The 261,018-nt window shown below is 42.9% G+C and overlaps 5 protein-coding genes across 21 annotated transcripts; 2 read left to right on the top strand and 3 right to left on the bottom strand.

Moving 5' to 3' along the window:
- Positions 1 to 21,538: 21,538 nt before the first annotated feature.
- On the bottom strand, positions 21,539 to 49,226 carry parva.L (parvin alpha L homeolog). Its single transcript, XM_018257287.2, has 13 exons — positions 48,897 to 49,226; positions 34,006 to 34,095; positions 32,647 to 32,717; positions 30,576 to 30,678; positions 28,254 to 28,394; positions 27,606 to 27,721; positions 26,694 to 26,752; positions 26,128 to 26,147; positions 25,905 to 25,966; positions 25,399 to 25,467; positions 25,196 to 25,297; positions 24,143 to 24,215; positions 21,539 to 23,624 (listed from the first exon to the last, which is right to left on the bottom strand). The coding sequence occupies exons 1-13, from the start codon at positions 49,030 to 49,032 to the stop codon at positions 23,548 to 23,550; spliced, it is 1,119 nt and encodes a 372-aa protein (XP_018112776.1). The 5' UTR covers positions 49,033 to 49,226; the 3' UTR covers positions 21,539 to 23,547.
- Positions 49,227 to 52,304: 3,078 nt separating this feature from the next.
- On the bottom strand, positions 52,305 to 170,641 carry LOC108713737 (F-actin-monooxygenase mical2). 11 transcript variants are annotated; one of them, XM_041589726.1, is made up of 37 exons: positions 170,523 to 170,641; positions 141,472 to 141,819; positions 128,207 to 128,414; positions 126,489 to 126,605; positions 123,405 to 123,506; positions 121,370 to 121,525; positions 119,366 to 119,466; positions 118,925 to 119,182; positions 118,332 to 118,447; positions 117,701 to 117,827; positions 115,838 to 115,928; positions 115,591 to 115,738; positions 114,644 to 114,843; positions 113,563 to 113,666; positions 111,305 to 111,373; positions 108,111 to 108,260; positions 107,098 to 107,229; positions 106,490 to 106,708; positions 105,099 to 105,200; positions 103,983 to 104,120; positions 101,947 to 102,018; positions 96,371 to 96,472; positions 95,537 to 95,590; positions 93,942 to 94,128; positions 92,729 to 92,811; positions 90,836 to 90,935; positions 72,833 to 72,998; positions 72,200 to 72,345; positions 71,881 to 71,940; positions 69,859 to 69,938; positions 68,185 to 69,205; positions 64,337 to 64,407; positions 61,059 to 61,151; positions 60,197 to 60,290; positions 56,367 to 56,466; positions 54,212 to 54,285; positions 52,305 to 53,972 (listed from the first exon to the last, which is right to left on the bottom strand). In XM_041589726.1, the coding sequence occupies exons 2-37, from the start codon at positions 141,733 to 141,735 to the stop codon at positions 53,767 to 53,769; spliced, it is 5,511 nt and encodes a 1,836-aa protein (XP_041445660.1). In that variant the 5' UTR covers positions 141,736 to 141,819; positions 170,523 to 170,641; the 3' UTR covers positions 52,305 to 53,766. The 11 variants fall into 11 exon arrangements, with proteins under 11 accessions (XP_041445660.1, XP_041445659.1, XP_041445661.1 ...); XM_041589725.1 differs by lacking the exon at positions 170,523 to 170,641 and adding an exon at positions 162,920 to 163,289; XM_041589727.1 differs by lacking the exon at positions 170,523 to 170,641 and adding an exon at positions 162,920 to 163,289 and having other exon boundaries at positions 64,337 to 64,404.
- Positions 170,642 to 174,578: 3,937 nt separating this feature from the next.
- Positions 174,579 to 188,369, top strand: LOC108713736 (dickkopf-related protein 3). 3 transcript variants are annotated; one of them, XM_018257281.2, is made up of 9 exons: positions 174,579 to 174,703; positions 175,072 to 175,353; positions 179,311 to 179,442; positions 180,237 to 180,317; positions 184,237 to 184,329; positions 185,319 to 185,454; positions 185,628 to 185,784; positions 185,890 to 186,063; positions 187,171 to 188,369. In XM_018257281.2, the coding sequence occupies exons 2-9, from the start codon at positions 175,126 to 175,128 to the stop codon at positions 187,391 to 187,393; spliced, it is 1,224 nt and encodes a 407-aa protein (XP_018112770.1). In that variant the 5' UTR covers positions 174,579 to 174,703; positions 175,072 to 175,125; the 3' UTR covers positions 187,394 to 188,369. The 3 variants fall into 3 exon arrangements, with proteins under 3 accessions (XP_018112770.1, XP_041445658.1, XP_018112769.1); XM_041589724.1 differs by having other exon boundaries at positions 174,581 to 174,677; XM_018257280.2 differs by having other exon boundaries at positions 174,599 to 174,729.
- A 1,272-nt stretch (positions 188,370 to 189,641) lies between these two features.
- usp47.L (ubiquitin specific peptidase 47 L homeolog) lies at positions 189,642 to 234,998 on the bottom strand. Of its 4 annotated transcripts, none has more exons than XM_041589380.1 (29): positions 234,800 to 234,998; positions 219,264 to 219,323; positions 216,683 to 216,886; positions 215,242 to 215,355; positions 213,129 to 213,282; positions 211,508 to 211,604; positions 210,250 to 210,395; positions 208,899 to 208,978; positions 207,355 to 207,504; positions 207,136 to 207,231; positions 206,854 to 207,006; positions 206,359 to 206,526; positions 205,444 to 205,572; positions 205,250 to 205,326; positions 205,033 to 205,088; positions 204,323 to 204,435; positions 203,662 to 203,766; positions 202,521 to 202,728; positions 201,281 to 201,396; positions 201,065 to 201,184; positions 199,321 to 200,074; positions 198,173 to 198,348; positions 196,897 to 196,977; positions 196,415 to 196,530; positions 195,341 to 195,456; positions 193,966 to 194,096; positions 192,822 to 192,869; positions 192,168 to 192,298; positions 190,992 to 191,438 (listed from the first exon to the last, which is right to left on the bottom strand). In XM_041589380.1, the coding sequence occupies exons 1-29, from the start codon at positions 234,836 to 234,838 to the stop codon at positions 191,264 to 191,266; spliced, it is 4,113 nt and encodes a 1,370-aa protein (XP_041445314.1). In that variant the 5' UTR covers positions 234,839 to 234,998; the 3' UTR covers positions 190,992 to 191,263.
- Positions 234,999 to 238,887: 3,889 nt separating this feature from the next.
- Positions 238,888 to 245,304, top strand: LOC108713449. Of its 2 annotated transcripts, none has more exons than XM_041589723.1 (3): positions 238,888 to 239,669; positions 242,170 to 242,291; positions 243,772 to 245,304. In XM_041589723.1, exons 2-3 carry the CDS (start codon positions 242,196 to 242,198, stop codon positions 245,059 to 245,061), a joined length of 1,386 nt encoding a protein of 461 aa, XP_041445657.1. In that variant the 5' UTR covers positions 238,888 to 239,669; positions 242,170 to 242,195; the 3' UTR covers positions 245,062 to 245,304. The 2 variants fall into 2 exon arrangements, with proteins under 2 accessions (XP_041445657.1, XP_041445656.1); XM_041589722.1 differs by having other exon boundaries at positions 238,889 to 239,692.
- Positions 245,305 to 261,018: the final 15,714 nt, after the last annotated feature.

Here is a 261,018-nt window from a genome sequence, read left to right as displayed (position 1 = left end):
TTCTATATATCTGTAACCTTGTTATGAGCTAAGGGGGCCCAGTCTGAAGGTCAGTTAGGGGGAGATTTGGGGTGAGTGCTTATTTGCACCCTGGGTACCCCTGGAACTATAGCAGGGAGACACCCCAATGTTTCTATATATCTGTAACCTTGTTATGAGCTAAGGGGGCCCAGTCTGAAGGTCAGTTAGGGGGAGATTTGGGGTGAGTGCTTATTTGTACCCTGGGTACCCTGGAACTATAGCAGGGTGACTGTTACCCCAATGTTTCTATATATCTGTAACCTTGTTATGAGCTAAGGGGGCCCAGTCTGAAGGTCAGTTAGGGGGAGATTTGGGGTGAGTGCTTATTTGCACCCTGGGTACCCCTGGAACTATAGCAGGGTGACTGTTACCCCAATGTTTCTATATATCTGTAACCTTGTTATGAGCTAAGGGGACCCAGTCTGAAGGTCAGTTAGGGGGAGATTTGGGGTGAGTGTTTATTTGCACCCTGGGTACCCCTGGAACTATAGCAGGGTGACTGCACAGCAGGTGTGTCTGGGACGCACTCAGAGTCCAGTTTAGGGACAAGTGTGAATATTAAAGACCATAACTAAGTAAATACCAAAGAAATTAAACCGGTTGTCTTTTTTTTTTCAGCCCAGAAATTAAAACAAAATGCAATTGTAAGCGACTTGTTGATATACAGAATTTCAAAAAATGTTTAGACGGTTTTAAAGTTTATTTCATAGACACCACTGCAATCGCAAGCCACCGGTTCTGACTCCTGCAACAATTTAGCAGACGCCGGCTGATTAACAGACCCGCAGGAGAAGCGATTGCTGCTACTTTGTTTCAAGAGACAGACAAGCAATGACAAGTACATTATCAGATAATAATATTGGGGTGGGCAGGGATATTGTTTTTACTCTGAACGTCAGTTACGTAAGGAAATATTAACCTGTTGCTGCACCACAACTCCCCGCGCCTGTAAAATTCTCTCTTATATAATCCCTGTGTCAGAATTACATAACGATAAAAACTCCCAGCATCCTCCTGTGCAGTCTCTGGTTTAACAACAGCCGGGAAGCCATTGCTGTTTCCTCTGGAAGTGCTCAGACCATCAGAAATACAAAGCCCTTTCTATACCTTTAATGGGGTTGTTCACCTTTAAATTAACTCTTAGTATGACGTAGAGAGGGAGAGTCTGAGACAGTTTGCAACTGTTTTTCATTTTTTCTTATCTGTCAGTTTTGAGTTAGTTACCTTTTTATGCAGTTGGCAGTTTCTGCAATCTGGTTGCTAGTGACCAAATTACCCTAGCAACCACCGTGCACTGATATGAATAAGAGACTGGAATATGAGAATGAGAGGGGCTGAATAGAAAGATGGGAAATAAAAAGTAGCAATAACAATACATTTGTAGCCTTACAGAGCATTTGTTTTTTTAGATGAGGTCAGCGACCCCCACCTGAAAAGGGTCAGAAGGAGAAGGCAAATGATTAAAAAACAATAAAAAAATAAATAATGAAGAACAATTAGAAAGTTGCTTAGAATGACCATTCTATTACATACCAAAAGTTAACGGTTAAAGGTGAGCCACCCCTTAGGGTAAAAGCATACGCTGCTATTTCGGGTGATTAGTCGCCCAGCGACAAATCACTTCTTCTGGCTATAAATCTCCCCGAATTGCATCGGATGGCACTCGGTCAGCTTAGTTTCCCGAAGTCGCCCAAAGTTGCCTCACGAGGAAATTTCAGAAAAAGAAGCACTCTGAGTGCCATCCTGCCAGCGAAAAGGCTTTTCGGGGGGATAATTAGGGCAGAGACACACACGAAGATTCGGGAAGATTTAGTCATCCACCGACATATCGCCTCTTCTTCGGGCGACTAAACTCCCTGAACTGCCTTCCCGCCGGCTCAAATCTAAATCGCCGGCGGGATGGCACTCGGAGCGATTCATTTTCCGAAGTTTCCATGTGAAGTAAACGAAGGGCTCCAGGTGCCCTCCCAACGGCGATTTAGATTCTAGGCAGCGAGAAGGCAGTTTGGGGAGATTAGTCGCCCGAAGAAGAGGCAATTTGTCGGCAGATGACTAAATCTCCCCGAATATTCTCGTGTGTCTCTGCCCTAATCTCCCAGAACTGCCTTCCCGTCTGCTAGAATCTAAATCGCCAGTGGGATGGCACTCGGAGTGCTTCCTTTTTCCGCAGTCGCCCAAAGTTGCCTCACGAGGAAATTTCAGAAAAAGAAGCACTCTGAGTGCCATCCTGCCAGCGAAAAGGCTTTTCAGGGGGATAATAAGGGCAGAGACACACACGAAGATTCGGGAAGATTTAGTCATCCGCCGACATATCGCCTCTTCTTCGGGCGACTAAACTCCCTGAACTGCCTTCCCGCCGGCTCGAATCTAAATCGCCGGCGGGATGGCACTCGGAGTGATTCATTTTCCAAAGTTTCCATGTGAAGTAAACGAAGGGCTCCAGGTGCCATCCCACCGGCCATTTAGATTCTAGCCGGTGAGAAGGCAGTTTGGGGAGATTAGTCGCCCGAAGAAGAGGCAATTTGTCAGCAGATGACTAAATCTCCCCGAATCTTCTCGCGTGTCTCTGCCCTAATCTCCCAGAACTGCCTTCCCGTCGGCTAGAATCTGAATCGCCAGCAGGATGGCACTCGGAGCATTTACTTTTTCTGAAGTCGCCCAAAGTTGCCTCACGAGGAAACTTCTGAAAATGAAGCGCTTCAAGTGCCACCCCGCCTGGGATTTACATTCTAGCCGGCAAAAAAAGGCTTTTTGGGGAGATTGGGGCAGAGACACAAGCTAAGATTCAGGGAGATTGGCGACAAATTGTCTCTTCTTCAGGCGACTAATCTCCCCGAACTGCCTGCCCGCCGGCTAGAATTGGAGCGCTTCGTTTTCCGAAGTCGCCCAAAGTTTTCGCGTGAGGCAAATGAAGCGCTCCGAGTGGCATCTCGTTGGCAATTTAGATTCTAGCCGGTGGGAAGGCAGTTCTGAGAGATTAGTCGACTGACGAAGAAGCGATTTGTTGCCAGACGACTAAATCTCCCCGAATCTTCACGTGAGTCTCTGCCCTTAAGCTTAAGGAAAGAGATGAAAGTGGTGTTGTGCAACATAACGCCTCCATTCATATGATCTTGATACGGTGTACAAACTCAGGGCTTGGCACGCCACATTACTACATATACCATGCGGGCTGGGGTGTGCGGGGTCAGAGGCCATTCACTCGCTCCTGTGTTATCTTTAGCTTCAGTAGCTGTCAGAGAGGCACCTGGGTGCGTATGAGATCAGCCTGGAGCAGATCTATGGTTTCTTCCTCACTAGGACTCAGCCTTTGTACACACACTTCATATGCACACATGTATAGTCACCTGTACACTGGATACTGCTATACATACATGTGAGCGCTATATAAATAAATGATGATGATGATGATACCCCTTCACAGAGGTGCCTATAACACAGCTACAGCCATGCAGATAGATTTAAAGTGCCCATCCTCATTGCTTTCTGCAAGCTGCAATTTGTGTCTTTGACCAGCAGAGGGGGCAGTCTATAACTACTCTATCTGTTCTTAAAGGCATACTCCCACTTTTGAAAACAATTACTGGTGTTTGATCCCCCCCCCCCAAACTCTTTTGCTCAAGCTTCTAGGCCAGCTAAGTAATAATATAATACTATACTGTCTAAGGGAACTAATTCCAATATGACACCTCCTCCTCCCATATGTATAAATACAAATATAAAGAGAAGGAATGTTCTGGGCACACAATAAGCTATACCCTCATACTGTACTGTCTAAAGGGAATCAATATGGCACCTCCTCCTCCCATATGTATAAATACAAATATACAGAGAAGGAATGTTCTGGGCACACAATAAGCTATACCCTCATACTGTACTGTCTAAGGGAATCAATATGGCACCTCCTCCTCCCATATGTATAAATACAAATATACAGAGAAGGAATGTTCTGGGCACACAATAAGCTATACCCTCATACTGTACTGTCTAAAGGAATCAATATGGCACCTCCTCCCATATGTATAAATAGTGAATAAAGTACCCCCTCTTGTAAAATATAAGGATATTATTAGTTACCGAGGAGTTTCATGACCATATAAAAACACGAGGCCGAAGGCCGAGTGTTTTTATACAGGTCATGGAACTCCGAGGTAACTTCTAATATCCTCATATTTTACAACTGGGGGTACTTTATTTATTATAATACACACATTTTAGTGAGTCATGTGACAGAAATGACATCACTACTCACCGTTTATAACTGATGACATCACTACTCACCGTTTATAAGGATATAATTTACAGGATATTCATGACTTTTGTGTATTATATACAAATATACAGAGAAGGAATGTTCTGGGCACACAATAAGCTTTACCCTCATACTGTACTGTCTAAGGGAATCAATATGGCACCTCCTCCTCCCATATGTATAAATACAAATATACAGAGAAGGAATGTTCTGGGCACACAATAAGCTATACCCTCATACTGTACTGTCTAAGGGAATCAATATGGCACCTCCTCCTCCATATGTATAAATACAAATATACAGAGAAGGAATGTTCTGGGCACACAATAAGCTTTACCCTCATACTGTACTGTCTAAGGGAATCAATATAGCACCTCCTCCTCCCATATGTATAAATACAAATATACAGAGAAGGAATGTTCTGGGCACACAATAAGCTATACCCTCATACTGTACTGTCTAAGGGAATCAATATGGCACCTCCTCCTCCCATATGTATAAATACAAATATACAGAGAAGGAATGTTCTGGGCACACAATAAGCTATACCCTCATACTGTACTGTCTAAGGGAATCAATATGGCACCTCCTCCCATATGTATAAATACAAATATACAGATTTTTCCTGTAGGGTGGCTAGTGACTAAGAAGGAGCACATGTGTGCGTTTAGCCATTATTTTGAAATCTGTCATAAACACCAGAGTCTCTGCCGTGTTCGATTTTTTTCCGAGCAAAGTTAATGGTCAACTCTCCCCAGTGACATCACCCCCTTCATTACTCACGGATAAAGGCCACACTCTTCTGTTTATTACTTTGACTCATTCGTGGTCGAGAAGGTACATGACTACTGAATTAATTTACTCTTTAATGGAAAGTTTACCCATCAGCTACTTAGGTCTAGCTCATTAAAGGGCAAGGCCACACTTATCAGTGATATTTTCTCCCTCCGAGAGAGAATTGCCCCTAGATGCACAATATAAAAGGTTTTTTTTTCATGGTGGAAAATAATTTTCTTTAAGGTCGATCAAGATTTTTGATAGAAAGCTGGAAAATTTGCTACAGTTTTGGTTATAAATGCTATTGTCACCTTAGAGAAGTAGAAGAAGCCTCGAGATGATAAAAAAAGAAAATGATTTAGTAAATAGTGGGAAAATGTTAGTTTGATCCCAACACTAAATGGCGCAGTGATTTCCAGCATGAAATGGGATTTTTAGAAATTAAAAATGAAATGCGCAGTGGTCTAAAGCATTAATGATACTGTCCTGTCTACCCACCTCTGATGTTAAAGGGATACTGTCATGGGAAAACATTTTTTTTCCAATAGCATCAGTTAATAGTGCTGTTCCAGCAGAATTCTGCACTGAAATCCGTTTCTCAAAAGAGGAAAAAGATTTTTTTACATTTAATTTTGAAATCTGACGTGGGGCTAGACATATTGTCAGTTTCCCAGCTGCCCTCAGTCATGTGACTTCTGCTCTGATAAATTTCAGTTACTCTTTACTGCTTTACTGCAAGTTGGAGTTATAACAACAGAACAATGGGAAGGTAACCAAATAGCAGCTCCCTAACACAAGAAAACAGCTGCCTGGTAGATCTAAGAACAACACTCAATAGTAAAATCCAGGTCCCACTGAGACACATTCAGTTACATTGAGTAGGAGAAACAACAGCCTGCCAGAAAGCAGTTCCATTCTAAAGTGCTGGCTCTTTCTGAAATCACATGACCAGGCAAAATGACCTGAGATGCACCTACACACCAATATTACAACTGAATTATTTGCAGTGTAAACAGTGTCATTTAGAAATAAAAACGACACCATAAAAATCGTGACAGAATCCATTAAACATGACACTATTGGCAGCCATATTGGAACGCAATATGGAAAGACACAACAGAATCACTGGGACTTTTATGCAAATTCCATGCAAAAGACTAACTGTCCGACATTTCACAGAGCAGATGTTCTTTCTCTTATCCTCGTAGATTCTGTCTTTCCCTAACGGCTAATTCCAGTAAATAGAATCTTTTCTCAGGTCCCTTTTATTTAATAAGACATTGTAATGGGGCAAAGTGGAGCGATCATAAGAGAGTTTGGCTGTGCAAATTGGTTCACTGATGATGCAATGCAGACAGGCTTTATCAATGGGATATTAAATACTTTCTCTTCAATTCAATTCAATTTTCTTTCTTTTTTTTAAATGCTTAAAATCTTTTCCTGCATTTCGTCTTAGGACTTGGCCCTGATTTCTAACATCTGAAGGATGTTTGGGGTTGTCCTTAGTAATTTCATATGCTTGGATGGCAGTTTATAGGGATAAGAGCTCCTCAACATGGAGCACCTAGGGCATTACATGGACTATAAAGTTACATTCGGCCTTCTAAATGGGTTTTGCTCTCACTGATTATGTTGCACCTTGTGATGCATACAAATAGAATTGGGGGGTAAGAGGGATAATAGTCTCTGGGAAGGGAGTGTGACTGTGGGATAGCAGGTATAGTAGGGAGAGATGGTGTCTATAGTAACAGTGGATAATAGTCTCAGGGAAGGGAGTGTGACTGTGGGATAGCAGGTATAGTAGGGAGAGATGGTGTCTATAGTAACAGTGGATAATAGTCTCTGGGAAGGGAGTGTGACTGTGGGATAGCAGGTATAGTAGGGAGAGATGGTGTCTATAGTAACAGTGGATAATAGTCTCTGGGAAGGGAGTGGTGACTGTGGGATAGCAGGTATAGTAGGGAGAGATGGTGTCTATAGTAACAGTGGGATAATAGTGTCTGGGAAGGGAGTGTGACTGTGGGATAGCAGGTATAGTAGGGAGAGATGTGTCTATAGTAACAGTGGATAATAGTCTCTGGGAAGGGAGTGTGACTGTGGGATAGCAGGTATAGTAGGGAGAGATGGTGCCTATAGTAACAGTGGATAATAGTCTCTGGGAAGGGAGTGTGACTGTGGGATAGCAGGTATAGTAGGGAGAGATGGTGTCTATAGTAACAGTGGATAATAGTCTCTGGGAAGGGAGTGTGACTGTGGGATAGCAGGTATAGTAGGGAGAGATGGTGCCTATAGTAACAGTGGATAATAGTCTCTGGGAAGGGAGTGTGACTGTGGGATAGCAGGTATAGTAGGGAGAGATGGTGTCTATAGTAACAGTGGATAATAGTCTCTGGGAAGGGAGTGTGACTGTGGGATAGCAGGTATAGTAGGGAGAGATGGTGCCTATAGTAACAGTGGATAATAGTCTCTGGGAAGGGAGTGTGACTGTGGGATAGCAGGTATAGTAGGGAGAGATGGTGTCTATAGTAACAGTGGATAATAGTCTCTGGGAAGGGAGTGTGACTGTGGGATAGCAGGTATAGTAGGGAGAGATGGTGTCTATAGTAACAGTGGATAATAGTCTCTGGGAAGGGAGTGTGACTGTGGGATAGCAGGTATAGTAGGGAGAGATGTGTCTATAGTAACAGTGGATAATAGTCTCTGGGAAGGGAGTGTGACTGTGGGATAGCAGGTATAGTAGGGAGAGATGGTGCCTATAGTAACAGTGGATAATAGTCTCTGGGAAGGGAGTGTGACTGTGGGATAGCAGGTATAGTAGGGAGAGATGTGTCTATAGTAACAGTGGATAATAGTCTCTGGGAAGGGAGTGTGACTGTGGGATAGCAGGTATAGTAGGGAGAGATGGTGTCTATAGTAACAGTGGATAATAGTCTCTGGGAAGGGAGTGTGACTGTGGGATAGCAGGTATAGTAGGGAGAGATGTGTCTATAGTAACAGTGGATAATAGTCTCAGGGAAGGGAGTGTGACTGTGGGATAGCAGGTATAGTAGGGAGAGATGGTGCCTATAGTAACAGTGGATAATAGTCTCTGGGAAGGGAGTGTGACTGTGGGATAGCAGGTATAGTAGGGAGAGATGGTGCCTATAGTAACAGTGGATAATAGTCTCTGGGAAGGGAGTGTGACTGTGGGATAGCAGGTATAGTAGGGAGAGATGGTGTCTATAGTAACAGTGGGGATAATAGTCTCTGGGAAGGGAGTGTGACTGTGGGATAGCAGGTATAGTAGGGAGAGATGGTGTCTATAGTAACAGTGGGGATAATAGTCTCTGGGAAGGGAGTGTGACTGTGGGATAGCAGATATAGTAGGGAGAGATGGTGCCTATAGTAACAGTGGATAATAGTCTCTGGGAAGGGAGTGTGACTGTGGGATAGCAGGTATAGTAGGGAGAGATGGTGCCTATAGTAACAGTGGGGATAATAGTCTCTGGGAAGGGAGTGTGACTGTGGGATAGCAGGTATAGTAGGGAGAGATGGTGCCTATAGTAACAGTGGGATAATAGTCTCTGGGAAGGGAGTGTGGACTGTGGGATAGCAGGTATAGTAGGGAGAGATGGTGTCTATAGTAACAGTGGATAATAGTCTCTGGGAAGGGAGTGTGACTGTGGGATAGCAGGTATAGTAGGGAGAGATGGTGTCTATAGTAACAGTGGGATAATAGTCTCTGGGAAGGGAGTGTGACTGTGGGATAGCAGGTATAGTAGGGAGAGATGGTGCCTATAGTAACAGTGGATAATAGTCTCTGGGAAGGGAGTGTGACTGTGGGATAGCAGATATAGTAGGGAGAGATGGTGTCTATAGTAACAGTGGATAATAGTCTCTGGGAAGGGAGTGTGACTGTGGGATAGCAGATATAGTAGGGAGAGATATGTCTATAGTAACAGTGGGATAATAGTCTCTGGGAAGGGAGTGTGACTGTGGGATAGCAGATATAGTAGGGAGAGATGTGTCTATAGTAACAGTGGATAATAGTCTCTGGGAAGGGAGTGTGACTGTGGGATAGCAGATATAGTAGGGAGAGATGTGTCTATAGTAACAGTGGATAATAGTCTCTGGGAAGGGAGTGTGACTGTGGGATAGCAGGTATAGTAGGGAGAGATGGTACCTATAGTAACAGTGGATAATAGTCTCTGGGAAGGGAGTGTGACTGTGGGATAGCAGGTATAGTAGGGAGAGATGGTGTCTATAGTAACAGTGGATAATAGTCTCTGGGAAGGGAGTGTGACTGTGGGATAGCAGGTATAGTAGGGAGAGATGGTGCCTATAGTAACAGTGGGATAATAGTCTCTGGGAAGGGAGTGTGACTGTGGGATAGCAGGTATAGTAGGGAGAGATGGTGTCTATAGTAACAGTGGATAATAGTCTCTGGGAAGGGAGTGTGACTGTGGGATAGCAGGTATAGTAGGGAGAGATGGTGCCTATAGTAACAGTGGGATAATAGTCTCTGGGAAGGGAGTGTGACTGTGGGATAGCAGGTATAGTAGGGAGAGATGGTGTCTATAGTAACAGTGGATAATAGTCTCTGGGAAGGGAGTGTGACTGTGGGATAGCAGGTATAGTAGGGAGAGATGGTGCCTATAGTAACAGTGGGATAATAGTCTCTGGGAAGGGAGTGTGACTGTGGGATAGCAGGTATAGTAGGGAGAGATGGTGTCTATAGTAACAGTGGATATTAGTCTCTGGGAAGGGAGTGTGACTGTGGGGATGGTCCAGTTGCAATGTGCAGTGTGTTTTTCTATGATTAAATAAATGAAACACCCAGTACATAACAGCAAGAGGATTGTAGGAGTTGGGGGAAATGCTGTGCGGCCGGCAGAGAAAGGGAAGATATAAGAATTGTTGACAAATTGTAACAGATTGACACATTTGTTACCCAAAAGCCACTTGATAGGAAGGAACACAAAGTGCATGGGAACTTGTGTGAAGAACAAATGCTCCTCTCTGCTACTTGTTCCCCAATTACAGAAAAACTGTAACAATATTCTTGTCAGTTTTTTTAACCCTATGTGGGCAGCAGTCTTTATAATTTTTTAGACAGGCCATTGAAACATGGGATTTCAGGGGGAGACAATAACGGGCTTCTGCTCCAATATGTGGGATGGACCAATGGAATGGAGCCTCTGGCCGGCCTGTGTTTTTCCAGAAACCCCCTTTTATTATTTCCATACTCACAGCACAAAACACAGAGTAAGCTCACTCACGCTACAGATAATTAGATCCCGCATGGAAAGATTTACAAGTGGACGGCATCCAAAAAAACGAATGAAAACCTTCTTAAAAGTCTTATTAATTCTCTGTGCAAACACGCAGTCCTCTCCTTCCAGCTCTCTGCTGCCCCGTTAAGTCTCACAACCCACTAATTCTAAAGGGTAACTAAACATGTGACTTCTGTATTAGAGTAAAGCTGTTTCATTCTACGAGTTCGATGTTGAGAGGGGTCCTCAGGGGTCCTCAGGTTGGACAGGCCTTGAGGATAACCCGATAGATGGGACATTAAGCTGCTTCTGTCTTGGGGGGCCACATCAGCAGCATTTATTGGCTGGATCTGAATGGGTTGAGGCTGTAGCCTGCACATCCAGATTAGTTTCAGAACAGCCATTGGTTGCTTTTAACTGTTCACTACGGATGTATTCTCCATCCCTCATTCCCCATCCTTGTGCATTGAAGGCATAGTGTGGTGCCAAGCCCACCCTTTTGGGCATCATGTTTAAAGTCACCATAGAGGTGAAGGTATAAAAGTTCCTTCTCAAGCTCAGGTTGGGTTGGGCTTGGGTAGAAAAGGTAAAAGTTAGAGCAGCCATTGGATGGGAAATTTCCAACCCATCACTAATGCCCATCTTTAGTCTTGAATAGTCTTATCTCATCATGTCTACCAACCCATCTTGATCTTGTCTTCTTGTGTGTATTCTGTTGTTGTAGTCAATTCTTTTGATGTGTACTGTCTTGCCCTGCTCTTCTCTCCTCGGCTGTACTGTGCTGTCTTGGTCTTGCCTTAACATATGCACTATCTTCTCTCGGTCTTGTCTCTTCAAGCATTGCATGTGTGCTGTTTTCCCTCAGACTTGTCATGTCTTGTCATGTTTCTTGTGATTATCACTGTCTGGTTTAATCTTCTCTTTCCATGTATACAGTCTTGTAAATCATAGGTACTGTCTTGGTCTTATCTCAAGATGTGTTCAGTCACGTCTCAACAGGTCTATTGTTCTATCTTAATCTTGTCTCATCATGTGTTCCATCCTCTCTTGGTCTTGTCTTCTCACGTGTCTTCTCTTGTGTTGTTTGGTCCCAGAGAGGACCGAAACGTTGGAGATGAATTTGTGAATAAAGCATTTATTTCACTAAAATGAAGGAGTGCGGGTCCATTTACTAAGATGTATTATGAAGATTTGACCAACGCACCACCCTCTACATTCTAAATCCGGAAAGAGTGCGCTCACTGAACTGACATTATATAATATAATACACAAAAGCCATGAATATCTTGTAAATTACAGTATATCCTTATAAACGGTGAGTTCTGATGTCATCAGTTATAAACGGTGAGTTCTGATGTCATTTCTGTCACATGACTCACTGAAACTTGTGTATTATAATAAATAAAGTACCCCCAGTTGAAAAATATTAGGATATTAGAAGTTACCTCGGAGTTCCATGACCTGTATAAAAACACGAGGCCGAAGGCCTCGTGTTTTTATATGGTCATGAAACTCCTCAGTAACTTATAATATCCTTATATTTTACAAGAGGGGGTACTTTATTCTCTGTATATATATATATATATATATATATATATATATATATATATATATATATATATATACCAACTACATTTAATAAACCCTGTTGATTCTTTATATCCAGAGCAACATTTTAGTGCTTACACCAAAACTTTCCAAAGTCCCTTTAACACATAAAACGGTAACGAATACAACAAATTTGTAACCATTAGAAATGCTCAGCAGAGGCAACATGGCAGCTCCTTATCAGATGTAGACAAGCTGTGCATATCTTGTTTGCAAGGTTAAAGGAATATATATATATAACTAGAAGTTACTTCTCCTTAGCTGGTTCATTTCAGCAACTAAATGCCTAAGAAAGTTGTATGAACCTTGAGAAAAGAATGGTGAATACGACTGCTAGCAGAATCCTTGCTGCCCCATTGTTTGCCTGAAATAAGGTACGAGAAAGGCCTTTCTTAGCTCCCCATCCAAGGAAAATTGGGGTCCCAGGAGTCAAGATATCTATTAGGCAGTGTGTATTGTGATATTTGTTAAATCCATACAATGTACAATACAGTTTTGTGTAATCACAACTAACAACAATAGTTATGAAAATCTTGCCCGAAAGTCTGCAATCTTTTGATAAATAGGTACAAAACACACATCTTTTCACATTCTATAATGGAAATGAGCTCGTTTGGATTCCAAGAATCTGATCCCAATAAGTTCAATGGCAACTCGGATCTGAGGATATGTATCCGCAACTGATTTGTCTGTAACTTATAGCAAGGTCTGGTTGGTTGTGCTTTTAATGGGCCAGTAACAGCGAAGAATGAAACGGATTTCTGAGGATGGAAACATGAAGTACGGCCTCAGTTCACTGCCATTTGGGCATAAATATGGCAATAGTGCAGGTAACAGATTTGATGTGTAGAATACAATGTTTCAGAACCTAACCAGGGGGGATAAATAGACCCAAATGTGATTTGTGGCTCCCTAAAGATCTGTAGAATGAAAACTTCTCTTATATAAAATAGCGAATTCTGGTAGAAACCTTTAGGAGACCGCAGGAACCCCAAAACAATCAGGTTTTGGGTAGAAAGTTCCTGATTCACCAACTAGGTGGCCAGTCTGCTGGTACCCTGCCTGGGTATTTGGGTCGGCTGCAGGTGTAAGACTCCCTCTCACCCTTGAAGATATAACAATTTTTTCTCCTTTACCTGGTTGATCCGGAAGCAGAGTGACCCCCAATATCAAGGGTCTACAGATTGTGTGGTCAGTAAACCCTTGCGGGTGCAGGTCACTTAGCTGGTCTGGGGTCTAGTGCGGTGGCGGGTCAGGTTGAAGGTCAGTGGATCCGGGTTGGACACGGGACTGCCCAACCAGACTTATGTAGGACTACATTCCGATTAAGTACCAATGCGCCCCACAAATCTGTTCAGAGGAATTAAACAAAGGTGTGCCAATAAGAGCCATATTTTTATTTATATAGGGCCCATGCCAAGGGCCACCCTACCAGATTCCCCTGGCACAACCAATGGTCCGTGCTGCTTGCCCAGGACTCACAGCATGAGCAGGACAAAATGTTAGGCTTAGGGAGCTCACACATTTATATACAGGTATGGGATCCAATATCCGGAAACCTTTTATTCTCGTATTAAAGCAGGGCCGTCTCCTGACACTCCATTTTATCCAAGTAATCCAAATTTTAAAAATTATTTCCTTTCTGTGATAATAAAACAGTAGCTTGTACTTGATCCCAACTAAGATATAATTAATCCTTATTAGAAGCAAACCCAGCCTATTGGGTTTATTTCATGTTTATATGATATTCTAGTAGACATAGGGTTATCTCTGCTATCTGTCTGTATCTTCAGCTCAATGCCACCAAACACCTTTCTCCATTTATTTCTTGCTCTCTGATTATTTACAACACACTATTTGCAGCGAGGGGGGGGGGCAATTTAGTTTCATTAAAATGTGTTTTTGCTGAACTCTTCCAGTTGAACGGTGCTGCATTAGCAAATAAGAACGTTCCAGATGTGAGTATTTTGCTGGATAAAATGAAAAGTTCTCGGAAACATTTATTTTTATACAAGACTTGGCCGTGGCCCAATTGCAGGAGAAGATCAGAGAGAGAGAGAGGGGACTTGGATGTTTTTCTTCTTCATTATCTCCAATAGCAAAGAACAGTCACTTACAGTGTATAGTCCATGTCTTACTGCTGTAGATTGAGATGGTCACATGGACAACTTTCAAACTGCGTTTTATTGGCCAAATAGACTTTGGTAGCAACCTAGGGAGTTTGGCCTGTGACTGTCTAGCAGGTCAGATTGTGCAGATTGTTTGTCTGTAAGGAGATGGTCAATGAGACTGTTCATTGTCTTCTTGTCCATGGCCCAAAGAATGGGTTTGAAAGGAGACATAATGGAGTTGTGGCTTCTAAAATATTCTACCCTTTGTGTATGCATATATATAAGGCACTAGAAGGCTAGATCTCTTGTTGGGTTGCAGATGATCTCTCAGGCTGAAAATTTCATACATTGAGTGCACCTTGTTGGGTACTACATGGTTCATCATGAGGAGCTTTAGCTCTTCTATATTCCCCGCTGTTTCAATCAGTGGGACAAACAGAACAATGGAATGTGGCCAGTCTCATGTATGATCACCCATATGTTATCCATCTGTTTAGCTCCAGTCAGCTGGATAACCTCGAGGATTGGCCATTGGATGGCCACGTTCCGATATAACTGGATCAAATTCTACTTAAAATGACCTATTCCATTTTTTGGAGGGCACAATAGCTGAAAGTGACCTGGGCCCTGCAGATAGTGGAGCCAGTAGTTATAGGTAGGAGAAGTAGGAGCTAACATGTATATTAGGACAAGATGGCAACAGCAAGGTGAGATGGAGACAGAAGGGAAAGATGGAGGCAATAGGGCAATATGGAGACAGTAGGACAAGATGGAGACAGCAGAACAAGATGTAGACAGTAAGGCAAGATGGAGACAGCAGAACAAGATGGGAATAATAGGGCAAGATGGTGAAAGTAGGGCAAGATGGCAACACTAAGACAATATGTAGACAGTAGGGCAAGATGGAGACAGTAGGACAAGATGGATACAGTAGGACAAGATGGAGACAGTAGGGCAAGATGGAGACAGTAGGGCAAGATGGATACAGTAGGACAAGATGGAGACAGTAGGACAAGATGGAGACAGTAGGATAAGATGGAGACAGTTGGACAAGAGGGAAACAGTAGGCCAAGATAGAGACAGTGGTGGAGACAGTAGGACAAGATGGAGACAGTAGGGCAAGATAGAGACAGTAGGGCAAGATGGAGTCAATATGGCAAGATGGAGACAGCAGGACAAGAGGGAAACAGTAGGACAAGATGGAGACAGTAGGACAAGATGGAAACAGTAGGACGAGATGGAGACAGTTGGACAAGAGGGAAACAGTAGGCCAAGATAGAGACAGTGGTGGAGACAGTAGGACAAGACGGAGACAGTAGGACAAGATGGAGACAGCAGGGCAAGATGGAGACAGTAGGACAAGATGGAGACAGTAGGACAAGATGAAGACAGTAGGACAAGATGGAGACAGTAGGACAAGATGGAGACAGCAGGGCAAGATGGAGACAGTAGGACAAGATGGAGACAGTAGGACAAGATGAAGACAGTAGGACAAGATGGACACAGTAGGACAAGATGGAGACAGTAGGTCAAGATGGCAACAGAACAGCGTTGCGCCACCTGCAGCCCTTCAGCTGCACAACTTCCAGCAATACTACCAGGCTAAGTAGTTCAATATGTATTTTCACAATGTCTGGTTTGTGGTCGTCTGTGATTTAAGCTGCATATTCATATTAATATCTCAATCCCACTCTGATCTGTAGGGCTGACTATTGAAATCTGTTAAATCCTGGATCGCTCACACTCCGGCCCAGAGCTCCGACACATTGTGAGATTCTAAAAAAGCCCTGCACTTCCCTGCGCTGACATTCCCATAGGAATGTGGCACTTTCCCAAACTTTCTCATGAACATCACATTAATCCTCTTGGCCCCGAGACAACCCCAAACCAAAGCACTGCTGTCACTTGGGGGGGGGGGAATTTAAGCCATTACTTCTCTGGATCATCATTGTTGTCTTTTTGTTATCTTTTTGAACAGGCTCTCTCTGTACAGACTATGAGCAAACTTAGGGGACTGTTCCTGCTGAATTGTGCTTAGTACAGGGGAATACCTATGTTGCCATAGTTTTATGGGATCTCTCTGTACAGACTATGAGCACATTTAGGGGACTGTTCCTGCTGAATTGTGCTTAGTACAGGGAATACCTATGCTGCCATAGTTTTATGGGAACTCTCTGTACAGACTATGAGAAAACTTAGGGGACTGTTCCTGCTGAATTGTGCTTAGTACAGGGAATACCTATGCTGCCATAGTTTTATGGGATCTCTCTGTACAGACTATGAGCAAACTTAGGGGCTGTTTCTGCTGAATTGTGCTTAATACCTATGAATACCTATGCTGTACCTATATAAATAAGTAGATATTCACCTTAATTCACCCCCAGACCCACAATGGGCTGATACGATCATTAACAGACCCGGAGGAAATCTGATTAGTCACTTTTTTTCCATCAGAACCAGTTAACAGAAAGTACAACTCCCAGCACCTTCTGATCCCTGAAGGCCACCTCTAACCATACATTGGACATTACTGGTCTAATTCAATAACTGAGAATTTCAGACAGCAGGGAAAATGTGCAGAAAACCACACTCAGCGCTAATAAAATCTCTGAGGCTGAAGGACCCGGCACTGGAAGGCAACGATGGCTTGGAAATTAATGGGAAAGAATTCTCTCAGTGTGAGGGACCCACTGCTCTTTACTCATATCCTGTACAGACCATCTTGAAGCCATTATAATAGAGCGATCATATTTCATGTCAAGCAATTAGGACGTCATTTTCCAAATGAGCTGTGCTTCCAAGTCTAGGCTTGCTCCGGGCTCCTTACCTTAGGGGAAAACTAAGATCAGATAGGCTGGGACATAACTATATATAGAGAGATGGAGAGCGAGAGAGAGAGAGGCGGTGAGAGTGGCTGAAATTTAACGGGAAAGTATATCCAGTTTTTAATTTGCTCTCACACGAATGTAAGAGAACACAGGATTTTGGGTGCGTGAAACAAGGGGCCTTATTTTTTAACCTCAGGTCTCAAAATGTGGCTGGACTAGAACTACTCTTGTGTCTACTCTGGACTGCACACACCCTGCTATAGTCCTGGGGTACCCAGGGTATAAACACCCACCCCAAATCTCCCCCTAACTGACCTTCAGACTGGGCCCCCTTAGCTCATAACAAGGTTACAGATATATAGAAACATTGGGGTGTCACCCTGCTATAGTTCCAGGGGTACCCAGGGTACAAATAAGCACTCACCCCAAATCTCCCCCTAACTGACCTTCAGACTGGGCCCCTTAGCTCATAACAAGGTTACAGATATATAGAGAAACATTGGGGTGTCACCCTACTATAGTTCCAGGGGTACCCAGGGTACAAATAAACACTCACCCCAAATCTCCCCCTAACTGACCTTCAGACTGGGCCCCCTTAGCTCATAACAAGGTTACAGATATATAGAAACATTGGGGTAACAGTCACCCTGCTATAGTTCCAGGGGTACCCAGGGTACAAATAAACACTCACCCCAAATCTCCCCCTAACTGACCTTCAGACTGGGCCCCTTTAGCTCATAACAAGGTTACAGATATATAGAAACATTGGGGTGTCACCCTGCTATAGTTCCAGGGGTACCCAGGGTACAAATAAACACTCACCCCAAATCTCCCCCTAACTGACCTTCAGACTGGCCCCCCTTAGCTCATAACAAGGTTACAGATATATAGAAACATTGGGGTAACTGCCTCAGTTACGCAGTGACAGAAGAATGAAATAATAAAACAACCCTGGGACTGAGATATGTTACAGCTGTTATGGGACATATGGAGTCAATACCTGGGAATTAATACCTAATAGACAGTAAATTCATGGGGATGTACCAGGGACATTCATATACACGGGGGGGGGGGGGGGGGGGGAGGCAATCACAGCTCAGAAGATATTTGTATTGTATTATATTGTATTGCTGTAAAACAGAGATTTGCTTCAGTTAACTCATTCACAGTCATGGTGGAGCCGGGGGCCTAATGCCGTTCTATTATATGTATTTTTCTGTGCTAAGGACAGTTCAGCAGGAACAGCCTGGAATTTTAGTTAAGACCTAATCCCCTAAAACTGCAATTCCTGGCTGTATTGTTTGTGTTCCATGAGCTGCTGGTTCCTTAGCCCTGGGGTCGCCCTGACATTTGGAATCCCCTCCCTGTAGAAATGACTCTCAGAATAAATTCAGAAAGATAATCACTGCCCCCCCCCATGTACTTCTTATGTGTGAGCTGCTTAAAAGGGAACTTGCACTCAGCTCTCATTTACATTATCTTTCTTATTTATAATGGACAGCATTGCAGTGCTTGGGTCGTAGGTTCGATTCCAGCCAGAGCAATGTCTGCTTTATCCCCTGTGTGCAGTGACAGGCAGACCCTAATAAAGTCAATGGCAGGAGGTGGTACTCGCTGCGGCCCCTGTAAGACCCAATACAAAGCAAACCGGCAACAAATTCATTAATTCAATGTTTTATTTTGTGAAAAGGAGATTTTGTGAAATAAAAATATACAGTACAATGTAACGTTATTGTTTAGTGTTTATAGACAAGCAAATTATAAGGCGATTGCATATAAATAATGACATTTTTTGGTTGAGCGCTAGTGTTGATATTTATTAAGGAATAACTGTTTATTAGGCACATGTAATGACTGGACAATGGTTATTACGAAGGTAGAGCAGAGTTACAGTCATTACAGACTGGAAGGAATAATGCTGAAAAGCTGATATATATATATATATATATATATATATATATATATATATATATATATATATATATATATTCAAGAAGGAACGTGCAAGGGATCCACCATATTTACCAACTAACTGGGGTATCAGCGGAATACACTGAGTGGGGCAGATTTGTTGTGAAAGAAACCCTGAAGGTTTGTCAGAATATCCAATCACATTGCAGGGCAGTGTTTGGGGGGTGCAAATAGGGGACCACAGAAGTAGAGCAGGGCAGCAGCTGTAAGAGTCTAGATCAAGGGGGAACAGATACAGAAGAACAAGATGGTGCAGGGGGTGGTTGAAAGCAAAGCAAGATGGAGACAGTTGGGAAAGATGGACATAGTAAGAAAAGATAGAGACACTATAGTAACATGGAGACAGAACGCTATGGAGAAGACAGTAGGGCTAAATGGGTAGACTAGAGATAAGTAGGGCAATTGGGTACAGTAGGGAAAAATGAAGACCGTAGAGCAAGATGGAGACAGTAGGGCAAGATGGATACAGTAGGGAAAGATGGAGACAGTAGGGCAAGATGGAGACAGTAGGGCAAGATGGAGACAGTAGGGCAAGATGGAGACAGAAGAGCATGAGGTAGACAGTAGAACAAGATTGAGACACTAGGGCAAAATGAAGACCGTAGGGCAAGATGGAGACAGTAAGACAAGATAGAGACAGAAGGGAAAGATGGACATAGTAAGACAAGATAGAGACACTATAGTAACATGGAGACAGAACACTATGGAGAAGACAGTAGGGCTAAATGGGCAGAATAGAGATAAGTAGGGTACAGTAGGGAAAAATGAAGACTGTAGGGCAAGATGGAGACAGTAGGACAAGATGGAGACAGTAGGACAAGATGGAGACAGTAGGACAAGATGGAGACAGTAGGGCAAGATGGAGACAGTAGGACAAAATGGAGGCAGTAGGACAAAATGGAGGCAGTAGGACAAGATGGAGACAGTAGGGCAAGATGGAGACAGTAGGACAAAATGGAGACAGTAGGACAAGATGGAGAAAGTAGGGCAAGATGGAGACAGTAGGGCAAGATGGAGACAGTAGGGCAAGATAGAGACAGTAAAACAAGATAGAGACAGAAGGGAAAGATAAAAACAGTGGGGTAAGATGGAGATAGTAGGGCAAGATGGAGACAGTAGGGTAAGATGGAGACAGTAAAACAAGATGTAGACGGTAGGGCAAGATGGAGACAGTAGGGCAAGATGGAGACAGTAGGGCAAGATGGAGACAGTATGGCAAGATGAAGACAGTAGGGCAAAATGGGGACACTAGGCCAAGATGGAGACAGTAGGGCAAGATGGAGACGGTAGGGCAAGATGGAGACTGTATGACATGATGAAGACAGTAGCATCTTATATTTGTGTTGCCCAACCTATAACCCTTCAGCTGTTGCTGTCTTGCCTGGGGCCCCATCACAACTAAACTCAGCTCTGCTTGATGGTCATGATTATCTTACAATTTGATCAAAGTATTGATTTTAAAGGGTAATTTCACCTAACACTTATCTGAATGATTGATTATTAAAGGTAAATTTGGTCAGTAAGTGTTAAGTCTCTGTTAGTCCAATGCAGACATTTTAAGCTAATTTACAGTTAGAATCTCTAATTATTTTGATTCTGCTGATTGTCCCAGTTTGGACTTTTGGTCACTAGGCTGTAGTACTTCTGGCTGTTCGAGAGAGAGAGGAATAGAAGAAAGGCACATCATTCAAGTCAATGATAAAAAAAAAGTTCCTTAGGTTACTGCAGTTTATAAAAAAATGTTAATTTCCCCTTTACTGAGGGGCCTGCAGTTAACGTAAGCATTATCAGCGCCCTGATTGATTTAGTACAAAAAGCTAAAGATTTCTAAGAGCTCAGCATGCGAGTACGACTTGTATCCATCGCCCTTGCACCGAAGCTGACAATCTATTGTCTCCGCTACCTTAGCCTTGAGGCTGGTGCAGAGATATTATTAAGACTAAATATTCTGGCTAAAATAGACTCAAAATCATATATATATTTAATGTATATAAAACAAAACATGTTTACAGCTTTGTCTCCATTTATGTACTAAACTTGGCACTACGGTCGGCAGTTTGTTAATTTACTAACCGCCACATCTTCTGTACATTTAATTCATTCATGAGGAATTAATAGTATAAGTACTTGGCTTTTGCACAATAAATACAATTGGTGGAAGCAGCAATGCAGAGGTAATAACACCCCCATATCTAACTGTCCTTTGCCCTGGCTATGGCAGTATTAATGGCCCCCCATAATTCTTGATGGTGGTCCTGTTGGTACCGGGAATAGTAATATAAGCAATATCTCCACTGTTGGTTCTGACTGCTGAACTAATTTAGCCAAAAAAAACCTGTGTTGGAGCAATGCAAGGCACTGTGGGAACAGGAGTCTTGGCCAATTTCTATTATACTTAGTCAGAACCAGCAGTGCAGAAAGGGAGTAGACAGACGCTAATGCAGCTACATTTACAAATGAAACCAGAAGTTTAAAATCATCTTTCATTAGGCAAAATTTGATTCTTGAATTTTCATTGTACTTAAACTAGAGCTTTGTTATCAACTGTCAGTTATCTACAGAGTTGATATTAATTCAGCATTAGAATAAGAAACATACAGTTTGGCAGTAGTGTTACATTATATTCTCTCAGTGTTGTCCAACTGGAGGCTCATGGGCTGCGATCCCCCATCATTAAAAGTTATTCTACTAACATGGGTGTGGTTTAAAGTGGGTGTGGTTTAAAAAACAGGGTGTGGTCAACACTGGTTTCCATTATCAGTCCTACACCAAGTAGGCCAGAAAAATTCCGACCCTCGGGATCACAGCAGTTGGACCGCACTGGTTTAGCGAATTAACAAGAAAAGCAAATTAAGACAAGTTGTGACTAAATTCTTATACTTTTCGTGCTAAATATGGGCTGTAATAATAAATACGGAATTCAACAGGATACAACTGTAATTAATTAGTGCATAATAAAATAAATCCTATAGGAAGTGTTAAATACAGACAGCTTAATGGAAATGTATTGGGGGGCACTGGGACAAACACATGAGTTCAGGCACAAAAGAAGGGTGCAATGAATAGTGCCAGGGCTGGAAAATTTAGGGGGATGGGGTACAGGTATAAATACAGCACCCTATACAAAGGCTAATGTGGTTTGTTGCACAGATTAACAACAGGGAATGCTGGGAGCTGTAGTCCCCTAAAAGCTGGAGTACCATTGGCTCTGTTCACCCCAGCCACTCCCAAACATGTAAATACCCCAACAAGTCCGGCCAAGTCCTGTCCTTATTCAGGACCATGTGAGTCTAGCCTCCCTGTTGTTTTTTAATGTGAACACATGGACAGACAGATTGAAAGATGACTGTGATAAGCTCTTGCTCCCTGCCGGCGGGGCCCACAAGAGCCAGGGGCCCACCAGGTTTTTTCCCGGTGTCCCACTGGCCCAGTCCGACCCTCTGTTTTAGGGGGGCACTAATAACCTATGGGATACAGAGACAGTATTACGTTCAGGACACACACTCAGATTCAGGGAGATTAGTCTTCGGGTGACTAATCTCCCGGAACTGCCTCCCACCAGCTAAAATTCCAAGCGATCCGATTGCCATACCACTGGCGATTTACATTCTAGCCGGCGGGAGGCAGTTTGGGGAGATTAGTCACCCCGAAGAAGAGGAGATTTGTCGCCCTATAGAGAGATATGACCCTATAAAAAATCATAGCGTCAGCTGAAAAAAGCTTGTGAAAATCCTGTAAACAAATATTGTACCGTGAGAGGCTGAAAGAAGCACCCCGAGGGACACAAGTGACAATATAAAATGGAATAAGCCCCCCTGTGAGGTCTAGTAACCCATGGCAACCAATCAGCAGGAGGCATTTACAGGTCTACTCTTTTCAAACCCCTGATTGGTTCTTTTGGATTCCCAGTCCTGCCTGTTATTGATTTAATTGAGCCTTTAGATAGGTTAGATTGTAAGCTCTTGTGAGCAGGGCCCTCCGATCCTATTGTTTTTGTTGAAGTATTGTAAGATCCCTGTTTGTTCTAAACATGAAGATTTAGTGCCATAACCAGCTCCGCAACAACAAACAGCGCCCCACAAACAGAGGGGGATCAGTAAGGACCCCCCATGTGCATAGTGAGATTCTTTTTCCCAGAACCCATCAGCACAGGCAGCTGCAAGTTTGGGGGGTTAAGCACCAGGGAAATGGAGGCCAGATTACTTACAGGGACGGCAATGGGACCCCAAAATATGCAACTGATCAGATTGTGCAGGGATTAACCAATGAGTGGCAAGCTTTAACCCTCACTTAACTGAGTCTGTTCCCCATGGGTTAACTCAGCCAACAGACTTGCCACCTACACAGGAAGAGAAGTGTTAATTTTTAGGCACAAGGGCAAATGTGCTGTAACCCTTAAAGCAACAGCTACAGCTTATAAACCCCTGTATTAGAGCATTTGATTGCAGCTCATACATAAGAGGCTGTTACTGTTCCCTAAACGATTTTGCAAACTGACCTTCATACGTCCATACAGTCGCCCAGAGCACTGTCAGCCAATGGTTGTGTCTTTTATACGGACCTTATACCCAGAGGTCCCTTTAAGAAACGTTAGCATTTAAAATAAAAACAGTGTCTTTGTAGAAAATAAATCAAGAAGTATTGTGTTCCCTTTAAACTGGTGTAAAAAATTAATTTAAAAAAAATCGGATGAAATGTTAGGCTTCTCCTTCCCTCGCGGCTCTCCGTCACTCCACGCTTCTGTACTTGGTGAACAGATTGTAGAGGACCCTCAGAGTGGATTTCAGGTCACAGTTGACAATATCTAGAATAGAAATGGGATTTGAGAGACGCAAGGGCAGCATGTATCTCTATGGTATGTATTAAAAAGATCTAAATGGCCCCGGGGCCCCTGTGATACACATTCATTGCTTTTCTGGTGGAGCAGTTATCACACAGCCCTCTTGCTGTTTCATTCAACCATCAATCATGGAACTAAAAGTGGCGCTGTTCTATAGCAGCCCTATGGGAAACATCTGGTGAGAAGCGGTACTGCAACATATAATCTAATATCCATTTCTTTCACTAGGTTTTATCCGCAATAACTAAAAACTAATTCAATGTATTATCTCCCCCCCCCCCACCTGAGACCTCTTCCTGGTCAGTCCAAGGATAAACTGTTCCCCCATTTCCCCCTAAAGCATATGTGATATAGTTCAGGATTCGGAGAAGGTAACACAGCAGGGGGCTCGTGTAGATGTTGCAACACTTTTCCTCTGACCTCAAATTGGATCATTCAGTTTTACTGGAAGTGAGGGGGTGTCATAGAGTGCAAATGAATACCTTCTGGCCGCGGTTTGGGCTTCTCCAGGCCTCCGTCTTGCATGAGTTCAAAAGCAAATGTCACATTCAGAACCTGGTGGTGACAAAGGGATCGGGGTTTGCTTTGCATCTCATTACATTATAGAACTCAGCTTCTGCCTACTGTACTGCCGCCTACTCTACTCCTGTCTACTGTTCTGCCGCCTACTCTACTCCTGCCTACTCTTCTGCCGCCTACTCTTCTGCCGCCTACTCTTCTGCCGCCTACTCTTCTGCCGCCTACTCTTCTGCCGCCTACTCTTCTGCCGCCTACTCTTCTGCCGCCTACTCTACTCCTGCCTACTCTACTCCTGCCTACTCTACTCCTGCCTACTCTACTCCTGCCTACTCTACTCCACTCCTGCCTACTCTACTCCTGCCTACTCTACTCCTGCCTACTCTACTCCTGCCTACTCTACTCCTGCCTACTCTACTCCTGCCTACTCCACTCCTGCCTACTCCACTCCTGCCTACTCTACTCCTGCCTACTCCACTCCTGCCTACTCCACTCCTGCCTACTCCACTCCTGCCTACTCCACTGCCGCCTACTCCACTGCCGCCTACTCCACTGCCGCCTACTCTACTGCCGCCTACTCTACTCCTGCCTACTCTACTCCTGCCTACTCTACTGCCGCCTACTCTACTGCCGCCTACTCTTCTGCCGCCTACTCTACTCCTGCCTACTCTACTCCTGCCTACTGTTCTGCCGCCTACTCTACTGCTGCCTACTCTCCTGCCGCCTACTCTACTCCTGTCTACTCTACTCTTGCCTACTCTTCAGCCGCCTACTCTTCAGCCGCCTACTCTACTGCCGCCTACTCTACTGCCGCCTACTCTACTGCCGCCTACTCTACTGCCGCAGAGAAGAGTGGGAGGTGGGCCCGAACCCGCCTGACCCGCAAGTTAACGGGCCGGCCCACACATCACTACCGCCAACTGTATAGCCGCTTACTCGACTGCCGTCTACTCTACTAAGACAAGCAACATGGCAGCTCCTACAAGAAAGTGCATGATTAATAGAAGGACTAGAGGTACCTTTTGTTCAAAGCTCTCTGGCGTCAAGAAGAAGTTGAACAGAGGCACAAAATATCCTTCCAGGAGACCCATCAGAAGCACCAGGTACACTCCATCTGCAAACTGCGCGAGAAAAAGTCAATATTTATCAATATGTCTTGCCTTGTCTATGTCTCTGATGTCTGTCTAGTATCTGTCTATCACCGACATCCCCAACACCTTACCTGGGTTTCCAGTTCTGTTACTTCCAGGTTCAGTTTATTGAGGTGTTTGTTGACAAACGTGATGAGAGTCTGGGGGACAAAGGGAAAGGTAAGAGATAATCAGTAAAGGCAGGGGGCTGCTGCACTGGAGGGGAACTAATGGGGAACAGTTGCTGAACCCTAATTTAAAAACAAGATTTAAGCTGGGACCTTTCTCTTACAGATATTCCCAAGGGAACACAACAATGGATGTTACAGTTGATCCCAGAGATTTAGGGATACAGTACATTGAGGGGTACACATGGGGCCAAAGGGTTGTTCTAAAGACAATCAATGGCCTGTTGCGGATTGGACCCGATACTCCGCCTGGGCGGTGCTAAACAAAATCAGCAGCCAATGGTGGTTATGGGGCGGTGCTAAAGGCATTACGCAGACAAGTGATTGGCTGGGTGGAGCTTAGACGTCATACATTGACAGCATGAAACATTAACCCCTTAAATACCCAAATTAAAGTCCAAGTAACAAACCTTTTTCACCACATTAAGTTTGTCTGGAGCGTGGTCGAACAGGGTGTCAAACGCATCTCTCTCTAAGCAAGAAACACACAGAAAAAATACATTGAAATACCCAATGGTGGCTGTGGTTGAACTACAGCTCTCAGCATCCACCGCCTGTTAGAGAGGGTGCTGGGAGTTTTACTCTGCCAACAGCCGGATCTCTATCATCTTGTATAAAATGATCAGAACTCACCGTGCCTTCCTGACAGCGCCCTTGGGGAACAGAAAGAGAAAAAAGGGAATCAGTTGAAAAGAATTTTCCAGTTGGTGTTGGTTTTATACAGTTTTATACAGACGGGTGCAGGTTCATAGGGAGTCTGCCTTCAGCACAGCTTTTCAGCTAGAGGCTAGTTACCCTTTTATTGCTTATGCTGCTTCCCCCACAATAAGAGTTTGGGGTTCATCTACTAACATAGTCGCTAAACTGCACCGCTGCTGTTACCTATAGCAACCAGACATTAAATTCTGCAACAGTTTTTGGGAATCACCTGGCATTATATGGTTTTGGAATGCACAGAAAGCGCTCATGTCACCCTGTTGACAGGCTACTCATTTATGAAGCAGTTACAGGCCGCTGGTACACATAATCACGCGTGTATTTAATCGACCTCTCACGCTCTCCGATAAACCTCTTAGCTGGAAATCTTGCCCTCCCCACCCAGAACTCTCGGACCTCATTAATATGTTCAAATGGATCATATTGCCCCAAAACATCTGGGTCCCATTATAGAGGCTTTGGCAATGGCGCTGATCACATACTCTGTGTCACCGGTGATTTCCTCCTGGATGTGCCGAGACTGCAACATTCCGTCCAACTTCTGGAAGCAGAAAAACACCACGAGGTGATGATTGCCAATTACACTCGCCCATTGCTTTTAACAGCTTGAAACTTCTCCCCCCCCCCATTTACACCCCTACAGAGACCAGCTCAGAAGCTGAATACATGGTTTATATAACATCCCCTTATATTACACAGATTGGTAGCACTAGATAGGTACCTAATATATAGAGACAAGAGGAAAGTGTTGGAAGGGTTACTGTCTGCTCTCTCTCATTTCCCTACAGAAATAGGGATTGGTAGCACTAGATAGGTACCTAATATATAGAGTCAAGAGGAAAGTGTTGGAAGGGTTACTGTCTGCTCTCTCTCATTTCCCTACAGAAATAGGGATTGGTAGCACTAGATAGGTACCTAATATATAGAGACAAGAGGAAAGTGTTGGAAGGGTTACTGTCTGCTCTCTCTCATTTCCCTACAGAAATAGGGATTGGTAGCACTAGATAGGTACCTAATATATAGAGACAAGTGGAAAGTGTTGGAAGGGTTACTGTCTGCTCTCTCTCATTTCCCTACAGAAATAGGGATTGGTAGCACTAGATAGGTACCTAATATATAGAGACAAGAGGAAAGTGTTGGAAGGGTTACTGTCTGCTCTCTCTCATTTCCCTACAGAAATAGGGATTGGTAGCACTAGATAGGTACCTAATATATAGAGACAGAGACAAGCCCCAAAAGACATCTTAGTGTGAAACAATTAAAACTAATTCTATGCAACCACAACTCCCAGCATCCTCAGAAAGCTTGTTGATCTGTTTAGAATGGTGGGAGTTGATATTCAACTAGTCGTGGGTCGGACATTTCAGATGCCAAGGCTTGAACTTTGGGGTTACCTGGACGACGACGACCTGAATTGATACATGATCTGGTAGTCGGATGGGGGCCCGGAAATACTGCGACAGGGCAACCAGAAGATGAAGGATGGCTACTACAGATTTTGCATGAATTGCTGAAATAAAATGAAAGAAAAACAAAAAACACTTTAATTCATCAAATGTATCGAGGTTCTCCTACCCTATGGCCACCCCCCATATTCCCAACAGGCTACAGTGGTCGAACTACTTAGGGGGCTGGGGCCCAATCAACTTTTCAATTTGTCTCTTATTGCCAGGGTTACTGCTGCCTGATTACTACCACAATAGACCCCTAGCAACCAGATCATTTCAATTCCAAGAAGTAGTGCCAACCCCCCAATTTTTTTTTTTAAAAAAAGGACCAATTGCAATTTAAAAGTGAAGTGCCCCTTTAGGCTGGCCCTACACCTAGCTCTGTTGTGTTTAGTTGCCAGGGTGACTGCTGCCTGGTTGCTACCACAATAGACCCCTAGCAACCAGATAGTTTCAATTTCAAGAAGCAATACCAAACTCTTCCAAGAAATTTTAAAAAAATAAGATTAATTGCAATTACTCCTTTGACCTTGCCCTACACCCGTTGGATGGCCCTAGGATGACAAAGAGGCCCCTTTACATCGACCGACTTACAGTCCACGTTCCACTTGACGCTCCTCGGGGGCAGCTTGAGCGTTTCGTTGATTTTCTCCAGCACCGTCTGCAGCTTCTGCTTCTGAGCGATTTCCGACTGTGTGACTTCGGCGACATTTAGTTTCTCCCCTTCCAGTTTCTCTGCAAGAAATGACAGAGGGAAGAATTTAAGCACTGAAATTACACCCCCCCCCCCTCCTCGACTAGAGAATTTCTTTTATTAAGGAACCTTTTCACGCTGCGGCTTTTATTCTCTCCTGGGAAATAAAAGGAAGGAGAGTCTGAAAGAGTCACACACCCACACAGTGTCTTTGAGAGGGTCTAAGTAGGGTCCCTACTCCCGGCACTGCTCACTCCCTGCACCCTCTCCGCACATTCAATGGCTCCTTGTAGGAAACGCACAAAGAAAATCTTTTCTTTCCCTCACACAATAACCCACTACATTAAATGGAATAAAAAATAATGCACAAGTGTCGGGCGGCCAATATGTCACATTAAAGTGCCGCTATAAGAAGCCTCAGCGCTCGGCAGCAGCACCCAGATAAAAAGGGATCCGCTGCTCTTAGTAATGCACCGGCGGGGAGGGAAGATCTATTACTGCTTCCACCGGCTGAAATGTAGCATTGGAAATCAATAAAGCTCCTATTAAGATGCAGAAAGGGGGGGTCACAAAGTTCCGACTTCTCAGCCGAAGGGAATAATGGATAAAACATGAATCGAGATGCGCGACAGACCCGGGGTCAGGGAGAGGGGGGAATCTTGATTGACTGGAATCATACAGACCTGAGGCCTCTCAGTAAATAAAGTTATTAAATGGAACTCAAGAACTCAGACAGGACTTCAAAGTCTTTGTGATCTGAGCCAGTTTCTATGGAAAGTTTCGGAGGTTTTCTCAAACAGCATTTACTGCATTTCATACTTAGTATAAAGAATCTCAGCTGCCATAAAGCAGGACAGGACTGCTGATTCAAATTGGCATCAGATATCAGGATCTGTGCAGCCACTGGGACAGAATGTTCTGTTATACAGATAGCTAGAATCTCAGCTGCCATAAAGCAGGGCAGGACTGCTGCTTACAATGGGGATCAGATAGGATCTGTGCAGCCACTGGGACAGAATGTTCTGTTATACAGATAGCTAGAATCTCAGCTGCCATAAAGCAGGACTGCTGCTTCCAATGGGGATCAGATAGGATCTGTGCAGCCACTGGGACACAATGTTCTGTTATACAGATAACTAGAATCTCAGCTGCCATAAAGCAGGACAGGACTGCTGCTTACAATGGGGATCAGATAGGATCTGTGCAGCCACTGGGACAGAATGTTCTGTTATACAGATAGCTAGAATCTCAGCTGCCATAAAGCAGGACAGGACTGCTGCTTACAATGGGGATCAGATAGGATCTGTGCAGCCACTGGGACACAATGTTCTGTTATACAGATAACTAGAATCTCAGCTGCCATAAAGCAGGACAGGACTGCTGCTTACAATGGGGATCAGATAGGATCTGTGCAGCCACTGGGACAGAATGTTCTGTTATACAGATAGCTAGAATCTCAGCTGCCATAAAGCAGGACAGGACTGCTGCTTACAATGGGGATCAGATAGGATCTGTGCAGCCACTGGGACAGAATGTTCTGTTATACAGATAGCTAGAATCTCAGCTGCCATAAAGCAGGACAGGACTGCTGCTTACAATGGGGATCAGATAGGATCTGTGCAGCCACTGGAACAGAATGTTCCTTTTCAGATCCAACATGCCCTGAAGAAGTTAATTCTCACAGTTTCCAACAACAATAATAATTTTAAAAAAAATCAAGAGAAATTCAAGGGAAATTGATTCTGCACTGTAAGTAACAATGAATCTCTGCTGCCAGTTTAAACCTGTATTAATATTATTACTTTTGTTAACCCAATATGATTCAGTCAGTTTGTCGTTGCTAATGTCACTCAATGATCAAACCTCAGTACAGAGTCCAGAGAAGTGACCAATGAGAATGCTGTATTATAGCACCGTTATCTTTCATATGTAAATTATGTGCAAAACTGCGGAACATGAAGCCAAAGAGAGCTGGGAAAACATTTTAGACAATACAACTCTTAGCGGACTACAGCTCCCAGACTGCTTCAACCATTGATACAAATGTTAGATCTGTAGTCCTGTGAAATTTGGATAAAGTTTAGATGAGCAGTTTTTGCTTCCCCTTTAAGTCAACCAAGAATTTTCAGTCTGTTAATGATCCATGAGCAGAGGCGCCAATGATAGAGGAAGAAGTAGAAGAAGATTCCAGGAGGGCACGGGGGGTATTGTCCTGTACTCACCGAAAAGCTTCTGCAGAACTTGCCCATCGTACATATCCTCCGCTAGATCCTTGACAATGATTCTCTCTCCAACCAGCACATCATTGATCCAATCGATCAGAACCTGTTGGCAACCCAAAGGTACAGATATTAGCACCAGAAGGAGATATTAAATCGTGTGTATTACTTTAAACCCGTCAGACTTCCCATGTATCCAGGATTCCAGTCCACTTGCTACAAGCTTTCTGAGCCACAACATGTTCACACAGGATACCTCTTCCTACACAGTTACGTTGCATTGTAGAGAGGGGGGAAATCTGCACATTTAAATGGGGCACAATATTAACCTACTGTCATCATCATCCCCTACTACCTATAACTTGCCCTAAGGTTGCAATCTACCTCTTGAATCTTCATCTTGCCCTACTGTCTCCATCTCATACTACTGTCTCAGTCTTTCCCTACTGTCTCCATCTTGTCTTACTATCCTGATCTTGGCCTCATGTCTCCACCTTGTCCTACTGTCTCCATCTTATCCAATTGTCTCCATCTTGTCCTACTATCCTGATCTTGGCCTACTGTCTTCATCTTGTCCAACTATCCTGATCTAGGCCTACTGTATCCATCTTGTCCTACTATCCTGATCTTGGCCTACTGTCTCCATTTTGTCCTACTGTCTCCATTTTGTCCTACTGTCCCCATGTTTTCCTACTGTCTCCATCTTGTTACTATTTCCATCTCGTCCTACTATCCTGATCTTGGCCTACTCTCCATCTTATTCTACTGTCACCATCTTATCCTACTATCTCTTTCTTATCTTACCATCTCCATCTTGTCCTACTGTCTCCATCTTGTCCTACTGTCTCCATTTTGCCCTACTGTCCCCATGTTTTCCTACTGTCTCCATCTTGTTACTATTTCCATCTCGTCCTACTATCCTGATCTTGGCCTACTGTCTCCATCTTATTCTACTGTCACCATCTTATCCTACTATCTCCTTCTTATCTTACCATCTCCATCTTGTCCTACTGTCTCCATCTTGTCCTACTATCCTGATCTTGGCCTACTGTCTCCATCTTGCCCTACTGTTTCCATCCTGACATACTTTTCCCAGTAGATATGTGTTTCTCAGTTGTTCATTCCAACAAGTGTAGGGCACCACTGTATGTGAGGTCTAGGGCATCAGCATGTTTTTACATCCCCCCTTTAAGGCACCTCCAACAGTAATGGATGGGTTTCCCATAATTCTGGCAATTGTAGAGGTGGGTGAGCTCGCTACATCCAAGTTCACTAAAAACAACTGTCACCTACTATTAGTAGTAGTAGTAAATTACATTAGTCTCCCTTTATTCTTTCGGTGTAGAAGGCCTGGCCGGTAGGGCTACATAAGAATTCCACTGACGGATGTGAAATTGCCTCATGCCATAAATAAACAAGTGCCAATCATAACCTTCCCCCTCTCCAAGTTGCCATTGATTTTCCAAGATAGAGACATCAGCAGGGAACAGTGTGGGATCAACTCATTGCGCTTGATCTGGGCAAGAATAATGTGGAATTATCCCCTTGAACAGTGATCCCACCATCACCAGCCCCACCAACACGGACGACTCCAAGTCTTCAGGGAGTTAATGAAAATAACTGACAGTTTGCTGCGTCTGCACGGCCAGGAAGCAATGTCTGATTTTGAAGTGTAATCAATGGGGAAGGTGGATTAATTGGCAAGGAGTTGTCTCAGGCACACACACACGCCTCTCACATTAGGGGTCCCCATTGATCCGGCTCAAAGGATTTAATCACTAGTGTAAGTTCTGTCTCGGACAGATGCCCGGCAAGGGAAAAGCAATGAGTTTGATCTTTAAGACTTTGAGCTGGTGATAGAAAATGAAACATCTACAGGGGATTTGAAAGAAAATGTGCTTTTGACTATGGCACCAATGTCGCAGAAGTGGCTCTCTAACTGCCAGTTCTAGTCCCCACAATGCCTTGCAGAGTTAATCAATGGAATCTGCAACTACTAAGGCAGTCTGGGGGGGCTATAAAAATCTCTTTGGGGCCCAGGTGGGGACCAACCGACTTAAAGCAACAAACTCACCTTCATCAGCTCTTGCAGTCTCGCATCACTCCTTGAGAATGGGTCGATCATCGTTCGGACTTCATTTTCCTCTTTAAAGAAAAAGCAAGAAGATAGTTAAGGCAAAGCTCCCATCAATAAATACAAATATATATCCCCCCCATATGTATAAATACAAATATAAAGAGAAGGAATGCTCTGGGCACACAATAAGCTATACCCTCATACTGTACTGTCTAAGGGAATCAATATGGCACCTCCTCCTCCCATATGTATAAATACAAATATACAGAGAAGGAATGTTCTGGGCACACAATAAGCTATACCCTCATACTGTACTGTCTAAGGGAATCAATATGGCACCTCCTCCTCCCATATGTATAAATACAAATATACAGAGAAGGAATGTTCTGGGCACACAATAAGCTATACCCTCACACTGTACTGTCTAAGTGAATCAATATGGCACCTCCTCCTCCCATATGTATAAATACAAATATACAGAGAAGGAATGTTCTGGGCACACAATAAGCCATACCCTCATACTGTACTGTCTAAGGGAATCAATATGGCACCTCCTCCTCCCATATGTATAAATACAAATATACAGAGAAGGAATGTTCTGGGCACACAATAAGCTATACCCTCATACTGTACTGTCTAAGGGAATCAATATGGCACCTCCTCCTCCCATATGTATAAATACAAATATACAGAGAAGGAATGTTCTGGGCACACAATAAGCTATACCCTCATACTGTACTGTCTAAGGGAATCAATATGGCACCTCCCTCCTCCCATATGTATAAATACAAATATACAGAGAAGGAATGTTCTGGGCACACAATAAGCTATACCCTCATACTGTACTGTCTAAGGGAATCAATATGGCACCTCCTCCTCCCATATGTATAAATACAAATATACAGAGAAGGAATGTTCTGGGCACACAATAAGCTATACCCTCATACTGTACTGTCTAAGGGAATCAATATGGCACCTCCTCCTCCCATATGTATAAATACAAATATACAGAGAAGGAATGTTCTGGGCACACAATAAGCTATACCCTCATACTATACTGTCTAAGGGAATCAATATGGCACCTCCTCCTCCCATATGTATAAATACAAATATACAGAGAAGGAATGTTCTGGGCACACAATAAGCTATACCCTCATACTATACTGTCTAAGGGAATCAATATGGCACCTCCCTCCTCCCATATGTATAAATACAAATATACAGGAATGTATGTTCTGGGCACTCAGTAAGCTATACTCTCTAGGAGAAACAATATGGCAGCTCCCATCCTTAAATACAACTACACATATCAACCTCTGCCCTCATACTTGAGCAATGGCTGTAGGATGAACATACCAAGCATCGTGTCCTCGGGGTCCAGCTCAAAGGGAATGGGGTTGAGCGGCAAGTTAATAGCATTGATCCCTTCCTCCTGGAGCTCGGATACTGCAAAACACAAAAGCTTACAATTAACCCTTCCCCTCGTTATCCCTGGTCCCTGCAATCACTTTTCATTTCAATGACAACGTGGCTCTCCCCCCATCACATGTTTGGCCCGTGGACGAGTGCAGCAGATATTTGGATTTAATTGCGAGTGTTTTTTCAGGAAATGGCAAGTCGTTTTCATCCCATTATCTGCTGACTCCTGGCCAAGAAACACGGCAGACCCCTGTACAGAAAATCTGTGTTTACCTTTATAGCTAAAGCCCCCCGTATAAAAGGAGAATCATTACGCAGCCTGAGGAATCGTTTTTTCCAATAAACAAAAGTGCAACGGGAACCAAAGGACACACTAATTATATTTAGCCTGATTTAGAGACGTTCCCCTTCCCTTGCTGCAGGTGCATCCATCTGTCCCCTATAATTTACTGCTACTCTCCATCCTTCCCCCCTGAACCAGGGACCCCCGTCTGAAGCACAACACTGATCAGAGGCAGCAGGAGGGATCAGAGGCAGCAGGAGGGATCAGAGGCAGCAGGAGGGATCAGAGGCAGCAGGAGGGATCAGAGGCAGCAGGAGGGATCACAGCAGGAACATACACAGATAAAACAATGTCAAGGTCTTAGAGCAAGTGACTTCCGAATTGCGACTTCCGAATAGTGGCCATGAGCCCGGCAGCGGGACCTATGGGAATTGTATCCAGGTCATAATTACATTCCTTATTGTTTCAAACACGGAAGGTCTATAGAAATGGTACAACCCAAAAGCCATGAATAGATGCAAGGCCACGATTAGAGGGATACAGTGTGATTAATTGTATCCGGTCTGTGGCCCAACTGTATAGTACCCTGATATAATATCAATAACTGTTTATATGAGCAGGGTATAGCAAATATATAATATATATATATATATATAGTATAGTCCCCACATAGCGGAGTGAGCCATACCTAGATCACTTGTTCTACTGTCTCCATCTTGTCCTACTGTCTCCATCTTATCCTACTCTCTCCATCTTATCCTACTCTCTCCATCTTGCCCTACTGCCTCCATCTTGTCCTACTGTCTCCATCTTGCCCGACTGTCTCCATCTTGCCCGACTGTCTCCATCTTGCCCTACTGTCTCCATCTTGTCCTACTGTCTCCATCCTGCCCTACTGTCTCCATCCTGCCCTACTGTCTCCATCTTGCCCTACTGTCTCCACCTTGTCCTACTGTCTCCATCTTGCCCTACTGTCTCCATCTTGCCCTACTGTCTCCACCTTGCCCTACTGTCTCCACCTTGCCCTACTGTCTCCATCTTGCCCTACTGTCTCCACCTTGCCCTACTGTCTCCACCTTGTCCTACTGTCTCCATCTTGCCCTACTGCCTCCATCTTGTCCTACTGTCTCCCTCTTGCCCTACTGTCTCCATCTTGCCCACTGTCTCCACTTTGTCCTACTGTCTCCATCTTGCCCTACTGTCTCCATCTTGCCCTACTGTCTCCATCTTGCCCTACTGTCTCCACCTTGCCCTACTGTCTCCACCTTGCCCTACTGTCTCCACCTTGCCCTACTGTCTCCACCTTGCCCTACTGTCTCCATCTTGCCCTACTGTCTCCATCTTGCCCTACTGTCTCCATCTAGCCCTACTGTCTCCATCTTGCCCTACTGTCTCCACCTTGCCCTACTGTCTCCACCTTGCCCTACTGTCTCCATCTTGCCCTACTGTCTCCACCTTGCCCTACTGTCTCCACCTTGCCCTACTGTCTCCACCTTGCCCTACTGTTTCCATCTTGTCCTACTGTCTCCACCTTGCCCTACTGTCTCCATCTTGCCCTACTGTCTCCACCTTGCCCTACTGTCTCCACCTTGCCCTACTGTCTCCACCTTGTCCTACTGTCTCCATCTTGCCCTACTGCCTCCATCTTGTCCTACTGTCTCCCTCTTGCCCTACTGTCTCCATCTTGCCCACTGTCTCCACTTTGTCCTACTGTCTCCATCTTGCCCTACTGTCTCCATCTTGCCCTACTGTCTCCATCTTGCCCTACTGTCTCCACCTTGCCCTACTGTCTCCACCTTGCCCTACTGTCTCCATCTTGCCCTACTGTCTCCATCTTGCCCTACTGTCTCCATCTTGCCCTACTGTCTCCATCTAGCCCTACTGTCTCCACCTTGCCCTACTGTCTCCATCTTGTCCTACAGTTTCCCTTTTGCCCTACTGTCTCCATCTTGTTCAACGGTCTCCATCTTGACTAACTGCTGCTACTATCCCCCTGCTCTTCCTACTTACAACTGTAGAACCTTGCCACCATCCCCCCCATTTATAAAGCTCTGGTATATGACTCCTATGACTCCATAACTGCTAAAACCCTTAGATAAAAAAAAGTTTAACCCCTCACAAAGCCAGTGACCCCATTTGAAAGCTGGAAAAAGTCAAAAAGAAGAAGGCAAATAATTCAAAACCATACAAAATGTAAAAAATGAAGGCCATTTGAAAAGTTGCTTAGAATCAGCCATTCTATTACACCCTAACAGTTAACTTAAAGGTGCACCACCCCTTTAAAGGGAACAAAATAAAAGGATAATAAATCTTCGCAATAAGTACAACATATTCTGCCTTTAAGCCAAATTTCCCAACAAATCACTTTAGCAGTGCAGATACGGTACCAAGGCATGTTTTTAATATCATTAGGAGAGACTTGAACAATTCCAACAACAAAGAGCCCAATACAGAGGGCAAATAATTTGCTCAAACAGCAAATAAACGGGGGGATCACAGTACAAAAACCTACTTAAAAGGTTTTGTTTTACAAAGGGGAAAAAAATGCAATTACAGCTTGTAATTCCTATCAGTGTCATGTGTAATTATAGGTCGAGATGGTGGAAATATCCCAGAGTCCCCAGACGTCGCTCTTCTGAGCAATAAAAGTAATGTCCGGGGTTAAGCACAAAAATGCAGCAACACAAGTGAAATAGCAAAATTGGTTTTAAGCTCCTGTATTTTTCTTGGCCTGTCAGACCTGGGTTTTACAGCAACTGTGCCTGTGGCCTTCCATTTCCTCATTCCATTCCTTACAGTTGGAACTGACAGTTTAATAAACCTCTGAGATGCTTTTTGTAGCCTTCCCCTAAACCCTGATACTGAACAATCTTTGTTTTCAGATCTTTTGAGAGTTGCTTTGAGGATCCCATGCTGTCACTCTTCAGAGGAGAATCAAACAGAAGCACAACTTGCAATTGGTCTCCTTAAATACCTTTTCTCATGATTGGACCCACCTGCCTATGAAGTTCAAGGCTTAACGAGCTAATCCAACCAATTTGGTGTTGCCAGTAATCAGTATTGAGCAGTTACATGCATTCAAATTAGCAAAATTACAAGGGTGCCCAAATTTTTGCACAGCCAGTTTTTCACATTTGATTTAATTTCATACAACTGAATACTGCTTCACTAAAAATCTTTGTTCAGAAAACACCCCAATACTCAGATGTTCCTGGGAAATGAAAGACATATCATTGTTATCTTTTTTGTTGAAAGTGGAGTAAATTATTATTGAGAGGGGTTCCCAAACTTTTTCATATGACTGTATAGTAACCCTATAGGGTGAGATGTTTGAATCCGAGGAATGTGGGCCATGTCTCCAGGAAATTCACTGGACTCTTGGCTTTGGGCTCCACTGGAAATGTGCTGATCCAGCAGGATGAAACCATTGGAAACGTTTCATTATTCTGAACCACTGTCGGAAGGTATTAGGTTTTATTGGAAGTGCTTTTCCAGAAGGCTTTTTGGCAGTCGCCTCATTGTGTCCCGTTGTACATGAATGTTTTGCTCAGTTTAAAGTCTTGAACTCAATTACCCCCAAACTGGGTGCTGGTTAAGACATTCTCCTGAATTGTGCGAAGTGTGTTCTATCCTTTTGTACAGACTATGAGCAAACTTAGGGGACTGTTCCTGCTGAATTGTGCTTAGTACAGGGAATACCTATGCTGCCATAGTTTTATGGGATCTCTCTGTACAAACTATGAGCAAACTTAGGGGACTGTTCCTGCTGAATTGTGCTTAGTACAGGGAATACCTATGCTGCCATAGTTTTATGGGATCTCTCTGTACAGACTATGAGCAAACTTAGGGGACTGTTCCTGCTGAATTGTGCTTAGTACAGGGAATACCTATGCTGCCATAGTTTTATGGGATCTCTCTGTACAGACTATGAGCAAACTTAGGGGACTGTTCCTGCTGAATTGTGCTTAGTACAGGGAATACCTTTGCTGCTATAGTTTTATGGGATCTCTCTGTACAGACTATGAGCAAACTTAGGGACTGTTCCTGCTGAATTGTGCTTAGTACAGGGAATACCTATGCTGCCATAGTTTTATGGGATCTCTCTGTACAGACTATGAGCAAACTTAGGGGACTGTTCCTGCTGAATTGTGCTTAGTACAGGGAATACCTATGCTGCCATAGTTTTATGGGATCTCTCTGTACAGACTATGAGCAAACTTAGGGACTGTTCCTGCTGAATTGTGCTTAGTACAGGGAATACCTATGCTGCCATAGTTTTATGGGATCTCTCTGTACAGACTATGAGCAAACTTAGGGACTGTTCCTGCTGAATTGTGCTTAGTACAGGGAATACCTATGCTGCCATAGTTTTATGGGATCTCTCTGTACAGACTATGAGAAAACTTAGGGGACTGTTCCTGCTGAATTGTGCTTAGTACAGGGAATACCTTTGCTGCCATAGTTTTATGGGATCTCTCTGTACAGACTATGAGTAGGGATGTAGCGAACCGCCGATAATGTGTTCGCGAACGCCGTTCGCGAACACCGGCAAAAAATGCGAACAGTTCGCGAACAGTTCGCGAACTTCGAACATCCGAAAATCGTTCGATTTTAGCGATCGAATGGTCGAACGATTTTGACGCGAACGTCGCGCGACGTTCGCGAACTTGCGGCGGACGCGAACAGCCGATGTTCGCGCGAACAAGTTCGCCGCCGAACAGTCCGCGACATCCCTAACTATGAGCAAACTTAGGGACTGTTCCTGCTGAATTGTGCTTAGTACAGGGGAATACCTATGCTGCCATAGTTTTATGGGATCTCTCTGTACAGACTATGAGCAAACTTAGGGGACTGTTCCTGCTGAATTGTGCTTAGTACAGGGGAATACCTATGCTGCCATAGTTTTATGGGATCTCTCTGTACAGACTATGAGCAAACTTAGGGACTGTTCCTGCTGAATTGTGCTTAGTACAGGGAATACCTTTGCTGCCATAGTTTTATGGGATCTCTCTATACAGACTATGAGCAAATTTAGGGGCTGTTCCTGCTGAATTGTGTTTAGTACAGGGAATACCTATGCTGCTATAGTTTTATGGGATCTCTCTGTACAGACTATGAGCAAACTTAGGGACTGTTCCTGCTGAATTGTGCTTAGTACAGGGGAATACCTATGCTGCCATAGTTTTATGGGATCTCTCTGTACAGACTATGAGCAAACTTAGGGACTGTTCCCTGCTGAATTGTGCTTAGTACAGGGAATACCTTTGCTGCCATAGTTTTATGGGATCTCTCTATACAGACTATGAGCAAATTTAGGGGCTGTTCCTGCTGAATTGTGTTTAGTACAGGGGAATACCTATGCTGCTATAGTTTTATGGGATCTCTCTGTACAGACTATGAGCAAACTTAGGGACTGTTCCTGTTGAATTGTGCTTAGTACAGGGAATACCTATGCTGCCATAGTTTTATGGGATCTCTCTGTACAGACTACGAGCAAACTTAGGGACTGTTCCTGCTGAATTGTGCTTAGTACAGGGAATACCTATGCTGCCATAGTTTTATGGGATCTCTCTGTACAGACTACGAGCAAACTTAGGGACTGTTCCTGCTGAATTGTGCTTAGTACAGGGAATACCTATGCTGCCATAGTTTTATGGGATCTCTCTGTACAGACTATGAGCAAACTTAGGGACTGTTCCTGCTGAATTGTGCTTAGTACAGGGGAATACCTATGCTGCCATAGTTTTATGGGATCTCTCTGTACAGACTACGAGCAAACTTAGGGACTGTTCCTGCTGAATTATGCTTAGTACAGGGAATACCTATGCTGCCATAGTTTTATGGGATCTCTCTGTACAGACTATGAGCAAACTTAGGGGACTGTTCCTGCTGAATTGTGCTTAGTACAGGGGAATAACTATGCTGCCACATGTTTATTGTATCAATTTGCCCAATCAGACGGTTGCTTTCATCCGTCTAACTGACCAGTAAAATCTATGTGCTTATTGGCTGCTTTGGGGTAAAGGCAAGGGGGAAACTTTTGTGCATTTATTAGGGATGCACCAAACCCACTATTTTGGATTCGACTGAACCCCCGAATCCTTCACAAAAGATTTGGCCGAATACCGAACCGAATCCTATTTTGCATATGCAAATTAGGGGTGGGAAGGGGAAACATTTTTTACTTCCTTTTTTTTGTGACAAAAAGTTAAGTGATTTCCCTCCCCATCCCTAATTTGCATATGCAAATTAGGATTTGGTTTGGCTGGGTGGAGGGAATCGACTGAATCCGAATCCTGCTGAAAAACGCAGAATCCTGGCCGAATCCCGAAACGAATCCTGGATTCGCTGCATCCCTAGAATTTATTTAATAAGAGAAAAGCTCAGAATGATTGTACCGAGGATGAAATCAAAGTCACAAGCCTGACGGTTATTTGGTGGGGGAAACTATAACTTTACTGCATTAGCTCTGCATTTCCTTACAAACCCAGACCTGCGCCAACCATTAAAGAAAAAAATTCATTAGAATTTGTTTGTCTTCCCCAAAAAACGACTTGTGAGAAGATTCAAATAAGGCAGTGGATTTGGCCTGGAATGAGTGGAAGAAACAAATACTCTCCAGCTACAGTTAGGATTATCCTACACCAGGAGACTTAAATTTAAATCATAGTTATCTTGTAAAAAAAAACACAATTTGCAGTTGGTCTCTGTTTTTTGTCATCTTTTGTGGGTTTTTGAATGATTTCATTTTATGTTCAGCACTTCTAAGCTTTGAATTTTCAATGGCTATCTTGTTGCTAGGGTCCCGCTTACCCTAGCAAGTAGGCAATGGTTTTTCGATGTGAAAATGGAAGACGCAACATTAGAGGGTCTAACTGAGCTAACGAAGGCAAATAATGAAAAAAAACCAGATTTAAAAAAAAAAGACCAATTGAAATGTTGGTTAGAGTTCGTCATAACAGAAGAAGGTGAATGTTAAAATACAAATGTGTTGAAGTTCCCCTTTACATAACCCTGATATTTCAGCTCCTTTCCCCCGCCCCCCGGGCAGGTCAATGCACAGCTGCACGTGTAAGAGGGAAGTGCTGCTGGTTGCAGAGCCCCCTGTCCCAGTGCAGAGCCCCCTGTCCCAGTGCAGAGCCCCCTGTCCCAGTGCAGAGCCCCCTGTCCCAGTGCAGAGCCCCCTGTCCCAGTGCAGAGCCCCCTGTCCCAGTGCAGAGCCCCCTGTCCCAGTGAAGAGCCCCCTGTCCCAGTGCAGAGCCCCCTGTCCCAGTGCAGAGCCCCATGTCCCAGTGCAGAGCCCCATGTCCCAGTGCAGAGCCCCCTGTCCCAGTGCAGAGCCCCCTGTCCCAGTGCAGAGCCCCCTGTCCCAGTGCAGAGCCCCCTGTCCCAGTGCAGAGCCCCCTGTCCCAGTGCAGAGCCCCCTGTCCCAGTGCAGAGCCCCCTGTCCCAGTGCAGAGCCCCCTGTCCCAGTGCAGAGCCCCCTGTCCCAGTGCAGAGCCCCCTGTCCCAGTGCAGAGCCCCCTGTCCCAGTGCAGAGCCCTCTGTCCCAGTGCAGAGCCCTCTGTCCCAGTGCAGAGCCCCCTCTACAAGTGCAGAGCCCCATGTCCCAGTGCAGAGCCCCCTGTCCCAGTGCAGAGCCCCCTGTCCCAGTGCAGAGCCCCATGTCCCAGTGCAGAGCCCCCCTGTCCCAGTGCAGAGCCCCCTGTCCCAGTGCAGAGCCCCCTGTCCCAGTGGAGAGCCCCCTGTCCCAGTGCAGAGCCCCCTGTCCCAGTGCAGAGCCCCATGTCCCAGTGCAGAGCCCCATGTCCCAGTGCAGAGCCCCATGTCCCAGTGCAGAGCCCTCTGTCCCAGTGCAGAGCCTGTCATTCCTCCACCTTTACATCTGCACTCAATTTCCCCACTTTCTTCCATAAAAGGAAAGCGAAATTTGTGCGATCTGCAGGGCAGCGAATCTAAACAGCACAGCGCCTGTGAGGCCCCCGGCACTTAACCCCTTACATCCCACCTCGATCTAAAATACAGGTCTCTGGCACTGAACCCTGGTTACTAAAGGGAACCCCTAGATTTCCTCTACACTTCTCTCTACGGCCAAGAAAAGGATTAAATTAATGGCAGGTCACAGTCTGACTTTGTAGCATAACCTGAAAATTCCCATAGCACAGCTTCTGAGTTTGTTAAAGGGGTTGTTCACCAATGAGTTAAATGTCAGTATGATGTAGAGAGGGATGTTCTGAGACAATTTACAATTGGTTTTCATTACTTGTGGTTTTTGACTTATTTAGCTTTTTATTCAGCAGCTGTACAGTTTGTAATTTCAGCTATCCGGTTGCTAGGGTCCAAATTCCCCTAGCAACCATGCACTGATTTGAATAAGAGACTGGAATATGATTAGGAGAGGCCTGAATAGAAAGAGGAGTAATAAAAAGTAGCAATAACAATACATTTGTAGCCTTACAGAACTTTTGTTTTTTTAGCTGGTGTCAGTGACCCCCATTTGAAAGAGTAAGAAGAAGACCTCAATAAATAATGAAGACCAATTGAAAAGTTGCTTAGAATTGGCCATTCTATAACATACTAAAAGTTAACTTAAAGGTGAACCACCCTTTAAATTGCTTGGGCAGGTGGCACTTTGGATAGGCAATTTTTTTCCATTCGAGGGCTATTCTGCTTGGCCTGGCCTGCTGTATGATGCCATAGCCAGTCACTATTTATTGGACCTGCAGGGACCTCTGTGTATTTAAAAGGCCAAGGCATCTTTTGAATCCTAGTCTGGACCTGGTTTGCAGGGGCCACAGTTCAGGGGCCCAGCCAGGTGATGTACTTATAACCCAGAGGTCCCTGCTATGTTTGTAGTATGCGGCCCATAGGCATTGGAAATCGGGGGCACAGCCCTCCAGAATTGTTACCCCAGGTTCTGATTTTTATTGCAGGAAGGCCAGAAGGTTCAGCAAATGTGGGGAACACATAGCACTCCTCAACAATACTTGTACCCCAATAAATCATCTTCAGGGGCACGTGATGGGGCCCCATGGCATTCCTGCCCTAGAGAATAACAGGAGGGGGTATTTCATTAGGGTAAAGATTTGAAGAATCCCAACAGGTATGGGATCCATTATCAGGAAACCTATCATACAGAAAGCTCTAAATTACAGAAAGTCCATTTCCCAAAGACTCAATTGTATCCAAATAAACCAATTTTTTAAAAATTATTTCCTTTTTCCTGTGTAATAATAAAACAGTAACTTGTACTTGATCCCAACTAAGATATAATTAATCCTTATTGGAAGCAAAACCAGCCTATTGGGTTTATTTCATGTTTTTATGATTTTCTAGTAGACTTAAGATCCAAATTACGGAAAGATCCCTTATCCAGAAAGCCCCATGTCCTAAGCATTCTGGATAATACTATCTTATTATTAGTAGGGATGCACCGAATCCACTATTTTGGATTCGGCGAATACTTTGTGGAAGATTTGGCCGAATACCGAACCCTAATTTGCATATACAAATTAGGGGCGGGAAAGGAATATATGGAAAAAATGTGGTTTATTTCCTTGTTTTGTGACGAAAAGTCACGTAAAATACCGCCCTGCCCACAATTTGCATATGCAAATTAGGATTCAGATTCTGTTCGGCCAGGCTCAAGGATTCGGCCAATCTGAATCCTGCTGAAAAAGGCCGAACTGTAGTTTCAGAGGAAGCAGCCAGACTGGCTTGTGATTGGTTGGCCTGTATGCATACTAAATAGGCATGAGGAATTTCAATCATCGCAGCACAAGAACTAAAGAAAATAACGCCGTTACATTAGAGAAATGTTCCACTTTCGCCTAAAATTTCAAATCACATATTTTTTTTGCCTCGAGTGCCCTTTTACATGACATTTATCTCCTGTAACAAAAGCAAAAGCTTAAATATATATGAAAGTAGAATGAGAATGATGAGGCGGCCGGGGGTCAAGGTGCTGTTGTGTTACTGTGTTACCAGTCGGAGGGATTTGGGGAGACAATAGATAAATTGCTCAGGTTCATGGCCCCCCTCGAGCAGCGCCAGGGATTTAGCAGAGACACTGGGCTAACAATCCTTGAACCCCCTCATCTAAAAGCCGTTTCTACAAAGCGCCCCTCCATTAATTGCACTTGATTCATTCAGCGAATAGAAACCGCAGCTTTTAAAATATTTATATTCAATTGCCCTGATGACACAGAACGCAGCTCGGAGGAGGGATACAAAGCATTAAAGAGTCTGCGGAATACAACGTTCTCTATAAAACTCCACGTTATTGTCACCAGATCATCATTAATGTTGTCTTGTTTGTCTAAGGGACTCAGTGACTTCTAATATCCTTATTATTTACAGTAGGGGGTACATTACCCCTTATAATACATGAGAGATACTCAGAGTTCCCTGTATAACTCAGCCTGCAGCCTTGTGCCTTTATATGGTCACAGAACAACTCCTCAGTGACTTCGAATATCCTTATCATTTACAGTAGGGGGTACATTATCCCTTATAATACATGAGAGATACTCAGAGTTCCCTGTATAACTCAGCCTGCAGCTTTGTGCCTTTATATGGTCACAGAACAACCCCTCAGTGACTTCTAATATCCTTATAATTTACAGTAGGGGGTACATTATCCCTTATAATACATGAGTGATACTCAGAGTTCCCTGTATAACTCAGCCTGCAGCCTTGTGCCTTTATATGGTCACAGAACAACCCCTCAGTGACTTCTAATATCCTTATCATTTACAGTAGGGGGTACATTATCCCTTATAATACATGAGTGATACTCCGAGTTCCCTGTTATGCTAAGACAGGACAAAAAGCAGGGGATAGTAGGGTGATTTCAGGTTACATAGCTCTGCCTCCTGCAGCAGGTAAAGCAGTCAAAACTACCCAATGTATAAGGCACCCCTGGTAGTTTATGTTGGTAGAGACCAGCTGACCAGTGGCATAATAACAGACGGAAGAGACCACACAACTGCAGGTGGGTCAATTTAGGATCATGAATCCCCTGCCTGTACTGGAAACAATATATGAAGGGGTTTGAGGGTGCAGTGGAGGGAACCAAAATATTTTTTGCCCTTGCTGTTCATGATAAATCCAGAAAATCCAAAGCAGAAAATCAGGACACATCTTCCTTTCAGGATAATAGACTTCCCATACATATAAACACAGCTGGGCCTGCCTCCCACGGAAGCCTAAAGGTCAATGCACTTAGGAAGGGCTGAGTATCCTCCTGTGTGTACAGCTGCTGCCATTCACAGAGAAATATGGATCCTAAATAGGAGAAATCATGCTGGGGATGCTGGGAGTTGTAGTTCAGTTCAGGGCCATTTCTGAAAGCAAATGGAAAGGAGCTAAAAGCATCAAAGGGGCCACTGTGTGGATGAGGATAAAGGGCAGACAAAACAAAGTTTTGCGATTCTAAGATGATTAAAAGAAAACAAAGGCAAAGTTACACCCACAGAGAAGGAATGTTTCTTTCACCGCTCGTATACTTAGAATTCCTGCAAAGTGTCAGTGCATATTTTCCAATATCTCATTTACATCTCCACTACTGAAATACCATTACCCTTCCGCTCCATCTCTTCCCCCATGTCTGCAGGGCTGCTCTGGTGCATCTAGTGAGCACTTGGAGAACTACAACTCCCAGCACCCCACCAAAAGCTTGTGGATGCTGGGAGCCAGCTTGGCAACCAATCAGGATTCTTAATGCACTAGACCAGCTAACTGCACATAAGTCCAAAAACTCACACGGGTACGGGTAGAATATATCAATTGTTTAAAAATAATTCCATGGTCAGAACTGAACTCAGGGACTCAACACTGCAAGGCACCAAAGGTAACTATTGTAGCCCCCCCTATAATGTTCCCTGCACTTGTGAAAGTATAAAAATCAAGATGCCATCACCCACAAGAAGAAAGGGCCATTCCCCAAAATAATGAATTACATTTTTATTTAATTGAATTTATTAAATTGTATTTCATTTGCATTCATGCTTCTGTGTTCTTATTTGCTTATAATAAACATAAAAGCCTTTTAGGGATTGGTCTTTGCTTGTGTAGCAATTAGTTCCCTTCTTTACATCTGAGCATTGGTTGGTCATTTACTCTTTTATACTGCTTTCCTAATGGAACATACTGAGAACTTTAATACTTTCATATCATATTAAAGGACCACTGAACACTCAGAATTTCCAGTAAAATTGCTCTTGGTACAGGGGAATACCTCTGAGATTTATGGAGCCTTTATGTCCCCATTGAACAGAATTCCATTTAAAGACCGTTTTGACTGACCACACCCCTATTCACATAAAACCACACCCCCATCAGTCCTTTTTTTCTTCTTTTTGGAATGGGATTATAAACACAACAGGCTGAGCCAGTAACACCTACATTGAATATTGAAGGCATAAAATGAATTTTAATATTATTGCAGGGCAATAAAGGTGTACTTGCACTTTAATTTAAGAGACTATTATCCAAGTAGAAAACTGGGGCCCCTGCTCTTAAACATGTATTTTCCTTTAGTGTTTGCCTAGTGAATATTTGTTTTTTGGGGTTTTGTTGCAATGTACATTTGCATATATAACTAAGGGAATCAATATGGCACCTCCCTCCTCCCATATGTATAAATACAAATATACAGAGAAGGAATGTTCTGGGCACACAATAAGCTATACCCTCATACTGTACTGTCTAAGGGAATCAATATGGCATCTCCTCCTCCCATATGTATAAATACAAATATACAGAGAAGGAATGTTCTGGGCCCACAATAAGCTATACCCTCATACTGTACTGTCTAAGGGAATCAATATGGCACCTCCCTCCTCCCATATGTATAAATACAAATATACAGAGAAGGAATGTTCTGGGCACACAATAAGCTATACCCTCATACTGTACTGTCTAAGGGAATCAATATGGCACCTCCTCCCATATGTATAAATACAAATATACAGAGAAGGAATGTTCTGGGCACACAATAAGCTATACCCTCATACTGTACTGTCTTAGGGAATCAATATGGCACCTCCCTCCTCCCATATGTATAAATACAAATATACAGAGAAGGAATGTTCTGGGCACACAATAAGCTATACCCTCATACTGTACTGTCTAAGGGAATCAATATGGCACCTCCTCCTCCCATATGTATAAATACAAATATACAGAGAAGGAATGTTCTGGGCACACAATAAGCTATACCCTCATACTGTACTGTCTAAGGGAATCAATATGGCACCTCCTCCTCCCATATGTATAAATACAAATATACAGAGAAGGAATGTTCAGGGCACACAATAAGTTATACCCTCATACTGTACTGTCTAAGGGAATCAATATGGCACCTCCCTCCTCCCATATGTATAAATACAAATATACAGAGAAGGAATGTTCTGGGCACACAATAAGCTATACCCTCATACTGTACTGTCTAAGGGAATCAATATGGCACCTCCTTCCATATCTATAAATACAAATATACAGAGAAGGAATGTTCTGGGCACACAAAACGCTATACCCTCATGTCTGTGAAAGTCGTTTTCAGATTTTTTTGCACCACCGCCATTTGGTCACACCTCTTTTTTTTTTTTTACCCCATGACATGACTCATGGAAATAATGTCTTAAAAACCACCCTGTAAAAGTTTGAATTCTAGTCTAGAAACATTTATAGTCCAAACTGAATCTGAACTGGTGTCCCACATCATAACCAGAGCTTTGCTCCCCTAGCGAGGCCAGTCCTTTAGTTTTGGAACCTTAAGATCCTCCTTTGGTGTTTTTAAAACAAAACTCAAAAACTACCTCTGGGAGCACCTGGATAACACCTGAACTGGGAACTGGCCCTGATATAACAGTGTAACAAACTAGGACTTTAACACCCCTCTGAATTGTGTCTGTATGTTACCCTCCCATTTAGACTGTAAGCTCTGTGGGGTAGGGTCCTCCAGCCTTTTGTCTCCTTGACAATGAGCACTTAATCTGTATTGTAATTATATTTTATATTTGTGAATTATATTTCTAATAATGCACTTATTGTTACTTTTTATTTCAGTGACCTCTTGTTTGTTACTACTAATTACTAACTACTATTAATTTATTGTTTTGTTGTACAGTGCTTTGCCCTCAAGGAGCGCTACACAAATAAAAATATACAGACACAGGTTTGTGGGTTCTATGAGTTCCTAAGATTCCCCAACCCTCCACATTTCTGTCCCCATGAGCCCAGCATGAGTGCACAGGTACAGGGAGTTTGCGTTTCATGCAGGGTACAGGGAGTTTGCGTTTCATGCAGGGAGCAGGGAGTTGCAGACGGGACACAATGTATTTAATGCAGTAGTAGAAATATTTGCAGGGGCAGGACTGTCAGTAGTGGGAGTATCAGTCCGGGCCCTTCACTAAATGGGGCCCCTGAGGGCAGACTAGAGTGGGCGGAGCTAGAAGGAGTGATAAGGAATGCAGTGGAAGTGTTGCCCCTAGGGAAGGCAGAATCACAAATCAGAGCCCCAATAAGCCCATCAGACACTCACCCTCCTTGGCTTTCTTTCTCCGTGCCAGGGTGCCCCCCAGCTTGCCCAGGAACGAATCATCTTTCTTCCTAGAAGGGGGAGACTTGGGAGTGGGGGATTTCGGGCTGGAAGGAGATTTTTGGGGGGACGTTGCCATGACTGGGAGAGGCGCAGCGCTGCACTGAGGGGAGGGTCGGAGGCGGAACCGGAATCTTCTCAGCCGCGATCCTCCCTCTCCCCGACCCCGCCTGGGACTGGATTAGACACATGACATCCCTCTGTCCCCCCCACCAGACTCAGCCTGCTGCCCCCACATTCCTCTCCCACTGCTAAATCTTGGGCTCCTCTCTGCCCCTCCCCCACGTCTCCCCCATTTATTCCGGCTGGAAGTGTCTCTATAAAGGGAACTCGTTACTTCCTTGCGTTTCAGTCACGTGACTCACTTCCGCTAAACTTGACACACTGTTTCCTTATTTGTATCCGGTCTCTGGCGTTAACTCTGCGCCTCCCGGGAGAAATAGAATAAATAGTAGATAAGTGCATTCATCATAGAGTAACAATCCTGTACAAAGTGATTAGTAGAGCTCAGTGAAGGGGGCACTTGGGGCTATTTATTGGGCCTCAATGTAAAATTCCAGGGTTTATGTTGACTCCCAGTCCAGGTGAGGATCCCACTAGCTGGTGGGGCTGGGGGGCAAATAGGCAGGGCCACCACCATTAGAAATCAAGAGGCCCCTAGAACAAAATTTTTGTGCCCCCTGGGTCCCGCCAACCAAGCCCCACCCTAGATCCCGCCCATTCCATCTGGCCATAGATGCAAAGATCCGATCGTTCGAATCCTCGAATCAAATAAAGTAGTAAAAGAACAGATGAACCGATGTTCTGCCCCTGAGTACGAAAGTTTATGTCCGACAAAGCTGGTTTAAAAAGCTATTGAAGGTCAGGGCCCCGTTATACTGTAAGTAAAAAAAAAACTGCGGCACCAGGGCCCACCATAAATGTTGTATAAAAAATTGGTGGTCAGGGCCCCCCTACAAGTTAAAAAATAATAATTAGTGACCAGGGCCCTCCTATAAGTAAAAAAAAAAACATTGGCGCCAGGGCTCCCCTTACAAGTTAAACAATTATTAGGGCCCCAGAGAATATTTTTTTTAAAAAACATTGGCCGCAAAACCCCCCATAAATATTTAAAACAAAAACATAAATGGCAGGGGCGTATAGAGTATTAAAATAATACATTGGTGGCCAGGGGATTAAAAAAATAAAAAAAACACACATTGGTGTTCAGTAGAATTGAACTTGTGGCTTCAGGAATTCAACTTTGGCTGTTTTCATGTCTTCGGGTCTTTTCGCAGATTCGGGTCTTCAGGAGAGGCGGCACAGCTTCGGCACTGTCAAGGGGGGCCTGGTTATTTAGAAAAGTGCAGCACAGCTGGGACCCCCTTCAGGCCCGGGCCCGGTACAGCAGTACCCCCTGTGAACGGCTGATGACGGCAAATAGGTGCAGAGTTTAGCATTTCAGCTTGAAGAACTGGGGTTCTGACTTAGATTCCAGTGCCAGAACTAGGGGTCGGCAGAGTAGGTCATACCTCTCTTTTTGCAAATACAAATTAGTCTCCCATTATTGCCAATTGTTCATTTAACTCTATGCTCCTGGGATCTCACAGTTACATTACCTTTTATTAAGCCAAAGTTTATTTTTCAGGTTTACGCCCCTGAGAACTTTTTCATGGTTTTAAAGCGCAGCAGAACCATCAGGATACGCGGGAAACAGATGAGCAATATTGTAGTTTCCTCGGCTGGTTTAATAAGAAAAGTGACAGTGGGTTTTTCATAATGGGGAATGTTATAGGTGGTGGGCACAGCCTTAAATGCCCCGTTGCAAAGACTATAAACCGCAGAGAGTCCACAGAACCACCAGCACATTGGCCAAATACAGCTGTAACATACGGCCGACTGTAGGACTTCAGTCAGGATATCAGCTGCTCTTTCTTCTATACAAAGCCCTCATTTATTGTACAGTGAAAGGGACAGGATTCAGCCCACAAGCAGACACAGTCACATTGTACTGTTCTGATACACTTGACTCAAACAGACCCACAGTCAGTGTAAAGTTCCTACTCTCTTTTGTTCTGTTTTCTGTTTTTCTGGATCTGTTTGTTTGTTGTCAGGGCAACCGCACCCTTTAGAAATTGCCTTGTTTCCCGGGGACACAGAGATTCTCCAACAAACAATTGAAATTTCACAATAATATTTATTGCATAAAACAGAACAATTTCAGTGTTTTCTGGACTCGGCGGCTTATTGCTTGTTCAGAGATTATTTGCTTTTTTTGAGAGCAAAAAAACATAATAAGATACAATACACAGCTCCCAGGAGCATAAATTGGAAAAACACACACAATTCAATTAAAAACTATTTTATTATTCATATTTAATATGTTGTGTAGGTAGAGGAGTGTGAGACTGACAAACATTTTATCTGCCCTGGATACAGCTTTCCATTATCTTAGAAGCAAAAAAGGATAATATCACAATGGAGTCAGGAGGTAGGGAGTCATAGGCTGGTTCACTATTTATATATGAGAAGTCCTTCTTTAGGGTTGGGGGGCTCAGGAAGTGGGTGAGGGGTATAGGGTGAGATCTAACTATGGATGCTGGGTCCATGAGAACCTAGTCGGGCAGTTCTCCAGTTTGCAGTTTCAGCCATCTGGTTGCTAGGGTCCAAATTACCCTGGCAACCACGCACTGATTTGAACAAGAGACTAATGTATAAATATGTATAGGAGAGACCTGAATAGAAAGAGGAGTAATAAAAAGTAGCAGTAACAATAAATGTGTAGCCTTTTAGAGTATTTGTTTTTTTAGATGGGGTCAGTGACCCCACCCATTTAAAAGCTGGAAAGAGTCAGAAGAAGAAGGCAAATTATTCAAAAACTCTAAAAATTAAATAATGAAGACCAATTGAATTTTTCTTAGAATTGGCCATTCTATGACATACTAAAAGTTAACTTTTAAAATGGAAGACTAAGCTTTTGCGTCTGTCGTTTCTGCTACATTAAGGGGCACATTTACTATTGGTCGAATATCGAGGGTTAATTAACCCCCGATATTCGAACCTCAAAGTAAAATCCTTCGACTTCGAATACCGAAATTGGTTCGACCGAACGATTAATTCCTTCGAATCGAACGATTCGAATGATTTTCCTTCGATCCCAAATTGGTAGGAAAGCCTATGGGGACCTTCCCCATAGGCTAACATTGTACCTCGGTAGGTTTAGGTGGCGAAGTAGGTGGTCGAAGTTTTTTTTAAAGGGACAGTACTTCGACTATCGAATGGTCGAATAGTCGAAGATTTTTAGTTCGAAATGTTCGAATCGAAGTCGAAGGTCGAAGTAGCCAATTCGATGGTTGAAGTAGCCAAAAAAAAACTTCCAAATGCAAAGTATTTTTTATTCTAATCCTTCACTCGAGTTTAGTAAATGTGTCCCTAATCTATACAGCCCAATTTGCACCTCTGTAAGGAGCTCCCACAGCATCCCCACGGCAGCCATCATCAATGCATGTGCCCGCAGAATTACACGCAAGTTAAAGAGATTGTGTCATGGGAGAAAATGTTCCTATCAATGAATAGTGCTGCTCCAGCAGAATCCTACACTGAAATCCATTTTTCAAAAGAGCAAACAGATCTTTTTATATTTAATTTTGAAATCTGACATGTTGTCAGTTTCCACAGTTCCTTCAGCCATGTGACTTGAGCTCTGATAAATTTCAGGCACTCTTTACTGCTGTGCTACAAGTTGGAGTGATATCACCGTAGTAGCCCATCTGTAGAACAATGGGAATGGTAGGGGGGAAACACCTCAGTACTTACCCCTGATAAATTGCCACAGAGAGCAGGTTTCCTAGGCAATTGTTACTCACCTTAAGAAACAGCAGCAGTTTAATAACACAGAGTGGCGAGGCAGGAAGGTACAACTGCATCAAAGCCATAAAGTACCAAGGTTCCTGTTTCACTTTAAGACTAATCTGTTTAAGTCTTTATACAATACATTATTCTAATATGGAGTGATAACAATTTAAATATATCTGCTAACCCTTTTCTCATTTAATTCCATCCACTCATCTGCCACAGGAGCAGAATACTGATCCCTCAAGCTTGATCAGATCCCCATTGTTAAACAATAAACCAGCTATAGTCACATGATACAACTTCAGAGCTTTAACACCGATGTTAAACATAGAAGGTACAACAGTGCAGCAGCATAACTGTCTACCAAGCTTAAATACATCTGAATAATACATAATATATTCTTATATATATATCACTGAAACTGACATTAATGTTACAGGGGGTCACAGACCCCCTAAAGTCGAGGTTCAGCAGGAAACAATTACATTCATAACTTGATGTTGCAGTTTCTCAACTTTCCAAGTTCCAGATCATGTTCTTGACTATATAGAACATCAAAAGAAAAAAAAAATTAAAAAAAAATTAAAGCTTCCTCTGTTGCTGTTTCCGGACAGATTTCAACAAGTAGAGAGCCTGTAATACAACCTCTTTTCATTGTTTGTTGGTTGCCGTTAATTTTCAACCAGTGGATTGTGGGAGACGACTGTCTTTTTTATTAGTGGTTGACTCTCATTCTGATGAAGTCCAATAATGCAGATGGTTGGCCTTGATCAGATCTTGCCTAGAACACAAGGGTGTCTCCTGGTTTCACATTGGTGGATAAAGACCAAATAAGGCAGGGACACTGTTTCTCTTCAGCTTCTGTCATTAGGAAGACTTCTCAGGTCAAACAAAGATTACAGAAACCATTTTCCACCATTCCACCCCAAAACCCCTCATCTCATTTTCCAGGCGACCACTTCCTTACAAGGCAGCAATCTCATTTAAATGACCTTTTCTTGTGAATTAGGCTCATTTTCAGCTCGTGATCTCGTCGGAGTCCTTGCAAGTTCCGTTCCACCGAACTCTCCTGGACCCTTTGTTCTTCTATAGAAGTCACCAGCTGGTCCCTCTGCTCAATAATCTTCATCATCTCCGCAAAGAGCTCCTGTTCTTCCTTATTGTCTGCTTCGTCTTTCAGAGCAGCTAGATTGAAACAAAGATAGATTCATTTTTTCTGCAATCTATGAAACTCATGAAATGTAGTATGAGACACGTGAAGGCTCTTCTTCATGCTGGTAGGAGACTATGTTCAAAGGGATTAGACATGTGTGTTGCAGAGTTTACAGATATGTCAATGCAAAGTAAACAGGGAAGGGATCTTGTGTGGTGTTGGTCTGTTGGAGAAGCTATGAGAATAACACTTGGTCCTAATGGTCACTTACGGTCAATCAGCATCTTCTCTCTCAGTATCTGCTCCAGTCTTCCTTGTTGATCTTCAAGCTCCAGTTCTCTGGCCCTGTTAATTGATATTTAAATATAAGACATTAAATTGCTACAACTATATGTTAAAAGGAAAAAAAAGACATATTTAAATAGTTATATTGATACAACACTAGACTCCCTAATGTCAACAGCTTATGGCCTTGATAAAGACTTTTGAACTTCCTTCACCATTCTCTCTTCCACTCTTCTTCTGCACCTACAAATGTTCTCCCCTTCCTTTTGCTTCACTAGCTCCCATATCATAAATTGTCCCAAGCTCTCATCCCTCATACTCTTCCTACTTTCCTCTTCTCTCCACCCTGTTCTTCTGCTCTTTTTTACTGTTCTGCATATTGTCTCCATCATCACTGTCAGAATGGGTCTCCTAGGGCCCACCGGAAAGTCTGACCTTGAAGGCCATCTCTCACAACAATTAGATGTAGACAGTATTATGTTCTCCATGCATCATGTTCATTGGTTGCTTTACTCCTAATATTCAGGAAGGCGGTTACACTTGTTCTGGGTTGGTTTGGGTTTCTCTTAGTCCACTGATTGGAACAGCTGATCTTATACACATTAGACAATATTGGCTGTCTACACTGTTGGACTGGGGTGTCAGGGGCCACCAGGGCTGCCACTTCAGGGGCCCCCCACCCCAGTCGTGTTCCTCCAGAAGTCAAACTCAACACCAATGTACCCCCTTGCACACCCTCTAGGGTTGCCACCTTTTCCAATAGGTTTTTCCAACTGGTGGGGGGCGGGAACAAAAGGGGTGTACCATGATGCAAAAGGGGGCAAAGCCACGTCAAGCGATGGCCAGAATGGCGAAAAAAGTTCTAAGAGAATTGAGGGTGGGCCAAGCGCTTTTCTAAAGGGTATTACAAATTTACCGGCAACTACATTGACGGTAAATTTGTAATACTGGCCCCGGCCTTGGCAGGTGTTTTACTGGCCGGGTGGCAACCCTATCACCCACCTGCTTGCAAACGATGATGTGCAAGAAAACCTTGAGCTGCACCCGCCCGACCTGCACCCGACCGCACCTGCCTTCCCCCCTCCATTTATAGACCCCCTGACCCGCCCCACCAATGATGTCACAAAAGGAACGGGCGGAGCAGGCACAAGTCTATAAAACAGGAAGCCGAAAGTCGGAAGCCGCAGTCACGGGCAGGGAGAGCAGGCGGAAGAGATCAACCCGACCCGCAAGAGGAGCAGCGTGGTCGGTCTGTACCCGCTGACCTAAGGGTAAACCCGTGGGTCGTACAGGTATCAGGCTGGCCCGCATATCACTATTGCACACCTTTTAACTTCTCCTTGCGTTGGTGGGGTGGTGGAGGAGTGTCCACAGTTCCCAGGAGTGGGCTTGGGCAACCGGGTTTTTTCCCAGCGTACCATTGGCCCTGGTTGACTAGATCTAACTGCCTATTAACAGGGCAATGAGCAGGAATATATTTAAATGCTTTGCTTGTCAACTTTCTAGTCTAAGTCCTTCAATGATCTACTTCTCCAAGGTGGTCTTATCCCTGAAGTTTAAAGATGGCCGCCCAAAACATCAAAGCAAAACCCTTCTAAAAAGCCATAACTATATTGGCCAATTGGCGACTTCTGTCTAGAAATCTTTTTGGTATGAGGTTGCCCATAAACTACCCTTGTTCATTGCCAACTCCGGAAATAGAAAAGTTAAAGCCGATCCCCCTGCTGTCAATTCCTATTTGCCTGATAACAGACCTGATAACAAATTCTCATTACGCCCACTGTGCTTGAGCTTGGAACAAGTCTTTCTCGGGCCTAGTAGTTAAATGACAGCTTCTCCTGTGGAATATTTATATATTTCTCCCACCAGAATACCTGCGTCAAAACAGATAACAGGCCTGAGTAAAAGGCAACAAAGCATTAGCTGCCGTCCGAGTGAACCTTTGGGGTCCTGCTATGCTAATGGCAATATGAGATGCAGGAGGGAACATCAATTTAAGCCAATGAAGTGATCTGCATGCAGGAACCCAGGCGGCTGCATATCTGGGCAATTAATAAGTTCCTACATTTCTTTCCCACCTTCACCCCCTCCCCGAGGTCTGATCCCGACTGCTGATATATAAACGCCGCATTTCAACTTACGTGAACAGGAGCTCGGCCTCGTAACGATTTAATTTATTCTTTTCCAGCGCGATTTGGAACCATTCGTGTAGAAGCTGCGACTCACTGTGTGCGCCCGAATCTGTAGGATGAAATAAATGTCTGTAATGTATGAAGCGGCGAGTTCTGGTCGGCACCGGATTATACAAATGTTCAGCATTCAGTTGTGATAAAGTCAGATTGTTTCCAACGCCAGCATAGGAATAATTGGTTTTATTTCTACCCAACCAGAGGGAGTTTTAAGGATGGTTGGGCCCCTTCTGGGTAAAAAACATTATTGTTAACAAGAAATTATTACATATTATGGTGATGTACCCCAAAAAAAAAGAGGATATTGGAATACCCATTACTGAAGCCTTGTGCCCGCAGTTACTTATATATATATAATATCCTTATAATTTATTGTATTGGGTATATTATCCCTTATAATGCATGAGTGATACTCAGAGTTCCCTGTATAACTCAGCCTGCAGCCTTGTGCCTTTATATGGTCACAGAACAACCCCTCAGTGACTTCTAATATCCTTATCATTTACAGTAGGGGGTACATTATCCCTTATAATACATGAGTGATACTCAGAGTTCCCTGTATAACTCAGCCTGCAGCCTTGTGCCTTTATATGGTCACAGAACAACCCCTCAGTGACTTCTAATATCCTTATCATTTACAGTAGGGGGTACATTATCCCTTATAATACATGAGTGATACTCATTGTTCTCTGTATAACTCAGCCTGCAGCCTTGTGCCTTTATATGGTCACATAACAACCCCTCAGTGACTTCTAATATCCTTATCATTTACAGTAGGGGGTACATTATCCCTTATAATACATGAGTGATACTCAGAGTTCCCTGTATAACTCAGCCTGCAGCCTTGTGCCTTTATATGGTCACAGAACAACCCCTCAGTGACTTCTAATATCCTTATCATTTACAGTAGGGGGTACATTATCCCTTATAATACATGAGTGATACTCAGAGTTCCCTGTATAACTCAGCCTGCAGCCTTGTGTCTTTATATGGTCACAGAACAACCCCTCAGTGACTTCTAATATCCTTATCATTTACAGTAGGGGGTACATTATAAAGTGAAAGGGGAAAAAGCCAAATGAACAGCCACAGCATAAAAAAGACTTTACAGAGGGTTACAGATGGGTTGAGGGATCGTGTGAGCTGCACAGTGATGCCCCGGTGATCCCGCTGTCATTATATAAATGGAATTTTAGGGATGATTCCAAGATACAGCGCCAGTGTTTAGGGCCTCATTGTGTCCCTGATACCTGCCCTCTGTTTCACTCACATACGCTGTGTCCTTGTTCGGCTCCTGTTAAATGAATAACACGGGCGACAAAAGGCTTATTCATTCCTCACTCCTGTAATTATTCCGGCAGAATTGCATAAATGTCACCGGAGAGTTGTGTCCTGAGCCCGCGCCTCCTATTTGCCTATTCACAGGCTCATTTCTTAGCTGTGATCATTTCCTAATTATCCCGGCATTACCTACACGGCAATTGGAAATGTATCACTCGAGATAGCGGCAAAGGCTGATCTAATAAGGATCGGACAATGAGCCCAACCATCAGACCTTTCACGAATAATGATGGGAAGAAAAGAGCCTTAACCCTTTGTTGTGCACGGGCAGGAACGGAACAAAGGGCTGTGTCAACCCAAGTATTTGTAATTAACTGGAGCTGAGGTTTTGCTCCCCAATAACTATATTAACTATTCACAACCACTTCGATAGTGGAGCTTATAATCTAATTTTCAGATATAATACTTCTGTTGAACCTGTTCCTCAGTACTGTAAGCCACCATGATATACACATAAAAGTGCTACAATAAAAAGAATCAATGTTATCTCCACCTCACTCATCTCCTACTTGTTCTTCTGTCTCTATCTTGCTCTACTGCCTCCATAGGTTCCTAGTAGTGATGTGCGGGCTGACCCGATACCTGCGGGACTCGCGGGCCGGACGGGTTTCGGGTCGACCTCGCACTGCTCCTCGCGGGTGGCGGGCGGGTGCGGGTTGAGCTCTTCTTCTGCTCTCCCCTCCCTTGCTCTACTGTCTCCATCTTACCCTACTGTCTCCATCTTGCCCTACTGTCTCTATCTTGTCCTACTATCCTGATCTTGGCCTAATGTCTCCATCTTGCCCTACTGTCTCCATCTTGCCCTACTGTCTCCATCTTGCCCTACTGTCTCCATCTTGTCCTATTGTCTCCATCTTGTCCTACTGTCTCCATCTTGTCCTACTGTCTCCGTCTTGTCCTACTGTCTCCATCTTGCCCTACTGTCTCCATCTTCTTCTACTGTCTCCATTGTTTCCTAAAGTTTCCACCTTGCCCTACTGTCTCCACCTTATCCTATTGTCTCCGTTGGTTCTTAAAATCTCCATCTTGTCCTACTGTCTCCATCTTGTCCTACTGTCTCCATCTTGTCCTACTGTCTCCGTCTTGTCCTACTGTCTCCATCTTGCCCTACTGTCTCCATCTTGCCCTACTGTCTCCATCTTCTTCTACTGTCTCCATTGGTTCCTAAAGTTTCCACCTTGCCCTACTGTCTCCACCTTATCCTATTGTCTCCGTTGGTTCCTAAAATCTCCATCTTGTCCTACTGTTTCCATCTTCTTGTACTATCTCCATTGGTTCCTAGAGTTTCCATCTTGCCCTTCTGTCTCTAACTTATCCTACTGTCCCTTGATTTTCAATAAAAATGCTTTTGTTTATTGATGCTATAACTTCTGAACTTAGTATATTGTGTCAATATAAATATATATATATATAACCATTTTGATCTGCTACAAAGCTACTCTGACAGGAGTCATTCCCCATACAGATTGCATAATAACACATAAAGCCGTATGAGCAGCTACACAAGGGACCAATGATCTTTACTCAATTAGTAAATGATTGTTCTTAATTATTATACTCCCCAAGAGGGAGGTCTTTTCAGCCTGGGGTATTTTAAGGGAAATTATGATGAAATCCTTCAATAATATGTAAAATGGCAATCTATGAGCAGGGGTGGGGGTGGGTCAATAAAACGAACACATTAGATATTCACATTTGCCCATAATTACACAGTGAAGCGAAAGGAACAGCCTTAATATACTGATTTATGATTTAAACAAGGAAATACAGATGAATTAAACTCCAGCGCGGAGCAGACGAATTAGATCATTAAAACCTCTTCATTGATCCAATAAATAGCGGCTTCTGCCTAAATATCACCCTCCATTTATCCCTCATTAATATTACAGCAAATTGCAGCTGCTGGTGCCTTTTATTGAGCAATGTAACAGGGTTTGGTGGATGAAGTGCAAAGATTAGAAGAGATAATAGTTTTTGAAGGCAGGGCAGTTAGATCTTCAATGTGCTGCTAATTAAATAAGAGGAGGAAGGACCCCAATGTATTGTGTGATGTCTAGACCCCTATTTTCTAAATAAAATAAATAAAAAAATGATATCATTAGACTGTACCATGAACAGGTTAAGGTGCATCTTGGGTCAGATGAATTTATGAATATGATTACATTGTACACTTATATATATATATATACAAATAGTAGTATTTAGAGTGTGCAACTTAACATTGTATTTCTGTTTATATGAGTCTAGCACATATTATAAAGGCCTCTCCTGCCGATGAGACATTAATAGTTTTCCTCCAGAAACAACAGCGACTTGGAGAGGCTTTGATAAAGCTCCCAGCATGCTGAGATGAAGGTGGAGGATTGTGGGAGATGTTGTTGAATAACAGCAGGACAGACACAGTTTGGCTCTTCTCACAGAGTTGTATAAAGACTTTGTACCTGATTCCCCGCGCAGCACCTTCTCCAGCTTAACTCCCTGAATCTCCAGCGCCCGCAGTTTCTCTTCCGTTTCCTGAAGCTGCCGCTGTATCGTCTGCAGGAAGAATTATATTTACTGTATCTCACTAACACACTGACACTATAATGTTGCTGTTTATTTCATCTGATGCGTGAGCAATGTTACACTGTCCTGCAATTGTTATAATGTTACAGATACATCACAGAGTTCCCTGTATAACTCAGCCTGCAGCCTTGTGCCTTTATATGGTCACAGAACAACCCCTCAGTGACTTCTAATATCCTTATCATTTACAGTAGGGGGTACATTATCCCTTATAATACATGAGTGATACTCAGAGTTCCCTGTATAACTCAGCCTGCAGCCTTGTGCCTTTATATGGTCACAGAACAACCCCTCAGTGACTTCTAATATCCTTATCATTTACAGTAGGGGGTACATTATCCCTTATAATACATGAGTGATACTCAGAGTTCCCTGTATAACTCAGCCTGCAGCCTTGTGCCTTTATATGGTCACAGAACAACCCCTCAGTGACTTCTAATATCCTTATCATTTACAGCAGGGGGTACATTATCCCTTATAATACATGAGTGATACTCAGAGTTCCCTGTATAACTCAGCCTGCAGCCTTGTGCCTTTATATGGTCACAGAACAACCCCTCAGTGACTTCTAATATCCTTATCATTTACAGTAGGGGGTACATTATCCCTTATAATACATGAGTGATACTCAGAGTTCCCTGTATAACTCAGCCTGCAGCCTTGTGCCTTTATATGGTCACAGAATAACCCCTCAGTGACTTCTAATATCCTTATCATTTACAGCGAATGACCCCTCACCTGAGCTTTGTGAAGTCTCTTCAGCTCTTCCTGCTTTGCTTTCTGCTTGGCTTCTTTTTCCATTTTCCTCCTGTGCCTTAACTCCCGGGAGGCCTGATGGAACAATAGAAAGTACAATGTCATTGCCGTCATTTCCACTGTATTCACCAGTGGAATTGGCCCTGTATTTATCTGCTGTGTGTTCTGGGGTATTATACATGGAATTGGCCCTGTATTTATCTGCTGTGTGTTCTGGGGTATTATACATGGAATTGGCTCTGTATTTATCTGCTGTGTGTTCTGGGGTATTATACATGGAATTGGCTCTGTATTTATCTGCTGTGTGTTCTGGGGTATTATACATGGAATTGGCCCTGTATTTATCTGCTGTGTGTTCTGGGGTATTATACATGGAATTGGCTCTGTATTTATCTGCTGTGTGTTCTGGGGTATTATACATGGAATTGACACTGTATTTATCTGCTGTGTGTTCTGGGTATTATACATGGAATTGGCACTGTATTTATCCTGCTGTGGGTTCTGGGGTATTATACATGGAATTGGCCCTGTATTTATCTGCTGTGTGTTCTGGGGTATTATACATGGAATTGGTCCTGTATTTATCTGCTGTGTGTTCTGGGGTATTATACATGGAATTGGCACTGTATTTATCTGCTGTGTGTTCTGGGGTATTATACATGGAATTGGTCCTGTATTTATCTGCTGTGTGTTCTGGGGTATTATACATGGAGTTGGTCCTGGGATGCTGTGATAGATTCTTTGTAGAAAATAAAGACAGAAGCCAAAATAGCCCACCATCCCCATTTAGTCCTCATTCCCTGGGCCCTACAGACTCTCTGCCTGTTTCCTACTCTGCTGCTAATGGGAAGACCCAAGAAGGACGACTTTGTGAAGGGCCTTGAGGAGCAGAGAAAGCAACACTCCCTTTTATCAAAACGCCACAATACACAAAAGTGTTCGGGGTTAAAAAAATCATCTAAAACGCTTCATCGCAGCAGAATAAAAAAAAAAAAAACCTGGCCCATTGTTAACATCACCCCTTTATTAGAGGGATTATTACAGGCTGCTGACGTCACAATGGATGAAAGAAGAATGTGTTGATGCTTCTGTACATCTTGCATTAATGTTATTTATCAAGCCATCCTTGAAGATGGGGGAAGCAACAATAATTGCTTTTAAAATGATAATGGGGCTATTTTGTATAAACAGTTGCCAGTGCCCCTTTCTTTTCTCCCGGCGCTTCGTTGCCATAACTTTCAGTGCTGCATTAACCGCGTTTGCCTCGGCCATTGTTGCCCCCTTTTACCGTCTCTATAAAAGCGATGTTTTTATGTTGACAAGGCTATAGTCTCCTCGCATTCATGTTTCATTGTGCTAAATGCTTTGCCCACGACCCCCTAAGAGATGTCAAGGTTACACTTAAAATGATTGGGAAGTGCATTCCTTGTAGGCCCCCCAGCACCGAGGCATTTAGCTTCACAATCTGAGTGTGTGGGAGGGGGGACAAAATAATTTTATAGTTTATTTAATAGCCAAATAAATCTAATTGATATCAATGGGAACTATCAGGACTTAAAAGTGCCCTCACTTGTTGCCGTGCGCCTTTAGGTTTATTGTTCCTTCATATCATTTCTATAGAATATAACTGGGCCCTCGTGACCCATGGCCCCCCATAAGCATTTGCTGAGCCCCACCCAACCCACTGCTCCACGTGTCCTGCAGTTTTTCGCTGTTCCGATTCCTCCACCCACATTAAATGGATCGGTGGTGGGCGCAGGGCCCTTGGGGGTGTCCATTTATTTGCCACCAGGTTGGTATTTAACAGTCCCAGGCGGCACATCACCAACTGAGGCCAGAATTAAAGGATAAGTAAACCTTTAAAATAAGTGAATGTAAAATTGATGAGGGGGGCTATTCTAAGAAATGTTGTCATTTACATTCATTATTTATTATTTTTTCATTCCAAGATATTAAGGGATACATGTACTGTCAATATGATTGAATGTTGTTACAACAGCGCCACCTGCTGGTCAGTTTCCCACCAGTCTGACCACCAAGTAGTCAAGGAAGTTGTCAGGAGAAAGAAAGAGGCTGATGTTCTCCTGCTTAGGAAAGATGTGAGAAAGGTTCTAATTTTATTCCTAAGCAGAAGAACATCAGCCTCTTTCTTTCTCCTGACAACTTCCTTGACTACTTGCTGGTCAGACTGGTGGGAAACTGACCAGCAGGTGGCGCTGTTGTAACAAAATTCATTCATATTAACAGCACATGTATCCCTTAATATCTTGGAATGAAAAAAGAATAGTTTACACTTTACAAAGTGCTTAGAATAGCACCCTCATCAATTTTACATTCACTTATTCTAAAGGTTTACTTATCCTTTAAAAATGAATGAGCAATGTAATAGCCGGTATATTCCTAACAGCCGATAAATCCCTCCCTTCCCTTACCCGACCCTCTCCACTGACAATGACCCCATATATGGTAAAGCCCGCCTATTCCCTGCCCATTCCACTGCCTACTCTATATTTATATATTACATAATAGGGGTCATTAGACCCTCACCACAGTGTTTTATAGGTGGTTTTAAAAGGGTTCCATCACCATATAATTAGTCCAGGAAAGGAAATTGAGGCACAGGTGAGTGCCAGGTAATACACCCCCGCCATGCATTTACTTAAAGGGATACTGTCATGGGAAAACATGTTTTTTTCAAAAAGCAGATTTTTTTATATTCAATTTTGAAATCTGACATGGGGCTAGACATATTGTCAGTTTCCCAGCTGCCCCCAGTCATGTGACTTGTGCTCTGATAAACTTCAGTCACTCTTTACTGCTGTACTGCAAGTGATATCACCCCCCCAGCACCCTAACAACAGAACAATGGGAAGGTAACCAGATAGCAGCTTCCTAACACAAGATAGCAGCTCCCTGGTAGATCTAAGAACAACACTCAATAGTAAAATCCAGGTCCCACTGAGACACATTCAGTTACATTGAGTAGGAGAAACAGCAGCCTGCCAGAAAGCAGTTCCATCCTAAAGTGCAGGCAGAAGTCACATGACTTGGGGCAGCTGGGATACTGACAAAATGTCTAGCCCCATGTCAGATTTCAAAATTGAATATAAAAAAAATCTGTTTGCTCTTTTGAGAAATGGATTTCAGCGCAGAATTCTGCTGGAGCAGCACTATTAACTGATGTGTTTTGAAAAAAAAACATGTTTTCCCATGACAGTATCGGGCAGCAAAAACCAATCCCAAATGTATTTCATATTTACCTTTCGGGAGTTTTTGGATGTAAATTCATCCTCCGACGAGCTGGAGTTCTCCTCCTTCAGCGCCAAACCTACTATTTCAAATGAGAAAGAGATAAGCGCTCTCATTAGAGACAGCCTGTCCGTCGGTGAACCTGCCCAGGCTCCCCATTAACCGCACGTCTGAGACAGGCCCAATATTGAATTGAGTCTAAGCAGGTCCGGACTGAGAATAAAAATAGGCCCTGGCATTTCAGGTACACAGAGGCCCAATCAGCCCACATAGAGGCCCAAACAGCCCCCACCAGCCCACTAAATACTGACTTTTTTATGGCACCTTATAGCAGCCCCTCTGGCATTTGCCAGAACTCACAGATTGCCAGTCCGGGCCTGAGTCTAAGTCCCCCAGGCATCACTCCCAGCCCCCTGTCTCCGGGTCGGCTGAGTCCGTAAACACCAATTAGGCCGCCTGACAGATTATAAAGGCAACATCTCTAATTAAAAGAAACATGTCTTAAGTTGGTCGTGTTTAATAAATAATTGTGCCAGGCGCAGCCGCACGGGCGTAATTGAATGTTTAAAGGAAGGAGAGGGGATGCCCCCCTGTGCCAGCTCTTAAACAAATTACCCTGGTGTTCTCGGTACCATCTGGCGGCGTTTACTACATGACATCTGCTCAGTGTGAAGCGAGAGGCGTCAGTCTGTCTGCTCGTATTGTACAAACACACTCAATGTATTCGGGGGAACAAGGTTTTTATCGCAAATAAATATTTCACTCTCACAGTCCAAACAAACGTCACATTACGGGAATATCACGCCGTCGCACGTGAAGGGGGGAGAGTAGGGAATGTCGGTTATCAGACGGTGATAGGAAAGTGAGAGCCTCTAGTTTTTGATTTGGTTGATGCTACAGGACACCACCATGACTGGCTCTTTGCTTAAAGGGGGCCAATATACATTCTGACCATTCTTGAGTCACCACTTCCAACACCTCCTGACAAGATGTAGATGTCATTGGGGGTGGGAGTTGTACTTCAACAACAACTAAAGGGCAACAGGTGGTTGATCATTACTGATAAAGAGGTATTGTCACTGTCTTGTCCTACTGTTTCATCTTGCTCTACAGTCACTAAATATTTCTACAGTCACTTCCTTACTCTACTGTCTCACTCTTGCCTGGTGTCTCCATCTATGGATAATGTCATTATCTCTCCCAGCACTAGCCAGAATGTCCTGCTTTGTTTATCTTTCCCTACTGTCTCCACCTTGTCCTACAGTCTCCATCTTATCCAATCTCTTTCAGTTCTTACTGTCTCCACCTTGTCCTACAGTCTCCATCTTCTCCAATCTCTTTCAGTTCCTACTGTTTCCGTCTCCATCTTCTCCTATTTCTTTTAGTTCTTACTGTCTCCACCTTGTCCTACAGTCTCCATCTTCTCCAATCTCTTTCAGTTCCTACTGTTTCCGTCTCCATCTTCTTCTATTTCTTTCAGTTCCTAAGTCTCCACCTTGTCCTACAGTCTCCATCTTCTTCTATTTCTTTTAGTTCTTACTGTCTCGACCTTTTCCTAAAGTCACCATCTTCTCCTATTTCTTTTAGTTCCTACTATCTCCACCTTCTCCTACAGTCTCCATCTTCTCCTATTTCTTTTATTTCCTACTGTCTCCACCTTGTCCTACAGTCTCCATCTTCTCCTATCTCTTTCAGTTCCTATTGTCTCCATCTTGTCCTTCTATGACTATCCTGCCCTACTTCCTTCATCTGTCTTCAACTGCCTTCTTGTCTCCATTTTGGCCTACTTGCTCTAACTTGGCCTACTCTCACCATCTAGTCCTACTTTTCTTTGCCATACATTTCTGTCTTCTTCTTACCCTTCTGTCTCCGACTTGTCCTTCTGTCACCATCTTGACTTACTTTCTTCAACTTTCCCTTTTGTCTCCATTTTTGGCCTACTTGCTCTATCTTGTCCTACTCTCACCATAGAGTCCTACTTTAACGTACCCTACTGTTTTCACCTTGTCCTACTTTATTCATCTTTCCCTAACTTCTCCATCTAGACTTACTTTCACCATCTAGTCCTACTTTTTTTTTATCTAATTCTATTTTTTGTTTATCCCGTCTTTTACCATCTTGCCTTACTGTCTATCTCTTGCCCTACTATCTCAGAAATTGCCTACTATATTGTCTTTCCCACTCTGCCCACCTACAAGAGACATTATATGGACCAGTTAAGAGTTCTGTTTCCACTTACACCTTTTACAAACATGACACCAGCAGTAGTATCCCATCATATATTACCCATGATTCCCTTCTGGAGGAAAACTTGCTGAGAGAACTTCTTGCCCCGGGTTAGATGTTTTTTTTCTTCTTCTGGATAAGGAACAGATTGTGAGCCGTTACCTGAGCTGCAGTGATAGTTCTGGCAGAGCCATATTTTTTGATTGGTTCAAGTGGTCACATATGATCTGGTTGGGCAACCTCAACAACCTTCAACACCCATGAAGTTCTAAATTTGACAGATATAATCTTTTATATGGAGGCTGTAAAGTTGGTTTATTGCTTGTGTGCCTTGACCCTAAGGATCACTGTTCTTGCTGGGGAGGTGGAAAAACTTAAAAAAAAAAAGCCTTTAATGGTTGGAACTCCTGAATCCTTCTTTTAACAAAGTGCATCTCTAACAAACTGTACCAATCCCTTCCATTCATTCGCCAGCATTTAGTTGCAGTTACTTTATCTCTTTTACCACGAGAACAATTGTGCCGACCCGCGTGGACCTTTCTACTTCTACATGCGAATAATTGATAGAAGCGACAAGGTCCCTGCACTTTGTTCTTAAAGCACTTACCGTAACAATTAGTTTGATTCTCGGGTGTAACGGTCGAGGCTGGTGCCAGTGATATATTGCACATTACATTTATATAAGCTTTTCCATAATAATATGATGATCTGGGGATTAGCTTTGCCTTTCTAACCAGGGAAAACTAGATTTAAACAATTTCTCCAAAATACCTCTGAAGCTGCCTGTATACAGCTAAACCATTTGATAAGGTCCCCAGGCTGATGGCTGGATCATGATAGGCTTGTTGGGGGAGGGCAGCATCAAAGGGTTGAAGAGGTCCACATTCAATTGGGTTTCTAAACCTGCTCCATAGATATCTGCCTGCTCCCTCATAAGCTGCCATTACAATGTTCTAGTCCTACCCCCTACTTGAGCTACATACTCCTTGCCCCTCTCCCTCAGAGTGTTCAAGTCCCACCCATTGCTTGAGTCACAGACTCCCTGTACCTCCCCCTGTAAACGGCCATCAGAATGTTCTAGTCCCACCCACTGCTGGAGTCACAAACCCTGTAAGTTGCCATCAGAGCAGGGTCGGACTGGACAGGCAGGACACCGGGAAAAACCTGGTGGGCCCCACCAGCCCAGATCCGCACCCATATTCGCTTCTTAATGCTGCAACCTCTCTTAGCAGGGAGGTCACGGCAAAAACATTGCATGCGATCAAATGCATCGATGTGCGCCGACGTAGCAGTTAGGCCGGAGGGAGGTCCTGGAGCAACAACCCCGGTGGGCCCTGGGCCCCCCAGTCCGACCCTGCATCAGAGTGTTCTAGGCCCACCCACTGCTGGAGTCAGACTCCCTGTACTTAATCATGTAAGCTGCCATCAGAGTGTTCTAGTCCCACCCACTGCTGGAGTCACAGACTCCCTGTACCTCCCCCTAAGTATGGGACCTTTTTGACAGCCTATCCTATCAGTCATATTTAAATATACTTTTGGGGTGAGGACCGTATGGGCTCATTGATGCAGACTTCTCTCAATGGCCTACAGCCTACTATTGGGCCAAGCGATCGGATCCAGGACAAAGTCTCACCTGAACGTGCAGAAGAAGGAAAGTTGGGAGCAGGTCTGGGTTCTTTATCACTCAGTTTCCTTCTAAAGCTCCCAAAAACACTCCATGTCTCATTGGACGAGGCGTGCAGGGAGTCCTCGGGGGTCTTGCTCTTTAGCCGCAGCGATGAAAACAGAGAGTTTTTCCTGCTTCTAAAGGACGCAATGCGACTTGCGCCATCACTCGGGTTCTCTTTAATACTGACGTTGGCCAACATTCTGGGCATGTCATCAAGTCTAACACTAGAGGGGTCACGCTGGCTTTTTTGGGAATGGCCACTTTCCCATACTTCCCCGTTGTCCTGATGATCTGTCGTTTCGCTACGCTTCGCGGAGTTGCGATTTGTTATGGAATCCATCTCGGTGCCATTGACACCACATTCAAAATTTCCTCTACCGCGTCTAAAAATCGAGCTTGGGAAGTCGAAATAATTGCCCTGTGACTCCAGTTTGGCTTTTTGGGGCGACTTCTTGGGAGAGTCTGGAGCGGAGCTGATTGATTTCGTGAATGATCTTTTGATGGCGTTGGACAAAATAGCAAAGGTGGATTTTTTGTTCTCGGTTTCTCCGCCGGGATCGTGATTGGCCTGTGATGCGGTTCGTTCTGTTCTGTTCCCCACGGGAGCTCTAGGTTCTGAGCTCACTCTCCACTCAAGAAGATCCGATTTCTCCTCCTTAGAAAGCACCAACTTTTTCAGCGCTGGGTTTTTAGCGCCAGTCACCTCAGAATTCATGGGGTCTCTGTGGTACCTGTGACCCGTTTGCTCTGCACCTTTAGATTCCCATGAGCCCTGTTGGTTGTATTCCCTGAAGGTATTAACCTCCCGGCTGTGATCCAGAACCTGATGCCCAGTGGTTCTAGGTAACCCAGCGTCATTATGTGCTGTTCTGTCCTGCACTTCTTTATAATGAGGCACATAGGAAAGGACTCCAGGGATCCTCTCCTCCCAGCTCAGAGGATTTGTAGGCTTCATATTCCCATTGGCCTCGGTTCTCCCAAAAACCTGCAATGAATTAAAAAGACATAAATGTATTGTAACTTATTATTAGTATCTTATAGGATCCACTGGGACAGAATGCTCTGTTATACAGATAGCTAGAATCTCAGCTGCCATAAAGCAGGTCAGGACTGCTGCTTACAATGGGGATCAGATAGGATCTGTGCAGCCACTGGGACAGAATGCTCTGTTATACAGATAGCTAGAATCTCAGCTGCCATAAAGCAGGACAAGACTGCTGCTTACAATGGGGATCAGATAGGATCTGTGCAGCCACTGGGACAGAATGTTCTGTTATACAGATAGCTAGAATCTCAGCTGCCATAAAGCAGGACAGGACTGCTGCTTACAATGGGGATCAGATAGGATCTGTGCAGCCACTGGGACAGAATGCTCTGTTATACAGATAGCTAGAATCTCAGCTGCCATAAAGCAGGACAAGACTGCTGCTTACAATGGGGATCAGATAGGATCTGTGCAGCCACTGGGACAGAATGTTCTGTTATACAGATAGCTAGAATCTCAGCTGCCATAAAGCAGGACAGGACTGCTGCTTACAATGGGGATCAGATAGTATGTTCTATATTCTATATTGATGTCATCCCCATTAATACATAAGAAGGCCTGAGACCCAAGTAGTGGAATCCATAATAAATTACCTCTTCATCGAGAGAACTGCCTGGGCTGTAACTTTCCCTTGAGACACGAGTTGATTTTTTTGCAGTAATCAATGGAAAAGCTGAAAGTAGTCAAATAAAACAAGTAATGAGACAGGACAGCAGGTTACTGTCAACAGATAAGGATCACGTATTTATTCCGTGATACAGAACAGTCAGAGCAGCGACTTTTCGTCTTTCCCAGTAATATCATTATTATACAATGTTACTTATAGGATAAGTAAACCTTTAAAATAAGTGAATGTAAAATTGATGAGAATTTATTTTCTGCTTAGGAATAAAATTAGAAACCTTTCTCACATCTTTCCTAAGCAGAAGAACATCAGCCTCTTTCTTTCTCCTGACAACTTCCTTGACTACTTGCTGGTCAGACTGCTGGGAAACTGGCCAGCAGGTGGCGCTGTTGTAACACAATTCATTCATATTAACAGCACATGTATCTCTTAATATCTTGGAATTAAAAAAAACAAAACAATTAATGTACATTGCAAAAGTGCTTAGAATAGCCCCCTGATTAATTTTACATTCACTTATTTTAAAAGTTTACTTATCCTTTATAATTAGCCATAGTTACATTGTATCAGCAACAATGTATTCCTTTAAATGTGTTTTCTCCACTAGGGGTCTCGTTTGATTGGTTAGAGCCCCCCGGAGGTATATTCTATGTAACAAGTGGTATTAAATCCCTAGACCCAGTGTCAGGCCTGTAATAAAGAGGGGGGTGACGTTACTGAGATGCAACTCCCATTCTCCATTGTCTGCTCAGTACTGCGCAGCTACTTGTTGGGAACAAAGTGAACAATTTTGTAGGGGCCACATTCACAAAATTGAGTTCCAATCGCACCACATATTTGGCCCTTTATAGAACACACTCAAGCAGAAAGGAGACTTTGAAGAACCCACTTCCATTCACTGGGCCACAGGAACTATGCTTGGGCGCTGTAGATAAACATAAAAACAAAATACAAGTGGCTCCTTCAGACGTGACCTTTCCCAGGGTGAGGAAAAAAACCATTTCATGCAACATATTTCAAATTCTTTTTCTGGAGATGCTCCAAAACAGAAGAATCTACGGGAGGAATTCTAGAAGATACAGAGCTCCCTCTTGTGGCCACGTTGTTGTTTGCACCTGGCTGTGAAGGGTGGGCTCTGAGTAATCTTTGTATATCAAATATCACTTAGCAGCCAATTCTCTGCCTGACCATCCACACACACACACATATATATATATATATACGTACATTAACTGTAGCCCTGACTTGTACATTAATGAGAGACAAGAGTATTTTGTGATGAATATGTAGCCTGGGTGGCAAACTCACAAGGGCTTCCCAGAGCTTATTATGGGCAGTATTAGGCAACTACAGAGCATATTGTTGTCAAGACTCAAGGAAGGTCACAAATATACACAAATAGCATTGTGCTTAATCTGTGAAAAAAACATTCCAAGTGCAATTCTAGGTACCCAGGCTCCCTGATATGATTTGGGGCACTTACCATAAATCTCCCCCTAACTGACCTTCAGACTGGGGTAACAGTCACCCTGCTATAGTTCTAGGGGTACCCAGGGTATAAATAAGCACTCACCCCAAATCTCCCCCTAACTGACCTTCAGACTGGGCCCCCTTAGCTCATAACAAGGTTACAGATATATAGAAACATTGGGGTAACAGTCACCCTGCTATAGTTCCAGGGGTACCCAGGGTACAAATAAGCACTCACCCCAAATCTCCCCTTAACTGACCTTCAGACTGGGCTCCCTTAGCTCATAACAAGGTTACAGATATATAGAAACATTGGGGTGTCACCCTGCTATAGTTCCAGGGGTACCCAGGGTACAAATAAACACTCACCCCAAATCTCCCCCTAACTGGCCTTCAGACTGGGCCCCCTTAGCTCATAACCAGGTTACAGATATTGGGGCTACAGTAACCTCTATCTCTATCACCTCTCTGTTCTGTATGTACAACATGTGGCAACAAACTGAAGTTTAATAGAACTTACTCGACAGAACCTTCTTTCTCCATCTGTGATGCTTGTTGGAGGGCACAGTCTGGGCAGTTGCTACAAGGGAAAAACAAGTTAATCAGCTAAAATAGAGAAGAGACTGGAGGAGAGGAGGGAATCACCTGCACCGGCTGTTGAATGAGTGAAGAGTTTGGTTCTCTATAATGTAATGACACCAAATGACCAGGAGGGGGCAACATTGTCTAAGGAAAAAGTGTTACTGACTCCAATTCATTTGTAACAATATTTGGGGAAGAGATCCTTCCCACTACAGACAGGAAACTTTGTTTTATCAATAAATCTCATTCCCACTTACTGTCAGAAGTTGTCGACTGGTCACTGGACTCAATTCTCTTTTCTGTGCCTTTGGTTTGGGTCAGCGGGCGGCCGGGTGGCACTCGCAAGGTTTCCTTACTTTGAAGGTTTGGAGCTTCTTCAAACACTTCACATTCTATGTCTGAACTAGAAAGATGAATTAAAAAATAATGAATGAGTCATCAATGACTCCTAATGAAATAAAACAAATATTGGGGACAATTCACAAGGAAGTTCTACTTCCTTATTCTGTGCTGATCCTCTAGGGGGCACTGCTATGGGACTAGCTCAAGCTTTATGTGAACTGTTTAGGTGCCCCCTACTGGTGAGCACTAGGCATTACATTAAATAAATCAGCTTTATGGAAATCTCCATAACCAGGAGACATCAGAAAAACTGTTTTTTTTAGGTATTTTATATAACGAACTTTACATTCAAGAAAAGACTGGAATCCCTGTAACACGTATAAACATCATGGCCATTAATTATACAATTGGGCAGGAGCTGCCATATTATTCCCTTACACAATACATAATGATACCAGTGGAGCCCTTCTAGAAGGATTTTCATGAAGTTTCCCCAGTTTTTCACACAATCTGGCTTTTGTTTTTAAGACCTTTGGAGTGACAGGTACCTGCTCTCATCAGTCATGACCATGACCCTCACGGCCAGAAGGTTGTGTCCTGCCCCTTCCTCTTGGGGAGCGACCCGAACCGATTTCCACTCCACCGATGAGGCTCTTCTTCTAAAGTCTTTGAACTGATTGTTCCCTCGGGACTTCTTAGGTGAAGTTGGTTCATCTGAACATCACAACATTTAAGAGAAGAAATAAAAATACAAATATCAATATTGCACTAATGACGCCGATAAAATCTTAAAAGATGTCTCCCTACTATACCTGCTATCCCACAGTCACACTCCCTTCCCAGAGACTATTATCCACTGTTACTATAGACACCATCTCTCCCTACTATACCTGCTATCCCACAGTCACACTCCCTTCCCAGAGACTATTATCCACTGTTACTATAGACACCATCTCTCCCTACTATACCTGCTATCCCACAGTCACACTCCCTTCCCAGAGACTATTATCCACTGTTACTATAGGCACCATCTCTCCCTACTATACCTGCTATCCCACAGTCACACTCCCTTCCCAGAGACTATTATCCACTGTTACTATAGGCACCATCTCTCCTTACTATACCTGCTATCCCACAGTCACACTCCCTTCCCAGAGACTATTATCCACTGTTACTATAGACACCATCTCTCCCTACTATACCTGCTATCCCACAGTCACACTCCCTTCCCAGAGACTATTATCCCACTGTTACTATAGGCACCATCTCTCCCTACTATACCTGCTATCCCACAGTCACACTCCCTTCCCAGAGACTATTATTCACTGTTACTATAGACACCATCTCTCCCTACTATACCTGCTATCCCACAGTCACACTCCCTTCCCAGAGACTATTATCCCACTGTTACTATAGGCACCATCTCTCCCTACTATACCTGCTATTCCACAGTCACACTCCCTTCCCAGAGACTATTATCCACTGTTACTATAGACACCATCTCTCCCTACTATACCTGCTATCCCACAGTCACACTCCCTTCCCAGAGACTATTATCCACTGTTACTATAGACACCATCTCTCCCTACTATACCTGCTATCCCACAGTCACACTCCCTTCCCAGAGACTATTATCCACTGTTACTATAGGCACCATCTCTCCCTACTATACCTGCTATCCCACAGTCACACTCCCTTCCCAGAGACTATTATCCACTGTTACTATAGGCACCATCTCTCCCTACTATACCTGCTATCCCACAGTCACACTCCCTTCACTTGTTACTATTATATGGATAAGTTGATATAAAGAACTATGGGAATATAACATGTTAAAATGAGCGAAAGTGCACGAGTGTCAGTAAATGACTTGTATTCTGCGACATAAATACATTCTTAATGATTTCTTGGCACTATCTGTAGGCTTTGTACAACTTGGTGAAAGTACAGAGGAGCAGCGAGTGATTTGTGAACAATTTATTTTTCAAATGAAAAGCAAAAAGATGTTTCCCTTGTACTCAGGCCAGAGAGAAGGAAGTGATTCATCCAGTTTGTCCGAGGGATTATTTTGAATACTCTGCATTAACTTGGGCTTGGCCGGGTGCCATGCAGATAGGTTAAACGTGAAGTGTACCTGAAATATAAGTAGTGTTTAACTTTCATTTATTTTCCCTGAGACAGTACAGTATGAGGTTATAGCTTATTGTCTGCACGTAACATTCCTTCTCTGTGTATATGTTTCAGTAGAGTTTGAGGACACAACTCATTTGAGAGCAATTATTGACGCCCTTCTTGTGGGCAGCTATTCCATGGAAAAGCCTTTCATTGTACAAAGTACATTAGGAGATGTGCCAACCGTCATGGTCCTCTTTTGTCCCTGCCAATCCTTAAGTAGGTCCTTTGGCCAAATCCTTTCTGCATTTGTCAAAACTTTGTAAAGCGTTGAACAAAAAACCCACTCATGTGAACAAGGTCAATCTGCAACCTCAGTCCAATCTCAATCTCCAAACAAAGACGTGTCCTACTAGATAGAACCTGAATGACTGGACTTGGATGACGTGTGAACGTGATCAAATTTTTGTTTTCCTCACTTGACCAGACAAGGCAGGTATTTGTTGACATCTCAAGGAGGTCAACAACATAGAGAACCCGCCTAAAGCTTCCCACATATCAGACACCCAAGACTATTCATGATAGGCAAGGTTGTCTCCATGGTCTCATGTACTACAGAAGATTGGTCAATTTCCTCTACATGGTGACCCTCAGAACCTGATGATTGTGTCCTATAATGTCAAAACAAAGCTTCATTGGTACTTCAAGTTTAGGACACCTTCTCCAGACAGGATTTGGATGACTTGGATCAGGTACTGTCACATGTTTGCTCTTCAGAGGGCAGGTATTTGTGGACATCTCCAGGTGCACAACCAAGTCCCTTTGGTATAAATTTGCTTTGCTCCAAGTGCATTAAAGTCACCCCCCTCAGACACCTTGAACACTATTCATATCTCTATGGTCTCATGTACTACAGAAGATCAATCAATTTAATCTGCAGGGTGATCCACAGAACCTTACAGTTATGTCCTATAATCTGTAAAACAAAGGTCATGTGCATGTTGAGTATGTGCGTTACTTAATCCAGTGACCCAAAAGCCATCATCAGTATCTCACTAATGAACAAGTCTGAGGCAACTTCTCCAGACAGTTGGGACATGGATGACTTGACTCACGTATTGGTCACACGTGTGCTCTCCTCTCCTATTCTAAATCTCTTTCCCTTTGATCGATGAGGGCAGGTATTTGTTGACATCTCCAGGTGCGCAACCAAGTTCTTTTGGTAAATTTGTTTTGCTCCAGGTGCTTAAAGGTCATCCCCTTCAGACACCTAGAAGACTATTCATGGAAGGCTTCATGGTCTCCTGTACGACAGAAGATCGGTCAATTTCCTTTGCAGGGTGATCCACACAACCTAACAATTGGGTCCTATAATGCCAAAAACAAAGGCAGGCTCTGTGCATGATGGGAATGTGAGTTACTAAATCCAGTGACCCTGATGGCATCATCAGTACTTTCATGAACAAGTCTAGGATACCTTTGCCAGACGAAATTTGGATGACTTGGCAGACATGTTGGTCACACGTTTGCTCTCTTATATTGTAAACCATCACTTTCACTTTGATCGGTGAGGGAAGATATTTGTAGTCATCTCAAGGTGGTCAACAGCATAGCGAAGCCAGCTAAAGGGTCCCACATATCAGACACCTAGAAGACTTTTCATAGAAGGCAAGGTTGTCTCCATGGTCCCATGTACTACAAAGGATTAGTCAATTTCCTTTGCAGGTCGACCCTTAGAACCTTACAAATGTGTCCTATAATCCCTAAAACAAAGGCAAGTCATGTGCATGTTGGGAACATGGGTTACTAAATCCAGAGTCCTTGAAGGAACCATCAGTACTTCATTAATGAACAAATCTCGAGCACCATCTCCAGACAGTCTGGACCTGGATGACTTGGATTAGGTATTGGTCACACATTTGCTCTCCTCTTCTATTCTAAACCATCGCTTTCCCTTATGATCGGTGAGGGAAGATATTTGTAGTCATCTCAAGGTGGTCAACAACATAGCGAAGCCAGCTAAAGGGTCCCACATATCAGACACCTAGAAGACTATTCATAGAAGGCAAGGTTGTCTGCATGGTCCCATGTACTACAAAGGATTACTCAATATCCTTTGCATGGTGACCCTCAGAACCTTACAAATATAATCCCTGAAACAAAGGCAAGTCATGTGCATGTTGGGAACATGGGTTACTAAATCCAGAGTCCTTGAAGGCATCATCAGTACCTCATTAATGAACAAATCTCGGACACCATCTCCAGACAGTCTGGACCTGGATGACTTGGATTAGGTATTGGTCACACGTTTGCTCTCCTCTTCTATTCTAAACCATCGCTTTCCCTTATGATCGGTGAGGGAAGATATTTGTAGTCATCTCAAGGTGGTCAACAACATAGCGAAGCCAGCTAAAGGGTCCCACATATCAGACACCTAGAAGACTATTCATAGAAGGCAAGGTTGTCTGCATGGTCCCATGTACTACAAAGGATTACTCAATATCCTTTGCATGGTGACCCTCAGAACCTTACAAATATAATCCCTGAAACAAAGGCAAGTCATGTGCATGTTGGGAACATGGGTTACTAAATCCAGAGTCCTTGAAGGCATCATCAGTACCTCATTAATGAACAAATCTCGGACACCATCTCCAGACAGTCTGGACCTGGATGACTTGGATTAGGTATTGGTCACACGTTTGCTCTCCTCTCCTGTTCTAAACCATCTCTTTCCCTTTGATCAGAGAGGGCAGGTATTTGATGACATCTACAGGTGCACAACCAAGTCCCTTTGGTAAATATTTGTTTTGCTCCAAGTGCTTAAAGATTAACCCACTCTCCTGCTAATCGCTTCACCCGGCTACAGAGCAGAAAGTGGATTTATTGTGAAATGCTTTCACGGGATCTATGATTTGGAGCTTGATCCAACTCACTCACGTATCCAAACATAAATCACCTGGTTCCTACTTGTCGGTTGCTCAGTAAATACTGGAAGGTTTCAGATAACAGATAAATCCCTTTCTTCTCCAAGTCTGCTCTATCTCTGTATCTGAACTTTATTAAAGTCAAACTAATATCAGAATGGAAACAGTTGGATATTTCTCTCGTTGAAAGTAGAAGAAAGGACCTATTATCTCCCTGAACTGGGACTTGGGACATTGTTTTTGCCTCGTTGAATTGCATGTTGGCTCTTCCAAATGGAAATCCAAATGGAGTGAGGCCCATTTCCAAGTAAAGCAGTAGCTCAAGTCTTGATAAGTTAAAAAGGCTTTATTAGGACATGCATAGGCCTAACGCGTTTCGTGCCTGTAATGGCACTTACTCATAGACTTATGAGAAGGCTGTGGCCAGACTGTGAGGCAACAATGGAAGCTTAGGAAAGGCTGAATGTGCAGTAACAAGAGGAAACAAAAGGAAACTGGCCTAGGTTGGTGGGGCCCATGGGGGCAGTGCCCGCTGGGCCTTTTCACAGTGTCCCAATCACCCAGTCCAACCCTGGAGAAAATGAACCTGTTATGATGTTGCTCTGCTTAGAAAATTAAGTTAGTGAGCTGTGAATAGTCATCTGACAGTGCTGTGGTCATTTCTAAATAGAACACCACCACAAAATGTTTCTTTTCTAAAGAAATTCATTTTCAGCCAGCTTTAGTCAGCCAAAATAATCACTAGGTGGAGCTGTTCTTTCAAATATCTGATAAACCAGACAAACAGAAATAGTGTAAATTTAAGAAGTGCTCACAAGAGTGTTTTACATTGATTTGTTTTGAGGGTATTATTTGCCTTTAAATAGAGTAAAGCTACTTTCTATAGAGTTGTGCTACTACTGGCACGGTTGTAATAAAAGCAGAATGGAAGAACATATATCATAAATATGAACTTTTACAAACTGAAGCAATTCGTATACATCAGCAGTAACTATAAGCACCGCCCCCGAGGAACCATCTCCCAGTATAACTAGGAAATATATGTTTTAGGCTTAAGGGATATCTCCAAAACATACAGTACAGGCAGTTCAATTGGCTCCTGATAGAATTGACCTTAGACTGTGTCAATGTGATAGAGGTATTTAGATTGTAAGCTCCACTGGGGCAGGGACTGATGCCTGTGCAATATAAAACATACTAATACTAATCATTTTACATTCAGAGTGTGAGGTGGATATAAAATAAGAAATAAATCAAACAATTGCACATAAGCCAAAGCCCGGTGTCAGCAAGTGCAGATAATATTTCCTAGAGGCTCTGAGAGGCCCTCAATGAGAGGAAGGTGCTAATCCTGAGGTGCCATTTACTAATCCACTTGTAGCTAAACCATTAGTGGAGAGTACAGCTCATTCCTTCCCAGGGTCTAGTGGCAGCCAAAAACCAAAAATAATTTTGGACTATCTGTTCCTCTTGAGGAAGGGGTCAATGTTTGTGCGGGAGGGTTCTCAAAACCAGTATTTCTGGGGGGGCCCTAGTGTATACATTAGGGATGCCATGTTTCCCTATCTGGAAAGCTGGATGGGGGGGGGAAGGTGTCATCATGGGAGTGTGATTGTGACATCATTGGGCAGGGTGATGGCATCACAGGGACAGAACTATGACGTGGCGACTGGCGATTGGTCCATCAATCTAGGGGAGTCCTGCCTGCCTAATTTGGAAGACTGGCAGGCAGTTTTGACTTTGGAAACTCTTCTGAAAACTGGGTATACACATCAAACACAGAGACCACACGCTATTCCGCCCTGATCACACCCTGTTCTGCCGAGACCATGCACCCTGTCCCACCCTCTCTGGGGTATAAATACGGGAGATGAAAGTTCTACAGCCAGTTGGTATAACCCATGACTATTGTCCATATCTACTTCCACCTCCATTTCTAAGCTGTAAACCGGTGTACTCTACTCTCTGGCCACCATATAACCAGCAGTGACATCATCGTACACAAGAAGTGACATCATCATAAACAGGATATTGTCATTATCAGAGGCACATCATCTAAATGTGGGGAAGTTGGAGAATACACACAACCAATACTAGGGCCCACCATGGCTGAACTCAAGGGGCCTCTTACTGGCATTTGCCCATTTGCCCTCCACCTGCCACATGGAAGCCCCCTTTACATACACTGTGCCTCCCTCCTCCTTAACTTTATGCCTGATAGTCTGGGCAGGGGAGAAATTTTGGGGACCGGGCAGGGGATCGTGCTTGGGGTCCGGGCATTGAATTGTGCTTGGGGTCTGGCCAGGGAATCACGCTTGGGGACCGAGGGGGTAGTTTTTGGGGTCCAGGCAGGGGATCTTGCTTGGGGTCTTGGCAGGGGAACGGGCTTGGAGTTCAGGCAAGGGATCGTACTTTGGGAATGGGCAGGGGAGCAGGCCTGGACACTGGTCAGGTTCAACACTGACCAATACCCAAATTGTTTGGGCCCTTGTCCTAGATCTTCGTAAGTGACCCCTTATATATATGTCTTATATATATATATATATATTTATATACTGATACTGAAAACAGGTTTGTATATATGAGAACAGGCAAATATACAAACAGGTTTGTATATAGACTTAATATTTTTAATTTATTGTTTCGTATTATGGGGAAGCACCTCTCTGTTTTATGCACCACAGTTAGATTGTAAGCTCAGCAGGGGAGAAAGGACCATTGGCTGGAAAATTCCCACCTGCCGCTGTGTGTATAATTAGTAATACTATATAAAAAAAAAGGATTAACTACCACATTTCACACTCTCCCTCCCCTGTGATATTTCCATCTCCTATAAAACTGCTTCTCTTTGGATCAGATCCAGATGTTGCACCAAGCTCTCCCCGGATCTGCTTTATAGGAGAGATCTTTCATTCTCACACTGTAAAACCCAAAGGTCAGACGTTTATTTCAGACCTGGGAGGAAAGTTCAAGGGATGTGTAATCTGACATGTAAAATTCTATATATATATAAAAAAAAGTCTCCTAAATTCTTTTCCATAGGAGACAAGAGGGCATCCAGTGATTCTGGAGGAAAGGAGATTTCACCATCAGGATAGGAAGGGCTTCTGTACGGTAAAAGCAATCAGATTGATTTAATATCAATGGGGTGCTTGTTATGGAATCTACCAAGAGAGGGGTAATTGAGTAATGAGTAAGAAATCCAGGGAAAGATAAACTTCTGTCATCAGATTTTAATTTCCTACCCTCCCCTCTAATTGTAACAAAGTTTGGAGCCCGACATACTGGTACTGTAGGACCCGGAATAACTTGTTTCAGCAAATCTGTAATAAATGACAATTTGGACATTCCAAGTACAAAGCCTCCGCTGAAATGCTAATCTGAATTGGTACAGAACAAAGATACTATTTTGTGGTTTAATTATATTTTAATTGCATTCTGTTACCCAATCTGTGCATGGCAGGATATTAGAAAATATATATAAATATATATTACCTACCTTGTGCCCTGGAAAAGAATAGGGTTTACAGGAAACAACACATAAATACATGCAACAAGTCAGACAAGGTTCAACAAGGGGCTCAAAGCAAAGGCAAATAAGCTGATAGAGAAGGGGGCGCAGGAGATGAAATGGTGGAGGAACATCACGTCAACAGACAGACAGACAAACAGAAAGAACAACATTGGGACAGCTGGACGCAATGGAGCAATTTGTGCTGGTCTGGTGTTAGTGGTGGGATCAAAGGGACTCAATTATATACAGACAGACATCAAAGCTCAACAACAAACGAGTATAAAGAACGTTGAACATTATCTCCAGAGTATCTTCAAGCTTCTGATTGACTGAGAGCAATTACTCACTCATTCCTCCACCTTGATGATTATTCCGAGTGAATTCAATAAAGTCGCCTTGCTGGAGCACAAGGGAACGCCACACATAATATGGCGCCCCTGTTGATGGAAATCCAAGCAACTCAATCAATGGTGCGAGTGTGAACATGCTCAAGACGGGCAGATTTTGATGGTCTTCGCCTTGATCTGATCTACTGTTGCACTGTCTCTTCTCCGCCACTAGGGGCTCTAGACTAGACACCAAGACCGATACAACTGACAGCTGTCATCATCACTTTCCCATTTTTGTTTCAGTCATTGGACAACAGAATTAGTTGAAGTTGATTGTTATTTTATTATCTTAGTCTTGATTGTGACTCGTACCCCTCTAGGAGTCATCCATAACAATGTGTCCTCATTACTTATTTTGCACTAAAAGTATAGTTGGTAGCAATTGTTCCATTTAGGAATGTTTATAGAGCTCACGCTGGTCTCCAGATGACCCAAACCAGGCAGTACCTCATTCTATTCTGTAAAGCTAGGCAACTGCTTGAGAGGAACCAAAGCCAGGCCAGGAGTAGTTTTAGGATTGATGGCAATATTCTCATTAGGCTTAGCATTGTGCCTCAACTCTATACGTCATATTTGACAGCAATTGCTTTTGCATTCCTCAAAAATGTTCAAAGCTTCTTGACTTAGGGAGGCGGGGTCATCAAAAATTAAAGACTGTTTTTCCTCTTGAGAGACTCTGCACAGGTTCAGACTGGGGCAGCGGGAAACTGGGGAAAAAACCCAGTGGGCCCTGGCCCAGACCTACTTATTGTGTGAAGCCCTTTCCCACAGCTTCTGACCTCCCTTCCAGTCCCCCGGCATGTCCACAAGAGGAATAAAGTAGAGGATGGGTTGCCAGAGGGGGGTTGTGGCTCAACAGAGGGCTGGAGGGGGCTTTGTGTCTAAAAGGGGGACCCGGGGGCAGTGTGGTGGGTTCCAGTCCGATGCGGACTCTGTGGACCAAATGGATCTCGTTTATATAATAATTGCCACCACTGACCTAATTTTTGTTAGTTTCCCTACAACCCAATGTTCCCAAGGCTTCTGGGTAATTATATTTTTAGACCACCTTCTCCACTCCAAGAGGAGGACTACTACAGATTGTTTTACTGCAACGTTTAGTTGAAATGTGCTCATCTAAGGCTACAGTTCTCTCATGTTGACCCAAGAGGGCATGGTTTGTCCTGCGGGTGGGACACAATTTCATACTGAACAAGCCAAAGGGGGAGATGAAACGAGAGGATGACTATTTAACGTCCCAGCTGCAAGACTTTCAACCCAGCGTGATAGGTGATTCCTTTTGTTGTTTTAGCGCAACAAGATCCATCATCTGAAACTCACATTCCAAAGGGCCTTTGTGCTCTGTAAGAACTTTATAAATATCAGAATCAGATTTTTTTTTAATTATTTTTATTCCCTCCCGGGGAGAAAAAAATCTAAAAAGAAAAGAGAGGAAAGTGGGCAGCAAGGAATGAGGGATTGCCCACCGCCGCTCCTTTGTCTGAGAAGATCTAAGTTAGTGGGACGTGTGTATGTTATTTAGACCTTGGGGGGTCAATGTGATCCCTGCAGTGATAACGGCCATTAAATCAGTTCAAGTTCTCCCTGCTGACAACTCCCTGATTTGTTTTCCTTTTCATGCTGAAACAAGTTACAATTTTCAAACATCTACAAGAGGTCCAACAGTATACTCTGTATTGATATTCATTTCAAGAGAATATTTGATGGAAAGCATCTTTTTCTAGCAGGTGTTTCTAATTCTATAAACAATAATGTACCCCCTACTGTAAATGATAAGGATATTAGAAGTCACTGAGGGGTTGTTCTGTGACCATATAAAGGCACAAGGCTGCAGGCTGAGTTATACAGGGAACTCTGAGTATCACTCATGTATTATAAGGGATAATGTACCCCCTACTGTAAATGATAAGGATATTAGAAGTCACTGAGGGGTTGTTCTGTGACCATATAAAGGCACAAGGCTGCAGGCGGAGTTATACAGGGAACTCTGAGTATCACTCATGTATTATAAGGGATAATGTACCCCCTACTGTAAATGATAAGGATATTAGAAGTCACTGAGGGGTTGTTCTGTGACCATATAAAGGCACAAGGCTGCAGGCTGAGTTATACAGGGAACTCTGAGTATCACTCATGTATTATAAGGGATAATGTACCCCCTACTGTAAATGATAAGGATATTAGAAGTCACTGAGGGGTTGTTCTGTGACCATATAAAGGCACAATGCTGCAGGCGGAGTTATACAGGGAACTCTGAGTATCACTCATGTATTATAAGGGATAATGTACCCCTACTGTAAATGATAAGGATATTAGAAGTCAATGAGGGGTTGTTCTGTGACCATATAAAGGCACAAGGCTGCAGGCTGAGTTATACAGGGAACTCTGAGTATCACTCATGTATTATAAGGGATAATGTACCCCCTACTGTAAATGATAAGGATATTAGAAGTCACTGAGGGGTTGTTCTGTGACCATATAAAGGCACAAGGCTGCAGGCTGAGTTATACAGGGAACTCTGAGTATCACTCATGTATTATAAGGGATAATGTACCCCCTACTGTAAATGATAAGGATATTAGAAGTCACTGAGGGGTTGTTCTGTGACCATATAAAGGCACAAGGCTGCAGGCTGAGTTATACAGGGAACTCTGAGTATCACTCATGTATTATAAGGGATAATGTACCCCCTACTGTAAATTATAAGGATATTAGAAGTCAGCGTTTATTTTTTCTTTTAGGATTATAAAGCAAAGAAATGATGTCTGTGTATGTTGATATTTGATTGGCAGCTGGCAAATTAAGAGATTTTGGTGAAGATGTTAATTAAGTTTAAATAGTAGAAATAAGGACAGGAATGTAATTTTTGTAGGTATTTGTACAAAGTAATTATAATGAATTAAAAAAAAAACCAAAGGAAGAGAGGAAACAAACAGGGATTATAAACTGACATATTTATTGGTTTACAGATCAGTTTGTCATTGAGTTGAACAGAATCCAGCGTGCGCATGTTACATTGTCATTGGAATCACAGGATTAAAAAAAAAATATTCACTTCATTTGATAAAATGTGAATTAAGATTGAAAGAATGGACTTTTCCCCAAAAGCCAGAGAGAGAGAGAGAGAGAGAGGAAAGACAGTCCATATGGGAGAGAGTCTGTAACAGAGGAGACAAAAATAGACAGAGAAATGTAGAAGGGACTGATCTATTGGAATGAAATGATTTTCCGTCAGTAACACGAGTATAAATCATGCAGATGCCTGGGAAACATTGAGCTGTGGATACGAGAAGCAGACAAAAAGCAGCTGTTCTGATTGGTGGCTTGTTATTTGATTCATCCAATCAAAGCACATCAAGGTGTTTGTTTTTCATTTGAATCACAGACAAACCCCCTAAGCAACTTCATGTAAAATTAATGAAATGTGAACCTTTAGGATGAAAGGAAAGAACTTCACTACTAAAGTTTGTTTAAACCAATGAGATACAAGTACTTATTGAACTGCTGTGTCCCTTTAAGAGAGCACTAATGGGAGTGAATATGGTTTAGAAAAAGGCACAATAGACTGATTTATTTCATGTTTAATTCCTTTCACCTGGATTTTTTTTTGCATTAAGTATTTCAAAGGCTCAACTTTTTCCAGCAAGTTCATGGGTATCTCATTTCACTTCTACAGGGTGTGTCTGTCTGTTATACCCAAGTCATTTCTATCCCCGAGAACAATACTGTTTGTTTTAGGTTTGTTTTATTATGTACTGTATAAAGGTCTCTTTTATTCTAGGGCTCGGCGAGTCCATTGACTCTTGCAGAGACGTCGGCCAACACAGCGTCAATGGGCTCGGGGGGAGAAGGATCTTTACTAGCAGGTAATGTAAATACAACATAGAATAATAACCCTCTCCAGTTCTATCACTTGAACGTTACGGAGATACTGACAGCCCAATAATAACATTCCTAGTTATTCTGCCTCCAGAACTGATGGGTCTACAGTTGCTTTTTGATGATTCTTGGCTTGGACATGGACGTCATATTTTGCTTAATTAAGAGGGGTCAAAGAATAAGCAACATTCATTGTGTTGAGTTAGGAAGAACATATGGTCAACTCTACTACCAAGGACTATCCCACCAGCTCTTGTTTAGTCCCACCATAGATCTACATGACACCTATTATATTTAGCACTATAGTTAGGAAAACCATATGGTCAACTCTACTACCAAGGACAATCCCACCAGCTCTTGTTCAGTCCCACCATAGATCTACATGACACCTATTATATTTAGCACTATAGTTAGGAAAACCATATGGTCAACTCTACTACCAAGGACAATCCCACCAGCTCTTGTTTAATGCCACCATAGATCTATTATATTTAGCACTATCTACATTTCATTGTTGTGAAATGGCCCCTTGAGGCCAGGTTCTTTGGTGGGTCCTAGCAAGCCTAGCCAACATACAGACATTCTGCTTGATGAGAAGATACAGAAACCGTGGTGGACAACTCCTGTATGACTTATTGTCTTGTATAGAGGGAAACACAAAAATATTATGGACTCCCTCTTTATGTCTTCTTCCATACAAGATCAAAGAACCCCAAAACTCATCTGGTGATGATGCAGTTAGAGCCAGCATTGGAGTGGACAAGTCTTGTCAATGGCCCTATGGCAGTAGAGGTAGACATATGTTCAAATTTGCAGGCTGAAAGGGGGCAGGGCTAGCAAACAAATAGGCGGGTTTTTGTAGGCAGAGGGTATGGCCTGGGTTGGTCAAGGGCATGACCAAGTGTGCTGTATAGGTGAGCTCTGTTTTTTTTTTAAATATAAGTCCAATTCTTCTTCATTCCAGGAGCTAATATCTTGGAGGCCATGATAAACAATTAGGGAACTCTTTGAATTCTGATTTACATTCTTTTTTTCCTATTTCAGATATGAACTTGGGGTGGCACCCAGACTCTTCCTGCTATGGAGGCCACATGGGTTATTTCTTTCAACCCCAGCTGCTATGTTACTACCTGCTTTTTAGACTTTTTAAGACTGTATGGTCTGTATATAATTCAGTAATATGGCTTTTATGGGTTTAAAAGACGCCCTATCTGCTTTGTGTTGGGACTATATCCTTCATGCAAGTGAAGTACTACCAGGAGTAGAGCAAAACATGGAAAGAATTGGCACATGCAATATGAGGATAATGATATAACGCCCCCCTTAGATTAAATAACATGAATAATTCATTGAGGGAACCTACCGGACTGTATTGTACATTACATTACATAAGCCAGGCCGTCTCTTTCCATTAGTAGAAAATGATGGATAAATACAGGCATTAAACTATTAGCTGTTATGGGTGTCATTAGTAGAAACATGCGAAAAGTGAATTAATGTTGCACAAATCCTCAGGCTTTGGTTCGTTATTGGCTTGTTACACACCAGACAGACACAAATTGCTCCAATATGGTTAAAAACAAACAAAGGTGTTAGAGGTGCATCAGACGCCCGTGGGGGGTAATTCATTGACAAATCACAAGACTGGAGAGCAATCAAATCACCTGAGAGCGTCAGCCAATGAGAGGATCTAGAACTGGAATGTTGAAAGGAACTAAAGGCAGAGGAGGAAAATAGAGAGAGAGAGAGACGGTTTTGAGAGAGAGATCAGAAGCTGAAAGGTTAAAGGAAACGAAAATAAAATGCAGAAAATGGCAGTGATTCGGATATATATATATATATATATATCTATCTAAAGATAGAGGGGAAATAGCAGGAAAACATATGAAACGCCCATTTTTAACCCATCTTATTGCAATATTCCCCATTGCTGAAATGTTATATATCTCTATATGAAATACCAATGATACAGTACAGGATCACGATTGTCATTTTGCGAGGAAATCAAAAACAGTCTGTATCCCCCCTTGAAATGTACAGTAAATAAGTCACAGATCATAAGTCAACAACTAGATCACATTACAGCATCGGAAATTGAGGGGTCACGGAATTCATTTCATGGGGGGGTTGTTTAGAGTTGTGAATGCAGGAATGTTACAAGGAAGCACCATTGTAATTATTGAGATTTTCCTTTCGTTCCCTGTGTTCCCATTGTATTCCAGACCCCAGTTTCACTTCCTTCAGCTTAGTAATAGTGGCACTATTAAAGGGGTTGTTCACCTTTAAATTAACTATTAGTATGATGTAGAGAGTGATATTCTGAGACAATTTGCAATTGGTTTTCATTTTTTATTATTTGTGGTTAATTAGCTTTTTATTCAGCAGCTCTCCAGTTTGCAGTTTCAGCCGTCGGGTTTCTATGGTCCAAATTCCCCTAGCAACCATGGATTGATTTGAATAATAGACTGGAATATGAATAGGAGAGGCCTGAATAGAAAGAGGAGGAATAAAAAGTAGCAATAACAATACATTTGTAGCCTTACAGAGCATTTGTTTTTTAGATGGGGTCAGTGACCCCCATTTGACATCTGGAAAGAGTCAGAAGTAAAAGAAAATAATTATAACATTTCTTTATTAGAATTGGCCATTCTATAACATATTAAAAGTTAAATAAAAGGTGAACCACGCCTTTAAGGCAAACTATTTTTTAAATAGTTTAAATGCGAAACCTTATTTTAGGGCAGTGGCACACGCTGCTACTGGGGGAAATTAGTCGGCCAGTGACAAATATTTTCTTCGGGCGACTAATCTCCCCTAAATGCCTGCCTGCCGGCTACAATGTAAATCGACGGTCGGGAGGGCACTTGGAGCGATTCGCACTGGAAGTTTCCTTGTGAGGCAACGGCAACGCTTCGGGCGAATTTGGAAAATGAATCGTTCCGAGCGCCATCCTGCCGACGATTTATATTCTAGCCAACGGGAAGGCATTTAGGGGAAATTAGTCGCCCGAAGAAGAGGAGATTTGTCGCTGGGCAACTAATCTCCCACAGTAGCAGCGTGAGCCAATGCCCTTACACTAACACCCTTTCCAGATAAGAGCAATAGCACTAGGAGCAATTTCCAGCCCAGGACATGACAATACCCTTAAAATCTCCCCCCATTCACCTTAAACTGCCACCCGAAACTGCCAACAGTCATCTAAATGTAGAAACTGCAACTCCAGGTGGTCAATGGAGGCAAGTTTGGGCGATTTGACCTCCACATCCCACTCTATTAATCCCCGCGTGAGTCAAAAGCTGGAAATTAACCCCCCATGTACTATTGCCCTTGTACGAAGCTTCCCAATCTGAACTCGGAAAATACATGGGACACGTTACATTTACCCTCTCCAAATTGAAAGGAAAGAACAAAAAGTTAAAACATTCTAAATATTATAGAATTGTCGCAATGTAATAGTAAAAAAAAAAAAATTAAACAAAGCTGCTAAACCGCAGTGCTAAAATATCGGTGCGTGCAAATGAATTAGGAAGCAACTGGCGGCTTTAACGGCTGCATGTGAAAATGCAATGAAATGTACGGAGGTTTGTGGGAAGATCAAGGGGAAATACCCATAGGACAAGCAGGGCTTATCTTTAACTGCCCCATAAATAAAAAAATTTAAGCAGAATGCCTTTGCAACAGAAGCAGTAGGGCAGCTCCGACTTCTATAAAGGGCCTATTTTCCCTTTAGAAAGAAGGAGTCTGCAGTATATGTCACATACTCCGAGGTATTGTATGGTGTGGAAGTGAGAAATGTTGAGACCACAAAGACATCACATAAAACCCATAGACTGCTCTTAACCTAAGATATGGGACAATAGCCTTGGGGCGGGTGACCTTTTCTACAACATCATATCTCAGAGGCATTGCTGTTCCATGTCCTAAATTTAGATTTCAATATTACTTATAATTAAAGGGAAAGAAAATGTCATTCTTGGGAGGAGTTCCCCTTTAATGTGGTGGCTGATCGGTTAAAATATATCTTATAAGAACATCAACAATAAAAAATAAAATAAAATCATCCGAAGACACCCTCAAGTGCAGTGAAGTCCACTCAAGACTCTATAAACATTTGGCACAATATAGGGCCTGGGTGGGGATCGTAGGGTGATCATTTCAGGAGAAGAAATGAGGTCTATGAAATGTCATGGGTCCATCTTTGTCAAAAATTACCTCCTAGACCAGTGCTGTTCAACTGTAACCAAAGAGTTGGACTGGTTATTCCCTATACTATGTATCTGTGGGCAGATGATGATCCAATCAGTGCTGCTGAAGACCATAAAAATCTCCTGGAGGGCCAATTTCAGCCTATGCTCCTCCAGCTGGACAACCCTGTCCTAGACCATCATCTTCTGTCTGGCAGTCAGTATTTATACAGTAACAATGTATCACACCAGACTTTCAGTACATTGTCTAATGTTCTGGCCAACTAGTTATCAGAAGACCTATCTACTTCCTTAGCTCAGTTCCTCAAAACCACCCCTCGACTAACTGTAGTCATCAGGTAACTTGAGTTTGGTGGTACTGATGGTGTCAGCCCATGGTTGTAACCTATCAAACCAATGTTTGAGCCACAAAATCACTATTGGCAGCCTTAATTTGAACTGCACTGGAGGAGTAAGGCTGGAGGTTTGAGGTGCATTACATTCTATGGATAGTGTTGCCTGATGACCTCAGTGATCGTGAGTTGATTCGGTGAATGTAGAAGCATTGGATTAAAACTAGAAGAAAAAACACTGTTTTTGGTCAACCAAACTGTAAACCATTTGGTAGCAACCCAACATTTTTGAATGGCCAACTAGTTGAGGGTTGACCTATCTATTCCTTAGCTCAGTTCCTCAAAACCACCCCTTGATTGACTGTAGTCATCAGGTAACTTGAGTTATGAGCTACTGAGGGTCATCTGATGTGCCAGCCCATGGATGTAACCAATCAAACCAATGTTTGAGCCACAAAATCACTATTGGCAGCTTTTTCTTCCAGTTGAACTGCACTGGAGGAGTAAGGCTGGAGGTTTGAGGTGCATTACATTCTAAGGAAAGTGTTGCCTGATAACCTCAGTGATCGTGAGTTGATTCAGTGAATGTAGAAGCATAGGTTAAAAATTAGAAGAAAAAAACACTGTTTTTGGTCAACCAAACTGTAAACCATTTGGTAGCAACCCAAACATTTTTGAATGCGGCAGCTCCGTTCACCAGGTTGGGGACTTGTAAACCACAACAAGATGGCCTGGTGCATATGGCAAAGTGCAAACCTAGAGCTTCTTTTCCCCTTAGCATCTGGCCAACGTGTCCAGAAACCTTCACAAGGTCACCATCACCAGAAATGTAAAGGAAAAGCCATTGTGCAGCGCAGCAGAAAGGCGACAGTCGTAGGGAAGGCCCCTCTAGGAAGGTGGATTAAGTGTTTTGGACCACAGGGTGCTCTGCACTTGCTGCACTATATCCTGAATAGAGGGGCCTGCCTCGTGGTACATAAGTGTTAGCACCTCTAGCAGAGCGTACATTAGTGGGACCCCCACGCTCATCAGTTCGTACATGTAGGCATAGCTTTGCTCGTTGTTTCTGACATGGCGATTGGCACCTTGTAACACACCGTGCATCCAGTTAGACAAGCGGCTGGGAATGGCAAGCAGATCCCGTGTCACCATAAGCGGCCAGCTTAGCGTTTTCCTACATAAGGAAGGAACGATACCTGGAGAGCTTTCCCCGGAACTGCTGCAGGCGCTGTAGGCACTGTCTGTGGCCACTTCAGCAGCTTCTGCCTCACCGCTTTTCCACGTCTTGTCCTCCTCCTGGAAAGCAGATGGGGGAGATGCTCACAAGGGGGCAATTCACCCAATAATACTCTCCACCCCCTACCAAAGAAGTCAAGTCAACTTTCTGGTAGAGTAATTAAAGTAAAGTATAGGGTTTCCCCCCGACAAACTCCGGGGGGGGGGGGGAGACGGGACTGTGACATAAGGGGCGTGGCTATGATGTGGTGATCAGCGATTAGCCAATCGCCGCGTCAATCTCAGGAAATTCTGCCCGGTTTTCCTAATTTGGGAAACCAGGCAGCCAATTTTGACCGGAACAGCCCTTTAACAAATCAAGCTGTCCGGGTCAAAACCAGACAAGTGGCAACCCTACAAGAAGGACCACCATCAGTAATCATGGGCCCCATACTAAGTTAACAGGACCATTTGGTATGTAGAATGAGGCCCTAATGAAAAGTAAAATACCCCTTCAGGGTCGGACTGGACTGGAGGGGCTCTGGGACAAAACCCATTGGGCCCTGCAGACCCAGACCCTGATGGATAATGTGGGCCATCACTGCCAAATGGGGCAAGGTAAAAGGTGGGCATGTGCGTGGGAGAGTAAGGCAGATTGATTTTGTCAGAGCTTACATCTGGGAGAGGTTTTAGAGGTTCACGGTAGGTGGGGTGGACCTCAGGTGGAAACCTAGTGAGCCCCACAAACCCCAGTTCAACATTGTAACCATGCTCACACCATGCCCATTATGAAAAAATCCCACCCATTGCATACCTCCCAACATTTTGGAAATAGAAAGAGGGACAAAAAGATTTTCCCATTTTGTGACCACACCCCTAATAACCATTTAAGTTTGAACACATTTCTGCGGTTTTTAGGTTATTACAGTTTTGCTAATGAAGGTGAATTGCCCTTTAAGCTGCAAATCACAGTTTCCCCAAGAGAACGGCTTATCTTAAATAGTTACAATTGTTTCTTCACTTATCTTTAATTGTTAAAAATGTATCTAAGTGCAACTGCCACATATTCTGGGATCTCTGCCAAAAGCCAATTTAGAAACTTTGTATCTTTTTTTGGCTGTTTAGTGCAGGAGATCAAAGATAAAGTCGGGACATTTCAGTAACAAACCCGGGACTGTGGGCTGAGCTGTCAAAATTGGGACTGTCCCGTGAAAAACATTAAAGTGCATTGTCCAACCCATGCCCACCCCACGCCAACCCTCCACTTTGTGACCTTTTTCATCTCTTGGGGTCCCCTCTGCCACAGGGCCCCTGACTGAGCTGCGCCCTAGAAATGTAACATAAAACCCATTGAAATTTCCCAGCCCAACACAAAATAGAACATATTAACTGGCACTTAAGTAAAATAATAAATTTGGGCATAAAAGGCCCGAAAATAGAACAAGCACCCCCTCCCCTCCCCCGTGTATCTCGAAACATGGAAACAGATAAAAGCTGCATATCCCAAAGGGTGGAGTCTAGGGGGGCTATAAATGGCAACAGCTGTTTCAGAGAAGTGCAGAGAACTATAAAAAGCAATAGATCAGCCGATTGGGTCACTGGGGCAAATGGTTTTATTGCACGAGTTTTAAAAAGCTAAATATAAAGACGTCAGGGCCCAGCATTCTGAATTCAGCCCTAGCAACAAGTAACCCTACCGCCAGAATGATGAAAGTACTAAAAATATTGGTCAAAAGAACTGATTGGTTGCTAAGGGTTACTAGACCTGCATGACTCCTTGCCTACTATTATAGAGGTGTATATCTGGCTAGAGAAACTCTCAGACCCCCTAGTACTTTTCCTTTAAATTCCTTCCGCTCTTCTTCCCGTCTCACCTGAGCCTTTGACTCCGTCCTTCGTTTCCGATGTTTGTTTTTGGAGAAAGAATGCATGAAATGCGGCTGGCAATAAAATTTACCTGCAAAACACAGAAGAAAATCCCGTTAAAATGCATTTGCCCTAAGCATTGTCCTTAACTACATTACCCAGCATCCTCAGCAAGCCAGATATAGGTATTAGGGTAGGACTACACGAATGATTTTGGCGCAATCCCACGCGCTGCGACATAACACCAGCATCAAGTCCGACGCGTTGATACGACGCAATACGACTGTCGGATGCAGACGCAGCGTGCAGCCTCTCTATCCGAAAGTAGTGTCATGTCAGATCAACGCTGCAACTTCATCCGACATTTCTATCTCTTACCATATTTTTGTCGCATCGCGTCATATCCCGCCGAAATCGTTTGCGTAGTCCTACCCTTAGAACCTCAGTGATTGCTGGACATTGATGTTGCAAAGGTGATACGTTGTACAAAGGAAAGCTGCATGGAATATGGCAGCCAGGGTTGCCATCAGGAATCTACCAGGTCTCATACTAGTACAGGTATGGGACCTGTTATCCAGAATCCTCGGAGACCTGGGGTTTTCCAGATAACGAATGTTTCTGGAATTTGGATCTTCATACTTTTTAAGTCTACTAGAAAAGCCTTTAAACATGAAATAAACCCAATAGGCTGGTTTTGCCTCCAATAAGGATTAACTATATCTTAGTTGGGATCAAGTACAAGCTACTGTTTTAATATTCCAAAATAAATTGAGGAAATCATTTTAAAAAATTTGGATTATTTGGATAAAATAATTATTTGGATAAAATGGAGTCTATGGGACATGGATCCCATACCTGTAAAGGTCCTCCCTTATAACCTTAACCCTAATACACTAACCCTACGCCTAACCCTAACCCTTATAAGGGGTCACAATTATTAGTTCATTGGTCACCCAGGTCCCTGGATGGAGACTCCTGCCAAAAAATGGGGCCCCAATGAAAAATAAAAAGGCCATTAATAAACAACCGTGCCCTTGATCACCCCAGTTAAGCCCCTTTAGGGATCTGCACAAACCTCATACTCTACACCACCCTCGAGTCACATTTTTGGGGCCCTTGACTGCAATACCCCCTATAACTCTCAGTCCACTTATAGCACTACCAGTTGCTTGACTCTATAGGACAGGTTCAATTTGTACAATATATGAGCAATCAACCCACCTTCTTCTACATTGAAGACGTAATTCCCCAGCCGGATGCTGGTGGAGCAGAAAGCGCACTTGAAACACTCCCGGTGGAAGAAGTGCCCCTCGGCGCTCAGCCGCTCCACCACGTAGACCCGCCTCTTGCAGAAATAGCAGGTGTCGCTCCCTCCGATATTGGCAGGAAACTCTTTTCGTAGCGACCCCTATAAATAAACATGTAATATACATTTATATAATTCATACACAGGGTTTCCTAGGGGCCCCATGCACAGGGCAATGATGTAGCACAGGAAAGGGGGTCCAATTCGTCACTTAAATCTTCATGCACCAACATCTTTAGACATCTATATTTTCATATCTCCATTTAAAGGAGAAGGAAAGGTTAAAAGTAAGAAAGCTTTATCAGAAAGGTGTATATAAATACATCAGTAAACCCTCAAAGTAATGTTGCTCTGAGTCCTCTGTCAAAAGAAACAGCACATTTCTTTCCTTCTATTGTGTACTCATGGGCTTCTGTATCAGACTTCCTGTTTTCAGCATAAACCTCCAGGGCTAGGGCTTGAGCATGCTCAGTTTGCTCCTCCCCTCCCTCCTCCCCTCCCTGCTGTAATCTGAGCCCAGAGCTATGAGTGAGCAGGGAGAGACTCAGGCAGGAAGTGATGTCACACCAAGCTAATATGGCAGCTTCTGTCCTAAACAAACAAAGAGAGCTTCTAGAGCTGTTACTCAGGTATGGTAAAGCATTCTGCAAAATAAATATAGTCTTATAGCTTGCACTATTGTGGCTAAACTATTGACAATGAACTGCTTTGGTAGCTTTCCTTCTCCTTTAAGCATAAAATAAATTTCGGCTCACTGGGAATCCAAATACAGAGTTGGCAACCAAGTGGGTGAGTTAGTGGCACAATCTGATCCAGTTTTACAAAATATTCCCAGAATTTTGGAAGAAATGAACACACACAGGTTTAGTTTTGACAAGCAGGTTTGATTATAGATCCCCTAGACTGTAAGCCTTAAAGGGATACTGTCATGGGGAAAAAACATTTGTTTCAAAATGAATCAGTTAATAGTGCTGCTCCAGCAGAATTATGAGCTGAAATACATTTCTCAAAAGAGCAAACAGATTTTTTTATATTCAATTTTGAAATCTGACATGGGGCTAGACATATTGTCAATTTCCCAGCTGCCCCAAGTCATGTGACTTGTGCCTGCACTTTAGGAGAGAAATGCTTTCTGGCTGGCTTTTTTGAAAAAAACATGTTTTCCGATGACAGGATCCCTTTAAGGATCAATGTTTAACCCTTTCTGTGACTGGCGTTGCATTCATGTATGTCCCAGACAGTGTGGAGCTTAGTGGGTCAAAGCCTTCGATCAATGGGATTCTATGGGCACATGACAAATTGGTAAGTGCAGTGGATCTGATAATGGATATCACAAGTGCAATGTGTATGATACAAATGTGTATGATACAAATCCCCCCCATGCAACTGTTTGTCTTGCATCATGCCTCTTTGTATTACAGTAATTGTAGTTCAACTGGGTTCATTCCAAATGATAACGCATGCAGCACTCTATGAACACAACGTGTGGGAGATTCCCCTGTGGTTGTACCTTTGGGGCACAGTGAGAAGAACTAGGAGATTCCGCAGTCCCATCCTCAGGCGCCTGAATTCAACACAAAGTCACCAAATTTATCCCAATCAGCCACAATAGCTGCAGTCAGTCCCTTCCTACCATGCACTCTACTATTCCCAGCTCCACCTTAATCTACATCCGAGTAGTCCTTATCCCATTGTAGAACTACAACTCCCAGCAGCCACTGACACCCCTAGAGTTATAGCCCCCTGTAGTGTTGCTGTAAATGTGAGTGGTGGGGAGCTGAGTGCACCATAGAGGGTTATGCAGTTTATGTGACTGCTGCATGTGTTGTAATCTAAAGCAGCTTTATGCATGAATTTTATGGCACAGATTTTGGATATTAAAGGGAACCTGTCACCCAGATGTAAAAAGCTGTATAATAGAAGTCCTTTTCTAATTAAACATGAAACCCAAATTCTTTTTCGTATTAGAACATCCACGCCAGTTATAAATGCATTTAAACATCTCAGCTGTCAATCATTTATTGCCTGCCCCACCTCTATGCCTTAAAGGATAAGTAAACTTTTAAAATAAGTGAATGTAAACTTGATGAGGGAGCTATTCTAAGAAATTTTGTCATTAGCATTCATTATTTATTATTTTCCATTCCAAGATATTAAGGGATACATGTACTTTTAATAGGAATTCATTTTGTTACAACAGCGCCACCTGCTGGTCAGTTTCCCACCAGTCTGACCAGCAAGTAGTCAAGGAATTTCATGTTCTTCTTCTTAGGAAAGATGTGAGAAAGGTTTCTAATTTAATTCCTACGGACAGGTTAATAAAACTCCCTCATCTGCCTCTTACCAAATCAGGAGACTTAGGTTTAGGTTTGTGATCACACATATAAAGATTGACAAGAACTTCAGCCACAGCACCGATTCCGCTGGAAACCTTTCCTACGGTCATCTACCCGGCAACAAGGAGAGGAAGGAAAAGAAATGATAGGAAATTATGAAAAGACGGGAAATGAAAGAAATTCAAAATGTCAGAGGGTCAACAAAGGAGGAAGGAAAGGACAGAAAGTTAGCAAATTAAAGGGAAGTGAAGAAAAAAAATAAATGCAAATATAGAATGAGGAAGTCAAGAAATGATAGGAAATAAGGAAAAGCAGGAAGTCTAAACTTCAAAGGAAGTTGAGAAATAACCAAAAACAAACCAGCAGAATGTGTTAGTAATTTCCCAGTGTCTGCGCCTGCACTGGGGACATAAATATTGCGGTGACAGGCCCTGGTTATCAACATGTTGGGGTGTTATAATGTCACATCATATACTGGAGGGCAACTGGACCCCCAACCATCAAAACTAATGGTCCGAAGTTAGTAGTTTAGACAGTGGGAATGTATCAAACATGTGAAAGCTAAAGTGGTTATAGGTGTCAGTCTCTGTCCATCTCTATTAGGAACAGAGTTTCCCATGACAGATCAATCAAGCAGTGTTATTATAGGAAAACCAACACAGAAACATTATTTACCCTTTAAACATGGAAAAACACGTGTGCAGTAAGTCTTAGTGTCAGTACAATTCTACTGGATTCCTCTCTAAATAAATTCTCTATTTGATTAGTAGCTCTATTTCATTGCCCCAGTCACAGTTTAAATAGAACATGTATTAAGGGGTAATGTACCCCCTACTGTAAATGATAAGGATATTAGAAGTCACTGAGGGGTTGTTCTGTGACCATATAAAGGCAAAAGGCTGCAGGCTGAGTTATACAGGGAACTCTGAGTATCACTCATGTATTATAAGGGATAATGTACCCCCCCTACTGTAAATGATAAGGATATTAGAAGTCACTGAGGGGTTGTTCTGTGACCATATAAAGGCACAAGGCTGCAGGCTGAGTTATACAGGGAACTCTGAGTATCACTCATGTATTATAAGGGATAATGTACCCCCTACTGTAAATGATAAGGATATTAGAAGTCACTGAGGGGTTGTTCTGTGACCATATAAAGGCACAAGGCTGCAGGCTGAGTTATACAGGGAACTCTGAGTATCACTCATGTATTATAAGGGATAATGTACCCCCTACTGTAAATGATAAGGATATTAGAAGTCACTGAGGGGTTGTTCTGTGACCATATAAAGGCACAAGGCTGCAGGCTGAGTTATACAGGGAACTCTGAGTATCACTCATGTATTATAAGGGATAATGTACCCCCTACTGTAAATGATAAGGATATTAGAAGTCACTGATGGGTTGTTCTGTGACCATATAAAGACACAAGGCTGCAGGCTGAGTTATACAGGGAACTCTGAGTATCACTCATGTATTATAAGGGAAAATGTATCCCCTACTGTAAATGATAAGGATATTAGACGTTACTGATTGTATCAGTCAGTTTATTTGGCTTCTGATGAAACAGACACTAATGTATGAATGATAAAGGGACCTAAGACTGTAAGCTCCACTTGGACAGGTTCTGAGGTGAATGAGAAAGAATATCTTAGAGGATACTTTAACATGTTATTTAAATGAAGAATTATAATAAATAAAATAGCAAGTGAATGACTGTTACATTTTAACAGCAATGACCACTAGGTGGTGCTCTGTGCTTGAGATAATTACATATGTGTTGACTGGTGCATACAATATGGCAGCTCCATGTTTGTTTATTAATACAAATATTGTATGGGCAGACTGTATGCTATACCCTCATACTGTGCTGTTACCAAAGGGAAATTGGAAATAACTCACTTTATGAATGGAGGACGTTATTCCTTTACAATCTGCTGTAATAACACAATAGGCTGAAATCCCAAATCTGTCTGATTCACTTTCAGCTTCTCACTCACTTCCTCTGGCAAAATGTGCTACAATGAGCAGCATGTCTTGGAAAGGATCAACATTCCTCTCAAAACATTCTCGGAATGTTTAATGTTTGGATCCTGGTTACAATAATTACGGAATATTCCAACATCCAGCAACTAAAACACAAGCCATGTTATACTCTACACAACAGTTGGGACCTGGGCCTTTATTCAGCATCAACTCTATATTGCCATATTGATTCCCTTAGACAGTACAGTATAAGGGTATAGCTTATTGTGTGCCCAGAACATTCCTTCTCTGTATATTTGTATTTATACATATGGGAGGAGGAGGTGCCATATTGATTCCCTTAGACTGTACAGTATGAGGGTATAGCTTATTGTGTGCCCAGAACATTCCTTCTCTGTATATTTGTATTTATACATATGGGAGGAGGAGGTGCCATATTGATTCCCTTAGACAGTACAGTATGAGGCTATAGCTTATTGTGTGCCCAGAACATTCCTTCTCTGTATATTTGTATTTATACATATGGGAGGAGGAGGTGCCATATTGATTCCCTTAGACAGTACAGTATGAGGGTATAGCTTATTGTGTGCCCAGAACATTCCTTCTCTGTATATTTGTATTTATACATATGGGAGGAGGAGGTGCCATATTGATTCCCTTAGACAGTACAGTATGAGGGTATAGCTTATTGTGTGCCCAGAACATTCCTTCTCTGTATATTTGTATTTATACATATGGGAGGAGGAGGTGCCATATTGATTCCCTTAGACAGTACAGTATGAGGGTATAGCTTATTGTGTGCCCAGAACATTCCTTCTCTGTATATTTGTATTTATATAAACCTTAATCCTAATGAGCCTGGAGTAACTATCTGTTCAGACTCTCACTACCTACAAAGGATTTTCCAGCCAGGATCCATAAGCTTACAGTAAATTCCTCTCCCTTATCAGCTCAGTGATAGCCGGGGGCTAGAGGTCAGAGACTCACCTTGCACCACAGGTAATACTGCCTCATTTACAGAACAGGACAGGAATGCGCTTCCTTTGAACTAAAACTTATTGCTTTTGGGCAAAATTCCAACAAAGAATAAAGAGACGATGGCCCTTTAATTGATGTTCCCATAGTCTGTGTCTCATGGAAATAGTGAAATTAAAAAGCACAATATATTGCACAATGGAAACAGCAGCTGACTCTGTGAATCAGATAAAGTCAAAGTGAGAGAACAGGAAGGGCAATGCAGAGACTGGCTGAGTGGGAGCGACCAAACTGCTTATCATATGCTGGATGGTGTAGGAAGATAATCATTCGAGCTCCCGGGGTGCACAATAACTGGTTCCCAGAGCTGCTCAGGAATATAGAATCTCATATCTGCTGTGCTTTTTGTTCTGTTGGGACATAAATGGATTCACCAAAGGGGAGATCTCCCTCAGCAGCAATATAATGCAGAGCCCGGCGGGAATTAATTCCTAAGTGTTTATTGTATAAGCCTTAAACTGGAACGGACCACTGGTTTGCTACTGAGCTGCTACTGGTGTCTCCACCATTGCACGGCTGGTTTTAGGGAAGGGCAGAAGCTTTCTGTGGTTTTTATGTGTTCTTACAGTTTTGCTAATGAAGGTGAATTGCCCTTTAAGCTGCAAATCACAAATTTCCCCAAGAGACCTGCTTATCTTAAATTGTAACAATTGTTTATTTGCTTGTCTTAAATTGTTAAAAGGTATCTAAAATATTTAATGGGAAAAAAAACAAATTTTTCGGGATTTATACCCCGAGGATGAAAAAAAGTCAGAATCCGAAAATCCGGCATCTCAGAACTGTCGAGGTTACATATAAGTCAATGGGAGAAGTCCCGAAGATATCTTGATCTGCGCTGGGTTTTGTGCAATAATCCAAAGAAAAAAATCATACAATTATTATTTTTTTTTTACAATTTTTTCGGGTTTTTTTCCCGCACAGAAAATTTTTGGCAAAATGTATTGATAAATAAAGGGGAAAAACCCATGCAGAGTATTTTTCAGAAAATAATTAGATAAATTCGGACTTTGATAAATGGGCCTTCCCGTATCTAATCTGGGCTCTCTGCTAAAAGCCAATTAAGTTAAAAATTTTGTATCTTTTTCTGGCTGTTCAGTGCAGGAGATCAAAGAGAAAGTCGGGACATTTCAGTAACAATCTGGGACTGTGAAAAATCGGGACTGTCCTGCAAAAAACAGGACAGTTGGGAGGTATGCAACAGATTCAGAGAGGGGTGTTGTTGAACAGTTGCATGCTGGGAGCTGAAACCTGGTGCCCAACACTGAAACACCTGGTGCCCAATTTAGCTTTATGCATACGGCTGGGAGCTGCCATACTGTTTGTCTCAGCAGTCTCCATTACGTTCAGGTTTCTCTGGGATCAGCAAACTGCATATAGATGTCAGTAGAGTGATTCCATGGGAAAGCGGCCGTCCCTAAGACCCTGAGAGCTGAGGAATCGTGCATTTATGTGACTGCATCGCAGCCAGTCCCCATCACTCCCGTTCCATGCATTCAGGATGCTCATCAGTAGATCGCAGGAAAGAAAAACTTCCTGATTAGATGAGCAAACGTGAGACCGGGATCACCAGACCCCTGGGCCCTGCCTATAAAGCATAATAAAGCTGGAATATTCTGTAGCCCACAATAACATATTGCCTTAATCTACATAGTCATTAGAAAAGAACCATAAATGGGTATGTTTGCCTTTAATTCTGATTGTATTTACAAAGGCAACAAGGTTCGGGGAGTTGTGCTGAATCAGGGCAAACTGATAACAAAACCCTTTCGCTTCCAGAATAATAACACGGGGCCCGGCTGTACATTGTGCAGGGGTTATAGAATACATAGGTTTGGGACTCATTGGTACCAAGGCAGTTGCTGTTGGACTGCAACTCCCAGCAGCTGAAAGGATGTATCCCTTATTGTAACAGTCTAATGTAATGTCAAACTGTATATAAGAAAAGACACGGCCCAGATGGGTACCAAGCTCTATGCACCTGCTGGGCGTCCTCATTCACACTCCCAGCTTATTAGTCTTATACTGAGACTTGATAGTCCCTATAAAGGGCAAGTAAACATAGTGTATCGTGTCTCTGCCTAGTGTTGGGGGTTAAACTATCCTTGGCTTCTGTTTAACCTTTTCAATGCTGTCTACACGGCTACCATTGGTTTGCCCCTTAGAGTCTATGCTTCCAGGTGTCGTAATAGGGGGTTAACTATCTATAGCCAATCCATCCCCAGGTCACCTGTGCAGGTTAGTCAGTGCATAGAAGACAGATGCATGCTGGGAGCAGCACTATAATAATATCACAATGATAAAATCATTAACTGTTGGTTGTTAGACGTAAAGATACAATAAACCTTCATTTTAATCTCCCGAAGGATTTTTATGTTAAAAAAAGGATTACTTCCCCTTTAATAATATCTCTGTCTCATTAAACAATGTGCTCAAGGTTTCCAAAACGTACAGGACCCCGTTACTTATAAAAACCATTAGCATGCAGATAGAACTCACAGGTTTGATAATAAAGGTGCCAATGTACTGCAAGCAAACACATTAAGCCCCGAAAATTCACCAATACCTGTCCCGGATCAGGGAAGAACAGACTTTGCTTAGTAGCCCGGCTCTCAGCGTTAACCCCCAGCGCTATAATCTAATGGAGAGACAGAGGAGGGATTGAGAAGACAAACTGCAGATCAGGCTGTGTTGGCAAAGGATCATGGGATTTGTAGGAGGCTTGGGCTCTGTGCCAAGGTGATTTCATGCATTACTGACAAACCTGCAGTTACCTAATAAAATGCAAGTAATGTAAAGCCTATCTCTCTAACCGTGCAGGCTCACTTAAAGGGGCAGATTTACTAAAGGGCGAATTGTCGCCAGCGACCGATTCGCACTCTTCGCCAGGCGCAAATTCATTACCTCTTCGCTAATTCACTAATATGCGAAGTTGCGTCCTAGGCGCCGAATGCTGGCGACTTTTCGCTGGCGATACTTCTTCATAGCGAAGATTTGCTAGCGTTCGTTTGTGCCTAGCGAAAAGTCGCTAGTGATCTTACGCTTAGGTCAATTTGAAGTTGTATGGGCGTCTTTATTATTGATGTTGGTGAAAATGCCTGATTATTATTATTATTATTATTATTGCTAATATTCAGGGAAGCAACATAAAGACAAAAGAGATCATATAATGCCCTACACATGAGCCCGCTGTAAAATGAATGTTCCATGGACCTCAAATGTCTGGGGAAAAATGTTAACCCAAAAAAGTTCAAGTCAGGACTTTTTGCAGGCAATCCCGCTTAAAAAAAGGAAAAGTCGCCAGCGTTTTTTTCAACTTTAATGCCTTTTCGGCAAACAGGATGTGATGTAAGTGACGTAGGATTGAAGAAGAGGAAGCTTCATTTTATCAGTTCCCCTGGTGGTGAAGTCAAGTCTGGCTAAAGAGGTAACGTTCAGTAAAATCCGTGAAAAGTCGCCTGGCGATAGAGTGCGAACAAATGTTGGCGACGATCTCTTTCTTTAGCGAATTGTCGCCTGCGCCTGTTAGTGAATTGCCGATGTCCCTGCGGATGTGATTTCCGGCGAAAAGTCGCTAGCGTTAGCCAATTCGCCCCTTAGTAAATCTGCCCCATGTTCAGGCTGCGTTTGTGGGTGATTTTCCTCGCTGCTGAAAGAAGAGTTGGCAACTGATATCTGTGCACTAAAAGCCCTGTCCTTAGCAACCTGCCCCCACCCCGAAGCTTCAGCTATGTGAGCTCTTGTATGTGCAGGCAGAAACAACTGGCAGTCAGCAACAACTGGCAGTCAGCAGCAACTGGCAGTCAGCAAGCTTTGCAACCAACGGATGCAGTCTAAAATGGTATGAAAGTGAACTCAGAAAGGGCCTCATACACCAGCCGATAAAAGCTGCCGACCGAGACCGAAAGTCGGGCAGATCTCGATCGGGCAGGTTAAAAAATCCTGTTGGATCGCGGGAGTATCTGTGCGTTTAGATGGTCCCACGAACCGACCGCCCGTATCGGATGCATTATGATCCGATCATTGGGCCCTAGGCAGGGCCGGAACTAGGGGTAGGAGTAGGCACGTGCCTAGGGTGCAAAGGTGGAGGGGCGCCAGGCACGTATTTACTCCTACCCCATGTCCGGTCCTTTCTCTGCCGACCGCCCATCTGTGAGTACGCATGCCTCGATTCGCGCATGCGCAGAAGCGTCTATGCGCTGAAGTGTCTTTTCGCGCATGCACAGAAGCGCGCAACTAGCCGGCGCAGCAGCCAGCCAGGCTGCCTAGGGCGCCTGCCCGGCTCTGGCCCTAGGGCCCACGATCGGATCAGCCCGATATCGCCCACCTCAATGTGGGCATATCGGGGAGAGATCCGCTCGTTTGGTGGATCTCTACATCTATGGCCACCTTTAGCCTGATATATATTACTCTTTTCATTTTGAGCTCAAACCATTCCTCCCCTTCCCAGTAGCAAAAGTCTCTCTCTTTCACTTGGTGTAAGAAAGTGAGCCTGCCCAGGCCGGTGGATAGGCTTTACTGCATTTCATGATTTAATAAATGGTTTAGTCGTGGTGTTTGGGAAAGGTTAGCCATGAAAAGAAACCCAATGCGGAGAGTTACCTTTTTAGAGGGCGCAGAAGAGGGGGATGATTCGGAAGCAGATGAAGATGAAAGAAGAGGAGGCGGATCAGGAGTTCGGGAGCTGTTGTAAGGGATTTGGGGAGAGTGATGGGATAAGCCATGGGAGGGAAGTTTATTCTGTTCGGAGCAGAAGGACAGGAAATATTAGATGACGGGATCAGAAGGATTTCCCCAAATACAACAAAGGAACAAGCGGCATGCGAAATAGACTAAGACATACATTCCCCCAGACTTCCCAATATTATATATATATTTATATATCTCCATGTATTTATCAACAGAACCTCATAGTCTGGCTGTTACTGACCCGCTCTATAAACAGCCCGACTGCTGCAGAACAAGATCCATCGCTCACCCTAAAACTTCAAAGCTTCGTTAGGTAAATATCCCTGATTCTTCAGAGTGACGAACAATAGTAACAGAACATAAATCAAAGGGGAACTGTCACTAATATACACAGGCTGTGTTATAATACTTTATGATGTAGCTCTTTACTTTTACTGTCATTTAGCTTTTTATTCAGCAGCTCTCCAGTTTGTAATTTCAGCCATCTGGTTGCTAGGATACAAATTCCCCTAGCAACCATGCATTGATTTAAATAAGAGACCGGAATATGAATAGGAGAGGCCTGAATAGAAAGATGAATAATAAAGAGTAGAAATAACAATACATTAGTTGCCTTGCAGAGCATTTTTTTAAAAGGGGTCAGCGACCCCCATTTGAAAACTGGAAAGAGTCAGAAGAAAAAGGCAAATAAATGAAAAAAAAAACTAGAAATAGTGAAGACCAGTTGAAAAGTTGCTAAGAATTAGACATTCTACTAAAAGTTGACTTAAAGGCAAATTACCCCTTTAATAAGGTTTGTTTCTCAACTAAAAAAAAAATTCCAAAATTCCACCAGTAAGACTGATTTCGGTTATCGTGACCCAAGCAATAATTTACGGAATTCACTTGTCCAGTCAGAGAGATTAGCACAGACCTTCTCAAGGGTCAAAGCGTTTCACATCTATATCAGGAATTCCCTGAATTCCTCACTCAAGGCAAAGTAAACTGCTTTTTGGAAACATTTCAGACTGTGGGACTATATTTATTCACCTTGGGCAAATCCACAGAGCCGAACAAGGAGGCCAGGTGAGCAGCCTTCTCCTTTATGTTCTTTTTGTGAAATTCTCTGTTTGCTAAATTCTGAGCCCGTTTCTGTAGCAACAGGGAGAGGGAAAGGAAGGAAGGAAAGAAAAGAGAATTGTAGCACAGGAAGGAGGAATAACTACAACAAGAATAAAGATCAAAGTCACAGGAACTCTAATGCCAAGAGATGAGAGGCCGACACTTTCCCTGAGCAACGTGGAAAAACTGCCAAATGCAATATTAACGTACATTATATGTGACACTCGGGGACTCTAAACTCTCTGCCTTTAAGCTGCTTGGAACTACAGCTCCCAGCATCACAAAACACATTCTAAAACTGGTCCCTGGGAACAATTCAGCAGGAACAGCCCAGTAAGTTTAGTAATAGTCTGTACAGAGAGATCCCACAAAACTATGGCAGCATAGCTATTCCCTGTACTAAGCACAATTCAGCAGGAACAGCCCAGTAAGTTTACTAATAGTCTGTACAGAGAGATCCCATAAAACTATGGCAGCATAGGTATTCCCTGTACTAAGCACAATTCAGCAGGAACAGCCCCTAAGTTTGCTCATAGTCTGTACAGAGAGATCCCATAAAACTATGGCAGCATAGGTATTCCCTGTACTAAGCACAATTCAGCAGGAACAGCCCCTAAGTTTGCTCATAGTCTGTACAGAGAGATCCCATAAAACTATGGCAGCATAGGTATTCCTCTGTACTAAGCACAATTCAGCAGGAACAGTCCCCTAAGTTTGCTCATAGTCTGTACAGAGAGATCCCATAAAACTATGGCAGCATAGCTATTCCCTGTACTAAGCACAATTCAGCAGGAACAGCCCAGTAAGTTTACTAATAGTCTGTACAGAGAGATCCCATAAAACTATGGCAACATAGGTATTCCCCTGTACTAAGCACAATTCAGCAGGAACAGTCCCTAAGTTTGCTCATAGTCTGTACAGAGAGATCCCATAAAACTATGGCAGCAAAGATATTCCCTGTACTAAGCACAATCCAACAAAGACATTATAAGGAATTTTGAACCTTTAAGAAGGTGTTAGAGCAACAAGTTGGGCAGCCCTAACTTTATTAATTACTGTAATTACCAAAAGGATGCTGGGAATTGTAGTTCATCCACAGCTGTAAAGGTATAAGCCCATAATCTCTGCCCAGTTAACACAAACACATATTGATTAATTTACTGGGGAATCAGATAGAGAATTATTATGACTGGCTGAGCTGTGTCTGTCGCTAATATTATGGGGTCATACAGTTTAATATCAATGTGATTAAATGGCACAGAATTAGGAGACAAAGCAATGAATGAAGGTAAAAGGTGAAGAGTCGGGGGGTTATTCACCTGCTGAGCTTTCTCTTCGAGGTCTTGGAGGCGTTCGAGTATATTAGAGAGGACGAGAGCAGAGGGACAGGCAGAAGAGAAAGACTCGCTCCTTTCCAGGTCGTCAGGGTGGGACTCCGCTCTCTGTACAACTCTCAGCTCACGAGTCGGTTTAGGTGGTGCAGGCCTAGACTGTACGGGTGGTCTGACCACCGACTGTGTCCTACCTACCGCCTGGAACTAGGGGAGAAACTGCAAGTGAATAAAAGGGATTGTGCAGGCCTTGGGGGGTACACAAACACAGTGCAAGTTGCATGCATGGGCATATGGGCTAGTGACCCCTCTGGGGCTGTAACTCAAGGGTTAATACTTGTAGGAGTCATAATCTACACCCCAGTGTCTATGTTGGTCAAACGCCTGACCTCCCTCATTCTATCATTGATATCCGTTGCTTTGTCAATTTGACCAGTGGTACTGGCAGTTTCAAGTAATGTGGCAGCTAGAGGCACTAGGGGGGATACAGGGGAATAGGGGACATTCAGATCTCTATTGAAGCCCCAAATTATCTCATCATTCATGGAGCCCTGCCCTCCGCTATCAGAAAGGTCCTTCATGCATTAAAGTCGTACCTGCCTTTTAGTCTCGGGCTGCGGCAGACTGGGGGATGGATCCGGAGGTTTAGCAAAGCGAGGGTTAACAGGAGGAGGATCAGTAAGGGGTGCAGTCGCTGCCTGATCTACATCGGAGAGGGTTAAAGACTCCTTCAAGGACAGTAAGGCAGAGAAACACATGATTAGCAAGAGCAGCAATGGTTAACCGACAAGTCTTTCAACATTACTGAACTACAAGTCCCAGAAGGAATGCTGGGAGTTGTAGTTGGTAGCAGCCAGTTGACCAAGCCTAAGCAAGAAAAAGTACAAGAGAGAGATTAATGTGAATAGAGAAAAGCAATGGAAAGCGACCCAAGTTCTGCCGTCTGTCATGTTGCATTAGAGTTGAACGTATAATGAATATAATTGTAATTGCCTCTGATTGCAATTAGTCTGTATTCCACTAATGCAATTATAATAATAAAGCCATCATGGGTGTGGTTGCTATGAACTGAATTACAACCAATCAGCAGTTAAGGTCTAGAGCACTAGAATAAAAAAAAAGTCATCTGGTTGTTATTGTCGCATAGTAACCAATCAGCAGTTAGTTTATTTGGTCTAATGCAGCTGGAATAATAAAAGCTAAAATCAGGTTGCTATGGATTACACTGTGCATAGCAACCAATTGACAGTTAGCTTTCTTTCGCCTGGTGCAGTTAGAATAATGGAAGCTATTGATTGGTTGCTATTGGATACATAACTAATTCTTAAAAGTCTCGTACAGTTCTAAGAATATAAGGGAATATCCGATTGGTCGGTCGAAACCCCTCTTTAAGTTCAGTCTGTTATTCAACATCCCCATTCATTAAAAATGTTGTTCTTGTCCATGGGAAGGGCTGAAAGGCAAAGGGTTAAACGAGTCCCAGAAACGTTAACAGGAAACAACTTGAGCTCCATTTGCAAAATTAGATTGCTAGCTCTGCGGGACACAGGTGAAATTGTTTTAGAAAGAAACATAAAAAAATGATCACTGTAACTGGCAAACCGCTTACCTGTCGCCGCAGCGACGTATTCGGGGCATTTTCCTCGAACTTGGCGAGTAGCTGCGTCGCCATGGACTTCACTTTGTTCTGATTGATGACTTCTTTGGTGTCGTTGCACTCGTTTCCCGAATTCACGTTCCTGCTCGGGACATTGGCCGGCTGCAAAACATACAAAGGAAAGGTTCAACATGATGGGTGGGTATTGTGTCATCCTCAGCTGCTACGTTTCTGCTCTCACTTTGTTCTTAAAGGGGAACCTGAGCCTGATTGTGCTGCTGTATTTACTGATTCATGGTGTGAATCAGGGGCAGGCAGCATGAGTCTATTGGTAGAACTGGAGGTTAAGGGAACATTATAAGCTCATTTGCCAACAAAACCCATGAAGGGAGGATCAGATCCACTGTAGAGATGACAATATCCAAATCCAAACCCTGCAGATTTGGGAGGGGACATCATTTCAGCTTTCTATTCCCACTATATTATGTGAATGTGAAGCGTTTACGAGGGGTCTTTGATCCCAGGCATAACACAGGGACCATAAGGAATTCTAAATACAATCATTTCTTGGCTTCAAGTGGTGATTTATGGATGTAATTTATGTGTATCTATCGCAGGCCAGTAAATAAGCCCTTTCACTATGAGCTCTGACTCCTGCTCTTTATCAGGGGCAGACAGCATGAGTCATTGGGAAGCACTAGGGAGAAACACAAGGGAACATCATTTTATACACATATATATATAAGTATTTAGTAAAGGCGAGTGTGTTTAGAGAAGAAATGATCCCCACCTATTCCCAGAAGGAGCCTAAACACTGCAGGTGTTGAGCGATAGGATTTAGATTTAAGGCTGTCTGGGGGGGCCGGGGCTGTGCAGAATAGACCAATAATGACTGTAAATAAATATTCGCCGAGAACAGGATTATTTCTCCTTCATGAAAAACGTGACTGAGATAATGACATCAACCTAGCGTGATAATAACATGAATTCCTCCATTCTCCCACAGAGGGAAGGATATGCTTCATGCTAATGTATTCTCTTTATATAGAGATATCCCTTTGAATGTAATAAATAGTATATAATGAGGGTATAGTTTATTGTGTGCCCAGAACATTCCTTCTCTGTATATTTGTATTTATACATATGGGAGGAGGAGGTGCCATATTGATTCCCTTAGATAGTACAGTATGAGGGTATAGCTTATTGTGTGCCCAGAACATTCCTTCTCTGTATATTAGTATTTATACATATGGGAGGAGGAGGTGCCATATTGATTCCCTTAGACAGTACAGTATGAGGGTATAGCTTATTGTGTGCCCAGAACATTCCTTCTCTGTATATTTGTATTTATACATATGGGAGGAGGAGGTGCCATATTGATTCCCTTAGACAGTACAGTATGAGGGTATAGCTTATTGTGTGCCCAGAACATTCCTTCTCTGTATATTTGTATTTATACATATGGGAGGAGGTGCCATATTGATTCCCTTAGACAGTACAGTATGAGGGTATAGCTTATTGTGTGCCCAGAACATTCCTTCTCTGTATATTTGTATTTATACATATGGGAGGAGGAGGTGCCATATTGATTCCCTTAGACAGTACAGTATGAGGGTATAGCTTATTGTGTGCCCAGAACATTCCTTCTCTGTATATTTGTATTTATACATATGGGAGGAGGTGCCATATTGATTCCCTTAGACAGTACAGTATGAGGGTATAGCTTATTGTGTGCCCAGAACATTCCTTCTCTGTATATTTGTATTTATACATATGGGAGGAGGAGGTGCCATATTGATTCCCTTAGACAGTACAGTATGAGGGTATAGCTTATTGTGTGCCCAGAACATTCCTTCTCTGTATATTTGTATTTATACATATGGGAGGAGGAGGTGCCATATTGATTTCCTTAGACAGTACAGTATGAGGGTATAGCTTATTGTGTGCCCAGAACATTCCTTATCTGTATATTTGTATTTATACATATAGGTAGGAGATGCCATACCGTTTCCTTTATACAGTATCGTATCACGTTATTTGTATCAAATTGTCACACCCAGAACGTTCACAAGTAGCTGCGAAATTCCAAATCTCAGCACAAAATCGAGACGCAGCTGCCATATGGTTTCGTGCAAAGGAATATGGATTCAGGGAGAGCTACAAGGGCCCTGGTGTTGTCTTCCTAAATATTTTCAGTGGTTTATGATGAATGAAATCCTGGATAAAGTTACAGCTCCCAAAGCAATGAGTTGGTGTAACAGAATCCAGCTGCCGCCTCTTGCTGGGCTTTGTTATTACATGTTACAGTGGAGACCCAAAATCTGTAGCAGAATATTCGGATGCACTCTGGGTTAAGCCGTGGGTCTTATGAGATGGTGAGATTCTATATATCTGTATAACAGAATATGGCTGCACAGATCCTATCTGATCCCCATTGTAAGCAGCAGTCCTGTACTGCTTTATGGCAGCTGAGATTCTATCTGTATAACAGAACATTCTGTCCCAGGGGCTGCACAGATCCTATCTGATCCCCATTGTAAGCAGCAGTCCTGTCCTGCTTTATGGCAGCTGAGATTCTAGCTATCTGTATAACAGAGCATTCTGTCCCAGTGGCTGCACAGATCCTATCTGATCCCCATTGTAAGCAGCAGTCCTGTCCTGCTTTATGGCAGCTGAGATTCTAGCTATCTGTATAACAGAACATTCTGTCCCAGTGGCTGCACAGATCCTATCTGATCCCCATTGTAAGCAGCAGTCCTGTCCTGCTTTATGGCAGCTGAGATTCTAGCTATCTGTATAACAGAGAATTCTGTCCCAGTGGCAACACAGATCCTATCTGATCCCCATTGTAAGCAGCAGTCCTGTCCTGCTTTATGGCAGCTGAGATTCTAGCTATCTGTATAACAGAGCATTCTGTCCCAGTGGCTGCACAGATCCTATCTGATCCCCATTGTAAGCAGCAGTCCTGTCCTGCTTTATGGCAGCTGAGATTCTAGCTATCTGTATAACAGAACATTCTGTCCCAGTGGCTGCACAGATCCTATCTGATCCCCATTGGAAGCAGCAGTCCTGTCCTGCTTTATGGCAGCTGAGATTCTAGCTATCTGTATAACAGAACATTCTGTCCCAGTGGCTGCACAGATCCATTGTTTTTATTAAAGGAAAACTGTAGTTCGTCACATCACTATTCAATTGTACCAACCAACCTCTTCAAAGCAACGGAAGACTGTCCTTCTTCTCTTGTTCAGATCACTGTCCTCTGATGTCTTTTCATCCTGGGCAGCAAACAGAGGACTTGCATTAATATAATATAAATAATATATATCATCATCAATGTATCTCCACCTACAGATCTGAGCTCCCTGAAGCCGTTACAGTTTACATTGAGATTATCCCTGGTGCTAATCACTTCTCTCTGCTTTCCATCACTCCTGTCCCAGGCTCTTCTAAGCACACTGGGAGCATGTAAGGATACACAATGCTGATGCTGATACAAAACTTGCTGTAATGTTGTTTTCAGCACCACAAAGCAAGGAGAAAAGAATCTGCAAGGACCTTGTGTTGATTAGTTCTTACTTTACAGTTCCTAGTGAATTCTTCCTCTCACAAAGTCTCACCACTCACTATCTATTCATCCCCCCTATCTGTAACTCTTTTATCAGCTTTTATGAGGGACCCTGACCAATGGTTCAACCATCATGGTCCACTTGAACTGAAAAAGAAAGGCAACCCCTGTACTAAACCAACCTGATTCCAACCAGAACAATGGATACTTTACATGACTAGACTACACTGTAGCCTACACGAGTACTTGACTATTCACAGGAGTAGGCTAACCTGTAGCCAACCAGAACTCTAGAATATTCTCAGGGCTAGACTGGACTTTATCCAGCCAAAACATTAGAATTCATAGGTCTAGGCCAAGCAATCTCCATTAGAGTAAAGATGAGGCTAGACCAACCTGTAGCGTTAGACCAACCTCCATCAACCCAAGCATCCAATGAGAGCATTATAACCTTGTAGCCAATTAGAGTATTAGAATATTCACATGGTCACACCAACCTGTAGCTAACCAAGGCATTAGCATTCATAGGGCTAGACCAACCAGTAACCAGTCCCTTCAAAGGTCTACGCCAACCTGTAGCCAATCATAGCATGAGATTAATGAGGAGCATAGTCCAACTTCTCACCAGCTAGAACCTTCACATTCATAAAGCCAATTACCAACCACAAGAGGAGAAGCAAGATAAAGAGGGTGCAAAGCACAGCTAGACCTCCATGAGCTGGCATTACTCTAAAGCAGGGATCCCCAACCTTTTGAACCCGTGAGCAACATTCAGATGTAAAAGGGGTTGGGGAGCAACACTAGCAAGAAAAATGTTCTTGGGGTGCCAAAGAAGTGCTGTGATTGGGCATTTAGTAGCCCCTATGAGGATTGTCAACCTACATTGAGGCTCTGTTTGGCAGTACGCCTGGTTTTTATACAACCAAAACTTGTCCCCAAGCCTTGAATTAAAAAATAAGCACCTGCTTTGAGGCCACTGGGAGCAACATACAAGGGGTTGGAGAGCAACATGTTGCTCACGAGCTACTGGTTGGGGATCCCTGCTCTAAAGGGACCCAGGAGTAACCACCCACAATTTCAGACCAGAAGGAGGAGATACATTCCTGGAGGTGCATGACAGATGCAAAGTGCCATTAGTACATTATCTCTAGTATGAGCTAAGTGTCTGGTGATTGGGTTTATGTTGAGATCTTTCCAAGCCATTCTGTTTCGGTTAAGGAAGCTAATGGCCTCAGCGAGTTGCCTATACTGTTTATGAACACGTCCTATACATTTACCATCGGAGGCTGAGAAAGCAAATTAGGCATAGTCATTAGATGAGATCACCCTTATCTGTCGAATGTGGACTTCCTTGTATGGAGTTATAAACCAATTTGTTTTGTTACCATGGCAATCAATGGTCGGATCACAATGTCAGGATGTCTATAGGTCTATTAGTGTGAATTAACTCAAGATGTCAGATCAAAGGCGCCCAAGTTCCCTTCCTGCATATCGGTTTCTCCTCGAGAAATTATCTTTGTTGGGAGTTTTTTAACAAGGGGAGACGTGTGAAGGTAACGTAAGGAGACATTACATCAGAATGTAGGTTTAGGAAACAAATTGGGTTACAGAGGCAGACTAACTGATTTGCAATGATGAATCTACACAAAGACTGGCTTCTTGCCATATAAATATATTCAGTTACAGCTCATCTGTCCAACACATTTCATTGTGGGATATGCAACACGTAATGGTTTAGGGCACAGTGTCTGCCACGTTTTTTTTAACCCTCTTCTCAAAAAGTGGCATCAGAATGTCCAGAATCTCTTCTACTGCCCAACCACTGCACTTGAACCCCATCATGGACTTCATTCTCTTTCTCACCATCTTAACCAGACCTTAAAATGAAGAGAGACCCACCTTTGGAACCCGCTTTCTTGGTAACGTTAAGTTGAGGTAATTGTTCACTATTAGATTTGATGGCTTGGATGAGCGGGTGTCCCCATTGTCTTTGCTCGTTGTATCTGTGAAGACACAAATGGATACAGACATTACAGCTTCCATTTTGGCTCTGGTTACAAGTCTCATTTGGTCATATCTAGATTTGTAGCTCATTGGGGAGCCAGCCCCCTATTGTTTTTGCTTTTGAATTGCATGCCCTTAGTCTTGAAGAGGACATGGCAAGAACTTGACTTGAGTAGGCTATGTTTCTACTGGCTGACCATAGAAGGCTACACAAGTGTTTCTCACCCAAGTGAGAATCATTATAAAGCACCAGTGTCAATCTGGACCTCATAAAGCCCACCAGAGAAGCTCTATCTAGGATGCACTCTATGCACCATTAGATGTACTCAATGTATTTCACAGTTCTATGGTAGAAAGAAGTGAGTTGATGGGATTAGTCATATGGTGGAGCTGACCAGGACAATCCCTGGTGTCCTTGCAGTCCAGTTCAACCCTGTACAGTTGTGAAAGATGCTGGGAATAGTTTGAACCTACTCAGTAGATTGTATGTTGCTTGTAAACTACCTACAAGGAGCAGGCATTTTACATAAACCACTTCCCACTTGGCTCTACTGTTGGGCGGTTTCTTGTGCACATTGGGTCCTCTCAATCAAACCCATGCAGCTCTCTACCATGATAGTCCAGATTGATCAGTTTAGAATTATATAAAATAGATTTGATTCTCACTCCATCCATAGGGCCATCCAGTTCTACTGGCCCCAACCTTGGGCTGATGACTTTGGTTGGCTTTTATGTTTGGAAACAGTGTTTGCTTAGCTTAGTGCCAATTATATTTCAATCACAAAGTCAACCAAAGACATTTATGGAACCCTTGAACAGGCCGGGAGCCATACAACTTCCATGGATGGTCCCAATGTCTGGGATTAAGAGACACCAGCCTTGATGTCTGAGCAACCTCCTCATTTCTAAAACGATTATTCAGTCCAAAAAGCCCTTTGATGTCATTTCAAAAGAGGACCACTAATCAGTTACATACCGACCGGCCTTAGAGGTGTGCCCCTAAATAATTCATAGAACTTGGAGAGGTAGAGCACCATGCTGAGCTTATCTGGCTCCTCCATGGCCGCCATCTCTTTGCCTGTGGTCATGGGAGAGATTCCAAATTCTCTCTCTGCAATATCAAATGCCAGCTGGTTGTTCTCCACCACGTCTTCTTCCTTCAAGGAGCTGAATTCACTAAGGAAGAAAGGGAATCACAGTCAGACAGGGAAGGGGCCAGTGTCCCCTGGTGTACAAGTTCTGAGCAAAATAAACAGGCAACCACATGAAAGGCTGGAAGGGTTGTTAAATCCCACCCCTGCAGTCTATTAGTGTAGCTGTTTGCAGGAATAATGAGGATTTATATGAGTCTTTGCCCCTCGGGGATAACCTGGCACAGGAACTTGCTATGGGATGAGTCAGTGTTAAATTGTATCAGTTGGAGATCCTGGGGGGCAAGGGAGGGACCTGTCTGAAAGTTCAAATGTCAGAGGGTCGAGTCAACAGGCACATAGACTGCCCCAAAATGCATTTCCAATCGTAAACAGGTCTGGGCTGGAATCTGTACATTCTGGCAAAAGCCAGAGGTGCTACTTTAACATGCCATTTTTTTTTCGACCTGGGGGTTTCGTTTGATATTCAGTATTCCCCTGTACTAAGCACAATTCAGCAGGAACAGTCCCCTAAATTTGCTCATAATTTGTACAGAGAGATCCCACAAAACGATGGCAGCATAGGTATTCCCTGTACTAAGCACAATTCAGCAGGAACAGCCCCTAAGTTTGCTCATAGTCTGTACAGAGAGATCCCATAAAACTATGGCAGCATAGGTATTCCTCTGTACTAAGCACAATTCAGCAGGAACAGTCCCCTAAGTTTGCTCATAGTCTGTACAGAGAGATCCCATAAAACTAGAATCCATGGTTGGAGAATGAGAATACTTACACAAGTTCTGGGCGGAACCGGTGAATAAGGGCACACAACGCAAGGCCACTTTTCCATGAGCTGGTGAGATTAGTGACGCTGACATTTCTATAACCCTCCGTTTGCTTCTGACACCAGACCAAAAGTTTGTTGGGTCTGACATCAGACTCTGCAGAAGAAACATGTTGTTGATTATTTGAAAATGACATGAATCAGTTTCCCCTTTCTACATGGACACAGTGTGAGTGAGAGGTTACACCCCACATACCGTGCCTGGTGACTCCCACCGACCGCCTGATAGAACTCGCTCTCTCCAGGGAACAAGTCTGTAGTTCGTTGGTGATGAACAAATGTTTGACCTGCAGGAGAACGAGATAATGATGTCATAGCCTGTCGCAATTCTACAGAACATCAATTAACCACTCTGACTGTCTGTGTATCTCCAAGCGAAATTCCCCAGCGCTGATGTCAAATGATGTGATAACCTAAGTGCATGGGATGTGATCCAGACATCGGGGTGGCACAAGATATATAAATGTATAGTTGTGTGCCCAGAACATTCCTTCTCTGTATATTTGTATTTATACATATGGGAGGAGGAGGTGCCATATTGATTCCCTTAGACAGTACAGTATGAGGGTATAGCTTATTGTGTGCCCAGAACATTCCTTCTCTGTATATTTGTATTTATACATATGGGAGGAGGAGGTGCCATATTGATTCCCTTAGACAGTACAGTATGAGGGTATAGCTTATTGTGTGCCCAGAACATTCCTTCTCTGTATATTTGTATTTATACATATGGGAGGAGGAGGTGCCATATTGATTCCCTTAGACAGTACAGTATGAGGGTATAGCTTATTGTGTGCCCAGAACATTCCTTCTCTGTATATTTGTATTTATACATATGGAAGGAGGTGCCATATTGATTCCCTTAGACAGTACAGTATGAGGGTATAGATTATTGTGTGCCCAGAACATTCCTTCTCTGTATATTTGTATTTATACATATGGGAGGAGGGAGGTGCCATATTGATTCCCTTAGACAGTACAGTATGAGGGTATAGCTTATTGTGTGCCCAGAACATTCCTTCTCTGTATATTTGTATTTATACATATGGGAGGAGGAGGTGCCATATTGATTCCCTTAGACAGTACAGTATGAGGGTATAACTTATTGTGTGCCCAGAACATTCCTTCTCTGTATATTTGTATTTATACATATGGGAGGAGGAGGTGCCATATTGATTCCATTAGACAGTACAGTATGAGGGTATAGCTTATTGTATGCCCAGAACATTCCTTCTCTGTATATTTGTAATATACATATGGGAGGAGGAGGTGCCATATTGATTCCCTTGTGTGCCTAGAGCATTCCTTATCTGTGTTAATACCCCTGGCATAACTAGGTATTACTGGGCCCCACAGCAAATTATTTTTCAGGCCTCCAAAATGTTTAGGGGTTGACTTGTTTTACCAATATTTATTGAAACTGTATATGAATTAGGGCTTCATGCGGCCGTTATACCTCCTGGGCCCCCTGCAGCCACAGGGTCTGCTTCCTCTATAGTTACACCCCTGATAAATATATATATATATATGTATATATGGAAACTACTATGTACTATTGAGGTGCACCTATGCCCCCCTCTTTTTTAATGGGTACCTGTGTAGTTTGGCCACAGGGGGGAGACTGAGAGTATTACTGGGTGCTATTAATAGGGGAGGGCTTACCCTATTCTACACAAATGATGGGGTTAATAAGCAGAGTGGCTCCTGATATAACAGGGACACAGCAGCTCACACTCACACTGAAGGCCGGGAGTCAGCAGTCCAGAGAGAGAGGCTTTAAATACACCCCTGGGGCAGATGGAAAATTCATTAGGGACACTTGTGTTTTTGTCACTTACAAGAGGTTTGTGAAGCCAAGAAAGATCCTCAGCACTTACAGCCTTTCCCTGCCGGTCGTATTACAGACGCTTTATCAGTATTAACCCTGTAATATCCAGCTCACAGCCAACCAACGCCATTCTGCTGGTTTTGCTCATTATCGGGGGGCTGAATCGGCACCGGCACTTCTCTTTGTATTGTACAACGTTACGGAACATGTTGTCGCTTCGTACGTACTGACCTGGTGGGTTCGGACGCAGCTTGAGTTGAGGTTGGGATAGCGAGTCCCGGGATCGATGGTGTACTGGTCGAAATTCTTACTGATGTTTTCTGGGGTCGTTTGGGGGAGCAGGCGATACAGACTCTCACTAGGGGGGGAGAACATTGTTACATTCTCACTCACATCACATCACAACCCTGTCAGCACCCCCCCCCCCCACCCCGGTGTCTATTCTTTCTCTCTCTCGCTCACCGCGAATTTTTTTGGACTTAGGAAACTGCCAAGTCAACCTGTGGTTTGAGGGATCAGGGAGACAGGCTGGAGCCGAGTGATTTATGCGCAAAGGCTAAACTGTCACACGGAACATTCTATGAAGTCATCCCTCCTATCCCCCCCACATTTCCCTCATTATTTCCTGGAGCCATGGGGCAGTGATGTCATCGCTCATCATTACAGAAGAATAAAAAAAAAAAAATCAAGCAATTGTGTTATTTTCAGACTTAACAAACCCAGGCAAGTGGGTCAGGACCCGACTTTTTAGGAGGGAAACTTTTTTTTTTTTTTTTTTTTTTTTTTTTAAATCAGACCAAATCATGGACTTTAGATTTAAAGGGACAGTGTGATGGAAAGGAGAATCAGGCTTTGTTCTTACCGTTCTGCTAAGAGTTCTAACGGCGGGACCCCTTGAGCCCAACTTCGTACCATCCAGGCGGTGTCAAAGGCGGCGAGGAAACCCCTTGCGCAGCCCGTCCCCATTGGCCAAAATGGCTGGAAATAAAGCAGGAGATGTGATGATGTCACAGCATTATGGTTTTCGACCACAAACAAATGATGATGTCATAGGGGTACCAAATGGTGATGTCTCCACTCACTTTAACACCAAACCCTTACTGTGAGTCTAAACTAGGGATGCACCACTATTTTGGATTCGGCCGAACTCCTGAATCCATCCCAAAAGATTTGGCCGAATACCGAACCGAATCTGAATCCTAATTTGATATATGGAAAACATTTTTTACTTCCTTGTTTTGTGAAAAAGTCCCTATGCATATGCAAATTAGGATTCGGATTCGGTTTGGCCCAGGCAGAAGGATTCGGGCGAATCTGAATCCTGCTGAAAAAGGCTGAATCCTGGCTGAATTCCGAACCGAATCCTGGATTCTGTGCATCCCTAGCTTCTAACTTCTGGAGAAGGGGCGGGGTCTTGTAGCCTAGGGGCGGGGCTTGACATAAAAATATACATACCTCCAGCAAACTATCGCCAACAAGCGCCACCAAGATTTGATGCCCGTGCCGCTCACGGACCAGGGCTGCGTTTTCAGAAGCGTACATGGAGGTGAAATCAAACATGGCCACATCTGGCTGCTCGTAATGGTTAATGGCAAAGTCTAAAGATGGCAGTTGGTAGTTCGTGGCAAAGTCGGCTGCCTCCCGGGCATAAGACTGTAGATTGTCCTGGTCCACGTTCTCTGTGCAGAGAAGCATTTCTGCGTCGGCATAGTCCTACATGGGCATCAGAGGGAAAGAGAATTCAGGTTCAATTGAGCAAGGACAATGCAAAGCAGTATGTCCCACGTGCGACAGTTAATTGAAGAGCTGACACTTTGTAGTCTTTCCGCACATTAAAGCTAAGTGGCATGGCAACAGATCTTGTCATTAGGACCCCAAAGCTGACGCTTTACCTACATTTATAATCACGCCTTTGTCCAAGAGACTTTGTTTCTTCGCCGTCATGACAAAGTAGTGGGTGCTGTCCTTGTAATACACAATATTTTCCAGATCAATCCCTGGAAACAGAAGAAAAGCATCGGGTTATCGGCTGGAATTCTTTCCCCATTATAAAGCTGGCAGGGGAACACCGTCTGGGCAAGGTAGGGCTGATTTATGGTCTAGTTGCTGATTACAGGGAGCTTATGGTTTAATAGCCGTGTGCACTAATAATACATTTACTTGATACATTCCTCTGTTCTCTTATGTGCAAAACTGCCTTTAGCAGGGAGAGGCCCTGTTCTTTCTCCCATTAACTCTTTTCGGGGGGGGCGGAAGGGGCTGTAACTGTGGGATAGGGTGTATAGTAAGGTAACGGACTGTAACTATGGGATAGGGTGTATAGTAAGGTAAGGGGCTGTAACTATGGGAAAGGGTGTATATGAAGGTAAGGGACTGTAACTATGAAGCAGTGTGTATAGTAAGGTAAGAAGCAGTTTATTGTGTATTCTAATCGTAAGGTAATGTCAGGGGAAGTGGCTGTAGTCAGGATCATGATCAAGGTGAGTACAGGGGGTGCTACAGTCAACAGAAGGGGCCCTAAAAGGCACAAAAGTGTGATTTGTGGATTTCAAAGAGGCAAGGTTTATGCGGGAGAGATGTGGTTTTGGTGGATCGTGTTAAAGGAGAAGGAAAGCTACCAAGGCAGTCTATTTAAAATAGATTAGCCAGTGCAAGCTAGAACGCCATTTTTATTCTGCAGAATGCTTTACCATACCTGAGTAAACAGCTCTAGAAGCTCTCTGTTTGTTTAGGATAGCAGCTGCCATATTAGCTTGCTGTGACATCACTTCCTGTCTGAGTCTCTCCCTTCTCACTCATAGCTCTGGGCTCAGATTACAGCAGGGAGGGGAGAAGGGAGGGAGAGAGGAACAAACTGAGCATGCTCAAGCCCTAGCCCTGGAGGTTTAAGATGAAAACAGGAAGTCTGATACAGAAGCCCATGAGTACACAATAGAAGGAAAGAAATGTGCTGTTTCTTTTGACAGAGGACTCAGAGCAGCATTACTTTGAGGGATTACTGGTGTATTTATATAGACCTTTCTGATAAAGCTTACTTACTTTTAGCCTTTCCTTCTCCTTTAACAGGACCCTTCACCCAGAGGTCCAGTTGACCATTGTGGCCCTACAAGCTTACTAGTATAGGACCCCTTGATCCTGCTGGCACCCTGGCTGTAGTAGGGATAGCAGGTACCCTAAGATAATTGTGGCCTGATAGGGCCTCCCACCACCCCCCGTTGCCCCCACCCCAGACGCAAAGTGCCCTCTGCCCCCCCCCCTCCCTGAGCTGCTCCGACCTGCTTTTTATTTGAGCCCCACTGGGGGCCAGGAAGGGAGGTTGGAAACTGCTTCCAGCTTCTGCACAAGGACTGGGCCGGCCGGGCCTACAAGGACCAGAGCCCACCGTTTTTTTCCCGGTGTCCCGTCGGCCCAGTCCGACACTGGTAGTTTGTGTAATAAGGGGGAAAGCTGTTAGTATCAGGGCTCCCCAATGGGGTACTACAACTCCTATTCGGCACGTCAGGGCTGCTGGGAGTTGCAGCTGGAATGCTACATTGTATTTTACCCCAGATGCAGCCACCAGTACAAGAGCCCAGGGAATGTGTATAATTTTGGCATCAACCCCACAGGACAGCAGGGCACAGAGCTGCGACTATGAACAATCTCACCAGTGTGAATGAGGCGTAGGCACATAAAGTCCCACTCAGCCTACAGCCTGGTAATTCCTAATGTGTAACATTGTAGCAGCCAAAATTGTTAAAGGGGCACTGCACTCATCAGCCCTCTTCTCATGTACCTGTTTAATTACAGATGAAGCAGTATGTCAGCTCCCGCGTATATATTTATAAAAACAACCTTGAATGCACAGCCCAGGTAAATAGTTCAGTATTTGCAGTAGAAGTGAATGGGGAGGGGACACACCTGTCTCTTCTTTCAGGTCCTGGAAGAATTTCTGATTAAAGATAAACGCCACGCCGCTGATTTCCTCCACCTTCGCCTCGGCCGTCGTGTTTCTATTGATGAAATTAGCGGTGATGGCAATGGCTAATTTCCCCCGGAATTCTTTTCTCCGGAATCCTGCAAAGAAAGAATTGACTTACTGAGTGACCGCCGGCTAAAATCAATGCTTACAGTTATAAAGTTAGTATAAAGGTTTATATTAAAGGGGAAGTAAAGCCCAAAGCTCATGCAAGAAAATGTCATTCTAAGCAACTTCCCAATATACAGTCATTGCACATATACAGGTCGGATACATGGGTCCTATTAAATCTCAACGGGCCCATTGCACGGCTGTAACAGAAAACCCACGACACATACTGGGTCTGCTTTAGTTCAAGAAAAATAAATGGCAATTTTAGTCTGGAAAAGAGAAGAGAGAGTCCCCTTTAATCATCTGTTTTCTGTAAAAATTGGCTGATTACGGCAATTTGGGAGAAAGCCGAATGGAAAAACCTAATCTGGGATCTGGGATGGGGATTGGGAAGAATCACCGGTTTGTCTGTGACCCAAATCTTTACAGTCTGGTCCCACCAAAGCCAATCCATGAGCCTGTGGTTTCACCTTTAAATCAACTAAGATGTAGATCTTAAGAAGCCCCGGTGATTAGCAGTAACAAGTTATATCTCACTGTGGCTCAAATTGGTTTCAGCCCAAATATCTATGAATCAGTACGAAGACAAACGCCTCCATGAAACACAACAGGCTTTCTGGCAGGTAAATGAACTGATGGCGTCATTTCAGGAGTAAGAAAGGCCAAGGTGCAGCGGTGTTTGTGCTCAGAGCAAAAATAGCTCCGAATATTCAGTGAATTGTAAGGTAAATATCTGCCCCATCAATCACTCGTGAGGTAACCTGCAGGGTATCTCTGTATATGTCTCAGTGAGTGTAATCTTCACCCTGCAAATCTATTAACTCCCCAACCTACATATGTAATCTCTCTTTATATAGGGTCAATGTTAAATCATTTACTCTTGCTTTGTTTTCCCTTACCCAAACATAATAAATGTGTTACTGGTTCTCCTCTGTACTAAGCACAATTCAGCAGGAGCAGCCCCTAAGTTTGCTCATAGTCTGTACGGAGAGATCCCATAAAACTATGGCAGCATAGGTATTCCTCTGTACTAAGCACAATTCAGCAGGAACAGCCCCTAAGTTTGCTCATAGTCTGTACAGAGAGATCCCATAAAACTATGGCAGCATAGGTATTCCCTGTACTAAGCACAATTCAGCAGGAACAGTCCCCTAAGTTTGCTCATAGTCTGTACAGAGAGATCCCATAAAACTATGGCAGCATAGGTATTCCCTGTACTAAGCACAATTCAGCAGGAACAGCCCCTAAGTTTGCTCATAGTCTGTACAGAGAGATCCCATAAAACTATGGCAGCATAGGTATTCCTCTGTACTAAGCACAATTCAGCAGGAACAGTCCCCTAAGTTTGCTCATAGTCTGTACAGAGAGATCCCATAAAACTATGGCAGCATAGGTATTCCCTGTACTAAGCACAATTCAGCAGGAACAGTCCCTAAGTTTGCTCATAGTCTGTACAGAGAGATCCCATAAAACTATGGCAGCATAGGTATTCCTCTGTACTAAGCACAATTCAGCAGGAACAGTCCCCTAAGTTTGCTCATAGTCTGTACAGAGAGATCCCATAAAACTATGGCAGCATAGGTATTCCCCTGTACTAAGCACAATTCAGCAGGAACAGTCCCTAAGTTTGCTCATAGTCTGTACAGAGAGATCCCATAAAACTATGGCAGCATAGGTATTCCTCTGTACTAAGCACAATTCAGCAGGAACAGTCCCCTAAGTTTGCTCATAGTCTGTACAGAGAGATCCCATAAAACTATGGCAGCATAGGTATTCCCCTGTACTAAGCACAATTCAGCAGGAACAGTCAGATAGACAGAACTGACCTAGTAGTAGAGAGCACCAGTCAGTAATAAAGATTCTCACCTTCCAGCGTGTTTCTGCGCCCATCAGCACCAATGATAACATCAAATTCATAATCTGATAGAGGGTGATCCTGAGGAAGAAACTCTGCTTTCCATCCAATTTCTGAATATATGGGAAGATAGAGACCAAGTTAATAAATAAGGTTTACATAGACCTCAAACAAACATAAGAAGCAGCCGGACTATTATATAATTGCTGTATAAATCTGGAATTAGCTCATAACAAGGTTACAGATATATAGAAACATTGGGGTGTCACCCTGCTATAGTTCCAGGGGTACCCAGGGTACAAATAAGCACTCACCCCAAATCTCCCCCTAACTGACCTTCAGACTGGGCCCCCTTAGCTCATAACAAGGTTACAGATATATAGAAACATTGGGGTAACAGTCACCCTGCTATAGTTCCAGGGGTACCCAGGGTACAAATAATCACTCACCCCAAATCTCCCCCTAACTGACCTTCAGACTGTGCCCCCTTAGCTCATAACAAGGTTACAGATATATAGAAACATTGGGGTGTCACCCTGCTATAGTTCCAGGGGTACCCAGGGTACAGATAAGCACTCACCCCAAATCTCCCCCTAACTGACCTTTAGACTGGGCCCCCTTAGCTCATAACAAGGTTACAGATATATAGAAACATTGGGGTGTCACCCTGCTATAGTTCCAGGGGTACCCAGGGTACAAATAAACTGACCTTTTTAGACAGGGCCCCCTTAGCTCATAACAAGATGACAGATAGATGGGGCAGGCAGGGCTGGATGACAGTTAGATTCACAGGCGACTTTAGAGGTTCCAGCACCAATTTCACGGATGGTAAATCATATAAATTTGTGGGCCACTAAACACTCCACATATCATAGTCAGCTGAAGCCCAGCTCATTGGAGTCCCATTTCCATGTTTATATCAATGTTGTGCCAAGGATAAGACCAATAACATTGAAATTTAAGGATCACCTTGATGCCATGCCTGATGCCCATTTTCCCTCATAAGTCAGGGGTGAAAAACACTATTAAAAATTCCTCTTTGTCAACACTTTTTGATCCCCTTATGAAATATTAGATTTACTTTCCATGGGCACTGCTAAAATTATCTCTTCTAAACGGTTTGCGTGGGACGCGGCTTAATTACAGGGCATACCCGGGCACATGCTGGCAGTCAGGGGCAGATACTGAAAGGAATGGGCAGCAAACCTGATCCAAATGTATGAGCTGCGTGACGCAACCACATTGCTTCATCACTGGCAACTGCCACGTTCCCAAACATCCAAAGTATCCGTAGTGTCCCCTCTCCGCTGTGTGGGGCTGCTGCTCCAGTTATGCTGCAAAGTTGGTTCCAAAGCTACAAACTAGGTCCCCGGAATGGAGGGGCCCCAACTGGAAAGCCCAATAACCCCATTATTCACCTGCTCATTTCCCCTTCCTTCCCTCTTCTATGATTTTATCTTCTCTGCTCCCTTCTTTTCTGTTCCCATTCTTTTCTCCTCCTTTTCTCCTAAATATGTATTTATATATTTTTTCCCACTTTTAGATGTTTTGGCCTTATTTCATCCTCTTCTTCTCTCCCCTCCTATATTTCTCCTCTCCATTTGTCTCTCTACTCCCTAACCCCCTTTCCCTTCTCTCCTTCTGTCTCTCATCCCCTCTCCTTTCCTTTTCTCCCTCAACTGTTTGGCCTTACTCTCCCCCATCCTCCCTCTTCTCTCCCCTTCTATATTTCTCCTCTCCCCCATTTGTCTCTCTACTCCCTAACCCCCTTTCCCTTCTCTCCTTCTGTCTCTCATCCCCTCTCCTTTCCTTTACTCCCCCAACTGTTTGGCCTTACTCTCCCCCATCCTCCCTCTTCTCTCCCCTTCTATATTTCTCCTCTCCCCCATTTGTCTCTCTATTCCCTAACCCCCTTTCCCTTCTCTCCTTCTGTCTCTCATCCCCTCTCCTTTCCTTTTCTCCCTCAACTGTTTGGCCTTACTCTCCCCCATCCTCCCCCTTCTCTCCCCTTCTATATTTCTCCTCTCCCCCATTTGTCTCTCTATTCCCTAACCCCCTTTCCCTTCTCTCCTTCTGTCTCTCATCCCTTCTCCTTTCCTTTACTCCCCCAACTGTTTGGCCTTACTCTCCCCCATCCTCCCTCTTCTCTCCCCTTCTATATTTCTCCTCTCCCCCATTTGTCTCTCTACTCCCTAACCCCATTTCCCTTCTCTCCTTCTGTCTCTCATCCCCTCTCCTCTCATTTTCTCCCCCAACTGTTTGGCCTTACTCTCCCCCATCCTCCCTCTTCTCTCCCCTTCTATATTTCTCCTCTCCCCCATTTGTCTCTCTACTCCCTAACCCTCTTTCCCTTCTCTCCTTCTGTCTCTCATCCCCTCTCCTTTCCTTTTCTCCCCCAACTGTTTGGCCTTGCTCTCCCCCATCCTCCCTCTTCTCTCCCCTTCTATATTTCTCATCTCTATTTGTTTCTCTACACCCTAACCCCCCTTTCCCTTCTCCTCTCGCTGGGTAGAAGCAAATCATATTATGACTGGACAGGGGGTCCAACTAGGCCAGCCTGCAATAGCAATGGGTAAGGAAAACTGGGAAGACTGAGGGACCAATTAAAGGTGGCCAAACATGCACCAATAATATTGTATGAAACATATTTTCGTATGATATTCAGTGCATGTATGGTGCAGAACGAGCTTCGGTTGGCTCGTCGGTCGGGCACCTTTGAGGACTCCTGAACATCAGCCATTGTTAGTGCTGAATTGTCAGAAACAGGTAGAATTCTATTGTTTCTATCTGACGATTCATCTCTACATGTGAGTATTGAAACTAATGATCTTTCCAGGAAAGATCATAATTGTTACATCTATGGCCACCTTAAACCTTGAGATCTCCTGATATCAATGTAGACTCTGTCAGCAAACAGTGTTATTCCCTATACAAACATGTCTGACACTGACCAGCATGCAGATTGTCAGCTCAGCAGGACAGTAATTAGTTTAATTAACCTAAGAATATATGAGTTGAGGCGCATGCACCTGTGCAGCAGTTAGGATTGTTATGGAAATCCACTTGTTTATTGGTGTTTGGAATTCTCTACTCACTCTGGTTCTCTTGATCCTCCAGCGGTTCCAGCAGCTTCATAAATTCCACATTCACGTGAATCTCGACGCCGTGCAACAGGGCGATCTTAAAGAGCATCAGCTGGAGCTGCCAAATGCCTGGAAGCCAAAACTGTCTTTAATGGGTGCAAAGAGGTACAAGTGCCCTGTAGAGAGGGGGTGCAGGGGAGCAGGGTCGTAGGGTGCGATGAAACACAAGGAAAAGTAAAACTCTTGCAACTTCTCTTGATAAGATTTGTTTGTACCTATTCTCCATAACTTGCCTCCTTCTCTGCTGAAGATTTTACCATCTCATGCCCATATGCTTTTGTTTCCCCGGTACTATAGACGTATGCAATTTACTATATCACTCCTTCTGTTCACTGTCAAAAGTTAATGAAGGGAAAACTGCAACTCCCAGAAAGCCCCAGTTAGCGGCATAGTGCTGCTGTACATTATAAACACAACATCGGCTCCATGCCCAGGTCATGAGGCACAAAAGACTCCCAGTGGCCAGTGAAACCGACACATTTTACAGAAGTCACTCCGGAACCGGTTGAACAGGTCGGGTTAATCCGCGTCTCCTCTCGGAGTTGGAGGCAGAACAAGAGCATCGGTGATGTCACCCTAAATTGTTATTCAAACATGCGGTTTGTGGTTATACGGCCAATTACTGGGCAAGCCAACCAAGCTCTGTGCGTAGGGTATTTTGCTCTAATAACTCTTGAGATTAAATGCTATACGGATACTTTTTCACTCATCAGAACCTTAATGACTTTCTCTACACACTGTGCTACATAGTAACTCTCAGTGTATTGTTATACTCTATGTTGTGTTATGTGTATGGAAGCAGCATGCTGCACTTGCTTGTACATGGGGCACCACTGGGTCCTGTATCTTTAAGAAGTACCTGGTCGTAGCCAACCTCACCCAACTGCACCGAGCTCAATGTAACCTGCCTGCAAATCCTATAGGGATTCTGATATAGGAGCTTTGCATGTTCTGTCCCTATAATGAATGAGCTCCTGAGTTTTGGGATATGCGGTAGATAGACAGACAGACAGGGATAGATCATAGGTACATAGACAATAGAGAAATAGATAGATGATAGATAGATAAATAGATAGATAATAGATAGATAGATAGATAGAACATAGATAGAGAATAGATAGATAAATCAATAATAGATAGATAATAGATAGATAAATCAATAATAGATGGATGATAGATGATAGATAGATAGATAGATAGATAGATAGATAGATAGATAGATAGATAGATAGATAGATAGAACATAGATAATAAGATAGATAAATCGATAATAGATGATAGATAGATAGATAATAGATAGATAGAACATAGATAGATAATAGATATAATAGATGATAAACAGATGATAGATAGATAGATAGATAGATAGATAGATAGATAGATAGATAGAGATACATAGATAGAAGATACATAGATAGATAATAGATAGATACATAGATGACAGAGAAATAGATAGATAGATAGATAGATAGATAGATAGATAGATAGATAGATAGATAGATAGATAGATGTTAGGTAGACAGATAATAGATGATAGATCCATAGAGGATAGATAGAGATAAATGATAGATAGATAAGGCATAAATAAATTATAGATAAATGAATAGATATCTAATAGCGAATTATTTCTTCTCCCACCGAAACCCCATGGCTAAAATAAGGGCACTTACTAATATGATCAATGGCTCCCGCACAGAACTTCCCATAGAACTTCTTAGCTCCGAGGCAGCGGAGGTCGTGGATGGTGTAAGGCCAGAGGTGCAGGACGTTATTCCGTGAGAAGGTGTCTCTCTTCTCCACCACCACCACTTTGGCTCCTAAGCAGGAAAGCTCTATGGCAGTGCGAAGGCCACACGGACCCCCTCCAATTATTAAACACTACGGCAAAGGAAATAAGAGGGTTATGTAGCGGGATAAATAACACAATATCTATTTATAGTGTCTATTCATAGCCTCTGAAGTTCAGACTTAGATTGTAAGCTCTAAGGGTTGGGGGCTTCCTTCCTCCTGCCGCTCTTAGTATGTGGATCCTTTGGACTATAAATGTTTTTTATTCTATTTATTTCCCTGTCTGTGCAATTAATGTAGTGCTGCAAATAACAGTATCAATATAATAATAAAGAGATCCATACAGAGCTGCTCTGCTCTCTCTGCACCTTCACACAATAAATATCTAAACACATAATTGGACCAACTTGTATTCTAAAGACAAGATGCCCTTAAAAAGCAGTTTGTGGCAGAATTCTGATACAGATCACTCAGCCCTATACATTACTAATTTCTCCCCATGCCGTGAGATCCGCGGACGCACATTCCAGCCACATTAGAACACAATATGATTTTTGCATGGTTTCTGCATGTTCTCCTTTGGGCGCCATGAGCTAATGGGTGACAATGAAATTTCTGAAGGATTGAATCACTTATGAATTAATGTAGGGGCCCCGCGAAGAACAAGGGAATCACAAACAGTTACAGTAGAGACCCATTGTACATACTGGTAACTATTGTTATTGTATCCTATCTGATCCCCATTGTAAGCAGCAGTCCTGTCCTGCTTTATGGCAGCTGAGATTCTAGCTATCTGTATAACAGAACATTCTGTCCCAGTGGCTGCACAGATCCTATCTGATCCCCATTGTAAGCAGCAGTCCTGTCCTGCTTTATGGCAGCTGAGATTCTAGCTATCTGTATAACAGAACATTCTGTCCCAGTGGCTGCACAGATCCTATCTGATCCCCATTGTAAGCAACAGTCCTGTCCTGCTTTATGGCAGCTGAGATTCTAGCTATCTGTATAACAGAACATTCTGTCCCAGTGGCTGCACAGATCCTATCTGATCCCCATTGTAAGCAGCAGTCCTGTCCTGCTTTATGGCAGCTGAGATTCTAGCTATCTGTATAACAGAACATTCTGTCCCAGTGGCTGCACAGATCCTATCTGATCCCCATTGTAAGCAGCAGTCCTGTCCTGCTTTATGGCAGCTGAGATTCTAGCTATCTGTATAACAGAACATTCTGTCCCAGTGGCTGCACAGATCCTATCTGATCCCCATTGTAAGCAGCAGTCCTGTCCTGCTTTATGGCAATCAGACTCTCTCTGTTCCATTGGACATGCTGTCTATTAGGTTACACACTCTATACTATGAGAACATACACAGAACTTGGAGAGTGTATTATGGGAAGGTAACATTGCATGACGAATGAGCCAAATTAAATTAATGTATTGCCTTACATTTCTTGGCTTTTTTGGGACCCTTGGGGGATGACTAAGATCCTTCCCAAGTTATGGCAACAAACATCACACTCAGAAGGAGAAGTCATTAGTGGAACCAATGGTTTCTTCATGCATTCGCCATGTTCCACAGATAATACTTCTTATTCCTAAGAATAGTTACACCGGCCCAAACTCACACATATGGGGGTCATTTCCTTTACAAACGAACTATAAAAATCAAATGTAGACCAGATGTTATCAGAATGGAGGAAGAGGATGTTGGCAGAGGAGGGTCACTCTTCTGTGATCTGATTTATATGGGAACGGGGTGTTCAGACAAGTGAAAGCTCTGAGTGTCTCAATTCTTCAGTCACAGCTTATAAATGGCTCCAAACAAACCCCACAACTAATGACAGTCAACTGGTGCATTGCCATTGTGCCAAAAGTCTCCTCTGTTCTCTAATGTATCTACCTGTTAGATGCAGGTAGATACATTATAGAGTTCTGTTAAATTGTAGGACCCAATTATTATTATTATCCCAGATACTATTATCCCTCTGTTACTATAGACACCATCTCTCCCTACTATACCTGCTATCCCACAGTCACACTCCCTTCCCAGATACTATTATCCCTCTGTTACTATAGACACCATCTCTCCCTACTATACCTGCTATCCCACAATCACACTCCCTTCCCAGAGACTATTATCCACTGTTACTATAGACACCATCTCTCCCTACTATACCTGCTATCCCACAGTCACACTCCCTTCCCAGAGACTATTATCCACTGTTACTATAGACACTATCTCTCCCTACTATACCTGCTATCCCACAGTCACACTCCCTTCCTAGAGACTATTATCCACTGTTACTATAGACACCATCTCTCCCTACTATACCTGCTATCCCACAGTCACACTCCCTTCCCAGAGACTATTATCCACTGTTACTATAGACACTATCTCTCCCTACTATACCTGCTATCCCACAGTCACACTCCCTTCCCAGAGACTATTATCCACTGTTACTATAGGCACCATCTCTCCCTACTATACCTGCTATCCCATAGTCACACTCCCTTCCCAGAGACTATTATCCACTGTTACTATAGACACCATCTCTCCCTACTATACCTGCTATCCCACAATCACACTCCCTTCCCAGAGACTATTATCCACTGTTACTATAGACACCATCTCTCCCTACTATACCTGCTATCCCACAGTCACACTCCCTTCCCAGAGACTATTATCCACTGTTACTATAGGCACCATCTCTCCCTACTATACCTGCTATCCCACAGTCACACTCCCTTCCCAGAGACTATTATCCACTGTTACTATAGGCACCATCTCCCCCTACTATACCTGCTATCCCACAGTCACACTCCCTTCCTAGAGACTATTATCCACTGTTACTATAGACACCATCTCTCCCTACTATACCTGCTATCCCACAGTCACACTCCCTTCCCAGAGACTATTATCCACTGTTACTATAGACACCATCTCTCTCTAATATACTATACTACACAATGAGCTATACTTTATACTGTAAATAAGACAGTATGGTAACTAATACTCATGTTTATAAAAATGGATAGTGCACAGGAAAGGTATGGCCTTGTTCCTTCTGTTTTAGGCTAAAATAAATTTATAACAAACCCAACTTAATAATCAGTATTTGCTTTGAATTAATTTCGCACCATTACTCTGATACACTGACAGAGTGGAATTCTTGGTTTTGATAACTCTGCTCATAAGCAAATAATCCTAAAGAATGTTCTGTACACTGTGGAGTGAATCATTACCACCTACACTATAATACACTGCTCACTCTACAGTACAGCTTAATTACATGAACCTCATTGCAGTAGGAGCTCCCTGATCAACTACTCTATTTGGGTCTATATCATACGTGAGCTCAAGTGGAAACTGTGACTTGTATTGTCATATTTCCCAGACTCTCCCTCGGGACCTGCTGGTGAAGCAAACTCTGAACAGAATATTAAGAACAAGATGTTCTGGACACTGGTTTTATATAGGCTGGAAAAGAATGAGAGAGACAGAAGAGAGGGAAAATGTGAAAGTACAGAGAAAACATGAATGTAGTTAATAATATGGAAAATATTTCACATCACTGCCCCATACAGTCTTGCCACATTTATATACTGTATTTAGTCTGTACAGAGAGATCCCATAAAACTATGGCAGCATAGGTATTCCCTGTACTAAGCACAATTCAGCAGGAACAGTCCATAAGTTTGCTCATAGTCTGTACAGAGAGATCCCATAAAACTATGGCAGCATAGGTATTCCCTGTACTAAGCACAATTCAGCAGGAACAGTCCCTAAGTTTGCTCATAGTCTGTACAGAGAGATCCCATAAAACTATGGCAGCATAGGTATTCCTCTGTACTAAGTACAATTCAGCAGGAACAGTCCCTAAGTTTGCTCATAGTCTGTACAGAGAGATCCCATAAAACTATGGCAGCATAGGTATTCCTCTGTACTAAGCACAATTCAGCAGGAACAGTCCCCTAAGTTTGCTCATAGTCTGTACAGAGAGATCCCATAAAACTATGGCAGCATAGGTATTCCCTGTACTAAGCACAATTCAGCAGGAACAGCCCCTAAGTTTGCTCATAGCCTGTACAGAGAGATCCCATAAAACTATGGCAGCATAGGTATTCCCTGTACTAAGCACAATTCAGCAGGAACAGCTTAAACTAAAACTTTTTAACAATAAAATATAACTCAGAGAATGTGGTTTCAACAAATAAACAGCCAGCACCATCATCACAGATCAGGACAGGCCATTTCATCTGATAGCAGAATCCACTGAGGTTTTTTGGATTAGTGGGGAGGACTTTCTGGATTCAGTCCAACCTGTAATTCTGGATGAGCCGCAGCTGCTTCAATAACTAAAGAGGAAAAGCAAACAGAAGTCTAAATGGGGATGTTCTCTGTTCCATTCCAATAACACTTTCCATTTATCCAACATGGAAGCCCTTACACCTCAAAGAGTTCAACTTCTTAGGAGGTCCAGTGTAGGTCAGAAAACAAAACAAACAAAGCCTGTCTATTTCTTATAACTGGAACCAAACAGATTTAATTTTTTGCAAAAACTCAGCCTGCAGCCTTGTGCCTTTATATGGTCACAGAACAACCCCTCAGTGACTTCTAATATCCTTATCATTTACAGTAGGGGGTACAATATCCCTTATAATACATGAGTGATACTCAGAGTTCCCTGTATAACTCAGCCTGCAGCCTTGTGCCTTTATATGGTCACAGAACAACCCCTCGGTGACTTCTAATATCCTTATCATTTACAGTAGGGGGTACATTATCCCTTATAATACATGAGTGATACTCAGAGTTCCCTGTATAACTCAGCCTGCAGCCTTGTGCCTTTATATGGTCACAGAACAACCCCTCAGTGACTTCTAATATCCTTATCATTTACAGTAGGGGGTACATTATCCCTTATAATACATGAGTGATACTCAGAGTTCCCTGTATAACTCAGCCTGCAGCCTTATGCCTTTATATGGTCACAGAACAACCCTTCAGTGACTTCTAATATCCTTATCATTTACAGTAGGGGGTACATTATCCCTTATAATACATGAGTGATACTCAGAGTTCCCTGTATAACTCAGCCTGCAGCCTTGTGCCTTGTGCCTTTATATGGTCACAGAACAACCCCTCAGTGACTTCTAATATCCTTATCATTTACAGTAGGGGGTACATTATCCCTTATAATACAGGAGTGATACTCAGAGTTCCCTGTATAACTCAGCCTGCAGCCTTGTGCCTTTATATGGTCACAGAACAACCCCTCGGTGACTTCTAATATCCTTATCATTTACAGTAGGGGGTACATTATCCCTTATAATACACGAGTGATACTCAGAGTTCCCTGTATAACTCAGCCTGCAGCCTTGTGCCTTTATATGGTCACAGAACAACCCCTCAGTGACTTCTAATATCCTTATCATTTACAGTAGGGGGTACATTATCCCTTATAATACAGGAGTGATACATTATTCTCTATATAACAGCAACAGCCACACAGCGGGGCCCCATATCCTCATTCAGATTATCACAAACAGGAGGTGAGTCTAATTAACACGCAGCCAGCAGGAAACTGCATTCGGCCTGATATATAAGTTGTGAATAGACAGATCCTCTCTGAGCGACAAACGCTGCCAATTTCCTTACTTATCGGAAGGAAAATAGAAATGCTTTCCAGCTCGCAGTCAGCACAATGTCCTGAGTACTGAGAGCTGCCCAAAGACACAGTTAATGTATATATTAGTGTATATATTGTATGAGCTCACTGCTTGTGATAAGGTTTAACCCCCTGATGCAACAGAGCAGCAGACACTTCAGTATCTAAGCAGATATATATTCATAATGTACAGCCTAAGAGAAGCAATGGGAACCGTGTTATTAAATAGACCCAAACTGAATTTGCTTCACAGCACAGAATAACTGGTTAATAATAAATTATGCACCTTAATTAATCATGCTTTAAAAAAGGACTCGATTTCATGTGAAATAAAATTAGGAACATAGAGCTTGGGGGGCCTCAGACTTGCAGGGGCTCTAATCCCGCCAATGACACTGCTCATTGCGTCTGAGAAAACATATTATGTCAGTCCGGCTCCAGGGACAAGAGATAAGAGTTTGTGCCTATTACGGCTGCTGATAAACGTTAGGGAACGTGTTTGGGCACCGGGTGCGTTGCTAAGGGCTTGGAGACCCAAAGAGTTTGGGTTTAGACTTTAGGTGTTTGTGTTGGCGGAATTTAAGCACTTTATATCTTATTACTGACCCCTCTGTTCTCACGTTGTAACTATGTATCAGACTCTGGGAATTGCTATTGTGTAATGAGGTTCATTTGATACACTTGTGGCATATTTTCTTTCTTACGTTTCATTTCAATTCGACATTCAGTTTCTCGTTTCTCGCTTTTAAAATCTTGGAGGAAACAGAAGGATGGTTCAGGGGTGAAGAGGGGTAAGTAAGGCTTATGGCACATGTGCATATTCCAGAAAACACGGTGGGATAAATACAGGACCAATTCCATGTATAATACCCCAGAACACACAGCAGATAAATACAGGGCCAATTCCATGTATAATACCCCAGAACACACAGCAGATAAATACAGGGCCAATTCCATGTATAATACCCCAGAACACACAGCAGGATAAATACAGTGCTAATTCCATGTATAATACCCCAGAACCTACAGCAGATAAATACAGGGCCAATTCCATGTATAATACCCCAGAACACACAGCAGATAAATACAGTGCCAATTCCATGTATAATACCCCAGAACACACAGCAGATAAATACAGGGCCAATTCCATGTATAATACCCCAGAACACACAGCAGATAAATACAGTGCCAATTCCATGTATAATACCCCAGAACACACAGCAGATAAATACAGGGCCAATTCCATGTATAATACCCCAGAACACACAGCAGATAAATACAGGGCCAATTCCATGTATAATACCCCAGAACACACAGCAGATAAATACAGTGCCAATTCCATGTATAATACCCCAGAACACACAGCAGATAAATACAGTGTCAATTCCATGTATAATACCCCAGAACACACAGCAGATAAATATAGGGCCAATTCCATGTATAATACCCCAGAACACACAGCAGATAAATACAGGGCCAATTCCATGTATAATACCCCAGAACACACAGCAGGATAAATACAGTGCTAATTCCATGTATAATACCCCAGAACCTACAGCAGATAAATACAGGGCCAATTCCATGTATAATACCCCAGAACACACAGCAGATAAATACAGTGCCAATTCCATGTATAATACCCCAGAACACACAGCAGATAAATACAGAACCAATTCCATGTATAATACCCCAGAACACACAGCAGATAAATACAGGGCCAATTCCATGTATAATACCCAGAACACACAGCAGATAAATACAGTGTCAATTCCATGTATAATACCCCAGAACACACAGCAGATAAATATAGGGCCAATTCCATGTATAATACCCCAGAACACACAGCAGATAAATACAGGGCCAATTCCATGTATAATACCCCAGAACACACAGCAGATAAATACAGGGCCAATTCCATGTATAATACCCCAGAACCTACAGCAGATAAATACAGTGCCAATTCCATGTATAATACCCCAGAACACACAGCAGATAAATACAGGGCCAATTCCATGTATAATACCCCAGAACACACAGCAGGATAAATACAGTGCTAATTCCATGTATAATACCCCAGAACCTACAGCAGATAAATACAGTGCCAATTCCATGTATAATACCCCAGAACACACAGCAGATAAATACAGGGCCAATTCCATGTATAATACCCAGAACACACAGCAGATAAATACAGTGCCAATTCCATGTATAATAGTCTAATTGAACCAGTGAAGGCACATTACTCCTGCACACACATTACACCCTGCACATCTATAATACATCAGATCCAGAGCTTTACACTGAGTACAGGCCACCCATAACCATGAGAAGAAAGAGTGGCTTGTCCATAGCTCAAAGCATGTGTCTGGCTGATTTATACATGACACAGACGTGCATGGCCCAAGCATACAGCATTAGAATGATGTTATTGCAGAACTATGTCCTGCCGATCCCTCGCACAACACGGGCTGTCAGGAGAAACATGGCCGCCCAGTCTCAGCCGCCCTTACTCACTTATCCTCTGGCATCAGCGCTAAAAATGTTTGTTGGTCGTTGGTGTTGAAACATTTGGCACAGAGTAAAACAATTTCTTTGTTGAACGAGGAGCCAGAGATGGATGTGATGTAATTCGGTTCATCTTTAGTGCAGAATAATTCTGAGCGAGAGAGAGAACACAATGAAACAATGAAACTAAATAGCAGCACAATCACTGTCAAAACCAGCGCCAGGCAGAACTGGAACCTAAATTATGAACAGCTCCAATATGTGACTGTTAATCGCTTGGTTTCCTCTTTATTCCATCAGTGGAGATGAGGGAAGGTTTTCATGTGTCAGGACTGGAGTCTTCATTCTTCAGGCAGATATGGAGTGGTGCCCAGTTTTTGGCCCTTATCCTCCATCAGAGTCAGACATACCTTCTGCTAGTAACAGTGACAAGAACAAACGTCTGATATATAGTATATCTGTGAGATATAGTCGCATAATAAATTTCTATTTCTGTCTTGTCCTACTGTCTAAGTCTTGCCCAAATATCTCCATCTTGCCCTACTTTCTCCATCTTGTCCTACTGTCTCCATCTTGCCCTACTTTCTCCATCTTGTCCAAATATCTCCATCTTGCCCTACTGTCTCCATTTTGACCAACTTTCTCCATCTTGCCCAAATATCTCCATCTTATCCTATTGTCTCCATTTTGGCCTACTGTCTCCATCTTGCCCAAATATCTCCATCTTGCTCTATTGTCTCCATCTTGCCCTACTGACTCCATCTTGCCCTACTTGCCCTACTGACTCCATCTTGCCCAAATATCTCCATGTTGCCCTACTGACTCTATCTTTACAGTCTCCATCTTACTCTACTGTCTCCATCTTGTCCTACAATCTCCATCTTACCCTACAGTCTCCATCTTGTCCTAGTGTCTCCATCTTTCCCTACAGTCTCCATCTTATTCTACTGTCTCCATTTTGTCCTACAGTCTCCATCTTACTCTACTGTCTCTATCTTGTCCTAATGTTTCCATCTTGCCCTACAGTCTCCATCTTACTCTACTGTCTCTATCTTGTCCTACTGTTTCCATCTTATTCTACTGTCTCTATCTTGTCCTACTGTCTCCATCTTACTCTACTGCCTCTATCTTGTCCTACTGTCTCCATCTTGCCCTACAGTCTCCATCTTACTCTACTGCCTCTATCGTGTCCTACTGTCTCCATCTTACTCTACTTTTTCTATCTTGTCCTACTATCTCCATCTTGCCCTACAGTCTCCATCTTGTCCTACAGTCTCCATCTTGTCTTACTGTCTCCATCTTACTCTACTGTCTCTATCTTCTCCTACTATCTCCATCTTGTCCTACGGTCTCCATCTTGTCCTACGGCCACAGCCGTTACTGTAACTACCAAGTTATACCTCCCACAAAGACAGCACAGATAAATCTCTCACTAGGGGTGGTAGAAGCACCGCCTAGGGGATATGATTAGGCTGACTAATGTAATGGCTTAAAATATATAGAAAATCATGGGCTACAAATTGATTTCAACTTCTGACTGTGTAATGCTATTATTTACAAAAGAGATGCACAAAGAGATGCACAAATGCACCCATACAAGTTGTTCCACCATCGCACTCAAACACATAACGATGTACATGAGCTCCATCTTGTGAGACACCCTGACAGCCACTGTAACAACCAAGATGGTGAAACTGATCCGGGTAACAGATACTTGACACTAGATCCGGTTTCATGTTCTGCAACAATTGTGGGTCAGTCTTAGAAATCTACTGACAACACAAAAAGGAATAGTCCTTCCCATAAGCAAGGGGAGAACGAGCCAGAGGAGTTTTTGTAAGTGAAGAAGCACATGGGAGGCAATTAACTGCTTCTAACTACCAAAATCAAGGAAATGTGCAATTAAGTCATGGATAAGAAGGTAGATAATAACTAGCACTCACATAGGTTTGGATGCAAATAACACAACATGATACCGAGGCTCATATACAAATATATTCTGTAGGTTGTAACCAACCAGCACCCCATGAATGACTTGTCATGGGTTCAGCCCTAGTGGTGTTTGGCCTGAACTAAAAGCACTTTTTGGCTGACTGCAAGGTGGGAAGACTTCTCCTCAGAATCCAGGTCATTGTTTTACAAGAACTTACTTTTCATTGTCTGCGCAGAACAGTGCCATTAAGAAGATTCTCAGAAAACATTACATTGTTATTAAAGAACTATTTAATCCAAACTGCTGTCTCCCAGACCTGAACCCAATTGATTTAGAATATTTGAAGGGACAGAGTCTGTATTGTCCTGTGTTCGGGATATTAATGTTATATGATTCGGAAGACTTTGAATGAAGTTGACACATTGATTTTTTTCTGAAATGTGAAGGAATGAGCCCTGGGGCAGATAAACCATCTGAGATTTCCCAGAAATATGCGGTTTCTCTCACTGCAAATGGCGTCATGATCCGAGTAACCGGGATAAGAACGAAACACGGCAGATTATTTTCAGTACACCAGTGACTGTGTTGGATGAATCTGTAAGGTGGGACGTGACCCCAGAAATAGGGAACAGGTAAACATGTACATTACAAGTTTAATGAGTTGAAATGAGTTGGACCTCTTGTAAGGTGTAGTAAAGAAAGCACTAAAAATGATTTTCCAGCAAACTGAATGCCAAACGGCGGGTGTTTATTTGAACATTTACAGGGCTCGGCCAAGTGACAGAACATTCCCAGCCAATCAGGGCATCAACCTTAACATGGCTGGAACAACCATTGCCCATGAAAGAAAGGGGTCAATGGTGAGGTTAAAGCACCATAAGTCTTCATAATTTTCCAGATTCTAAGTTAGAACATTCTTAGGCTTAGACCTAGATGTATCCAATCAGAGCATGAGAACATTCATAGGCTTACACCAACTTGCATCCAATCAGAGCAGAACATTCTTAGGCTTAGACCTAGATGCATCCAATCAGAGTATGAGAACATTCATAGGATTAGACCAACTTGCATCCAATCAGAGCAGAACATTCTTAGGCTTAGACCTAGGTGCATCCAATCAGAGCATGAGAACATTCATAGGCTTACACCAACTTGCATCCAATCAGAGCAGAACATTCTTAGGCTTAGACCTAGGTGCATCCAATCAGAGTATGAGAACATTCATAGGCTTACACCAACTTGCATCCAATCAGAGCAGAGCATTCTTAGGCTTAGACCTAGGTGCATCCAATCAGAGCATGAGAACATTCTTAGGTTTAGAACTACTTGCATCCAATCAAAGCAGAACATTCTTAGGCTTAAACCTAGATGCATCCAATCAGAGTATGAGAACATTCTTAGACTTAGACCTACTTGCATCCAGTCAAGGTAGAACATCCTTAGGCTTAGACCTAGATGCATCCAATCAGAGCATAAGAACATCCATAGGCTTAGACCTACTTGCATCCAATCAGAGCAGAACATTTTTAGGCTTAGACCTAGATGCATCCAATCAGAGCACGAGAACATTCTTAGGCTTAGACCTACTTGCATCCAATCAGAGCAGGACATTCTTAGGCTTAGACCTAAATTCATCCAATCAAAGCATGAGAACATTCTAAGGCTTAGACCTACTTGCATCCAATCAGAGCAGAACTTTCTTAGGCTTAGACCTAGATGCATCCAATCAGAGTATGAGAACATTGACAGGGTTAGACCAACCTGCAGCCAATAAGAACCCTCAGAATGTTAACATTGCTACCTGCTGCCAACCCCAATATGAACAGCAACACGATGTATCAAAGCTCCTCTGTTTTTGGAAATCAGTTCATCCTCCCAACCTTTTCCCCTCTGAAGCCAAAAGTGCTTAAAGGATTAGTTTGTTTTGCAACATTTCTCTTAGATCAGAAAACAGCCTAAACATCAGGGAGTGTATTTAATGAATGTATATTGTTCATTGCCCACCCCGGCGCTTCATTCTGCAACTAAAGGAAATCTATCAATATAAATCTGATAATTCTGTGACGTCTGCTCCAAAGACAGAGACCTGAGAGCCAAACTGGCACCGGAACAAACAAAAGTTCTCAGAAGCTTTTCCTATAAACAGACTGGGCCTCGGCTCTGGGAACAGATGACACGGCTGATAAATGATCTTGCTGACGAAGGTTTTTTTTCTTCCTGGATTCTGATTGGCTAACATCCCTGTCATCCAATTGAATTGCAGGAATAGAATTTCCATTATTGGAAGCAAGATAAGGTTGTTAATATATTATGTAATATATTATGTAACTTTGTCTGTGCAGTGTTTGCTTCTACACGTCAAATCTTTTTGTTTGCAAAAATGTTACTTGAATAATGTAATGACTCTATTGTACATGTTTAATTAGTAATTTGCTATTACATTTAGCATCATCATCTGTTATCATTGGGATCCATACCACTAAGTTAGCAGGGCCTCTACCTCCCCATTGGGCCTCAGTTATTGGCACATGGGTCACCTGGTCTGGGCAGAAGCCCTGCCAAAAAGTACAATGGGCCCCAATCAGGCCCAGACTGGCAATCTGTGTGCCATAGACAGTCAGTATTTAGTGGGCTGGGGGGACTGTTTGGGCCTCTTTGTACCTGAAATGCCAGGGCCTATTTTGATTCTCATTCCAGACCTGGCCCCAATATATAAAAATGCCCACATTTATGCATGGCCAACCCCTTATCTGCCCCAGCCATGCCCCATTACACCCCATCCCTACCTATGAACCACCAAAACCCCACCCATGATCCACAAGTCCCATCCACTTCACAACCTTTGTATCCCTCTAAGGCAGATAAGTTCCCCACCCCCACCCCATTCCATGTGTAGCCTCCTGCCTTGTAAAGCCTCTCTATCTAACTGTGCAGGTTCACTTTCTGTGTCAGTGATAGTTCCAGGCTGGACTCGGGCTAAAAGCTTTCCCCTGTTCCCCTTTATTCACAACATTTAATGCAGATAAAGAAGGTAGTGAATTACCTTGGTGCCTATGCAAGCTTTGCCTTTCTTGTACTCTTTCTGTCCATGTTTTTTATCCAGCTTGTTCCACAAGGCTTTGGCTTTCCAGCTTGTGACTTTAGACTTTAGCTTGGTGTAGAAGTGCCGGTGGTCCTGAGGGTCTAGTTCCAACTGGCGCGTGAGAATATTGAAGGCTTGCAGGGTTCCTTTACAAGTTGTGGCCTGAATGAAGTTCTCAAACAGTTGACCAGCTTGGCCATGCTTGTCATAGTCATTTTCTCCCATGTTGCCTGAGAAGATCCAGGAGCTAATCTTAGACACTAACTACCTGGGTTTGCAGGTCATTCGCTTTTCATTTCTATGTGATGGCTGGAAAGAAAGAGAGAGAGATTATGAAGTTGCATCTCCAAGTGTTTGCTCCTAGCCCCAAACCTTGCTTATATACCACCAACCTTCCTTCAAGGCCAGAAAATGAAACTTCAGATGTTCAAGTCAACTTCTCTCTCCCTAACATCCATCAAATTTTGTATATTACCCAATACCCATATGTTTATCATCAATGAATCAATTCATCTAACCTGTCCAGAACCTGCACTTTTACTTGGGACCTTCAAACATGTAGATACAGGCCTTCAAACATCAAGGCTTGAGTTGCTGTCTTAACTAAAGAGTACTTTAAGAAGTTTGGGTTGCTCCATGCTCCAACCCAACTTCCTAAAGTGCTTTTTGGTGAGTTAAGACAGCAGCAACAACATCCATTGCTCTTCCTGACTGTGGTCTACATGTATGAACATCTAGATACCTTCAAACATCTAGGCCACAGTCAGAAACAGTTGATGTTGAGTTGCTTCTCACCAAAGGGCACTTTACTAAGCTGGAAAATGTAAAGAACAACCCAAATTCCTATAGCGCTCTTCAGTGAGTGGGTAAGGAATTACAGGCCATTAAAGTTGGGGTATTGGGTATTGGGGATGACATACCCGATGGGATTTTAAAGACATTTCAAAATTAACATGGTGCCATTCCTTTAACAGGTACGTGGGGGAGAGTCTATTGTTTCTCTTAGTTACTGTGGACTCAAAGCATTTATTCTCATTATAATTGCATTTAAATATATGAGCGGGAGCTGCCATACTTATACATGCTGTACAGGTAATCGCAACATATTTTATAAACAAACACTAGGGGTGCTGTTGCTTTGCATTCTATAGAGAATGGCTTTCCTCGTATAAACCATTTGGCCCCCACCACTCATGAATAAAATAAATACAGATACAAATATACAGAGAAGGAATCAACTGTGCCCATAAAACTACTACTGGAACGCTAACAAAAAACAGTTTTTAAGGGGATTTTGTACTCCTTTAGTGCTCTGGTTCTTCTGTCTGGGGTTTATAGTAATTACGTTTACAAATAATGTTAAAAATACTGAAACTGTTTAAATGAATGTATATGAGAACACAGTATTTTGGGGGGGGGGGGGTTACGTTTCTCCCTTTAATTGAGTTGCACTGGATAGTGGGATGAAAAGCAGAAGCTTCTCTGCACCTGCTCTGGCTCTGCCTGACCCCGTGTGATTTGGGGAAGCCTCTCTGTTTTTAGAGCTGTTCCTGGTAACTTTGTGTTCATCCAAAAAGGAACAAAAATAACCTCTTTCTGCTTCCTCCCAGCACTTCTGCTCCAAACCACAGACCCTCCTATGGACAACAGAGACGGCTCCCACCCCGTTCGGCTTCCCTGCCCTGTTATTTGCTGGGGACCTGCATTTTTGGGTGATTACAGTAGCAGCCGTCCTTAGGGAGACCCCACAATCTGCGGCTTTTGTCCCGTGTAAACACTTTCCATTTCTCTCTGCTTTTCCTCTCGTTCCTATAATCACAACGATACATTTCGCTGAGAATCCGAAACATTGTATCAGACATTTCCTTCCACATTTTTGGAAAAGGAAAGTGAAGTTATGCTACGGTTTCTGTATTTATTTTAGATTGTAAGCCCTGTCAGCCATTCTCATTTGTCTGTATGCTTGTAATGAACCCTTTTGTACAGCGCTACAGAATATGTTGGCACTTTATAAATAAACTCAATCATAATAATCATTATAATAGTTATATCCTGATTAACTAAATCATTTAGAACCCCAATGTTTCCTTAGAAATGTTAAACTTTCTTATTCTTGTCCCTCCTGCTAATTATTCCTTGAAAACCTGCTTGGTATGTAAAGAAGACCAATTGCATAATTGCTAATATTACTTTCATCTACCACAAGGTAAAAGCTGATGAAAAGAAACGTCGTCGATGAAACGCTTCTGGGCCGCTCTCACTTTCCTTCCCATGTGTCAAACGGAGCCAAGTTGTTTCCATCAAAATGAACTGAATAACACAAGTGAATCCGACCATTAAAGGCAATTAAATAAACAGATTCAGGATTAAGGCAAAAGCTCTTATTAAAGGAATTCTAAACTCCGAGATGAACCATCACAAGCACAGGGCCCACACCCAGGACTGGAACCCCAGCGCCAGCAGCTCAGACAAGAATAATACAGAATATTGCTCATGGCAGCTGCGTTATGTCTCTCTCTCTCTGCATCTGGGAGACTTTTAACCTTTTAATCAGGAAATCAGTAGCTGGTACTTAAACTCATCTACATTTAAGTGCAATGGGACAGCAAGTGATTTGTATCTTGGAGCTGTAAAGGGAAAGTAAACCCTGGCACCAACCAATCCTTATTTCTGTAGGGAAATGAGAAAGAGCAGACAGTAACCCTTCCAACACTTTCCTCTTGTCTCTATATATTAGGTACCTATCTAGTGTTACCAATCCCTATTTCTGTAGGGAAATGAGAGAGAGCAGACAGTAACCCTTCCAACACTTTCCTCTTGTCTCTATATATTAGGTACCTATCTAGTGCTACCAATCCCTATTTCTGTAGGGAAATGAGAGAGAGCAGACAGTAACCCTTCCAACACTTTCCTCTTGTCTCTATATATTATGTACCTATCTAGTGCTACCAATCCCTATTTCTGTAGGGAAATGAGAGAGAGCAGACAGTAACCCTTCCAACACTTTCCTCTTGTCTCTATATATTAGGTACCCATCTACCAATCCCTATTTCTGTAGGGAAATGAGAGAGAGCAGACAGTAACCCTACCAACACTTTCCTCTTGTCTCTATATATTAGGTACCTATCTAGTGCTACCAATCCCTATTTCTGTAGGGAAATGAGAGAGAGTAGACAGTAACCCTTCCAACACTTTCCTCTTGTCTCTATATATTAGGTACCTATCTAGTGTTACCAATCCCTATTTCTGTAGGGAAATGAGAGAGAGCAGACAGTAACCCTTCCAACACTTTCCTCTTGTCTCTATATATTAGGTACCTATCTAGTGCTACCAATCCCTATTTCTGTAGGGAAATGAGAGAGAGCAGGTAGTAACCCTTCCAACACTTTCCTCTTGTCTCCAATCCCTATTTTTGTAGAGGAAAGTAGAACACGTGATGGTTCATCAAATAATAGTAATAATGTACCCCAGTGTTGGACTGGGATCCCAGGGGCCCACCAGAAAACTTTAGCCTGAGGGCCCACTTTTCAAACTATTATACCTCCTCTCCTCACTCAACCTCTTTATTCTCATAGTCTCTTTTCTCTACTTACTATACTCTATTATTCCTTTATTAAGCCTCTTTGTTCCCATAAAGTAATATGGAATGACCATGAAATAGGCCAAATGGTTACAAGCAAGAGGCCCACTGACACCTGGGCCCACCGGGAGTTTTCCTGGTATCCCGGTGGGCCAGTCCGACCCGTTGCATGGCTGTTTAGAAATCAGAGCAGTCTGCACCATGCAACAGTGCTGATTACTATTCAACCAAACAGAATATCATATTATCTGGGGACACTATTAAAGGGCTGCACTCATGCTGATTGGTTGCTTTACCTCCCTATGTACTGGGCTGGGGGCAGATCTATTAACTATATTTACAGTGTTACTGGTGAGTTTGTACCTACGACTGAGCTGCCTCTGCTAAAAGCTCTAGTAAATGCAGACGCAAAGCCCCGTTTTAATACAGCGAATGAGCAAATAGACAATAAGATCTGTATCGGCAGCCGAGGGTTAGTCTATTGTTATGTACACGCGTGATTTGATGTGTATAGGTCCATGAAGGGACCCTCAGGACATAAAATAAAGGGCGTTTAAGCGCAACAGAACCCCCTCATACAGTTCTGCTTATTATATTTGTATCAAAGCACAGGGATGCTGTACAACTACAGCCCCAGTGTTTTAGCCTTTTCTTGGAATTTAATGTTTGTCTAGGGGTTTTGCTTCACCTTCCAATGCCAATGTTATTAATTCCCTGGCACATCACAATCCAATACACAGAGCTGACGGGCAGCAGATACAGTGGGTCGGAGCCAGTGAATCTCCCTGTGCAGCAGAAACTCAGCCCTGATACAAAGCAGGAGGCGTCAGACTGAATACGAATAATCCCACAACCTGCAGGGAACATTCTGTGCTCAAGGTAAGGGCCCCCTTATAGGAACACGCCAGCCGACTCCTAATTCCACTTATCACATTTTGGCTGGAACCACCTCTTACTCCCCTGCTCTTTTTTATGTTGAGTCATATACTATTTCTCCTAATATTGTTCTACATCGAGGTCATGTCCTCACAGCACTCCCATATCCCTTTATCTTTATTATTATGCCCCAAGTATATCAGCACGGCACAATAGCTCCCCCTCAGGTGCCCCTAGCTGGTAACTTAGGGGACTGTTCCTGCTGAATTGTGCTTAGTACAGGGAATACCTATGCTGCCATAGTTTTATGGGATCTCTCTGTACAGACTATGAGCAAACTTAGGGACTGTTCCTGCTGAATTGTGCTTAGTACAGGGAATACCTATGCTGCCATAGTTTTATGGGATCTCTCTGTACAGACTATGAGCAAACTTAGGGGACTGTTCCTGCTGAATTGTGCTTAGTACAGGGAATACCTATGCTGCCATAGTTTTATGGGATCTCTCTGTACAGACTATGAGCAAATTTAGGGACTGTTCCTGCTGAATTGTGCTTAGTACAGGGAATACCTATGCTGCCATAGTTTATAGGATCTCTCTGTACAGACTATGAGCAAATTTAGGGGGCTGTTCCTGCTGAATTGTGCTTAGTACAGGGAATACCTATGCTGCCATAGTTTTATGGGCTCTCTCTGTACAGACTATGAGCAAACTTAGGGACTGTTCCTGCTGAATTGTTCTTAGTACAGGGAATACCTATGCTGCCATAGTTTTATGGGATCTCTCTGTACAGACTATGAGTAAACTTAGGGACTGTTCCTGCTGAATTGTGCTTAGTACAGGGAATACCTATGCTGTCATAGTTTTATGGGATCTCTCTGTACAGACTATGAGCAAACTTAGGGACTGTTCCTGCTGAATTGTGCTTAGTACAGGGAATACCTATTCTGCCATAGTTTTATGGGATCTCTCTGTACAGACTATGAGCAAACTTAGGGACTGTTCCTGCTGAATTGTGCTTAGTACAGGGAATACCTATACTGCCATCGTTTTATGGGATCTCTCTGTACAGACTATGAGCAAACTTAGGGACTGTTCCTGCTGAATTGTGCTTAGTACAGGGAAATACCTATGCTTTGAATAATAAAATCAATAGCCCTTTGCAGGCCAAGCCTTGGTTATCAGCATTTTAGCCCTCCCCATTACTAAAAGGTAGGGATGCACCGAATTCACTATTTTGGATTCGGCGGAATACTCCTTCCAAATCCAAATCCTTCGCGAATACCGAACCGAAACCGAATCCTAATTTGCATATGCAAATTAGGGGTGAGAAGGGTAAAACTTTTTTTACTTTCTTGTTTTGTCACAAAAAGTCCCCGCACATTAGGATTCGGATTCGGTTCAGCTGGGCAGAAGGATTCTGCCGAATCCGAATCCTGGCTGAATCCCGAACCGAATCCTGGATTCGGTGCATCCCTACAAAAAGGGAACATAACTCTTGGAACTGGGTGTCTCCCTCCTGACCTGTAACTAGGGTTGCCACCTGGCCGGTAAAAATGATGGTTGATCCCAATGTTATGAATAGTGAAAAAAGATAAATATATAGGAAGGCCAGTATTTTTTTCCGGAAAAGGTGGCAACCCTAGCTGTAACACTGTATCTCTATAGTCTGACTACTGCTGCCTGTAAGGGTAGTTAAAGGCAAAGTAATGTGGGTTTGGCCCCGGGTGGACTTAGACCTAACACTCCCTGTTTATCATGTGTTAATATTACTCAGTGTCCCGTCTATTATGGTGTAAACAATAAAGGCTGTGTGACTTATAGAAACAGGAGGATCGATGACTATAAGGAAATAGACTTTAATTGTATGAGATAACATGAATAAATAACGCTTTTTAAAATTGAAATTAAACATGTTTTCCCTAATGCTAACGAGATTGGTGTTTTCTCAATGTAAGTTCCTACAGGTTATAGGTTACTCTGTACAGGGAACCAAGTAGGGACATGTGGGATCTGCTATACCAGTTCCTATGGGATCTCTCATAAATTCTCACCCAGTGGATTTCGGCTGAAAAAAAACCTGTCACCTGTAGCTAAGGCTGAAACAAGACACACGTCCATCAAGGTGACTTCAATTAGGGGGACTGTAAATTCAGAGACACAAGGCTGCTGACTGTAGCAAGTAACACAGCAGCCCCCTGCCATACCACCAATAAAAATAGCAGATATTTTGCTGACCTTTTACTTGCCCTTTAACGTTGACTCCCTGTGCTTTATGGCTATATATTCAAATTTGGTGTCAATTTGATGGCAGCTGCCATACAGTCTAATGGAGGGGGAGGGATATGTTGGCATCTATGTGCAATAAGGAAAAAATCTGATTATTATTGCTCCTTGCACTTGCAAGATAAGAGGGTCATGTGCTTTAAATGATACCCTAACCCTGTACTGAGTAACAATACGGCAGCTCCTACCCCTACACTTTAAAGGGATACTGTCATGGGAAAATCACTTAATAGTGTTGCTGCACTGAAATCTGTATCTCAAAAGAGCAAACAGATTTTATTATATTTAATTTTGAAATCTGACATGGGGCTGGACATATTGTAAGTTTCCAAGCTGCCCCAGTCATGTGACTTGTGCTCTGATAAGCTTCAGTCACTCTTTACTGCTGTACTGCAAGTTGGAGTGATATCACCCCCTCCCTTCCCCCCAGCAGCCAAACAACAGAACAATGGGAAGGTAACCAGATAGCAGCTCCCTAACACAAGATAACAGCTGCCTGGTAGATCTAAGAACAACACTCAATAGTAAAATCCAGGTCCCACTGAGACACATTCAGTTACATTAAGTAGGAAAAACAACAGCCTGCCAGAAAGCAGTTCCATCCTAAAGTGCTGGCTCTTTCTGAAAGCACATGACCAGGCAAAATGACCTAAGATGCACCTACACACCAATATTATAACTAAATACACTTGCTGGTTCAGGAATGACATTTTATATTGTAGAGTGAATTATTTGCAGTGTAAACAGTGTCATTTAGAAATAAAAACGTATCACAATGTAACACAACCAAACACAAAGGATTTCCTCGTAGCTCCACTCCCCCCAGTGCTGGATCCTCAGTCCAATTACCAACCAGCAGGTTCCAAAATAACGACCATTTTTGTTTTTTTAAAACAAAATAATTTCTCATCAAGGAAGTATTTTGGCTCAGCACCTTATTAAAAACAGACTATTTTTTTCTCTCTCTGCCTCAGAAAATTGTACTTTTCCAGGAAACTGCCCAGACTAATAGAATTTGCCCATTTATGGATCTCACGAGGATGTGCGGCCCAATCGGGCACCTAGACGGTTGCAGCTATCAGACACCGTTGGAATGCGAGACATCTGAAGCATGAGACTTTTTTGGACAAGTGCAACTCTGCCCCCCTCCCCATCCCAGTCATTAAAGCTCCTAAACATAGTAAGGGGGGGACAGAAGGCTGAGTGCTCTGACCTCTTGATGTAACTTTGCTCCATCACAATTCTGACTGAGGTTTGGGTCAATGACTGGAGGAGCGGCTGTACTTGATACATACAGTGTCTCTTGTAATTAAAGGCAAATTGTACCAATCAAATGATACACTGGATTAGACAGTGATAATAGTCTGGTATATTCAGTATTCACATCACAAATGATTTATTCTTATCCTGTGATACGAAGCAGCAGCCACACTGTTTTATATTGAAGGAACACAAAAGAGCTATTTCTTATACAGATAGCTAGAATCTCAACTGCCATAAAGCAGGACAGGACTGCTGCTTACAGTGGGGATCAGATAGGATCTGTGCAGCCACTGGGACAGAATGTTCTGTTATACAGATAGCTAGAATCTCAGCTGCCATAAAGCAGGACAGGACTGCTGCTTACAATGGGGATCAGATAGGATCTGTGCAGCCACTGGGACAGAATGGTCTGTTATACAGATAGCTAGAATCTCAGCTGCCATAAAGCAGGACAGGACTGCTGCTTACAATGGGGATCAGATAGGATCTGTGCAGCCACTGGGACAGAATGGTCTGTTATACAGATAGCTAGAATCTCAGCTGCCATAAAGCAAGACAGGACTGCTGCTTACAATGGGGATCAGATAGGATCTGAGCAGCCACTGGGACAGAATGTTCTGTTATACAGATAGCTAGAATCTCAGCTGCCATAAAGCAGGACAGGACTGCTGCTTACAATGGGGATCAGATAGGATCTGTGCAGCCACTGGGACAGAATGTTCTGTTATACAGATAGCTAGAATCTCAGCTGCCATAAAGCAGGACAGGACTGCTGCTTACAATGGGGATCAGATAGGATCTGTGCAGCCACTGGGACACAATGTTCTGTTATACAGATAGCTAGAATCTCAGCTGCCATAAAGCAGGACAGGACTGCTGCTTACAATGGGGATCAGATGGGATCTGTGCAGCCACTGGGACAGTGAAGAGTATCAGAGGGTTCTGTAAAATCACATTATCTCAGTGCGGTGCTGTTGGAGGGATTTGTTGTGGGTTCAGTCTCTGGACAATGTCCTCGGGAATCCTGAGAATATTCACACAGAAGAGATTTATCTTGGCAAAAACTTTCCCTTTAAAATGTTTCCAAACTATTAAGTAGAGCTAAATATTCTCACACTCGTGAGGAGCAAAGAGGCCACGGTCTTCACTGAAACTACAATTCCCAGGATCCTCCCCTAACTGCCAGAGAATTTAAATGCTCTCCCATGGGAGGTTGTTACAGGTGAAGCAGTATTTGTGTAACTGCCTCCTGCCCAGCCCTTACAGATCCTTCATATAGGTTATGGGGGTTCTGGACAGCACAGGCAGAAGTTTCACCCAATGCACTTGATCCCACCTGTCAGAGCATTTGTGGGAAGAGGAGAAGCAGATTGTCCTTCCCAGGTAATCCCCTTTCCTAGAGAAACTAACAGCAATTAGGGAACAAGATGGGATTCATTATCTTATTATCTCTCTGATCCCAGGACGGGGGTGGGGAAGTGTAAATCCGACACCTGCACAAATTCAGGGGAACGCAAGGCTCCATTGCCCCAAATAAAAGCGAATTTTAATGAGTTTTGGATTTAGCAAAATTATTGTTTATAGTTTTTGGCCAAGTGAAGGGAACACTCCATTCAGCTTCTCGTACAACATGTGCATGTCATTAGTGTTTGGCCTCATTTATTTATGACGCCAGAAAGGCAGGATAAAGGGCAAGCTGATGTAGGTACTGATTTATGTTACTTAAAGGAGTTGTTCACCTTCAAATGAACTTTCAGTACGATGTAGAGAGAGATATTCGGAGACAATTTGCAATTGGTTTTCATTTTTTATTATTTGTGGTTTTTGAGTTATTTAGCTTTTTATTCAGCAGCTCTCCAGTTTGCAATGTCAGCCATCTTGTTGCTAGGGTTCAAATTCCCCTAGCAACCATGCACTGATTTGAATAAGAGACTGGAATATGAATAGGAGAGGCCTGAATAGAAAGATGAATAATAAAAAGTAGCAAAAACAATATATTTGCAGCCTTACAGAGCAGTTGGTTTTTAGATGGGGTCAGTGACCCATTGCCATTTTGGAGTCAGGAAGGAATTTATTTCCCCCTCTGAGGCAGATTGGAGAGGCTTCAGATGGGGTTTTTTGCCTTCCTGTGGATCAACTGGCAGTTAGGCAGGTTAAAAAAAAAGTTAAAAGGCTGAACTTGATGGACGTGTGTCTTTTTTTCAACCTAACTTTCTATGTTACTATGTTAACCCCATTTAAAAGCTGAAAAGAGCCAGAAGAAGAATAAGGCACACAATTAAAAAAACTGTAAAAAAACTGTAAAAAAACATAAAGACCAATAGAAAAGTTGCCAAGAGTTAGTCATTCTATAACATACTAAACCACTCCTTAAATGTCACTTTAGAGATAGTGACATCATTGACGTAAAATATTTGTGGCCACTTCCCACAAACAGTTAAATTCCAACGGCACCGCCCATTTGCAAATAAGACGTCATAAAACCAAAGCTCAGAATAAAATGTATAATTAGGTTTTTTCTATAACTTCCAGAGATGCATTCTGGGACTGTCTGCAAGGGGGTGATCTCTCTGCTTTGCCACTGAAACTGCCATCTGGTTACCATGGTGACCGACTATAACCCTAAAATGAACAATAGTCCCACCCCCAGGGAAGACATCAATATTTTTTCCATTTTTAATCTTTCTGGCAAAATCCGAATATAGTAACTTGCTAAAAATAAAATCTGCATTCCCAACTGGCGCCGTGACCTCCTTTCTGCGCTGAGATTTTTTAAAGAAAATTAGGTCAACCGAGTGCCCCGTATATTATCTTTTTTGACAGGCTGGATGCGGATCAGAACATTTCCACAAACTTTAAAGATGAATAAATGAATTAAAGAGATAAAGACGGACCTCCCCCAGTCCATGTGCTTCTATTGGGGCGCAAGGCTGCCAAACTCATCTCCAAAAATTTTTAGAAATTGGAAAAAAATTCTAAAGAGATGGGGAACTGCCATTTATCAGTCCTAGAGGTCCATTTCCACTACTCCAGTGGCCAATGGGGCTGCCTTTATAGCAGTGCAGCTGACACTTGGGGATTTTGGTTTGTTTGCCTCCCAAAAAAAAGACCCCCACTACCCACAGTGCTAACACTGTTCCTGGAGAAAGTTTGGCACTGAGCTGGCAGTTGGTATATGGCATTTAAGCTGGATAATTAGTGTTTAATATCACTGCTCCTGGTGAAAGTTTGGCACTGAGCTGGCAGTTGGGACACGGCATTTAAGCTTGATAACTTAGTGTTTAATATCACTGCTCCTGGAGAAAGTTTGGCACTGAGCTGGCAGTTGGGACACAGCATTTAAGCTTGATAACTTAGTGTTTAATATCACTGCTCCTGGTGAAAGTTCGGCACTGAGCTGGCAGTTGGGACACGGCATTTAAGCTTGATAACTTAGTGTTTCATATCACTGCTCCTGGTGAAAGTTTGGCACTGAGCTGGCAGTTGGGACACAGCATTTAAGCTTGATAACTTAGTGTTTAATATTACTGCTCCTGGAGAAAGTTTGGCACTGAGCTGGCAGTTAGGAAACAGCATTTAAATTAAGATTGATAATTAGTGTTTAATATCACTGCTCCTGGAGAAAGTTCGGCACTGAGCTGGCAGTTGGGAAACAGCATTTAAGATTGATAATTAGTGTTTAATATCACTGCTCCTGGAGAAAGTTCAGCACTGAGCTGGCAGTTGGGACGCAGAATTTAAGTTTGATAACTAAGTGTTTAATATAGCTGCTCCTGGAGAAAGTTTGGCACTGAGCTGGCAGTTGGGAAATGGCATTTAATATTGATAACTTAGTGTTTGATATCACTGCTTCTGGAGAACGTTCAGCACTGAGCTGGCAGTTGGGACAATGCATTTAAGCTTGATAACTTAATGTTTAATATTATTGCTCCTGGAGAAAGTTCAGCACTGAGCTGGCAGTTGGGACGCAGAATTTAATATTGATAACTTAGTGTTTAATATCACACACAGGTTTTTGGAACCATGGGGCAGACTGGGGGCTTTGCTTAAAATCTCGAATATTCGTATTGTATAAACAGGATGAAAACACTGTGTATTGTGTTAGATTAAGGCTAAGAAGGCAATAATCTCTTGGGGTAAGGACTTTATCTCAGTCCAAGAAAACCATAACATTCATTTATTAAGAAAGACTTCATTGTTTGTGTCCCTGGCATTAGGGCCGCAGATTTGCTGTTCTCTCAGAGGCTTTTTCCTCTGAAATGAGGCGCTTTCAAATTCTGGGTTATATATATATATATATATATATATAGTATAGCCAGTGGAAGAGCGAATGAATGAAGTGCATCTGGCGCAGACACAAAGGAATCCTCCCTATCAGTAATCTCCTGCCATTCCTTTCCTTACTTACACGGGCTCTGTCCCTTTCTCTGGTTCTCTTGAAGCAATGTAACAGAAGTCAGTTCTCCTCCAGGCCTGGATTCTACTACATCGCTTCTGGAGTTAGAACCAGCAGTGCAGAGAACAGCCCAACAGATACATATCTGGATATATATCTGGAATTACTTAGAATTAATTTTTCTTTCAATTTTAGGCTGAGTTCCCCTTTAAAGCTCTTGCGTAGCTGGGTGGTACACACCGTACTGTACAATATTCCCACCGCAGAACTTATTTGATACAGTCCATAAAATTTTATATTCAGAAACTCAAAACACGTGGGAACGTCTATCCGGGGCAATTCTTTCTGCGCCCTCCCCACCCTTGTCTTTGGATCCATTTGTTTGCCGACTCCCTTGGTCACAATGTTCCGCGATTTTAGTGTTTGAAGTGCTAAAATGTTCCAGATTTCGGTTTCCAGCATCGTTCCATGAGGAATCTCACTCCTCTCATAAACAGCATCTTAAAACAAGAAGGGAAGTTCCAAACCTGTTTGTTATAGGGGCATTTTAAATACAAATATACAGAGAAGGAATGTTCTGGGCACACAATAAGCTATACCCTCATACTGTACTGTCTAAGGGAATCAATATGGCACCTCCTCCCATATGTATAAATACAAATATACAGAGAAGGAATGTTCTGGGCACACAATAAGCTATACCCTCATACTGTACTGTCTAAGGGAATCAATATGGCACCTCCCTCCTCCCATATGTATAAATACAAATATACAGAGAAGGAATGTTCTGGGCACACAATAAGCTATACCCTCATACTGTACTGTCTAAGGGAATCAATATGGCACCTCCTCCTCCCATATGTATAAATACAAATATACAGAGAAGGAATGTTCTGGGCACACAATAAGCTATACCCTCATACTGTACTGTCTAAGGTAATCAATATGGCACCTCCTCCCATATGTATAAATACAAATATACAGAGAAGGAATGTTCTGGGCACACAATAAGCTATACCCTCATACTGTACTGTCTAAGGGAAACAATATGGCACCTCCTCCTCCCATATGTATAAATACAAATACACAGAGAAGGAATGTTCTGGGCACACAATAAGCCATACCCTCATACTGTACTGTCTAAGGGAATCAATATGGCACCTCCTCCTCCCATATGTATAAATACAAATACACAGAGAAGGAATGTTCTGGGCACACAATAAGCTATACCCTCATACTGTACTGTCTAAGGGAATCAATATGGCACCTCCTCCTCCCATATGTATAAATACAAATATACAGAGAAGGAATGTTCTGGGCACACAATATGCTACACTGGCCTGTGTACTGTAAGTAGAACAAAGGGCCAGTCCTCAGGGCAGATGAGCCACAGAACATATTAATTTTACATGAGTATTTGCTCAGTGAAGCAGAACCCCTGGCAGATCTCAGATTACGTGGCATTTGCTCAGATGGCGGCACGTTCAATGCTTCGCTCCATACCATTCCAATATTTACCCCCTAATTAGGGGGATGCCGCCCCCCACACGTGGGTTTAAAGTCACTGGCACTGGTTAAGAGCAATGGAGCTGCCAGCATTTAGCCCCCCTCATGATTTCCAGCTTGGCTGACAAGGGGCAATATACTTGGAATTGTCCTCCACATTGACTGAATGGTAAAACTGCCTACTCAGTGGTGTAAACAATAGAAAGCAAAGTCCTTCATATTCCACTTTGTTGACTCATAATCTGGTTTATAAAGTGAGTTACGACTTCTGAACCACAGGAAGACCAGGAGAAACGCCTCTCTATGGCACTAACCCACTACCCAATGGGCACATAAGATATTCCTGAAAATAAAACCTCAGGTTCCGCGATGCCGGTACAATTCGGCTTGGCACAGCCTTTCGCCACCCAACTCAACCAGGGAAAGGAGGGAGAAGCTGGCAGATAATATGGGAGGTGCCCGCTGGGTGCAGGGCGTCGTTGATGAAACCAGGGCGATTACACCTTAGTTAATATGAGACACGTGGGCGGGAAGTATCACGTGTGGTTTTATTGATGATGTTTTTATCATTTGCTTTAGTTCCTGGCTGGATACACTCTCCCCTATATATATACAGCCCCTTCTATTGGCACTGCCAAGCCTTCCTATACCCGCTATAGTACTGACATGCACCCACCCATCAGCACTACCCATCATGCCACTTAACTGATACTAACAGAATCCCCGCCCACTAACCCTCAGCAGCCAATTGTGAGTCAGCTTTCATTGGTCTAGAGCAGTTAGACTGTTTAAAGGGAACACCGGATTGGTCAGATACCTATACAGGCAGGTGTCTATATGGTATTAACCTGTAAGTGCCAGGGAAGATACCCCCTGTGTAATAGTAGCCCCCTGTGATGAGATGCACACACTGCGGGGTTTATTAGTAATCAGGTGCATGCTGCAGGCTGCACTGGTTTCTCTGCAGCAAAGCAAAATATTGCCAGTCTGAAAGAAAGTCTTTTTCTAAATTGCAGCTCTCAAGCTCAGCCTTTAAACATTTCCCTGGTTGATAGGGAGACTGACCATAGCAACCAGGCAGAATCCTGTCCGAACACACCAATAATAAACTAGAATAACACTGGCCACTTCTGCCCAAGACATTCATTCATCTGCTATAGATTGCAAGCTTCTTTGTCACAAACCAATACCCACTCACCTTCATCAGCTAATCATAACTCCTGAATCTCAATAAGAACAATCCCAGGGGTAAAGAAGGACCAAAATGGGGCATAAACCTTAAGAGTTTATGAGGGCAGTAAAAGCTACAAGGGTCCAGAGGAGGGGGCGTGGCCTGTTGGTGGGAGTGACCCGGCTATGATTGACAAGAGGGCGGAGTGAGGGATCAGGAGAAAATATGACCAACAGCATTTAATATAGCTAAGCCACAAGCTGCTGCTATAGCGAAATTAGCTGGCCACTGCTACATTGTCTTAGTCAGAACCAGCAGTGCAGGGATTAGTAAAATAGCAAACACAACTTTAAACACATGGACAATTAAATGCAAGTCTATTTAAAAATTGTATTAATTTTTATTATGCAAAATGTTATAGTTGGGGTTACTTCCCCTTTAATCAGCCATATATGAGTCAATGCGAAGTTATGCAAGAAAATGATTCGACTTCCATCACTCTAGACCCCGGTGGGCTGAACTACAACACCCAGAATGCTTTTGCCTTGATGCGGTGAAGGATTGTGGGAGTTGTAGTCCAAGAATAAGAAACGATTATTAGCCGGTGTCATGTCCCTTTAAAGCTCACAGCAAAACCCTGACCAAACCAACTCTATCTGACATGAACCCCTGCTACGGATTTAAAGGGCCAGCGCTCTATTAGCCGTGTCCTTACATGTCGCTCAGTAGCAGCCTGTCCCCACTCACTGACTTGACTCGGCTCCAGGCCGGTGTTTATAGTTGCCAGCCACCGCTTCCGCCTGCTCCACCTCAACAAATGTGGGCAGATTTAGCAATCTGAAATGAAACACTGAAATGTGAAGGATAAATAACCAATGAAGAACTTCAGCTACATTGTTTCTGTAGTCACAACAGCAAAGGACAGAAACTACTGAAGGTGACACCCCCTGATACACATTGTTATGTTGTGTTACTTTGTGTTTTGCTGCAAAGTTGCAGCCTTCAACCTGCGGCTCAGGGGATCCTGGGAGTTGTAGCAACCCGTTAGTAAATAGCATCAGTGTTTACACTCTGAGAGCAAACAGAAGTGCAAAGTTGGCAGTTTGGCCCCAGAGAGAGAGAGACAGACTCAGTGATGATTTAATCACAAGTCACTGTTTGCAGTTTAATAGCAAGGTCTAAAGTTCCTTCCTTGTTCCTCAGCCGCCAACCTGTTATTTGCACAGGCGGCCGGGAGTTGCTTGTTTCACTTCTGGCACTTCATTGTTCTACAAGGATTCAGTGTGTAACTCCCTGCGGCCTTCCGTCAGACTCACAGAGGCCTAGTCCAATGGGCTCTGAGTACTGACTCTGTTCCTATTGGCCCATTTCAGTGTCCTGCAGGGGGGCACACACTCCCCTCTATGGGTTAAATTGTGGCCATAGACGTAGAGATCCGCTCGTTTGGCGAGCAGATCTCTCCCCGATATGACCACATTGAGGTGGGCGATATCGGGCTGATCCGACCATGTGCCGCATAAACGCACAGTTGCCCCCGCGATCCAACGTGATTTTTTTGTAACCGGTCAAGATTTGGTCGACTTTCGGTCAAATATCGATCGGGGAAGCCGGTCGGATCTCGACGGTCTGTCTGCAGCTTCTATCGGCCCGTGTATGAGGGCCTTAAAGGAGAACTAAACCCTAAACATGAATGTGGCTAAAACTGTCATATTTTCTATAGTGAACTTATTGCACGAGGCTAAAGTTTGAGCTTGTCAATAGCAGCAATGATCCAGGACTTCAAACTTGTCACAGGGGGTCACCATCTTGGAAAGTGTCTGTGACACTCACATGCTCAGTGGGCTCTGATTGGCTGTTGAGAAGCTAAGCTTAGGACTCGTCACTAATTATCCAGCAGAAAATGAGCTTCCCTGGCTGTAATATAAGCTGATGCTATAGGTTTGCTGATTATTCAATTCTGATGCTAATTGCACTGGTTTCTGTGCTGCCATGTAGTAATTATGTGTATTAATTACTAATCAGCCTTATATTGTGACATTTATATTCTATGTGTACTGTATATTGTGAGTGGCTCCCTAAGCTCAGTAAGTGACAGCAGCACAGAGCATGTGCAGTGAATCAGCAGAAAAGAAGATGGGGAGCTACTGGGGCATCTTTGGAGACACAGATCTTTACTGCTAAAGGGCTGTAGTTGCCTTGGGCTGGTACAGAATCACATAACTTCATGTACAACATTTCTACCTACTTCTTTAGTTTAACTTTCCTTGTTCTTTAACTGGGACCAACTGACTCTTGCAGCAAGGACAGAGTCCTATATAAATATATATATATATATATACACACATAGGGCCCCCAAAATATCCAGAGATTGCCCTGTTTTACCAATTAATGTTGAAATTGCTCATTATTTGGGCCTCCTGAGACCCCCTGAAGTCACAGGGTCTGCTTCCTCTATTGCACCCCTGTATACACACACACACATATATATATATCTATATATATGAGCAGCTCCCAGCATGCTCTGTGGGACAGTATATTACATTCACTTGTTGGTTGTGCCAGTGTAAATAAGGAACCGGCCGCAGTGAAAGGGAATTTGCATTAAGGAAATAAACACTTGATTCTCAGAGATAAGGTGAGAATGAACTAAATCCTAGGTACTATAAGTACAGGGCTTCTTTGCTCCTAGAGTTCCCGGAGGTTCCTGCACAGCCCCCCAAAATACTGCCAGATTTTCTACTACACCAGCAAAGACTTAAACTCTTTAGGTGCCGAATGCAAATAGCAAATGGGCATGACAAGATAATTATCACAACCACTTCCCAAAAAACACCCAATTTGGGGCTGAGAATTCACAGCACAAAGATAAAAAAAAATTCTGATTAAAGGGAAGATAAACCCTCGGCATTCTGATGTCTTGCAAAAACTTTGCCTTCGGCCTCTGTGGCACCGGGGCAATTGCAGCATTGGGGAAACGATGCAGAACCTCGAGACTGTAGAACTTTCCATCACCGCCTCCTCGGCACCTAAATATTTACTTTATGTCCATGACTTTTCCAAAAAGATCATCTGATGTAACACTCGCCCCACGGTGGGACCACGGGAGGAGGGGGGGGGCTTCTTCTGCATCATCCACCTCATTTACTAATGGGACAGGTGCAAGTGCTCAAGGGCTAGGGGTGAAATTATGCTCTTTAGGGATCTGGCACACAGGGTGCGTGGGCAGCTGAAATTGCCCCTCTGTTGCTGGAAAATGCACTGCAGTAAATCTCAATTACCCCATGTATTGCCCATACACAAAGCACTTACCCTGTTGGTAGGAGTTACTATAAGTTCAGGGCTTCGTTGCTCCACCTGCCCAGCCCCCCAACACCAGCAAAGACTTGCACTCTTTAGGCGCCACATCCAAATAGCAAAGGGGCATAACAGCTGGGGATGCACCCGATCCACTATTTGGGAATCGGCCGAATCCCCAAATCCTTGGTGAAAGATTCGGCCAAATACTGAACCAAATCCTAATTTGCATATGCAAATTAGGGGCAGGTAGGGAAAAAGTGGAACAAATTCTTCTATTGTGATGAAAAGTCACGTGATTTCCCTACCCGCCCCTAATTTACATATGCAAATTAGGATTCAGTTTGGCCAGGCACAAGGATTAAGCTGAATCCGAATCCTCCTGAAAAAGGCCAAATCCTGGATTCGATGCATCCCTAATACCAACATAATTATCACAAAAACAGGTATGAGCCAATTTGGGGCTGAGAATACACAGCACAATGATAAATAAAAGTGTCCTGTATAGCGAAGTGTCTATTGTGATTTACATGAGTCTTATTTCAACCTCAACATCGCTGAACCCGCACTTCCGTTTTCCTGTTAAACCACCGCAGAATAAAGTGTCAGAATAAAGCGCTCGCCTCATGCCACCAGTTACACAGGGTAAACAATCAGTTGTTTTGGCACTGCCAGGCACTTTACTGGTACTGAAGGGGGTGGTTAATATTATCCTGAAAACCCCTGCGCTGTGCCAAGCCCATTGTGGAATCATCTCCGTGACCCAATTTGAGGTCATTTCATTAGAAGCCACAAGAAAGAGGATGTTCTGCAGGTTTGAGGGTCGGACGTCTCATGGGAACAACACACTATAACTAAAGAGGAAACCGGGGAATGGAATGGTTTATACTGACCTCCAGGTTGATTCTCATGTACAGCAGCCCTATGGGGAATGTGTTCTAGCCCTGATCTCATGTTCTCAAAGGGAAAGCAAACACAGTATTGCTCCCTTATCATTGCTTGTACTGGAGATTTCTATCATGATGTCAATCCCAGAAACAAATGGCTTGATAATCTCACACACACCCCTTCTCTCTGACTTTATCTGACTTGCTGGCTACCAGCCACAAGGCCGATCTCGGTAACATAACTATATCATAGGCAGAATAAGGTAACAGAAAAGATCATGAGTAAGTGTTGAATCACAAGGGAGAGCAGAGCAATACAGACATACTCACTGGTTTCTTATGGGCACAGGGAAACTACATGGTAGCTCCTACCCTTACGTATAAATACAAATATACAGAGAAGGAATGCTCTGGGCACACAATAAGCTATACCCTCATACTGTACTGTCTAAGGGAATCAATATGGCACCTCCTCCTCCCATATGTATAAATACAAATATACAGAGAAGGAATGTTCTGGGCACACAATAAGCTATACCCTCATACTGTACTGTCTAAGGGAATCAATATGGCACCTCCTCCTCCCATATGTATAAATACAAATATACAGAGAAGGAATGTTCTGGGCACACAATAAGCTATACCCTCATACTGTACTGTCTAAGGGAATCAATATGGCATCTCCCTCCTCCCATATGTATAAATACAAATATACAGAGAAGGAATGTTCTGGGCACACAATAAGCTATACCCTCATACTGTACTGTCTAAGAGGGAATCAATATGGCACCTCCTCCCATATGTATAAATACAAATATACAGAGAAGGAATGTTCTGGGCACACAATAAGCTATACCCTCATACTGTACTGTCTAAGGGAATCAATATGGCACCTCCTCCTCCCATATGTATAAATACAAATATACAGAGAAGGAATGTTCTGGGCACACAATAAGCTATACCCTCATACTGTACTGTCTAAGGGAATCAATATGGCACCTCCTCCTCCCATATGTATAAATACAAATATACAGAGAAGGAATGCTCTGGGCACACAATAAGTTATTCCCTCACACCAGTATGCAGCTGTTCTGAGCACACAGTGAATAGCAAATAATGTATAGCAAGTGTTGTTCCCCTTTAAAAGCATTGTGCGATACACTGTAACATTTCTGGCAGACACGAGGCTTTACATAATATGAAAATGAAGCATTTTATAGACTGTCGCTGAGGAACCATAACATCTGCCTTTATATAACGTTCTCATGTTCGGCAGAGAATTAACCACAATAAACAGATATTACATTTTCCCACGTATCTTACCCTTTAACAGCCGTCAATACACCCAGAGAGAGAGTTAATAACATTAATAAGAAGGAGATACAGATTTCGGCATGTGCTGGGCTTGAGTCACTGAGTACAGAGCCGAGCAACTTGCTTCCTTGAAAAAGGTGCAACACTAAAGGGCCACGGGGGGTTAACACAGATTAAATAGGAAATAGAGGGATATCAGCAGGGATACAGGGCTATTAACTGGTTAGGAGCTGTGGTTGTCCTACAACTCCCAGCATCCTCTGACAGCTTCTAGGAGTTGTAGTTCAACCACAGTTGGAAGTGGCAAAGCCCTGGTAAAAAAGACTATGGGCATTTTGACCCACAAAACCAGGGTCCCTGAATCTGTACCCTTCTTAAATACAGATCAGCCCCCCAGGGGACCCCCACCATCACCCCCCAAGACTCACAGAGTCAATAAACGTTATTATGGTCAGTGACTGGGCGCAGGGGAAGTTGCAGTTACTCATCACACACAAGTTACTGCAAGTGCCTCAAAAAGAGGAACATTAGACTCTATGGGATAAGACACATTAGAGACAGGGTGGGCTGAGGGTCACATGCTCCCCTGGCATTTATAGGGTGACACTTTGCTGCTAATAAGTTCCTAATAGGAGAACCCACCCCAAATGCCACCCTCACCTGGGCATCTGCTAAAATAATAATAAGGGAAGAAGCAGCAGCGCATGGCACAAGCTGGTACATTATTTATTGGATCTTGTTTAGCTATAAATACCCAGGGACAGCAGGTACCAAGCCCAGGCTCCTGTTACTGGATCAGCACTGGGCACAGGCAGAAAGTAGGAGACTGGCACTTACCATGTGAAGCTTTTTCCCAGGGCCCCATAGAGAGCTGACACTTAGCAGCTGCCCCCCATACAGCTTCTCCCTATAGCAGTAGCGAGTGTCCCAGTCTGACAGCCGGGGATCACATTGCTCTGAGCCTGTGCGCTCTGCTGGGAGTGGAACAGCTGGGAGTGTCAGGGGGGGCGGGGATCCGGCTGATTGGCAGGGACGTGGCTCCGCCCTCAGGCACTAACTGCCAGCTGTCCTTGTGCTGCTTGTGTGACACTTTTCTGCTGGTGACATAATGGCACGCTGCGGACGCCGGGAAATGTAGGAGGCGAAAATAAGTAAAAGGGTGAAACCCAGTCCGAGTTATAATAACTCCCCCCCCAAACCCTCATACAGGTACCCCTATATTTGCCTTTTGTAATGAGCTTTGTTACAGCTACTGGCCTTCAGACTGGGCCCCCTTAGCTCATAACAAGGTTACAGATATATTGAAACATTGGGGTGTCACCCTGCTATAGTTCCAGGGGTACACAGGGCACAAATAAACACTCACCCCAAATCTACCCCTAACTGACCTTCAGACTGGGCCCCCTTAGCTCATAACAAGGTTACAGATATATAGAAACATTGGGGTAACAGTCACCCTGCTATAGTTCCAGGGGTACCCAGGGTACAAATAAACACTCACCCCAAATCTCCCCCTAACTGACCTTCAGACTGGGCCCCCTTAGCTCATAACAAGGTTACAGATATATAGAAACATTGGGGTGTCACCCTGCTATAGTTCCAGTGGTACCCAGGGTACAAATAAACACTCACCCCAAATCTCCCCCTAACTGACCTTCAGACTGGGCCCCCTTAGCTCATAACAAGGTTACAGATATATAGAAACATTGGGGTGTCACCCTGCTATAGTTCCAGGGGTACCCAGGGTACAAATAAGCACTCACCCCAAATCTCCCCCTAACTGACCTTCAGACTGGGCCCCCTCATAACAAGGTTACAGATATATAGAAACATTGGGGTAACAGTCAAGCTGCCCTGGAACTAATAAAGGAGCCATAATGTATTTCCCAGACACACAGACAAATCAGACACTCAGGTTCCTGGGAAGCAACCAATCAGAACTGAGAGATGTGCAACTAAAGCCAATTAGAGGCCAATGGTTGGGAGAGAATTCTGGGTAATTCCATTGGGTCAAGGAAAGTTGTGACACTGTTATAATTTGCTCTATAGATACCTCCCCAAGGGAAAGTTTGTGTGTTTAAAGTCAGAAAACACAAGATTTGTGTAACAATAACACCGACTAAGAGCTCTTTGTTGTGTTTGTAACATTCTCTGAAGTCAGATGAAACAAAGTTGCGCTGCGAGTATTTAAAGAGCTGATTTACTAAAACTCACATTTCTTGAGGGAATTTAAGTCAAAATAGTATTCTCTCCTATTCTGAATTTGGAACAAAAATATTTTTGATTGTTTTAAACATTTTATGACCTAAGGGGCCTTTAGGCCAATAAGGATGTGATTTGGGGTTAGAACCCCTGGAACTATAGCAGGGTGACACCCCAATGTTTCTATATATCTGTAACCTTGTTATGAGCTAAGGGGGCCCAGTCTGAAGGTCAGTTAGGGGGAGATTTGGGGTGAGTGCTTATTTGTACCCTGGGTACCCCTGGAACTATAGCAGGGTGACACCCCAATGTTTCTATATATCTGTAACCTTGTTATGAGCTAAGGGGGCCCAGTCTGAAGGTCAGTTAGGGAGAGATTTGGGGTGAGTGTTTATTTGTACCCTGGGTACCCCTGGAACTATAGCAGGGTGACACCCCAATGTTTCTATATATCTGTAACCTTGTTATGAGCTAAGGGGGCCCAGTCTGAAGGTCAGTTAGGGGGAGATTTGGGGTGAGTGTTTATTTGTACCCTGGGTACCCCTGGAACTATAGCAGGGTGACACCCCAATGTTTCTATATATCTGTAACCTTGTTATGAGCTAAGGGGGCCCAGTCTGAAGGTCAGTTAGGGGGAGATTTGGGGTGAGTGTTTATTTGTACCCTGGGTACCCCTGGAACTATAGCAGGGTGACACCCCAATGTTTCTATATATCTGTAACCTTGTTATGAGCTAAGGGGGCCCAGTCTGAAGGCCAGTTAGGGGGAGATTTGGGGTGAGTGCTTATTTGTACCCTGGGTACCCCTGGAACTATAGCAGGGTGACACCCCAATGTTTCTATATATCTGTAACCTTGTTATGAGCTAAGGGGGCCCAGTCTGAAGGCCAGTTAGGGGGAGATTTGGGGTGAGTGCTTATTTGTACCCTGGGTACCCCTGGAACTATAGCAGGGTGACACCCCAATGTTTCTATATATCTGTAACCTTGTTATGATGATACATGAGAGGCTCAATAGCAGAACACACACGGGCGCAGTTTATTTCTGCTGTCAGACAGAGTCATTAGCTGTACAGAAATTAAGGCAGTTAATTGGGTTAAATTCATTACAACACGGTGGAACACATGTTCCCTATAATTCCGATTACATTTAGACAAAAAGGGTTATTTCTGGCAAAACAATTCGACTTCCACAATCCCATGTGAAGACTAAACACTACTAATATAAGCAGGAAAATTGCTTCCATCTTACCCCACGTGCCCTACGCTACGTCTTTACTCCATCTTCTTGGAACCCCGATTGTGAGTCTGATCCCCAACATCAGTGCCCAACCTCACGAATGCTCTTGTGCCTGAATGGAAGCAACTCCCAGCAACAACTCCCAGCAACAATGTTCCAACATCTAGTGGGAACCTTCCCAGACGAGTAGGGGCAATTCTATGTATCAGGAGGGGCAACTTCATATTAACCCCTTGATTTAGGAATGAGATTATTATAATAAAGGTCAGAACCCAAAAACTTCCGCACTTACTGAGATCTCCAGGTGACACTGCATCTCCACTGGGCACCAACACACCCTAAGCTTTTGTAGATTCCCTATTTATTAAGTCCGGCATGTAATAACGGTTGCTATGGTAACAATGATTTATTCCTACAGATATGCATTTATGGAGATTTCTGAGCGGCAGTTTTTCATAAATGAGTGACTCTGGATCACAACCCAGGGCCCCGGGCAGGTGCCGTCACCATAAAAGGAGTGAAACAATCGAGGAGTTACGGTCACTACCATAAAAACCAGGAGTGTGGCTTGGCTGGTGTCTCACATGACTATCTATGGGCTTGTATTGTACCTCTGTATTAAAGGTCAGTCTGTGTTTTTATGTGGCCTTCCTATAGGAAGAGTGAAGATGCCATTGTGCAATTATTTCTCTGCATTGTTCAACTACACTTCTCTCTTAGTGAGTCTGCATTACTTTATTATTGAACTTCATTATTCTCAGGCAGCCTGTCAGCAACTTACCTAATTACCTGGCATAGGGTCTCTGTTTTATTGTATTCTCCTTATAGAAAGCAAGCTGGGGGCATGACATGATGTTGTAAATGGTGTGTAATGGAATACTGAAGCCATAACTTTAGGAGAAGCACCCACCTTGCACCTTTAATCTATTCCTGCTTAGGTATATACATGAATTATACATGATTCAACATATATCTGCATACAGAGATACCTTAACCCTATACCAGCATAGGTATCCCCTGTACTAAGCACAATTCAGCAGGAACAGCCCCTATGATACTCATAGTCTGTACAGAGAGATCCCATAAAACTATGGCAGCATAGGTATTCCCTGTACTAAGCACAATTCAGCAGGAACAGTCCCTAAGTTTGCTCATAGTCTGTACATAGAGATCCCATAAAACTATGGCAGCATAGGTATTCCCTGTACTAAGCACAATTCAGCAGGAACAGTCCCTAAGTTTGCTCATAGTCTGTACAGAGAGATCCCATAAAACTATGGCAGCATAGGTATCCCCTGTACTAAGCACAATTCAGCAGGAACAGTCCCCTAAGTTTGCTCATAGTCTGTACAGAGAGATCCCATAAAACTATGCTCGGTATTTCCTTGTATTAAATACATTGTAAAATGTATTGCATAATTAAAGGGACATGAGTATCTTCTCTTGTAAAATGCTTGGGAATGTTACCCTTTAAAGTACAGGTGAATCCTTTAACACTAAAATGGCATTTTCTTTCCCACTGACAATATATTCAGCGATTGTTTTTTGTTCCATACCAGGATGATATACCAAGAAGCAGAATGTTACATAGAAGCGTGAGAGTTTCTTGTTACATAAGTACCAGAACCTTCTGTCTAATGATTTATTGAGTGAGGGGTTTTGTATCTGAGCTGAACTGACGGCAGGTAAAATATTTTTATCCCCGAGATCATCCCCAGATCTAAAACAGCCTCATAAATAGCTGCTTCTATCTATGGCTGAGATCATATTAATAAATAGCAAATGTCGCTTGCAAGGCAGATTGAGATCCTTTATTGGTACATGTCAGAAACACAGAATGGGGCTCAGGGTCACACAAATGTAGTGGTGACTATTCATTTAATTCACCTTCTGTGCAGCCACTGGGACAGAATGTTCTGTTATACAGATAGCTAGAATCTCAGCTGCCATAAAGCAGGGCAGGACTGCTGCTTACAATGGGGATCAGATAGGATCTGTGCAGCCACTGGGACAGAATGTTCTGTTATACAGATAGCTAGAATCTCAGCTGCCATAAAGCAGGACAGGACTGCTGCTTACAATGGGGATCAGATAGGATCTGTGCAGCCACTGGGACAGAATGTTCTGTTATACAGATAGCTAGAATCTCAGCTGCCATAAAGCAGGACAGGACTGCTGCTTACACTGGAGATCAGATAGGATCTGTGCAGCCACTGGGACAGAATGCTCTGTTATACAGATAGCTAGAATCTCAGCTGCCATAAAGCAGGACAGGACTGCTGCTTACAATGGGGATCAGATAGGATCTGTGCAGCCACTGGGACAGAATGTTCTGTTATACAGATAGCTAGAATCTCAGCTGCCATAAAGCAGGACAGGACTGCTGCTTACAATGGGGATCAGATAGGATCTGTGCAGCCACTGGGACAGAATGTTCTGTTATACAGATAGCTAGAATCTCAGCTGCCATAAAGCAGGACAGGACTGCTGCTTACAATGGGGATCAGATAGGATCTGTGCAGCCACTGGGACAGAATGTTCTGTTATACAGATAGCTAGAATCTCAGCTGCCATAAAGCAGGACAGGACTGCTGCTTACAGGCCAAACTACAGCCCCCGGCATCCCATGGGCACTTACATACTCTCCTCTCGTGAGAATGATAAATATGTAAGTAGATATTTGTGGCAAACTGGATATCGCTGGCCACAGGGAATCAATGTCAAACATTCAGTGTTTAGAATTTTCTGAGACACAGATCCTACAAGAGAGAAAATATTCCATTAGTTTCCCTTTAATAGGGATCATGTTCCCTTCAGATTGTGAGTTCAGGACGTACTTTGCACTTTCTTGGAATTGTATCATTCTGTCCTGAGACATCGCTTAGTCACTAGTGTGAGACACTTCCTGAACCCCCTGTAATGTCTTGTCAGGATTTCTGCTCCAGCTCAGCCTCCACCAACCAAATATGTAATAATAATAATAATAACCACAATATTAATAATAACAATATATCAGCAAATCTGCATTAGTGCTTATTAGGGATGCAGCAAATCCAGGCAGAAGATCTAAAAGATCGAAAGTAGAAGATCTCCCAGTGGCCCCAGTCTAGGTAAGTTCCCATCAGCTCTTTTTTTATTCCATCAATGGCCTAAATGATGGATCTCACCCACTGTAAGGATGGCCCTGCCCTAAGGGGGCCACAATTATTAGCTCTCTGTGGTGGGACATATATAAAAAATTGGGCCCCAATAAAAAAAATTCCCTTTACATACACAGCCCCATCCCCCCAAACCACCCCAACCACTCCCTAATCATGCCTAAACTCCACCCATGATCCACTCCTCCCCCGGATTTCCTACCCTCAAATTTCACTTTTTCATCACAGGACCCCTGAGTGCAGTACCTCTGCAGCCCCTCGGATGGCAGCACTGAGTATAACCCCACGATTTGCCAACCCAGGCCCAAGGATGAGAAAGGACTCTAACACCCAGTCCCAAAGAGGAGAAAGGACTCTAACACCCAGGCCCAAGGATGAGAAAGGACTCTAACACCCAGGCCCAAGGATGAGAAAGGACTCTAACACCCAGGCCCAAGGATGAGAAAGGACTCTAACACCCAGGCCCAAGGATGAGAAAGGACTCTAACACCCAGGCCCAAGGATGAGAAAGGACTCTAACACCCAGACCCAAGGATGAGAAAGGACTCTAACCCCCAGGCCCAAAGATGAGAAAGGACTCTAACACCCAGGCACAAGGATGAGAAAGGACTCTAACACCCAGGCCCAAGGATGAGAAAGGACTCCAACACCCAGACCCATGTCACACCCCCTGCTGATCTCACATATGTAATGATGTCAGAGGTGGGAACACAATCCCACCAATGAAAAGGTGAGCCCAAATGGCAAACTGTGGCACTGACCTGTCCACTGACCAAGTACAAATTGTACCAGGGAGAAATAATCTCTGGATTCTCCTGCACCTGCTGTTAGAGCCACTACCCCGTTTTCCCGTTTCGCCCCTGAAAATTAGCAAATTTCAGGCGAAAAATTTGTGAAACTCGAAAATTGATGCCAGCTTAAATTTTGACGATCGTGTAAATTTTGATGCCGTCAATGGGCGTCCGAATAGTGTTGACTCACGCCGGTTTTGCCACGAGTGACTTTTTCGACACGACTGACCAGGGAAATGTCACATGACTCTTCTCTGCTCACTGACTTCATCGTCTGAGCAAAATCGCAAGACTTTCCCTTTCTCAGGAATTGAAGTTTCAGCCGACTGCAGAATGGCCCAATCCATTTCCAAAACAAGACCTGCCTGTATATGAGGCCCTCGTTGAGCTCAGGGTACATATCACCCACCTTAAAGGATAATATTCCTGTGTTTGTGCGACTCCTAATTCTCCCCTTCCCCTCCTGCAATTCCAACTATTTCCCAGCAGTGCGGAAAACACCGGCACAAACTCACAAGCCCAGCGAATTCACTTCTATAAATGTCTCCCGGGTTCAACTGAGACCTTCTCATATGTACAGACCTGCCGCTATATGTCCGACACCCACCCGGCTCTATATTCTCCCCTTTAAAGGGGAACTTTACCCAAACACTGTTTTTGACTTATATCATTCTAAGCTACTTCCCAATATCCAGTCTTTATTCTCACTGGGCTTCTAGTTCTGTCATTGAAACAACTTGTCAGAAGTTCTTCATCTGTTAATCAGTCGGCTTCTGCTACATTGTGTCATGAGTCAGAACCAGAGCTCAGACAGTGACAGACAAACCCAATGCCATTGATACAGAACTATAGACCCAGTAAGAAGGAGGAATGACTGGATATTGGGAAGTTGCTTAGAATTAGATTTTCTTTCAATAAGCACTTGTTATTTTTGGGTTTATGTCCACTTTAAATAGGAAAGTACCAGTCGAATGGAGTAATGACAGTTCAGTAGGTACATGGTGGGTAACTGACAGTGCAAAAGGCAATATAGAGATTGTCAATAACAAACCTGGTGCCGGGGAAGAGTCGGGTCGGAGGTGCAGCTCACAGGGAGGCAGAACGAGTCTGGAGAGAGGAGACTCCGGGGGCAGATGAGATTTCGGCTGCTCCTCGGAGGGAAGAGCTGAGGGAACTGACAGTTTGTCTTTAATTTAGAATTCACAGAAGTATAATTAGCTGGTGCCGTGCAGGGGGGGTGGGGGAGTCCATATGGGGAACTGAACTCTCATTCTGTGGTTCTGACTCTGAACTCCAATAAAATACTAATGATATGAATTATTATAAATCTTTATGTGCCCAACTGCCCACACGCACTGCATTCTGGGTAAAAAAAACCATGACAAACTGCATAACTGCTTAAAGGGGTTGTTCAGCTTTAAATGAACTGTTAGTATGATGTAGAGAGGGACATTCTGAGACAATTTGCAATTGGTCTTCGTTTTTTATTATTTGTGGTTTTTGACTTATTTAGCTTTTTATTCAGCGGCTCTCCAGTTTGTGATTTCAGCCATCTGGTTACTAGGGTCCGAATTCCCCTAGCAACCATGCACTGACTTGAATAAGAGACTGGAATATGAATAGGAGAGGCCTGAATAGAAAGATGAGCTATGAAAAGTAACAATAACAATACCTTTGTAGCCTTACAGATCATTTGTTTTTTTTTAGATGGGGTCAGTGACCCCCATTTGAAAGCATGAAAGAGTCAGAAGAAGGCAAATAATTAAAAAAAAACTATAACATATCAAATAATGAAGACCAATTAAAAAGTTGTTTAGAATTCGCCGATTTTGAGGAAATTGCAGGTGCATCGAAAAACACCACTAGTCAAGGGAAGTGAAAAAATACAGAAAGTTTATTAGGACACAGTAGACAAAGGCCTAACGCGTTTCATGCCTATTGAGACACTTACTATATTGTCTACTATGTCCTAATAAACTTTCTGTATTTTTTCACTTCCCTTGACTGATTTATGGAGGGACTGAACTGTGAGTTCATCCTCCCTCTTTATTAATGTTTCGCTCCACTACAACTCCATTTACTACGGTATTGCCCACATTGGTTTTTGCCCCTAGAATGAATATGCTCCGCCCATATATGAGATTGCACCATGGTCAGGGCTGAAGTCAGACTCCTACAATAGTGAAGCTGTGGTTTAACCTTGTCATTTGGTGCCACCTGCTGGTCACTTGAAACATTGCGGCTCCCCTGATATCACTGTTCACTTTTCTGATTGAAGCTGCAGTTTTGAGACTTTACAAGAATGAATGAAACATTTTCTTATTAAGAACAGCTTAAAGGATAAGTAAACCTTTAAAATAAGTGAATGTAAAATTGACGAGGGGGCTATTCTAAGCACTTTTGTCATTTACATTCATTATTTATTTATTTTTAATTCCAAGATATTAAAGGGATACTGTCATGGGGAAAACTTTTTTTCCCAAAATGAATCAGTTAATAGTGCTGCTCCAGCAGAATTCGGCACTGACATCCATTTCTCAAAAGAGCAAACAGATTTTTTTATGTTCAATTTTGAAATCTGACATGGGGCTAGACATATTGTCAATTTCCCAGCTGCCCCAAGTCATGTGACTTGTGCCTGCACTTTAGGAGAGAAATGCTTTCTGGCAGGCTGTTATTTTTCCTTCTCAATGTAACTGAATGTGTCTCAGTGGGACCTGGATTTTACTATTGAGTGCTGTTCTTAGATCTACCAGGCAGCTGTTATCTTGTGTTAGGGAGCTGCTATCTGGTTACCTTCCCATTGTTCTGTTGTTAGGCTGCTGGGGGGGAAGGGAGGTGGTTGATATCACTCCAACTTCCAGCACAGCAGTAAAGAGTGACTGAAGTTTATCAGAGCACAAGTCACATGACTGGGGGCACCTGGGAAACTGACAATATGTCTAGCCCCATGTCAGATTTCAAAATTAAAAATTTTGAGAAATGGATTTCAGTGCAGAATTCTGCTGGAGCAGTACTATAAGCTGATTCATTTTGAAAAAAAACATTTTTTTCCCATGACAGTATCCCTTTAAGGGATACATGTGCTGTTAATAGGAATGAATTTAGTTACAACAGCGCCACCTGCTGGTCAGTTTCCCACCAGTCTGACCAGCAAGTAGTCAAGGAAGTTGTCAGGAGAAAGAAAGAGGCTGATGTTCTTCTGCTTAGGAAAGATGTGAGAAAGGTTTCTAATTTTATTCCTAAGCAGAAGAACATCAGCCTCTTTCTCTCTCCTGACAACTTCCTTGACTACTTGCTGGTCAGACTGGTGGGAAACTGACCAGCAGGTGGCGCTGTTGTAACAAAATTCATTCATATTAACAGCACATGTATCCCTTAATATCTTGGAATAAAAATAAATAAATAATGAATGTAAATGACAAAAGTGCTTAGAATAGCCCCCTCGTCAATTTTACATTCACTTATTTTAAAGGTTTACTTATCCTTTAATACAGGCCAAAACGAGATATAACCATTTTTAAAGCTTTATATTTGTTTTTAAGATGATGAGGCAGAGGTATGGGGGGGCACTTATTTTTAGGGGGTGGGTGGGGGGTAGTGGCAAAGGGATGAGCTGAAACAAGACGATTACTGACTTCTGTCCCCGGTGGTTTAATTATTACTGATCCAACACAATACGGATATTTCTTTTCCCCTCGGTGGCCTGAAGTAGGAGGAAGGAGGGATTCCAATACACCCATATGATTAAACTCTCTATTTTCTATTTGAAATACATTTAATTTATTTAATGAATCCAATAAATGGGTAATGATACCACGAGGTGCACAGGTTCTGCTGCAAAGTGCCTTTAATCACTATCATTACCCATTTATTGGATTCCTTAAATAAATTAAATCTTTTTCAAATCATTTAGATTGGAAACGTTTTATTTGATTTTCATATTAAACAAATGAAATCAGTATAACAGCAAATATAATGCAGATGAAGAGAATAGGTGATATTCTATACAGCGGCATAGTGTTATTAAAACTAAATATATCAGAAAACGAACAGGAATTAACTAAGCCAGTGGATGTACATATAATAAAATAAATTAAAAAAAATTAAAAAAACGTCTATTCATCAACTGGAACATCTTATAATTGAAGAAACCGCCTAATTTGATGACAAGTATTAGTGTTACAAATTTCAAAATAAGGAGACCAAATCAGCCTGAAATAATTATTGTAAAAATTATTATTATTATTATTGGAATTATTTCCTTTGGTTTTAGTTAATAAGGCATCTCGCAAGCTAAGCTGGTTCTTTTTTTTAAACCAGGAATTAAATAAATGCAAATAATTTAAATACATTATGGGGTTTTATTGACAACTGCATTCTCTTTTATGGCCATTAGGTGTCAGCAGAGGATTAGAAAATCTCTAGCTACAAATTCAGAGGACAATTTCATTCCCATCATTTGAATTGTTTTTTTTTTCTTCTTCAAAACATAAAAGATTTGCATTTTAACAGATCTTGTTAAACACGATAAGATTACACATATACATCTTACATCTCAATTGTATATAACAATAGAAAATAATACAAAAGAAAAAAAAAAACAATTTCCATGAGCTTTTATTATTTATTTATTATAACATTTGCTGGAGAAGGTCTCTCCCATTCATATTCCAGTCTCTTATTCAAATCAATGTATGGTTGCTAGGGGAATTGGGACCCTAGCAACCAGATGGCTGAAATTGCAAACTGGAGAGCTGCTGAATAAAAAGCTAAATAACTCAAAAACCACAAATAATAAAAAATGAAAACCAATTGCAAATTGTCTCAGAATATCCCTCTCTACATTATACTAAGAGTTAATTTAAAGGGGAACAACTCCATTTGATCTGAGGCTCATATATATAAATATATAAGGGGGAGGTGCCAATAATATCCCAGTGAGAAGGGAAGAGATTTCTGGCAGTTTCAGGTGAATATTGGGCCCTTTGAGCATTTCCAGGGGCCACAGAATTCAGACTCTCTCGCTTTCCCCGCCCCTGTGTAAGAATAGCGCTGCTCAGCCAATCAGGTGCGAGTATGCAGATGAGCTGCAGTTCGATGCTCCCAGGGGGCCTGGCGGCTGAGAGGTGAGCGCTGGTCCCTGAGTCTCCGGCTCCGCATTGTTCTTTCTCCGTCTCATGAGACTCGGGTGTTTCCGCGGCAGGTCAGTGTCGGGTGTTTCCGCGGCAGGTCAGTGTCGGGTGTTTCCGCTACAGGTCAGTGTCGGGAGTGTCCGGTGGGGAAAGCGAATTCTCCTTTCCTATAGGCTGAGCAATTATTATAATAACATTTCTATTAAAGCAATGGAATTCCAATGGGGCAGTGATATCATCTGGGCATCAGTAATGGGCACTGGATAATGTGGGAGTTAATTGCTGAAGGGAGGGGCACTGGGCACAAGGTATTGGGCAATCACAATGGGGTCCCCGACCCCCATCCCACCTGGAAAGGTTCAGAACTCCCAGTCCCTGCTTGGCACCGACCCACATTTCCTAGGGGGCTTCTTAAAGAAGGAGGAGTCTGTTTATGCCCCGCCCCTGCCCTGTGTTTTGTTGCAGGTTTGATCCTGGGCAGGACTGGCACCGACTCGGTGGATCTGCTCTGCCCACAACATGCCCACCTGCCTGATCCTCATTCTGCCCTTCATCCTGGGCACCGTGACCCCTTCTCCGACCAGGAGCCCCTCAGAGAGTGAAGAATCCCTGGAGCCCAGCGATGCCTCCCAGCTGGATCCTCTGTTCAGCTTTACAGATAAGGAGGAGAGTCTGAATGAGATGTTCAGGGAAGTTGAAGAGTTAATGGAGGACACTCAGTCCAAGCTGCAGAATGCAGTCAAAGAGGTGAGCAGAAATCTCTATATACAGCCCTATAGGAGCAACAGAAATACAGGGGGAGACAAGGGGGTGGGGGAGGTACAGTTTTACTCTGTCCCATTGCACTCAAACACCTCTCATTATGGGATTGACTGAAATGACTTCATAATCTTATAAGCAGCAGTCTCTTCCTATAGACAGTCACACGCTCTCCCTCTGAATGTTACAGAATGGAAAAACCCTCAATTAAAATTAAAAAACCTGGCATTAAAAAAAAAATGTTTTGGTTGTCAGGGACAAATAACGCGGTAGAAGATAAGAACAGGGGTTTCTTTTGTGCTCGACCAAAGCTTTTTTTTCTTTTTTAAGGCTTAACTTACCCTTTAATCAATGTGATCCTTGTATTTGCTGGAACAACATTTTTAGTTTGATGCAACAATGTATCACTGAAACAGGGAGCTGAGTGTGTAGTGCTCCCCAAATATAGTGTCGGACTTGTTTCTATGTCATTTGTCTGCCCTCGTTACCCTCAGATTTTAAAGGGTTGTTCACGTTTAAATTAACTGTCAGTCTGATATCGAGAGGGATATTCTGAGACAATTTCGAATTGGTTTTCATTTTTTATTATTTGTGTTTTTTGACTTAATTAGTCTTTTATTCAGCAGCTCTTCAGTTTGCAGTTTTAGCCAACTGGTTGCTAGGGTCCAAATTCCCCTAGCAACCATGCAATGATTTGAATAAGAGACTGGAATAAGAATAGGAGAGGCCTGAATAGAAAGATGAGTAATAAAAAGTAGCAATATCAATGTCTGTAGCCTTACAGAGTATTTGTTTTTTTTGATTTGATGGGGTCAGTGACAAGGCAAATAATTGAAAAACAATAAAAAAGGACAATTGAAAAGTGGCTTTACAACTTAAAGCCCCTTTAATTAAAGGGATCCACTAATCGCTTTATTATCTCCTTTTTTTGTAATTTATATTTAGGTTTAAGGGTAAGATAAGCATCATTTGATTCCTTAGACCATGGTTTTATTACTAGTCGTAAAGCAAGGCCGTGCTGCTGTTCCTGTGTGCCAGGAAGGAAGTAGAGACACTGGAGTACCAGGAAATAGATTCCCCCATTGAACAATAGCAAAGTGTGTACTTGTAAGTGTCTTTAACATATCAGAATCCCCAGGGTTGCACCTGATTGGCTGTAACCTGCCCAATAGGAGTCCCATGATTACAGCACTGCCGGCTGGATAGGCCTCTGACTGACTTAACAAGGAAAGTGAGAGATTTGAGGTTTATCTGTTATCAGTGAGACGTGTGAGTGTAGAGTCGCTCAGTAAGAGTGTTACAGAGCAGTACATTGTGTTACACTGTGTCTATTGCACAAACTCCTCATTGTGTTGCTTTTTCTCAGCGGGTGCAGCTGCTTTATCTTCCATAGGGGCGGCCAAGGGTCTCAATAGAAGGTTTGGGACTGGCACTGTGCCTTTAATTAACAACAGGGATTTATTAGACATTTTATAGCCAATTTTCTGCTCCTTTCATTAGTGCTGGCGAGGTCTGGGGCTTCTGTGCAATCTTTGTTTGGGTTTATTTCCCCTTTAATTAGTAAGAAGAGGCAACACAGGGGTTAATAAAAAAACGTCTCTTCTATGAATATGAAATTTTTCGCACCGAGTCGGATTTTTCCCGCATACCTTCCAAATTATTCACAACGCTGACCCCAGTTATTTTACATTTCTTATTTCCTGCCAGAAACTCTCAGCAACAACAAAAAAAAGACAGTTTTGTGCCAGATTTCTGAGAACGAGACAGACAGAAATAGAGAGAAAAATGTATAGAGAGAGAAATAGAGAGAGAGTGACAAATAGAGAGACACATAGAGATAGAGAGAATTATTTATATATATATATAGAGAGAGAGAGAGAGAGAGAGAGAGAGAGAAATATATATTGAGAGAGAAATAGAGAGAAAAATATAGTGAGTGACAAATAGAGAGACACAGAGAGAGAAATATTTAGAGAGAAACAGAGAAACAGAGAAAAATAGAGAGAGAGAGAGAGAGAGAGAGAGAGAGAGAGAGAGAGGCAAATAGAGACACATAGAGAGAGAGAGAGAGAGAGAGAGAGAGAGAGAGAGAAATAGAGAGAGATAGAATATACATAGAGAGAAATAGAGAGACAGACAGACAGAGATAAATAGAGAGACAGATAGAGAAAGAGAGAGAATTATATATATATATATATAGAGCGAGAGAGCGACAACAGTGACAAACAGAGACACAGAGAGAGAAATATTTAGAGAGAAATAGAGAAAGAGAGAAAAATAGAGAGACAAAGAGAGATAAATAGAGATAGAGATAAATATAGAGAGAGAAACAGAGAGAGAGAGAAACAGATAGAGAGACACATAGAGAGAGAGAAATAGAGATAGAGATAAATATAGAGAGAGAGAGAGAGAGAGAGAATGATAGACACACAGAGAGAGAGAGAGAGAAATAAAGAGAGAAATAGAGAGATAGAGATAAATATATATAGAGAGAAACAGAGAGAAAGATAGAGAGAGAGAGAGAGAGAGAGGGTGAGAGAATGATAGATAGACAGAGAGAGAGAGAGAAACAGAGAGAAATATAGAGAGAGAGAAATAGAATCTGAGCGAACTAGAGAGAAAGCTATATAAAGGGGAAGTAGGTGCTGTAGGAGGAATATTTCCGGGTGCTGGTGGGTCCCAGATAATAATGATGTTTTTTTGGTGCAGGAATTTGCTAGTGAATCAGTTTCCTCACCCCCTTCTCAGGCCGATTCCATGTTTGGGTCGGGAGGGAACACCCAGATGTATCAACATGAGCAAATAAACAGAATAAAGAGTTGCAGCTGGCCTCGATACGCCATGTTAAAGGGACACTATCACTTTATAGTTGACTGATGGAAATAATAAGAGGTGACCGAGCTGCTGTTTTCCCTTTGTCTTATTTTCTTTGGCTCTGACTCATTGTGCAGTTTCAGACTCGCTTAAGTCTCCATTGTTCTCCATGGTCCAAGCACAATCTTCCACCAAAACCCTCCTTCCTGGAGCTTTATAGAATCAGTGGGTGTGGTCTGATTTGTGTGGGGGAGTGGCTAATCAAATGGAGCACTTCTGCCTTTCAGCGCTGGGGTCCCAGGTTCAATTCCAGGCAGGGCTCTATCTGCAAGTAGTGTGGTTTCCTTACATACAGGCAAGTTCATTGGCTCCTGATATAACTGTGATGTGACGGGGCCCTTAGATTGCAAGCTCACTGGGGCAGGGACTGATGGGAATGATGTATAATGTCTGCAGAATAAATGATAAGAAATAACATCATTAGGGTTCGTTTCTGCGCATAGGGCTGCTTTATTATACATCATGTACAGGAGCCTCAGCAAAGTTTGTGCTTTGAATCCCACCTTTTCCCTGTGATCCGGCCCGGGGGGAGCAAGTGACTGAGCAGTTTAACAGCAGCCGCCCCAGGGGACCAATCAGATGAGAGCGCTGGGGCCACACACAGACGGGACCCAGACAAGGGCGATATTCATCTTTCCTTTAGCCCCTCCCCTTTCCTTCTGCTTCTGATTTGCTGCTCCTTCTTTATCCCACAAGTCAATATCATTAGTGGGGTCCTGTTTCCATGGTTACATTCACTGCCTGGGTCCAAATCACAGTCCAAGTGTAAAGGAACATTATCATTCCCAAATAAATTCACATTTCCTAAAAAAAAAAAAAAAAAACCTTCCCTGGAGGGTTTTTCCCCGTTTAACCCCTTAAGTGCCACACATTGTCACATGCCAGGGCTGTCGCCAGGTTCTTTTTTTTCTCTTATAAGTGCAGGTTGAGGCTCTCAAAGGGTTAATGCAGGGAGTTCAATAGATCAGACAATTTCCCCCCCAGTGCAAGAGGAAACATTTTGAGAATTCGGGAGAAATCACCCTAATGGCGTTTAATGAGAAGCCGCTGTGTCTATTTGGGGCATTTCAGATGGAGGCAGAGGAAGTCTTGGCTCACAGGTTACCAGTATGGGCCCAGTTACCTGCGAATTATCATAACGAGACCATCGCGGAGACGGAGATTGGAAACGAAACCATCAGCACCCAGAAGGAAATCATTAAGGTAAGAAATGTGCAAACTGAGAAGGGGCGTAGCATAGTCAGGAGATATAATTAGCATAGAGAATCCCCTGTACTAAGCACAATTCAGCAGGAACAACCCCCTAAGTTTGCTCATAGTCTGTACAGAGAGATCCCATAAAACTATGGCAGCATAGGTATTCCCTGTACTAAGCACAATTCAGCAGGAACAGCCCCTAAGTTTGCTCATAGTCTGTACAGAGAGATCCCATAAAACTATGGCAGCATAGGTATTCCCTGTACTAAGCACAATTCAGCAGGAACAGTCCCTAAGTTTGCTCATAGTCTGTACAGAGAGATCCCATAAAACTATGGCAGTATAGGTATTCCCTGTACTAAGCACAATTCAGCAGGAACAGTCCCTAAGTTTGCTCATAGTCTGTACAGAGAGATCCCATAAAACTATGGCAGCATAGGTATTCCCTGTACTAAGCACAATTCAGCAGGAACAGTCCCTAAGTTTGCTCATAGTCTGTACAGAGAGATCCCATAAAACTATGGCAGTATAGGTATTCCCTGTACTAAGCACAATTCAGCAGGAACAGTCCCTAAGTTTGCTCATAGTCTGTACAGAGAGATCCCATAAAACTATGGCAGCATAGGTATTCCCTGTACTAAGCACAATTCAGCAGGAACAGTCCCCTAAGTTTGCTCATAGTCTGTACAGAGAGATCCCTCAAGTGGGAAAAGAAAAGAAAGAGATCAGTTGTACTGAGGGTGATTTTGGGTGTTTTCATGTTTTTGTTATAGATTGATTTAAATGTTTTGTCTTTACAGAATACGGATAATCACACGAGTTCCACGTTGTACTCAGAGACTGTTATCACTTCTGTGAAGAGTAACAACAAGAAGCACCAAGTAAGTTTGTATCTTGTCTGCCTTTGTCTACAACTATTTACTGCTGCTTCTGGCTCCCTAATGTAAGGCTGTCCAGAATCATATCGCTCTCAAAAAAAACCCCTATCATATTAAATATCATTTATTTTCATACAGTACAATTTTCCTGCTTTATGGCAGCTGAGATTCTAGCTATCTGTATAACAGAACATTCTGTCCCAGTGGCTGCACAGATCCTATCTGATCCCCATTGTAAGCAGCAGTCCTGTCCTGCTTTATGGCAGCTGAGATTCTAGCTATCTGTATAACAGAACATTCTGTCCCATTGGCTGCACAGATCCTATCTGATCCCCATTGTAAGCAGCAGTCCTGTCCTGCTTTATGGCAGCTGAGATTCTAGCTATCTGTATAACAGAACATTCTGTCCCATTGGCTGCACAGATCCTATCTGATCCCCATTGTAAGCAACAGTCCTGTCCTGCTTTATGGCAGCTGAGATTCTAGCTGTCTGTATAACAGAACATTCTGTCCCAGTGGCTGCACAGATCCTATCTGATCCCCATTGTAAGCAGCAGTCCTGTCCTGCTTTATGGCAGCTGAGATTCTAGCTATCTGTATAACAGAACATTCTGTCCCAGTGGCTGTACAGATCCTATCTGATCCACATTGTAAGCAGCAGTCCTGTCCTGCTTTATGGCAGCTGAGATTCTAGCTATCTGTATAACAGAACATTCTGTCCCAGTGGCTGCACAGATCCTATCTGATCCCCATTGTAAGCAGCAGTCCTGTCCTGCTTTATGGCAGCTGAGATTCTATCTGTATAGCAGAGCATTCTGTCCCAGCTTCCCTCAAGCCTCCTGTCATTTGGGCTGTAATGTCTCTGTTTGGGTTGGTAACAAATGAATTTCACGTTTTCCTAATGACTAATGTGTCTGGTGCAGCCAGTATATTAACCCTTAGTGGGAAAGTCTGCTTTTGTGTGAGCTTGGTGCCAAAAAAGACACAGATTATTATCAACTTACTCGTTAATACTAATGAGACTTCTATGGAACTTCTATCTGTTGCTGCTGGAAACCCAGTATTTGTATATAATAAAAACAATATTCACCATATAATACACATTATGGGCACTTTCCCTGGCATAAGATCCTTCAGCCGCTGGGACTGGCAGTTGTGCCGAGATGTCGGGAGACAATGTGGCAGTTTGGGGGGTTTGTGACTCTGGTGACTCAGAAATCCTGCTCTACGTGTCTGAGTTTATTTAGGAGTCACAGATGTGGAAAAGATTAAGTGAAACGCTGGGCAGGAACAACTCGCAGTACCAGCCTGAGAACTGGATACTTTCCCCTGTTTCTGGGCGTTTAGACAGAAGATTGTAAGCTCTTGTGAGCAGGGTCCCATTTTTATTCCTGTAGCCCGTTTGTGTTTGTTATAAATTAATGTAAAGTGCTGCGTAACTTGCTATATCAATAAATCATAATGCTGATGACATATGGGTAGGAGTTGCCATATAGTTAACCTTACACAGTGCAGCATAAGAATAAAGAGACTCTCCGTCCCCCCCTTCCATAGTGTTCTAGCCGCACCCACTGCTTGAGTTACACACTGCCAGCCCCTCCCCCTTTAAGCTGCCATCAGTGTTCTAGCCCCACCCACTACTTGAGTCACAGACTCTGTCTCTCACTCTGTTCTAGCCCCACCCACTACTTGAGTCACAGACTCTGTCTCTCACTCTGTTCTAGCCCCACCCACTACTTGAGTAACAGACACCTGGCCCCTCCCATTATACGCTGTCATCTGTGCTAATAAAATCTTGAATGGCAGTTGCATCTTGAATAACTGCAGAAAATTGTAATTCCCTGACCCACAGAGCTTACGGTCATGGAGATACAGGGAGTTGCTAACGGTTTATTGCCGGGAACTCGCTAAGCCAATATAGTTCTGCTGGAAATGATCTGGCGGATTTATTAGGGTGATTTGATTTGTCCAGTGACGCAACTGCCAGATAAGCAAGTTCAGAGCAGGATAAGTGACAGATGGAAAGAAGGTGCGGGAGGGATTTAAAGGGATACTGGGAGATTTGCTGAGGCCTCTTTTCACCCTTTTATTACTAATTCCTAATGAAGTAAGAAATAAAGATCCCCTTCTTTCCTTGTTTGCTGAGGTTTACAGATAAGGAGGAGGTTACTTCTCCCCAAAATTGTTCTGGATCCCCAAGGAAGGTGGGAGATGTAGTCGCAACAACACCTGGGATACAATTTAGTTATTTAGATTCTGTATTTCTCTGTATAAATCTACTGCTCTATGTGGCCCTAGGAAGTGGGGGTCCCTACAAGAACCTCCATAAAGACAGTCCCTCGCAGATCATAATCCTCACGTCTGAGCTCTTTATCCCTGAGCAGATGCTTTGCATTAAATACGTTTCTCCTTCTCCGAATTCCACGTTGTGCCGGGAGATTTCCTTGTTTGAACTGGCAGAGATTTCTTTCCTCTGTAACTAAAGATCCCGTGTCTCCTGCCTCCCTCCCAGTCCTCCCAGTCTCTGCCAGTAGCTTCTCCTTCTCTTCCCATCGGAACAAACTAAAGTATCATTTTACATCGGTTTCACGGAGCAGTTTGGGGTGAAGCAGTGGTGGGACCAGGTATTAATGCTCCCAGTCTGGTGGATCATGTATTTAACCTGAAATAACCTTGTTTGTAGTGTTACAGATATATAGAAACATTGGGGGTCACCCTGCTATAGTTCCAGGGGTACCCAGGGTACAAATAAGCACTCACCCCAAATCTCCCCCTAACTGACCTTCAGACTGAGCCCCCTTAGCTCATAACAAGGTTACAGATATATAGAAACATTGGGGTAACAGTCACCCTGCTATAGTTCCAGGGGTACCCAGGGTACAAATAAGCACTCACCCCAAATCTCCCCCTAACTGACCTTCAGACTGGGCCCCCTTAGCTCATAACAAGGTTACAGATATATAGAAACATTGGGGTGTCACCCTGCTATAGTTCCAGGGGTACCCAAGGTACAAATAAACACTCACCCCAAATCTCCCCCTAACTGACCTTCAGACTGGGCCCCCTTAGCTCATAACAAGGTTACAGATATATAGAAACATTGGGGGTCACCCTGCTATAGTTCCAGGGGTACCCAGGGCACAAATAAACACTCACCCCAAATCTCCCCCTAACTGGCCTTCAGACTGGGTCCCCTTAGCTCATAACAAGATTACAGATATATAGAAACATTGGGGTGTCACCCTGCTATAGTTCCAGGGGTACCCAGGGCACAAATAAACACTCACCCCAAATCTCCCCCTAACTGACCTTCAGACTGGGCCCCCTTAGCTCATAACAAGGTTACAGATATATAGAAACATTGGGGGTCACCCTGCTATAGTTCCAGGGGTACCCAGGGTACAAACAAACACTCACCCCAAATCTCCCCCTAACTGACCTTCAGACTGGGCCCCCTTAGCTCATAACAAGGTTACAGATATATAGAAACATTGGGGGTCACCCTGCTATAGTTCCAGGGGTACCCAGGGCACAAATAAACACTCACCCCAAATGTCTAATGCTGCAATGTCCCTAATTAAGACAAAGGGAGGAGAATATTCTGTTATTAAAGTGGAATTCAGTACAATATGTATCGGCCGCCTATAAACCAAAACAATAATAAGTAATTGTGTTTATTTTATAGATAATTAGTATTTCTGGAATGGCTGTTTCCATGGATACCCCATTGGCTTTCCCTAGCCAGCAATTAGTGGGTTCACTTCAGGGACTGGGAAACTTGTTCCATAAACTTCAGTCTGAGATCAAACCTCAGGCCTCCGTTTTTGCTCCTTAGTAAATGAGCCCTATAGGGTGGGGGGGGAGGCGGGAGCTGCCATGGATATTGTCAGCCCTATAATAACATTAATATCTTGTTTGGCAGGAGTGCATTGTGGACGAGGACTGTAAAACTGGGAATTACTGTAATTTTGGAGATGCCGAATACAGATGCCTCACATGCAAAGTGATGGAGCCGGTAAGGCTTTGCTGAGGGGGGTGGGGTAGTTGGCTGGGACTTTATAGGGGAGAGAAAAAAAAAAAGAAAAAGAAGACACTGAGGGGTATTTAGTATTTTATATCCTAAAATAATCCTTTGCTGAGCATTTTGGCAGTTTACATTTAATTTCCTCTTGTTTTCATGATTGCCGCAGTTTTACACTGCCATTATCATGCTTTTCCACAGCTCCTATGATATGCAGATGTTAAAGCTACAGCCATGTGGCCTGCACGGGTCGTTTAACCCCTTAGCATCCACGAGCTGCTGTAGAAAAAGGATGAGCTAATAGAAAAATGAAAAAGAGTAGACAATGCAGGCAAATGTGTTCAGAAGAGCATTCTGGGCAATGGTACTGTACATACCTTTTGTTTAGTTCCCCTTTAAATGAAGATTCTTTAGAGTAGGAAGGAGCTTGCCTTGTTGCCCTTTAATCAGCTCTCGCTGTGTAATGTTTATTAATGCTGTAGAAAAGCATCAATGAGCTTTGATTGTTGTCCCCTACTTGCACCATTGTGCATCTGATTTGGGGTGGTAACTAGGGATGCACCGAATCCACTATTTTGGATTCGGCCGAACCCCCGAATCCTTCACAAAGGATTCGGCCGAATCCTGCGGAAAAAGGCTGAATCCTGAACCGAATCCTGGATTCTGCGCATCCCTAGTGGTAACACAATAGGAGGGTTATGGGAAGCTTAAAGCCTGGCAGCTCAACACAAGAGCTTAGCGAAGGCAACAGAGGAGTCACCGACCTCCTCATAGAAACCATAGGTAACGAAGTAAAGGGAAAACAATTCTACAGTTACCATTAATATAATGAACGTGAAACAGCAGCGCCACCTGCTGTTCATTCAGGCTACAGTTGGCAGAAAAACAAAGTCAGTGAGCAGAGGAAAGGTCTCCGCAAATAAAAGCCCCCGGGGCCTTGTGAATGGGATGCTCCAATGTCATTTTATTTTCTCTCTCTTTAGTGCACAAGGGACGGGGAGTGCTGCGAGGGTCTCTGTGTTTGGGGTCAGTGCTCCAACGTTATGAAAGGAGACGGGGGAACCATCTGCGAGAGCCAAGAGGATTGTAACCCCGGATTCTGCTGCTCAGTTCACTCAAGTAATGTACCCCGTTATATCCTTCCGCTTCCAGGATTTTCCACTGTAAAGCCTATCTAACAAGCTGTGCACACTCACTTTCTATCTCTCCATGGCGTCTAAGGGAAGGGCTCACATACTGCCGGCAAAGCTAAGAGAAGCCTTTAAACTGTTTTGTACCCAAACCCCCTGCAGATCTCCTGTTCCCTGTTTGCACCCCTCTGCCATTGAAAGGGGAACCCTGTTTCGACCCGTCCAACAAATTCCTAGACATACTGAACTGGGACGTGCAACCTGCTGGAGTTCTGGGCTGGTGCCCCTGCTCCCCCGGACTAGAGTGTCAGCCTCAGAGGTAACGAGACATTCTATCCATTTTACCTGGTGAGATTGGCATTGGCCCAGTTTTAGAACTGTCCCAGTGGATTTGCCCCATAATATTTTTGTCTTCTATCTCCAGTCAAACCTCAGTATCAGTGTGCGAAGAACCTTCACCAGCTGAAGGCAAAAGATCTGATTCGGGGTTGCCGGAGGGGATCCCTCCATTCGTAGGCATCATGCCCCAGGAAGGGCAGTACTATGAAGATGGAACACGATTATCAGATGGACAGAATGGCAGCCCTTCAGAGGAGAGGTACTAAAATAATCCAAGATTAGTGGTTTGCCTTTCTAGAGGATAAAGAACATGATGTCTGAGCTGTTAGACCCTCCTCAGGAAGCTCTGATTATTGGTTGCTTTATTGGATTAATTACAACCAATCCTCATCTCAACAGACTCAATATGTTCTGCTGATACCTCTTCTTGGCAGGTAAAGCACCCGCAGCCTCCTCTTGCTTGGCCCATGAGCCCACACAAAAACATGACCATGCAGGTGGATTGGGTGAAGGACTCAAGCTGGTTATCCCCTCCCTAAGGCCTCCCAGAGCAGTGACTAGGGGGCTTATCCTGAAGTTAGAAATAGTTGAGAGTTGGTGCAATGTTTTCATGCATTAATAACATGCTAGGAGTTTTGGGAAGAGTTTGAACCAAATGTTGGACCTCAAAAATGGGCTTCTTGACCTGAAAGCCCTGATATGCTTTTTTATAAGAAGTCATCCATGTTGCACTTGTGTTTTCAATAGCAACCAGTCCCTTCCAATGCGGCCTCAACACTAAGGGGTCATCAGAAGCCTCAAGGCAATATATCATTGCATACAGAGAAAGGTTATTACATATTTTCCTCCATGGATGAGTAAAGGAGGAATGTTACTTTGAGGCATTGAGTTTAGGGCCACTAGATGGAAGTTAGACTTGTAGTCAGTGGGCAGTGCCTCAGCTGAAGGTAAGTGCTGCCTTCAAGGTTGTTCTTAGATGGGACAGGCTCTTTGATATCTGCAAACCTTCAGTTGTTACGGAGCTAAAATTCCCACCACTGCCTGAAAGCCACAAGCTACCCTATAAAAGGTTCCACACTGGCTCATATACCAAAAACCCAACTGACATCTGGCTGGAGATTGGCCACAAATCATACAGATTTGAAAATCCCCATTGGGTGAGGACTGCAAGAGGTCACTGATGTGGTCCTCTCCTAACAGGTCAGCATAGGTCTCTGTTATGGTTCAGTTGTTGGCCCAAGAGACCTTGTCATTTGTTATATTCAGCAAATGAGCAGATCTTGGTTGTTTATGGTTGGACTCTTTCCTCAGCTTTACATTTAGGCTTTGACAAATCTAATGTGGTTCCCGTTTTTCTTTGTCGCAGCTTGGAGTCGCTCTATGGAGATCAGTCACTGGCCGAAGCCAAGAGAGTCGATGTGGACCTCCCTGAAGAAATCCTGCCATTTGTTGGCATCATGGAAGATCGTGCCTATGAGGACAGTAACATAATGGCAACTCCGGACGGAGCAGATGCGGGTCCATTAGAAAAAACGGACGGGGCAGATCCTGGGTTGGTGGTGGAACATCCATTGGATGATTATAAATAAGAACTAACTCTTATTCAGACTCCTAATGACCTCCTCTGCAGCCAATTTGACCTCTATCTCACTAGTACGGTTGCCTTATGCCTGGGTAGCGGGTGGGTAAGGGCCTATGTATTGTGGTTGGCGGATAATCATCCACAATACGAGAGTAACCAATCGTTGAAGATCCAATGATTGTCTAGTCATCTCTGTTCGGACACTCACTGCTCAATGATTGGGCAATAGGTTGATCTTGATGGACAGTTTTCCTTTTCAACCCATATCAACTATAGAACGAGGTTGAAATGAATAAATGGTTTGCTTGTCCCCATGTTAAACAACACGATTTAATCCAATGCCCCCCTAACATCTACCAGGACAACGTAGCCCACTGCAACCTTCAGTCTTCAGCATCTCGTTTTCTACATTGCACTAAATGGTTCATGGCTGACCAGTTGCTCTAGGTCCCTCCTCTCATACAGTTTATCCCCTTTCACCTACAGGGTCAGAAACTGGTTTAGGCATCAGGATGTTCCTTCAGGATTAGATTCAGAAGACTACCCCGAGGCCTGAAATCTTGGCCTAAGGTCTATCAAACATCTTGGAATGGGGGAATGTCTTCCTTTAATAATAATGCCTAGTTTATTCCAGGTATTGAACATTCCTTCACTGCCACTTACAGTTCCACAAAGGAGCTGCCATATGGCTTGCCTCAACATGCTTTAGCGACCACTAGGTGGAGACTAGATCACATGGCTATGTAGAGGCCAGCAATATGGTAGGAACTTGCATATAAATGTGCATATACTTTGATATAGCTGCCCAAGTTTGGCTCCCGTTGTAGCAACTGCCCTGTATAGGGGCTATATAATGACGCTGCCATTGGCCAGTAGGGGGGAGACTCAAGCGGTCTCACTCGGAGATCCTTAAAGGGGTACTGTCATGGGAAAACATTTTTTTCCCCAAAACGCATCAGTTAATTGTGCTGCTTCAGCAGAGAACTGCACTGAAATCCATTTTTCAAAAAGTGCAAACAGATTTTTTTATATTCAATTTTGAAATCTGTCATGGGGCTAGACATAGTGTCAATTTCCCAGCTGCCCCCAGTCATGTGACTTGTGCTCTGATAAACTTCAGTCACTCTTTACTGCAAGTTGGAGTGATATCACCCCCCCAGCAGCCTAACAACAGAACAATGGGAAGGTAACCAGATAGCAGCTCCCTGACACAAGATAACAGCTGCCTGGTAGATCTAAGAACAACACTCAATAGTAAAATCCAGGTCCCACTGAGACACATTCAGTTACATTGAGTAGGAGAAACAACAGCCTGCCAGAAAGCAGTTCCATTCTAAAGTGCAGGCGCAAGTCACATGACCGGGGGCAGCTGGGAAACTAACAATATGTCTAGCCCCATGTCAGATTTCAAAATTGAATATAAAAAAAAATCTGTTTGCTCTTTTGAGAAATGGATTTCAGTGCAGAATTCTGCTGGAGCAGCACTATTAACTAATGCGTTTTGGAAAAAACATGTTTTTCCATGACAGTATCCCTTTAAAGCAAAAGGTGTCGCATCCAATGGGAAAAGAGCAAAAGGTATCGCATCCAATGGGAAAAGAGCAAAAGGTATCGCATCCAATGGGAAAAGAGCAAAAGGTATCGCCATCCAATGGGAAAAGAGCAAAGGTATCACATCCAATGGGAAAAGATTTTGAGTGACTCCCCAGTTGCATGGGGGTAACATCACTGCTGATAGAACAATATATTTTTGTACTTGTGCAAGCAGAATGGCAGCTTCCACATTCAGCTAGGGGGAGGGGTGCTTCTGATTTATATGCTGTTATGGGTTTCTGCTGATCCGCTCTGGTTCCAGAACCATATGTTGTATTGTTTCCTAACGTTCTCTCTGTTGGACACGTGCAATAAAAAACTGCAAACGTCAATTTAAGGTCTTTTTTTTCTCTGTTGCTTCCGGAGTAGTTTGTACCAATGGCTGGAAAACTGGATAGGAATTTTACTGTACGAGCCCAGAGGTTCAGCAGCCCAAGAACAGGAATGACCCAGGTCTACAGGGTTGTCTCCATCTTGGATCTCGTTAGGCATCTTGGGTGAGTCGGTGGCCCTGCACATGCTCAGTTGCTGCTGTTGGGAAGCTGAGCTTAGGGAGCGTCAGAAATCATCAAACCTTTGGTAGAAAGGAAGAAGCCGCTTATGAATGAATTCTGACGCAGCCGGCCCAACCAATCATCAGAGAGAGACACATCATAAACGTTTCTATTTTTTATTGGCATGTTCAGTGTTGTAAACAGCATCCGGCATGGAAAAAAAAATTTGTATCAAACCCATGGACTGATTTCTTATAAATTAGACAGAAATTTCATCTGTTAATGCTTGAAATGTCGAGACGCCCTTAAAAAAATAAATAAAAGGAGGGTGTGTGCGATGTCACGGGATGTCTATGATATATATATATGCAGGTGGGCAACCCGCTATTGCTACGGCATTTAAAGGATAAGTAAACCTTTAAAATAATTGAATGTAAAATTGATGAGGGGCGATTCTTAGAAATTTTCCAACGTACATTCATTATTTATTTTTTTAATTCCAAGATATTAAGGGATACATGTGCTGTTAATAGGAATGAATTTTGTTACAACAGCGCCACCTGCTGGTCAGTTTCCCACCAGTCTGACCAGCAAGTAGTCAAGGAAGTTGTCAGGAGAAAGAAAGAGGCTGATGTTCTTCTGCTTAGGAATAAAATTAAAAACCTTTCTCATATCTTTCCTAAGCAGAAGAACATCAGCCTCTTTCTTTCTCCTGACAACTTCCTTGACTACTTGGTGGTCAGACTGGTGGGAAACTGACCAGCAGGTGGCGCTGTTGTAACAAAATTCATTCATATTAACAGCACATGTATCCCTTAATATCTTGGAATGAAAACAAAATAATGTAAATGACAATAGTGCTTAGAATAGCCCCCTCATCATGTATTTTAAAGGTTTACTTATCCTTTAAAACAAAAAACTGCTTTTGATTTAAGACGTCTCGCCTACCAGGAAGCAGTGTAAAGCGTGAATGGAGTGAGGGGGAAACAAACGTAAAATAATTATAACAATATATACAAAAAAAAAATAAAATCAGTAACCGAGCGAATATATAGATCTCTGTTGTACCAGGCGAAAAAAACACGGGCTCTTCCATATGGCAGAACGAGGCGGCAGTTGCGTATTAAATAGGCAGCTACGTATTCCCACGGGCACAGTGTTGGATAGGTGATAGAATTAGGGGCCGAGCTGCGTTTCTATTGGACAGTAGCAGGGGTGTCTCTAGACTCTGATCGGATTCGGGGGGTTCCACTCAGCAGCGTGGACACGGGGTACCAGAACCTGTATAGAGAGGGAAGATCTAATTGGTTCAGCAGCTGCTTATATTAATGCCTACGTCCGTCCGCCGTTTATTTATATTAGAATCTCTACAAGTCCAATGAGGTATTGTGTGTATCAAAAACATTAAAAACGGTCTGACCTTTACATGGGGGCCCCCGGAATACCGAGGGGCCCCAGGTGCGCGCAGAGACTTTCCAACTCACCCCCTCTCGCATTTCTTACGTTTATATATATATATATATTTATATATTTTTTTTTATTTGCATTTGCACATCCCTTTTCACTTTACAGCTTTATCGACCATAGTGCAGAGAAAAATAACGTTTCCCCAAGACCTCGGCGTAGCCAGAAGGCTGCTGGTTGGCTGACAGTCCACCAATCAGTGCTGGTGTGGTGGCGTCACGCGTATGGAGCGTCCGACAAATGTGGGGGTAACTGACCAGTTTTGAAAATAGAAGAGTAATAAAAATAACCCCCATCAAGTTCAGGTGCGGGCTGGGGGGCCGCCGTCAGTCTTGCGCCGAGTCTTTATTGGTCGGCCCGTCTAGGTATATTTTTAGTGCTTTTTCCTTTCGGGGGGAGTAGGTGACGCGGTGTCCGGTCTTTTGCAGGCGGCTGCTTTCCTTCTTCACCAGTTCGTTTCTCTGCTCGTCCGTCAGTTCCATCACTTCTTCGGTTTTATCCCTGAAATGAAAAGCGGCTTTTAGCAGTAAGAACCAATGGAAAGGCTCTTAAAGGGGAACTAAAGCCAAACTAAAGAAGTAGCTATAAATGTTGTACATGATGTTTTGTTCTTCTGTACCAGCCCACGGCAACCACAGCCCTTTAGCAATAAAGATCTGTGTCTCCAAAGATGCCCCAGTAGCTCCCCATCTTCTTTTCTGCTGATTCACTGCACATGCTCTGTGCTGCTGTCACTTACTGAGCTTAGGGAGCCACTCACAATATACAGTACACATAGAATAGAAATGTCACAATATAAGGCTGATTAGTAATTAATACACATAATTACTACATGGCAGCACAGAAACCAGTGCAATTAGCATCAGAATTGAATAATCAGCAAACCTGTAGCATCAGCTTATATTACAGCCAGGGAAGCTCATTTTCTGCTGGATAATTAGTGACGAGCCCTAAGCTTAGCTTCTCAACAGCCAATCAGAGCCCACTGAGCATGTGAGTGTCACAGACACTTTCCAAGATGGTGACCCCCTGTGACAAGTTTGAAGTCCTGGATCATTGCTGCTATTGACAAGCTCAAACTTTAGCCTCGTGCAATAAGTTCACTATATAAAATAGGACATTTTTAACCATATTAATTTTTAGGGTTTAGTTTTCCTTTAAACCCACAGATTGGACAGAGAAAGAATAATGAATTGGCCCTTATATCAGCGATATCTGAAGTCAACGTACCGGTAAAATATGACGGCTCCATCGTCTGAAATGTACAGCGGCCAAGCATTCAGCGTCGACACTTTAGGATTCCAGTCCAAATCCTGATGGATCTCCAAAACGGAAATGTCACAGGGGAACGTGCCTCGACCCTGCAGAGTTTAAGATTGTGCTTTAACGGGGTTATTCACCTTTAAATTCTGACACAATTTGCAATTGGTTTTCGTTTTTCGAGTTTATTTTATTCAGCAGCTCTCCAGTTTGGAATTTCAGCCGTCTGGTTGCTAGGGTCCAAATTCCCCTAACAACCATGCATTGATTTGAATAAGAGACTGGAATATGAATAGGAGAGGCCTGAATAGAAAGATGAGGAATAAAAAGTAGCAATAACAATACATGTGTAGCCTTACGGAGCATTTGTTTTTCAGATGGGGTCAGTGACCCCCATTTGAAAGCTGGAAAGAGTCAGAAGAAGAAGGCAAATAATTCAGAAACTGTAAAAAAAAAGTTGCTTAGAATTAGCCATTCTAACTGAAAGATGAACCACCCCTTTAAGTCACAAGGAATTCTGGGAAAAGGCCCAGGATCACTTTGAGTTTCTATTTCCAGCCAGCGGGTGAGCGTCAGCCTCTAGGGTATTGTACAAAAATCCTATTATTCATTAGGGGGACTCACCTTAGCAAATTCTAAGTTCTCCAAGGGTATAGCACTTATCTCACAAATCTGCGGGGAGAAATCACACAGAGGAAAGGATTATTATAATTAATAATTATGGGTTCATAATGCTGTTTTTGCCGACTCAATAATTAACCGAATAAATTTTCGCTTTCTGTTCTGTTTTTAGAAAGGCTGAATAAAGAGAACAGAACAGAAACAGCACCACCTAGTGGTCAAACACAATACAGCTTTATTTTCTATATATTTAATTTCTTTAAAGGATAAGTAAACCTTTAATATAAGTGACTGTGAAATTGATGAGTGTCAGACTGGGGGGCCCGGGGCCCACCGGGACTGCTGTCCAGGGCCCCCCGCCCCCTTGCAACGGCGCACGTGCCGTGTGCTCCCTTCCTTGCGGTCCACGCTGGCGCGCATGAGCAGACGGCGTGGCGCTCCGGCTTTTTTTCTTTTGTTTGAATACCACGATTGGGGGTCTGGCCCATCAGGGGCCCATGACGGGTCGGGGCCTATAGGGTTTTTTCCCGGTTTCCAGCCGGGCCAGTCCGACCCTGGGCTATTCTAAAAACTTTTGCAATGTACATTCATTATTTATTTATTTTTAATTCCAAGATATTAAGGGATACATGTACTGTTAATATGAATGAATTTTGTTACAACAGCGCCACCTGCTGGTCAGTTTCCCACCAGTCTGACCAGCAAGTAGTCAAGGAAGTTGTCAGGAGAAAGAAAGAGGCTGATGTTCTTCTGCTTAGGAAAGATGTGAGAAAGGTTTATAATTTTATTCCTAAGCAGAAGAACATCAGCCTCTTTCTTTCTCCTGACAACTTCCTTGACTACTTGCTGGTCAGACTGGTGGGAAACTGACCAGCAGGTGGCGCTGTTGTAACAAAATTCATTCATATTCACAGTACATGTATCCCTTAATATCTTGGAATTTAAAACAAAATAAATAATGAATGAACATTGCAAAAGTGCTTAGAATAGCCCCCTCGTCAATTTCAGAGTCACTTATTTTAAAGGTTTACTTATCCTTTAATAAAAATAATGGAAGAAATGTATCCAGCGAGATCATGGGCAAATTATAGTTCAAGGTTTTACTTCCTCCTCTCGGTAGTTTCAGCTCGTCTCATTAGGAACTCACCTTGTCTCTTAACTCCTCCACGCTGTTACTTTCCAGCACAACCTCCTTAAAGGGGTCCAGCTTTAACTCCGACGGCCTCCACCTCTTTGTAAACAAGGAGAGCTGCGACATGGACTTCATTTTCTCAGTTTCTAAATAAAGGGGAACAGAATGAGAAAAGACCAGTTTTCGCCGAGCAGAACAAATTGCAGGAGCAAGACTTCAAACGGGCTTAATAAAGTTCTTAAAGGGACAGTATACCCCCTTTTTCTTCATGAGTGCAATGAATAGGGCTCATGCGGAACATTCTTTGGTATTTGATACTGTATTTATTGCTCTAAACAGGACAAAGACTAAAACCGAAAGTAAAGTTACATTCTACTCCCTCTTCATACAAGCACAAACAGCCGTCTGAAACACACTGTATAATGAGATGGCTCCTTATCTGAAAGCCTAATAGGCTGTAGTTGGGGAAAGTATCATTTGTTTATACAGAGGTCTTCAGTAGACCACAAAATAGACTGAAATCTCAAAAAAGACGGACAACAAAGTGTGTTCAGCAGATGCTTTGTTCATTGTTCTAATGTTGGGGAACAAAAAATTGATATATAGGTTATTTGTTATGCACAGAACCTCTTTTTAGATACACCCTGAAGACTTGAGTTGGGGGTACTGTATAATGTTAAACACTACAGTAACCCATCGTTTCCATGAGGTCCAGCACAACTCATTTACATACAGAAGGAGGCAGCACAACTGCACATTATGGGTAAATAGGAATGCCATTTCTGGGGATGTTTGGGAGTCAAGGTTTAAGCAGATGATGGTGGTGGTCTCCTTGTCCTGGTGGGGATGGTGGGCAAAAGCCCCCTTTGCTCATTTATTAAAATGACCCTATGACCCCAAACACACTCACATTTCAATCAGAAAACTCAAACAGTGCAATGGGCTCCTTTAAGGGTTTATCGGGTAGTGAAACTGTCAGCTCACGGGCAGCAATAAATCTATGCTAACAAACCTGCTTGGGATCATGATGCCGGGGCAACGACTGGGCAGAAATGTAGGATAATAGTTAGGGATGCACTGAATCCACTACTTGGGATTTGGCCGAATCCTTGGTGAAAGATTCGGCCGAATACTGCACCGAATTTGCACATGCAAATTAGGGGCAGGAAAGGAAAAAATTCTTTTATAACAAAAAGTCACATGATTTCCCTACAATTGCAAGTTAGGATTCGGTTCGGCCAGGCAGAAGGATTTGGCCGAATCCAAATTCTGCTGAAAAAGGCCGAATCCCGAACTGAATCCTGGATTCGGTGCATCCCTAATAATAGTGGATAATAAATTGGCAGTTGCAAGCAGGATTCGTCTGCACTAATTGGCATAAAATTCTTACCGTCCAGCGCTTCTAACAAAACCTCCCAGCAGCTCGAAATACTTTCATTCTCGTAAACATGGGAATCCAGAAATACTGTCCCTGGGTTCTTCCACGTTTTCTTTCGCAGCCGGAACCTGTAGGAGACATACGAGTATGAGATGCTCCAAAACTAATCTTACAGAGTCAGACGGGGGTATTATAAGGCACCTCTGTATTCATGTAGATAAAGTAATGATCAGAGTGCAGGAAGGGTGGGAAGGAGGTCTAGCAAACATTGGGGCAACATGAAGCGGATGTGGTACAAAGAGTGGGGTTCAGTAGGTGTAGCAGGGTGATATTTGTGACACTTGTTAACCCCCAGACCTTGAAGGACAATTTCCAGTATATACAGTTAAAGTAGAACAAAAGGCAAAAAAGTTAGGAACCCCTAAGTAACTGTATCTACTTACCAGGGCCACTGCTCCTATCACTGCACCGGCCCGGGGTTATACCAGTGAGCACCACGGGGTGATCCACTTCAGTCTTCTTCTTTCTTTAAAATTCCCGCGGCAGACGCATGCGAAGTTGAACGAAAGAGCCGACTTTTTAGTTAAACTTCAGCTTTTCGTTATACTGTGCACGCGCAGATGCGTGAAGAAGGCGAAAGACGGAAGAAGATCGCTCCGGGGTGCTCACTGGAATAATCTGGGTCGGTGCAGTTTTCTGCTGATAGGACCAACGGCCCGAGGTTTCAGGTAAGTCAATACATCACTTGGGGCTGTTTAAGTTTTGGCACCCCCAAGTATAACATGCCTTTCCATCTCCTTTAAAGGAACAGTTCAGTGTAAAAATAAAAATTGGGTAAATAGATAGACTGTGCAAAATAAAAAATGTATCTAATATAGTTAGTTAGGCAAAAATGTAATGTATAAAGGCTGGAGTGAGTGGATGTGTAACATAATAGCCAGAACACTACTTCCTGCTTTTCAGCTCTCTTGCTTTCCACTGATTGGTTACCAGGCAGTAACCAATCAGTGACTTGATGGGGGGACATGGGTCATAACATAATTGTTGCTTTTGAATCTGAGCTGAATGTTATTGGTTATTACTCACCTGTCTATAGAAAGATCCAGCCCACACTGCTCCCTGAGTAGCGGCAACAGCTCCTCTTTGGACTGTCGCACGGTCATTCCTTTAGAAAACACTGCGTCCAACACAAACTTGCAAGGCTGGAAAGACAAATTAGTGGATGATGATGATGATTAACGATGATTGATGATGATGATTATGATTGATGATGAGGATTAATGATAATTGATGATGATTGAGGATTATAATAACAATGATAATGATGATAATAATAATAATGATAATATTGATGATGATGATAATGATGATAATAATAATAATAATGATGATGATGATAATGATGATGATAATAATAATGATGATAATAATAATAGGGGCACGGAACAGGTCTGAGGAGCACACGTGGCACATACTAAGCCACAAACCAGCCCCTGGAATATTGACCTGAAGTTTATCATGGAAACCTTTTCGGCCCCTTATCTGTAATTAATGCAATTATTCTGTACCTCGGGCTCGTTTACTAAAAGCTGAAAGATTTTGACCCGGTATTCCCCTTTTTTCAGAGCTCTCCCGAGTCTGATGGTGATCTAGAAAAGAAACAAAAACGTAAATTAATGGGGGGAAAAAACTTGTAACGCCTTTCAGATAAACTGCAGGGAGGCACCGATTCCACTATTTTGGGATTCGGCCAAATCCTTCGTGAAAGATTCAGCTGAATACCGAGCGGAATCCCAACACTAATTCACTTAAGCAAATCAAACACTTATTTACTTCCATGTTTGTGTGACGAAAAGTGACATAATATTAAGGGGGACCTTAAAGTTAACTTTCAGTATGTTATAGAATGGCTAATTCTAAGCAACTTTTCGAATAACCATTATTTATTTATTTTTTTATAGTTTTTGAATAATTTGCCTTCTACTTCTGACTCTTTCCAGCCTTCACATGGGGGTCACTGACCCCATCTAAAAAACAAATGCTCTGTAAGGCTGCAAATGTATTGTTATTGCAACTTTTTATTATTCATCTTTCTATTCAGGCCTCTCCTATTCATATTCCAGTCTCTTACTAAAATCAGTGCATGGTTGCTAGGGGAATTTGTACCCTGGCAACCAGGTGGCTGAAATTGCAAACTGGAGAGCTGCTGAATAAAAAGCTAAATAACTCGAAAACCACAAATAATAATAAATGAAAACAAATTGGAAATGGTCTCAGAATATCCCTCTCTACATCATACTAACAGTTAATTTAAAGGTGAACAACCCCTTTAAGGCTGAATCCTGCTGAAAATAGTCGAATCCTGGCTTTGGTGCATCCCAATAAACTGGCTGCAACTTTTGACATGGGATGCCCTATAGGCTGAAGCTCCCATACTTTACTCTCAGTCGAAGGTATGAAGAGTATTTTTGGGTATTTTGACACCCACAATGTTTAGTGGGTTAGGAGGAGGAGCCAAATCGTCTAAGATAAGCCACCGATTGGCTGCTATGGCAACTACTCAAAAGAGCAAGTCCTGGGAAATTGTTGCATTTCCAAGTTTTTAATGGACTGCCATAGCAGCTGACAGGGGAGTAATTTTGGGCCATTTGAAGTCAATTGCAGTGTTATAAAAGGCTACCGACACTATGTTATGCTCACGTCATCATATGATAGGGCAGCCGGTATCACTTACATGCAGACACTGGTCCCTTTATAAATACTCTTTCATGCGCACGTTTCTAATTGGCCGAGGTAAAAAAAAAAAAAAAATAAAGTTATAATTTAATAATTCAAGAAAAATACCTTGTTGTCATCTGAAAAAGAAGAAAGCGTCTCATTGAGCCGGACGCTCTCAAATTCCTGATTGCTGGCATAGACCCGAAAAACTTTAAACTGGGAGGAGGGCACCCCCACAAAAGACTCCAGTTGCTGTTTGAAGGCAGCTAAGGTGATCCTCTTATCCACGTTTACCAGGAGGCCTGTTGGGAAATAGTACAATTAACACAAGAAAGTAAAATTAGGAATTACAAAAAAATTTTTAAAGCAGTGGTTCCCCTTCATGGTAACTTTAATATATTATAGAATGATCAATTCTTAGCAACTTTTCAATTGGTCTTCATTATTTATTTATTATTTATAATTTTTGAATGATTTGCCTTCTTCTTCTGACTTCTTCTTTCCAGTTTTCAAATGGGGGTCACTGACCCCATCTAAACAGCAGATGCTCTGTAAGGCTACAAAATAGGCCTCACCTATTCATATCCAAGTCTCTTATTGCAATTAGTGCATGGTTGCTAGGGAGATTTGGACCCTAGCAACCAGATTGCTGAAATTGCAAACTGGAAGACGCACAATATAAAGATAAAAACATAAAAAACAATTGCAAATTGTCTCAGAATATCAGACTCTACATCATACTAACAGTTAGTTTAAAGGCAAACAACCCCTTTAAACAAATATGATCAGCTGGAAATAAATAGGGTCAGAGGAGTAGGTCTCAGGCCTTGCAGTGTACAACCCCGGGGTGATATCTGTATGTTGCTCTGGGAATTTGGGGGGGGTGGGGGGGGAAGGCTATAATGGAGGTCAGATTTTGGATGGAAGACTGAGGTCCATCTCCTATCACTACATGTTGTGTCAGGCCAAGTTTCTCCTGACAACTTCCTTGACTACTTGCTGGTCAGACTGGTGGGAAACTGACCAGCAGGTGGCGCTGTTGTAACAAAATTCATTCATATTAACAGCACATGTATCCCTTAATATCTTGGAATTAAAGAAAATAAATAATGAATGTAAATGACAAAAGTGCTTAGAATAGCCCTATCTTCAATTTTACATTCACTTATTTTAAAGGTTTACTTATCCTTTAAACACTATGGGTGCATTTTAATGACAGTATACCTTTAAGAGATGTACAGCTTGCTTGGCTGTTAAAGGGACCACATACTTACATTTACTTCCTTCCGCTAAGCAACCCTCCCCTGCATGTGGCTCCGCTTTAAAATACATATATTGCGCCTCTCCCCTGCTTTTTCCGCTCTCGTCGTACTCGCTATCCGTCCCAGAATCCTCCTCGGCAGTGTCCCACGTCTCTTTCTTGCCGTCGTTGGCTTTGGAGCGCCTGCTGCTGGTGATGCTGTGGGAGTCGAGTCCATTTGCGAGGGGGATGGGGGTGCCGTCTGCGTTGCACAAAGTATCGCTGCTATGGCTTGAGCTGAGGATATCGCTATCCACTGAGCTGGTGCTCCGGTCATTGTTCACGTCAGAGTCCGACCGCTCTTCCGGCTGAAAGTTGTTCTCGGGGTCAGCCGGCAAGATTCGGTTTTCCAGTTCTTGGTTGTCGGCTGACCCTGAAGAATCCACCTCATTCAGTGGCGAATCAATGTTCTCGAAATCGCTCCCCTCGGTGCTCTTGCTGCTGTCCCCGTTGCCGCCATCTTGGTGCTGCTGAAGAGACAGGCTCTTTAGCTTCTCTGTGCTCTCTTCCAGAATGGCATCCACCGATTTCGCCCTGCTGCAGTAGTCCTCTTGAGGATTCATATCCCCGCCCCCTTTCGGACCGACGGACCTCGCCGTCGGACGGGGGTGCTCAGGTAAAGACACATAAAGCTTGATGGTGTTGGCGTGGCGGTCCAAGAGTTTCCACAGATGAGAGTCGGTAAAAACCAGCTGGTGGTCGAGAGAGTCGGAGCTTTCCACAAACACCTACGGAAAGGAAAAACTTGTCAGTGGCCATCACACTATTGCCTTGAGTTAAAGGGATACTGTCATGGGAATTTTTATTTATTTATTTATAAACACATCAGTTAATAGTGCTGCTCAAGCAGAATTCTGCACTGAAAACCAATTCTCAAAAGAGCAAACAGATTTTTTTATATTCAATTTTGAAATGTGACACGGAGCTAGACATATTGTCAGTTTCCCAGCTACCCCCAGTCATGTGATTTGTGCTCGAATAAACTTCAGTCACTCTTTACTGCTGTACTTTACTGCCGATATCTCCCCCCTCCCCTCCCAGCAGCCTAACAATGCACCGAATCCAGGATTCGGCCTTTTTCAGCAGGATACGGATTCGGGCGAATCTTTCTCCCCAGGTGAACCAAATCCAAATCCTAATATGAATATGCAAATAAGGGACGGGGAGGGAAATCGTGTGACTTTTTGTCACAAAACAAGGAAGTAAAAAATGTTTCCCCATACCCACCCCTAATTTGCATAGGATTTGGATTCGGTTCGGTATTCGGCTGAATCTTTTGCGAAGGATTCGGGGGTTCGGCCGAATCCAAAATTTGGTGCATCCCTACTAACAGAACAATGGGAAGGTAACCAGATAGCAGCTCCCTAACACAAGATAACAGCTGCCTGGTATATCTAAGAATAACACTCAATAGTAAAATCCAGGTCCCACTGAGACACATTCAGTTACATTGAGTAGGAGAAACAACAGCCTGCCAGAAAGCAGTTCCATCCTAAAGTGCTGGCTCTTTCTGAAATCACATGACCAGGCAAAATGAGCTGAGATGCACCTACACACCAATATTACAACTAAATACACTTGCTGCTTCAGGAATGACATTTTATATTGTACAGTGAATTATTTGCAGTGTCATCTAGAAATAAAAACTAGATCATAAAAATCATGACAGAATTCCTTTAATGTGGTTGCCATTTATTGAGGGTCAATATTTGACTCACCTTATTGCTTCTGAAGAATCCTTCTGCTTTCAAGGTTTTATTCGCCACGTTTAAAAGGCGCAAGTCGTTGTAACATCGCTCCAGGATAACGCGCATGCTGTCCGGCGGCAAATCGACACTCTGAAGGGGGGGGGGGGAAACGAGTTTCGTGAACTATAACACAATACCCAGCTGCCCTTGTAGTTGTACGGAACCGGAGCAGTACATCGGACCTACCTTAGAGATAAGCTGCTTGAACTCGATGATGGTCTGACTAAGATAGGCGCGGACGCTAACGGGAGAAGCTACGGTTTCGGTCTTTAGATCCACCACGTACACTTTGACCATGACCTCTGCCGGAAAAAAACGCAGGAAATCGATAGGTTATGAGGTGGCAGATATTGTTATTTACGCAGGAGAAACCAAAATAAGAGGTAGATCTAAAGATGGACTATCACCTCCAACCTGACGGAGTTGCTAATCCGTTCTGATAATTGGCCAAGTAAATAGAAAACAGATAATGGATAAAGATGTGGCACCCAACGTCAGTTCAAGGTTCTAGTATGAAGATTAGCAGGGAGTCGTGTAAGATAAACTTCTGTATTAGAGTGATGATAAGGGTCCCTGTAGAGGCTTTACTGTCGCATAGAAAAGCTGTAGTTCATCTGCCAGACGCTTCTCCTGTAAGCTGCCATCAGTGTTCTAGTCCCACCTCCTGCTTGAGTCACAGACCCCTCTGCCACTGCCCCTGTAATTTTCCATAATTGTTTTAGTCCCACCCACTGCTTGAGTTACAGGCTCCCAGCCCCAAATGTGATCATATTGTTCTAGTCCCACCTACTGATAGAGTGACAGCCCAACCCCTGCTCCTCCCCCTGTAAGCTTCCATCATTGTTCTAGTCCTACCCACTGCTTGAGTTAGGCTTACAGCCCCTCCCCCTGTAAATGTCCATCAGAGTATACTAGTCCCACCTAATGCTTGAGTTACAGCCTCCCATTCCCTCTTCCTGTAAGATGGCATCAATGTTCTAGTCCCACCCACTGCTTGAGTCACAGGCTCCCAATCCCTCCCACTGTAAACTGGCATCAATGTTCTAGTCCCACCCACTGCTTGAGTCACAGGCTCCCAATCCCTCCCACTGTAAGCTGGCATCAATGTTCTAGTCCCACCCACTGCTTGAGTCACAGGCTCCCAATCCCTCCCACTGTAAACTGGCATCAATGTTCTAGTCCCACCCACTGTTTGAGTCAAATGCTCACAGTCCCTCAAACTGTAATCTGCCATCAGAGTATACTAGTCCCACCCACTGCTTGAGTTACAGCCTCCAAGCCCCTCCCCCTGTAAGCTACATCAGTGTTCTAGTCCTACCCACTGCCTGAGTCACAGACTCCCTGTAAACGCGGAACTCTGTAACTGGAGTATTAGTGCCATAGATGGTAGTGGACACTTGTAATATCAAAAAACACATATACTTACCACCAGGTTTATAGGACTGAAATACTTGGTCTGGTCTCTTGGTTTCTAACAATAGGTCGAACATATAAGACGATTTGACGCCTCCAAGCAGATATCCCATCGTCCGGTCCTCCTCGTCTTCGTAGGAGCGCTCCAGGTAATCGTGAAATTCATCATACTTCACTAGCCGGCAGCAGTCGAGAGGGATCACGCCTTCCAAGTCCATGAGCTGCGCCCAACAACAGTTTTGTTAGAATTAGGGATGCACCGAATCCACTATTTTGGATTCGGCCAAACCCCCGAATCCTTTGTGGAAGATTCGGCCGAATACCGAACCGAATCCAAATCCTAATTTGCATATGCAAATTAGGGGTGGGAAGGGGAAAACCTTTTTTACTTCCTTGTTTTGTGACAAAGTCACGCGATTTCCCTCCCTGCCCCTAATTTGCATATGCAAATTAGGATTCGGTTCTGCCGGCTGAAGGATTCGGCCGAATCCTGCTGAAAAAGGCCGAATCCTGGCCGAATCCCGAACCGAATCCTGGATTCGGTGTATCCCCAATTAGAATCAAAAGAGCCCAAAATGGCCAATAAACAGCAATGCACTTAAAGGAGAAGGCAACCCCTACGTGCAAAAATCCCCCCTCCCTCGTGTAGCCTCCCCCTCCCCCCGGCCTACCTGCCCCACGGGCATGCCCCTAACTTGTTATTTACCCCTCCCTGCAGGTCCTTTCCTGTTGAGTTCACAGCAGCCATCTTCTCCCGAGCACTCTTCTTCCGGGATTGAGCAGTGTTTTCTGGCGCATGCGCACCGGCTAATGCCTCCTACTGTGTATGCGCCGAAAGTCACAAAGTTTCCGAAAAAATAAATCGGAAACTTTGTGACTTTCGGGTGCATGCGCAGTAGCTCCGTACTCACAAATGCCTCCAACTGTGCATTCACCCGAAAGTAACAACGTTTCCGATTTCTTTTTTCGGAAACATCGTGACTTTCAGCGTATGCGCACCAGCATATGCCTCCTACAATGCATGCGCCAGAAAACTTTGTTGGCTTGTAAGGTTATAAACTGCTTAGTGCAAAGTCGCTATCCACTCCCCTAACATCTGAAACCTTTGTGCTTAGGAACCCTTAGTGTAACAGGTAAATAACATTTTGCTTCACCTTGTTCGCAATCTCAACGGCTTCTTTCATGGTTTTATCTTTGTGAACTTCAAGTTTACTTTCCATCATGATCTGCTTGACCGGGTGCATGCAGAAAAGCTTGAGCTGCAGAAGAACAGGGGGAGAGCATGAAAAACAAGCACAGGCATAATTATAAAGGATAACGTTACCTGCTCTGAAGCTTATCCAACATGATTTCATGAATGTTCTCTCCTTACTGATTATACATAGTCATATTCATGGTAAGAATGCTAGACAGCACTGCATTGCCTTTAAATGCGTTTAATTTTAGTATGATGCATGATATTCTGAGACAATTTGCAATTGCTTTACATTTTTTATTATTTGTGGTTTTTGAGTTATTTAGCATTTTATTCAGCAGCTCTCCAGTTTGCAGTTTCAGCAATTGGGTTACTAGGGTCCTTATTACCCTAGCAACAATGCATTTATTTGAATAAGAGACTGGACTATGAATAAAAGATGAGCAATAAAAAGTAGCAATAACAATACATTTGTAGCCTTACAGAGCATATGTTTTTATATGGGTCAGTGACCCCCCATTTGAAAGCTGGAAAGAATCAGAAAAAAAAAATTGCTTCGAATTAGCCATTTTAGAACATACTAAAAGTTAACTAAAAGGTGAACCACCCCTTTCACTCACTTTGCATGTGTTGCGTTCAATCTCTCGCTGGCGCTTCTCCTGCTCTTCCTGTTCCTGCTCCTTTTGCACGAGAAGTTTTATGTGCTCAGGAAATTCACTCGCTTCAAGGAATTCTGTAAAAGAAAATAAAACCGATTTTACATTTAATTAATGGATCGTTGGAGCAATGAAAATCAGGAAGAAATATCCCAAAGTTGCCACACTAGGAGATGTGTCAGTGATTGGTATTCAAGAACAAGGAATTGTCAGCTACTTTTTATTATACTTTCCGTTGCAATCACTTCCTGGAATCTGCACAATTAAGTCACTACTTGCACAACTGCCACCTGAAGATTCAGAAGGCAGTTGTGCAAGACTTGTGGAAATCCCAAGTGTTCACAGCAGGAAGGGATCGGAGACTGTTCAAAGCAAATATCCTGGTGGTAAAGACACGGACCAATCCCTTGGGGTTACACTGAGGGAATAGGGAAAAAGACTGACAAATGCTCCAGAGGATTTGTCTGTAGTGAAAGAGTTAAAGGAATTGTTCAGTATAAAAATAAAAACTGGGTAAATAGATAGGCTGTGCAAAATAAAAAAAAATTCTAATTTAGTTTTTTTGGCTAACTGACTGTATTAGAAACATTTTTTTATTTTACACAGCCTATTTACCCAGTTTTTATTTTTACACTGATCAGTTCCTTTAAAGGCACTCGGGCTTCAATGCTTACGTGCATTTCTAGCTGGGTTCTTCAGTCTGTACATCAGCATGTATGCATTTGTAGAGCTGAAAGATAATGAAATAAACATGTTAATATCAAAGTGGAATAATCTTCATTGAGACATATAATCTGCTCCTAATAGAAAACCCCTTATCCAGAAACCCCCAGGTCCCTAGCATTCCAATTCCACCCTAAAGTCCTCTTTCCACATTACAGACAGACGTACCTAGCAAAGGCACTGGAGTAGTAGCCGCGGTTTCCCATAGCCCCACCATAAGTTTTTTTAATGTCCTCTTGTGTTATCTGCGCAAACATATAAAATACATTTTACAACCATGTCAAATATGAGCTCACACAAATCAGCTCTTGGTTGCTAGAACCAATGACCCTAGCAACCTAAATGCTTTGGAAGTGACTCACCCTGCTTACGTGCTGATCATTGAAGCTGTACCACTGGCCATCAGCAAAGGATTTTATACAGGCGTAGTAATGTCCCCCCGCTGCACTCCCTGAATGGACCATCACGGAAAAAAGTTCATACAAGGAATTCTAGAAAGTAAATTCATATTGGTTTCATTAGTCAGTCTACCCAGCAATACTAAATGGCAAGTATGTGTTATACAGCACAATAATATATATATATATATATATATATATATATATATATATATATATATATATATATATATAAATAGGGTTATACAACTCTGAGTATCACTCATGTATTATAAGGGATAATGTACCCCCTACTGTAAATAATAAGGATATTAGAAGTCACTGAGGGTTGTTCTGTGACCATATAAAGGCACAAGGCTGCAGGCTGAGTTATACAGGGAACTCTGAGTATCACTCATGTATTATAAGGGATAATGTACCCCCTACTGTAAATGATAAGGATATTAGAAGTCACTGAGGGGTTGTTCTGTGACCATATAAAGGCACAAGGCTGCAGGCTGAGTTATACAGGGAACTCTGAGTATCACTCATGTATTATAAGGGATAATGTACCCCCTACTGTAAATGATAAGGATATTAGAAGTCACTGAGGGGTTGTTCTGTGACCATATAAAGGCACAAGGCTGCGGGCTGAGTTATACAGGGAACTCTGAGTATCACTCATGTATTATAAGGGATAATGTACCCCCTACTGTAAATGATAAGGATATTAGAAGTCACTTAGGGGTTGTTCTGTGACCATATAAAGTCATGTAAGGCAATTTAACCACCTCAAAAAAACAGACAAGCTGGAAAACCATTTCTTTAATAGTCAGCTCAGTTATTCTCCTTTAACCCAGTCTCCACTCATTTCCCTGCAGCTGTACAATGGAACCTCACCTTTTCTGCTACAGATTTATTCAGCTTTTCAATATTGCTGTTTGTTTCCAGACAGATTCCCTCATCAACTGCGTCATCAGTGGAAAAATCGTTGCTCATTTGGTCACTATGGCAACTGCCCTCATTTTCAGCACCACTATCTGTGCAGCTATCTGTTTGAGGAGACTTCTTGTGGCCGTGCAAAAACAGATAAAAAAATGCAAAAACAGATAAAAAATGCAAAAACAGATAAAAAATAAAAGTTACTGAAATTCATTCTAAAGCTGCATAAATAGCAATCTTCAATTACATAAGTAAAGGCTTAGGTATTCCCTGTACTAAGCACAATTCAGCAGGAACAGCCCCTAAATTTGCTCATAGTCTGTACAGAGAGATCCCATAAAACTATGGCAGCATACAGGAATAGTAAACACAATTTAGCAAGAACAACCTAAGAACACAATAAGAAATAAATAAGACGAGTCTTGCTGAAGGCCAGAGTTGCTCTAAACCAACCTCGTCTTCCATGTCTATGAACGGGCTCATGTCTAGCTCGTCGGGAAACGTCATCCGATCATTCAGTTTGATCCTGTGCATGCTGGTGTAATCAAAATCAAACCTCTTGAGCTGCAGAGTAAGGAGGTATGGAAAATGCAGGAACTTCAGGCCCTTGAGAATGAAAAAAAATAGGATTTATAAAGGAAAAGCAATGGAAGAACTGTCCCACTGGCAATTCAAAGAGCTCAATGTACAGAGCTGTGTATACAAGTGTCTTTTCATAAATGGGAATTTGCTGACCTTCCGTGCATCGCATTTCCTCTTGCACCGCTCACAGAAGTACTGATTGGGTCCATCTAGGGTCTCCGGCTGGATAAACGCATGAAGTGCTTCTTCCTACCATGTTGTAAAAAGACAACTTACACTATATATAGGGCTGCATTTGGCTGTTATAATTAACTTCCCCCATACTATGCCCAGTATACTGAATTACACACACATTATCTTATAAATACCCACCATACTACCAAACGCTGTGTTAGAGCCGTACGGCCGGATGACTAGAGGAATATCAAGGAACGTATCGATCCTCCAGCTTTCGTAGCCGCACTCCAAGCATTTCACGTAGTCCTTTAGCTTTCCTTGATACAGCTGATTGATGAGGTCAGCCTGAAACACAGTGCATGTATGAGTACGACTGTATTAAACATAAACACAAATGAAAGAATATTCTATACTGGCAAATGACAGTCGTGGAAATGACAACAGATGTATACACGTGACACTTATTATCTCAAGCCTGTGTGTAGTAGAACTTTGTCCAAACAAGAGTGAATAAACAGAAAGCAGGTTTCCTATGTGGGTGCCAACAAAGGGTGCTTATCAAGGACACATTAATCAAGTCACTGCTTTCCAAGAGATCATGGCTGAGAACAGCTGGGGAGCTGAAGGTTGCCCTTGGGATTATATTACAAAATAACGGACCTCAGCAATGCTTACGTACTAGGACTTTTTTTTGGAGGTGATTAAAGCTTGAATTACAACCAATTACTTGCAGTAATAACCTTTAAAATCCACTTTATTAAGAGTGATATAATTACATGCTGTATTTTATATGTAGAAAGCTTACTGTACCAGCCCGAGGTGCAGCAGCCCTATAACAGGAATGATAAAGGCCTTTAAAGCTGCCCCAGCAGTTCAGAATCTTTTGTGTGTCAGTGGCCCTGCACATGCTCAGTGGGCTGCTAGGGTGAAGCTGAGCTGAGGGAGCAGAAAATGAGGCTCATCCACCATAGAAGCTGACGCTACAGGCTCATTTTGAATCAATTCTGATGCAGACTGCACTAGAGTCCTGCAGCTGGTCGGGTACCTGCGGGTTACCCGGTAGCCTGCGGATTTCACGAGTGGGTATAGACACGGGTCACAGTTCGCCTGGTTTGTGGGTCTTCTCAATAGCGAGTTTTACTACTTTTTTCTAAACACACCTACTTCTAATGATATAACTTCCGGTTTACAACGACAGCACTTCCTGTTTTACCGATCACGCCTACGTCTAATGATGTCACTTCCGGTTTACAATGACAGCACTTCCTGTTTTACTCCATTTTTCTGATCACGCCTACTTTTAATGATGGCACGTCCGGTTCACAATGACAGCACTTCCTGTTTGTTGATGGTCAGCGGGTTGCGGAAAAAATACTTGCAGGTCGGGTAGCGGGTATGTATGCGGGTCCGGGTTTAACAAAGTCTGCACTGGTTTCTGAGCTGCCATCAATTGTGACTGAATTAATTACTAATCAGTCTGGAGTTGTGACTGCTATATTGTACTGTATATATACAGTATAATGTCACTAAGCTCAGTAAGTGACAGCAGCACTGAGCATGTGCAGAAAAGAAGATTCAGAGCTACTGGGGCATCTTTCTGGGCACAGATCTTCCCTGCATTCTATTAAAAATATATTGAAATGTTATATCAGTTAAAATGCTTCTCTTGCTATATTTTTTATGTTCAGCTCACGTCAAATCCTTTGTATTCAACAAGATGTCCCTCCGTGTACACATACCTGTTCTGTCTGCTTCCATTTTTGCTCCAAAGCATCGAACATGACCCGGCACAGTTCCTGAACGTCATGCTGCTGCCAAGCTGTCAGAAGATATACATTATTCATCAGAATTTTCCTGGCGAAGGTATAGTATTATAGTATAGTATTTTCAATCTGTTTTTTTGCACTACAGATGCCGGCACCCAATGGTAGAGACTGAAAATCTGTAGTTTTCAGCAGCTGATGGAGAGCTATAGGCTCTATAGAACAGTAACATCAAAAAATTAAAGTGTTTTAAAGTTATGAAAATATCATGTAGTGTTGCCCTGCACAGGTAAAACTGATCTGTTTGCTTCATAAACACTACTATAGTTCATAAAAACAAGCTGCTGTGTAGCAATGGCGGAAATTGAAAAAAAGGCTGTATGGCACAAGGTAAATAGTGGATAACAGATAACACCATTATGTTCTACAGAGATTATCTGTTATCTACTGTGTATCCTGTGCTTGAATAGCTGCCCCCATGGCTACACAACAGATAAGTACTACTATAGTTTATATAAATAAGCTGCTGTCTACTGTGTATTCTGTGCTTGAATGGCTGCCCCCATGGCTACACAGCAGCTTGTTTATATAAACTATAGTAGTATTTATCTGTTATCTACTGTGTGTCCTGTGCTTGAATGGCTGCCCCCATGGCTACACAACAGCTTGTTTATATAAACTATAGTAGTACTTATCTGTTATCTACTGTGTATCCTGTGCTTGAATGGCTGCCCCCATGGCTACACAACAGCTTGTTTATTTAAACTATAGTAGTACTTATCTGCTATCAACTGTGTATCCTGTGCTTGAATGGCTGCCCCCATGGCTACACAGCAGCTTGTTTATATAAACTATAGTAGTACTTATCTGTTATCTACTGTGTATCCTGTGCTTGAATGGCTGCCCCCATGGCTACACAGCAGCTTGTTTATATAAACTATAGTAGTACTTATCTGTTATCTCCTGTGCTTGAATGGCTGCCCCCATGGCTACACAGCAGCTTGTTTATATAAACTATAGTAGTACTTATCTGTTATCTACTGTGTATCCTGTGCTTGAATGGCTGCCCCCATGGCTACACAGCAGCTTGTTTATATAAACTATAGTAGAGTTTCTGAAGCAAACACAGCCGTTTTACCAGCACAGGACAACAATGCATTATTTTTTTATTACCTTAAAACACTTTAATTTTTTGATTTTACTGTTCCTTTAACGGCCCCACAACTTTACTACAGAAAGAGACTAAATATATAGTATTTAGTCTCTAAATGGCATAAATGAGCATTTCAGCAGGGCCTGCAGCTTTCGAAATAGGAACCAGCGTTACCTTCACTGCTGTCCCAGCCAAAGCTGCGAGTCACGTCTGTGGTTTCTATCGCTCGCTTTTTGCTCGTCTGCAGTAAAACAAAGAGTCTTTGCAGCTGGTACGGGATGCTGGAGACTGGATCTTCTTCTGACTCCTCAAACTCCCACCTATTGGCACAAGAAATCCATGTGACTATTGACCAACCGATGCAGCCATATAGAGGTGTCAGTTTCATAATCAAATAGATATAAAACCCCAGCCACTAAGCAAGACTGGACTGCTGTTTATTGCCAGAAATGAAACAGTCATATGAGAAACAGAACAATACATTCCAGGCTTGTACTCACAGCAATGTTTAATGCTTGTGTTATCTAAAATACTTTAAAGGAGAAGTTCACCTTTACATTCAATTTTAGTACATTATAGATGAACCTAAGCCACTTTTCAACCCTCTACATATTCTATTAGCATCTTCTAATTTTGATTTTACACACGTCTCCTTTGCTAGGGTTATGAACCATAGCAACCAACAATTTTACTGCTACAAAACTAAAAACAAATTAAAAAAAAATGAAGACCAACAGCAGACTGCCTTAGAATTTTGCATAATATATTAAAATATATTAAAAGTTCATTTTAAGATTTGGGGAAATTAGTCTCGGAAAACAAATCGCTCCGAGTGCCATCCCGCCAGCGATTTACAGGAAGGTAGTTCGGGGAAATTAGTCGCCCCGAAGAATAGGAGATTTGCCGCTGGGCGACTAATCTTCCCGGATCTCTGCCCTAATATTAAATAAACTTTATCAGAAAGATCTATATAAATACACCCTCAAAGTAATGCTGCTCTGAGTCCTCTGTCAAAAGAAACATCACATTTCTTTCCTTCTATTGTGTACTCATGGGCTTCTGTATCAGACTTCCTGTTTTCAGCTTAAACCTCCAGGGCTAAGGCTTGAGCATGCTCAGTTTGCTCCTCTCTCCCTTCTCTGCTGTAATCTGAGCTCAGAGCTATGAGTGAGCAGGGAAAGACTCAGGCAGGAAGTGATGTCACACCAAGCTAATATGGCAGCTGCTATCCTAAACAAACAGAGAGCTTCGAGAGCCGTTTACTCAGGTATGGTAAATCATTCTACAGAATAAATATAGTGTTATATCTTGCACTATTGTGGCTAATCTATTGGCAATAAACTGCTTCAGTAGCTTTCCTTCTGCTTTGATAACGTAAGGAGAATCAGAGATTTCTGGGGAGATTTTTTAGAGTCCTCAGTGAAATACTGACTTGTACAGCGCATTCCGGAACTCTGGGGTCATGAAGAGGGTTTGCAGGAGGCTGTTCAAGTAACAAGTCATCGCTTGGTTCACCAGGCCCACGTAACCTGCAAGAAAATGAAAATGAATAAATATTAGAGTATTCATTTCCCTGGATAATATTCAATCGCTGTGCTTCCTGTCTTGCAATCAGCTGCATTAACATTCTAGTCTCTGTAACATTCCATACACAGCACTGCATCTGGCGCTCAACCTCTGCCTTACACAGATACGAACATAACATCGTTTTTGATAGAACCCTATTTAGGTCAGCCTTAAAATACGCCTTATTTTATTTAAAAAAAAAAAAAAAGTCTGTTATTTGCTGGGCTTTATCTAACAATTCCTATGCTCTCAGGATTTTAACTTCTTTTAAAGGGGAAGCACCATGTATTACCTACCGGAACACAAGAGAATATGCCAATAGTAACCTGTGTGCCTTACACATCAGTTACAACTTTTATGGTGGTTGCGGAGTCTAGTTAGGTCATTACACACAACTCAGCCTCTATGTTATAGTGAGTAGAGCTATGTTTTAGGTAAAAAGCTTAAAGGGGAACTCCACACAAACATAACTTTTGAAGAGTAAACATAATTTCAAGCAACTTTGCAATATACATCAATCAAAAAATATGCAGACTTTTCATGATTTTTAATGGTTTGGAACAGTTGCCTAAGCCTAGCACCCTGTTCTCCTGCTGAACTGTCTGACTACTTTGCTGAGCTGGCTGACTACTATGGAATGCATTTTAGGACATCATCAGGAGAATACACGCTCCTGCATGCGCTCTTGTAAAGAAGTATGCAGACTTGTCTCTTATTCTACTCACTTATCCGATGAAACTGCAGTCACACCTCCGTGCTGCCCACATTTGCTGTTGCAAACTTGCAATCTCCCCCCTCGTGGATCATTACTAAGCCCTCCCTCCTCGGTCCTCAGCCCCTTCCACCTCCACGCTCAGACCTCCACGCTCAGACCTCCACGCTCAGACCTCCACGCTCAGACCTCCACTCGTAAGCCAGGCTGATAGCTGAGGAGGGAGGGCTGAAGTGATAGGTCTGAGAGCTGAGGAGGGAGGGCTGAGGAATGAGCCATGAGGGGGGAGATTGCAAAAGCAAATGTTGGCAGCATTTCTTCAGATAAGGGAGTAGAATAAGAGACAAGTCTGCATACTTCTTTATGAGAGCGTATGCAGGAGCGTGTGTTCTGCTGATGATGTCCTAAAATGAGTTCCGTAGACTACTGTTACTTTGTATTAATAGCCTGCATCCTCCAAACCCCACAATTCCCTGCACACGTGATTTCAATAAGGAACATCATAGTGCAATGCATTGTGGGTTATGTAGTTCCTGCATGCTGTCTGTAAGATGTGGAGTAGTTTCTATAATTTGTAACATCAGTGTTTAGTCCCTCCTTCCCTGCCAGGATTTCAAATGATGCAGAAAGAGAATAACTGTTAAACAGCTGGATTTCAGCATAGAAAATGGCATTTATTCATACTTTTTGAAGAAACCGGTGATGGGTATATTAGGGGTTTCTGTGTTATCAAATTTTGGTTTAGAAGCAGGAGTTCCCCTTTAAATGAAAATACCTGTATCAGACTTGCTGAGAAGGGAGGAGTACGAGTAGTTCTGGCTGACATAGTTGCTTGTGCCGGCCACAGACTCTTCTCTGGGTAATGGTCCGATGAATTTCTCCTGAGAGCTGTCGTCGAGCCCACTGCTGTCTGCTGTCCCTGATTCATCCTACAACACAAAAGTAGGGTGTATATTGGTGTCTTTGTAATTAAAGATAAAAGGTTACCCATCATACCCACACGCGCCCTTCTGCATCACTTATAGCTCTTATGCAAGACACAAGCAAGGAAAATGTAGCAAGCGTTTTAGCACAGCAGCATACATTCATTTGGGATTCATTTGGGATACTAAAGTCTAAATTATATAATATGCAACGTCCCAACTGCTAAAATTCAGGGCTTTAAGTCTTTATTTAAAACTTGTAAAAAAAAAATGAAGGAATCGATTGTGTTGCAAAGCTGGGGCCAATTGTAAGGACTCTTATAGGCAATTGCAAATGGATCGATATGTGTATAAGTTACTTTGAAGTCAACTAAATTTGTCAAAGCAACAAATATGTAACATGAAATAGGTTTAAATGGGGTTGTTCACCTATAAGTATGATGTGGAGATGGATATTCTGAGACAATTTGCAATTGGTTTTCATTTTTTATTGTTTTTGACTTATTTAGCTTTTTATTCAGCAGCTCTCCAGTTTGTAATTTCAGCCGTCTGGTTGCTAGGGTACAAATTATGCTAGCAACCGTGCACTGATTTGAATAAGAATATGAACAGGAAAGGGCTTGAATAGAAAGAGGAGTAATAAAACATAGCAATAACAATACATTTGTTTTTAAATGGGGTCAATGATCCCCTTTCGGGATCACTGACCCCAGTGATCCCAGAAAAGTGGAAAGAAGCAAATCATTCAAAAACAATGAAAAAAAAAATGAAGACTGATTGGAAAAGAGCCATTCTATAACATACTAAAAGTTAACTTTAAGGTGAACTGCCCCTTTAAATTTACTTTTACTATGATGCAGAGAGGGATATTCTGACACAATTTGCAATTGGTTTTCATTTTTTATTACTTGTGTTTTTTGAGTTATTTAGCTTTTTATTCAGCAGCTTTTCACTTTGCAGTTTCAGATTCCTCTAGCAACCATGCACTTATTTGAATAAGAGACTGGAATATGAATAGGAGAGGCCTAAATAGAAAGTAATAAAAAGTAACAATAACAATACATTTGTAGCCTTACAGAGCATTTGGTTTTTTAGATGGGGTCAGCGACCCCCCATTTAAAAGACCGGAAAGAGTCAGAAGAATGAAAATAATTAAAAAACTATAAACAGTATATAAAAAAAATAATGAAGATCAATTAAAAAGTTGCTTAGAATTAGCCATTCTATAACAAACTAAAAGTTAACTTTATAGGGATCCTGTCATCAGAAAACATATTTTTTTCCAAAACGCATCAGTTAATAGTGCTACTCCAGCAGAATTCTGCACTGAAATCCATTTCTCAAAAGAGCAAACAGATTTTTTTATATTTAATTTTGAAATCTGACATGGGGCTAGACATATTGTCAATTTCCCAGCTGCCCCAAGTCACGTGACTTGTGCCTGCACTTTAGGAGAGAAATGCTTTCTGGCAGGCTGCTGTTTTTCCTTCTCAATGTAACTGGATGTGTCTCAGTGGGACATGGGTTTTTACTATTGAGTGTTGTTCTTAGATCTACCAGGCAGCTGTTATCTTGTGTTAGGGAGCTGTTATCTGGTTACCTTCCCATTGTTCTTTTGTTTGGCTGCTTGGGGGGGTGATATCACTCCAACTTGCAGTACAGCAGTAAAGAGTGATTGGAGCACATGTCACATGACTTGGGGCAGCTTGGAAATTGACAATATGTCTAGCCCCATGTCAGATTTCAAAATTGAATATAAAAAAAATCTGTTTGCTCTTTTGAGAAATGGATTTCAGTGCAGAATTCTGCTGGAACAGCACTATTAACGGATTCATTTTGAAATAATTTTTTTTCCCCATGACAGTATCCGTTTAAGGTAAGCCACCCCTTTAAGTACTAGTTAACAGCACAAAATACTTGATGTTTGGGTATCGGGCAGTATGAAAATAAATCCATCATCCTTACCGACGTGAGCTGTGGCTGTTCCCCGTCTTTATCTGTCAAATGAAGGAAGTTTTTCTTTCCTGCTTCAAATCCGGCCTCTTGCAAAGTCCTGTCTGGGGTTGGATCCAGCGCCGCCTGAAAATAAGAAAAAGCAAAAGGTTGGACAAGTTTTCATTGTCGCTGCCAACTGTGTGACCTCATATGTACAGCAAGTATATGTCACCACTACTGAGTGTTACCCTTTCAGCGCTACAGATCGACTGGATTGAACAGCAGGGGGCGCTCCTTTTGTTAATTCCATGACATCAGCAGGGTAAAACTACTAACGTCATGAAAAAGAAAAATAATTACCCAGATTGCCAAAGGTCTCAGAGGAGCGCTCCAAATCATTCTATATGTTTTTGTTTGAAGGTTTTAATTGCCACAGTGCCCCAGTGATACTATATCCAAAACACTGTTTGAAAACAAAGGGGCATCCTTAAGTAGTGAAGGGGAATTACGGAATCCAGTGCTGTGCTTAAAGGATAAGTAAACCTTTAAAATAAGTGAAGCACTATTCTAAGCACTTTTGCAATTTACATTCATTATTTATTTTATTTGCAATATATTAAGAGATACATGTACTGTTATTACATATACACCCAACAGCGCCACCTGCTGGTCATTTTCCCACCAGTCTGACCAGCAAGTAGTCAAGGAAGTTGTCAGGAGAAAGAAAGAGGCTGATGTTCTTCTGCTTAGGAAAGATGTGAGAAAGGTTTCTAATTTTATTCCTATGCAGAAGAACATCAGCCTCTTTCTTTCTCCTGACAACTTCCTTGACTACTTGCTGGTCAGACTGGTGGGAAAATGACCAGCAGGGGGCGCTGTTGTAACAAAAATCATTCATATTAACAGTACATGTATCCCTTAAAGGGGTTGTTCACCTTCAAACGCTTTTTCCAGTTTAGTTGTTTTTAGACAGTTCAGCAGAAATAGTTTTTGCAATCAGCTTCTATTTTCTATTTGTGATCATTTTCTAGTATTGAAGTTTCATTCATCGCCTTCTAAAGCAGCTTTGGAGGGGGGGGGTCGCCGACTCTGTAACTGTTCTAAATTGATACATTTAGTTGATACATTTCTTATCTTTGTCCATTCTGAGCAGAATCCCTTCATTTTCCAAAGCTGCCTCACGAGGAAACGTCGAGTGACTTCGGAAAACCAAGCGCTCCGAGTGCCATCCCGTCGGCAATGTACATTCTAGCCAGCAGGAAGGCAGTTCGGGGAGATTAGTCGCCCGAAGAAGAGGCAATTAGTCGCTGGGCGACTAATCTCCCCGAATCTCCACATGTCTCTGCCCTAAAGGTATGAATCACCTTCCTTTTAGCATAGAGCCTGGGCACCCAAGGATAAAAAAAAACCAGGGTGCTGTACACAGCCGGGGAACTGAACACCCCCAATCAGCGATGTAAAGGATATTCACCATGTCAGTGTTACTGGCTCCATTCCCCCACATCAGACTGAACGTGCTGGAAACATATCCCGCCTTATTGGACACGTCTTCGTACAGTTGTTTCACCGAGGTGGACGCCGGGAGGTTTAACGTGATTCGTTCGTTTACGCTCTTGCAGTTGGTGGTGTCTTGCACGATGCACAGTACTCTTGGCTCGTCGGCTGCATTTTCAATCTAAAAAAAAGAAAAATCAAGTCACGTGACATTTACAGGAGACGCAAGGTGTTTGGGGTATTTCTCCGAATCTGAACAAGCTGCTTCTCGGGAAGGGTGCACCATGTACTGTTTCATTAGTTGCACAATGGGGTGGTTTCAGCTTGCCAGGGCTGAGAGATTGCTCATATTAATCTCCCCCCTCCCTTGGTACAAACCAAAACACATTTCCCCAACTCATAAAAACATGTTGTAACAAAATAACACATTGCCAACATCCTCTTTATAGAGTGTGTCAGCGAATGGAGGGGAAAAGAAAGTTAACCAACAGGGAAAATTAATTCCTCCTGTCCTCAGAGGGGTTCATGGGTGATACATTGCACCCATGAACTGTTACCCAGAGCAACTGAGCCTAGTCAGGTTTAAAGGAGAACTAAAGCCTAACTAAAGAAGTAGGTAGAAATGTTGTACATTATGTTTTGTGCTTCTGTACCAGCCCAGCCCTTTAGCATTAAAGAACTGTGTCTCCAAAGATGCCCCAGTAGCTCCTCATCTTCTTTTCTGCTGATTCACTGCACATGCTCTGTGCTGCTGTCACTTACTGAGCTTAGGGAGCCACTCACAATATACAGTATTTATACAGTATGAGGAAGGTTTTCCTTGGTAACCAGTGACTTCTATCCTACTCTCCGGAGTATTCCTGCAACACTGGTGTAAGTAGAAGGTAGTAAAACCCCCACACATATATTCGTGCTTATTCTTTACTTCTACAGCCTTTACTTATTCCTACCGACCACACAAAAGCAAAACTCATGCAGCAAATGGTTAGGAAAGCAGAGTAGGGTTCGTAGTAGGGATGCACCGGATCCAGGATTTGGCCTTTTTCAGCAGGCAGATCAGAACCAGATCTGAATCCTAATTTACATATGTAAATTAGGGTCAGGAAGGGAAATCACGTGACTTTTTTGTTGCAAAACAAGGAAGTAAATCGGCCTATCCTTTCACAAGATTCAGGGATTGAGCCAGTGGATTGGATGCATCCCTAGTTCATACTGAGCACACAGAGATAATACATCTCCCTATAAGTCAGACTTTCCCCCTCTATTTGCACTCACATCATGCATTCATCACAAGTCCATTTACTGAAGTGCTCGGTCATTCTCAGAGTTCTTTCCTATACAGGTATGGGACTAGTTATCTAGAATGCTCAGGACCTGGGGTTTTCCGAAAAATGGATCTTTTTGCAATTTGGATCTTCATACCTTAACTCTACTAGAAAATCATTTAAACATTAAATAAACCTGGTTTTGCTTCCAATAAGGATTAATTATATCTTAGTTGGGATCAAGTTGGGACCTGTTATCCAGAATGCTCAAACATGGGGGTTTCCACATAATGGATATTTCCATAATCTGGATCTTCATACCTTAAGGGGCCGATTCACTAACTTCGAGTGAAGGATTCGAAGTTAAAAAACTTCGAATTTCGAAGTTTTTTTTGGGCTACTTCGACCTTCGACTACGACTTCGAATCGAAGGATTCGAAGTAAAAATCGTTCGACTATTCGACCATTTGATAGTCGAATTACTGTCTCTTTAAAAAAAACTTCGACCCCCTAGTTCGCCATCTAAAAGCTACCGAAGTCAATGTTAGCCTATGGGGAAGGTCCCCATAGGCTTGGCTAACTTTTTTTGATCGAAGGATATTCCTTCGATCGTTGGATTTTAATCCTTCGAATCGTTCGTTTCGAAGGATTTAATCGTTCGATCGAAGGAATTATCCTTCGATCGTTCGATCCGAGGGATTTAATCGTTCGATCAAAGGAATTATCCTTCGATCGAACTATCTGCGCTAAATCCTTCGACTTCGATATTCGAAGTGGAAGGATTTTAGTTCCTAGTCGAATATCCTCGATTTCGACCCTTAGAGAATCAGCCCCTAAGTCTACTAGAAAATCATGTAAACATGAAATAAACCCAATAGGCTGGTTTTGCTTCCAATAAGGATTAATTATATCTTAGTTGGGATCAAGTACAAGCTACTGTTTTATTATCATCATTTTTAATAATTCTGACTATTTGGATAATCCGTAATTCGGAATGTTCTGGATAACAGATCCAAACCTTTTTTTTTTTTTCTTCAAGTAGGTTGCAAATCAAACTGTTTTTATTGTGTGCATCTGTATATCCAATGTTTTGGCCCACATTGGGGCCTTTTTCAAGGAAACGGATAAATTGTTGAATAAAACATATATATATATATATATATATATATATATATATATATATATATATATATATATATATATATATATATATATAAATATATCAGGAGGTAAGTACGGTGTTAATCAGAGATGGAGGCACAACACCATGCTGCTAAACATTCCTCATTCTACCTGCGAGAACCTCTTCTTCATCTCATTAAAGATACTCTGTCTGCAACTCCAAAGCATGCCCTATGGTAAAGGATAAAGAGAAATAGCGACGCAAGTTCAGCAGCAACAAACATTTCATTTGTACTGGGGAACTGAAAGATGGACAGAAAACTTTGAAGAAAGTCCTCATTATTAAACGTTTTTTTTTTTACCAATGGAACTGGACTTGCAATATAAAAAACACCAGGAGAATAAACCAGAAATCTGATTAGATAAGGATTCAAATCAATGCATGGTTGCTAGGGTAATTTGGACCCTAGCAACCAGATGGCTGAAATTGCAAACTGCCGAATAAAAAGGTAAATACCTCAAAAACCACAAATAATAAAAGGAAAACCAATTGCAAATTGTCTCACAATATCACTCTCTACATCCCACTAAGAGTTAATTTAAAGGTGAACACCCACCTTATAAAACCTGGAGGCAGGTGCTGCACACACCCACAGAGAGTGTTAAAATTCCAGAAGCAGAGATCCCGGTACCGTCACTAATGTAAATTAAAGGGTTGGTCACAGGGTAAATAAAGTTTCCTCTTCCTCATTCCTGTAATAGGTTTCTGTGAAATCACTGACACACCTACGAACCTTTCAGGAGCTCTGCGCGGCCCTTTAAGAATCACAGTTTCCTCACCAATAATGCTGAAATCAGCTTTTATAGAAACCGCCACATAACACATTTATTCTGCCTTTATTCACCTTTAACTTAGTATGATGTTTGTGGTTTTTGAGTTATTTAGCTTTTTATTCAGCAGCTCTCCAGTTTCAGCAGTCTGGTTGCTAGGGTACAAATTACCCTAGCAACCACACACTGCTCTGTATAAGAGACTGGAATATGAATAGAAGAGACCTGAATAGAGGAGTAAAACAATAAAAATACATTGTAACATTAAAGAGCGTTTGTTGTTTTAGATGAGTTCAGTGACCCCACTTGAAAACTGGAAAGAGTCAGAAGAAGAAGGCAAATAATTAAAAAAAAATGAAGGCCAATTGAAAAGTTGCTTAGAATTGGCCATTCTATAATATACTAAAAGTTAATTTAAAGGCTAACGACCCCTTTAAAAGGGGGAAGTTCAGTGACCAAAGTAACCTCTATTGATGTGCATCCTCTTGTTGCTGGGTTTGATGGGGTCACTGACCCTCTCACACACATAACTTTAAAATATCACTGTAGATTGTTGAGAAGTAGGATATTTTCTGAACACAAACACAGCACAGCTCCATCAGTTGGGGGGCCAAACGCTTATCCACAGACCCACAAATGGTGACGACCCCCCAATCAAGTGCCAAGAAGGGGCACCGGCTCATACAATTTTCTGTTTTGCCAGACCAACTGCAACCCAACAGGATTCAAAAACGCCTATAGGGCCGCACTGCCTGAACCAATCTGAACATTAATGGCCAACTTATTTACAGACAGAAGGACAGGGGACCCCAATTAAGGCAAAACTGATGCCGCCATACATTTACAGGGAATTCCCATTGCTATCGACAGCCATACAACAGAAAAGCAATGAAACATCAGCAGCTTTATTTGAACTACAACTCCCAGCATTCAAGGACAGCCAAAGGCTGCTGCACTAGGTGACAATGAACATCCGTGACTCACCTGGCTCAGGATAATGTGTCTAAATTTGTCTTTTGACTTGGAACAAGAGAGAAAGAGGCTCACAAAGAACTTCAGCATTGGGAAATCTGAGCCTTGGAACCAAACTTCGGGCTGTACCCTTCATAACGGAGTCACCTGACACGCGACGGGGAAACGAAACATCCGAATTGAACGCTCATCTTGGCTCCGGAGTAAAATATCCTCATTTGTGACAAACCAGTAGAACCAGAAAATGAAACTTGGTTGCTGATCTGAGCCCGATCCTTCCACTCCACTTGGGTTTTCTTTTTTTCTTCGTCTGAAGGAGTTACTTCCCCTTTCTGATAAGAGACAACCTGACTCTTTCCTTATCTGAAGACTTTGAGCCGATACCTCCTACATTCAATCTCAATGTCACATATACAATAAAATGACTCGCCCAGGGACAGAGCTGCAAATTATCAAAATCTATTGAGAAGGGATATAAATCATAGGGGGGGGGGAGAATTTGACATCCAGCCAGGAGAACATGGACCCAAATGAAACTGCACATGGTTCTGACGCTCTTTGGGTAGATACGATTCAGATTGATGGGCACAAACAAACGAGACAGGGGGAATGAACGTAAATCTACTCTACTTGGGCTTCAACTGAATTTTTCTACAGTATAAAGGGCAGTGGTCCCCAGCCAGTGGCTCATGAGCAACATGTTCCTCACCAGCCTCTTGGATGTTGCTCCCAGTGGCTGCAATTTTTGGTTGAATAAAAACAACATATACTGCCAAAAAGTCTCCTGTAGCCTTCCAGTGCACATAAGGGCTACCAATAGCCAATCACAGCCCATATTTGGCAACCCAAGGATTTTTTTTTTTTCAAGCTTGTGTTCCTCCCCAACTCTTTTTACATTTGAATGTGGCTCACAGGTATAAAAAGTTGGGAACCCCTGGTAAAGGGGATAAATCGATTGACCCCTGGTGGCCGACAGAAACCCATCAACATGCCAACTTGGGATGGGATAGGATTTTCCTACTCATGGATCTCTGGATATAACCTAGGAATGGCGCCCTCTGCTGACCAAATTATACTGCACGGGAGTAGGAAGATTGAACGAGATATTTCTCAGGCATTTCATTCAAGAAGAAAGGTCTCACAGACGGTTTAATGGCTCGTAAGCGCTCGTATAATGGCCAATAACGATATAGATTACATTATAAAGGCTAAAACTGGCGCTTCCGAGTTGACATAAAATGTAAGAGGGTGGCAAATGGGGTGCAGCAAAGACAATTATGTGCAGTAGATAAGACTCTGGATATATATATTTCCCTATGAAAACAAATGCCTGGGGCTCTGCTTCACTGATAAGCCCATGAACTCATTTGGGCCAACTTCATTCCTCTGCTGGCACAAGTACCTTACAAATTGGAGTGCCAGTGAGTAAACAGAACAACAATATTCAGCTTTTATGATAATCAATTAGACCAGTAGCAAAACTCAACCTTGTATGTCAGGGGTTTTTAATATCCTTTTAGCTCCCCCATATTATCCCCCAGCTTCTGCCTCCCATTATCCATCGGCACCACCCAATATATTGTCCACAAGTCACTTTATGTACCACCCCATTATTATTCATTGTCCCAGGCACCACCCAATATATTGTCCATTAGTCCCTTTCTCTACCACTCCATCATTATCCATCAGTCCCACGGCAGCACCCAATATATTGTCTATCAGTCCCTTTCTCTACCACCCCATCATTATCCATCAGTCCCATGCATCAGCCAATATATTGTCCATCAGTCCCTTTCTCTACCAACGCATCATTATCCATCAGTCCCATGCACCACCCAATATATTGTCCACCGGACACTTTTTCTACCACCTCATCATTATCCATCAGTCCCAGGTACAAGTCAGTATATTGTCCATCAGTCCGTTTCTCTACCACCCCATCATTACCCATCAGTCCCATGCACCACCCAGTATATTGTCCACCAGTCCGTTTCTCTACCACCCCATCATTACCCATCAGTCCCAGGCACCAACCAATATACTAAGCACAAGCTACTGTCTCCCCCACAGTGTGTTATTTGGCAGTTCCTGTAATGCCTATGGTATGCTCCACCATCTCCTGCTTCCACCACAGTAGTCAGCTCCTATCTCGTTCCCTGTGTATGACCCACCAGCATCAGGTACCTGGAAAGTGCACAGGTTTCGGGCAGAAGGTCCCGACTCACTGACTGTGTGGGAAGTTTGTGGGTCAGCGACGGGCATAGGCTTGCCCAACTGGACTGTGTAGGTCTCCACCAGCTCATGTCTCACTCATACTGCCTGACGGTTTGGACATCTATGGCAGGTCAGGGACCTGTTTAGATAGATAGACCTGGAGGCTTGAAGATTATCTGTTCTACTGGAGATTTTATATTTGCCTTCACTTCCTACAGTTATGATTACTTGTCCAGAACAGAACAGGAAAGTGGCCCTGCACCTGTAGGGAGCTCTCTGATATCAGGTTTCCAGATAACGGATCCCATACTAGTATAATGACAGCCAAGATGAAACAGAAGTCCCTCCACAAAAGTTGGGAAAGTAGAGAAAGAAGGGGGGAGCACTTTTACACCTTACAATATTTCCATAAGACAAAGACTAAGCCGCAGTCTTTTAACTAGACTACCATTTATGCTTTCTTCTATTGCAAACCATTCACTAATGTTGCCTTCCCCAGACTGACAGTATAAGCAACTGGTTGATCCAGAAGGAACTGTTACAGTAAGTGGAAAAAACTGCTCAGCATAATTAGATATAATAAAATCTATATCATGACAATTCCCATTCAAGCAGTACAGCAGCTTCTACCAATAATAATATATACAAATAAAGAGATACAGAAAACGACATGTATATTTTATAGATAGATTCTGATAACTCCTATACACACCACTGCAACTGCACCCCTGGGTCCCATCAGGAAGGTTATATTGCTTGCTCTTCTTTACCAAGCAATACCTTTTTTTAATGAAGAGTCTCTGGAGTGCACTCGGCAACAAAAGCACTTCGAAAATGTGTTTAAAAATTCATTACTTGCCCGGCATAATATTCGGTTAATTTTACACAGCGCCTCCCAGAATAAAGAATTTATCCCATCATAAAGGCAAAGTCCTCCCACACACAATAAATCTAAGGTCTGAAAAAACCCGGGACTTTCCTCTCATATTAGGAAAAACCAAAAAAACACTGCTTAAATATATATATCTATATTGCATAAAGTTGGTATCAGCAATAAAGGAAATAACCATAAAGGTTTTAGTGCAGTAACTGCCCATTTCAGGTCCTGCCCCACTATGTATATTGGGTTCAAATCAGGATTTAGACACAGCCAATCCAAAACTATCATTTGCTTTCTCCTCACCCAATCAGAAGTCAAAGTGTGTCTTTTCTGCTGCATGGATGAGCTAGTCCTCAAGTTGCAGGCTAAAACCAGGGTACAGGTTCAAGTTCAAGTTAAAGGAACCAAGGCCCATCATGCACCTGTCATTATTGTGCTACATGAGGTCCCCACTTCTTGCTACTTTGCCCAAATTCTACATCATCAAAGGTGCAGGGCAAGCTTGGGGTGCCTAATAGCTTATTATCCTCGAACTTGAGATGGGGGAGGTCTAGGTTTGGAAATTCCTGACCCACTCATCCCTACTTTGCAGCCCAATTTATGCTCCAGTTCAGAGGGGGAGTAGTTACAATTTTCTGAGTTTTAGGTGGGGCTAGAGATTTCGGTCCTCCCATGATTGGCCATCCACAGCTACATTTACTCCACTAGCTAAAATAGTGATGGGCAGGCAGCATTCCAGAACCTCAAAATGTAGAGTCCGTAGTTTAAATAGTATAAACTTTTTATTTATGATTAAAATGAACAGCCTTACGCGTTTCGTGTAACAGAAAAAGACTTAATCATATGCTGTTTTTAATCATAATGCTAAATACTATTTAAACGACTGACTCCTGGATTCACATACTGTTCTCTATCTGACTGTATACCATACAAGTGCCCATACACAGTATGGCCACCCTTCTGCCGCTCCTTTCAAACAGCCCAAATGCTCTGAAAAGCAGGGAGAGATTCACAGCCACATCTAATTAGGAATAAATGAATAATTACCTTTAATTTGATCCCAGAGCATTTTGGTGAATTCTGACTGCTAGAGAGACAGAGTGTACAGGTGGCAGTCGCACACAAAACGAGAGCAGTGCACAAGGCCGAGTGTTGCCTGCAGTTGTTAATGATCAGTATAATTCTAATCCGGGATCTCAGCAAAGGGCTACAGGGCTCAGGTAGGAGGGATCTCCTTAAGAAGAATTAAGGAATAAAACCAGTGCACAGAACAGAGAGGAGACCTTTTCTGCAGCCCCACAGGGTTCATATAAACAGCACAAATTGCATAATTGCTCAATAAAATCTATATAATATCTATATCTCTATATATATCTCTCTCTCTCTATAATTATTTATCTCTACATATATATATATATATATATATATATATATATATATATATATATATATATATATATATATATATATATATATATATATATATATATATATAGTTCAATGTGAGACACCTGCACTCTGTCCTCTGTAGTTCCTTGCCGGGTGCTCGGTCAAAAAGATATGTATCAATTGAAGATGGACCAGCACTCCGTTTTCTTTGTCAAAAGTGTTTATTCAATACACTGTGCATCCAACGTTTCGGCCCGCATTGGGGCCTTTATCAAGGATCCTTTTGACAAAGAAAACGGAGTGCTGGTCCATCTTCAATTGATTATATATATATATATATATATATATATATATATATATATATATATATATATATATATATATATATATATATATATATATATATATATATATATATATATATATATATATATATATATATATATATATATATATATATATATATATATTAGGGATGCACCAGGATTCGGCCTTTTTAAGCAGGATTCGGACGAATCCTTCTGCCCGGTTCGAACCGAATCCGAATTTGCACATACAAATTAGGGGTGGGGAGGGAAATTGCATGACTTTTTGTCACAAAACAAGGAAGTAAAAAATGTTTCCCCCTTCCCACCCCTAATTTGCATATGCTAATTATGGTTCGGATTTGGATCGGCCTAATCTTTTGTGAAGGATTCGGGGGTTCGGCCAAATCCAAAATAGTGGATTCGGTGCATCCCTAATATATATATATATATATATATATATATATATATATATATATATATATATATATACTCAACCCATTATCAATATATTTAAGACAGCGACATTTTGTGCATACTGCTACTAAAAAATGCCTTACCCTTTAAACAAAACAGGGATTGTTTGTCCATATATTGCAATATATTTAAGCTGGCCAACTACGTCAAAGTCATCCCATATCTGGCCAGTCCTATGCTCAATTTTATACTTGGCTGCCCTTTTATTAGACACCAGTGGGATCACCTGACTATAGCTGGGAAGGCTCATTGCACCCCCGCCTAATGGTTTTAAAAAATAGTGGTGAGCACAACTTTCCCTTGTTTGTTATAGTTTATACAGGAGCAGTGACCAGCTCCATGTTGTAGCTCCCACCCCTCCCAGCTATAGTCAGGTGATCCCACTGGTGTCTAATAAAAGGGCAGCCAAGTTTGGGAGTTTACTTTGAAAGCAGCAAGTTAAGTTGCAGGTAAAACCAAGTCCCTTTGTAAAATGTATAATGAAGCAATAGAATTCTTAATGAATCAGATAAAATTGAGCATAGGACTGGCCAGATATGGGATGACTTTGAGGTAGTTTAAATATATTGCAATATATGGACAAACAATCCCTGTGTTGTTTAAAGGGTAAGGCATTTGTCAGTAGCAGTAGCACAAAATGTCTCTGTCTTAAATATATTGATAATGGGTTGAGTGCAGAGGACTCTTGTATTTGACTATATGTATTTTGTGGTCACAGCCTCATTGCACCCCCGCCTAATGTTTTTAAAAAATAGTGGTGAGCACAACTTTCCCTTGTTTGTTATATATATATATATATATATATATATATATATATATTATATATATATCTATCTATATAGCTATCTATATATCTATATCTATATCTATCTATATATCTATATCTGGGATGCACCAAATCCAGGATTCGGTTCGGGATTCAACCTTTTTCAGCAGAATTCGGCCGAGGGAAATCACGTGACTTTTTGTCAGAGAACCAGTATTAAAAAATTTCCCCTCTTTTTCCTTTCCTGACCCTAATTTGCAAATTCAAATTAGGGTTCGGATTCGGTCCGGTATTCGGCCAAATCTTTCATGAAGGATTCAGTGGATTCGGTGCATCTCTAATATATATTATAACATTATAAAGAACAGCTACACAGAGTGAGCTCAGCATCAGATTCAGGGTAAACCAGTGTTGAAGGGATTATAGCAACACCATTTCAGGATACAATAGGAAATAGTAATTCTATATAGATAAAAGGGGATGTAAACTCAAAAATAAAATTGAGCCAGATGAAAGAAAATGTAATACTATGTGATAACTTGCACATTTATTTATTAAAATCTGAATGCTATAAACTCGAAAAAGTATTGTTACTATAAAATCTGAATTTTTAGGGGGAAAAAAAAAGCTTACATTTTCCAAGATTTATTATACTCCGAGGCTGCAAAAAGTCAGAATCCGAAAATCCGCCATCTCAGACCTGCAGTTAGTGGGAGAGGTTCCTATCCTATTAGGAAGTTTCTATGTTCTGCGCTGGAATTAGCCTGGAAATCAGACTATTACTGTCTTTTCGGGCAAAATTACGATAAACTCTGGCTTTTTCCTGAAATTGTACGATTCGGGACCAAACTCCAAGAAAAGCAAGTACAATTCTGGAACAAACTGTGAAAAACTAGTACGTTTCGGGAACAATCTCTGAAAAAAATCGCACGATTCGGGAACAATCTCCGAAAAAATTGTACGATTCGGGAACAATCTCTGAAAACGTACGATTCGGGAACAATCTCTGCAAACGTACGATTCGGGAACAATCTCCGAAAAAATTGTACAATTCTGGAACAAACAAACACCTTCTTAAGTTTCGCATCGATTTAATCAGGTTTTCCTCCGATCCAATTTAATCGTGCTTTGTAAAAATTAAACAAGGTCAAATCTAGTTTGGTAAGATTTTTTTAAAAAAATCAGAAAAATTCAGATTTTGATAAATAACCCCCCCTAAAGTGATGTATTTGAAAGTGCCTGGCTGAAAATATTCTCTGCACTACTGGTCCTGACTTCTGAAACAATGTAGCCAGCTGATTACCAGAACGGATTAGAACCAACTTCTGCTACATTGTTCCACAAGCCCAAAGGTTACTTAGTTTTCTAATTGTTCGCCGTAGTAACTCCCAGCAGAATGTAAGTGATTTCTGGGAACATATCTATGATCCTTTCAAGATGTGCGAGCACTAAAAATAAACGGTCCCTTCTGATGCTTGCACTATTTTGGGACGACTGGGCTTTACTAAATAATTCACTCCGCTGGACACGAAGTAGATTGAAGCACTTGCTTTTCTACCAGCAATGGAATAAGTGCATCACAATACATGGGGTTGCTACAATGTGTAGTTATAACAACATTACTTTGGGTGCATTTCGGTGGGATGACAAGACCAACTGCAATCATTTTTAATGACTAAGCAGGGCATTATCACGTTTTAAAGGAGAAGTCAAGGTGCCTTGCAACTTTTAGCATACCTGGAAGCTAGATGCACAGATTTAAATGAGCAAAACAATTTTCCAAAGTTAAATTCCTAAATCCCTTCCTTTCCCTATGGGCCATATTGGAATCCTTTGCTTGTGCTTCTACCGTGACTGAGCATGCTCTGCAGTGAAGCGTGGGCCTCTCCTGTGTTATTATCATTAGAGAACAGATGTCCGTTTTATAGTTTTCTTCTTCTTATCTAGATAAAATGTAACTGCTGTGTATCTATTAGACTAGGATCCCACAGCCCCGTTCTGTCACCTTATGTGACCCCACCTCACGTCTCGCTCCCATGAACAGTAAATATGTAACAAGCTCAGTAGGGTAACAGTCACCCTGCTATAGTTCCAGGGGTACCCAGGGTACAAATAAACACTCACCCCAAATCTCCCCCTAACTGACCTTCAGACTGGGCCCCTTAGCTCATAACAAGGTTACAGATATATAGAAATATTGGGGTGTCACCCTGCTATAGTTCCAGGGGTACCCAGGGTACAAATAAACACTCACCCCAAATCTCCCCCTAACTGACCTTCAGACTGGGCCCCCTTAGCTCATAACAAGGTTACAGATATATAGAAACATTGGGGTGTCACCCTGCTATAGTTCCAGGGGTACCCAGGGTACAAATAAACACTCACCCCAAATCTCCCCCTAACTGACCTTCAGACTGGACCCCCTTAGCTCATAACAAGGTTACAGATATATAGAAACATTGGGGTAACAGTCACCCTGCTATAGTTCCAGGGGTACCCAGGGCACAAATAAACACTCACACTCTTGGCTCATAACAAGGGTCCAACATTCTAATTGAGGAGATGCAGTTGTGCTGTGTCAGGAGGAAGGAAGAACCTATTGCTTCAATAAACAAGTCGGGTGTCACATTTAAGCTGACGGACAAAACCAAAAACCTCTGAAAAGGTCACCTTTTGTTCTAAAAAAGAACCAAGTTGTTTAGCAATGCTATTGGGTTTCTTAAAGGGGAACTATCGCGCAAATGAAAATTGAATATAAGCTTCCTCATACAGAAATAAGAAACTTTCTAAATACAATCAATTAAATATTCTGCATTGTTTCTGAAATAATCAAGTTTATGTTCACTATTCCTCTCTCAGCATCTGTTTCTCTTCATTCTCTCTTCATGCAGCCGTTGGGTGTCAGATATTCATTGACCATTAGATCCAATATATCTTATAGGGGGGCTTCCTTTCCTAGGTGTCATTAGCATTGGGCTGTCGGGTCAGCGCTATTCCTATAATAAAGTGATCAAGCCAATGAGATCAGCAAATGCAACTGCCACAACCTTAAAGGGGAACTATCTCATTGGCTGGATCACTTTATTATAGGAATAGCGACGGCCCAACAGCCCAATGCTAATGACACCTAGGAAAGGAAGCCCCCCTATAAGATATATTGGATGTAACTGTTAATGAATATCTGACACCCAACTGCTGCATGAAGAGAGAATGAAGAGAAACAGATGCTGAGAAAGGAATAGTGAAGATAAACTGGATTATTTCAGAAACAGTACAGAATAATTAATTGATTTGTATTTAAAGTTTCTTATTTCAGTTTGCTGGAGCTAATATTACATTTTCATTTTTGCGATAGTTCCCCTTTAAGGTTGTGCCCACGTGCCTATTGCATTTGCTGATCTCATTGGCTGGATCACTTTATTATAGGAATAGTGCAGGCCCTACAGCCCAATGATAATGACACCGGCGCTGTAATCCATCTGGGAAGCAGGCAGAGTGCTGGCCCAATCAATAACGTTCCATTAATACGGACAATATTAATGCCCAAATCACAGAAATGCCCGGCGTTGATTTACCCTGGAGTAATGTTACTTGTGAGTGTAATTATCTCATGTCCAATACTTGGCAGCTGAGCGGCTAAATAATTCATCAGCCAAAAAGGGGGTGTTTGTCTTAGAGGGGCAGCGGCAAAACGTAACGATACAAATTAATACCCACCGAAAGTTTTTTAACCAACTTGGCACCCTCGGGAAACAGCGGCCTTATTGGCATGCTGAGAATGTCTAATGCCAGGCAAGTCCCATTTCATTTCCATAATCCTCCCGTTGAATTGTGGCAAATTCTAGGCTAAACCAATTTTCTCTGGTTCAGTAAATCAGGGTTAGTGAGTGCCGGCACTGATTGAAAGTTACATATCCGGCCGTGGGCACAGACATGGGCAGCATGGAGTGTAGGGCACAGAGATGTGTATGATCAGAGCCCAGTCAGCAGTGAGACATATGGAAAGATACAAAGAGAACGGGAGTCTATGACAGAGCATTGTGCCAGCCACAATGGCACCCGCTATTTGCCCACTAGATGCCACAGGCACAATTGGAAAGTCTGGGGACAGCAAGAGAGCGGATGTGAGAAATTGGGATTTTAAACAAGGAAATCTGTATACACAGACTACAATAGAGCTAGGGGGGCACAGTCAGGGGGCAGTCTATAAAAGCCACTTGGCACATGCCAGTCAATCACACGGCATTCTTGTGTGCGAGCATGTGACTAACGAAACAGGTGACAGGGAATATAAATAGCTGCTGATTTCAGGACCCAGAGGCAGAATGGCAGCACTTGCACCGGCCTTAAAGGAGAAGGAAAGGCAGTGTACACTTGGGGGTGCCAAATGTTAGACACCCCCAATTGATTGTATTTACTGAAACCCCGGGCCGGCGCTTCTATCAACAGAAAACTCCTTCTTAACCAACTGGTTAAAGGGGCTGTTCACCTTGCAAACACTTTTTTCAGTTCAATTGTTTTCAGATTGTTCCCAGAAAATAAGACTTTTTTCAATTATTTTTCCATTATTTATTTTTTTACTGTTTTTCCAAAATCTAAGTTTAAAGTTGAATGTCCCTGTCTGTGGTGTTTGAGTGACAGCTCAGTAATTCAGGGGCAGACTCTAAACTCAGCAGCATCTCTGGAGTATTAGCAACTATTGTATCAATTCTAACAGCTGCCTTTAGGGCAGAGACACACGCTAGAGTCCTGCGCGGTCCATTTTTCGGAACCCGTACCTGACCCGTACCCCAGACTCGCATTCTTATCCGATTGGACCCGCTACCTGACCCGCATATTAAATCTAATTTGAAGCAACTTTCCAATATACATTTATTATTTTCTCTCCATTCTCTCCCTTATGAAACACAGAGGCACGGCTCAAACTGGGCTCCTCCCCCTTGGTGATGTAATAGCGCTGATCCCGCCCACATAGGGGTTATCAGAGCGGAGTTGGGTCAGGTCCGGGTAGACGAGGCCTTTGTTGGGAAGTAATGGGTTAGGGTCAGTTTCATCAGTAACGCTCTGCACTGCTGACTGACTGTATGAAACACTGTAGCAGAATCCTTCTGACTGTATGAAACAGTTTCAGAATCCATCTGACTGCATGAAACACTGTTTCAGAATCCATCTGACTGCATGAAACACTGTTTCAGAATCCATCTGACTGCATGAAACACTGTTTCAGAATCCATCTGACTGTATGAGACAATGTAGCAGAAACTGATAAATGGACCTTCAACAGTGGGTTATAATAGTCAGACTAACATTGCAGCTTCCAATAAAAACTCACATTTGGAGCTGCTCTTCTGCCTCTTTCCAGCTTTCAAATGGGAGGGTCAGTGACTCCGGCAGCCACAACACTATTTCATTGCTTTTTTTATTTTTACTCCTTATTTTTCTATACATGCCCCCCCATCTATTCATCTTCCTGCCGCTGCGATTGCTAGGAAATCTGGACCCTAGCAACCAGCCAGCTGTTACAATTCCAAAGTGAACAAAAAGCTTAACATGTTTCGATCATACTAAAAGTTCATTTAAAGGGCAACTTCTCCATTAACAGAGAGCAGTCTTTTCATGCATGAAAAAATGGAGGTGTGTGCGTGTATCACATGTATGACGTGTATCACATACCTGATCTGCAGAAAAGACAAAAAAAACTCCAACACGTTCACAGGAAAAGGAGGAGATGCAAAAACAAACAAGGGAAAGAGGAATCCTGCTTTCGCTTTTCATAACAACGACTGGTTTCGGTTTTTCTGCACTTAGTAAACATACCCCGTTCCCCTCTTTATGTTTGATGTATTCACTCTCCTATTGTACAGCGCTGCCGAATACACCGGCACTTTATCAATCAGTATTTCCCAATTACATCGTTACAGTCGTGTTTGGGCCAATAGACTAATTAATGGGCAAATATAACCCTTTCCCTGCCAGTGAGACAGAGCGGATTCCATGCCAACTGTACCCTCAGCACAACAAACTCACACTCCTTGCACTGCCCTTGGGCAACAGAAAATGCTTTGTAAATAACAGTTGTGTCATTGGAAAGTGGATAACGTAATGTACACTCAGTACTGCTGGCACCGGGCACAGCTATGAACTATACATATATATATATATATATATATATATATATACACACACACATATATACACCAGCTCCGCTACTAAAAACACCATAACAACTACACACATGTAATATGTATGCATGTGCCATACACGTGATGGAACATACAACTTGCCTGCCAGTTTGTGTGCCCGCCAGTTGGACTGGGCTGTATTTAAATCCCACATGAGTTAACTCTTTAGATACCGGCTGTCTAACAACACCAGGAACACTATTCTCTGGCCCCAGTTGGTGGTGGTTCACCTTTAAGTTCACTTTTAATATGTTATAGACTGGCTAATTCTAAGCTACTTTTAAATTGGATTTCATTTTTTCTTTTTCATAGTTTTTGAATGATTCTGACTTTTTTACGTCTTTGAAATGGGGGTCGCTGACCCCATCTGCTCTGTAAGGCTACAAATGTATTATTGTTATTGCTACTTTTTACTAGGGACGCACTGAATCCACTATTTTGGATTCGGCCGAACCCCCAAATCCTTGGCAAAAGATTAGGCCAAATAGTGAACCGAATCGTTATTTGCATATGCAAATTAGGGGTGGGAAGGGAAAACATTTTTTACTTCCTTGTTTTGTGACAAAAAGTCATATGATTACCCTGCCTGCCCCTAATTTGCATATGCAAATTAAGATTGGGTTCAGCCAGGCAGAAGGATTCGGCCGAATGCCGAACAGAATCCTGGATTCTACTTTTTATTATTCATCTTTCTATTCAGGCCTCTCCTATTCATATTCCAGTTTCTTATTCAAATGAATGCATGGTTGCTAGGGGAATTTGGACCCTAGCAACCAGATGGCTGAAATTACAAACTGGAGAGCTGCTGATTAAAAAGTTAAATAACGCAAAACCACAAATAATAAAAAAACACAAAAACAATCGCAAATGGTCTCAGAATATCCCTTTTTAAAGCATTCTAAAAGTTTCTTTAAATGTTAACAACCTCTTTAAGGGGACAAAGAATTAGGCACGTAAAGATGATAAGTCGTAGTTCAACAACAGCTGGAGGGCAGCACTCTCCTCTCCTTAAAGGGTTTGTTCACCTTTAAATGTACTTTTAGTATGATGTAGAGAGGGATATTCTGAGACAATTTGCAATTGGTCTTCATTTTTTATTATTTGTGGTTTATTCAGCAGCTCTGCAGTTTGCAATTTCAGCCATCTGGTTGCTAGGGTCCAAATCATCTTAGCAACCATGCACTGATTTGAATAAGAGACTGGAATATGAATAGGAGAGGCCTATGAGTAATAAAAAGAAGCAATGACAATACATTTGTAGCCTTACAGTTTTTTTAGATTGGGGTCAGTGACCCCCATTTGAAAGCTGGAATGAGTCAGAAGAAAAGGGCAACTAATTGAAAAACAATAAAAATGAAATAAAGACCAATTGAAAAGTTGCTTCAGACAGGTCATTCTATAACATACTAAAAGTTATGTGAAAGGGCCCCTGTGATACAGGAGGAAGGAGGATGGGGAGGCAAAGCAATGGGCCCTTATTCGTCTTTATAAAACCTGCCCCCTCTGTTTCCGCAGTGCTTCACAACTTCCTGAACTACAACTCCCAGCATCCCCTTAGACAACGAATTCTTGGCCACATAGATGCCAGAGAAGTCAATGGGCCGGCTCAGTTAATGCCCGTCACACAGCAGAGGTGACAAGCTGAGAGAATGAGGCCCCAGTTCCTGTGTCAGCCCGCGGCCCTCCCTCACCTCTTTGGGCACCAGCTGACTCTCTTCTCCAGGCCTCATGTCCGTGGGCAGTGAGATCAGGGCAAGTTCAGAGTCGGCAGGGCATGCTGGGAATGCCGCCACTTCCCTCTCTTCCACTACATGGGGCGCAGCGCAGCGGAGCTTTCTGCCAGGAGCAGACGCAATCAATGGAAAAATGGCCGCTGGGAAATCTCGCGAGAAGGATTAGGCGTCACTTCCGCACTAGGGGCTGAGGAGCAGGCGTTACCATGACAACAAAAAGCTTCAAAGGAGCAGCAACATGGCCGCCCTATTTGGCTGCTTTCTTTGTGGTTTAATGAATAGTTATTGAGCTGGGCTGTCTGCAGTATGAAAGCCTGTACCTAGGCCCAGTCTCATTCCATGTCTAAGTTCTATATTGGGAGATTTCTCCTCTGTACAGAACTGAACTGCCTGTTGCAAACCTCCCAACATTTTGGAAATAAAAAGAGGAACAAATAAGTTGCTGGGTGCAGTGCAGCAGTTTAACCACGCCCGTTTTGTGACCACACCCCCTAATTACCATGTTCAAATTTGGCAGGTTTCTGTGGTTTTTTCCAGTTATTACAGTTTTGCTAATGAAGGCGAATTGCCCTTTAAGCTGTGAGTCTGACTTCTCCCAAGAGACCCGTTATCTTATATTGTTACAATTAGGGATGAGCTGAATCCAGGATTCGGTTCGGGATTCAGCCTTTTTCAGCAACTGAACTGAATCCGAGTCCTAATTTGCATATGTAAATTAGGGACTGGTAGGAAAATCACGTGACTTTTCGTCACAAAAGAAGATTTTTTTTTCCACTTTTTCCTTCCCTATGCAAATTAGGATTTGGATTCCGTTCGGTATTCGGCCCGAATCTTTCATCAAGGATTCGGGGATTCGGCCGAATCCCAAATAGTGGATTTGTTGCATCAACTTAAAATGAACTCTGCAGACCCAGGGTAATTTCAGTGTAATTTATTTCACAACACGTTTCAGATATAAATATTGTTGCAACAAGCACCTGATCAAGGATATTTATATCCGAAACGTGTTGTGAAATAAATTACACTGAAATTACCCTGGGTCTGCAGAGTTCATTTCAAGTTGATTTAAAAGCTTTTGTGACTTGATGGGGCCCACTACTCTGTTGAGGACACCCTGAAACGTATGGAGTGAGGGACCACCAAAACCTTTTTATTGATTTGTTGCATCCCAAGTTACAATTACTTATTTGCTTATCTCAAAATTGTTACAGAAGTATCTTATCTGCAGCTGCGGCTGTTCTGGCCTCTCTGCCAAAAGCCAATTAAGTTAGAAACATTGTTTCTTTTTCTGGCTGTTCAGTGCAGAGAAAAACAGGACTTTCCAGTACAAAGGAGGGACTGCGGGGGACTGTCCCTCTAAAAACGGGATAGTTGGGAGGTAGTTGGCTCTGCCATGTCCTGCATTTCATATCACCCCAATGATGCCACTTTTCAATTGACCTTTATTTTTCTATTTTTATAATCTTTTAATTATTTGCCTTCTTCTGAATCTTTCCAGCTTTCTCCTATTCATATTCCACTTTCTTATTCAAATCAGTGCATGGTTGCTAGGGTAATTGGGACCCTAGCAACCAGACAGCTGAAATTGCAAACTGGAGAGCTGCTGAATAAAAAGCTAAAAAACACAAATAATAAAGAGGTGTCCAACTTGCACCTTCGAGCTGTGGTTGGACTCATTCTTTCCATTTTTGTTACAATTCAATGTTCTGTTCCAAAAGCTTTAATTGTGCTCTGTCATTTCCTGTCACATGTATGTAATTATATATTGATGTATTGATTACTAAAGTTCAGTGGCTTGTTTACTTTGCCTGAGCCAGGCTCTTATCTCTGCAACTCTCACTGGTCAAACAGACACAGACCTTTCCCAGGCAGCTGTGAGCAAAATGTTAATAAATGCAAATTTGTGATAAAACACAACTGTTCTTGATGTGTGTTTATGAAAATGACTCTCTGCCCTGACAGTACATGTAAATTCCCTGCCATAAAGGGATGGTTCACCTTTAAGTTAACTTTAAGTCTGTTATAGAAAGGCTAATTGTAAGCAACTGGTCTTCGTTTTTTAATAGTTTTTGAATTATTTGCCTTCTTCTTTTGACTCTTTCCAGCTTTCAAAAGGGGGTCCCGTCTAAAAAACAAATGCTCTGTAAGGCTACAAATTTATTTTTATTATTACTCATATTTCTATTCAGACCCTCCCCTATTTATATTCAAGTCTTATTCAAATCAACGCATGGTTGCTAGGGCAATGTGGAACTTAGTAACCAGGCCCTGACTGGCAGTTTGTGGGTTCTGGCAAATGCCAGAGGGGCTGCTATAAGATGCCATAGAAAGTCACTATTTAGTGGGCTGATGGGGGACTGTTTGGGCCTCTGTGTACTTGGAATGCCAGGGCCTGTTTTGACTCCCAGTCTAGACCTGCTAAACTGGAGAGCTGCTGAATAAAAAGCTAAATAAGTCAAAAACCACACATAAAAAACGAAAACCAATTGCAAATTGTCTGAGAATATCACTCTCTATATCACGCTAACAGTTAATTTAAAGGTGAACAACACATTTAAAGGGGTGGTTCACCTTGAAGTTATCTTGTAGTATGTTATATAATGGCCAATTATAAGCAACTTTTCAATTGGAATCCGGCGCCTGCTCTGTCCCTTTTGTGATGTCACTGCCGGGTGAGGCAGGCACTAGTGTTGCCATCCGGCCGGTATTTTACCGGCCTAGCCGGTAAAACACCAGCCAAGACCGGGGCCGGTATTACAAATTTATCGGCAATGTAGCTGCCGGTAAATTTGTAATACACCTAAAAAAAGCTTGTGGCCTGCCCCCAGCCTGCTCCAAACTCACCTTTTTTTCCTGGGCTTCTTGCCAAATGCGCATATTTGACTCCGCCCCTTTGACGTCACAACCCGGCCAGCCAATAGCGCATCACATCCCGCCCCCTTTAGCATCACGGCCCACCCTTTTAACCCCGCCCCCTCCACATGCCGGTGAAGATTATTTTAAAAGGTGGCCACCCTAGCAAGCACAGGTCTTTCAATGGAGGAGCCAGGGTTGGACTGGAGCATTGGGGGCAGGCCCGGACTGGCAATCTGTGGGTTCTGGCAAATGCCAGTGGGGCTGCTATAAGGTGCCATAGAAAGACAGTATTTAGTGGGCTGGTGGGGGCTGTTTGGGCCTCTGTGTACCTGGAGTACCAGGGCTTATTTTAATTCTCAGTCCGGACCTGATTGGGGGCCCACTGGGGCTGTGACACTGATGCCTCTCCTATCAGTCACCAGGGCCACCTCCCGACTTCCAAACCTCTGTGCCCCTGGCTGCCCATGGGGCCTACCGGGTTTTTTCCCGGTGTCCTGCCAGCCCAGTCCAACCCTGGGAGGAGGTAAACTGGGTCGGGTGCTGGTCCTAAAAAGCTGGAGCCGCACATCACTACTGCACTACCCACATTCTCCCTCCTCACCATTTAATTATTTAGCCAGTGAATGGCCAGGGGCACCATTGTGGCACATAAACAAGATTTTGGCACGATGCAAAGCTTAACAACAGTGCTCACAAAATGGCACCTGCCTGCTTGCTGCGATTGTGATTTACAAGACTTAAAAGAAAAAAAAAAACAAGATTTATATACATTTTTTATAGTGTAAGTGAAGTTGATTTTGTTTCACTAACATCATAAAATAGGATTTGGAAAATTTTCTTAAAGGATCAGTAACATCAATTTTTTTTTAAGAAAATTTGGTTAGTATAGAACGGAAAAAAACCCCCACAACGACATATTATGCTTTTTAATCGCTTAGTCTTTATTAAGAAATAACTTATTGAAACTCCAGTTGCGCTTCTCTTCAAAAAAGGCGACGATCCATCATGTGTCGCTCGATGTCTCCTCCCTGGCTATCTCCTATAAGGAAAGCAGGGAGGAGAAATCGAGCGACGCACGATGGATCGCCAGATTGCCTTGTCTGAAGAGGAGTTACGGTAAGTTATTTCTTAATAAAGACTTAGCGATTTAAAAGTTTAATTTGTCCTTGTGTTTTTTTTTCCTCTCTATGCTAACGATTTTTTTTAAATAATTGATGTTACTGGTCCTTTAAGGTGACAGTTCCCCTTTAATCACAAATCGTATGGGGGCGTAAAATGTTTTCCTCAGTCATTTCTCTTTGTAGCACTGAATGTGAGTTTGGCTTCTATAATGCCAATAGGGTGGCCACATGGCCAGTATTTTACAGGCCTGACTGGTAAAAATGAAACTTGACCCCAATGTTATTAATAGGGAAAAATCTAAATCTAGATAGGAAGGAGGGTATTTTTTTCCAAAAAAGCTGGCAACCCTAATTGCAAAATGCAGTTTCTACTTCCAGAATGCAGTTGGCCACATCCCGTATCTAAGTGTTGGGGCCATAGCAACTCCATAAAAGCTGCATAAGGAATCCTACAGGTCTGGACTGGCAATGAGTGAGTTCTGGCAAGTGACAGAGGGGCTGCTGTAAGATTTCATGGCCACTCACTATAAATTGGGCTTGTGGAGACTGGTTGTTAGGCCTCTGTGTATGTGAAATACCAGGGACTATTTAACTGCCACCTGAATCCCTCCCTATTCACTAGCACTGCCCAGAGCACTCTGATATTGGGCACCTCAAGTCATTTCCATGTATGTGACCCCCTTACACTCTCTCCTGTCACTGGGACCCCCCAGACGTTCTTTATTCCGCTCTAAAGTCCCCCTGACCTTTCCCTGACCCCGATGCCACCGCTCCTTGAACTTCTCACCCCGGTTGAATGGAGGGAGTGTGACGTCACGGCCGAGCGGTGCCGCGCGGAGGAATCCTGGAAGGTGCGTGTGAGTTGCCGGTGCAGGTGAGCACTGGGGGTCGGAGCGCTGGGCTGGGGGTCGGAGAGCTCTTTTCAGGGTGGAAATGTGCGGCGCTTGGAGGTGTGTGGACAGAGGGTAAAGCCGCAGGACTGTGGGATAAACTGGAGAATGTTTGGCCCCTGGGGGGGTCGGCGGGACATTGGCAGGAGGGGCAGTGAGTAATGGGGAGGGGAAGGTACCACTTGCCTGGGGGGGGGGGGGTTCTGTTAATGAGAGAAGTAATAGGTGACAGTGAGGGGGGTTTGTATGGACTTATTGAGCCCTTCTGTCTGTCAGTCTTGATTTCTCATAACTGGCCCCATAGACTGTCTGGAAAATAAAGGCAAATCCAGTGAGTGTATATATATTGTATATATTGTATATATGTAACGTTTCTCTTTACTGCTGCACTAAAGGCTCATCATTGCCATTGTGGCTACTGGTACTGCTCGCTGTGTCTCGGGGTCAGTGACCCACAATGACTGGTATTAGGTGCAGAATTACATCTCCATCCGCCTTTTACCCACAGTGCAACATTCCTTCCCAGAATGATGGCTAATTGGTTCATAGTTATTGTTGCCCAGCATTATCCGCAGAGCCCCCCTCCACACCAAACTAAGAGCTTGGGCCCAGCAGGTTTTGTCCTAGTGTCCCGAAGGCCCAGTCCGACCCTGGGGTTACTGCCTGGCCAGTAGTTTTACTGGCCTGGCCTCTATTTTATCCGCCTGGCCAGTGTTTTACCCCTGACTGGCCAGTGTTTTTCCCCGACTGGCCACTATTTTACCGGCCTGGCCAGTGTTTTACCCAACTGACCAGTATTTTACCCGACTGACCAGTGTTTTACCCGCTTGGCCACTATTTTACCCGCCTGGCCAGTGTTTTACCCCCGACTGGCCAGTGTTTTACCCGACTGACCAGTGTTTTTCCCAGACTGGCCAGTATTTTACCGGCCTGGCCAGTGTTTTACCCGACTGACTAGTATTTTAACCGCCTGGCCACTATTTTACCCGACTGACCAGTATTTTACCCGCCTGGCTAGTATTTTACCCGCCTGGCCAGTGTTTTACCCCTGACTGGACAGTGTTTTACCCGACTGACCAGTATTTTACCCCCCTGGCCAGTGTTTTACCCCCGACTGGACAGTGTTTTCCCCCGACTGGCCAGTATTTTACCAGCCTGGCCAGTGGTTTACACGACAGGCCGGTATTTTACCCACCTGGCCAGTATTTTACCCGCCTGGCTGGTAAAAATGCTGGTAGCGACAATGTCATTAGTAAACCATAAAAATATAGGATGGCCATTATTTTTTCCAGAAAAGGTGGCAACCCTATGCACAGTGCTTCTAGGTGCCGCTTAAAGGGGTGCTTCACCAACTTTTAGTATGTTATACAGTGGCCAAGTCTAAGCAACTTAGAATTCATTATTTCTTCTGACTTCAAATGGGGGTCACTGACCCCATCTGTAACAACAAATGCTCCGTAAGGCTACAAATGTATAGTTATTGCTATTTTTTATTCCTCATCTTTCTATTCAGGCTTCTCCTATTCATATTCCAGTATGGTTGCTAGTGTCATTTGGACCTTAGCAACCAGATCGCTGAAATAGCAAGCTAGAGAGCTGCTAAATAAGTCAAAAACCACAAATAATAAAAAAATAAAACCAATTGCAAATTGTCCGAATATCACTCTCTACATCATACTAACAGTTAATTTAAAGGTGAACAAATCCTTTAATACATCACTTGTAATCGCCTTATAGAGCTGCATCTTCTTGCAGTAAATACTCATCATCTGGGTCCTCAATGCCCCCTACTGGAGACTCTAGGGGGTGAATAAGTTTTTGCAAAGCAGATCTGTATTCCTGTGACTTGGAGCAGGACATATTTCTATATAGGAACCCCAGGGTCTGTGCCCAGCATAAGAGGGGTGCTGCCTCAGGTACTGATACCTAAAAAATCTTTCAGAAGAAAATATTTTCAGTCCTCCGGCAGACACATGCTGCTAAATTCAATGACGGAGCTGAGGGGAATGAAAATACACCTCTCTTCCTCAGCGACCCAGAAAAAGGGGTCGGGCTGAGGTTCAGGATTCGGATTCAGCCGAACTGAATCCGAATCCTGATTTGCATATGCAGATTAGGGTTGGGGAGGGAAATCGTGTGATTCTTACTCACACAACAAGGAAGTAAAAAATGGTTTCCCCTTCCTACCTCTAATTTGCATATGCAAATCAAGATTTGCTTCGGTATTCGGAAAAATGGTTAGCAAAGGATTCGGGGGTTCGACTGAATCCAAAATAGTGGATTCCCTACCCTAAATACAGCCCTGACTTGGAGTCTTCTATGGGCCACAGACAGAATGTCCTGCAGGATAATACACATTTTATAGGGGGACTATGGGTTTACCCTATACCTAAAAGGTAGAATTGGCAGATACAGAATGATACTATGTCCTTAATTATTTGAATGTTTCTCCTTTTATTAGTGAGCTTCTGTGATCCAAAAACTTCAATGGCTTCAAAAAAGGCAGACAAACAAGAGTCCATGGTGCAGTTTGCCTCCTCTTCCAGAGCTCTGGAAGGTCCAATTACTCCATTCACTCAAAAGGTAGGAGCACTTCCAAGCAGTTTACATAATGTCTGCATTAAGTCTCCAATAAATATCAGCTGTAAATAATGATAAAATGAGAGCAGCCAGCTCTTGGTGATGAAATATATCTCACATTTAGGGGCAGCTTTATTAAGGGTCGAATTGAAAATTCTAATTCTTTTCATGGTCAAAACGTTAAAATTCTAATTTTGAATTATCCAAACTCAATTTTGAGATTTATCGTACTCTGGTCCTTTAAGAACTCAAATTCGATTATTCGCCATTTAAAACCAGCCGATTTCATGTATAAGTCAATGGTAGAGGTCCAGGGACCAATTTGGTCATGTTAGTAGCCTCCCCCCCAGTCGAATTTAGAGTATATTTGAATTTAATAGAGTTTAAAAAAAACTCACATGAATTTAAAATTCGACCTTTAATAAATGTTTCTCCCAATGTGTAATAAAAATCTTCTATCCTGTTCAGCAATTCAGAACAGGAGTTTGGATGGACACAACTATAGGTGCATGCAGTGTACCGTAGTCGGGGCCCACATGGTAGAGGGGGCCCCAACAGATTTGGGTCACAAATTGGCCAGGCAGAATGGGCAGAGCTTGGATTTATCATGGATGGGGATTAAGTATAATATGAGTGACTGGACTAAATCAAGGGCGTGGTCATGAATTGTTGAGTCTTTTTAATGAGGCCCCGTCCTACATAATGGTAGAACCCATTGGTCTAGGTCAGTGATCCCCAACCAGCAACTAGTGAGCAACATGTTACTCACCAACCCCTTGGATGTTCCTCCCAGTGGCCTCAAAGCAGGAGCTTATTTTTGAATTCCAGGCTTGGAGACAAGTTTTGGTTGTATAAAAACCAGGTGCACTGCCAAACAGAGTCTCAATGTAGGTTGACAATCCACACAGGGGCTACCAAATAGCCAATCACAGCCCTTATTTGGCACCCCAAGAACATTTTTCATGCTAGTGTTGCTCCCCAATTCCTTTTACTTCTGAATGTTGCTCATGGGTTCAAAAGGTTGGGGATCCCTGGTCTAGGTGATCAGTACGCCCCTAATTAGGGTCCACTTGGGTGGATGGCCTTTATAGTACGGTGGCCCATGATTCTTTAAGACAGAGTGGATGATCTGTGCCAGTTTTTGTGCAACCACAACTACTTCAATGGTGGTAAATGAGCCCTAATATATCATACTGTATCATATATACTGTTATAAAGCTCCTAAGGCTTCACCCCAAGCTTGGAGGTAAGGGCTAAAGGAACCCATGCTTTATTTGGGGCAAAATAAGGTATTTCTTTAAAAAAATCCCCTGGCAATGCTTGCATGGATTCCCCATCACATGCAGGTGGCACAGTGATCCAGATGGGTTTCTTGCTTATTATGCACATGTGTGTACCCCAAATGCCTGCAGGGTAGTATAGCGAGGGGTCGGGTCTGTACCTCCAAAATGCAATATAACCTGTTGCCGCTCTTGTTTTCAAGCTGAAGACGAAGGGAATGGCTAAGCAAAAGTTGGAGAGATTGCTTGAGCTTGAATCCCGGCTGTGCCGCAGAAAAGACAAATCCAAGAAAAGCAGGATAAACCAGAAGCCGTTAGACGTTGAGACTGAGGCCTTATTCCAGCTGTGCAAGGGGCGGAATACAACCCCCTTAAAAGAGCACTCTAACAAAAGCTCATCCAAGAAGAAAAATAAGGATAAAAAGAAGAGACGCCAAGATGGGGAGGAGAGTGTCCCACCGGTAAAAAACTGTAGGATAGTTGATGTACACCAAAATGGAGACATGCTGCTCACACTCTTCAAAATCAAGAACAGGAAAGAGAATACACCCGCTGAGAGTCTGGATTCCTCTGTATGTTCCCCACTCAGTAGAAACCACAGTCCCAATTCAGCCAATGAGCGGAAGAAACAGCTCCGGAAAAATCTGTACACTTGTATGACCGTCGATCAAGCCCAAAGTGCCCGGGTCAAGTTGAAGGAGATGGAGGATCTCAGCCAAAGGGCAGTTGCTCCCAAGTATCAAAGTGTCAGCTCCTCTGCAGAAGGCAGCTCCAGAAATCATTGTCCATTGCCTGCTTTGCCGTCCCCTGTGGCTGACCCAAAGGGCGATGGGAAGAGCCTCAGATCTGTTCCTAATGAAGGCAGCTCAATGCTAGAGGAAATAGCAAGTAGTTCTGGCCACAGCCAAGACTTGTTCATCACTCAGAAGTCATTCATGCCTGTTGAGGTGTTGGGGAGTAGTAGTAGTGGCAGCTCTCCTCCTTTAGGCCAAGACCCAGGAACCCTAAGAATTTTCAGCCGCACCGACACAGTGCAGGTGATCTCCCAGGTGTCAACATTTACAGTCAAGGGGGCTGACCAATCGTCTTCTGCTTCTATAAAGTCCGACAAGTCGACGCAGACCGAAGACGTCTTCAGCTACTTAACCCTGATGTCCCTTATGAACAGAGTCCGAGTCATGGAGAAATGTTCCGAGCAGCCTCTCGATTTCGCTTTGCCCAACCGAAGCAGAAGCAACATCGCCTCCCCCCTCGTCTGCATCAAGGTGGAAGACGATGACATCATATTCGTGGACGTTAAACACGCCAACAAGCTCACCATGAGTCAACAGCGAAGGATGGAGGATGCAAAGTTAGTCCAGACTTTCCTCAATTCCTCCTATTACTTCAAAGGGAAAGGCGACCACTGCAGTAAGTTTCCGCTTGCGCCGCTGTTGAAGATGAAGATGGAAACCAAGAAACGCTCCAGGAAGTCCCGTGGCCTTCGACATTAAAATAAGAGTTGGGGAGTGCGACTGCAGAGCTTGCATTCCTCTAACCCGGATCACTTGTTACATTTCAACGTTGTTACTGAGTTTCGCTTTGACTTCATAAGCCTCCGACCAATGGCGAGGATTCTCTGTTCATCCCATTCAACAAAGTGGCCGTTTTGTGTCATATCTTTCATGTATTTTCTATCGTTAATCCAGTTTCATGAAATTGTTTTCATTCACAGTCAATAAACGCAGTTTAATGAGTCTCGTGTCACAAGGAAGTGTTTTAATAACACAGATATTATCAACACTCGGGGGGGGGGGTTTATTTCCTTTACCTCTAATATCAATCAATCCTCTCTGGAGGTTATATAAACCCTCTCACCCCAAGATACAGGGAATAGAACTTTAATTCTGAGCTGAGCAGAACAGGGGTCACACCACTTTTAATCTTGGTGCTACAAAGGAAATACTCGTTTCGATTTACTGTTAGAAGGAAACAATGATTTATAGTAACGTTCTTGGAAACACAAGCCTGGCTGCAAAGGTCAGGGAATGTAATATTACAGATACAGGGGTTTCTGTCCATCTATGAATTGAATCCTTTTTAATTAAAGAACAGAGGAACTGCCATTTTTTTGGGGATTAGCTCCATTGGGCAAAATGCGTAACCTTTGACCCTGGAAGGGGGCATTTCTTGTACTTCACTGGGGAAAAAGCGCTGTAATAGGGATGTTGTAAAAATAAATAATAATATAGAAACATGATGCCTACTGTTGGCACAATCCATGCAAGTTTCCCATAAAGGAGAAGGTAAGGTACCGAAGCAGTTTATTGCCAATAGATTAGCCACAATAGTGCAAGCTATAACATTATATTTATTCTGCAGAATGCTTTACCATACCCGAGTAAACAACTCTAGAAGCTCTCTCTGTTTGTTTAGGATAGCAGCTGCCATATTAGCTTGGTGTGACATCACTTACTGCCTGTCTCCCTGCTCTGGGCTCAGATTACAGCAGGGAGGGGGAGAGGAGCAAACTGAGCATGCTCAAGCCCTAGCCCTGGAGGTTTAAGATGAAAACAGTTAGTCTGATACAGAAGCCCATGAGTACACAATAGAAGGAAAGAAATGTGATGTTTCTTTTGACAGAGGACTCAGAGCAGCATTACTTTGAGGGTTTACAGGTGTATTTATATAGACCTTTCTGATAAAGCTTAATTACTTTTAGCCTTTGCTTTTCCTTTAATTCCTTCATTTCAAACCAGAATTCTCACAGTCCCTTTCCATGGGTATTCAGCTTGGTGGAGTATAAGAATATTTAGGATTTTAAAAGCAATTTTAAGATATGTTTTTGTACATTTCATCCTCTACGCCTCATGAATACAGCTCTGCTTGCATTCAGTAGCATTGTATTCATAAGGGAGAAGAGGACCCACCTATATTATAACCCACCTTTTTCCAACCCAGCATACCATCACTTATGACATGCCCACATCCGACCTGAACCTCTCTGATGTCATCAGAGGGGCAGGGCAGTTATGAGTAGAGGAGGAGGAGTCACAGTGAGCTGATATCATGGGTGGGGTGGAGCTGATAACAGTTTGACCCACCACCCAACTGTGACCTACTGGAAGAGTTGCACCGCCCTCAGGGCTGATCCTATCAAATGTGGGGCCCAATTGGGACCATGTTGGCGGGGCCCCTAGACAAAGTGTTGCCGGCTACTGACACACCAAGTATTTAGGAAAATAAGGGCATACAGGCACAAAATAGAAAGGAAAGGGGCAGACAAGGTAAGAGAGTGAGAGGGATATAATAGGGGCACACAGGGTAAGAGAGAGAGGGAGGAAATAGGAGAGTGGACTTGGCCAATTAGTTTGGGGTAGGCTGGGCCGATTCAGCTTGGGAGCAGGCTTGGTTGGATTGGGGGCAGGCAGGGCCTATCAAGGTTGGAGGAAAGCTGGGCCTATGAGAGTTGGGGGCAGGCTAGACATATGGAGTTGAGGGATAGGCTGGCTTATCAGAGTTGGGGGTGGGCTGGATCTATGGATTTGGGGATGGGCTGGACTCTCAAAGTTGGGGGCAGGCCAGGCAGCATCATGTGCTGGGGGAAATACTATCTGTGCTGCCCTCTGGTGCGGGGCCCCCAGAGGTGCGGGGCCCTATTGGGCCCAATTGGTCCAATAGGCCTAAGGCCGGCCCTGACCGCCCTGACCCATAGGTTACGGGCGAGACTATATAACACTAATGTACTTGGAAGGATAATGCTTCCCTGCATCCGCAGCCAATCAGATGCCCCTATTTAGAGGCAGTACCTCCACCAGGGGTGTAACTACAGAGAAAACAGACCCTGTGGTTTTAGGTGGTCCCAGGAGTGTAGGGGGCCCAGTAAGGCCATAATTAATGAGCAATTTAAATATATCTTGGTAAAATCGGTCAAACTTTTTGGGCCCTGTATTGAATTTGCTGGGGGCCCAAGTAACACCTAGTTACACCACTGACCTTGATGCCTTATTATGTGTGGGGCATTAGGCTGAATGAATGGGAGTTGCAGGCGAATATTGCACTACTGCTGGGTTTGTGGGTGATTGCAACAAAAATTATATTAAAGGAGTTGTTTACCATTAAATTACCTTTTAGTATGATGTAGGGGGATATTCTGAGACATTTTGCAATGGGTTTTAAGTTTTTTATTGTGTTTTTTGAGCTATTTAGCTTCTTATTCAGCAGCTCTCCAGTTTGAAATTTCAGCGAACTGGTTGCTAGGGTCCAAATTACCCTAGCAACCATGCATTGATTTCAATAAGAGACTGGAATATGAATAGGAGAGGCCTGAATAGAAAGATGAGTAAGAAAAAAACGTAATAACAATAAATGTGTAGCCTTACAGAGCATTTGTTTTTTAGATGGGGGTCAGTGACCCCCCCCCCCCCCTATTGGAAAGAGTCAGAAGAAGAAGGCAAATAATTCAAGAGCATTTGTTTTTTAGATGGGGGTCAGTGACCCCCCCCATTGGAAAGAGTCCGAAGAAGAAGGCAAATAATTAAAAAACTATGTAAAATAAATAATGAAGGCCACTTGAAAAGTTGCTTAGAATTAGCCATAACATATTAAAAGTTAATTTAAAGGTGAACCACCCCTTTAATGAGGAGAGTTGGAAAGTGCTTGTTCATATTCTCACCATTAGAGGGCGCCATGACTGCGCTCAATGAGACCTACGCTGCTGTGGGTAAATCATATAAGACGAGAACTGAGAAACGAAGGCGACTGCAGTATGTTAAATAAAAATATTCAAAGAAAATGAATAGTTCTTGTTCTCAAATGAGAAGGATAACTTGTTAGTGACAGGGACAAGTACAGATAAATTACCCAATAAACTGGAAAGCCTGCTGCTTTCTCAAGCTCCTATATGAGTGCCGAGTATATCAGAACCATATCTAACAGCATTTAGCACTGACAGTCTACGTAGGAGCCATTTATGGAGAGACTGAATATTTCATGGAACCTGATGGGCCGGTTCTGATGGACTCTTTTCCCCAGCATTCACTTCCGACAATGACAGATTTGTCTTCTCTCGTCTCGAATATCAAATCTCCCCAAACAAAACCCATTTCTAGCGAATATTTACTGCCCCAGTGTGTGGGTGAGAGAGTCTGCGGGAAAATGTTCTGTAAATCATTGTATTCTGCCAAGTGTTAAAAACAACAAACGTTTCTTTAGAGGGACAAGATTAATAAAGTGTTGGTGTTTCTTGTCTGAAATAAGAATTTATTTGTGCAATTTAATGTTTCTTATTGTCTGCCCTGGCACCAGCATGTCTGTATAACATCAATGTAATGTAATGGGGCCCTTGTATTTAAAGATCACAGAGGCCCAACAGCCCCCAACCTCTTACAGCAGCCTCTCTGGCATTTGCCAGTACCCCCCATATTGCCAGTCTTGGCCTACTCTTTCCTGAAAACTAGGGGTGGCATCATTGGGGGGGGCTCCATAACAGTAAGATAGACAGTCCTCCCCCCAGTCACCCTGCTATAGTTCCAGGGGTACCCAGGGCACAAATAAGCACTCACCCCAAATCTCCCCCTAACTGACCTTCAGACTGGGCCCCCTTAGCTCATAACAAGGTTACAGATATATAGAAACATTGGGGTGTCACCCTGCTATAGTTCCAGGGGTACACAGGGCACAAATAAGAAATGGACAGTACTACAGCCAAACAGACACACAGACAGTTTTATGCAAATCCTGATCCATATCATTACAGAGACGAGTTATTTTACGCTCATATAAAACTCTAATATAAACACATTTCCCTGTAGCGCCGCCACATAAAAGGGGAAATGTTCCTACGGATCATAAACGACTTCCATAAAAGGCAAAATCAGAAGCCTGGCGCATGTTTGATGTGCGCGGGAAGATCTATGGGTTTGACTCGTCTCCGAGCAAATGTAACTCTCCCTAAGTGATGCGGCTCCTCAAAGCTGCTCAATATCTGCCATTCTGGCTTCGCTCATATTGGGCTTCTGAGCTGGAAACCGGTGATTTTAGCTTTTATCCAACCCAGTCACATGAATATCATTACTGAATCCCTGACTTCTTCCAGTGATTCAATGGGATACTCACATTAAAGCAGATGTTCTTTGGTTCTGTTCTCCTCCTGATCTATTAATTAGCTGGCTTCTGCTACATTGTATCCAAAGTCAAAACCAGCAGTGCAAATAATTAATAGGAATAGTGATGGGCGAATCTCTCCCGCTTTGCCAAAAAAAATGTGAATTTCCAACGAAATTCGGGAATCAGCAAAAGATTTGTTAAAATTTTGGATGCACATCCGAAAAGTCGCTCGCATCAATTTTGATGCCGGCGTTAAAGTCAATGGGCGTCCAAATAGTTTTGACGCTCGACGATTTTGATGCGAGCGACTTTTCAGACGTGTGTCCAAAATTTTTTGACCCTGGTGAATTTTCGCTGGAGTTTAGCAAATTTATTCGCCGTCAGTGAAAATTTGCCACCAAAAGTAAAGCTAATTTATTCGCCCATCACTAATGTAACTGGCCACAGCAATTGACCTTATCTGATCCCCATTGTAAGCAACAGTCCTGTCCTGCTTTATGGCAGCTGAGATTCTAGCTATCTGTATAACAGAACATTCTGTCCCAGTGGCTGCACAGATCCTATCTGATCTCCAGTGTAAGCAGCAGTCCTGTCCTGCTTTATGGCAGCTGAGATTCTAGCTATCTGTATAACAGAACATTCTGTCCCAGTTCGTAATCTTACCACCAGATGGCGCAGTGACAACACAAAGACTTGCTTTGCTTTCAGATTAAGAACAGCAGAAGAGTCTTGTACCTTATCTGGAGAAACAGAATGTTCTGTAGGGTAATAAGAAGCAATTAAACACTGGGAGCACAAAGGAAACAGTGAGGTTTGAGAGGAGGAATTCAGGAATTTGATTGACGTGTACAAATGTCAATAAGTTATTGCAAAAGAAACCCAAATTGGCGTTAATACATGAGAAATAACGTGTCGCCTTAATCCTCCGGCTCCATAGCTGGGAGATAATTCCAAAAAGAAATGAATTTGTCTTCTTCTTTATTGGCTAGAGAGCTGTCATCTGCTTTGTCATAAGAGCAGCACCCAATAACTGTTTCATTTGCAAATATATTACCCAGTGATTCAGGGGGTTAGTGTAATATTATTAGATTTGGGGTGAGTGTTTATTTGTACCCTGGGTACCCCTGGAACTATAGCAGAGTGACTGTTACCCCAATGTTTCTATATATCTGTAACCTTGTTATGAGCTAAGGGGGCCCAGTCTGAAGGTCAGTTAGGGGGAGATTTGGGGTGAGTGCTTATTTGTACCCTGGGTACCCCTGGAACTATAGCAGGGTGACACCCCAATGTTTCTATATATCTGTAACCTTGTTATGAGCTAAGGGGGCCCAGTCTGAAGGTCAGTTAGGGGGAGATTTGGGGTGAGTGTTTATTTGTGCCCTGGGTACCCCTGGAACTATAGCAGGGTGACTGTTACCCCAATGTTTCTATATATCTGTAACCTTGTTATGAGCTAAGGGGGCCCAGTCTGAAGGCCAGTTAGGGGGAGATTTGGGGTGAGTGCTTATTTGTACCCTGGGTACCCCTGGAACTATAGCAGGGTGACACCCCAATGTTTCTATACATCTGTAACCTTGTTATGAGCTAAGGGGGTCCAGTCTGAAGGTCAGTTAGGGGGAGATTTGGGGTGAGTGATTATTTGTACCCTGGGTACCCCTGGAACTATAGCAGGGTGACTGTTACCCCAATGTTTCTATATATCTGTAACCTTGTTATGAGCTAAGGGGGCCCAGTCTGAAGGTCAGTTGAGGGAGATTTGGGGTGAGTGATTATTTGTACCCTGGGTACCCCTGGAACTATAGCAGGGTGACACCCCAATGTTTCTATATATCTGTAACCTTGTTATGAGCTAAGGGGGCCCAGTCTGAAGGTCAGTTAGGGGGAGATTTGGGGTGAGTGTTTATTTGTGCCCTGGGTACCCCTGGAACTATAGCAGGGTGACACCCCAATGTTTCTATACATCTGTAACCTTGTTATGAGCTAAGGGGGTCCAGTCTGAAGGTCAGTTAGGGGGAGATTTGGGGTGAGTGTTTATTTGTACCCTGGGTACCCCTGGAACTATAGCAGGGTGACACCCCAATGTTTCTATATATCTGTAACCTTGTTATGAGCTAAGGGGGCCCAGTCTGAAGGTCAGTTAGGGGGAGATTTGGGGTGAGTGTTTATTTGTACCCTGGGTACCCCTGGAACTATACCAGGGTGACTGTTACCCCAATGTTTCTATATATCTGTAACCTTGTTATGAGCTAAAATTGTTGTTGTTTTGCCAGTGATGTGTATATAAGGGACGTGTTTATAAGTGATGTATATATAAGTGATGTGTGTGTATATATATATATATATATATATATATATATATGTAACAATTTAGAGAGTGAGTGATCATTGAGCTGCTACTGGTTCCAGGAGAAGAACAGAGAGTAATTAAACATGCCTCAATTGCAATAGGTTTTTCCACTGAAAGATCTCACACTAATCCATTGAGAGTAATGACGCAGCCTTGTATTATCGATAGACCGCGGAGCATCAGTCAATATCCGTATATTTCTCTGCTATAGAGAGAGAATCTGGTGAGTGAATGGGAAGGAGGGGAGCGAGGCTGCCGGTCAGCACAATCCAAGCGTTAATAATTCATCTTGTTTGGAGAGAGCAATTTCTCTTTATTGGGCTTCGGAATTTCTTGCTGTTTCCAAGATAAAATGTTGGTGCTTCTGCTGTCAGCGAAATTAGGAAATTAGTATTCACAGAGACTATACGTTGAGTAACATTCTGGGGGGGGGGGGGTATGGGGATAAGAAATGCCCCACAGTGAAAATAATCTTATAATAAGGATTTCGTTTGGGATTCAGATACCTATAAATTACTAGTATTCCGCTGAATGGATTCTGAATAATTAAAGGGCCTCAAAATTTCCTGCTGAATTGTGCTTAGTACAGGGGATACCTATGTACCATAGTTTTATGGGATCTCTCTGTACAGACTATGAGCAAACTTAGGGGCTGTTCCTGCTGAATTGTGCTTAGTACAGGGAATACCTATGCTGCCATAGTTTTATGGGATCTCTCTGTACAGACTATGAGCAAACTTAGGGACTGTTCCTGCTGAATTGTGCTTAGTACAGGGAATACCTATGCTGCCATAGTTTTATGGGATCTCTCTGTACAGACTATGAGCAAACTTAGGGGCTGTTCCTGCTGAATTGTGCTTAGTACAGGGAATACCTATGCTGCCATAGTTTTATGGGATCTCTCTGTACAGACTATGAGCAAACTTAGGGGCTGTTCCTGCTGAATTGTGCTTAGTACAGGGGAATACCTATGCTGCTATAGTTTTATGGGATCTCTCTATACAGACTATGAGCAAACTTAGGGACTGTTCCTGCTGAATTGTGCTTAGTACAGGGGAATACCTATGCTGCCATAGTTTTATGGGATCTCTCTGTACAGACTATGAGCAAACTTAGGGACTGTTCCTGCTGAATTGTGCTTAGTACAGGGAATACCTATGCTGCCATAGTTTTATGGGATCTCTCTGTACAGACTATGAGCAAATTTAGGGACTGTTCCTGCAGAATTGTGCTTAGTACAGGGAATACCTATGCTGCCATAGTTTTATGGGGTCTCTCTGTACAGACTATGAGCAAACTTAGGGGGCTGTTCGTACTGAATTGTGCTTAGTACAGGGAATACCTATGCTGCTACAAATTTAACATATTTACCTGTACATAAATATAATTTATTATTTTCTATTTATTTAGAACTGATATAATTTATAATAATATAATTGTGTAACTTATTATAAGAAATTTCCCAGCCCATTGCAGATCCAACAGGGAGATCAGTGTATCCTGCACATTAGGCTAAACCCCCCCCATTGCCTTTTACATAAATCATTACCCATCGCATTAACAGCCAATAATGGGATCAATATCCAAATGCCTCACATAATAGGTATATTAGTTCCGTTCGGCCCCATGGGGGGCCCGGCCTATTAAACTCACAGTTCTGTGTCTCTTTGTTGAACTGAAATGTTAAAGGGGAACTCCTCCCAAAATCTGATTTTTTTTTTCCGCTTGATGAAAGAAAATGTCATTCTTAGCAACTTTCGGATGCTCATTCATTCCTGGTGTGCAGTTATTTGAGTTATATTAATAGGAATGTCTGTTTTTTTTTTCATTTTGCCTTTATACATTTGTTTTTCACCATAATAAAACCTGTCCTTGTGTTACTGCTGCAGGCGGTGAGTCAGGTGCCTTATTAAGTGCCGAAATATGATGAAAAATAGCTTTTCCCACAAACCTTTTAGGCAGATCCCACGCTCCCATGCACTTGTCTCCCAGTCACTTCTCACTGTCTGTCTGTGTGTGGGCTCAGTAACCAGAACTCTCAAACCTCAACTGAGCTGCTACTTGTCATGTAAAGCCCCGACCAGAGGCCCTGCGACAATAATATGATGGGGGTGTCACATGTTTCATCTCCTTCAACAGGAATTAGTTAGTGTGCCTTGTAATTATGTCCCTGAACTCAGTATTTGTATGTACCTTTCTCCACTGACCTCTAATATCCTTATCATTTACAGTAGGGGGTACATTATCCCTTATAATACATGAGTGATACTCAGAGTTCCCTGTATAACTCAGCCTGCAGCCTTGTGCCTTTATATGGTCACAGAACAACCCCTCAGTGACTTCTAATATCCTTATCATTTACAGTAGGGGGTACATTATCCCTTATAATACATGAGTGATACTCAGAGTTCCCTGTATAACTCAGCCTGCAGCCTTGTGCCTTTATATGGTCACAGAACAACCCCTCAGTGACTTCTAATATCCTTATCATTTACAGTAGGGGGTACATTATCCCTTATAATACATGAGTGATACTCAGAGTTCCCTGTATAACTCAGCCTGCAGCCTTGTGCCTTTATATGGTCACAGAACCCCTCAGTGACTACTAATATCCTTATCATTTACAGTAGGGGGTACATTATCCCTTATAATACATGAGTGATACTCAGAGTTCCCTGTATAACTCAGCCTGCAGCCTTGTGCCTTTATATGGTCACAGAACAACCCCTCAGTGACTTCTAATATCCTTATCATTTACAGTAGGGGGTACATTATCCCTTATAATACATGAGTGATACTCAGAGTTCCCTGTATAACTCAGCCTGCAGCCTTGTGCCTTTATATGGTCACAGAACAACCCCTCAGTGACTTCTAATATCCTTATCATTTACAGTAGGGGGTACATTATCCCTTATAATACATGAGTGATACTCAGAGTTCCCTGTATAACTCAGCCTGCAGCCTTGTGCCTTTATATGGTCACAGAAAAACCCCTCAGTGACTTCTAATATCCTTATCATTTACAGTAGGGGGTACATTATCACTTATAATACATGAGTGATACTCAGAGTTCCCTGTATAACTCAGCCTGCAGCCTTGTGCCTTTATATGGTCACAGAACAACCCCTCAGTGACTTCTAATATCCTTATCATTTACAGTAGGGGGTACATTATCCCTTATAATACATGAGTGATACTCAGAGTTCCCTGTATAACTCAGCCTGCAGCCTTGTGCCTTTATATGGTCACAGAACAACCCCTCAGTGACTTCTAATATCCTTATCATTTACAGTAGGGGGTACATTATCCCTTATAATACATGAGTGATACTCAGAGTTCCCTGTATAACTCAGCCTGCAGCCTTGTGCCTTTATATGGTCACAGAACAACCCCTCAGTGACTTCTAATATCCTTATCATTTACAGTAGGGGGTACATTATCCCTTATAATACATGAGTGATACTCAGAGTTCCCTGTATAATTCAGCCTGCAGCCTTGTGCCTTTATATGGTCACAGAACAACCCCTCAGTGACTTCTAATATCCTTATCATTTACAGTAGGGGGTACATTATCCCTTATAATACATGAGTGATACTCAGAGTTCCCTGTATAACTCAGCCTGCAGCCTTGTGCCTTTATATGGTCACAGAAAAACCCCTCAGTGACTTCTAATATCCTTATCATTTACAGTAGGGGGTACATTATCACTTATAATACATGAGTGATACTCAGAGTTCCCTGTATAACTCAGCCTGCAGCCTTGTGCCTTTATATGGTCACAGAACAACCCCTCAGTGACTTCTAATATCCTTATCATTTACAGTAGGGGGTACATTATCCCTTATAATACATGAGTGATACTCAGAGTTCCCTGTATAACTCAGCCTGCAGCCTTGTGCCTTTATATGGTCACAGAACAACCCCTCAGTGACTTCTAATATCCTTATCATTTACAGTAGGGGGTACATTATCCCTTATAATACATGAGTGATACTCAGAGTTCCCTGTATAACTCAGCCTGCAGCCTTATGCCTTTATATGGTCACAGAACAACCCCTCAGTGACTTCTAATATCCTTATCATTTACAGTAGGGGGTACATTATCCCTTATAATACATGAGTGATACTCAGAGTTCCCTGTATAACTCAGCCTGCAGCCTTGTGTCTTTATATGGTCACAGAACAACCCCTCAGTGACTTCTAATATCAGTGGCCTTTTCTCTCTGTCTTTCATTTATCCTCATTCTGGTCCCATATCTCCACTCCTTGACTCCTGCCCTTTCCTCTCCAGACGAGGAATGTGCAGAGCATTTTATTATCCCCTTTCATTTTTAATTCTGTCATTTCATCTTCCCATGGAAAAGCATCTCAATCTATTTGAGGGATCGGAATGCTAATTAGGGCTTTACATTATGTTTCAGCCATTACTGACTCGGCTCATGAATGCGATATTTTTTATGACGATCGTTATGGAGAAATTCCGCATTTTTAATATATCAAGAGCCACATTTTGCATCATTAAAGGGATTTTTGTTGCAGAGCTGCACTGTCGGCTCGACCCACCGTTCCTAAAAATTCATTCCCCGTAACCGAGCTAATGGCCGACTGTCCTTATTGATGCGTTTGTCCTTTATATAAACATAACGCCATTCTGCCATCAGTCTCCATTAAATCTGGGAAATATTAGTTGTGTCCCATAGATGTGTCTATAGTGGTGGAGCTGTCCCACAATAGAGCTTCAAGGTTACAGATATATAGAAACACTGGGGTGTCACCCTGCTATAGTTCCAGGGGTACCCAGGGTACAAATAAGCACTCACCCCAAATCTCCCCCTAACTGACCTTCAGACTGGGTCCCCTTAGCTCATAACAAGGTTACAGATATATAGAAACATTGGGGTGTCACCCTGCTATAGTTCCAGGGGTACTTAGGGTACAAATAAGCACTCACCCCAAATCTCCCCCTAACTGACCTTCAGACTGGGCCCCCTTAGCTCATAACAAGGTTACAGATATATAGAAACATTGGGGTAACAGTCACCCTGCTATAGTTCCAGGGGTACCCAGGGTACAAATAAGCACTCACCCCAAATCTCCCCATAACTGACCTTCAGACTGGGCCCCCTTAGCTCATAACAAGGTTACAGATATATAGAAACATTGGGGTGTCACCCTGCTATAGTTCCAGGGGTACCCAGGGCACAAATAAACACTCACCCCAAATCTCCCCCTAACTGACCTTCAGACTGGGCCCCCTTAGCTCATAACAAGGTTATAGATATATAGAAACATTGGGGTGTCACCCTGCTATAGTTCCAGGGGTACCCAGGGTACAAATAAACACTCACCCCAAATCTCCCCCTAACTGACCTTCAGACTGGGCCCCCTTAGCTCATAACAAGGTTACAGATATATAGAAACATTGGGGTGTCACCCTGCTATAGTTCCAGGGGTACCCAGGGCACAAATAAACACTCACCCCAAATCTCCCCCCAACTGACCTTCAGACTGGGCCCCCTTAGCTCATAACAAGGTTACAGATATATAGAAACATTGGGGTAACAGTCACCCTGCTATAGTTCCAGGGGTACCCAGGGCACAAATAAACACTCACCCCAAATCTCCCCCCAACTGACCTTCAGACTGGGGCCCCTTAGCTCATAACAAGGTTACAGATATATAGAAACATTGGGGTAACAGTCCCTTCTCCCCTTGATGGTGACAGAATGAGCAAGTGGAATTAACTGTTTGGTTCCAGGTAGACAAGTTGATATAATGAATGACAGAGTGAGTAAGTGAGTTACACAGTGAGTGTGGGACGTATAATTCGGGGGAGGTTTATATCTGTAGTAAAAGTTCGGTCAGGCTCATTGGGTTGGTAATAATCCAGATCAGGGGCCCCGGCAGCACATTCGGCTAAGGGAGAGAGTTTTGGCTGCTGGAGATGGATACGAGGCCATTCAGTAATTAGACGTTTATGAGCCATAATTATACTCAGCTAAAACTTAATGGAAGTCTCATAGACAAAGAAACAACGTATGTCACAGTATGTGGGTAAGTTTTACCCTCAAGCGGATTTCGATTTTTGAAGCCAAAGTCATATCCAGATCTGCACAAATGATCCGACGTGTTACATCTGCTGAGTTCTGGATTCGGCCGAATGTTTAGACGTTGCTCGTTGGAGCGTCTCCTTTAGGGGATGTTAGTGCCCCGGCCGTGTGTTACAACCTGACAGTTAACTCATGCTGGGAGATGTAGTTCAGCCGCATCAGTGATGCAGACATATTAATCCCCCCTGTATTTTGTGGGTTTCTCCAAGTTTAAAACCCACAGTAAGGGGCTTGTCTCCCACTGCAAGTAATTTATTAAATGGGTTGTTCACCTTTAAATTAACAGTTAATATGATGTAGAGAGGGATATTCTCAGACATTTTGCAATTGGTCTTCATTTTTTATTATTTGTGGTTTTTGAGTTATTTAGCTTTTTATTCAGCAGCTGCAATTTCAGTCATTACTGGTTGCTAGGATCCACATTCCCCTAGCAACCATGCCTTGTTTTGAATAACAGACTGGAATATGAATAGGAGAGGCCTGAACAGAAAGATGAGTAACAATAATAATACATTTGTAGCTTTTACAAATGTTTTTTTTAGATGGGGTCAGCGACCCCTACTGGAAAGTCAGAAAAAGAAGGCAAGTAATTAAAAATATTTATATTAAAAAAAATGAAGACCAATTGCTTAAAATTGGCCATTCTATAACTTACTAGAAGTTAATTTAGAGGTGAACCACCCCTTCTCCTGTATAATGAACACCTCCTTATCTGTTCTACCTGAGACATGGGTCACCCCTAAAGAAGTGTTTCATCTTTCAGGTAACTTTTAGTAGATTATAGAATGGCCATTTCTATGCAACTAAATCTGACTAAACCATCTAAAAAATAACAAATACTCTGTAAGGCTACAAATGTATTGTTATTGCTACTTTTTATTCCTTGTATTTTTATTCAGGCCTTTCCTATTCATATTCCAGTCTCTTATTCAAATCAATGCATGGTTGCTAGGGGAATTTGGACCCTAGCAACCAGACAACTGAAATGGCTGTGAGAGCTGCTGAATAAAAAGCTAAATAACTCGAAAACCACAAATAATAAAAAATGAAGACCAATTGCAAATTGTCTCAGAATATGCCTTTCCCTATAGCACACCAAAAGTTCAATTAAAGGGATACAACCCCTTTAATTGGAGAAAGGGGGACTCTGTATTTTCAGTGTTTTGTGTTTGGAGTTGTCCTGTCTCTTTAAGAGAGTGATTCATTCTATGACAGCAGACTGGGAACAATTCGGGGCAGTGACTGTACCCACTGAATCTTCCCTCCATACATTACACTATTCATCTAATTTCACGTTGTTCCCTGAAAGTGTCTCTGAAGCTGCGGGGCTGTTCCACACTATGAGCCGAACTTCTGAGTGAAGCCGAGGAGATGTCAGGAAAGATCCAGCCGGTACTTCCACTGAGCTTCAGAGCTTGAGTCATCCAGTAATATATCTGTTTTAATATCTGACTGTGAGCTAGTACTGGCACATTAGCTTGCTCATAGTCTGTACAGAGAGATCCCATAAAACTATGGCAGCATAGGTATTCCCTGTACTAAGCACAATTCAGCAGGAACAGTCCCTAAGTTTGCTCATAGTCTGTACAGAGAGATCCCATAAAACTATGGCAGCATAGGTATTCCCTGTACTAAGCACAATTCAGCAGGAACAGTCCCTAAGTTTGCTCATAGTCTGTACAGAGAGATCCCATAAAACTATGGCAGCATAGGTATTCCCTGTACTAAGCACAATTCAGCAGGAACAGTCCCTAAGTTTGCTCATAGTCTGTACAGAGAGATCCCATAAAACTATGGCAGCATAGGTATTCCCTGTACTAAGCACAATTCAGCAGGAACAGTCCCTAAGTTTGCTCATAGTCTGTACAGAGAGATCCCATAAAACTATGGCAGCATAGGTATTCCCTGTACTAAGCACAATTCAGCAGGAACAGTCCCTAAGTTTGCTCATAGTCTGTACAGAGAGATCCCATAAAACTATGGCAGCATAGGTATTCCCTGTACTAAGCACAATTCAGCAGGAACAGTCCCTAAGTTTGCTCATAGTCTGTACAGAGAGATCCCATAAAACTATGGCAGTATAGGTATTCCCCTGTACTAAGCACAATTCAGCAGGAACAGTCCCTAAGTTTGCTCATAGTCTGTACAGAGAGATCCCATAAAACTATGACAGCATAGGTATTCCCCTGTACTAAGCACAATTCAGCAGGAACAGTCCCCTAAGTTTGCTCATAGTCTGTACAGAGAGATCCCATAAAACTATGGCAGCATAGGTATTCCCTGTACTAAGCACAATTCAGCAGGAACAGTCCCTAAGTTTGCTCATAGTCTGTACAGAGAGATCCCATAAAACTATGGCAGCATAGGTATTCCCTGTACTAAGCACAATTCAGCAGGAACAGTCCCTAAGTTTGCTCATAGTCTGTACAGAGAGATCCCATAAAACTATGGCAGCATAGGTATTCCCTGTACTAAGCACAATTCAGCAGGAACAGTCCCTAAGTTTGCTCATAGTCTGTACAGAGAGATCCCATAAAACTATGGCAGCATAGGTATTCCCTGTACTAAGCACAATTCAGCAGGAACAGTCCCTAAGTTTGCTCATAGTCTGTACAGAGAGATCCCATAAAACTATGGCAGCATAGGTATTCCCTGTACTAAGCACAATTCAGCAGGAACAGTCCCTAAGTTTGCTCATAGTCTGTACAGAGAGATCCCATAAAACTATGGCAGCATAGGTATTCCCTGTACTAAGCACAATTCAGCAGGAACAGTCCCTAAGTTTGCTCATAGTCTGTACAGAGAGATCCCATAAAACTATGGCAGCATAGGTATTCCCTGTACTAAGCACAATTCAGCAGGAACAGCCCCTAAGTTTGCTCATAGTCTGTACAGAGAGATCCCA

This window comes from Xenopus laevis, chromosome 4L (genome assembly GCF_017654675.1).
Source record: "Xenopus laevis strain J_2021 chromosome 4L, Xenopus_laevis_v10.1, whole genome shotgun sequence".
In the NCBI taxonomy this organism is placed as follows: domain Eukaryota; kingdom Metazoa; phylum Chordata; class Amphibia; order Anura; family Pipidae; genus Xenopus; species Xenopus laevis.
The sequence above is the reverse complement of the archived record's forward strand: the minus strand, read 5'-3'. Positions and strand labels throughout refer to the sequence as shown.

Coding starts and splice junctions, on each gene's coding strand:
- LOC108713449 (XM_041589723.1), top strand. CDS start 242,196: ATGGCTTCAAAAAAGGCAGACAAACAAGAGTCCATGGTGCAGTTTGCC. Junction 242,292..243,771: donor TTACTCCATTCACTCAAAAG/GTAGGAGCACTT, acceptor CTTGTTTTCAAG/CTGAAGACGAAGGGAATGGC.
- LOC108713737 (XM_041589726.1), bottom strand. CDS start 141,735: ATGGGAGAAAATGACTATGACAAGCATGGCCAAGCTGGTCAACTGTTT. Junction 106,709..107,097: donor AGCCCGAGACTAAAAGGCAG/GTACGACTTTAA, acceptor TTTCTCCCCTAG/TTCCAGGCGGTAGGTAGGAC. Junction 72,346..72,832: donor GTCATGACTGATGAGAGCAG/GTACCTGTCACT, acceptor TCATCTTTCTAG/TTCAGACATAGAATGTGAAG.
- parva.L (XM_018257287.2), bottom strand. CDS start 49,032: ATGGCAACGTCCCCCCAAAAATCTCCTTCCAGCCCGAAATCCCCCACT. Junction 30,679..32,646: donor GACTGCAAGAGCTGATGAAG/GTGAGTTTGTTG, acceptor GGTTGCCAACAG/GTTCTGATCGATTGGATCAA. Junction 28,395..30,575: donor AGTTCTGCAGAAGCTTTTCG/GTGAGTACAGGA, acceptor CATTTCTTGCAG/AGAAACTGGAAGGGGAGAAA.
- LOC108713736 (XM_018257281.2), top strand. CDS start 175,126: ATGCCCACCTGCCTGATCCTCATTCTGCCCTTCATCCTGGGCACCGTG. Junction 180,318..184,236: donor GTAACAACAAGAAGCACCAA/GTAAGTTTGTAT, acceptor CTTGTTTGGCAG/GAGTGCATTGTGGACGAGGA. Junction 185,785..185,889: donor CTAGAGTGTCAGCCTCAGAG/GTAACGAGACAT, acceptor TTCTATCTCCAG/TCAAACCTCAGTATCAGTGT.
- usp47.L (XM_041589380.1), bottom strand. CDS start 234,838: ATGAGGCCTGGAGAAGAGAGTCAGCTGGTGCCCAAAGAG. Junction 213,283..215,241: donor AACAGCCACAGCTCACGTCG/GTAAGGATGATG, acceptor TTTGTGTTGTAG/GATGAATCAGGGACAGCAGA. Junction 205,573..206,358: donor ATAAATCTGTAGCAGAAAAG/GTGAGGTTCCAT, acceptor TTTACTTTCTAG/AATTCCTTGTATGAACTTTT.